Below are 288358 nucleotides of genomic sequence, written 5' to 3' on the forward strand. Positions count from 1 at the left end.
TGGCGCTCTAGCAGTTTGGAGACTTCGCCACGATTAAAAAAGGTAAGTTAATAAAATAATAACTATTTTATACTCTAACTTTGTTCGCTTAACCAGAAAAACATCCGGTTCAATATTATTAGAGTCTGTGCGGAAATAGAAGAGTCGTTGAATGTATTAGGCCCCATACGTTCCACGACTCTTCTCTTTCCGCACAGACTCTATATACTTACGGCAGTTAGTGCAGTTACCTACCAAAACAAAGTAGGTAGTTAGGTACCTACATAATTCGTTCTACAACATAAATTCACAGTTCTACTTCAGACAGCAAACAATAACATTGGTAAATTAATAGTCATAGAAAGGAAATATCAGATGCTAAAGTCACAACCTTTTCCACTCCTTTTGAATGGAGTTATAACTTTAGGTATTAGTGTCTAAAGTTGCAAATCCCTAATGCCGTTTAAATCTAGTTACGAGGTTTGCAATTTTAGCCGACGATATTGCTCACGAACCAAATATTCACTGTTATCGCAGAATTAACAACAAAGCGTAAATTAACAACAACAATATTTGAACTTAGACTTTACGAGCTTCGATCGTACTCTAATTACAATATTAGCAATTTAAATGCATCGACTATCAGTTAATAGGTTTCGATTGTAAGGCAATCTAGAACCGACTAGGCACGTAACGTTTATTTATCTAGCTCTATACCATGTACTTATACATAGCAAGTAGGTATACAATTGTTTATTTTACTCTGCAACTTGCATTATCTTAACACTAATATTATACTACAAAGTTTATCTACCCAGATGCAGTCACTGGGTATATAAACTTTGTAGTATAATATTAGTGTTAAGATAATGCAAGTTGCAGAGTTGGAGGATAAGAAAAAGAAGTATTAAGAAATTAGTAAACAAAACACTACTTTCGAACGGTAATAAAATAGCGGTACCTATATAACACGGTACGTAATCTTAATTTAAATACACCCATGACAGTCTCAAAGCCTCCGGCCTAGGGTTTGCACGACGGATCCGAAATGTATGGGAAGATCCGCGGATCCGGATTGCAAACCCTACTCCGGCCATACGTATGACATCAGAAATCCACTGGTAAAACCTATATGCAAATTAGTCCGGATGCATTTGTGCGAGGTTCCGGATGGTCGTGCGATCTCGGTAAAGGATCCGGCTGTATAACGCGCGACCTGCGTCATTAAATCACACCTTTAATCTGTAGGTTAATTGATAGCAAATCTGAATATTTCTATGATAACTAGGGAGCTAGTAAAATTTCTGACTTAGGTTATCGCAACTATCGAGAAACTAGATACTTATTGGACGTATTAGAATATATCTATGAAACACGGTCACTTATTCAACGCCAAAAATGTGCTACACTGTAATGAAAAAGCGACGAACAGGCGAAAATATATTGTAGGTATGTAAGTGCAACACGTTAAAAAAGTACATGGAGAGTAAATTAAATTCTATTAGATATAATAAAAAAAAAAACATATCTGTTTTATGCCGAACCTATATTTACCTATAGGTACCTACACCTACTCATTGATATTTTCCAAAATATTACTCCTTGATAGAGCAAAATAAATGTTATACGCGTGGGTACAACATTAACTATTCCTCATTTTATTACCAAATGCGGCCCGTCGTTAGGTAGGTACATATTATATCTAACAATCCTACATGCTAGAATTAATTAGACCAGTTACTTACTTAACACTTCGTCTTCCGGATTTTTTGCATCATTCTAGCCGATCGAATGTTTTTATTCAACGATTGGATGTAGATGTGCAAGATCATGGGCAAAAACTGTGTCCTTCTCGAAAATTCCACTGTCTTTATTTTTCCAAGTAAAGCGAATTTATGAGATTCGCCTTTAAAGCTTAGTTTGAGTAAATTGATAGGAAAACTACCTATAAGATTGGATTTGGACCTAGTAGAGTTATTTTATTCAGTAGGCAATTTTGTGTAAAGTTTACATCAAAGTAATGTGATCGTGAATCGTATATCGACGCCCATTTGGAATTGGTCCACTCGTATACCTACCTATATCAAAGTAACTGTTACGAAACAGTCTTTACATGCCGCAAATTTCGAGACTGTCAGTCATTTGTCAAAACAAATGAACGATAAGTGTGCACCGACTATAAAATTACACGAGCAAGGAAGCGGTGAATGCATAAAAACAGTAAAAAAATCTATATTTTACGTAGGTGTTGGGGTAAATGTCAAGGACACCCTTTCCCTTGATCTTGTTCTAGATAACACTATGGTTTTTTTTCCAGGGTTTCGAGGACATAGACATAGAAAACCGAATAACTGGTACTACCTGCATGATAAACTTATATTATACCTCCCCTTATTGATAAAACTTAACAAACTTCTGTTAAACTTTGTCTCTTCTTTCTAACTAACACACAAAATTACAGTGAGAAACGAGAATAATTACCTACTCTCCTTTCTTTGCCTTTTCGACAAAACACAAAGGTTATCAAATGCGGAAGAAAGGTTAACAAATGTAAAGGGTTCATTCACCCCAGGCACCGGAAGTTAGAACAGCGTTTTGATTTTGACATTTGAATAGGTGACCGGAACACGGTTATGCACCACATTAGTAAGTTTAGCGATCATAATCGTGACATGATCTAGGTTCGGGTAAACAGTATATGCTTACAGGCCGCGTAGCCATCGTGCCAATCGCTTCGCTCCGTAGCGATCGAAACTCGACTCACTGTCGCACTAATATGGCAGAGAGATATAGTTCGTTTTTTTAGCATTAGAAAGAACTTGCAAGAAGGTAAGTGATCTTGACATGTCTTTTAATTGAAAAACGCTATTTAAAAATCAAAAACTATTACTTATGAAAGCAGAAGAATATAAATGATCGTATTAGATTCATAATAGTTACATATTTGCCGTAACTTATTTTTAAAATGTGTTTTTCAATTAAAAGACACATCAAGATTGTTTACCTTATTTCTAATGCTAAAAAAACGAACTATAGAGAGAAAAGACACAAAGCGTTTCGTTGTCGAAATGATAGCAATTGTCAGCTTTTGATCCGCGACCTCCGGATTGCAAGTCGCACGCTCTTACCGCTAGGCCACCAGCGCTTAAATGTACCTACTTAAATATAATAATAAAATCATGCACGCAATTAATAATAGGTAAAATTAAGTGTGCATTAGGTATGTTAATTTATAATGGGATAATTAACAAAAGCTAATATGCTCTTGCTCTTTCGATTTGCTATACGACAGTTGCTTTCTGTTAGATCTAAAACGAGTTCGGCGATGGCGTTTTTTGCACAGCGGACTAATAATGATATGACAATGTCCGTAATTAGAACTCCGTTGGCATTTTTTTGCGTAAGTGAGTTACGTTCACACTGACACTATAAATTTACCTATAGTTCAATTATGCAATGAATGATAACTGAAATATATATGATGACTGATTATTTGAATTGAATTAAGCAAGATTTAAAGCAGCTTCAAGAAAACTTCCTAATAGGTACGAGTACCTTCCTACCTAATTATGTACCTAGACGTAGGTATACCTCTGACAATGCAATGTTATCGTTCTGGTCTGGTGATGGAATTAGAAACCAAACTGATATGTTATAGCTAAACAGGAACTCGTCTGGTAGACTAAAGTTGGACTAAAGTAGGTACACGGCTCCACGGATAGTAAGATATCACACTCGAGTTACTACAAAAATCCTCTCTTGTGGTCCGCCTACCATAATTAAGTATCTGTTTAAAATACCGAAAAAAACAATTTCGACAAAAAAAACAGTTTTGACAGGCTGCTGTCACTATGAAAAGGTCATTACTTTGCCAAACGAAACCGAATATTCTCTTACAATTGATTTAAAGTAACTATGACATATGTAAGTCGTTTAATTGTCCGCTAACCGCCATTTATATGTTCGGTGTACGGTTACGGAAGTTCTGCAAAAAAAATTGATATAAACACTTTTGTTGATCGTGATTTTGATTAAAACAGTTAAAGAACGAAAGGTTTATTTAATAAACAAAAACAAAAATGTATATTGTTCTTTGACAATAAAAGGGCGGCATTGGAACATTAAAAAAAACTCTCAAGGATTTTTTTATTGATATGACATAATACTAAGACCCTTAGATTCAACATGCTAATCCGAGTAATCAGAATTATACCGATTTGTAAGTTCGAATTGGCCTCCACGATTTGATACGACTGACTTATCAATTAGGAATTAATGGTTTAAGCGACATCCGAATCAATCTCCTTCGATATTTTCCAGGTTTATTTTGTGACAATGTTAATCGATTATTACAAGAGTTAATGTATTAAAAGGCAGTAGGAATACTGAATAGACTAGTCTAGGTTTTAATTACCCAGGTACGATATTCTTTGATTTAATGATCCGTAAAGTTTAACCTACTGACATAAAATTACATGTAATTCAAGGTACACCTATGTTTACGAAACAATTTTCTAGGCGAAGGGACAACGGATACATTTTATAATGCGACCAGGCATTTCCTTTTGCAACAAGGTTTTGTTCAATATCAGTGCTTTGTAATACAATTATACCGTTTTATATGAATAATGATTTATTAACCTGCGGTTAAAACGGATCATTTCAATATAGGCCTATCTACCTAGAAGTCTTAAATTGATTAGCCCTTTAGACATTTAGGCATAATATTACGGAACAAACGTGTTATGTTACAACAATGTAAGTTATGTTTTATTTTTTAAGCGAAGCGGTATAATAATAAATAAGCTAAGCGGGTATAGTGATCAAATTGATCTGGACTCTTTTAAGACATAATTCTAATCATCAAAATGATTTCGTCCGAACTTTTTTTTTCTGTAAACTTCACTTGTATTTAAGGAAGGATTAACTAACAATTTCTCAAAAGTTATTTTTTTTTTTGTATTAATAGTGTCCTACCGAATCTGATCTTTTTTGTCGAAAACGAAAGCAAAGATTCGGTTTTGCTCTAGTGTCCGAAACCGTACCTTCGGCTGAAACGTACTTTAATACCGAAACTATAGTCTCAGTGCGGCCGAAAGGCTCGGCAGTCATTTGTCCGAAACCGAACCTTCGGCCAAAACATGATTATTTTTAAGAGCCCATCAACGTGCACACTAGCGCCACTGCTAAATAATTTATTTAAAAAAAGGGGGCCGCTACGTACTGTTTCTATGTTGCTGGATTCGTCAATCTATGCGTCCAAAGTTAAAACGGCCGTTTTTGTTTTGAGTTTATAGATTGACCTTGCTGATGGGCTCTTAATGCCGACATTAGTACTTAGAGTAAAATGTCGATTGAGGTCACAAGTTCATAACTTGGCAGTGGCAGTGACATAATGAACTCGAGGCGCTCGCTCTGAAGGTGACTGTGAAACCTGCACACAATTATTAAGATGCATGTATGAATACCAAAAACATTGTTTGCAAAAAAAAAATTATGTCGATGCTTTAGGATTCCAAATTAAAGATTGGGCTCTGACATGGCTCTGACGCAACATGGGGCTTATAATGTATGTAGATACAAAAATAACGAATGATTGTGCACTGAGTTTGAATCAGAATACGCTTACGTTAGACCGGGCCGTGTCCGGGCCGGAGCATGCGGCGCTTAGTTACTTTTCTATGACAGGAGATCACGTGATGCTTTCCATAGAAAACAAAGCTCCGGAAGTTCCGGCCCGGACACAGCCCGGTTTAACGTGAGTCATCTTTAATGTTGGAAAGGCGGTTTTGTTCTCAGAACTTTTGACGGAAGCCTCCTTAAGTAAATAACAGTTAGTAGTTATTTGTCCCAATCGTAATAAAAGGAGGATAATAATGTTCTATTCGTGTTCTGTTTTAACTCTGTTTTAAGGGTGTGATTATTTTTTGTATACCCTCTGGAGCGCCCCAGAATTACCGTAGTATGGAACTCCTATACTAGTTACTAGCACACGTGTCTTGTTAGGGCGCTCCACGGGATATTTGTCAATTTTTGAGCAAGCTTTGAAGCCCAAATCGATTGTCGATTATTTTAACGTACTAATCTGGTGTCATATGATTCTTCTCAACGGGATTATAATAATAAAAATAAAAATATATTTATTTTCATTTTCAGATTGATAGGATATTAATAATAATAGTGTCAGTATAGTTGACAAAATATTTTTTGCATCGATCTCGCTGACTACTTGAATAGCGAATCAATCGGTACAAATTATTTGATCAGAATATACTTTACCCACCATTCTAACGTTTAAAAACCTGACCTTGATCAAACTTATTTTTCCCCGGAATATAAATAATCATAATCATAATCATTTAATCGCAATCCATGGTATTACAGGTGTATCTAACATTAAAAAAAAGGTAAATAAAGTCCGTTAACGAGTTGGCAAAGATATGCAGAGCAGAAATGTTTTGATTGCACTCACCGGGGCATGGAACGCCAGTGAAAAGAAAATACGAGTCTCCAACGAGCTACTAAAGCCACAGAGTAGACAATAGTAACGTATAAAGGTGCACTGTCAAACAAATTAAAAGTTTGACAGCTCAAGGTCATCATACTCGTCACTGACGTAAGAACGTTCTCTTTCCGCTATGGTTGTTAAATTTGCACGTGTCATTCGCGTCACTCTGTCATACCAAAACGTTCGAAAGTTGACGTTGAGAAATAAACCACGTGTCATACACCTTGCGACGAATTTTAATTAAACTTTTTTTACCTTTAGGTGGGCCAGGACAAATTCGTAATAAATCAGTTGAGTTTTAGGCCAGAATCTGAGTAAGTACCTACGACTCTGTTGAGGCCAGATTTGCCATAGGTTGTTTCTGAATAAAGCAGTTTCGACATACGACTTATGATATGGAAGTCACTTTCTGTTTAAACCAATTTCAGAGTAGGTCAGATTCGTATAAAGGGGTCCGGTGACATGACAGTACTACGTCAAGACGCAAATGTCAGCAATTCGTAACGCTTGTTTTTTATCACCGAGCGCATCGCGACAGGAGATCTAGTAATAAGCATGGCCAAGCTTACGAATACGAATGATTGCGAGAAAAGTTGGGATCAAGTTATAGTCTAAAGTCAAACAGTTGATAACAAGACATGCTGTGAAGATTCTGTGATTTTCTGACTTACTCAGAATTCGTCATAATGAGAATCGGAAGTGCTAGGAATTTGAGATTTTAATAATCTAACATCTTAGGAACTTGGATAGCTTAGAAAATGCCCTATTCATTAGCAAACCTATTTAGAATCCGAATTAAATAGAAACTGGCAACCTTAGAGTCGTACTTACTCAGATTAAGGCCTAAACCGCAACTGATTTAATACGAATCTGTCCAGCCGGCCTAGCCAAGGTTACAATCGCTATCGCTTCGACAACGAAACGCTTTGTGTCTCTCTATCACTCTTCCATATTAGTGCGACAGTGACAGTTGCGTTTCGATCGCTACGAAGCGTAAGCGATTGGCGTCTTGGCTACGCGGCCTGGCCCGCCTAAAGGTTTTTTATTAATTAAAAAACAAATGCAAGGGCGACGCTGGCAAACTGTAGTACCTACTTAGGTACCAATTCCATCATTGGGGTTGCAATAAAATCTCTGGGTTAAGACCATAAGGAGAATTTTCCTTCAATTCTCTAAGTTACCGAAAGAACGATATTATGTTAAAACGCGTTTTCCTCAATAAGATGACTTACAAGAGGTTTTAGTAGATAGAAAAAATATAGAACTCTAAACCTAAACTCGTTACTTATAGTCTGACAAAAAAAAAGTAGAAATTAAAAAATGGCAATACTGTTATGTAGTCTCGTCCCTTTTTTGTCGGACTTTAATGTCTAAACTCTAAACTATCTCCTAGTCTATGATAGATATTGATAGAGTTAGCATTTTAGCGTCTATATTCAGGCATCGCCCGCCCTCAGGCTAAGTCGTTATCAATTAGTGTAAGGCCTTAGTGATCGCTCGAAGTGGAGCGTTCGGCGAGGCGTACAGCGTGGCGTCGGGCTCACAAGTGATGTGAGCAGCGTGCACTAAGGCTGCTCCTATACGCTTGCATTTGTTTAACATGCACGCCGCACGCCCCGCCCCGCTGCACGCCCAACTCGAGCGTCCACTCAGGCCTTACACTATGGTAACACTTTTACTTCTTGATTATTGAAGGTCTCAAATGTGTCAAATCTGGATTTTTGAAATGCATATTCAACAACGTGTAGGTACTAAATTGCAACTACATATCAAGTCATGAAACTTGCAACGACGCCCTTTAAGAATTTACTTCAACATACTTTTTTACATGTCGATTGTGCACTACAATGAATTTTACTGTCCGGCAGTCCGAGTTTTCATGGTCCGATATGGCATGAAAAAAACGGATGATTGGCTTGTGCACTTGTCCGTCTTTTTACTAAAAGAAAGGCCCGCCCCCGCTCGGTCAAGTCATGAATTATACTAATTCCAGACGCAGTGCACAAGCATAAACACGTTTTTTCATGGCTGTCATCTCGGACCGGAAAAAAACTGTCCGGAATGGGGAAAAGTAAAATGTCGGACGGTAAAATTACGTCTAGTGCACAAGCTACTATATACATTTAATGGCGTGCCATATCGGACCGTAAAAACTCGGACTGCCGGACAGTAAAATTCATTGTAGTGCACAATCGCCCATACTCGTACAATCGCATTATGTACCTACGAGACCGGATACCGTAGCGTAGCGTAGCACTTAGCGTAGTAAAAATGTTCCGTAGTATCCTAGCTAAGTGGATGGAAGAAGAGGGAAGGCCTTTTCCCAGCAGTGGGACACAATAGGCTCATAATAAATAACAGTATCCTCGATGGCGTTTTTGCCCTAAGGCCACAAGAGACCCGAGAGGCGGCATAAATCGATTTATAGGTTCGGGGTGTCAAATTTTAAAATACCGCTACTGCGTACATATAGTATGTTGTAACTTTCGTTTTACTTTTATCGGATGACTAAGATCTGTACCTACTGTTATATTTTAAGCGAGCAAGCGTATCTTTTTGAAACCAGTGTATATAGGCTTGTGCCTTGTGACTGGTCGTATGCCTATTACATACCTAGTATTAACCTAATTTGTTCATTACAAAACACACAAACTAGAAAGAAATACCTTGAATACTAAAATCCCTTTCAGTCGCGTATTTCATGCATGATTCCAATGAATAATGTCACAATTACAACTTGAAGTGCACGTTTCGTATTTCACCACTTGTGGTTTCATTAAATATATAACCCACTATAAATTTTTTGCTATTTAGATTAATAACTTGCGTAAAATAACCATTACAAGTTGAAACTAACCCAAATATGTGAACTTTAGGCATTAGAATGACAGTGACATTGACAGCGTGACGTTCGGTCGTATTGAAGTCTGAACTCCTAGTACAGAGTTAATACAAACAGTCCAAAACGCCTAAGATTTTAAACTTCCCGCTATGTTTTGAGTATGTTTGCTACTGGTGAACGTAAAATACTTCCACACAGGAGTGTTTTTCGGAAAGAGACTAAAAGTATCTCAAAGTAAAATAATGCTTGCAAGTACGTGCGTGTAGAGGGGCCATAAAGCGTTCCCTTTTATTATAATTTAGTCTACTCAAACTGACTACCCGATTATTGCCTGTGAATGTGTGCGTAGACGTCATTGAGAATATCTCCGTCTTTCTCTAAGACGCAAGCGTGAAAGGGATAGATCTTGGTAGCATCGAACTTTACGACTTTTGACCTCTTCCTCGGTTATGGTAGCCTGGTACTTTTGGTAAACATTTGTCTTAATAAATCACTGGTCGTCGGTTGCATATCGCTAATAGGTACGGGGCAAATGACCTCTTCCTCAGTCATGGTATCCTGGTACTTTCTGATTAATGTTTGTCTCATTATGTCGCCAGTATGTCGCCAGTATGTCGCCATTATGTCGCCATTATGTCGCCAGTATGTCGCCGTTATGTCGCCAGTATGTCGCCGTTATGTCGCCATTATGTCGCCATTATGTCGCCGTTATGTCGCCGTTATGTCGCCATTATGTCGCCAGTATGTCGCCATTATGTCGCCATTGTGTCGCCAGTATGTCGCTAGTCGCCATTATGTCGCCAGTATGTCGCCAGTCGCCATTATGTCGCCAGTATGTCGCCATTGTGTCGCCATTGTGTCGCCAGTATGTCGCCATTGTGTCGCCATTATGTCGCCGTTATGTCGCCATTGTGTCGCCATTGTGTCGCCATTATGTCGCCAGTATGTCGCCATTATGTCGCCATTATGTCGCCAGTATGTCGCCGTTATGTCGCCAGTATGTCGCCGTTATGTCGCCATTGTGTCGCCGTTATGTCGCCATTATGTCGCCAGTATGTCGCCAGTCGCCATTATGTCGCCAGTATGTCGCCAGTCGCCATTATGTCGCCAGTATGTCGCCGTTATGTCGCCAGTATGTCGCCATTGTGTCGCCAGTATGTCGCCATTGTGTCGCCAGTATGTCGCCATTATGTCGCCGTTATGTCGCCAGTATGTCGCCATTATGTCGCCATTGTGTCGCCATTATGTCGCCGTTATGTCGCCATTATGTCGCCGTTATGTCGCCATTATGTCGCCGTTATGTCGCCAGTATGTCGCCGTTATGTCGCCAGTATGTCGCCACTATGTCGCCAGTATGTCGCCAGTAAAAGAGTATAAAAGGCAGGAGCGGACCGCCGGTATTCATTCATTCTTCAACCATCGGCTAGCAGTGACTCTGGTTCTCGGGCGTTTAAGTATTCGGTGAGCAAAGTTCCTCTACTACTGTTACTATGTTTGTTTTTGCCGGGAATTATCCTGGTGAATTTAAACGTGGAAATGGTGTCTGTGTTTGGTTTTACGGGGACAATATCGTCGTAAAGCTGATCTTAGACTTTTGTGGAGATTCTTTGTTACCGTGTACGGGATTTAAATATAGTGAAGTTTCCTACGCAGTGTTTTTCTAAGTGCCGCCACGTTATGCAGGGACAATATCGTTGCATAGCAGGGACTTGGAAAGCGTGTCTGTGTTTAGTTTTACGGGGACAATATCGTCGTAAAACTGAACTCAGGCTATTGCGGGGATTCTTTGCTGCTGTGTGTAGTTATAGTGAAGTTTTCTACACTGTGTTTTCTAAGTGCCGTCACGTTATGCAGGGACAATATCGTTGCATAGCAGGGGCTTGGAAAGCGTGTCTGTGTTTGTTTTTGTGGGGACAATATCGTCATAAAACTGAACTTAGATAACGGTGTTTAAGGGAATTTCACTTCTGTGTTTAGTTAGTTTGATTTTGTGAGTAGTTTGGTTCGTAAAATTGAACCTAGTTATTTTAGTGTTTTACTATGGGGTCTTTTGCTATATATTTTAAAACCAGATCATTGTTTGGACTGACTGTTTGTCCGGCTGGACCGCTCACCCCTTGCGGTGTTAAATGTGAGCTGTCTAGGAGTCTTTTTGCTCCAAGATGAGGGTTATCTTGGCACCTTCTCTTTACCAACATAGAAGGTGAAAAACGTCTCCCTCCTTAGCTCTCCAATGTCCAGCTGTTAGATGAATAATGGGGATGTCACGTGCGCATCATCCGGAGTAATCTGGGCCCATTTGAAATCTACAGTATTTGGAGGCTTCGTATATTAAATATATTTATTTATACCACTTATATACATAATAGGGCCCTGTCTTACCCATGTTGCCACCCTGCCTCTGTGCAACCCGCCATGGGGGGAGACAAGACCACGAGCTGTTAGGTTGCATTCTCGGAATCGCTCGCCGAACTCCTACAGCTTCTTAGTAGGGATACACTTGCGTATATTCCAAAGTACCAGGTCGATGGTAAGTACGAACTGTACTTTGGTTATACTAGAGTAGGGACAAGGGTAGGTTTAGGGTAAATTCACACACTAATTATTCGGAATTTAGGGTTCATTTTAGTCTTGGTCTGTAAAATTGATATATTTCTCCTTTTAAAGAACTTCAACTACGGTCTCGCTATACTAAAATTGTGCGTAAATGGGTATAGGGTTTCAGTTGCTTAAATCTTCCAATATTTTAATTTATTTGGGGAAAATAATTAATGTAAAATCTTATCTCTATTTTTATTTATGAAATTCTGGTTTTCTGGTGTAAAGACGAGGTACTGAGTATTACAATCATGTTTCTAAGGTATTTACACAACTAAATCTTAAATATCAAGTTGGGATTAGGAACACAGTCTATTCGGAGATAGAAAATCGACGTCTAGCTGTTTTAGGGAACCTTTGGCAGGCAAGAGTAATCCAAAGGATAATTTGAGTGAAATAATGCTCATCTTGATATTTCAGTCTCATAAAATTTAGTATATAGTTTAACAAATAAACTTAGTACTTCGTTCATACTTCTAAAAAACTAGAAATACAGTTTATATTTTAGTTCTGGGGAATGGAAATGGGATTCGCATCCCTAGCTTTTGAAATAAAAAAGAATAGTAATTTTGATGACTGATGGATACTTTGACACTTCTTTCCATAGCCATCTAGGTACGCATAGGTTCCGAAGTGTTGGTCATAGCCCGTCTGGCTAAAAGGTAGGGTAGGAGTTCCAATTGACCTTGCTGATTGGACTAGGAGCCCCCAATCCTGCATCGAGCGTATGGGTAGCATATTTCGTATAGAAGCTGATAGTTAATAATATTAACTTGAAGTGCTAGGGGTAAATGGGCTTACCCCAGGAGTGCTGCTCATATGTTATCCCGGAGGCTTAATAGATTGTAGCAGGCTTTTACCAACCCCATTTTTAAACTCATTTTACCAAATATATTTCTTTTATATTCATATTATCATATATGCTGCATTTACCTAAATAACATTATTTGAAGTAAAATATAACAACATTTACATTACAATAATAAATTCTGGTAACTTTCAGTACTATTTCTGTATTTTAATAAATTATTCTAGTAAGTTACTCGTTAACATCATAATAAATGTGCTTCCAATTTCATAATATATTTTTCCCAAAGTCCAGGTAATTGTAAATAAAATCAGAGTCCAAAATTTAGCTGATACTCATTAAAGAACCTAGGGTACCGCGGTTCACTTCGAGGGGTCCTAACGCTAGACTAGACGATCACGACTAAATCACATGGCCATATTCTAAGGGTAAATCTAAAGAGGGTGTTTATATTATGGTTAGTTAAGTAAGTAAGTAAGTAGGTAGTGGGAGGTGACATTTTGGTTCCGTGACCAAGGGATCTAAAATTTACCTTTTAGGTTCATTTTGGATACCGAGGTTTCTAAAAATAAATAATAGAAAGTAGCCTTTATGGCTACATTTTGGTAAGCCGGTGACGCAGGATGTAGTTTACCTGGGTTACTATGGTTTTTCAGGATATATGTATGTAAAAGTAGCCTTTACGGCACATTTTGCTGACCGTGTTATGGAGTGGGTACACTTAATTTTGGACTCCGCTTTTATTGTGGTATAAATAAAAGTCATGAAGCATTATCTTTATTATTCAATAGTCACTACGCATTGAAAAATAAAATAAATAAATCCTTAAGAGTTACTGTTTAATAAAAATAAAAAAGTTTTATTATTTTCATTCATCATTCTTGCTGTTGGTAGGGATTCCTTTTTATATTCATGAGTTAGGATGATTACCATCAGAAAAAATCAATTTTAAGTCCATCTTCTTGCGTCATTGATATCTGAAAAATAAAGTAACAAAATTAAAGCCATGTAGTATAACTTTAGCACTTACAACGGTTACTTTAAGCGAATACAATCAGACATTTCCCCTTGCGTCATAGATTCGTTAAGAAACTAGTTTATCTTCAGTACCATTAATGATAATGAAATAAATAAATAAATATATCGGTCAGGACAATCTATCACGTATCAACCTGGCCTTGGGCTAGGCAGTGCTTGTACTCCTGGTATTAGGCGGCGCAGTGCATACCTGTATGGATAAGTACATACTTAGATAAATAGATAATATTCATGACTTGGGAGCGCATATTCATGTGGTAGACGCGCGGGTAGATGCCTTTGCCAGGCAGTATTCACAGACCGGGTCGCTATCGACTGGGCTAGGAAGCAGTTGCCAATATTCTAGACATAGATTTATCTGAGATAACCTAGGCTAAGATAAGATACCTAGTTGTATAATAATATATACTGTAGTTGAGAAATCAGGGGGGCGTGACACTGTTCATTTCACGTAGGATTTCTGGAAATACTAAGGAACAGGGGGCGTCCCATCTTAAAAGCCAGCAACGCACTTACAACTCTCTGTTTTTCAAACAGTAATCATTCACCACCGGGTAAATTGCCTGTTCTTTTGCCTTCTATATCATAAACAATAAATAGCTACGCACAGCGTGGGTCTAAGTGACAACCACACATACTAGGACTGAGCCTAGTTGATTAGTGTATGTGTACACACACACATGTATGTATGTATGTGCAAGAATCTAAATAAGTAATAGTATCATTATTCATCTCAGCCGAAAGACTTCCAATACTGGACTAAGGCCTTCCCCAAGAATCTCCACGACCATTCATTCACTGCCCTCAACTCAAACAGCAATTATTACTAAAGGATTAGTAGAACATACATAGTATTTGAACATTTACCTACATACTCTACGGTACGGGACCCTAAAAATGTCACAATGTCTGTCAAGAATAAGAATAGCACTGAAATATGTATAATTACTGTTTCATTGTTTCATTCATTGTTTTACCGTTATCTACAAGGGCTCCTGCGAGCTGTCTTGTGTACCTCAGTCATTTGATAATGACTAACTACTCAATCAATTTCATGAAAATCGATTAGGATTTGTAACGAGTTAAGCACCTGGGCGAACAGTGTGCATACATAAGCATTTTTGTAGTACAAAGTGGTACCATGTTATCATAGCTTGGCTTAGGATTACAGTATACTGTTCTGCTGACGGCACTTTGCTATCATGTTCTGATTACTATCAAATAATAGTGTACAGTAGGTTAAGTTAGCATTCTTAGTACCTAACATGAAGGAAAATCATGGTGTTTCATTTTTTCGGTAGTGTTCTGTGGAGACAACCGGCACAGCCATGGTTGCAGCAAAAGTCTAGAGACAAAGCCGTCGAACAGGCGTCTTGAAGTATCAGTAGCGGCAGGGCCTTGTTAGTCTGAAATAACATAGACAAGTATTAGGAATTTCAGTTAAAATAAAGTAGAATAAGTAGCTGTTTTCTTTTCCTTAGAGTCAGTTTTAGCTGGGCAATATGTCAACATTATTCTTAAGTCATCCAGTCGCGGGGGCGCATTATTATTTTTAATACATGTGCAGTATACTGAAATACGAGGGTACTTCAATAAAACCAGTCTGGATTTGTAATAACAATGTATATCAATGCATCCATGCAAACTGGCGTGCTCTTGTGTTGGAGGCCAAGGCTCACCTTAGGTCATTAGGTCTTTGTGCCGGCCAAGTAAGTAAGTAATCAAGTAATACACCCATGGAAATGTTAGGCTTCACCGAGTAAACTAGGCATTAGTTACTTAAGTTTTCCAAAATCCAAAAAGTTTGAGAATCATTGCTCATACAGGGCACATTTCCATAAAGTTAGGCCACCAATAAGGTAGTTTTATGTTTACTAAGTCAACAGAATTAGAATAATGAAAAGCAGAATACAGTTTCATATCCCCGCTCTTTCATCGAGAACTCTCTTTAAAATATTAGTGACAGACATAAGCCATGAGTTATTTAGCTTATAATAAGTTTTGTATTTATATAATAAGATCAAATACCTTTCATAAATGGGAGCAGTCAGTAGATGTACAGTGAAGGCAGTGTTGACACTGTGGCACGGGTAGTTCTCCAGGAAAACACTGGAATTGAAAGTGTGGAAATGTTAGCTAAAGTAAGGTGTATTTATAAGCCTCATCGAAAGTGTTAATTATCTACTGCAAGTAGGGTCTTCACAGAAAAAAATTGGAAAATAATAAATAATTCAGAGATTTTTGAAGAACAATTGAAAAAAAAAATTAAATTTATTTATTTTCTAAGTGGGATTTAGTCTAAATAATTGCTGTCTAGTGGCACAGTAGTTATACTTACTAGGGAATTGGCAAAACATACAGAACAGCCCATGGAGGCATCAACGGAAATTTGCTCCGCTCAGTCGCTCATTGACGACTAGGTATCAAGCAAGCCATCAGAGTTGTTTTTGGTCACTGAAAAATTAAATCATCTTGTAAGGTTTATTGCAATAAGAGGAATATTTATGACTGGTCTAAAGTTATGCCTACATATTGTATCAAATTTACCGAATGACAGCGGGATCATTTTCAAGAGAAAATATTTTTTTTTTTTTTAACAAATGTTATCAACACGCAAGAAATCTTGTTTATTTTTAGCTGGCGTTATTACATAATTACAATTTTTATAATATATTGCACTTCCAAATTCAAGAAGCTAGTATTTTAGGTCAAAAAAAAATGAGAGTATCATTCTTCTAGAACAACAACATTTTTCAAATTCCAAGTACAGTAAGAACAAACTCTAATTGTATTTCTATGGTAACAGTCGTTCTACTTACTAAAGGGTTAGGAAAGGGTCTTCAAAACCTGCAAGGGTAGTTCACACAGCATAATTTCAACTTCTTGTTCTTCGGTAACAGGTTATGTTATATCGGACACCGGGAATCATTTCAGTAGTTGTCAGCTTACTGAAAAGGCAATCGTAGTTTATAAGTATTATTGCAATATGAATAGTGTAGTGAAGACCTAATAATATGTTAGACAGCATGAAACAAATATCAACACGTCATTTTTTAAATACCGGGTTTTACTTTGATCTCGTTCAGTTTTTCAAACAGAAATATGGTTGTTGCTGTACAAAGAGTAAAACTAGTGCAACTCACATTAGTCATAAGCATTATAAGTAGAATCATAACAATCTAGGAAACCCATAAAAATGCTAGTCGGTGACAGATAGGATCGGTCAGAAAAGTAGATACAATAATCGATAGACCAAATTGCGACCGAAATAACTTTCCGTTAACTATCTATGTATAATTACAGGGCTTCAATAGCAGTGAGTCGTTTAAAGAAGGAAACTAAAACATAATCTTACCTTATTTGCAGAAGCGATCTTCAAACTTATTCATTCACTTTGACGAAGGTTAGACAGGTTAAATAGCCTTTGTTTTAGATTGTAAATTCATTTGTTAACACGAGATACATCGTCGAGTTGATGAGACAAGTAGAGAACACATGTTCATTCGATAATTTTGTTTTTCCATTTCATTTGTTTTGTGGTACGCTTGTCAAATTCCGCCATTGATTGAAAACATATAAAACTTTAGGAGACATTCTTTGCGTTATAGTTTTGTTCTTAAAATTAGTTTAGCGATTTAATTTAGCCATCGTAAACTTCTAAAGCGTCTTCTTTAGTTTTGAAGAGAAGACACACAAATAAAAGTACGAGATACAACGGAACTTAGAAAATTGACAGACACTAAAGTTACTATAGACAAATGTCTTCGAACGTTCCGTATCATTCCGATTTCATCAAATATTCTGATTTTCTAGTTGTAAAATGTGTCTATTAATATAAAATACATATTAAAACAACAAAATCTTTGCTGTTTTTTATTTATTTAAATTCAATCACAGGTAAACAAATGAACACGACCATATTGTGTTGTTGGTTTGGTGTATTGTCGGGTGCGTTACAGCGTGTGTTATCATTTCGTCACATTGTGTATGCGGTCCATTGTAAAAGTGAGTATACACGATCGATTTCGTTTAGCATAGGAATAAATAAATAAATAGATTGCCAATCATTATTTTATGAACATAGATAAATACGGATTAATTTTTAAGCAGAAAATTCCAACCGTTGTCATAAAATCAAGTACTGATTCCGTCTGTTGTCAAATTACAGTTTGATTTCTTTCTTTCTTCTTTCTGATATTTTTAGTTATGTAATATAGATGTCGGCAGTAGTCTAGAAATTCTCCGAAAACCCAGATTTATTTAGTTTCAATTTTGACAGATTTCGTTAACATTATTATTAAAGTTCGGAAGCCGAGGTCGCGGTGCGGTGCGGTAGTGTGTTAGAACCAACCATAGTGACGCGTTGCGAATGTTTTGTCTCTTTTGAACGTCCACGTATAGCACATCTGTAGGGTTCTACCATGTATGGCGGACATAGATACAATAAGTGCAAACAAGACTAAATATTACTAACTTATTTCTAGTTGATAATTGTTCGTTTATATTGCTAATAATATAAAAGGGATAGGTTCTAAAAATCAAAAAAAAATAAAATACAATATAGCGGAACGCGCGGGATTCAAGTTTTACTTCTGAAAGGCCGGGTTTTACGCATACATTTTTGGGTTTGCCGCCATTGCTACAGACAATCGTGGTTTGACAAGCTATACTTAGAATGTTGCCTCTAGAATGATTGTCAGTTGTCAAAAGTTATTGTAAAGATGGAGGTTGTTTTTGTTTTTAAGGAATGGAAAAATAAGACTGGCCTGCTTTTAATGAAAATCTTTATGTAAGATAAATACGGATAGCTGTAAAGTTTAGGTTAAGTGCGTGTTAACAAATTACGGCCATGATATCTGGTCAAATCGTGTTAAAATAAAACGTGTCGGTTTTGTAAACGGGTCAACTTTGTTTTGGACAGAAATATGTTATTAGGCAGTATTACAATGGAATATACAGTGTTTTGAACAAAAATAGAAGTAGATGCTTACTCAGAGAAGGTTCTTAGTGAGTGAAAACGCGTATTTTGAGTGAAAAAAGGAGTTATCTTGCGAACGCAAGACACGCAGTGTACGAGTCCATTTTGTAAACAAAGAATTAAATTCACGTACTTTCCTGTGGCAAATTTACATTAAAGTGGTTATTTTACGTGTTTTAGTGCAGTGTACATATGTACAGCGGTGATAATAGTCAAGAAATAACACGTAAGTACAAATATTTTGACAATTAGACCCGGAACAATTGTAGGTTACGATCGTATATGAAAAAGTATCTAAAATCGCCGGTTCACATTACATAATAATGATTTGCATTCTAATTCCAATCCTTCGAATGTTCCAAAATATTAAACACATGCTTTTTTCTCGTTCAATAGCGGGTTTATAAAGAATTCCGTGTGATTTGTTTGTGTGGATTGTAGGTACAAAGTGTTCGTATTTACCATTTAATTGTTTGCGTTCCATTTTGTTTCCTTTATAAATAAAAATCTTTTTGTTAGTAAATATGCGCTTAATTTACTTGAAAAATAAATCAAAACAAGTAAAAGTGTTTCTTTGAAACCCATTGCTAAATTTGTCCAGTTTTCTCAATGTTCAGTTAGCCTAGCGGTCTCAGTGTCGGACGAATGTATGGAGAAAATGCTTATGAATTCGAGTTCGAAGCCTGGGTAGTGAAAAATGTTTTAATTTTTATTGTGAATTTATGAGACATTTTGCAATTTTATTGCTGTATTTAGGATAATTTTAGAGCTTCATTTTATGTAATTTGTTTAAGTGACGTGGTATATTGAGGTATTTTTATTAGCAATACAAAATATTTTATGAAACAAAGACGAGTTATGAATTAAATTACGGTCAGTACTCAGTGGTTAAGGAACACCTATCTACGTACCTATCTACGTACCTATCTACGTACCTATCTACGTACCTATCTACGTACCTATCTACGTACCTATCTACGTACCTATCTACGTACCTATCTACGTACCTATCTACGTACCTATCTGCGTACCTATCTGCGTACCTATCTGCGTACCTATCTACGTACCTATCTGCGTACCTATCTACGTACCTATCTGCGTACCTATCTACGTACCTATCTGCGTACCTATCTACGTACCTATCTACGTACCTATCTACGTACCTATCTACGTACCTATCTACCTACCTACCTATCTACCTACCTACCTATCTACCTACCTATCTACCTCTACCTATCTACATCTACCTATCTACATCTACCTACTTACCTATCTACCTACCTATCTACCTACCTATCTACCTACATATCTACCTACCTATCTACCTACCTATCTACCTACCTCTCTACCTACCTATCTACCTACCTATCTACCTACCTATCTACCTACCTATCTATCTACCTACCTATCTACCTACCTATCTACCTACCTACCTACCTATCTACCTACCTATCTATCTACCTAGGTACCTACTTAGTTCTCAAGATACCTAGATGTTTAAAAGCATTGAATCGGGTTTTATTGAATGTTTTATAGTGTAAATATAAGTGTTAAAACCAGTTCAGGTGAAGTGAAAAACGATTGAGTGAGATAAACGTTGAGAAAAGTTTTAGTGTTACAGTGAGTTATGTGTATAAGTGCATACTAAGGCTTCGGAATTTTTGGATATTTTAGTCACGATGCCCGTTGGCAACCGGATAAACTGGACAAGATGGTTGTGCCATCGATTTGGAGGAGAAGAGACAGCATCCAGTCTTCAAGCTGCTAGTGTAACTAAGAAACAACAAGCATTACTGTTCCTGTGGCTACCATCCTAAGGATTGCAGAGAACTTACAAGACACGATTTTCGGGATAGAAGATACAGGTCAAGAAGAGATACCTATACATAAGCTTTTGAACACTCAATGGGAAATTTATGTTTTTAACACTTTTTTTTATTATATTTTAATATGAGGTAGCTAAGATCAAACAAAGTGAATGTTTTGTAGCTTAAAACCCCATTTAATATGAAGGTATAACATTCTTGTATGTTTGTAGGTATAGTTATTTGATGTCAACGTAAGTGCGACAGGTCAATGACCTTAGGTAAAAAAATACATTAAAATAGGTATCTACCTAAAAGTTTATAGAAACAAATCGTTTTTTGAGTATGTTTAGTTGCATGTATTGTAGTTTACTAGTATTTATGAATCATCATCATCATCATAATCAACGTTACAAACGTTATAAATGTTCGGTATTGTATTGGGAAATAATTTCCGATAAATTTTAACTTGGAACCTTCTTGCTTTGAACCTTATCTTATATGTACCTTTAAACGAGCAGTTCATGTGTATTTGTATGTTTCAGGGATCTCGGAAACGGCTCTAACGATTTCGATGAGATTTTCTATTTGGGGATTGCGGAGGCGAGGAATCGATCAGGTTGGGGCTTGACTCTGGGGGAATCGAGTTTTATAATTATGTATTTCTAGCGGGGCTGGGTATCCCAGATATTTTTGTTTATTCGTAAACACGTTTTGAAAGATTTTGACTACCCAATGGGCTAATCGTATAAAGGAAATGTACAAGTACAAGTAGAGTCGAGTTAAATGTACGAAACTCATTCTAGTTTTGTTCGATTATATTTTTTTTTATAAGAGGCGAACAAAGCCTTGTAACAAAGTTACCCAGTGTTAAAGTGCTTAGGTCGGAATCGTATGACAATCAGCCGGTACACGGTTATTGGTTCGGCGATTTTAAAGAAATATTTGCGCGCTGCAAACAGCCATATAAATTATCTGGGCTTGACAGTGAAATATAATAGCGCTTCTCAAAATTAATTCCATTAATTGTATGTACAGTCAGCAGTAGTATTCGCTTGTTCTTTTCTCGAATCCTCATGACTAAGGGCCGAGACCATCTGAGGTCGTTATTTTGTTCACCCAAACCTTCCACTCTGCAGACGCCTGTGCAGATCATTATTCTCTATCCTTATTTATTTTCACTTAGCACTTAAAATCATACGCAGAAGGGTCGTTTTCTCTGCCACCTGCGGTTAATTATCTTAATGTTTCTTTTCTTTCCCTAAATAGATCATGTTTAATAAATAACAAGAAAAATTAAAAATAGGGTAGGCTCTGGATGAGTGCCAAGTTTTTTTATCATATCGGACTATAAATATAATGGACTTTTTTTTAAACCATCTAAAACTAGAAATAATGGGCTTTTATTTGGATAGGACGGTATTGTTTTTTTTTGTTTCAAGTGCATATGTAACTATAGGCTTGATTTCTATTATTTCATTTTGATTACATGACAACGCCTTGGCTGTCTGTTTCAATCGTGTGAAAGTGTAACTGAGGAGGAATGCGTTGAGTGCTTATAATTATTAGTTATGTGGATTTATGAGAGGGATGTATGATTATGAGATGATGGATGTTTAGTGGATGAATGTACCTTTATTGGAAAAAATGGATTGCTACAGATAGACATAGGCTAGAGTGTAATCAAACTAGATTTGTCGGTATTTTCAGGGGATCAATCAGGGGTGGGAAGGGGAAACACAACTAGCCAGGAAAAATCTTATCAGTAGGTTAAAATCCAATGGATTAACCCATTTACAGGGTGGATTTTTATGGCTAGTACTCCACAAGGTAATAAAACTTTCACGAAACCACTCACTCGTCTTGGATGAGATATATCGGCATTCGACATATTCTGATGAGCCGTGAGCGTCCAGAAAGGGCGAGGCTCTTTTCAAGAGGTTATAATTATTTAATTATTTGATGTATTCACATTTTTATGTTGTTTTATTGGTGGTATGACTTATAATTATTGTCAATTTTTTTTTCTAATTTGGATTAATGATTCTTTGATTTTATATGTTTATCGTATCATGTTGAGGTACTTGTGTCAATTTTAAGTTTGTTTTCTATATAAAAAAAAACACACCCAAACAAACTTAAAGGTCGGTGTATTTTATTCAAATACGAGACATACGCCAAGAAAACGTGGCTGGGGGTGATAAGGCAACGAAGTTTGGTTTGAATTCTGGCAATGGAGATTGAAAGCTCCGTACTTATAAAAATTAAAGGTCTCTTCGTTTTGCATGGAAGTTTTTGCTGTCTCATCAGATGCTCTTCTACGGAAGTGTACGGCGCTAAAGGTAGAGACAGGAGTAATACCCGTGCTGCCGGGTTGAGCTAGCAAGAACGGGTTAATTAGTAACCTGCCAGACCCACAATCTGGTTATCTTTGGCGGAGCGAGGTGACTGGGGAAAGGGCTGTCATGGTTCATTGACAGAGTTCTGATGGACTGATTTCAAAGCTAAGTCACTAGCGGTCACTTAGTATTGAGACACACACTACACGTTTAGAAAAGGGGGGGATATTTCCGACTAATCTAGAGTAGATTGAAGTTTTTTACAAATTACTGTTGTAATTCATAAAACACTTAAATCGGGGGCGGATGTGACTGGTCGTATGCCTATTACATACCTAGTATTAACCTAATTTGTTCATTACAAAACACACAAACTAGAAAGAAATACCTTGAATACTAAAATCCCTTTCAGTCGCGTATTTCATGCATGATTCCAATGAATAATGTCACAATTACAACTTGAAGTGCACGTTTCGTATTTCACCACTTGTGGTTTCATTAAATATATAACCCACTATAAATTTTTTGCTATTTAGATTAATAACTTGCGTAAAATAACCATTACAAGTTGAAACTAACCCAAATATGTGAACTTTAGGCATTAGAATGACAGTGACATTGACAGCGTGACGTTCGGTCGTATTGAAGTCTGAACTCCTAGTACAGAGTTAATACAAACAGTCCAAAACGCCTAAGATTTTAAACTTCCCGCTATGTTTTGAGTATGTTTGCTACTGGTGAACGTAAAATACTTCCACACAGGAGTGTTTTTCGGAAAGAGACTAAAAGTATCTCAAAGTAAAATAATGCTTGCAAGTACGTGCGTGTAGAGGGGCCATAAAGCGTTCCCTTTTATTATAATTTAGTCTACTCAAACTGACTACCCGATTATTGCCTGTGAATGTGTGCGTAGACGTCATTGAGAATATCTCCGTCTTTCTCTAAGACGCAAGCGTGAAAGGGATAGATCTTGGTAGCATCGAACTTTACGACTTTTGACCTCTTCCTCGGTTATGGTAGCCTGGTACTTTTGGTAAACATTTGTCTTAATAAATCACTGGTCGTCGGTTGCATATCGCTAATAGGTACGGGGCAAATGACCTCTTCCTCAGTCATGGTATCCTGGTACTTTCTGATTAATGTTTGTCTCATTATGTCGCCAGTATGTCGCCAGTATGTCGCCATTATGTCGCCATTATGTCGCCAGTATGTCGCCGTTATGTCGCCAGTATGTCGCCGTTATGTCGCCATTATGTCGCCGTTATGTCGCCGTTATGTCGCCATTATGTCGCCAGTATGTCGCCATTATGTCGCCATTGTGTCGCCAGTATGTCGCTAGTCGCCATTATGTCGCCAGTATGTCGCCAGTCGCCATTATGTCGCCAGTATGTCGCCATTGTGTCGCCATTGTGTCGCCAGTATGTCGCCATTGTGTCGCCATTATGTCGCCGTTATGTCGCCGTTATGTCGCCATTGTGTCGCCATTGTGTCGCCATTATGTCGCCAGTATGTCGCCATTATGTCGCCATTATGTCGCCAGTATGTCGCCGTTATGTCGCCAGTATGTCGCCGTTATGTCGCCATTGTGTCGCCGTTATGTCGCCATTATGTCGCCAGTATGTCGCCAGTCGCCATTATGTCGCCAGTATGTCGCCAGTCGCCATTATGTCGCCAGTATGTCGCCGTTATGTCGCCAGTATGTCGCCATTGTGTCGCCAGTATGTCGCCATTGTGTCGCCAGTATGTCGCCATTATGTCGCCGTTATGTCGCCAGTATGTCGCCATTATGTCGCCAGTATGTCGCCATTGTGTCGCCATTATGTCGCCGTTATGTCGCCATTATGTCGCCGTTATGTCGCCATTATGTCGCCGTTATGTCGCCAGTATGTCGCCGTTATGTCGCCAGTATGTCGCCACTATGTCGCCAGTATGTCGCCAGTAAAAGAGTATAAAAGGCAGGAGCGGACCGCCGGTATTCATTCATTCTTCAACCATCGGCTAGCAGTGACTCTGGTTCTCGGGCGTTTAAGTATTCGGTGAGCAAAGTTCCTCTACTACTGTTACTATGTTTGTTTTTGCCGGGAATTATCCTGGTGAATTTAAACGTGGAAATGGTGTCTGTGTTTGGTTTTACGGGGACAATATCGTCGTAAAGCTGATCTTAGACTTTTGTGGAGATTCTTTGTTACCGTGTACGGGATTTAAATATAGTGAAGTTTCCTACGCAGTGTTTTTCTAAGTGCCGCCACGTTATGCAGGGACAATATCGTTGCATAGCAGGGACTTGGAAAGCGTGTCTGTGTTTAGTTTTACGGGGACAATATCGTCGTAAAACTGAACTCAGGCTATTGCGGGGATTCTTTGCTGCTGTGTGTAGTTATAGTGAAGTTTTCTACACTGTGTTTTCTAAGTGCCGTCACGTTATGCAGGGACAATATCGTTGCATAGCAGGGGCTTGGAAAGCGTGTCTGTGTTTGTTTTTGTGGGGACAATATCGTCATAAAACTGAACTTAGATAACGGTGTTTAAGGGAATTTCACTTCTGTGTTTAGTTAGTTTGATTTTGTGAGTAGTTTGGTTCGTAAAATTGAACCTAGTTATTTTAGTGTTTTACTATGGGGTCTTTTGCTATATATTTTAAAACCAGATCATTGTTTGGACTGACTGTTTGTCCGGCTGGACCGCTCACCCCTTGCGGTGTTAAATGTGAGCTGTCTAGGAGTCTTTTTGCTCCAAGATGAGGGTTATCTTGGCACCTTCTCTTTACCAACATAGAAGGTGAAAAACGTCTCCCTCCTTAGCTCTCCAATGTCCAGCTGTTAGATGAATAATGGGGATGTCACGTGCGCATCATCCGGAGTAATCTGGGCCCATTTGAAATCTACAGTATTTGGAGGCTTCGTATATTAAATATATTTATTTATACCACTTATATACATAATAGGGCCCTGTCTTACCCATGTTGCCACCCTGCCTCTGTGCAACCCGCCATGGGGGGAGACAAGACCACGAGCTGTTAGGTTGCATTCTCGGAATCGCTCGCCGAACTCCTACAGCTTCTTAGTAGGGATACACTTGCGTATATTCCAAAGTACCAGGTCGATGGTAAGTACGAACTGTACTTTGGTTATACTAGAGTAGGGACAAGGGTAGGTTTAGGGTAAATTCACACACTAATTATTCGGAATTTAGGGTTCATTTTAGTCTTGGTCTGTAAAATTGATATATTTCTCCTTTTAAAGAACTTCAACTACGGTCTCGCTATACTAAAATTGTGCGTAAATGGGTATAGGGTTTCAGTTGCTTAAATCTTCCAATATTTTAATTTATTTGGGGAAAATAATTAATGTAAAATCTTATCTCTATTTTTATTTATGAAATTCTGGTTTTCTGGTGTAAAGACGAGGTACTGAGTATTACAATCATGTTTCTAAGGTATTTACACAACTAAATCTTAAATATCAAGTTGGGATTAGGAACACAGTCTATTCGGAGATAGAAAATCGACGTCTAGCTGTTTTAGGGAACCTTTGGCAGGCAAGAGTAATCCAAAGGATAATTTGAGTGAAATAATGCTCATCTTGATATTTCAGTCTCATAAAATTTAGTATATAGTTTAACAAATAAACTTAGTACTTCGTTCATACTTCTAAAAAACTAGAAATACAGTTTATATTTTAGTTCTGGGGAATGGAAATGGGATTCGCATCCCTAGCTTTTGAAATAAAAAAGAATAGTAATTTTGATGACTGATGGATACTTTGACACTTCTTTCCATAGCCATCTAGGAACCTATGCGTGTTCCGAAGTGTTGGTCATAGCCCGTCTGGCTAAAAGGTAGGGTAGGAGTTCCAATTGACCTTGCTGATTGGACTAGGAGCCCCCAATCCTGCATCGAGCGTATGGGTAGCATATTTCGTATAGAAGCTGATAGTTAATAATATTAACTTGAAGTGCTAGGGGTAAATGGGCTTACCCCAGGAGTGCTGCTCATATGTTATCCCGGAGGCTTAATAGATTGTAGCAGGCTTTTACCAACCCCATTTTTAAACTCATTTTACCAAATATATTTCTTTTATATTCATATTATCATATATGCTGCATTTACCTAAATAACATTATTTGAAGTAAAATATAACAACATTTACATTACAATAATAAATTCTGGTAACTTTCAGTACTATTTCTGTATTTTAATAAATTATTCTAGTAAGTTACTCGTTAACATCATAATAAATGTGCTTCCAATTTCATAATATATTTTTCCCAAAGTCCAGGTAATTGTAAATAAAATCAGAGTCCAAAATTTAGCTGATACTCATTAAAGAACCTAGGGTACCGCGGTTCACTTCGTGGGGTCCTAACGCTAGACTAGACGATCACGACTAAATCACATGGCCATATTCTAAGGGTAAATCTAAAGAGGGTGTTTATATTATGGTTAGTTAAGTAAGTAAGTAAGTAGGTAGTGGGAGGTGACAGCCTGCTCGTTCATTATAGAGAGCGCTCCGCTCTCGGTCAATCGGTCAAACGAGACTAGTTCGCTCTTTTAGTTCCTTTGGTTCAGTTCAGTTGTTGAACTTCTTGGGTGCCGGGAATGAATAGGAATCGGTTTTACACTCGATTTTTTTCCAATCTTGCTAAATTGTATGATAAGATTATGTTTATATTAAACATTAAATTAAACACCTTAACACAATAAAAAAAAAAATATATATAGAAAAATATTTGATTTTCCATCATACTTTTCGGGCTTTGGCGTGTCACGTCGTTCTTTGTCTCGTTCGTACTTGTGCTAGCGACATTTTGAACCGTTTCGTTCCGTCCATTTTCCCTTTCACTCAGTCAAGCGCTCTCCAATCCCACGGAACTAAAGGACCTAAAGACCGATTAAGAGCGCACAAAAAGATTTTGTTCATTTCGGTCCTTCACGGGATTTCATTGCTAACAGTTCTTAGTTGCACAAGCCTACCTGTGTAGATCGTAGCTCCACGGCATCGCTGCAGGAGATGAATCGGGCGGCTGCACCCCTTGCACTGCGCTGAAAGTTTTACAGAGGGAAACAAACATTGCTGTGATACGACGCAAACTTTCTAGGTCAGCGCTTTACTCCGACGGCTTTTAGATAAGACTGGAAATTACAATTTAAAAACGCGTAGGTATAACACTTTAAACTCTCGCGTTTTGTACACATATTTAATGACACAAACGGGTCTACCGCGATATAGTTTCATTGTTTTTACCTTAAATTCCGACGTTTCAGCTGAGTTGCACGAGCTGTGGTCACGGAATTTAACGTAAAACATTGAAACTATATCGCGGTAGACCCATTTGTGTAATTAAATATGTAAAAACGCGTAGTAAAACATCCGGGGTCTTCTGTATTATAAATGCAACAGCTTATTTTTTTATAATATGTATGTGTTTTACATCTGGACCATTTCCTGCCATTTTCGTAAAGATATCCACACACCCTAGAACCTAAATGGTCGCGTACTGTGCGGTTTAAGAGGAATTTCCGGCTGTGGAATGAGCTCCCTTCCGAGGTTTTCCCGAGGGTCTACGGTATGGGGTTCTTCAAAAAAGGAGTGTACAGGTTTTTAAAAAAAGGTCGGCAACGCGCATGTAACACCTCTGGAGTTGCAGGCGTCCATAGGCTACGGTGACTGCTTACCATCAGGCGGCCCGTATGCTTGTTTGCCACCTATGTGGTATAAAAAAAAAGATATTTTCCCATCCTAAGTTCTCTAAAATACATGTAGACATTCTAACTGTAATCCTAATTAGTTAATAATACCAATTTTAATAGTTTAGAAGCTTTTAAAGCATACAGGAACAAGCTATGAACTTGTGTGGCTTGTAAAATTTAAATCCGAAATTAAACTTTTTACAAATATACCTACTCTTAGGTGCTCGTTGTCAACGCATCTGATTTCACTAATGGAAGTTATGGAGGTGCAAATGACCATTGATAGCACTCTGAACGAGATTAAATTATGTAATATATTTTTAAATATTCTGGTCTACGCATTTTTTCATTGCATTATACAACTTTAGAAATTTACGGTAAAGTTTGCATTTAGGTAACCAGTGTTTACTTGAATTGTATGCGAAGATATTTTTATAATGTGAAAGCTATACTTATGTATATAATTTGTAAAGATATGTACGTACTGGTATTATTAAAATGCGAAAAGATACCTAACATGTAACTTTTGCAGCTACATACAGCGGTGGATACCTATATACATTTTTTTATAGAGAAAACGATTGCTACAAAGTCTTTTTTTTTTCTTAATGACTACGAGCTGTCTAATTGTAGGGGTCATTTATAGCGAGGAACTACAAGATGAAGCAGCTATTTCAATCATATTAGATAGGTCTTGAATAATTACCAAAATCCGAATTTAAAGAGGTTGCATAACTTCAATTAAGTATAGAGGTATTTTGGTACATAGGGGCTATTCCTAAATTACGTCATTTCAAATTAGGGGGGGGTCTGGACATCGGATGATGTAGGAGGAAACGGGGTCATTTGAAGCATGATTTTTGGATGATTTTAGGGGGGGGGGGTCAAAAAACGTCAAAATCGATGATGTAATTTATAAACAGCCCCATAGCACCGGTACCGGCCACTCTGTTGTAATAATGGACGTTCCCCATTAACCAGGTTTCACCGCACTGTTTAAGTATAAATATTTCATATTGAGAACTTTTCCATTGCGGTCAATATCCAATGGATCTTGTGGCTAATTGAAGTTCCTACTTAAAGGTCGTGTTAATTATTGTTGTATTTACTCGGTATTCTATTTTTCCAGTATTTCAAACTGGAAAAACCAGGACGCATATATCAATTAAGATCATTTTAAAGAAGATTAATTCTTACATAATGACGTCACAGTTAGTACTGGGTAACGTCACAAACAGCAAAATGTAATTATTTTCTACTTCATTGATTGTGGCAGAGGTGAATCATGAATATCGTGATTATGGAAAATTACTTCGGGAAGATTGCAGAGTCCTTTAAATGTTAAACCGGAGACTAATTTTTAACACATTTGTTCACGATCTTTGTTTCACACAGAACGCATTCTCGTCTCCGTTAATATCCGAAATAAAGAAATAAATATTATAGGCCATTCTTACAAAGATTGACTAAGGCTGTGGGTACTCAGACAACGATATATATAATATACAAATACATAAATACATAGAAAACACCCAAGACTCAGGAAAAAATGTCTGTGCTCATCACGCAAATAAATGCCCTTACCGGGATTCGAACCCCTACACAGGCAGGGTCACTAGGCCAATTCGGTCGTCAATTTGCGAATAGGTATAGCCAGAGGAATGATATTGTTTGACGGATGAACCATCACTGATTCACCGAAAAACCGAAAAAAAGAAATTAATTTAAATAGGTATACAATTCAAGATTCCATTACTTATGAACATAAAAAAGGGAACTAGATTAAATAAAAATAATGGTCGTCGTCATCGGAAAAACTACCTAAAGAAATTACCTATTAAGACTAATGATTATTTAAGGAACAGTGCTGGTTTTCCGCTCGGCTGGAACTCAAGCCAGGCCATCTCCATTATGACTTCTCCCATTAGTTAATTAAATATCTCAAATGACGTTTCATTTTACCATGATGTCTTATTGCGATTCTGTTTAGTACCTAGACTGAATTGCTAAGGGACGGAGTTATGCAACTTATGTAGCTCCGTCCTTTAGTAAGTTAGTTTAGGGTGGTTTAGGTCCTAAACAGAATCGCAATAAGGACATCACGTTAAGGCCCCTGTTATTTGATATAGGCAGTGGGAAATTCAATAACATCAAATCTGTAAATGATGGTCGAGTTAAGATTGACTATGTTAAAATTACTTTTGGTAAATACGAGTATTACATAAATTAATCGGATTTACAAAATTATATTATTAGTATAGTCTAGTAGCTTTCTAGTAGCGCCCGAAGGCTTATCCTATTGTCTATTGTTCAGTAAAACCGCACGTGCTACTTACCTGCAAAAAAGGGTCCTAAGTATTCTATTTGGCACCTGAGCGCGGGCTAGTCCAACGCTCAAAAAACCAGTGTAGGTGCGCTCTCCGATAACGTGCCTTTGTTACGCATCTCGATGACACATTTTAGACTGGTTCTGTAGCGTTCGACAAGCCGGCACTCAGTAACCGAAGTACTGACCACACACATCGTAACAAAATATTTATCCATTAGTTCATTTTGAATCTTATTGCAATTTCCATAGGAGTTGTAATTCAATTACCTGGGTAAAGTGAACGAGCGATTTTTTATGCAGGTGGTTGTGGCACGTGGCACGAGCGGTTTTACTTAACAATAGACAATAGGATTAGCCGTCGGGCTCTATTAGAAAGCTACAAACATAGCAACAAGCTATAACGTAAGTATTAGTGATAAGCATTTGTTAACCAATTAAGAATCGACTGAAACCGACTCGTAATCCAGCCACAGGACCTTAATTATTGAGACCTAGATATTAATGCATGACTAAATAAATATCGTGTTACAGGTAAATTAATAATGTATCTTACCGCTGTAAGTATATCGTTTAACATTTTTTATTGCTATCACAATAATACCCACAATACCCACATTTATTAGTCATTTAAATTTTGGGACTTCACGGGCCTATAAATCCCGGTCTTTTGATAGGCTTGCGTGGGGATACAGATCCAACACGTAGAGGCTTTGGAGAGCTTTAATGTTATGTAGAATTATCAGTTAAATAATTATTAAATAAATATATTTGGGGAAATTCTCACACACAACACAAAACATCCATACGTTATGAACAAAATTTTCAACCGGATTCACGAATATACAGTCAAATTAATGCCCTTATCAGGATTCCAACCAGCTTCATAGGGTTACTACGTTACTAGGACCGACAATGATTGGGTTCTGCCTCGTCAAGAGCCACTGATTGGACATTGGTTACTTAGCGAGCTTACCATTAGCGCTATTTAATCAAAAAAATCAATCAAAAATTCTTTATTACATAAGACACACTTTGTTTATAATGTACAGTGATGGAGCCACCCGGTAAGCAAAAATGCCTGTGTTGGGTGGCGCCGCTCTTCCTTTAGGTGACATAACTATTATAATATAACATATACTAAGCTAATTAACTCTAATTTACTGGCTAAAATTCTAGCTTATAGCTACTACTTACATTTAATCTAGACTTATGATAGGTACAAGAATCCAAAAAAGAAATGTATATGTATCCCTCTCTATGTATGTGTGTGTGTGCGTGTGCGTGCGTGTGTGTGTGTGTGTGTGTGTGTGTGTGTGTGTGTGTGTGTGTGTGTGTGTGTGTGGGAGGGTGGGTGGGTGTGTGTGCGTGCGTGTGTGCTTGTCTGTTTGTGTGATATTTCAGTCAAGTTCAATGTAGTAAAGTCTCTGTCTCATCGTAGGTTAAGCTCTTCAGCCAATTTGTAACTTCTCTCTTGCAGTCATAATAATGTTTAGAGTAAATTTCAAGTTGTTTGTTCAATTTATTGTAAACATGTGAAGATTTAGGGCAGAACTGTCTGCGAGCAAATGAGGTCCTTGTTTTTACAACTTCCGCTACTACAGCTTTTTTTCTTTTGTTCTTGTGATTTGTATTATATTTTATGTTTTTTTAATGTGATATTTAGAATATATAATTTTCTGACTGTTAGCAAGTCACTAATTAAATAGAGTTGGTCAGTAGAAAACCTAATTCTTTTAAAATACATATAGTATTAATTAATGCACGTTGGGCACGTTCAAGATCAATAAATCGACTCTTTGCCGATCCACCCCAGACAGAGATACAATATACTAGGACAGATTGGACCAGGGATATATAATTATATTTCATTTAATATATTACGCGAGTTTGATTGATTGTTTTTCCCTGGGACAATGTGCCTTAGTGTCCTAAAAATCCAGACTAGTTTCCTCACTCTATCCATGACTTGATCGAGTTGTGAATACCAGTTAAGATGTTCGTCAAGTATAACTCCTAAGTATTTAGTTTGAGCAACCTTCTCTATTGCTGGACAGCCACAGGTAGACGAGGTTGAAGACGGGCATGAATGAATCCGGATCGACATATCATTTTTGGGTTGTGTATATTTCGAAATACTGAAGCATATGTAATTTGTTTTTTTTTTTGTGTTCAGTGTTAGTAGGTTCATTTTGAGCCAGCTGTCTATGTGTGTCAAACCATTTTCAGCATTGTTCTTAACCTCATTCCAGGATTTTCCAGTAAATATAATAATATTTACTGGAAAATCCTGGAATGAGGTTAAGAACAATGCTGAAAATGAAGGCAGTGTCATCGGCATATGAGAACAATTTTGCATTTGGAATGGTCATATTGCATAAATCATTTATGTAGACCAGGAATAACGTAGGTCCTAGCACGCTACCCTGTGGGACACCATAGGCGACGTCTTCGAGCCCACTGACTACATCTCCAAGTTTCACCCTCTGTTTCCTATCAGTAAGGTAGCTCTCGAACAGTAACAGCGGTGTTCCCCTAACTCCTATTCTGTATAGTTTCTGTATGGTTAAGAAAACTGCGTTGGAAACAGGAATAATCACAAATGATAGTTTCCTCTATGTACGAGGATCAGATTTCGTAAAAAAACAGTAGGCATTACTTACCTACCATTCGCGGTGAAGGTTTTTTTTCTATATATTGTTCACCACTCGATTCTGATGCCTCTCGAAACCTTTTGTTTTACCACACCATATGTTTTATCAAAAAAGACTAGAGGGTAGGTAAGTATCCTACGATTTTTTTCTATAAACTTAATTTCAATTATGAACTAATTTAACTAATTTCAGTTTTAAAGAATCTACAAACGAAAACTTACTCAGTGCCGACCTAAATATGAAAGGGAGCGCGGGGGCGCGTTCAGTCAGGAGTCAGGAAACTGCAAAGTACAATGCCATATAAAAGAAGCGCGCCTCGTTTCGCAACCATTCCAATTTCGAATCTCAGCGCGGTCCCACCGGCTCGCGGGAGACGCATCCGTTTGCGCGCGAAAAGTGACAGAGCGTTTTGTTTTTAATTTTTATACTTTTTAAATCGACAAAATGGCTGTTACTAGTGCCAGGAGTATTGTGAACTTGAAGAAGACCCACTTCGAACGTGAAAATGCTAAGATTGATAAATATACGGTGAGTTGGCTATATTAAGTTATCACCTGCAAAGTACAATAATATTTAAAAATATAGGGAAACCTTGTAAAACAGGCTTATAAATATTTAATCGGGGATCAAAATAACTACAATCAGAAAATAAATAAGATGTTAATCAGTAATTTTGAATGAAATTATATAAATTGTCTGTCTACCCACAGTAGAAAAACTTTCTCGGAAAAGAATGACCAAACACAGCCTTATGTCAGTTGTTTTATTTATCCATTGTTTGAATGAAACGTGTGAAGTAACATTAATACAATTTCATTGACACTATTTTTAAATAAAATAATACTGTATCCTATATACAGAAGAATGTATTAATGTACCTATAGGAAGTGTAGGGTAACTAACCAGTAATGACAATTACCAATATTGTAGTTTCATTGTTATTATCCCTTCAAAGTGTTTTATCACGCTATACTCGTACCTATACGTTTTCACATTATTTTTAATTTAAACTTACGATAAAAAAAACAATTCTAAGTGCCACTCATTTTATATCGAAGTTTAAAAAAACTACCAGTTGGGCACGTGAATGGTAATTAATAAAAAAAAGATTTTTTTTCTTACATTCGAGTTAGGACAGACAGATGCAAAAGAGTTATTTGGGCAATCGACAAATCAATATCAAAATCCCACTCTAATTAATGATTAATATTTGCGATAGAAATAGCAAAGTTGCGATTAACACGTTCAAGGTCTTTTTGGCTGCCAAATTTAGACCCTGGCAGTTGAGGGATTAACTATACGTATTTACCGTTTTGACTTCTGACCTACTTAACAGAAAAGTGACAACATTCGACCAGAAATTGATAATAGATTTTGTTCATTTAAAACAAACGAGTTACCTCATTTAATTTCAATTAGACAACTGGCCTATTAAGGGCCCGTGCACTATACTTGGGTAAAACCGGTGAATAAGTAGTTCACTTCATTTCCGTCCATTGTAAGCATATTAAAGGAACTAGCTGACATTCGCAACATAATTGACATTTAGCATCCGCCCTTCATGTCAGGGCAGTAGGTATATCATAATAATATCTTAGTAATCTATTACGGTAGAATAAAATAGGTAACTCTTTATTTCGATCCCGACTTTTTTTACAACACGATGGTTGAAAACAAGCAGCAAGACCGCCTGATGTTAAGCAACCACCGCAGCTTATAGGCCCTATCAACTCTAACTAAATAATTGACCGAAGCGTTAGCGAAGGTCTCCGTTTTAACTCGGGCAAAATGCTTTCATATGTCCGGATGTTCTCCTTTACAGGTCGCAATTCTCAACCGATTCTCGTGAAATTTTGTGACCAAATTCTATGATTAAATTGGTTTTTTTGACAATCCACCACTTAGTTTCCTTACTGTAAATTTTCTCTGCATAAACAAACTTAATAGCATTGGAATTGGATTGAATAGGAATAGTATTGGTTTATTTATTTTTATACGCTTAAAAAACGTATGTCCGCGATGCAAGATAAGCTTGTTAGCTTGTTACCTATGTATATTTAAAAGTGGTACAGGATGGCTCAAAAATTCGTGGTATTTTTTTTTACTGCGGCATATTGTTGATAATTTTAACGAAAGGTAAAGGAAAAGGTATTTTCACCATACCAACTGGTAAAGGCTCTCTTGATTGTTCAAAGAAAAATATCCCTAAAAATTCTCTGTCAACGTACTTTTGGACCAACCAGTATTGTTTTCTTTATCTCTGACTGCAAGATTGAATGTGTTAATGAGACACGATTGATACGAAGTCACATTTAGATCTTGAAAGCTACTAGAACAAAACACCATTAATGATAAGATGTTGATAACATTCAGCCGGTATATCGCGGCATGGAATTATCTAATGAATAGCTTGTTCTTTGTGGATTATTGACTACTTGACCTACTTTACTTGTTGCTGCTGACATAACAATACACATTATCTTAATCGGACTGAAATGTATAAACCTTTTCCAGGCTTCGTAGGTACTGTTTACCTTATTTTAATTGGATATAGAATAACTTAATTATTGGAATAAGCTCTAACCACTCACATGATTCCGATTTTAACAAAAGGTGCCCTGAACTGCTCTGCCATTTCGCAGATACGACGGCACAGTGTCATGATATTTTCAAAAATCGATAACTTTACTTCTGCTAAAGCATTTGCAACGATTCTTTTGGTTTTTTAATGATAAAGAAACAAAGAATTTATTTTACTACTATAGCATTGTGCTGTTATAATAAAAATAATTATTAAAAATTCACAAAGTTGACCCAATGAAATAATGTCCGCGTTATAGTAGAAAACTATTTTTAATTAAAAATCTAAATCGATAACGTATCTTTTTTTTGTATTCAATTTAAAGAGGACTTAATAAGCTTTTAATTGGTACTAAACATCTTGATAGCTCACCTATGAAATTGCCGAGTAAAACTAATTCAAATTCCGATAAGAAACTTTCGAATTGCTCAATCTGCTGTGAAACTATATATTATGTTCATGATTTTTTTGTGGCTAATTTAGACACTGAAGTACTAAAATATAGTAAAAAACAGTTTAAGACACTAATAATCTTGAAATAAAATGCATAACTTATGCAATTATAACGATGATAGTAGCTATATAACTTAAAATAACAAAAGAGTATCTACGTACCTACTAAATTTTGGTGTTTTTATAATTGCCGATCACCAACAACCGAACTAACTTATAACTACACTAATACGTTTAATACATCCACCATAACACACACTTCACAACATATTAAGCACAATAAACCAATAATAACTATTAACACATAAAATTATACTGATTACAAACGTAAATAAGCCGGTAAACTGACTTCTTCCATCTCAAAAATAAAGATGGCTACCCATTTAGGGTGGAGACACAACAGCGCGCGGTGCAGATGTTCAACAGAAATAGGAACTTTAAAATTGTAATACCTAATTAATTATTTATTTAATCGTATAATTATTTAGTTTATTCAATGTAAATAGCAAAGAAATATTAGTAAATACAAATTATAAGTAAGTAGTAAAAAAAATCCCAAAACGCGTATGCAACGCGTCTAGTACACCACATGCCTTACGATATGCAGAAATGCTTTAAGCAACCACAGTTGCCGGGGTTGTACTTACAATTTACCGTCACATGTTTTGATCGCTAATCCTTGATGACCAACCAGTATTGTTTTCTTTATCTCTGACTGCAAGATTGAATGTGTTAATGAGACACGATTGATACGAAGTCACATTTAGATCTTGAAAGCTACTAGAACAAAACACCATTAATGATAAGATGTTGATAACATTCAGCCGGTATATCGCGGCATGGAATTATCTAATGAATAGCTTGTTCTTTGTGGATTATTGACTACTTGACCTACTTTACTTGTTGCTGCTGACATAACAATACACATTATCTTAATCGGACTGAAATGTATAAACCTTTTCCAGGCTTCGTAGGTACTGTTTACCTTATTTTAATTGGATATAGAATAACTTAATTATTGGAATAAGCTCTAACCACTCACATGATTCCGATTTTAACAAAAGGTGCCCTGAACTGCTCTGCCATTTCGCAGATACGACGGCACAGTGTCATGATATTTTCAAAAATCGATAACTTTACTTCTGCTAAAGCATTTGCAACGATTCTTTTGGTTTTTTAATGATAAAGAAACAAAGAATTTATTTTACTACTATAGCATTGTGCTGTTATAATAAAAATAATTATTAAAAATTCACAAAGTTGACCCAATGAAATAATGTCCGCGTTATAGTAGAAAACTATTTTTAATTAAAAATCTAAATCGATAACGTATCTTTTTTTTGTATTCAATTGTCGTATGCAACGCGTCTAGTACACCACATGCCTTACGATATGCAGAAATGCTTTAAGCAACCACAGTTGCCGGGGTTGTACTTACAATTTACCGTCACATGTTTTGATCGCTAATCCTGTGTAATACACAGTGATTTAATACATTCTATGGTTTATTAATGTAACTTAATCATCGAACTAGTTAATGTCTATTGGTTGCTCAAGATATATTTAGTAATCTTAGAAATGTAGGGCATTCAAATAAGAAACACGTCAAGAATCTACAGAACTATTGTTTTGAAGTGATATTATTTGGTCATCAATATTAAGTAGGTCTAAAATATAGTTTTAAACTAATAGACCAATAAACGCGGAGTAGTTTAATATACATTACTAATAGAAATATCTAAATTTGAATACTTGAGGCATTTTAAAACACGCAGCAACTTTTTACACATCGCACTTCCTGAACAACTTGCAAAGTAAAATAGATAAGAAATACTGTGGTTGTGTCTATATGGTTGAAACATTTTTTAAATATTGTCACGTTGGTAGTCTGTGTTTTAAAAATTGTTTATACCGTATCTGTGCAGCCCTTCACAGATAATAAATAAAAAACCGCATACACTCCTTTTGCAACTCGAGTTGCGACGATCATTTTAGAGGTGCGCAATCTTGAAACTCTAGTTGCTGGAATCATGTGAGTGGCTAATTATATAAAAAAAGTATCGTGTCAATTTCAGAGCCAATTTCTATCATAAACTACTAAGCTCTATAATTAGTAATCAGTAATCTTGACCCAATTAATAGTTAAAATAATAATATTGCTGTCAATGACAGGACAAATTTTATAAAGCGAGTACTTACTTAAGTAATTTTTCTGAGTATTTCGAACTACTGAGAAAAATAGATTAATTTCGATTTAGATTTTTGGATTAGGTACAGTTTGACTAATTTAACTACAAACATTTATTAAGACTTACTAAGGTAGCTACTAAACTTCATCATATAATAGATAATGATGGCCAAAGTGACCAAATTGAGACACACTCTATTTCTATTACGTAACAAATATTTTCTATTTCTATGATAAACGTATGCCACTTTGGCCATCACTATTTGATACTGACTGTACTTCCTATTAGAAGTATTAGAACCTTCATTACAACTATGCGGAACCATTGGCACGAGCAAGAGTTGATAATTAGCACAGCTCCCAGTTAATGAACTGAACAGTAAACAAGTAATAAACATCTTAGGATCTTAGCTTGCAGTACCGTAAAATGGGGTGAGTAGGGTCAAAACAGAAATTCAAACCTCGATAACATTTTATTTTTACATATGAAAACTGAGTGGTGTATAATAAGAGTGTTCCGGACGTTTGTATTTTAGTTTTTATTTTATTTTGGGTAGTTCCATTTCATAACTTTGACGATAAAGAGGAAAACCCACCTCACCCCGTAGTGCCTCGTATTTGGGGTGAGAGCGGTTTTCACACAAAGGTGATTTTGGAAGATTGTTGGATCGATTTTTTTTATTATGCGTATTACTATAGCTCCATGGAATACATTATTTTTGTAGCAGTAGCCTTACAATCCCTTCTCACCCCCCTCCCCATTCGCCTTCACCTTCTCGCCCCATTCATAACCCACCTCTCCCCGCGAAACCTACTCACCCCGTTTTACGGTAGGCTTTGAATCTGCTGAATCATTGGCCAATTTAACACTTTTTAGGCTCCTGGAAACCGATCAAATTGAACCTAATGACAAATAATTATGTAATAAAAAAACTTAGAACATCTAATAAGATTTGCATTAGGTACCTAGATGCAAACCAACCTACGTAGACCTTACAACAGACTTTATGAATTATGACATTAGCAAAGCAGTAGGCAGAAAATCTCCTTCATCAGTAGGCATAAAATTGATTGTCAGAATCTATCTGTGTGGTCGTCTAATACGCTATATCTAGGTATATTAGGCATAATATAGGCATCTTCGATAATTGCATGCGATTTTGGATTCGTTACAAATTAGCGACTACCTACTACACTTCTACCTGGTACACTTAACTTTTGTTTACTTAATACAATTTACACTTAAGTTTTGTTTTGAATTTCATTTCATTTGCAATATTTCTAAATAATATTGTATTGTAAATAACGGCAAATAAATACAAGTAAACATTGTTAATAGTAGTTCCCGTTACGGCAAACGTTATTTAAACCAGAATTAACTGGACATACGACCGTAAATAGGACAAGCATTCTTATCGAAATGTTTATGTTGATGGATGCGACATTTCGAAATAGGGTTATTAGAACTTATTGCACGTTAACAAATCACAAAGGCACACTAAGGGCCACTTGCACTAACTACAATAATAGACTGATGAACGGCACGGAGCAGAGAACTATGAAACTTCCCATACAATAAAATTTAGCGAACGCTTTAACGGTGACAGAAGGTTTGGTGCAACCGACCCTAAAGGGGCCCACTGATTAACAGTCCGCCGGACGGTATCTTAAACACAACTTACAGGGCATATACAAAAACGTCCGTCTGGGCGTCCTAGATACCGCTGGAGTGACGAAGCCCTAAAAGACCTGTTCGCCCTCGGAATACCAAACTGGCGTGAAGTGGCGCAGAATAGGGCAGCGTGGCGCTCTCTTGTGTAAGAGGCGGAGATCCTTTTTGGGTCACTTAGCCAGTGAAGTCAAGTATACAAAACACTGTTCATCTACGTTATTCCATCAAAAATAAGGAAAAAATATACACCTTGGAATCTTAATTATAAGCTTTTCCGCTTCCTGGTGGAAATTTGGACTAGGAAATTTAGACTAGGTAATAAGGAACCGTTACATTTAAGCGTGCAAAAGACGTTGCCGGAAACCATAGAAAGTGGTGGAAAATGTCTTAAAACGGGCTTCCAAGCACTAGCTAACGATCTAAACAGGATAAATGTACATAAATGTATGTAATGTACTTAATGATAAGACTGAGAGAGGGATGAGACTGTAATTTACCATTAACCAAAATTCTTACCAGATCCACTTGAACTGTACTGTAGACCATACGAGGTTTTGGATGACCTTGAAATATGTCGTGACTGACGGATGTAATGGCTAACTGATTCTGTGACGTAATGTTACTTATATCAATCACAGATCCTAAAATAATTGACATAACTGATTGAACGAACGTGTTGTTTAATTTTAGAGCAATATAAATTGAATAACTAATTGTACCGGCGATTGTTATGCATGATATATAATTGTCTGCAGATACCAAACCGGCTTTGTGCAAATACTTTAACACGTGTTCTTGCAAAAATGCATTTTGTCATGAACGATAAGCATATGCATCACTCTGTCTGTCATCACATACTAGATCTTAATTATCATTATGTAAGCTGTAACGTCTATTCGTTGCAATATTGCAATAGCCGTGGGAATTTTAAAAATAATTCTTGTTGTGTACAAACCAATAAGGGCGGGCAAGCGCGGCCATAGTTTGTACAGAATATGTTGCGACCAGCGAATGAAAAAAACAATGGCGACTGGTGAGCAAGTGCAATTGAAACTGGTGTCTGGTGGACACCTTTAGTTTAAATAGAAATAACGGCAGTCAATAGTCAATACAATCAACCTGGCATTCAGTTCGATTCGTTCATGACATGGAAACCGTATCATTTTTAGGGTTCCGTAGCCAAATGGCAAAAAACGGAACCCTTATAGATTCGTCATGTCTGTCTGTCTGTCTGTCCGTCTGTCCGTCTGTCTGTCCGTCCGTATGTCACAGCCACTTTTCTCCGAAACTATAAGAATTATACTGTTGAAACTTGGTAAGTAGATGTATTCTGTGAACCGCATTAAGATTTTCACACAAAAATAGAAAAAAAACAATAAATTTTTGGGGTTCCCCATACTTCGAACTGAAACTCAAAAATTTTTTTTTCATCAAACCCATACGTGTGGGGTATCTATGGATAGGTCTTCAAAAATGACATTGAGGTTTCTAATATCATTTTTTTCTAAACTGAATAGTTTGCGCGAGAGACACTTCCAAAGTGGTAAAATGTGTGTCCCCCCCCCCCCTGTAACTTCTAAAATAAGAGAATGATAAAACTAAAAAAAATATATGATGTACATTACCATGTAAACTTCCACCGAAAATTGGTTTGAACGAGATCTAGTAAGTAGTTTTTTTTTATACGTCATAAATCGCTTAAATACGGAACCCTTCATGGGCGAGTCCGACTCGCACTTGGCCGCTTTTTTGTAAGAAGTGCCGATGACACATCAACCTGTTAGATGTTCGAAATTATCGAAATGTCGTAGAAAGATGATCTGGACAAGGACAAAATTTGGGCTTCGACATGGCCAATGGCACATGATTAGCGATGACTTTTGATCTCTATTTGAACTTTTTATAATTAAAGCGACTATTGTCTTGACTATATGTATTATGTTCTAATTACGATCAGCTGTGGGAAGTTTTGCGCAGCAACTGCACTTGAAAAGAAAAACATTTTTATACCTTGTGCAAATGAAATAAGGTTACCAGTTGAATGATTTTTTGACTGTAAATAGGTATGTATGTATATCAAATGGGTATGATAAGCTTTGCGTAGCAGCATTCTACAATAGTGTTCCGGTTGCAAAATCGTGACGCAAATACTTGGTAGGTATTTTGATACACTGTTTATGTAGCTAGTTCCTGAAACGTGATAAACGTGTAATAGGCGAGACAAACATGTCACCGTGGAAGTTTTTTATCGTTATCATCGGAAATAAATAAAACACATTATAAAAAATCTCTGCCTGCTAATAATAGAAATCAATTGTAATGTTTTTTATTGCCTACAAAATGTATGTAATTATCCTACTGTTGTTTAATGTTTAATGCTAGGAGTCCGGCAGATAGCATGAATATTGATCCCTGTTGTGTGCTTCTACAATATTTTGCCCTTTTAATAGGGCAGGACCCGATCCACCGACTAGGGCCACCGATCATTAGTAAAATGTCAATAGTTGGACTTATTCGATCATGTCTGACAAGTTATGTTAGGTTATTATGCTGGTCAGTTTAAGGCAAGGTGTGTAGGTAGACTATAAAATGCGCATTACAATGATCTGACGAATTACGAGCACAAGTAACGGAGTAACAGGGTATTCACTGTACGTTTAATTAATTGTCATTGTAATTTTACAAAAAATTACATAGGGTTAAACAATGGTAAATATACCTTTGTATTTTAAAGTTTGGCGCCCGGGGCTATAAAGATTTGTCGCCAAACCTGACCGCGTAGTTTGGCCGGCCGGCCTCGCAACCTGCCGGTCTGCGGGTCTGAGGGCCTACCGCGAACCACGTTCGACGTGTTGCCTCCCTGTCGCACTTGTAAATTCGTACGTAAGTGTGACAGGGAGGCAACACGTCGAACGTGGTTCGCGGTAGGCCCTCTGTTCTCATCGCCTCTGTAGACCCTACGGTAAATGCAGCTCGATTTACCTAATATGATTTAATTTCATTCAGATCGAAATAATTTAAATGACAAGAGTCACAAAGACGGGCGGTCGACGGCCTGACCCATTTTGATAGGTACTTGTTGGCTGTTGGTCTCATATCTGGTACAAAATAAAATTATACTGACGTGACACTTTACAGTATAACGTGTCCATTATTAACCAGAGATAAAGTATGTCATTCGAGACGTTGATAATGTAAGCGATATCATGGTAAATAGGTGCTGTGAAATATACCGCCCTGCGATAGTTTAGTGCACATTGGAAACTGATAGACGTTTTTAATGTACCTATTTATAAGAAGGATAACTAATTTTGCGTAGGATATGGAATTTTAATGATGTTGTAATGTAAATTAGAATATGTAGAGATATATGTACGTAAATTAGTTTATACAGACACTTGCAATTGTTAATATGTATAAGCAAAAACACCGTGTGTAGTAGTACATACTTATTGTTTATTCCGCACCTTTCAACTTGGCTAACTTTCACACGCAAAATAATTATATATACATGTTCATTGTTTTCATTTCGCCGCTAATTTTGGCGTGGCTGCAATTTATTTACTAACTTTGCATACTTTAAAGAAAACATCTTATAAGGCACGCTAAAGCTCACTTAGCAATCTCGATCTTAATAAGAAAAAATAATCTTTCCTCGCTATTTATTATTATTAGGCATATATAGTGCCTACACAGCTTACAGATACTATATTTGTCATTAATCGCGTATAATTAAGTTTTAAAATTGGACCTCCCACCTTTCGAGAACAACATTTTCCCGATGGTCGGAGAAAATACCTACTTTATTGTTTGATTATAATGACGATACTCTGACAATTAGAAGTGGAAAGCTTATCGAGCTCCGGTTTAAAACTTTTGCACACGTACAAATCTTAGAAGCAAGTTATTTTGTATAATACGGGAGACTAAGATGCGATATGCAATATTTTATGTAAAACTAACAAATTATTCAACATTACATGACCATAATTTACATTAGTATGAATTAGTTCCAGAAATCATTACAGATACACAAACACACACAAATGTTAAGTAAACTTAATGCTGAAAATGCTCTTTTTGTTTGTGTAAAATACATTTTGACGACGGTAGGTATTTGTTTTGTACTCTAACAATTATTTCAAACGTTGCGAATTCTCGTCAATTTAAGATACTGAACGCTGTGACGTTCGACTTCAACACAGTAGCTGTTGACACAGCCATGTTAACTGCACGATTCTTTTCATCTCTTGGACAAGCTCATTTGCTTCAGGTATTGTTTGTTATGGTAATGCCCATGTCTAATGCCGTTTGAATACTGCTTTTGAAGTAGTAATAAAGTTGCAGAGGATGGTAAATAATTATGTAGGTATACCTAGTGGCAGAGTAAAGTTCACCAAGTAACGCTGCTCTGATAGTGTTAATAACTTCTAGATATCTCTCTGTGTGGTATCACGCATTGTAGAAAACCCTTCAACAGAAAACATCAGTTCCGACTTGAGGCCTTTCATGAAAAAGATCATATATGTTGTCAATCCTTTAGTCATCACTTTTATGAACCCTAATGCATAGGAACATAGGTATATTATAGCCCTGTAAATTGGAAACTGCAATTTTTGCAAATACATCAAGGCTAGGCCGTGCCGTGACAAACTCGAGATAGCTTTACATATCTAGTCCAGTCATGACTTCCTTAGATTTATCTCTTCTCTGAGACCTTCATCATTGACACGACTCACAGTGAATCTCACGCTCACCAACAAGCGCGAGCAAAATGTTTCATAATTCGACTCCCACTCCCACGCATTGCGTATTGCTAAAATAATCTGAGTCACCTTCACCTACAGGCACCTTCTGGGCAGGCTCGCTCCTACGTAGGCCACGTCTTCGCCTCGGCTAGTCTGTAGCCATGAGTAAGCCCATTAATTATATAAAAAAAAGAGTGATCTATCGCCAAGGTCGTATCAAAACAAGATCATACCCGTAATATATTGTTAATTCAGAATCGGCCTCTCGCTAATTACCGCACCGGCGGCGTCTGCGCAGCCTCGCTCGCGTTCATGATCATTACCAAGGCCCATAGTTCGACGATCGCCTTTCGCCGTCGGTTCATTATGTTCATTTATTTTTTATCAATGACTCATTGATATTTACGTTTTTTATTCTGTGGTTTATTTTGATGCGTTTTTATTAGATTACTTGTCTAGTTCCCGATGTACACTTCGTTCCGTGATTAGCACAAACAAACCGTTTATTGATGTGACGTGTCATGAGTGTCATGACCATAACTTGACGATTATAATATACTAGCGACCCGCCCCGGCTTCGCACGGGTTAACAAATTGTACATAAACGTTCCTCTTGAATCACTCTATCTATTAAAAAAAACCACATCAAAATCCGTTGCGTAGTTTTAAAGATCTAAGCATAGGTATATACAGACAGACAGACAGGCAGCGGGAAGCGACTTTGTTTTATACTATGTAGTCAAGCGACCGAAAAGGCGTGGTGATTAGAGAGTTGAATTTCTAAATCTGTGGGGAATAAATACTTACTATCTTTTGCCAAATAACTTTAACATATGTCCTTCATAAGAAAAGTTCACGTTTGCGATTGACCGTTTTTATCCCCGATTGAAGCGACTCTGTCAATGGCAGTAGGTAACATGATGAAGGACAATTGACAGTTATTTTGATTGACACTACGATTTCTTGTTTTTTTTTTAGTTTTTTTTATAGATATAGGTATATATATATTTTTTCAAAATGGCAGAAAACAATAGTTATTTGTACAACAAGAGATCAAAGTTTGATATTTCTTCGAGTGCTTATTTTGAGTCCCGTGCAAGCGAAAGATTCTATAATAGATTCACGAGCGTAGCGAGTGAATCTAATTTAGAATCTTGAGCGTAGTAAGGGACTAAAAAGCGCACGAGATGTAAATAACTTTGATCTCGTGTAGTTCGCAAAACTTTTCACCTCAGCAGTGAGAACATATTAGAGAACCCGAAAGATGTATTACTTCTTCATCACTTACCTATTCACTCATGTTTTCTTAAGATGTACCAACAATTAAGTTTTCACCTCAGCAGCTCGAACAAGGGTACTTTGCTACTTAAAAACAGTGAGCAAAGTCGCATTTTGCTCATTTTGTCTCACTCAGTGAGCAAAATGCGATTTTGCTCACTGTTTTTAAGTAGCAAAGTACCCTTGTTCGAGCTGCTGAGGTGAAAAAACTTTAATCACACTTGTGGGAATTAAACAAATCAATAGAATTTGTCAATATCGTATAAATTGATTATATTTTATGCAAAACCTGGCAGCTTTAAGCTAGCAAATGAAGCAACTGTACCTACCTAGAATTGTATTAAAATTTTATTTACCAATTACATTATTTTATTATAAACTATTAGTTTTATTACATTCCTAACCAATTAGTGGTTAACTACTGCAAAAACTTTACAATAAATTGATATGGTTTTAATTAATTACTTTGCAGTTTTTTTGAAACTATATTACGTTATAATAAAACTCCAAAAAAATATTACCTAACGTTTCAGGAAGTAAGACTGTATATTATAAATTACAACATATGTACATAATAATGCATGTTAATAGTAATGTTCCTACCAAAAATTTTGAAAAATAAAGGCGATAACTACACATTATAATTAGGTAGGCAAGTGTACAAAATTATCTTGATATTCTTGGGGAACATATATGCAATACAAATATAACTTAAACGTATATAAAACTTTTTAAGTGAACTCATTTACAAACATACAGCCTGCAGTTATGTCGATTAGAAGCAACTTAACGTTAAAATATCTAACACATCACGCTTCGTTTTTTTTTAAATATATGTTAATATAATTCTCTAATATGTAAAAGCATAATACCTAGAGCTCAAGGTCGTTTCTAGACAAATGGGTCCGTGCCACAATTGCATATAAATACAATTGGCATTTGTAAAACTGGTTCTTAACCGTACTTCCTGCATTCGAAGCTGCATTATGTGTATGCAACTGCCTTATTCTCGTATTTTTTGTTTTAGACATTCACCTAGTTATTTTAAGTACCTACAACTATATGTAGGCACTTACTTACATGTATGCTGCCGTGTTAGTCTAAAAGGCAACTTTTTATATCTAGCAGCAGGCTTATAATATTAACACGGATGGATGGATTTGGACAGTGGTTTTGTGCGTTACAGCAGCGCCCATCGGGCGGCTGCGATACCCGTACATAAGTTATTTGTCAGTTGACAAAATATAAAAAAGTTTGAAATTTTATTTGTAATGTAAAAATAAATACAAAATTGGTTGGGTACATTGCAAGTGAACAAAAACTTTATTTATTATACAAAAGGTTAATGGTATATAAAAAATCATACAAAAATAACTTAAATATATCTAAATATTAAAATATTTTAATCTAAAAGACCTCCGCGAGTTGTACCGGGTGCAAAGGTGCCCATGACACTTGCCGCGTTGCCACGTTGGATTGAAAATTGAAGCTTAATAGGAGTGGTTATTGTTGCCTATACTTACATACCAATTGTTTATTTTTTAAAGTTCGGCATATTATTTAATGGTTAAAATTAACGCAAGAACTAAATTATAGTTAGAATTTTATGCTACATAAAATGCAAGTGATCAAAGCTATCAATGTCAAAAATTAAGGGGGAGATTGAACTAGGTACTTAAACTCAACCAAACAAATACTAATAATTCAAACTTATACTAATAGTCTTTCATAAAATACATTAATCCATATACTATCAAATAAAACAAACTTACCTGTACAAAAGAATCTTCCTGTTGCACATTGTACAAGTTACATTGTTCAAGTATTTAATCAGCACAACCTTATCTAGAGCATACAACAACAAATACAACTTCACATCCTTCCTGGCATAGTAATACTACTTGCAGCTATAATTTAATGGCAATATAAGGCAACATATTATTTCTGGAGTACATAAGCTTACCATAAATATAGGCATACGAAATAACTTCCGTACCTACCTATGCCACTACTGCCGCGCCATACCATCTACGAGTAGACACGACAACTTTTTATTTGATTTCAGAGACGTACAATGATAATAAAATATCACTTGAACGTAATACTTCATTGTTCAGACTATTTATGGCAACTAGACGATTGAAACAATACGAAAATTGTTACATTCATACTATGGTTATTACAAGGTATTTTGCCTTGTTTTACTTCTATAAAAATAAGTAGTTACCGCATTTATGTATTACGAAAATGTACCTTGTGTACACTGTACATATTTAGGTACAACCTCTATTACCTACATGCCCAAGTCTATTAGAATACACTTAACTGATATCATTTCAAATGAGCAAGATTTATAAAGCTCTTGAAGACGGTTCTAAAAGTTAATTCTTAAGAAAACTAATTCCCTTGAGCTTTCTCAGCCACCCATATTTGAGATGCGTCTTATTTTCCGACAATCACAACAAGGAATGAAGGTTTTATATTATTATTTAACATTAGTAATTGTTAATCGTTATTGTACTTTAAGGTTGCCAAGTATATTTAATTATAATAAAACTAAACATGCTCAATCGTGATACGTAACTTATAACTAAAAAGAATTTTGATCCAAATAAATATTGCCGGATTTCTCGGATTCTTTAAAACTAATTTACTTTTTAGTATACCTATGGTGTAAAAACAATGGCGTAGTCACGCGATTAACAATACGAGTACATACTAATTGTCGCCCACTATAAACAAGCAAATAGGTACCGATTATGCCGGAGTCGTGACGAAAAAGGAATAAATCAAGTCATTCCGCTTCAAATCCACTATTTATGCAGCCGGGTATGAATGGTCGTATTCCAATGATGTATATAGGATAGTGTTTGAGACATTGATTTATTTTGTTTATTATTGAAACTACGATTTCAACCAAGTGTTGCAAAGATGGTAGAATATTATAAGTGATCAAATTAATATTTCGATATTTTCAAAATGGAAAATAACGTGTAGGTACGTAGGTAATTCATATATGTATAGAACGAATAATAAATAATCGACAGAAATATAATAAAATATTATAATACCTACCTATAGAGAAAATACGTAAAAGTACTACATTCCCTGAGTGAGAGGTGGGAGGCTTGCAAAAACGTGCCCGAGAAAATGAAAATCAGTTAAAAAAACCAAGTACGAATGCGATTTGCTGTTACGTCACTCACCAAAAGGCTAAAAAAATACAAATCGACATGTCAAGCACTCTGCTAGAATAAGCCGAAAACTCAAAAAAATCTATTACAGCATTAGTCAGGTCAATTGGAATTTGGATCTATAACAAAACTAAAATGCAAATTATATAGTTTTTACTACACCATAAATAAGTAATCAAACTAGATTGGGCATTAAGACCCAGGAACTGTAGAAACAAACAAAAACGTGTTGGTCGTAAAAAGCTATAGCCTCTAGCCGCCCATACGTCAATCCTTGCCAAGCAAAATGAAATTTTATTTTGTCAACACAAAGTTCAAATTAGAATGGAACAGGAGACCTTTTTATAGGTCTCTGGGCGGCGAGAGGATAGTTAAACGGCCCTAGTAAAAACTGTGGCTATTAGACCACTGCATAGTAATTTAATGCAAATCGTTACACGATTCGACACGGAGATAAATTAATTGATATTACAATGGCCGATAATAATCCGCGACAACGTTTACTGCGGCTTGTAGGTTGCAGAAAATGTGAACAGATTGAAAATGCATGGCTAAATCACTAAGTAACAACTAAGTTTTAAAAATATCGAAAAAGTACTCGGAAATTTCACCAAAATACGTATCTGCCATTGTCGAGAGCACCGACAATGGCAAAACGATCGGATCGAAACGGTCGGAAAAATAGTAGTTAAGTTAGTGAATAATTTCCCTTTAACCCAGATTGATTTTTAAGCCGCTTTGATTTAGAACTGCAATGGATTCCCCTAAACACCTAGTGCTCATTTTTAAACCGAGTGATCTATCTGAATATTAAGATAGTTTTGCTGTAGGTACTGGGTAGGTATAGCTTTTGTCAAATGCCCTTGAAGGCGGTTGAACCGGATAAACGGTAAAGGGCGGAATGTGACAGCTTTTAACCTAATTTCAGAACCAATCGCCTTTCAGACGAGCTTAAAATTCAATTATCGGCAGCTGGTCTCTTTATGCTAATACCATGAGTAGGCAATTCTAAATTATTTCTAAATACCTAACCGTTAAACTAAAATATAATTTTAAATATAGTCAATTTTTAGTACCAAGTAATCTGCATTCATAATTTACAATATCTTAGCTACCCCATATGTTTATAACTTTGCAATGCACAGTTTGGGGTCTAATTAGCACTTTTGGCAACGAAACGGGATCTATTTTGATGACCAATTTTTAACAAGCAGTTTCGTCTGCGAGCGATATTCCAAATTTTCAAGTCCTGCCGGAAGCATAACTTTTTCTATTTTGATGACGTCATTATGACCCACTGTCACTTTCTCTCGACGGTTTTGGTATTCCAGGCGCTACTAAAAATCGGTAGCGGTTTTCAGATCTGAACTATCTTCACAGCACTAAAATTATGAAGAGCTAGTTTTAATTGGTCTTATTTCACATACAAATTATATATGATAGGATCTACGTCGTTTATATCGTGTAGTTTAAATATTTATAAGGTTTGTCAACATAAGTCAGTTAAGTACCGAGTTGTCGATAGAGTAATAGATTGTTGTCGGTTATACTGAGACTATGCAGGCAATGTCAAGACTCCGATTAAGGTAAGAATGACAAGACCGTTTATACAATTAACTTTTAATTGTATGTGTCATACACTTAATAATCGCTGTTCAATCATAAGGAAAATAGTTACTTTTAAATGGTATTTTAAGAGGCACACGAACCTAGCCGTCGCCATGCAATCCAAGTCACGATCTAAATTTAAAAAGACATTCTGAAATAAGATGAAATTTGACATGATCATTCAAGTAACATATTTTTCACCTCAGCAGCTCGAACAAGGGTACTTTGCTACTTAAAAACAGTGAGCAAAATGCGATTTTGCTCACTGAGTGAGACTAAATGAGCAAAATGCGATTTTGCTCACTCGGTGAGCAAAATGCGATTTTGCTCACTGTTTTTAAGTAGCAAAGTACCCTTGTTCGAGATGCTGAGGTGAAAATTTAATTGTTGGTATATCTTAAGAAAACATGAGTGAATAGAGGTAAGTGATGAAGAAGGAATACATTTTTCGGGTTCTCTAATATGTTCTCACTGCTGAGGTGAAAAGTTTTGTGAACTACACGAGATCAAAGTTATTTACATCTCGTGCGCTTTTGAGTCCCTTACTACGCTCAAGATTCTAAATTAGATTCACTCGCTACGCTCGTGAATCTATTATAGAATCTTTCGCTTGCACGGGACTCAAAATAAGCACTCGAAGAAATATCAAACTTTGATCTCTTGTTGTACAAATAACCAATGATCGGAATAGGTAGTGCCATTTGGGGTGAATGACCTCAAACATTGTACTGAACGTGGATAAGACTCGGGATTCCAAAAATATTTCTTGGCATGTCTTTAATAGGCCTCATGCATGAAGTTTATATTTAAACGAAATATTTTTTATTACGATGTTTGTTACCGTTATATCATGTTACAAATGCATTTACGTTATTAAATATCATTTAATTGCCTAAAATAATAAATAAAAAGTACACAACTTTGCCCGCGTGAAGCTAGTGAGCGAAACGCAACGCCATTGGTCGAAACGTCACGTGACGTCACTCGTTTCAACAAATTGTTAAGACCAACCAAGAGTGAAAGGGATGGCATTATTATCTGAGTAGCAAACGGCATACGTCAGTTGCATGCAAAAGAGCCGCGTGACGTCATCACGCGCGTCGAATTCACGCCAAAAATTATGAGCATTTCAACCGCTCAAAAATGTTCAACATTTTAAATATTGTTTAATAAAATAATGGGAAGGTTTATAAAAGTATTTTATTTTTTTCCGGTGTTAAAACGATTTAAATAATTATAAAAAAAACATGCATGAAGCTAATTGAAGTAGGTAATATGAAATCCCGGGGTGAAAAGGTATATCCATACTAAACTTACGCACCGAAGTCCCGTGAAATGGCACTACCAATTCCGATCACTGCAAATAACTAATGTAATGTCTGTTACATACAAAACTCCAACTCGCTCCATTTCCTTTTTTTACTTAACTATGTTTAGAAAACAACGAAAACTAAGTACCAGACATACATAGATATAATTATGTCACGTAAAGGTGTACGTCACAATATCAAAGAAGTAGTATTAAAAAGATTGTAATCAAAATCTAATACTTTCACTCATTTCCCTAACAAATTTCAAAAGTATACCATCCGGAAGAAAGCATGAACCTTGCCATGAATGTAGATGTAGCTAATGTAGGTAAGAAAAAATAGAAGAGGAAGAAAACTTGAGGAACTTCGTTAAATGTATTAAATCTCCCGAATTGTTGAGCTGGGAGACTTGCAATTTGATGGGATTCGATTTACCGTTTTCACTTTAGGTACCTAATCATTTCGTTCCTAATGGATTTGTACATTTTGTACTTGCAGCTCGCGGACGAGCTCCCGGCGCAGCTATCGGAGCTGTCCATGCGCCCGCGCATCGCGCCGGAGATGCCGCCCAAACTCGCCTACACGCTGCGCAAACTCACCACAGATGACACGGAGCAGACACTCGCCTTCCTGAGACGGTACGCCCCCCGAGCACTCCCCCGCACTTAGCTATTACACGACTGTGGACACTTGACAATCGTTTATAGAAAAATATCAATTGAAACTAAAATAATACTGGGGGCCTAGGCAAGATGATAAGAATTCATTTACAAATGCTGATCGAAATTGATTGGAATGACAAATGCGAACAAAAATGTATATCCTGAAATTTCCAGACTTTTCCAACTTCTTGGAAACATTCTGCAACTTGCACTTGAACAATGTATGACGCCTGTAATTATGCGGAGTATTATTTTTGCCATAGATTTTTTTTTGCGTAAACGGTGCGGCAATTAAACTAATCCATTGTGAATAGAGTTCGTAGTAGGCTTTTTTATCATTATCTAAAGTTACAACATCCGATAGGAATGGTATTATGCGGACTTGCATTATGTGCATAACTAAATGCCTATATACAAGTACCCATATATATGTATACATATTATGTCACTTCATCACATAAACATTCCCCAGGTTCTTCTTCCGTGACGAGCCCATGAACCAGGCCGTCAAGCTGCTGGAGACACCGGAGTCCCGTTGCCCAGACCTGGAAGATTATTCAGCTTCGTCGCTGTCTCATGGAGTGTCCATTGGAGCCTTTGACGACCTTGGCGAGATGGTTGGTGTCATATTGAACGGCATCGTTAGGCGAGAGGTAAGATTTTCCATACCTATAAAAGATTAAACTGTTAAAAAACTTAATTTTGAATTCAGAACGTATAGTCCGCCTAAATTGTATGTAGTAAGCATTTTTTAATCGTATTGTTCTTTGTTGTTACTTCCGTGCAGGTGTGATCGGATATCTTGCAGGTGTGTCTGCCTCGATTTATTACGGCGAGAAACACTTAGGTACCTAGTCGACCGCCGTCAGTATTTGGATTTAGACAAAGTAAATTAATTGACAGAAGCTTATTTTTGTGAAAAAATATTATAAGCATTTTTTACCAAGTAGGTAGTTTCATTAAAAAAATACCTGAATCAGAATTTATTTATTTTAATCTGATTGGTACGTATATTTGCAAGTTTTACGTTTTCGTGATATCACGAATCCGCAGACATTCATTTTTTGAGTCTATATGTATTATAGGTATACCTTATATATTGGTATATAAATCTGTAACAACAATATACCTTCTAAATTCTCAGAATTCATCGAAATAAATACACATATCGAAAATGTGTGAGATAAATTTGGAAAAGAAATATACCGTTTGCAATATTTAGATAAGGGTCTTTTCCCACTAACTCGGCATTTCATTATCCTTTTATTTACTTTCCCGGGCCGCTATTCAATCACCGCTGACGGCGCTGATCTCCCGAAAATGTCATGTTTTCTGTCCATAATCGGATTTCCGAGCCTCGCCGCAAGGGGAAGGTCGGGATCAAATGGAAAAGTATTTGACCTTGGAAACCCTCGTACAGTCAACTCTGGTTATTTTGGCAGATCTTCGAAGGCTTTATTAACTTACTCGTACTTATTATTCTTTATATATTTTAAAGCATTTATTTTAGTAGGTACCTAATTGTAAAAAAGGGTATCTCAAAAGGAAGCCTCGCCAAACTGTTTGCCATTTACTTAAATATTTAATTTGGCAATTGGTTACTTCTGTATATTGAAATTAAATGAAAAACTGTACACAGATATCCAAGACCAAGACCACCAAACCACCCGCCCAGCGTTAGCCCTTCCTATCATCATCATATCAGCCTTTTATCGCCCACTGCTGAGGGGCTACCGCGAACCACGTACGAAGTGTTGCATCTCTGTCGCACTTGTAATTTCGTACGTAGGTGTGACAGGGAGGCAACACGTCGAACGTGGTTCGCGGTAGGCCTTCTGAGCATAGGCCTCTCTTCGAGTCCCGGTCCCAGCCTAGCTCCATGCTAAGTCGGGACCGTTATGTTACCTATAATTATAATGTGTTGTTACTTTGTTTTTCATCTTTTTGTCTATTACTTCATTTAGGGGTACTACTTGCATGTAAGTAGGTATACAACGTTATATCTAGCCATATCAGTAGTTAGTAACAGTGTAATAATACAAAGAAGTTTACCTCGTATTATATTTTGTACCTGAAGCGGGCCGGGCCTATTATTAGTTATTGATTTTATGTCGTTCGCAGAAGCCGGGATTGCGGGATTAACTTCGATGTTCAGGATAAAGTTACTATTCTATTTGAGCGCGAATTATACGGGCAAGGTTTTGCGAAGTTTCTTTGAGTATTAAACAGACCTTTATAAGAAAGAAGAAAGAAAGAAACCCGGACGTAAATAAATGAAATTTAGTGAAAAAACTAGTTTAAAACTACCTTGGGTAAAAAGAACCTACCTATAATATTTCACATATACCTAACATTTAAGAACGTTTTATTTTTAAAAGCATCATTCTAATAAACATGAAGTTTATTTTCTCGTCTGTAAATATCTAAAGTATGTACTTAGTTTGAACTTTAATACAAGGCATATTAATTATTTAAATTTAGTTGCATTGATTACTGAACTATTAATTAATATAACCAACATGCGATCTGCGTCTTTACAGGCTCGTATATTTACATAAATCAGTTAACATTGAAGGGAAACCTATGTTTAGAGTTACTTAGACTAGAATAATAATGATTTACATGCGGTTATACGAGTATACTTACTCGGAACAATGGAAAATAACGAAGCAATTAATGATTCTCGTCAATATGCAATTTATAATGCTGTGCTTGCAAGTCCGGCTGTGCGAAACTATGTGTAGGTTCCATTCAGTATCAGAAGACAAAATTGTCTATGTCCGTCCTTGGGAAATTCATAATTCGTTTTATTTTCCACCGTGTGTCGACGAAAAATTTCCAAAGCTGCTAACCTTCCCACATGAAGAAACGGTAATTGCATAAGATGTTTTAATACATAGGTACATAGAGATAATTGAAAACGGGAAACTTCCTTTAAGGATAGGTTTCCTTTTAGGTTTTAGGTGATATTGCGGTGTTTTCCAGAAGTTTACGAGTAGGTACAGTCAGCAGCAGAAGTTGCTAAGCGGGCGAGGTGTTCAAAATTACCTTGGCGCGCTCTTATTCTCTTAACAATAAAGTAGCGTGAAGATAATTTTAAATACCCGGCCCGCTTAGCAACTATTGCTGCTGACGGTACTTTCAAATTTTTTGAAAACATTATCTGACTGAAATAGCATTACATGAATAATATGAGGTATATACTCGTAAGATTATGACGCCTATTCTGCCCAGGAAAACTCGTTTCACGTTTATACACCTAGAGCGAATACCAGAAAAGGTTCAAGGCCCAAAATGAAGGGCTGTTCCGCTCCACCACTCGATCCGGTCTAGTGGACAAATCACGTTATTCAATACTTTAATTACATAAACATCTAATTAGTACACATACAGTACAGGCATTCGATAAAATCGAGATTTTTTGCAAAACCAGCTCAAAAGTCTTTGGACATGTGGGCCGATTTTTATTTTAAAAAACTCGGTGAATACCTAGTTCCCTATTCTGTCCAATATTAAGCGCAATTTCACTGTATGTCCTAAAAAAATCCTTTCTTTACAATAACGTATGAAATTTTCGTAGTTCAACAGAAAATTATTAACATTTTTTGTCCCAAATAGGGATTTCATATTTATTCCGCCCAGGATCCAGAGATGAGCTCTTCAAACTTACCAAATTTTATCAAAATCTGACGAAAAAAAAATCGCCACCAACATAAACATTATGAATTATCTTTGTAACGACATGTCGCGACATAACATAACCCTTTCCTTTCACAGGAAGCAGACTACACCGACAAGTCCGAAGACTGCCCGAACCCAAAGTTCCGGCGGATCCTCAAAGTGCTCGGGCACCTGGACCGGGAGGCGAGGATCTGGGAGAAGGTGCCCAAGGACTGCCACAAGGTGGTGGAGCTCAGGGTGGCGTCCACGCACTCGGCTTGGCGGGGGCAGGGCCTCATGAGGATACTTTGCGAGGAAACAGAGTAAGAGCTAGTGTTATTGTTTTCTAATATATTTTACTATCTGCACCCCAGCCTGCACTATCTATGGTGTTCAATCATTCAATGGGTGGACCGCAAATATAAATCGCGGGATGACTTGGACGCATTCTACCCGAAATTGTGGGAAAATACCAAGGACAGGGTTGAGTTAAGAAAACGAGGGGAGGCCATTGCCCAGCAGTGGGTGTAGGTTTTTCTACCACTTTCAGAAATAAGATGTGTGTCCATAGCCTTTGGATCTGAAAATAAGTGCTAGAGTTATGCTTTTCTACTAACTTAGCCCTTTGTCAAAGTTGTGGATATCTATTATCAATCTCAATTCTTCTATGGCAGTTTATTGTCCATTTTTTTGTTTAATGGATCTCCACGTGCTGCGTTTCTGTGAGCTGTTGAACCTCACAAAAACATAGCACGTGAAAATCAATCTATTCTTCTATGGCAATTTTTTGACCAATTTATTACTTCATTTCCTATAAGTATCATTATCTTATTCACGCACACAATATCGCAATAAATAACTCACCAGTTTAATCATAAGTACTCTTTTATAGTTTCTACAGCAAGCAATAAGTAAGGAATGTATCGTTAACAATGCATAGAATGAATGCAGAACAGGAAAAACTGCAAAAGTTTTTTTTGTCGTTAATGACAGCAGTTTACACTCACTCTTGACCGGTTCTGCTCTGGCCACGCAGCCAACATGCTAATCGCTTACGCTTCGTAGCGATCGAAACGCAACTGTCACCGTCGCACTAATATGGAAGAGTGATAGAGATACACAAAGCGTTTCGTTGTCGAAGCGATAGCGATTGTCACTTTGTCTAGGCCGGCTGGTTATTAATCTTGTTCCATTATACCTTCCTCTCCCCCTAACCCCACCTGTATGCGAACAAAGAATCGATCGAAATGATTCATATACTGAAGTAGAAATTATTGAATTAAAAAGCAATCAAATTCGTAATAGGTAATCGAATAAATCGAACTTAAACTGACGTGAGTCAAATATGGAGCAATTTATTTTTATTTTTAACTCATGTATTTTAGACGGCATAAACGCGCGCGACGTGTTTTGGAGAGCCTAGATCTCCATTTTCAAGGACTAAAATATGAGCGAGTTCACGATAGCGGCGCGCTGTGTGCTTGAAAATGGAGGCCTAATAGGCTCTCCGTATCGTCGCGCGAGTGACTTAACCGTAATTAAACCATACTCGTAAAATTAACTCAAATTCGTAGTTCCGATTGTTAAAAACAGTTACATATTATGATCATTACACATTTAACCGTAAGTTTTCAATGTAACGACGTAACCTTAAACTTAACCCAACCAGAGGACACGAAACTCCATTCACGAAGCGCCTGCGCCGGCTGGGTTATTCTAATAAAATTACGGATTTAAAAACGTAACAGTAAGTTTTTAAACCCGTGGTGGTAACTTTTGCAATATTTCTATGTTTAACTGTCGTTGTCTTTTTTAGGGTTCCGTAGCCAAATGGCAAAAAACGGAACCCTTATAGATTCGTCATGTCTGTCTGTCTGTCCGTCTGTCTGTCCGTCCGTATGTCACAGCCACTTTTCTCCGAAACTATAAGAACTATACTGTTGAAACTTGGTAAGTAGATGTATTCTGTAAACCGCATTAAGATTTTCACACAAAAATAGAAAAAAAACAATAAATTTTTGGGGTTCCCCATACTTCGAACTGAAACTCAAAAATTTTTTTTTCATCAAACCCATACGTGTGGGGTATCTATGGATAGGTCTTCAAAAATGATATTGAGGTTTCTAATATCATTTTTTTCTAAACTGAATAGTAACTTCTAAACTAAGAACTTCTGTAACTTCTAAAATAAGAGAATGATAAAACTAAAAAAAATATATGATGTACATTACCATGTAAACTTCCACCGAAAATTGGTTTGAACGAGATATAGTAAGTAGTTTTTTTTTTATACGTCATAAATCGCCTAAATACGGAACCCTTCATGGGCGAGTCCGACTCGCACTTGGCCGCTTTTTAAGCCTGTACTGTTTTGTTTATTCCTAATATAACGGCTCTATCGCCAATTATTTGTTTATTTTTAATAGCGATCCAAGACAAGATTCAGTGGTCACAGTCGCAGACAATTTCTACAAACCTGGTACATATAATCAAAACCTCAAAATTAAGCGATAGAACCCAAAACGCGATTTATTTATCAATTTGTGGTATGATTAACGCTTGTATGAAATTTCCACTTTGGCCAACGACAAAATACTACATATATAATTATGTTACCCTAATAACCCTACGTATTGTAAGTAAAAGTTACCAAATAAGTATGTTTGTAAAACTTGGTGATAAAGTAGTAGTAGAATTACCGAGAATAACCCGCGTGCAAAACCGGCAGCATACTTGTGACGTTATCTATGAAAAGGGACCTTATTGTCGATGGCGCTTACGCCATTATTAACGATGCTCCGATAGAAATACAATGCCGCCTGACGCTGTGCGGCGTAAGCGCCGTCGAAAATAAGGTCCCTTTTCATAGATAATGCCCTATTTTATGAGCCATCTTACGCCTTTCGATCCGACCTTGCCTTGCGAAAATGTCCTTTCCTTTGTTGCGTCCTACATAGAAAAATGTAGTCAATTTTATTAGGTAACCCTACTTACAAAATACATAGAGTCAGACCAAGAAAAGTCTGCAGCGAATTTGATAGCTCACGCAGTGCGAGTGTTATTTTAAACGTCAAACTTCTATGAAATTATGACGTATAAACAACACTTGCACTGCGTGGGCTATCAAATCCGCTGCAGACTTTTTTTGGTCCTACTCTATTACCTTGAGAAACTTCCTAGTTAATGTAAAAAAATAATTAAACATGGTGTTTAATGCTCGTTGGGCTTCAGTACTTTTTATGGTTTTTAGAAGGCATACTTTACACCTGGAGACCGATTCAGATTTAACAACTTGTTACTGTTTTGATCTTATTTTGAGACGACCTTGAATATCGCTCACGCTGATTGTGATTGGTGACAAATGAAGTAAAAGTCGTACGTGAGATGCGCGCCAATCACCAAGATGATCGCCAAGGTTGTGTCAAAACCAGTTCAAAACTATAACAAATAAAAGATAAGATAAGAAAAGTTAGGTACATCTTTTAAATGTTTAATCTATGACTTATAACAGATTTATCGATGGTTCATTTCCTCAAACACTCGTTTACCACAAAAACGTCTACGTCTAAAATGATAAAAATCTAAATATGTAGGTACTTAACACTACAAACGGATGTAGTTGCCGAGTACCTTCGTACTCTATCTACCTACGTCAATTGCACTGCATAGAGTAACAAGTAAATCTTCATCAGGCGACATCTCAATAGAATTGTTGATGTCACGGGACATAGCAGTACAAATTGTACAAAACGACGCGACTATTACCTAAATGCAATTACGTTTTACATCTTAATCAGATAATCTACGTGGATAATTTTATTTTACCTATGTTGCTGGTGCGGTCATGCATAATAGTACATTACATACCTAGGGCGGTGAATTCGTGAATGCTCCAGATCACAGGTGTTTGTGGCCCGAACCGAAGGTGAGGTGACGTAAATAATATTCATATGCTTAAAATCGATACTTATTATCGTATATTATATCATATATATCGGGTTACTGAAATCGACAGTACGAGGGCTGTTTGATAAGTACCCGTTTTCCAAATGTATTAATATCACGGGCCGAAAATATGTATACAATCGTTATAAGCCATTTTTCAGAAGTGGGAAAATTTAAAGAAAAACAGCATTCTTTTGTTTTTTTCTCATTTGACAGCGATTCAGTGAAAGCGTGAACTTAAAATTGTGAAAATGGAGAAAGAGCAGTATCGGTCTGTAATTAGATTCTTGTTTTTGGAAGGAAAAACATGTGATGAAATAAAAGTAAGAATGCAAGCGGTTTACCATGAATGTGCTCCTTCTATGACAACCGTCAGATACTGGTTTAACGAGTTTAAGCGGGGCCCGGGGGGGAGAACAACCGTCTTTGATGAGGATCGCCCAGGCCGCCCAATTGAGGTGACTACAGACGATATGGTTAAGAAAATTGAAAATATCGTTTTAGCCCACCGCCGAATTGAACTTCGAGAAATCGTTGATGCTCTAAATGTTCCAATCGAGCGGGTACAAAACATATTAGAAGAAAAATTGGGTATGAAGACAGTATCGGCGAGGTGGGTGCCGCGTTTACTCACGGAGGAGCAAAAACGGAACCGACTGACTACTTCGGAGCAGTGTTTGGCCGTGTTCAAACGTAACCCGAAGGAGTTTCTGCGTCGTTTCGTGACCGTAGACGAAACGTGGGTCACCACTACCCCCCGGAAATGAAAGGGCAGTCGAAGCAGTGGATTTTACCGGGTGAACCTGCGCGAAAGATAGCAAAAATCGTTCCATCGGCTGGAAAGGTCATGGCGACCGTTTTTTGGGATTCGCAGATTGAGTTCTTAGAAAAGGGGAAAACGATAACAGGGCAGTACTATGCCAATTTATTGGATGAATTTGACGCTGGGTTGAAGGACAAACGACCCCATTTAAAAAATAAAAAAGTACTGTCTCATCACGACAACGCACCAGCTCATTCGTCTAGAGTTGTGATGGCTAAATTAACACAATTACGCTACGCCCTATTGCCTTACCCCCCGTATTCTCCAGATTTGACCCCATGCGATTTATTTTTGTTTCCCAACCTGAAAAAATGGCTCGGTGGTAAGCGATTTGGATCAAATGACGAAGTCATTGCCGCCACAGAGGCCTATTTTAATGACTTTCCGAAATCATACTTTTTGGATGGTTTATTGAAGCTTGAATATAGGTGGAACAAGTGTATAGAGTTAAAAGGAGACTATGAAGAAAAATAAATGCATATAAACAAAAACAACTGATTATTTTTTTCATAAACGGGTACTTATCAAACAGCCCTCGTACAACGTTTCAAATCTTGGTCGTTCTGTATATCCATACCAAACGTTTTAAAATAAAACAAAAAGATGACAACATTATGTTTCATATCCGAATTTTAATTATAATCATTGAAAGGTAGTGCGTGCGGTAGTAGGTTAGTTATAGGTTTGTGGCGACTTGTAGGTGTCAGTCTGTGTTGTGCAGGTACATATTTTTGAAAATATACCCTAACAATGCTCCTCTGGCGCAGTTATCTAACAATACCGCAACATTATTATTATGTCATTGGTCAATTAGCGAAGAATCTAACTATACCTATGTACTTATAGGAATGTCTTGCGCACACGCATCTTCGCACGTGATAGCCGCCCTGTGGTCGTGTGACGTCACGACCCCATAATGTAAACAAACAGGTTCACTCTACTTACAGCTCGATGAATAAACCAGTTCGTATTTGACCGCCCAAAAGCTCTGACGTTTCATTTATAAAATACCTAGTGCCTATATAGTTAAATATATACCTAAATCATATTAATTATCCCACAGATTGAATTTGATCACTATTACGTCTTTTTCTACTTTTCCGTTTATTGTTCATTTTCACTTTTATTTAGGTGTGGGTGTTTTTATTAATTAAGATAATTCGCGAATCCCACTTCTGATGATATCATTTTCATAACAACTCGTAAAGGTACTCGAATTATAAGGCGACAACAGTACCCGACTCATGAAAATGTTTATAATATGGACGATGTGATAAATAACACCGTGAGTCAAGCGCCGAACAAAGCACAGTCAAAGCTACGAGAACTTTTAAATAAGCACTCTGGTCTTATTGCGACTAACAATAACATTCATGAAATAAAAACTGCCGCCATGAACATTAGAACTACGGCACAAGAACCGATTGTTTACCATCCGTATCGTATGTCGTCTTCAAAACGACTTATGTTCAGAGTATTATTAAAGAACTCTTACAAAACAATATAATCTGAGAATCTACCTCGCTCTACGCGTCGCCTTCAGTCATATCAGTGAAGAAAAAGGACTCAAGTGACAGATTGTGCGTAGATTAGAGTGCATTTAACAAACGAGAACTTCCTTGCTTGCGAAGTTAAGCAAGGGTCAGAATGGTCGAGCTTTATTTAAAAAATTCAGTTACCTAACACTTAATACGACTGTACAAAAAAAGTATTAGGTTGTACACCTATGGAATTACATTACTAACAGGAATAAAATTACGATTTAACAGAACTCGAAGAAACAATTTAAAATTAAAGGAAGATGACATTGTCCGTGTCAACAATAACGAACTCGATTAAGCAAGCTTGATCCACGTTATAAATAAGGAATCATTTTCGATTGAAAACGTTTACCAAAAGAACAAGGTCAAGAGAACATACAAAAGAAAATGATTCAAATGGTACCTAAAGACCGTTTACGGTTGTGGAATCGAGAAGCAATGCACAGAGTTAATAAACGCTGAGGCAGCGTTAGAAAATAAAAAGTTATACGCTGTGGCAGCGTGGATAAAAATAGTTGGACGCTGTGGCAGCGTTAAAGAAAGGCATTTTGCGCTGTGGCAGCGCTAAAGTAAAACATTTGTCGATGCGCTGTGGCAGCGCTGCACAAATATAAAATGTCGATGCGCTGTGGCAGCGTGGTAAAAAGATAAAGCGCTGAGGCAGCGACTTTAAAATAAAATGTTGCGCGAGCGGCTTGATAGCGGACTGTGGCAGTTGCTTGAAAGCGCAATGACCGCACATTGGGCGTTGCCACTTTCTTATAGGTATGCTGTAATCGCCAATTATATTGATCAGCTGGGTTTAGCTATCCACTTTTGTGAATGAACTAGTAGCAATCTATTAACTAGTCGAATTCATTCTAAGTGCGACCTTAAGTCCATCACTATACATCATGTTGCCACTACACCGCTGAAAAACTGTAATAAAATAACAGCTGGTGACACAAAAAAATATGGGTCGATGACTTTAAGTACTTAACGGGACAATGCCCTGAATGAGGAAAAAAAAATGGGGGTTGGAGTCCTCTTACTATTAAAAGTGGCAACTGACAAACAATGATGTTGTAAACTTGTGATTCTAATATTTGTTTGCTTTCAGGTAGGTACGCTAAGTTTGCTGCAAACGACTTTAAAACTAGTTATTTTAAGGTATTATAGATATTTAGTTGTTTAAATACTTAGTTATAATATAAGATACTTTAATTACGTAATTATAATAAGTTTAAAGCTTAAAAAGAAGTACTTCTATATAAAAAAAAACAAAGCGCTATAAAAAATAAGGATACTTTATAAATGGTCATTAATAGTGTTATTACTGATTGTATCATAAATTACTTCGTTTATTATATTGTGTTCTCCATAGAATATAAGAATGCTCTGAGGTGTTATCTATGTTAATGTTGATTAATGTGTGTTTATACAAAGTTATAAAAATTTGAAAAGAGCAACCCCTTATACAGAGTTTCTTGCTCATTCTTCTCGGGGGAATCCGCATTCCGAATGAGCGAATAGCTTTAAAATAATATAATCAAGTTTGGTCAATACAAGTCGGTTTGACTACTTAACCGTTTGCTATACACACTGGTTTGAGATTGTAATATTACTGTTTCATTGGTGGATGCTGTATGTGTCAATTAATTACATGATACTTCGAGAGCGAAGTATTTTGCAGGAAGGCCGTGATAGCCGCCCTGTGGTCGTGTGATCGTGACGTCATAATGTAAACAAACAGGTTCACTCTACTTACAGCTCGATGAATAAACCAGTTCGTATTTGACCGCCCAAAAGCTCTGACGTTTCATTTATAAAATACCTAGTGCCTATATAGTTAAATATATACCTAAATCATATTAATTATCTCACCCCTTCTGTCACACGCGCAGGCAAACTAGACACAAACTCAATTAAACGGATCTCTGTTTACATCTAAATACCTACAAACGAAACCGTTTTTATTGCTCGTGAATTTTTAAACAATGCGAGGAGACCTGCGTCTGACCTGAGACTGACTAACTTTTTTGTTGCATCCTATACCATTTTATACTAGAGCGGCTCATGTTCAGCCCTAGAACTAACTTTTTTAAATATACATTAAAATTACTCAAGTAGGTCATAAACGGGTCAACTGAAATAAGCGGTCACGCTCCGCGCTCCCATGCTAAATTTGTAGGGGAGCACCGTTTGACTGCAATTTGACTTATATGCTCTAACTTGTAGTTGAAATGATCTATTTTACGCGAACTTCGAGAATTATGGGGCTAAGAAAGCGGGGGGGATGTGAACTGTTAGCAGCAAATGCAGCAATCGATGGTTCTTTGTATTGCTCATAGCTCGAATCGGACTATTGTTATAAATGTTTTTAAATGTCCACGTCGGACCTATGAGTACCTATTTAAATCGACGACACAGAGAAGTACCAACTTTATTCCCACGAGTGTTTATACGTAAACAGCGAACTTTGTACCTTGTGCAGTTTGCATAACCAAGACGCATCCCATATGTGCAATGTGCATCATTACATTGTTCTAACTGAAATGGGTCATGACAATAAGACTAGCCTTAGTCATAATGTTATATGATACAGATTCATTAACATCATGATAAAGAGACTTACGTAGGACGTTCGCTCGGATATAAGAGCAGTCGTGCACTTACATACTATATTATATATGTTAGCGGGTCGTATTTACGAGTATATGTTAATTATTCTTATTTTTATTTATTTATATAACAACAATAAATAATTAAACTAAAGTTTGACGTTAAAATGCTGTAAAAAAAACCTAAAATTGTAAAAAATTAGCGCTGTCTCGCCAACAAGCTGCATAAGCAGTTTGGCGAATAATTTTAAAATTGATTAATGCTCCTTTGAAAAAAAAAACAGCAAAAATGCAATAAATTAGGTATATGTTAGGTAACTGAAATTTCGTTGACATTTCACAAAACCGTAACATTGTATATGGTTTGCTACGTTTGTTCTTTTAAAATTTGGTGTGAGTGAGATGCGCTGCGAATGATGTCAAAATAAGATCAGTTTGTAAATTTCGAATGCAGCGTAAATACAATATTGATACAAAATTAGTATCTTCCGTATTCGGGTACAAAAGGAGCAATTGAGAATTTAAAAATAACGCAGGAAATAATTATATAATATGAACCCCAACCTTGATATTATCAAACAATAGAACTGACTCTGACAAGTGCCCAAATTAAACTAAAGTGTAATTGCAGTGTGAATTTGCCGTGTCACATAAGATTATTTAGTGGATGTATTACACACATTAAAATAGTATGATACGTTGATGAATAGCTCCAAATTTAGCTGGAAATTATCGGTAATAAAGTGTAATTAATCGTATTGTTTCGTGAAATGAGTCTATTTTTTGATATTTAATACAATATGTACCTACTCGTACCTATATATTAGTATTTTTCACAAAACGTACTCTTATATATGTTATATTATAAGTGAATTAGTCTCCATATCTAACTCGACTTAGTATGTAAATGATTAAAACCGTCAATGCAAGATCTAGGTAGGATAGTTACTAGTACCTACCTAGTACTACTAGTAGCAGAAATAAAGTGGAATGACGCCTAGCCCGCAATCACAGCAAATCGCCTTATCGGCTGAATCTCATAATTCGATATCTATTGAACATATTAAAGTCCAACTAAGCTAACTTTGCACCACTTGACATTGACAAGATCGATCTCCCATACAGTTTGAATTCGGCGCCTTTTTCTACTCATAAAGTTGTCTTGTTTATACTTAAACTTTCTCATTTATAAGTATTGTACACTTGACGTTAGTTTCAACACTGTCCATCCATCTTTCCAGGCGAGTGGCCCGGGCGATCGGCGCAGGCGCTCTCCGCATGGACACCACCTCCGTCTACTCCGCTGCCGCTGCCGAGCGTCTTCACTTCCGCAAGGTCTACTCGGTCGCGTATGCAGACCTGCCCTACGCGCCTCAACCAGACGCCCCGCACTTGGAGGCTCGAGTTTACATCAAGAGCCTGTGAAAAGTGAGTCATTTCCTATTTCCGGACACTCCCTAAATACTCCCCTGGCCGCTAATGAATGCTTAAACTTCGTAGGGTAATCCTCACCCATACGAACCAACAAATCAATCAGCGATTAGTGGATTTTGTTAAATTAAAAGACCTGTCTAGGAGGCCTTATGTGTCAGATTGCTTAAAAAAAAATTTAGGTCCATAAAATGTATTAACTTTTTACCTACCACATTTATTTTTTGTTTGATCTTATGACCTAATATAAAACGCGAATATAATATAGGTAATAATAATGACGCAGCTAGTTCGACTTGAGCCTTCAAAGTTCAAAAAACAGAATCGATATCACCAGCGTCTTACACTTTTCTCTGATGATCAAAGAGAGTACGGTCTTTTACTAATTTCATAATAACTTTTTGCAGGATTTTTCGGACGACCTAAGCTACGTACTCAAAGGCAACAGAAGTTATCCAAGAATTTAATTAAGCTTTAGGACAAAAAACGCAAGAATAGTGTGTAGGTGCACAAAAATGTAGAAAATTACATGTTACCTGAAATCGCAGGGATTAGATAGGTACTAGAATATAGACCAGTCGATTTGGTCTTAAAATATGAATCCTAAAGCTTGTATGTGAAGAACTGGCTTTTACCATTTCCAGAGCTAAGATGTTTGTATTTGTATGTAATAATTGTTTTCATGATGATATTAATATCACCAAATTTTTGCATACATACATAGGTAAGTACTAAAGTTACTAAGCGAAGAAAACAATAACTTTAAGATCAGCGTGCTTGGAGAATTTAAGTCAACGGGCTACATGAGATACACCGTAAATCAATCATAACGGGACTCTTCTAAAAGTGACCTGATAATGATATTATTGCTTAATGCGTGTAGATGATGGTGAAAATATGTCTAAATGAATGTGCAATGTGAATTTCATTGGCTAGTCAAGTTAATTTATTTATTTCAGGTGCATTTCGCATGAATTTCAAAAATACTATAAAATAAATGAGTATTATTCTGTTGCAATCGATCAAATGAAAAGTTAAACTGTGATTCTTGTGAATGGTAACAGGTATATAGGTAATAGATGTTCAATTAAAGAAGTATTTGACTCTTGTTGAGGCTAATAATTGTTTGATCATGATTAATTATTTTATCATTCGACAATCTCCAAATATTTAAGATTAATTATAAGTTTTATTTAAGTGATAATTTAGTAGTTCCTTTTAGTCAGTAAGCGAGTATGGCTAGTATCACTTGATATAGGTATATAGACAGCAAAAAAAAAAACACTAGGAAAGAGTCTCATTAAACCACCATCTAACAAAAACATGGATTACGGATGGATATCATTATACACTCTATTTTATTTATTTCTATAAATTCCTAAATGATCAATATGCTTTACCAGTCTTCCCTAGTTTCTCCATTTGAATTTGTACGGTGAATTGTATAGTTTGATTTACTAAAGTTACAAAACTGCTAGAATATGTTAAGGTGATATTGAACTATGCTCTATGTAACTTTATTTATTAACTAATAATATTTAAGAATAAAATAAGGACAACATTAATTGTACGACGTCGAAAGGTCTGAACACTGTTCGTCAATTTATTCTCAATTATGCAAACATAATATCGTGAAGTTAATCTCATTATCTGTCAATAAAATATTATAATAATTCAGCGTTTTATTATAATAACCTTTTAGTTATAACTTTGGATGCATGTGACGTCATAGAAAATTTATTGGAAATTGGTAAAGTCGTTTATTAAGAAAATATCAAAAACACAAAAAGATAATTTCAGAAAATTCACTAAATGTTAACTTCATATTGAACGTCTTTCCGGCGGTATACATAAAATATGGGAAAACGAAATTTCAAGGGAAAGAAATCTAGAAACCGGAATGGGATGTTATCTACTTACACTGCTATACCGAAAATGTCACCAAATCTACATTAGTTTGTTAATGACAAGTGATTTTCTACCTTGTCGAAATAAAAACATACAGTCAATAAATTCAATAGATTAAAACCATCTGTTAATATCACAAACTAATATTAAAACGCCTGTATATATTGCTCGACTGATAGTATTTCCTTCTATTTAAAAATAAGCGCCTACAAAAACAATACCGGCAATGACCGAGTATCATCCAATTTAGATAACCCCTTGAAAGTTGAAACGTACATCAACAACGCAGAGCTCTTAATTAATTACATGAATGAACGTAAAAATGTTGTTTATATTCGCGCTGCACGTGTTCGTTAGTGTTTTTGTCGAGTGCTACCTTCACACGAGTAAGTATAATTATGCAACTGTTATTAATGTGTTTAATTAAGATACTGACAAGAAAACTCATTGTATAAATTATTAATAATATTTAATTCAGAACAGATAGTTATCTGCGCATTAATCTATGTTTGTGGGCCGGTAGGGAGCGTTATCGTTCGTTATCAATAAATGCGAATGTTGTGATAAGTGGGATTTCATTCAAACATACAAATCAGCGGGCATTAGTGATGGTAATTTTGCAAGTAATATAACTGTGTTAATATACATTGTTGTGATGTTGTTGTGGATAACTAGACTGTCATTTGGGATTCCTGAGCCATTTAGGTAGGTAAAGCATCGGAAAATATTTAATTTAATTTATTATATCTAAGTAATCATTTCCTGGGTGATTCTGATTTTTATTAAAGTGGCCACTTGGCCAGCGTAGACAAAACTCATGACATCCTGAATATACATATTTCCACGAGTCAAATGTTGTATTTTTTTTTTGTGTTAAAATCTGCAATTGCCAATTACAAATTACTAGTTCTCGAAAATACCTACGCCTGCGAGGGATTCTGACTACAAATATAAATTTCCTTAAGTAGGTACCTCTTCTAGGCATGTCAATTTTCTTAGTAGACAACATCAACCTTATAGCTTATACAGTAACTGTCTGTCTGTCTGTTAACTCTTCACGCTTTTTAAACCGCTGGACCGATTTAGATGAAAGGGTGTAGCAGGTAGTGTTGAGTCGCTCACTCGTGAGGCACCTCATTTGTACCACTCATTTTGTTAATTTGTCGCAGTACTTCGTACCGAAAAAATGTCTTACTTCACTCCTCTATTCATTTTACTTGATTCTAAAATTATCTTTCTCCTAAAAGTTCTATTCTTAACCTCCAGAATTGCACTCCAATTAAATGTTACTATTTATTTATTTATAAAGGAAGTGATGAATATTTTTGTCGCCGTTGGAATTAATGGAATAGTCGACGCTGAAAATATGCTAGTACCTCACCTCATTTGAAGTAAGACATTGTAACACCTCATTTTAGAAAATGAGGTACTCATACAAACTCATTTTAAATTGATGTCCTACCCATCACTAGTAGCAGGATAAGCCTTCAAAAATTGCCCCCAAAGCTTTGAGTTCAAAACTACTACCAGTTGATGCCCCGTCAAATGAAAATAATCCACACCAATTTTTAACCCTCTACTGCCGCCTGGAACCCCGTGACATTCATTTAACCCTAAAAAGTTTTTATTTTTTTTTCTCAAAAAGTATAAAACGGACAATTATGAAATTTTTCATAAATGTTGATGTCATCTATACAAACTATCAAAAAAAAAACTAACTCTCTACTTACTTATTTTCCTAGAAAAAAACCTAAATAAAAAAATAAAACACCCTGTATATCAGTTCAAGCTCGTCGTACTATCACCATTTTTGTACTAATTATTAACCAACTACCTATCTACATAATATATAAGTTTCATGTAAATAACAAAGGTGGAACAGTGTGAAAATATAAGTATTGTTCAGTACGTACCATGTATGTAACACGCTTACCAAACGTTGACGACACTAGTAAAAGATATCGGCCCGCCAACCGGGAAGCCATCCGTAATCATTTTTTTTTTGTTAATTTGAAATGGAGGACAAATGAAACTCATTAATACTTATTCGAACAAGTGTTTCTGTTTATTTTACTTTATTGTTTTGTAAAAAGGTACTACGTAATTGAGTTACTTAGCATTTTATGTAAGTTCTTGAGTCCTGCAAGCGAAATAAATTAAAAAAAATGGCCCTCGGCCGTGATGCTGGCCGTGTTCGATTTTCAAATATTTTTTTCGTAATTAACAAAAAAAAATGATTACGGATGGCTTCCCGGTTGGCGGGCCGATATCTTTTACTAGTGTCGTCAACGTTTGGTAAGCGTGTTACATACATGGTACGTACTGAACAATACTTATATTTTCACACTGTTCCACCTTTGTTATTTACATGAAACTTATATATTATGTAGATAGGTAGTTGGTTAATAATTAGTACAAAAATGGTGATAGTACGACGAGCTTGAACTGATATACAGGGTGTTTTATTTTTTTATTTAGGTTTTTTTCTAGGAAAATAAGTAAGTAGAGAGTTAGTTTTTTTTTTGATAGTTTGTATAGATGACATCAACATTTATGAAAAATTTCATAATTGTCCGTTTTATACTTTTTGAGAAAAAAAATAAAAACTTTTTAGGGTTAAATGAATGTCACGGGGTTCCAGGCGGCAGTAGAGGGTTAAAAATTGGTGTGGATTATTTTCATTTGACGGGGCATCAACTGGTAGTAGTTTTGAACTCAAAGCTTTGGGGGCAATTTTTGAAGGCTTATCCTGCTACACCCTTTGGTATGGAGATAGTTTGAGGCCCAGAGAAAGATATACTTAGGGTAGTTTTTAATCATCACCATCCGACGCAACGAAGTCGCGGGCAGAACAAAGTAGCTTTTAATTAAGTTCACTTTGATCTTGATACGAAACCCAAAATAGGGCGGTCAGTTACCTCTCATTGCTTGCACAACTTTGCAATCGGTGCAACTAACATTTCGATTACTGATAAAGTGATAAATATTAAACAGATAAACAACAACACTGATTTAAACTTTCACGATTTTTACACATTATTAAATTGCACAACGGAAACGTCGGAGGTAAATCTTAAAACTTAGATACGCGATTAAGTCCCGTTGTACAATTTAATAAGATAAACAACAATTCTGAGAACCAAACTGCGGGAAGATAGACTGCCGTATTCGAACTTCAAGATATTCACAAGAGACGACACGTACTAGATCCATTCTAGATACGTTATAGTTTAGATTTCAACTAGTTCTCTTTTGCAGCGCAATTCCGGCAACCAATGTCACTTTTACGATAGATCGTGTTAGATATCTATTAGATGTGAATTAGATCTCTAAGTAATATCTTGTGGAAATCGTTCAAGAGTATCTCCAGAATCGCGGAAATGTCAAATTTGACAGGTTAGATCTTAAACATATCGTTATCGTATCTTGGCGATGTCTAAAAGATATCTAATTGATGTCTATTACAAAATCAGAATCGGGCCCATACTTAGGGTAGTTTTTAATCATCATCATCCGACGCAACTTACGAAGTCGCGGGCAGAACAAAGTAGCTTTTAATTAAGTTCACTTTGATCTTGATACGAAACCCAAAATAGGGCCGTCAGCTACCTCTCATTGCATGCACAACTTTGCAATCGGTGCAACTAACATTTCGATTACTGATAAAGTGATAAATATTAAACAGATAAACAACAATTCTGAGAACCAAACTGCGGGAAGATAGAGTCGTATACCGTATACGCGACATTTAAGCACGGGTAAATATTTATATTATACAATAACTGGCTCTTAAAAATATATTTTGTCATCACCGTTATATGTTAATGCGCAACTCGTGTTCAAACAGTCACTCGCGCGCACCCGGACGGTCCTAACATCACTGTCACTTTAATAAGAAAACTCGAAAAATGTGAAAATTATACCTACACCAGCGAAGTACGTGTCATTACTAGGACATCTCGCGAGGTATGTGATTGAATTTATTGCAGAACCGGTTGGTATTATAAAATATAAGCTCAAACGGATTAGATTATTTAGATTACAGCATAACTTGCGTTAGATATCCGTTATTGTTCTAAATATAGAGATCACCTGCGTTATTTTCGTATTGTGCTTAGCTTAAGGATAATAACTTAGTTGTTTTGCACATTTTTATGTCTTTTATAGTCTATTGTGTTTACATTTATGTTTATTGTGGCTTACCTATTAAATAGTGGTTGCGTGTAGTTTATATCAAAGGTATTAAGTATTTAAATGGAATGAAAACTGGATGCTTCTAAAAAAATCATAAAAAGTTTAATTTTTGCTATTAGTGACCATAAATAAGTAGGTAACCTATTAGGTAGCTATGGTGAGCATAGCTTTTAACATATTCAGTGCCGAAAACCCGACTATCGGGTATTTTGTGATTTCGTTCCCAGGCCGGACGACCCGATACTCGGGATCGTGGTACTACAGCTTGATATGACGATTTTTTTGTGCCTGGCGCGGATGTCTTGTTTGGCTGGGTGGCAATGAATGTGTTTAAAATTATCATATAGTGTCCCGTTGAAAACAAGACTTCTTCCAGTTCTTCCTACTTTTTCTTGCCATCTCGTCCCGATGCTAAAGATTATCTGCTTATTAAATAAGCAAATGAAGCGATGATCAAATAAGCCTGATCATTCTTTTTTTTACTTCTGTTTAACGAAAAACAAGGTTGATAAAGTTTTATTCAAAACCAGCATCTTAGGTACTCGTATTTCAAACGTTAAACATATTATGTCATCCCTATATCCGGATCCAAATCTTTAAAAAACATCGTTCGTTTTTGGCTGTTGAGTTTTTAATACAGGTAGGTAGGTATTATACTTGCTACGACGAGTAAATAAACATATGGGATCAAATCTGAGTCATAGTAAAACTAAGACTTTAAAATTATACAGCGATTGTGCGTTTTATAAAATTAATGCTATATGTAGGGTAATTTCGGAAATTAGTGATTCCCAAAAATCATTCTAAAATCACTCATTGGTTACATTGTAATAGGACTCCCTTTATGGAATAATCTGCTACTATATCAGTACTTTTTCCTATCGGAATTACCCTAATACACCATATAATTTTTTTCTACGAATAATAAATATATTCGTAATATATATTCATATATTCTGACATATTAAAAAGGTACGTACCTACCTAATGACTTTTATAAATCTATTCATTCGATTTATTTTTTCTGCAAAAACTCTTAAGACAGGAAGGAATCTGAAAATACCATAGTTGCAACAAAGATACTCGTAAAGCATATTAAACATACCTATAGAATACATACATTTACTGCATTTATATATGTATGTATAAACGATTAAATTTATCATATTTCGAACAAGTGTTCGTATTAAGTGGCTTTACCAAAAATAATATAAACTAAATAATCAATCAATTACAAGTGTAATTGATTGATTATTTAGTTTATATTATTTTTGGTAAAGCCACTTAATACGGGCGAGTAGGTATACCTACCTAGTCCGCGATTTTCAGTAGATAAGTGCTTAGGGTACTTACTTAGGTGTGCTTACTTATTACAAAATCTTTATTGGGTGTCAATTTGAGTCCCCATCCCATCAGGGAGTCATATTACTTTTGAGTTGATAATAATAACTAATCAAAGTCATGCTCTACCTAATAATACTTATGTATAGTTAATTGAATTCTATTTTAATACCTAGTGATTAAGTCTAGGATGGCATGTTAGGTAATTATAAAGTAACGACTTATTCTTCGAACTGAGAATCGAGACCGAGTTGCGAGGCAACATTGATGCTTGCTCTACACTCGCTCGAGTAACCAACTAAGGCCCACTTACACCATTTCACTAACCCGGGGTTAACAGGTTAAACCTAGAGTTATCATGATTACCAGCACAATTTGACACTTCGTTAACGGTTTAATCGCTTAACCCCGGGTTTGTGGGATGGTGCAAGTGGGCCTTATACTAGAATAACTAGGTAGGCGTAGAAGTCTGATTAGAGCTCAAAAAACCGGCCAAGTGCGAGTCGGACTCGCGCACGGAGGGTTCCGCACTATCAACAAAAAATAGAGCAAAACAAGCAAAAAAACGGTCACCCATCCAAGTACTGACCCCGCCCGACGTTGCTTAACTTCAGTCAAAAATCAGGCGTTTGTTGTATGGGAGCCCCACTTAAATCTTTACCTTTCTGTTTTTAGTATTTGTTATTATAGCGTCAACAGAAATACATCATCTGTGAAAGTTTCAACTGTCTAGCTATCACGGTTCGTGAGATACAGCCTTGTGACAGACGGACGGACGGACGGACGGACAGCGGAGTCTTAGTAATAGGGTCCCGTTTTTACCCTTTGGGTACGGAACCCTAAAAATGACCCCACGTGTATTGTGGCTACGTGTGACTCTCAACTGTACAGTACAGTGCGCAGTTTGATAACGTTATTGTAACACCTCGTAAGAAGTTACACATATAAAATTTAATTTTAGTCTATCAAAACTTTATTGACTACGAAGCAGTGTGATAAGTGCCTAACCTCGTAAAATACAATTTCCTTTTCAATGGAACTTGAACAGTTCGTCTGGGCACGTCTAGGCCTACTAGAGTTATAGTTTATAACGTGGCTCCATCTACAGTGTCTGAATAATTTGACTGTCGTTAATGAATGTTTAATAGAATAGATAATATGCCCCAATTACCCCATCATAATATAACGGTGGATCTGTAATTCTGTACTGTACATAACATTTTATATACGCCACGTGAATGCTAGTCTGTATCACAAAAATTAAAGTTACTTAAACCTCTTTTGTATTAAAGGAAATCCTGGCACTATGTCTCGGACGTTCACCATAGAGCCGGTGGAGCAGGGAGATGTGGAGGATATCATGAAACTTCTCAAAAAGTAAGTAAACTTACGTTGAGCTCATTAAATTATCTCTTGTAATGAGAACTTGCGAAACAATGGGACAAACAGTGAGAGTTCCGTTTTGTTATAAAGCTCTGTGCTTTGAAGAGTCAAAAGTCATTAGCTGTTTCAAAGCTCACAGGAGCTTATTAACTGGTAAAATACTACATCGTGTGTCGCAGCTGATTGGATATTTTTGTAGGTACTACTTATACGTAAGTGACCATGATCAACGACCACACACGACGCAATCGAAATGAGTGGTTGCATTACATCCCCTATTGAAGAGGAGAACACTAATTTGGGTGGTGACTTGTGACTGCGAGTCGTTTTTTATGCTCCATCTATTATATTACGTAGGTATAGTGATGACACTGATGACTTAGGGAAAGTTGCACCAACCAGTTAACATACTGCATCAACGTCGCAGCAGAGATCTATGAAACTAATTTTTTGTATGGGATAACATTTAGCTAACGCTTTAACGGTGACAGACGGTTTAATACTCAAACTTAGTCAAACTTACACTATTTAAAGCGTTTTGTACATCCTTCTACTCGTGCAGTCTATGGGTGAAACATACGAAGCGCGTCTATAACGCGCTCCGTATACAATACAATAACATCTTCAGGATGTTGTTAAAGCTGCCTCGCCACTGCAGTGCGAGATGTTTGCCGAGGCGCAACGGACGGCTTCCATGCCATCAGACGCAAGAGGGTAGCCTCTTTGCTGAGATGAGTGCGAGACAGTAATAACAACATCCTGAGGATGGTAGCTGGACGCCTTGACTGTCCAATTTTAAAATATTGGGTCAGTATTGTGACGGGAAGGGTATAAAATGTATATTGGGTGACTCCTTTTTCTGTTTTTGTTTTTAATTATGTATTTATATGTAGGTACTAACATCTAGTTTCTAAGTTTTCGATGTAAGTAGACTAACACTATGGATGTAAAAGTCTGAAATAAACAAATTTTATTTATTTTTTATTTATTTAATACAACCGACCCTTAATGTTTCATTCAGACCCGTATGACTTAATGTTTCTTCGTCTCTTGTTTTCAGGACTTTCTACATGGACGAACCACTAAACTCAGCAGTGGGCCTCATCGCCTCAGAAAACGAGACGTGCTCAGAGCTGGACGAGTATTGTAGCCACTCGCTTCTGGAAGGGCTGTCCTTCAAGGCAGTGGACGCGGAGCACAACATAGTGGGGATTATGATCAGTGGTGTTTTACCTTTGAAAGAGGTGAGGATTTAGGAAATAACTTGAATACAAATCGAAAACATTTCAACAAATGGGTACTATGGAATGATAGAGCTAAGCGTGACCTAACAGTAAAGGTATGGCTTCCAAATCTGAGGCAGTCTAAGGTAGGTAGATGAGGTGTGGTAGGTAAGGTGAGGTGATGAGGTAGATGAGGTAATGGTGAGGCTTTGAATCCCGGTTTGTAACAATGAATCAATAAATGAATCAATGTTGAGAGGAAGATGTCGTATTTAACCACAAAAAATCGATTTGGCAACTAATTTTGGTCATCCGACAAAACTCCAAGCATCAGGACAAATTATGATAACGGATATCAAGTCCGCCAGACGGAATTGGACTAGTCACGTCTGTCACAGTAGGCCAAGCGATAATATAATAAAAACTGTAGTAGAGATGAATGAATCAATGTTGAGAGGAAGATGTCGTATTTAACCAAAAAAAAATCGATTTGGCAACTAATTTTGATCATCCGACAAAACTCCAAGCATCAGGACAAATTATGATAACGGATATCAAGTCCGCCAGACGGAATTGGACTAGTCACGTCTGTCACAGTAGGCCAAGCGATAATATAATAAAAACTGTAGTAGAGATGGGCCATTTGATTTAAAGTTGTCCCCTACACTTTTTTTTAAAATTTGTGAATTTCTATGTTATTTCTACTCAGAATCACGAGCTCTTTCTATCCCAATAGGAGAAAAAAAGCATCCCAAGGTTTTTTCCCATTCCGTTACCATTTTTCATAGACTTTGTATGGCGGTTTTGGAATAGAAAGATCTAAAAATGTATGGAAATCTTGGGACACTTTTTTTCTCCTATTAGGATCAAAAGAGCTCATGATTCTGTGTAGAAAAAACATAAAAAATCCCAATTTTGAAAAAAAAATGTAAGGGACAACTTTAAATAAAATGGCGCAGATAATACTGGACTCAATTTTAATCATTTGACCAGAAGTTGCACGAGATCACATGTAGCGACAGGAAAAACACATCTCGATAAAAGAATAATAGGCCACTTTTTCATTTCAGGCAGACGACGGCAATGATTTACTAAGCCAAGCGCAACGCTGCAAGAACCCGAAGTTCAAGAAGATTCTGTACATCTTGGCACAAAGAGAGACGGGAGCCAAGCTCTGGGAGAAGTTCCCTCAGGAGCAGCGGCTGGTCGAAGTCAAAGTGGCGGCCACAGATCCAGGGTGGAGGCGGCTTGGTATCATGAACGATTTGCTTAATACGACTGAGTAAGTCAATTTGTTATCATTTTTTTACTAAATTTAGCATGGTCGGAGTAACGTTGTGTAAAAGAGCCATTGAAGCCTACTTGCTTTTATTATAAACTAGCGACCCGCCCCGGCTTCGCACGGGTTAACAAATTATACATAAACCTTCCTCTTGAATCACTCTATCTATCAAAAACTGCATCAAAATCCGTTGGGTAGTTTTAAAGATCTAAGCATACATAGGGACAGACAGACAGCGGAAAGCGACTTTGTTTTATACTAAGTATGTAGTGATTTAACCCTTGAATAAGACCTAAACATAAAAGCCGTTTTGCGACAGAAGTATGCCGAGACTGCCTAAAAGATGAAAAATTACTACATTTTTCATATCATTGAATGAATGAATAAATGAATGAATGATTTATTTTCGGTGTTGTAAGTACATTTCTTTTTCAGACAAGCCACAGCACAAAGGAACATCAGACTCATACGAATGGACACATCCAGTGCCTACTCGGCCAAGTCAGCTGAAAGGTTCGGCTTCACCTGTGTGTATAAGGCTTTATACACGGACATCAAGATGGACGGACGGCCGATAATCGTGCCGGAACCCCCGCATGTGGAGGACAGAGTTTACGTTAAAAAGTTGTTTTAACGTAAACTCTGGTTACGCTTGGACGTTTAACTAAATAATTGTGATGCTGGTGTACCTATCCAGGGCCGGATCTAGGGTAGAGCGAGTGGAGCGGCCGCTCTAGGCGCCAAAAGGTAAGGGGCGCCAAAATAGCAAATACTGTGGAAACAAACATCTTGAAAAAACGTACGGGTAACTACGGAACCCGGATGGAGCGCCAAAACTTAAATCTCGCTCTACCCTGATCGAGCACTCGGGCCGGCGCTGTACCTATATCTGTATTAAGTAAGGTCATGTTGGGTAGGTAAGAGAAACATAGTTTATTTTGCTCGGGGCAGGAGGAAGAGTATGGGAATTCCCTACAAGTGTTTCTCTTTTCTCAGTGTATCCCTTACCCTTTCTAACATACAAAACAAAAGTACAAAAAACAAAAGTCGTTATCCTCAAAACAGGCTAAGATATCGCTAGCATACACCATTACACCGCCTCCCAAGAACCTCGATCAGGCGTGGCTCACTCCGCGATTTCGTCGCTTTGCTACAGGTAGATAAAAGTACATCCGTTCCACACCAATTTTGGGGAAAGCCATAAGCCGCGCGTGGCGCTGTCGCCACCTAGCGGCCATATGTGCTGATCGTAACAGACGCGTTTTGTTAGAGAGTGAGTCTTCTGTACCTAGTACTATTATTTATTCTGTGCCTCGATATAGAAACAGAACAGATAATGTCTTGTACATAAAATAGGAAAATGGAAAATTGAAAAACTCAAACTCCGAGTTCGAATCCCGCCTAAGGCGGAGTATTTTTCTTCTAGTTTTGTAAGCACTAAGCAGATGCATCCGAGTGTAAAAATCGTAATCTTCTTCTTCCTCGCGTTATCCCGCCATTTTGCCACGGCCACAGACAAGACATCTTCCAGACTGAGGATAGTAGCGCTACCCCCTCTGCCACAAATATACGGTAGTTTTACTCCATTTTCGAGTCAGTGTCTTTGTGTGACGGACGTTTTTGTGTCTTTGAACGGACCAATCACGGCACGGGACTCCCTCACCTCGTCCCCCGCACCCCAGTATTTTTGGCTTTCATGAAATAATTGCTCTAAACTCCGTCTAGAGGATTCCTAGTCTATGGCCACGGCTCATGGGACCCTGATGGAGTCCGCTTGGCAACATTTCCCTAGTTTTTAGTAAAAATCAGTCGCAATTACCTACTGCGAATATTAGGTAAGTATTTTAGTATAGTTTAATGTACTTAATTGTCGTTAAATCCATAATGTTAAGGATAGTTATAAGAATTTCCTCAAATCAAACATAAATGTGAAACATAGCAATACATTTTACCTATATCTTTAATTAAAAAAATAATTTCTAGACGCTGTGGCCCTTTTCTTAAGGCAGCTACCCCACCCTCTATAAATATAAACAGAAACAAATTTAACTTCAATAAATATTTATTTTTAAGTTACTCGTTATTATTTACATTTTACACGCACTAATTACTCGAACCAAGTTTCAATTTCAAACGCCAAACCCAGAGGATTTTTCTGTAAACATACATGGTAATTTTTAATAGAATAGTATTTTGTAGCCCCAATAGAACACGGTAGCAGAACAAAAATACAGGCCGGCAGGCAAAATTTTAAACTAATTACTCAGTTTTAAAGATTGTTATGCATACTTTTATAACTACCACGGGACTTAAACGCGTAAGACTTACGTTTATTTATGGCCTGACGTTTCGAACGTGACGTTACGTTCGTGGTCACAGGCAGACCACGAACCACTCCCTGAGACCATGAACCACACTCCACTGCCTGCCTGTGACCACCATATGCCTGTGGCCTGTGCCATAAATAAACTTAAGTCTTACGCGATTAAGTCCCGTGGTAGTTATAATATAAAAGTATGAGTGAGAATCGTGTTAGTTTAAATCAATATATTGTTATGCATGTCTTCTTAAATAAGAAATGCCTCTCTTACGCTTGAGGCTTGCTAGAGTCCGCCTAAGCCAACTCTGCACCAATTTAGCAGCGACAATGTGTGGCACTACGCCACTATAAGCGTCATGTTTTCATAAGAATATAGCGTTTATGGTGTCACTTCCATGCTATCGCTCGCCAAGTCGCTAAAGTAGATTTTGACGGACTTCGACGAAGAGTTTGAGGATTTTTCTGTTTAGGAAGCGAAAGTAAGCGTGCGGCACGCTTCGCCTTTATCCGATTGAAATATATCTAAAGACGGGCCTTACGGGCAATAAGAATGGGGCCAGTACAGCGGTGTCACGCACACGAGTTCGAGCCAATCGTGCAATCCAACGCCACAACGCGATTGGTTGATGAGTGCGCATCACGCGCGCGATTATTCGCAACTAAGACTGCACGATTGGCTCGTATTTGTGAGTGACAAGGCTGAACTCAATCCCGTCAATATGTCAATACTTTATCCCAAAAGGGAGTAAGAGGAGCCTGTACTTACCTTTATATTGCTTCTGAAAGAAGACGTGTACCAATCGCCGCCGGCGTCTTCAGACAGCCCGTATTCTGTGAGGACTCGGTCCGCAGGAGATTCCCTGCAATTTGTGCATTTTATTGACCGAATCAACCTTAGATATATAGGATATATCTGACATGGCTATTTTTACGTTACGTATACATTTGACGTGCCCCTCTCCCGTAAAAATCGGCAGACCGGCGTTTTGCACCTACAGAAAATTACAGAGGAGTCTCCGTTTGGTTATATCCTCTAAGGAATCAACATTAAAAATGGTAGATGAACTATTTTAGAAAAGGTAAATTGTTGAAAACTTTAAAAGCTAGGTATTAGGCTTAGGTATGTATATGATAATATTTTTCAAACATATTATTATGTAAACTGAAACAGATGTCATATACTTACTGAAGAAAAAATGACCAAGCCCTAACGTGGCGGAGGCCGGATTCGAACCGGCGCCTTCAGCTACGATACGGCCCGTACAGGGCGCGTAGCCAATGTGCCAATCGTGTGCTCCGTAGCGTATCGTAGTCATCTCTCTTTATCAAACTTCCACACTAACTATAGTGACAGTTGCGTTTCGTTCGCCACGGAGTTAAAAACTGCACGTTGGCTACGCACCCTGGGGTATATTAGGTATCTGTTTTTGTTTATCTTAGAGAAAGAGACTATTTTACAACTATATACATACTCGTATATACGTAGGTACTTACGATAAGGTACTGAAGACTTGCATAACAGATGTAGGTGCTTACAAATTTCGAGAATGAATACAATAAAATAAAAATGATCGGGATTTTTTTACTAATTAATGTACAAATATTCAACATTTTTTTACAATATTTACAATGTAAAATTACAAAAATATTTGCATCCATTCCATGATCTAGCTAAAAATATATCAATTGATCTACTTACACTACTTATTCAAGTACTAATTTAATTTTGTACTCATACTGCATCATATTATTAATATTATTACTTATGTTAAATAAGCGAAGACAAATGTAAACTACCTATACTATCCAGGGGTCACCAAATGACGGACCGCGGTCCGCGTCCGGACCGCCGAACTATATTATTTGTTTACTTAGTTAATAAACCGATGGTGGATGGTCATATTATTTAAAAAGCCGGGCCCCTGAAGAAACTAATTGGTGACCCCTGTAATATAGGTACATCAATCAAATCAAATGTTACATTGGGCAAAAATATGGTATGTTGAAAAAATGTTTCAAATGTCAGTATAGAGGCCACCAAATGATTAGGCCATTGTCGCCAGTGGCGCCAACTGGTGAGCAGACTAATGATGACCAATGATAAGCTTTATCTCAATGCACTAAGGTTCATAATATTTTCTATGACTGATTCAGAATACATGTTCGTTTCATTTCTAATGTCACGTTGATTAAATAAAGATCTGACGTAGGTATTTAGATTGAAATTCCAACGACTGATTGATAAAATGATGTGTTTCATCGTTAATACCTATAGGTAAGATGAAAGATTATAATTTAGTTAAAAAAAAAAAAAACAAAAATGTCTTGTTCGAGACGAAATTGGCACATAGCTTTTATACTTTAATTGGAAAGTTATGTTTGGCCAAACTGTAGGTAGGACAACAGCCAGTGCCGGCCCGAGCCCTTGATCAGGGTAGAGCGAAATCGGGTTTTGGCGCCCTTCATTGAAGTTTTCAAGCGTATTTTCCACCCCCCTCCTCGCCACACTCGCGTCTTTTAATTTTTTTTTCACCTCAGCAGCTCGAACAAGGGTACTTTGCTACTTAAAAACAGTGAGCAAAATCGCATTTTGCTCACTTAGTGAGACAAAATGAGCAAAATGCGATTTTGCTCACTCAGTGAGCAGAATGCGATTTTGCTCACTGTTTTTAAGTAACAAAGTACCCTTGTTCGAGCTGCTGAGGTGAAAATTTAATTGTTGGTATATCTTAAGAAAACATGAGTGAATAGAGGTAAGTGATGAAGAAGGAATACATTTTTCGGGTTCTCTAATATGTTCTCACTGCTGAGGTGAAAAATGTTGTGTACTACACGAGATCAAAGTTATTTACATCTCGTGCGCTTTTGAGTCCCTTACTACGCTCAAGATTCTAAATTAGATTCACGAGCGTAGCGAGTATTATAGAATCTTTCGCTTGCACGGGACTCAAAATAAGCACTCGAAGAAATATCAAACTTTGATCTCTTGTTGTACAAATAACTATTTCTCCTTTGCCATTTTGGCGCTCCCCTTGCCATCCGGTGCCTAGAGAGGCCACTCCACTCGCTCTACCCTAGATCCGGCCCTAGATCCGGCCCGATCCGTTTTTAGTAGAGAATTACAAAATGACATTTATATTACGAAGAAATTAAATCAAAATAATTTAATAATATCTACAGATTTATACAAAAATTAGTCTTCATTGATGTAGGTATGTACTAACAATTAAAACTAACAACTGTGCGTCTAACAGTACTAAATTCTAATAAACAACATATGTACATAAACACACGCTGTAAAACGTAGTCATAATATCAAACAACTGAGCAATGATTATTAACTAGATAACAAATAAATAAATAAATAAATATTAAAGGATATTATTACTCAAATTGACTAAGCCCCACGGTAAGCTCAAGAAAGCTTGTGTTGTGGGTACTCAGACAACGATATATATAATATACAAATACTTAAATACATAGAAAACAACCATGACTCAGAAACAAATATCTGTGCTCATCACACAAATAAATGCCCTTACTGGGATTCGAACCCAGGACCGCGGCTTCACAGGCAGGGTCACTACCCACTAGGCCAGACCGGTCGTCAACCACATACAACCACTTATAACCACATTTAAAAAAAATCCATGAATTTGTGGACAAGTCAACATTTTGTAAGGATAAATTAGGCGCTGAGTAAATATATATCTATCTAGTGAAACTAAACTTTGAAAACAATTTTTTTTTATAAGTACATAGGTACAATAGTCTATAACAACTCTACTCTCTATAGGCCTAGCACAGGAGGGGCGCGATAGTATCTCGCCCGCGAGATAGACTACACCCGCCTTTTTCTAACTGTAATAATTAAAGAGGGACAGTTAGTCTATCTTGCGGGCGAGATACTGTCGCGCCACTCCTGTGCTAGCCCGTCTGTTAATACAAGAAAGGTCCAGTACGCAAAATAATGGTCAACTCAAAATTTGCCTTTTACATGTCACTATCTTTTAAACTGATCTGGATTTGTCTATTTTACTTAGTGTCCGACCGAAACGTGTTTTTTGGCCGAAACCGAAACTAGGGCCAAAACATGATTTTTGGCCGAAACCGAAACAACGGCCGAAACATGATTTTTGGCCGAAACTGGCCGAAACCGAAACCCAATCTTCGGTCGAACACTAATTTTACCTATGAACGGCATAAGCGCTAATTTAGACGACGCGAGAACTCGCATACGAGTTTCATTACATTGCGGGTTTTGATCGGTCGGTTGAATTGGACGTAACCAACAGTCCGCAATGTAACTAAAATCGCATGCGAGTTCGCGCGCCGTCTAAATCAGCCCTAAAACCGTCCAATTTTGCCCTCGAGGGTCTACATCTTCGACCATCAGATATCTATCGATATCGTAGTATCGAATTTATATCGTAGAATTGGCCTAAATTTGTATCTGCCTATAAGTTACGGATAACCGTAACTTATAGGCAAATACAAATATACCCCCGAGGGCAAGAAAAGTAAGTTCCACCGTGTAACAGTGTAGTCACTTTTTCTCAGTAGCGAGCTCTTGTCCTAGCGAGGCGGTGGCGACGGTGGGGTTGGCTCCGTTTACTATTCTCTCCAGCAAAAGACGTGTTTGTAACTAAAACAACAAGTTAATATAAAAAAACCTTAACATATTATTTTTACAGCTTACTACAGTATTCTGCAGAGTCATAGAGAAATATAATAAGACAAGAGTGCTCACTCCATACATCAGTTAGATTATTAATTTCAGTGTCTACATCTAGCATCGAGTAGCGGAACTATCAGTACTGCTACTTGACAATAGATGTAGCACCGACCGGAAAGTCTTATCTCAACAGCATAAGACTTTCCGGTCGGTGCTACATCTATTGTCAAGTAGCATTACTGATAGTTCCGCTACTCGATGCTAGATGCTGATAGTCTTTTTGGTACTAAAACTGATGTATGGAGTGAGCAATCTATGTATTTTTTTCTCTATGGCAGAGTTAAGTGACCCCCGACATAGAAATTTACGAGTATTTGCAGGGTCACTTAACTCTGCAGCTTACTCTTACTTAGAGAAGAGCAAAGGTTTATCTGTTATAGACTTCATTTCAAAGCAAAAAAATAATAAGTATTAGTGACGAGCCTTTGCTTTATATACCTAACGAAAGTTTCACTGATTATTTCAGATGGTCGGCTAATACGCTGTACTGTTTGTCAAAAGCTGGCGTCTGAGTTTAGTTACCTACCATGTTACACATGGCGCCGTATCCTTAACATGGTTTTTTTGTCTTAGACTACACATCTAGTACAATCGATGAATTCTTGTTAGGGCGCCTGTACACGGTGCCGCCGCCGCACCGCCGCCGCACCTTCACGCTATGTACTTACACGAGACGCGTAAAACCCGCCGCGGCGGTGCGGCGGCGGGCTTTACGCGTCTCGTGTACATAGCGCGGAGGAGCGGCGGCGGTGCGGTGTCGGCGCGGAGGCGGCACCGTGTACACGCGCCCTTACAGATGTAGTGCGTAATTGTTTTTCTTCGTATTTTCTCGGAAACGTTCGTATTTGTCTAATTTGTCATGCTACTTCAATCAACCTCAATTCTTTTTGTACCGAGACTGGCTGAAATAGCAAGACACGTTCGTACGTTTCCGTAAAAATACGAAGGAAAATAATTATGCACTACATCTGTAGCACTGTACTTTAATTCTAGGAGTTATGACCTGCTTGCAATCTCCTAAAGTGTAAAATCGAATTCCTATCTACATTTCACACAAGGTTTGTCGAATTTCGAGGTGAGAAAGCGGGGAGGTGTGCTCCGTTGCGTGCACTGAACGCAGACGTGCAAGCAAGCCGGCAATATGATTCCTCTATCTTTGTGCTCATAGACTGAGATATAGTTGGTCAAACCAAATTGTCAGTAAATAAGAACAAAAAATACTATATTCATCCTTTTTTTGGGTGCTAGTATAAGTATAAGACAAAGATAGTATGATTCTCTCTATGTTTGAAATGAGATAGTCCTTTGACAAACAATACCTACACAATTATCTTAAGATTGAAACGGTGTAGGTTTTCTATGGCCATTTCGTGGCACTTAATTCTTATTTTGTGTTTTCTTTTATATTACTTATGTATTTTGAATAAATGTCATATACTAAGAAAAAGTGACCAAGGCCTCCAGTGCCCCAGGCTGGAATGGAACCAGCGTCCTCTGCTATCGCGGCAGGTGCCTGAGCCATTCGGCCACCGGGCCACAGCGGCATAGGTCGAATTTTTCCAAGTATATGCACTTCATACTGAAGGCTTATGGCGCCCCCTGGCCACCTCTAAGGTAGAACAGTATGGCCACTGCCATCCAGCCTGGGGCACTGGAGGCCTTGGTCACTTTTTCTTAGTATATGACATTTATTCAAAGTTTATAACTTATAGTAGTGTGTCTACTTGAAATAAAAACAAATTAAAATATTTTCTGAAAATAATTTAATTAGTTCTAATACTTATGTATTGTTTGTGCTTACGAATAAATTATGTTCTATTCTATTCTACTAATATTTTGAACATTTTCTAAAGTGTGAGAAAACTGCTACAAAGTAGAAATAACAATCAGTACCTCAACTTCGTCTTCTGGCTGAAGAACCTCGGCCAACACGCTAAAGCTATTCTTGGACTCGGACTCGACCTTCAAAACAAGAAAAGTGAGAAGCTAACTCACTATTTCTGTTACTAGACTAGGTATACCATACGTCTCGCCACAGATTTAATAATAGTTACTAGAGCCCGTACCATGAGTCACTGACAGTGTCAAAACTGACTTTATTTGGACCGCATGTACTTGCTGGTACTTGTCGCGACGCGACGAAATTTGTAACTATACATCAAAAGGAAAACGTTCTAATTTTCGTGATCGTGCTTTACCACAAATTTCCTAAAGTTTTTAAGTCTCTACAAATGTCAAATAAATATCGTCCAAGACTACTTTAATAAGTACCTAATAATCTCCTAACCTGAATAGTCTCCATAGACTCCGGTAGGAAAAAAAGATCTCCAAAAAGTTCTCCCAAATCACCAAGGGGATGATTTATATAGCTGGGGATGGACGCACTGTCATTTTCTTGGACATTCTCACGCAAAACAGGCTCAGACTGAAGCAAAATTAAAAAAATGGTGGTAGTTACTTCTAAGGGCGCAAATATCATAGATGGTAGGATCCTAATAGATGTGGTATACACGTGCGTCCGTGAGGGACAAAACATAGGCAATGCGACACTATGATTGGTCGAATTTATTTGTAGCACACCATAATCTATACTAATTTACGGTGGGGAATAAAAAAAATGTGAGACTGTGACAAGGACAAACAATAATAGCGCTTTCGCTGCTACTCCTACTGAAAGATACATAAGACTATCCCGTTCGGTCATTTCCCCCCACCCCTCATCCAGTTAAAATACTAGATTAATGATCGCCAAGCACCAATGAGTGGATAAACTAGAATTGTTTCCTTTCGTTTATTTATTATGTGTGACGTCAGCGAAATCTCAAGATGAAACAATGTAGGTACAGAATGCCGCGCCTCTTATGGGGGTATATTTAGACGCCTCAGCACTTGAGTGAAGTCAACGTACTGATTATTACTTCTACTGTGTTAGCTTTACTGTTTATTTCTACCCGTTAATATTTCAACTTTATGACGATAATGCCGGCTGTACACAATCGTCGAGAGCCTTTCGCCGAGAGTTTCGGCAATAAAGCGACCCAATCGCAGAAGAGCGAGATGATTAAGAGCGAGACGTGATAGGAGCAGTAGTCGCCTAGGGTCTCTCGGTGAGTGTGTACAGCAGAGATGCGATTTATTTGAAATACTTCTATTTAAAATGCAAATACAAAATGCAAAATACCTATTTTGTATTTTGCATTTAAATGCCTTTTAGTAAAAACCATTTTGTATTTTATTTGAAATACTTTTCGAAACGTATTTTGCATTTTTAATATTCATTTCAAAATGCAAAATACTTTGTGATTAAGTTTAGCCAACATTACCAGTCAAACAAAATGAAATGAACGAATGACGCTTGTATTGCCGAATTTGACCGATAGAGGCGCCTGCTAGCGCCTGGCGCCAGCGCCAGGAGGCCGATTTTTGAAATTCGACCGCTCGATTTCGTGTATTTCGTTCAGTAATATCTCCACTACTAGGCATGTAAATTCTACTAATAGAATCAAAAACTAGTGGTCAATACCACTAAATTCACAATTTATATCGCTCGTATTTCAAAAATCAGCATCTCGCCGTTTTCCACCGATTTTCGAGTGACGAAATCGAGCGATCGAAATTCAAAAATCGGCCCCCTGGTATTGTTAAAAAGCGTAATAAATAAAAACTGATGTTTTTTTCACTTTTTAACAATACCAGTCCAGTTGTTATTAATAAAAGAAAAGTGTAATAATAATAAAATAAGAACTAGATGCACAATCAACCGAAATAAATGGCCACACAAGTCACAAAATGGAGCCATGGCTCTCTTTTCGTTAGTCTAGTTTTTTACATTATTTTAAGTGAGTATTATTTGCTTTATTTATTTCTCTTAGGTTGGTTTTTTACAATATGTATATGTCACCGTAAAATTGTAAACACTCGTCATATTATAATCTCGCTAGTTACATTATAAACTGACGGTAGGGAGATTATAATCTAACCTAACCTAACCTACGTTAGATTATAAACTAACGGGTTCACAATCTTACGGTGTCATATATAAAATTAAAATATAAAAACACTTACAAAAATAATATAAAAAAATATTATAAACACATTATAAAAAACCTAACCTAGGGTGCCGCCAGCAGCGGGGCAAGGCCCAAGCTGCCGGTGGTCAGGGCCGCAGAGAGAGGAACCGACGGACTATTATTAATACCATAACAGAATTTATTGATACGCGTACTGATAAATATGACCAAAATGTCATGCATAAGGTGCCATGCCATGATATTAGACGTTTTTGTTCGGCTCGGCATTGTGTCTCTATTTCTCATGATAAATACCTAAAATAAATAAAAATATCTGACATTTGCTCAAAAGGTATTTTATTTTGAAAAAGTATTTTGAAAATACCTATTTTGCATTTAGCATTTGAAATACAAAACGCAAAACTATTTGGTATTTTGCATTTGAAATAGTAAATCTGAAATAGTACATCTATGGTGTACAGTCGACATAAGACCTGACTATTAGAAATATAATATTGATACCTCATTTCCATTTTCTTCAGCCGCTGCCCGAACCTTATCCAGCTCTTCAGCTGCTATTCGAGATTTCTCATTTATATTCTCCCGGTGTAATAGAAATGAATGCCTGGAAATTTAAAGGAATACTTATTATTTAACTTTCAAGAATGGGAGTCTTGAAAACGCTAAGCGGTAATAAAGGTCAAGAATAAAATGGGATTTTATTCCCAAGTAATATTGCACACTGGTCTGACGACATAATAAAAGTACCGGGGGCCAACTGGATCTGGGAGGCCCAAGACCGAAATAAATGGAAGAAAGGAGTTCTGGAGTAATTTACGATATACATAGATAAATTAGGTTAAAATCCTAGGTTAAGTTTTGTTACCCAGAAATAAAAAGGCTTGTCAGAGGTCAGAACATAAAAATCTTCAGCATATTATCTCATTCTGAGGGGAAACCGGAAAAGCCGTGGCAAAAATCCGGGACACCGCGAGAAAGATGACAATATTACCAGAGGTTAGATATAATTAATATAAAAAAAAATATCGTTGTATATCCAAAATATCGTTGGGCGGACAGACAGGACAGAGTGGAGGCAGATCTCCGTGAGCTCAGCGTCGGCGAAAGCTGGCGAGATACCGCTCTGGACCGAGCAAAGTGGCGTGCTCTTGTGTTGGAGGCCAACACTCATTTTGGGTCATCGCGCCAGCCAAGTAAGTAAGTAGTAATATAAAAATCTTGAGCTCACCTGATGACATACATCTGTATAACAAGCCCAACCAACCCGAAGCCGCAGCAGATCATGATAATCATGTAATTCGGCATCTTCTTGACGCCAGACACGCCGTAGTATGACTTCTGATTTCTTGGTCGCTGTGTGTTGGTCTGGGTGTTTTGGTATTGGTAGTGGTAGTGGTAGGCGGGGTTGTTACGCAAGCTGGAATTTTTTATTATTTTGAGTCAGTTTTCCACTTTTTTTTTATAATATTCCTTCTGATTATTTATTTATATTAATACATAAGGTAGGTACACCAAAGTCGAAAGAAAACAACATTTTCTACTTGTTGACTGCAATGCTTGAATTAAGACTTCGTATACCAAAGTGAAATCGCATACTTTTTTCACTATGGGACCCCAACTCAACTATAATATTAATTTCGATACAGTTTAGTGAACTATAATGAAATTGACCAATCGAAAGTGCGGAGCAAGTACCAGGGCCTCATGAGTTACGAGGTGTCGTTGACCAACCGGCCGGGGGCGCGGGGCGCGGAGGCCGGATCGCGTACGAGTATGAAGGTATCGCGGCTGCTCGCGCATCTTAGCTGTATACTTTTGGTTTTTTTACCTACATATAAATGATTCTTCTACTAGTTTTAAGCATTTTTTTGTTGACTAGAAGAAAAAGTATTGTATACAATAGTGATATAATCAAGCTTTTCAATCTCGTACCTTACTTGCTTCGTTGCCTAAACACGGTACTCGACTGAAAAGCTCTCCATTATATCACGATTGTATAAAATACTATTGGGTACAAATCAAATTATTTTATTAAATATTTTGATTTGTGTTTTTTAAGTAGTCACACTACTATAATATAAATTACAAACTGAAACTTTTCTTTAATACTTATATGACATCTATTTCAGTTTAATAAATCAACTTTTGTTTAGTAAAGTATCTAATAATGTAATATTGATCTGAAAGACACCCTTTCACGACTGCCTTTGAATTTCTTACCAAAAACTTGCCTTTTACACTATTAGCATCTATTGTTAGTTTATAAATAAAGTTTGTTACAATATTTATGAATTATCAGATAAGAGTCGCACAAACAGCATTTAACAATTAATAAAATAGTATGTCGGTTCCTCACTCTCCGGCCCTGACCAACAGCAGCTTGGGTCCTATTATTGGCGGCACCCTAGGTTGGGTTTTTATATAATGTGTTTATATATTTATTGTAATGTTTTGTAAGTGTTTTTATATGCATATTGTAAAAATCCTAGCCTAATAAGGATGATGAATAAAAGAATAAAATGAATCAAATACTCACTTCCAAGGGACATGTGTTTTTTGAACATAGGCAGATTGATTGCTCTTGTAGAGAATGTCATACTGTGCCCGACTACTGGGCTTCCCGAGCACATTGTACGCCTCCACAATGCTAACAAACCTCTCCTGTGCTCTGGCGTCCTTATTCTTGTCGGGATGGTACTGGAAACAATAGATAAAATATAAATATAAGATGTCTATCACTACATACTATAAAACAAAGTCGCTTCCCGCTGTCTATCCCTATGAATGCTTAGACCTTTAAAACTAAGCAACATATTTTGATGCAGTTTTTTTTATAGATAGAGTGATTCAAGAGGAAGGTATATGTATAATTTGTTAACCCGTGCGAAGCCGGGGCGGGTCGCTAGTCTAATATAAATGTTATTAATAATACAAGAACCTTGAAAAGTATTAGCTGTAGGCAGCTTTATATATTATGGTTGTTTAACTTACAATACAAAAAATACTATATTTTGTTTTACCTACTAATTGTTTGTCTTTGTTTAATTGCTGAGCTAATAGATAGTATGATTGTCTATGGCCTGCTTATATTCATAACAACTAATTCAAATAATTTCGGCGAAAGTGGCAATTCACTCCAGTTAAGATTTGTGTTTTTATTTCATTTGAGCCAACGCTAGCTTTATCTATTACGACTAGACCCCGGACTTTTATCGCAATGACGTCACAATAGGGTAGTCTGGGGAGTAAATGAAACGGTGTTAATTAATACGGCTGTATTAATAAAAATTTAATAATCACGATATAAATCATCTATAAGTTAATACAAATAAATCCAAGGAACCGTTACAACTCCTGCTTTGATAAAAGCAAACTTTTCAAATATGTACCAACCTACCAATAACATCTATCGAGGTGGAAAGATTTTCCTTTTTGAAAAGGATAATATTCTGATAGAAGACGTAGGCTCACCGCAAACTTTTGATTTGTTACGTAGAGTCAGTTACCGAAAGAACAACGTCCATATCGGTATATTAATCAATTGACAATTAACTTATAGGTAATAATTATACCGTAGATGCCTGATTAACACAAGCGTATTAATTAACACCGCTCCATTTACTCCCCAGACTACCCTATTGTGACGTCATTGCGACAAAAGTCCGGGGTCTAATTACGACTTACGACTAACCTATCATCGATTACGAAACTACATAAAAGACATACTTCTTTGCTCATCTTAATAAATGCTTCTTTGATTTCTTTGTCTGTACAGTTTCTACGCAGTCTGAGAACATCATAGGGGCAGTTTTTGCCTAAGCTGAAATAATAAAGTAAAAATAAACATCAGACGAATCAAAATCAAACCAAAATATAAAATATTTTTATCAGCAAATCTCACCTATATAATCTCGCGTAACAATTTAATGAATTTAGAGCAATCCGATTAAAAAGAAACATAACTGTTATGGACTTAATTTCATATTTAGCATGATATTAGTTTTTTGGAAAAAATCCCATTTTATTTAATTTTGAACTTGACAATGTTACCTATGAAATGTCAGTGTCACATTGTGTCACATTGACATTAATAGAAAAAATAATTTTCGTTCAGAAACTGATACGATGTTAACCTGCGTCAACTAAAAAAATAAAAAAATAATCGTAGATAAATAGAGAAACATCATAATTTTAGTTGAAATTGCCAAATCAGCAAGTTTCTACTTAAGAAAGTGATCTACCTCTGATTTTTACTGACTGTCCTGCGAGAATTTTCTTTTATAGATTATAATTCTGTGGTATCTGAACGGTCTCGTGCTATTCCAAACGCCATCACGTCGTCGGTTTCAAGATGGTTTCAAGTCATGAATCTAGTATTAAACTGGATTGGGCATGAGTGGTGGGGATAACTGACAGAACGGGATAGTCTTATGTATCTTTCAGTAGGAGTAGCAGCGGAAGCGCTATTATTGTTTGTCCTTGTCACAGTCTCACATTTTTTTTTATTCCCCACCATAAATTAGTATGGATTATGGTGAGCAACAAATAAATTCGACCAATCATAGCGTCGCATTGCGTATGTTTTGTCCCTCACGGAGGCACGCGTAAACCATTTCTATAGGATGCTACCTTCTATGTTTCAAGTGGTTCCAAGGTTATAACCGCGAAAATCGAAGTTCGTCAATTGCGAGCATTTTTCTCTGTCACTCTTTGAGAAAGAATTTCGGTTTTCGCGGTAAACCCCAGGAGTGGGTTTGTGTTCGATTGGTTGTATAAACGGTTTATCAATTGACAGGGCAAGCTATGCTAGCGCCATCTGTAAAATACTTCGACCGGCCAACCCCATTAGGTAAGTACCAGGGATGTTGCGGATGCCGATTTTTTGACATCCACGGATGCGGATGCGGATGCGGATTTTTAAAGACTCACATCCGCGGATGCGGATGCGGATGTCAAGATAGTGCCATAAAAAACGTCAAATATTACATTTTAGTAATTTTTATTTACAAAAACCGGCCAAGTGCGAGTCGGACTCGCGTTCCAAGGGTTCCGTACATTAAGTCCCACTCACGCTTGACAGGTCATTTCTAATAGGTTTTTTTGGTTAGACAAGACAAGACAAGAAGACAAGAACGCGCCACACCCAGCCGGGGACATGCCCGCTCCGGACTAGCCGGCATACCAGGGGACGAAATTTTAAGGGAGTGACACGCTCTGGGATGGGGAGGGATAGTTACAATCAGCCGGCTATGCAGCCTTAAGCCAATATTGGAAGATAGGTGGGGTAGGTTATGTCGTTGAAGGAGAGCGTTGGTGATATGCTGCTCGTCGTTTCCGTTTCGGTCTTCGTAGTATCTTGTATCAAGCGTCGATGTCCTCATGAGATGGCATTTGCTCGTCGATTCGAGGTGCTGTTTCTTCTTCGTCTGATTCGCTGTCGGTTTCGTCCAGTTGATATATTTTTCTTGCTGCTTAGATGAATTCGCCTTTGTCGTCTGCCATGTTGATCCATTCAGATGGATGCCTGGTGTAATATTCCATGTCCTGTGTCAGCGAGTTTTCCCAAGTGTAGAGTGGTCTACCAACTTCAAGTTTTTTGGTTCTATAGTTATATATGCTACTTCTAGGAGGTGCGGTTTTGGCCGTCTTAGGATGTGTCCTAGGTAGCACATTCGTAGGCATTTTATCCCTTTGGTTATTGTTTTGCCGTGTAGTATATCGCGAATCTTACTGGTCCTCGGCGTTGTTCCTGACTTATTTAGCATGTCTCTTAAGATTATTCGTTCGTATTGCATACGGGACTCTTTGATGAAGTTTATGAGGATCTTGGCGTTATTGTCAGTATAATAGAATTGTTTAAGGAACCCGGATTTTGTGGCCGTCTGTTTTATTATGTTCACGCTGGCGTCCTGTAAATGGAGACAATGGCAGGCAAACAACCCTTGCGTAGGTATTATAGTGCCTTGCGTAATTATTACTGTTAATGACCGTATTTTGTAGAACTACTATGAATAGTGCCAGATGTGTACTCTTTTACAAATAAGTTGCGTTGGTATTGTTTCAACTAGTTGCAGAGAGAAATCCCTTTTTTTGAGCGGCAGATGTGGATATTTCGGTCTTTCCGGGGAGCAATATGCCTTCGGGTTATTGTGAGTAAAGTAGGTAGGTAATACCAAATATCGTTCCTGTTATGTGTAAGTAGTTACCATATAGTTTGTTTTATGATAATTGATTCTCTGGAATACAACATACATATATATTATTCTGCACCTATACGATTGATGTCTTGTTAAGGTAGGATAATCTACCATTTCAGGATATCCTTTAATATTATTAAATGTGGAACAATGGCACCAAACTAAATTCGTGAATAATAAAAATGGACTAAATTGGCTATGAAATCAGCGTTCCTACTAAATAATCGCGCTACGGGCCAAAGCTAGCTCGATGGTGGTAGGCTAGAGGTACTGGAATTAAGGCTGGCAAAATAAGGCGTTATTAATAAAAAAGACTAGGTAGATGAAACTAGATATAACTGAAATCAACTGGTAGGTAAGTGATCTGCCTTCCTTACCTAAAACGATATGAGTCGGTAGAAGCCAACAGTGGCCTGTTAGTGCTGGTATGAATTAAAGCTGGGAAAACTATGTGCAATACTTGATCTATATACTATACCGTTTATGGAGTACTAACAATTGGTAGTTGAAGGTAAATATGTGTGCCTTCCTATGTTATTTATTCGCTTATTTAAGGCTCTTTAGGATAAACAAGCGATTGTCGAAGAGTAGACCCGTCAAAATATGTCTAGTTATTATGTAGATTAGGGTAGTATTATGGGCCTAGCTTTAGTCGTAGTTAGGTTGCCTACCTAGGGTAGGGATTTAGGTTTAGGGCCTGATGGGCGTCTTTAGCCTATGAGCAAGCAGATTCGGAGCGATCTCACCAAGTTTGGCCGTGGTGTAGGCGGGGACGACAGACGCCGCGTCTCGACGTTAGACCGCTGATGAAGCAGCGATTGCACCTACGATCGTCACGGTGGGCTTGCGCAGGCACGGGCCGCATACAGATTAACGCACTTGTACACGTAAATATTTTATAATTGGGGTGCACTGATAACCGTAACTATAAACACTTTCACGGGATTCTGTAATTTAGTAAGCAAGCGACCCGAGAGCTTTAGCGCGAGATGGCTCTTAGATGTTGGCGCGGCGATGCTCGACCATCTGGCGATGGGTGCTATTGTTTCGTTGCGCGTTTATGAGGTTTATTTGTTCGCTCTGGGCATGACCACTCGGTACGGCGTCCAAAATGGAACTCCATTTCTAATAGGTTTTTTTGGTTAATGACTAAATTACCTAGCAGTCTAGCACTTACGCCGATGCTATAAGACGTTCCTGTACCGACCTGGTCCACAAAGTCCACATCCGCATCCGCATTAAATCCGCATCGATTTTATGCGGATGCGGATGCGTATGTTGAAAATAATGCGGAAGTTCCGCGGTTGCGGATGCGGATGCGGATATTCGCAACATCCCTGGTAAGTACTTATAAGTATGCACATTTCCGTACACTCCTTTATTATTACTAATGTTCAATTTAATAAAGGGTGGTAGTATAATTTAACAACTGATTAAACATTAGCCGAATTATTTACAAACTTTTTAATAGAAGTAGTGCACTTATCAATAAAACATATAATATAATATTATACTACTCTTTGATATAATATAAGAGTTGTACACGAGTTGAGTGACATATTTCAAAATTACTCTGACATATTTGCCTGGACAAGTTGACGTACATGTCTGAGTGAGTAGCATGTAAATAAATATGTTCTTATTCCATTTATTAACTAAAATGCTTTTATTGTTAACAAAAAGGCTTGTTAAAAGTGGTCTTCGCTTTTTGTTAAGTTTAATGCTAGGTGATTAGAATGCCTATTTGGATAAATACATACATACCTACATAATTGAATAAAATGCCAATTAGAAAATAAACGAAGTTTTTCGACTTCTTCGCTAAACTTCGAAATGCTGTCCAGTTTATAATTTTTGCTGGATTTCCTGTAACTCAAGAACAACAACTTTTGGCAAGTACTTAAAATGTTTTAGACGCCCGGCACCCACCGTGACCCACCTACTTCCCTAGACCTAGGACTTTCCCAGACCTCTGGCGAAGAGGACGCGTTCGTGAATCCAGTAGGGTCATATTGGGGTGGCGAGCTTCATTGTGTCGCGGTCGGAGTGTATCGTATACACAAACTGTAGCAGTGTTATACACTGACGTTAGTGTTCGCGCGGAACTCGGCGCGGGTGGACGTATGGTCATGCGAGAAGCGGCTACGGGCAGGATGGCCGAACTCGAGTTCGAAGCGCCGCTCGCGCAAATCGAAGATGCCGACGACTGCCTATCCACGGCGGACTACCCGCAAAAAACCATCAACGGCAACGACATCCACATAAACAACATCAAAAACTTAAGTGAAATTATCAAAATGAAAACCGACTCCAACAAAATAAACGATAACGATGAACCTAAACCGGTGAAGTGCAAAGACAATATGCAAAACGGGGAAGGTGACAATTTCACGGAGACTTTCTCCGGGTCCCTTGAAGACCTGGTGAATACGTTCGATGAGAAGATCACAAAGTGCTTCGGGAACTATGAGGAGAGCGTCGAGAAACTAGCGCCGGTGCAAGTTCGCTCGCAAGAAGAAATAATGAACGAATGCCAGTGAGTATTCATTACCACCTAATAAACACTTAATTAGAGCGTGTAATTATGACATCATCATTACAGTCATACGCAAAAATACCGCCTACGCGACTGCGGAACAGTGCAATTATCATACATGCAGCCTCTTAAAATTGTTATCAGTTAACAAAACGTAACGTGCTAATCAAAATATTCTGGTGAGAATAAGGAAAAAAATAAAAATAAAGGGAAAAGGGCGGGCTTTGCGCATGGCGTTAGTGGCCGATCGATCGGCTTGGCGGGGGTGCGTTCCGGAGGGTAGCGATGACGCATCGTACTACAACCCCCTGCCCCAATTGCACCCCTGTGTTGTGGCACGCGACTATACACTTGTGATTTGACACATTATGACATCGAAACGCTGTGTTTATAACTACCCACGACGGCATGACGTTTCGAAATGTCAAAGTCAAAATAAAAGTAAAATCGTCCTACCGCCACATCATACCGAACGATTTTGAAAAGTTTTCAAATTTAAAATAATTATAGGTTTATGTACACCTATATTGTAATGAAAATGCAGAAAGTAGCCAATAGTAGTTTATGCAACAGTGATATAATAAGGGTTCTTAAAATTCAAGGGTCGAAGTTACAAAACGAGACGTAGTCGAGTTTTGTAAAAAAAGACCCGAGAATTTTAAGAACCAATTATGAGCTGTTGCATACATTACTTTTTCTATGACAGCTGCAGCAAAAAAAAAAAAAAAAAAAAAAAAAAAAAAAAAAAAAAAAAAAAAAAAAAAAAAAAAAAAAAAAAAAAAGAGTTATTATTAAAAAAAAAAAGAGTTATTATTAAAAAAAAGTTATTATTAAAAAAAAAGAGTTATTATTTAAAAAAAATTCAGTTATTATTTAAAAAAAAAAAGAGTTATTATTGTAAATGAAAACATACCTCTTTCAATCAAGATGATCGGAACTTGTACCTTTAAAAAAAATAAAGCAGTTGTATTATACTCATAAGATGACTGCTAGCAGTCATCTTATGAGCCTATAGACAAAGCATTCAAATGACATTGCTTTAGATATCACTGTCAGTCATTTAATTGACACATTTAAGTGCTGGAGTAGAAAAATGACATTTAAAAAGGTGTCGAAATTTAATAAAACAGTAATAAATGTAAATTGATAATTAAATGTAAATTCAACCCTAACGCCATTCACATAGCGTTCAAAATGCTTAGGAACTCGTGTTCATTAACGCTCTTTTAGGCCCGAAGACCAAATAGTGTCGAATGTCATCCAATATGACAAGTTGACCGCGATCAGAATCGTAATGGCCCGTCAACACTCTATTAACACAAATAAACAATCATTACAAAGTCTAATGATGCGAAACCCAGCCTGATAGTGATAAGAATCATTATTGTTACAAATTTAAATGTTAACTTCATTTGTTTGAACTCTAATGGGATTAGAAATTTCTTCTACTAGTTTAATCATAATCAATTCACCTTAAAAAATCATTTCACTTATTGTTAACTTGTACCTAATTAATTATGTACCTATACGTATATTGATATCGGTTGTTTAAGCGTGTATTACAAGTGAAATTTGATAAACAACACTGAGACTGAGAAAACCTAAGCGTAAACATATATTCATTAAATTAGAAGTAGGTACTTATTGCAATATCTGCCAAAATTTAAATTTGTTATGCTGGTTGTAGGTATCAAACAAAATTACTAAGGTCCATAAAACACATTTTACAGACCCATATAACAATTTTATATGCGAATACCTTCACCCAGTTTGATGGCCAAGCCATTGCCATAACTTTCCTTTCCCAAGCAGATATACTTAATATTTACAGAATTCTCCCCATTGTATTCAAGAATAGGAAAAAGTTATCTTGTTCGCAATATGGGAGTCTGGGGATTAATAAATTGATCGTTGTAGGCATTGTTTTCATTCTCACATTGTTTTTAGTTTTTCCGTTGTTTACATGCAATACGGTTAGGTACCTACATACAATTTGTATAATATGAGCTCACGTAATTATTTCATTTCATCTATATTATTCTAGCCAATCGCAAAAATTATAGCAAAATATGCGAAAACGGTTCAAACATCAGGTCACCGCCAGATAAGCAGGTATTTTTATTGCAGTCGTTGGATAAGAATGTGTAGGCAAATACATGAAGTCATCCCTGAATCACAGAAACTGATAAGAACAGCGTTCATTGTAAGCGAAATCGACTTTTGTGTCAAGTAACTTTTGGACTCAATCCAGGTGACCTGGATGTCTGAAAGTAGGGGAAACATTAAATTTATAAGCGATCCGCATGATGCTCCCCTGCTGCGAATGAGTGAGCAGGCAAATTGGATCCACAAGCCGCAATTGGCACAATAAAGGATAAAAAAACCGGCCAAGTGCGAGTCGGACTTGCGCACGGAGGGTTCCGCACCATCAACAAAAAATAGAGCAAAACAAGCAAAAAAACGGTCACTCATTCAAGTACTGACCCCGCCCGACGTTGCTTAACTTCGGTCAAAAATCACGTTTGTTGTATGGGAGCCCCACTTAAATCTTTATTTTATTCTGTTTTTAGTATTTGTTGTTATAGCGGCAACAGAAATACATCATCTGTGAAAATTTCAACTGTCTAGCTATCACGGTTCGTGAGATACAGCCTGGTGACAGACGGACGGACGGACGGACGGACGGACGGACAGCGGAGTTAAGACTCCGCTGTCCGTCCGTCCGTCCGTCCGTCCGTCTCAGGCTATTACTAAGGTAATAGGCTCCCGTTTTTACCCTTTGGGTACGGAACCCTAAAAAGCACTCTCTTCGCAAATAACATTACGTGGCGTCGAAAAATATCGAAAGACAGGTGCGTACACTGATTCCTTTTGTGATTTTTGTAAGAGGATATGCAGGACGGGCTAAGAAGAAGAAGCAGATGTCAGCGGCACCTTGCGTTCAATATTTAAATAGCCGAATATTTAATGGGCACCTTATTACACACATGGCGAACTTTGCCATATAGGTAGCCATAGTAACGGCACCAATCATGAAACACTTTAGAGAAAAATTTACTTTTTTGTGATATATTTTGATACCTTTTTACCTATAATATAGTGTACCTACATAATCTATCAAATATCAATTTATAGTCTGACTGAGTAACTACGAAAATTATTCTAATTGGTCAGCAGTTGATATGTTAATCAATTGCATATGACTCCATTGTTATTCAATACACAATTTATTTGGTTCCGCTCAAAGACCACCTCCAAATTTTATTGGTATCGTTCGTCTGAAATACATAGTTGCGAATTTCTTGCGTTCTAAAAGCAAGTAATAAATAAACTAACCAAAAATTAAAAACCCCCCGACTATAAGATTATAAGAGCTGATGATCTTCAAACGGCTGAACAGATTTTAATAAAACATGGCTAAGAACACTCGGGACAAAATTATCTATGACACAAAAAAAACTAAACGAAAATCGGTTCATCCGTTTGGGAGCTACGATACCACAGACAGATACACAGACAGACACGTTAAACTTATAACACCCGTCTCTTTTTGTGTCGGGGGTTAAAAACATGGATGTTGCGGATGCCGATTTTTTGACATCCGCGGATGCGGATGCGGATGCGGATTTTTAAAGGCTCACATCCGCGGATGCGGATGCGGATGTCAAGATAGTACCATAAAAAACGTCAAATATTACATTTTAATAATTTTTATTTCAAAAAACCGGCCAAGTGCGAGCCGAACTCGCGTTCCAAGGGTTCCGTACATTAAGTCCCACTCACGCTTGACTGCTCATTTCTAATAATAGGTGACTAAATTACCTAGCAGTCTAGCACGTACGCCGATGCTAAGACGTTCCTGTACCGACCTGTTCCACATCCGCATCCGCATTAAATCCGCATCGATTTTATGCGGATGCGGATGCGGATGTTGAAAATAATGCGGAAGTTCCGCGGTTGCGGATGCGGATGTGGATATTCGCAACATCCCTGGTTAAAAACAAGAGATTGATTTGAAATGAAATAATTACCATTTTGAAGTCATAGTAACTTTCTATTTTATCAATTAATGTGCGTGATTTGCGTAAAACGTTTGTCAGCCATTGTTATGCACGGGGGTCTTGCGGTGGGACTGGCACACGCCGCACGCCCATGCCGATGCAGTGTCTGATGAATACTCAATGAGCTTTGTATTATCTATGGACATAATTGACGTCAGCATTGGTCATTATGCAGTTTTTTTATTTAATTCAGTAGCTTTTGTTTTTCTACAGAGGGCCATTTGCCAGCAATGGAGGACCTCTAGACCACTCCGACTGTTTCATCCGTTAAAAAGCTTGTCAAAGAGCTTGCGTAAAACTCGCCTCTTTTCGTGACTGAATTTACTAGAAAATCTAGAAATCTATTGTATTTCTTAAAGTTGTAAGTATCAAGCAGAAGCAGATCAATCAGAGATGTTTTCCTGGGATTTTTTTTATAGCCTGTTTTTCATTTAATCATAATTATGTATACCTTAATTTTGTTTCTTAATTGGGCCAATCAACTATTTCTTGTTGTTATTCTGTCCCATCAGCGAGGAGGCAATAGTAGCATAGATTGTTAGAAGAACTGCTGTACCATGTTCTACTAACATGCTCAGTAGATGTCCCATTATGGAAAGGTCTTATAACTATGTACCATAAAATGCGAGTTGTGTTCATTTAAATACGAAAAACCTAGAATTTTAAGAGTGACTCAGGAGACCGCAACCATAGCAACGCGTGACAAGAAAAAGTTGCTTAACCCAATTCTACATTTTGAATCGATAAAATATAGGTTTAAATATATCAATTACTCTAACTACCCAATCGTATAAACCAATACCAATAATTTTCAGCATTGCGTGTGTTAGCATGACCTTACGTTCGCGTGCCCAATCCCAACGGTTAATAGCAATTACAAACCGTTTTGATTACCAAACACTTAAATGGTTTTAATAAAATCATATCGTCTTAATGCCCCAGTCAGTTAATTGGTTTAGCCTTAGCTTTCTAAAGAGTGAAATTGGTCGTATCAGGAGATATATCGTTAAATCTATCTCGATACCTACCTACACTATGAAGACACTTCCGTAAAACATGACCAATAATCTCTATACTTAGTTACTAAAAAGGTATTCGTTGCTTGGTTTACCTTCAGGGTGCCCAGTAATTAATAGATAACCATCTAACCACCAACAGGGCACCTTAGGCTGGTCCAGAAAATGCACTTATAGGTCTAGTAAAAGTTTCGTGGTTTTCGAGATAATCGAACTTTTCTGTCTTTTTAATAGCACTAGCACTAGCACCATACTTCAAATTTAGAAAAGTGCGATTAAGTATGTCGAAAGCCACGAAACTTTTACTAGACCTATAAGTGCATTTTCTGGACCAGCCTAAGGTACCCTGTCGGTTAGAAGGTTATCCATTAATTACTGGGCATCCTGTATATTCCTGTTTTGGTACTTTTGGTCTATTATTATTGAATTATACACCTATTTATATTTTTTTACGGATTTCGATGACTACGAAAGATATAATTTCATTACGTTCTTTTTTTTGTTACCTATTACAATTAAGTACCTACTGATGTGTCCACATGGAAAAATTCGGAAATATCTTATATTTTTGTATGGGAATCGCAATTTACTATTTCCAAAATGAATGTTTCCTTCGTTTCCTATGAAGTTTTCGAGAACTTTTCCAACTTTTTGGAAACTTTCCGCAACTTGTACACCTGTAAGTAGAATCATTCGCTTCGAACTTGGGGGTTGTTTCAGTGTATCTTTATCTTCCATCTCATCCACCTTATGGTCTCACTCACATCAGCCCTTCACATTTATATCCAAATATAAAAGGAAGCCTTGTTCAAAATATCTGTAACTATTAAAAAACTACTAAAGTACAAGTGCCCTGCAGTGCCGCAATTTGCAAGTTATCAGTCGACGGAAGTGCGGCCTAGATGTTGGAATTAGCATATACCTACCTCGCTTTACCCTTATTTGCATGTCTGCCGGCTTCAACTGAAAGAGGCTTACCAGCCAAGTTTGCATTTTGTCTTTTATTTTAATTAAGAGGCTTTTTATGAATAACATAGGCATGTTCGCGTATGCAAACCTACTAATCGTTTACAAAAATGATACGATAAGGCTAACACAGATGCGGTTATATGAAGGTATCTTATCAACTATTTTTCTAATATAAATATGAAATGAACTTTCTTACCGATAAACAATTACATTTTATAGTAACACCACCAGTTTTTTTTGATAGTTTGACAAACTCAATTTACCAATTTATTTACTTAAATTTTCAAACTGCATATACATAATACGTAGATAACTCTATGCAATAATTACAATATGCATTCTCAAAGATTTATGATTAGATGATTAGGCCTTTATCATTTGTGCCGTTGCGAGGAGCATGACTTCACATTTAGTGCTGCACTTTCTTTCCTAAGCACTTCCTACACGACTTTTATCTATTTGAAACATTTTATTTACATTTAAATGTAATAGAAAACCCAGTATTTATTAATTTGAAGTAAACTATCAGCTAATTCAGCTGGCTTTGAACAACAATATATTTCCATACCTACTTAGGTAAATGCATGTGATTATGTCTTCATTGCCTTCTTTTCCTTTACATTGATTTTTATAAATTAGTATAGCTTTATTTATTTTGATAATGTTGCTGTATCAAATTCAGATTTGTTCGTTGAGCAAGGAAGACTAAGAAAAAATATAAAAGCTAGCGTGTATAAGATTTTATTAGTCAATCAGCATAACCTCGTGAGATTCAATAAAGATAGAACGGGTAAATTACCTGCATGGGCTGCTAATTGAGAGAACATACAAGAATATAAAACTTCATTCCTATGCCTTTCCCTGGAATGCATATAATTATGTACTCGTGAACTTGAGTTTAAGCTAAATCTAGTCATTGAACAGTTGCAAGCTTGGTTTGACTCAAACGGTCACAAATTGAACACTGAAAAAACAAAATGTATCCTCTTCAGTGGTCGCACCGTCAATTACCCACAACTGACTTTGTGTGGAGACATCCAGGTTGTTAGGCTCGTAAGATTCTTGGGTTTCCAACTTGATAACACGCTCTCATGGAAGCCTCACGTCGAGCTAGTATGTAACAAGTTGGCTACCTCTATATATGCACTGCGTGAGCTTAGCAGACTGGTGTCGCCAAAAACTCTCCTGCAGGTGTATTATGCCTATATACATTCCATCATATCCTACGGCATTATCCTTTGGGGTAACTCATCGGATAGTAAAAGAGTGCTAATTTTACAAAAAAAAGCTCTTCGTATCATGGCGGGTGTTCCCAGAAATACATCATGCCGAGATTTGTTTAAATCAAAAATAATATAAACTGTATGCTCGATGCATATACATGATACAGTGATGAATGTGAAGCGAAACTTGAAAACATTTAAACGAGCGGATGAAGTCCACCATTATAACACACGAAACGCTCATCGCCTCACGAATATTCGTAAAAGGCTGGCCCTATGTACAAAAGATCCCAGGGTGATGGGACCATCACTTTATGAAAAGTTACCTAAACGTGTGAAAGACATAGCCAGTGTGTCAGAATTTCAGTCCCAACTAAAGCAAATACTGCTAGGAAATGGACGAATTCATGAGACCTTAAACTGTGTATTGTTTGTTAGAATATCCCGTATTTGATAATGTACTCTTGACGATCATAGTATTAATTCTTATATATATGCAAACTGAATGGACGTTTGTATTTACTCAAATAAGTAATATTTAATTATGAAGGTACAAATGAAACAATATTTACATAAAACCTAAAAATAACAACTAAAAGACTACTAACTACTATTAACATAATAATTTATAATGCAATGTAATATTATGAAATAAATAAATATCATATCATATACAGGCTGGCTCAAAAATAACTGCATTCCCGTTGCCAGGGAGGTTTTGGGATTATACTGAGCAACTTTTATTATGGGACCAACCCCGAAGCAGACATATTCTCAGAGAATTACCCTTCAATGATCACGACAAGCATACTAATTCTTTCCACATTATGCATCTTGTACCTAAAACTTTTTTGAAACCCAAAACTAAATAGCACTCTTATTTATCAAACAGTCGTCTCACTAATTATACAACTTCTACATTCCAAGATTTTTAAGTCTGAGGCTGAGGTGAAAGCTCGATGTTATCTTTAGCCCAAAGCCCATAACGAGTCTATAATTGTAAAGATCAGGCATATACTAGAGAAGCGGTGAGATTCCCACGCGTCAGGACAACGACCCTGCATTCGCGAGTCTACCCACAATACCCACATAACCCGCATCTTGGTTGTAGCAATGACCTCCACTTGGAAGAAACAGTGCAAAATGGGTGCATGGGGGCTCTAAATATATTGGACGATAAAACACACTAACGTTTAGGTACAAAAGCTGAAGAGTCCCTTAACCTTTGGCTGGAATAGTTATAAACGTATAGTGTCTACTTTAACCCTACTGCCCATCCAACCACAGTTATTATACGGGGTGTTTATTAAATATGAGCCATACTCTTCGATAGAAATGTGTAGAGGTAGCTCATATTGAACAACTTTTACTGGGACTCATAAAAAATATCGAATTCTGAAAATCAATGAATCAAATCATGTTTCGCAGCTAGGATTAAAAAAAACTTCGTGTAAATTTTAATGTAAATATTTAGCTGCCCGTGACGGGTATATGTTGTTTAATAATATAACGTAAATAACGTTGTTGTTATTTAACTGTCTTGTTAGCACCTCAGGTGGTCTTAACTCTTAAGCTCACCGTTCTCACACATAGCTAATATCTTTTTTCTACTCCAGCACTTAAATGTGTCAATTAAATGACTGACAGTGATATCTAAAGCAATGTCATTTGAATGCTTTGTCTATAGGCTCATAAGATGACTGCTAGCAGTCATCTTATGAGTATAATACAACTGCTTTATTTTTTTTAAAGATACAAGTTCCGATCATCTTGATTGAAAGAGGTATGTTTTCATTTACAATAATAACTCTTTTTTTTTTTAATAATAACTCAATTTTTTTTAAATAATAACTCTTTTTTTTTTAATAATAACTCTTTTTTTTTTTTTTTTTTTTTTTCTGCTGCAGCTGTCATAGAAAAAGTAATGTATGCAACAGCTCATAATTGGTTCTTAAAATTCTCGGGTCTTTTTTTACAAAACTCGACTATGTCTCGTTTTGTAACTTCGACCCTTGAATTTTAAGAACCCTTATTATATCACTGTTGCATAAACTACTATAAACATGTTTAAAATAAAGGAAACGTTTACATTAAAAATCGGTACTTCTTTGAAACTTTAAACACTTTGGTTGTGACGCAATTTCTTTCCAAGAAAGAAAATAGAGAAATGAAATATGGGTTGCATTTTTATATTTTTTCTACTCCCGTACTTTTATTTGTCATTTAAAGGGTCATGCACACGTCTTTAAAACCCTATCTTAAAGTTGTCAAGACAAGTCTTTAGTCTATTCCCTAAAAAAGCATTTGTGAATACACGCAGTATCTTTTTAGCTCTTTTACGATACTTCGTGTAATGGCCACTTTAAAAAAACATTGTTGCCAACCTTATAGTCGTAACACACTGTCGCACCGCAACGCGACCTTGGTTCGTCGCACCCATAAGTGAGAGCGAGAAAGAAATATATCGTTCTCGCTCTCGCTTATGGGTGTGAATGTCATATCTGACAAATAAGTGAACCATAGACATGTTTTTTTTTTAATTTCATTCATTCTTTTCCCGCTCGTACCGAGGATTCTTTGCTACTTCTTGAATATTGTGAATCTTGAATATGAATACTATTGTGCCTGTCGAATGAAAACTTAACTTTTGTGTTAAAAACCAGTGTGTCTTTCAAGTTAAAATGGATGAAGACAAAAACTTAGTGTCTACGCCTGAAGAAAAATCAGTAATAGCACAAGAATGTCAAGAATCACTAAAAACAGGTAGATACCGTAGGTAGAAGTCCACTAGATGACATGAAAAATATTTGTTAAATTTACAATTTTATTTCAAAGTAAGTGTTTGGTCGTAGAAAAAGTATTGTATGCAACGTTGTTTAACTGAGTCAAAAATACTCGTGGCGTCTTTATTAACAATTTTCGGCTTCGCCTCAAATTGTTACTCACGCCACTCGCCTTTTTTGACCCCTCTTAAACAACGGTTGCATAAAATACAATTCTCAGCGCAATATATTAACACCGAAGCTCGGAGCAACTAACTGATTATCAAATAATTAAATATTATTATTTTTCAAATATTTGTAGGTCGTTATAAAATATGCCAAAACTATGCAAAATCAGAATTCATATTACTACCGAACAAGATCATCATCATCAGACACCAAACATCGGTTAATCGGTGCCCGCTTTAAAAGGACCATTATAGGCTTATAAGAACTATTTATACGACTGCTATAAAGCTAATAGTCTATACGTGGGTGTTTAATGTTGAACATGTTATTGTGTGCTCACGGTTGAGTAGCCAGGGTAATGGGAATCGACAGATACTGTCAGCGATATTGATTACACTTAAAAACTTTGAGAGGATTTAAAAAGGGTTTTAAAGTATATTCAAAATGGTTAGCAGCCACCCAAGTGGCGGATGAAAGTGGTTTTTGTAACAAGTAGTAACAATTTGTAATAAATAGCTGACTTTATTTAGATTCTGTAAAAATATCGGTCACTGGCGTGAAAAACTATTTACAAGATCTTGCGCCAATTAGCGGAATATATTGATCTTTAAGTACTTATTATACATTTCGCGCTGGCTCCTAATCTCTGAAGTCGCATTTGACTGTTCAAAATAATGCATAATAATTATTTGGTCTTATTGATCAAATCAATATCAAAATAAAACTTTCATAACATAATGATCGATTTTCGGTTTCTGAATAAAGCAGTACTTAAGAGTGTAGTATATAATAATACATGCAAAATAAATGCTATCAGCGTTATAATTGCCTATGTAACCACTTAACTCACGTATCCATATTTATAAAGATTGCATTAGCATTTGCAATTATATCTTGTGTTTAGTTTAAGTAGATTCATGCCCGTTGGTGTTTATTAGGTACCATAAACGTGTATCATTTACATGTTAAACTTAATCATAATCTTTTCTAAACTGATGTTGATACGAGATCGTTAAGGAGTTATTGGAGTTAACGACATAATGTATATAGTTAAATATGTCAATTAAATCAATCTTAAAGTGGTATATATATTTTGGGTCCATGAGGATTACACTACACAGAAAGGAAAGCAAGTTACCTTACCTCTGTGGATTGAAAAACCTGCTTTGCGTATTCTTTATCTCATATGTTTTTTTAAACTCCATGTGTGACATAAAATAAACCCGTATCAAGCCATATATCTGTATAACTACGTATACATTTTCTATTTTGTGCTATTTTCCATATGCTGTTGTCTCTTCATTGGCAGAATGATCCTAGCATAATATTGTATCAGTAGGTAACGTTCCAAAACAATTCGAAAAAACTTTTCTCTAATGCTCCTGCATTTTAATTTTTCTGGCTACACCTAAAGATATAAACATTTCTGTCATGAGTCATAAGGTCCTGTATTTTAAACCCAAGACTAAATTGATGTCAGCTTATATGCACAAGTTTTGATTACCAGCGGTCATTGATAACAGCCACAATAAGGGGAGCGGCCAATTACACGCTCGAGTAATTGCAGTGCAGTGCAACGAACGTAGCACTAAGCACGCCACACCGGTAGCGATTTTTATCAGCGGGTTTCATGTGGGGCAGAATATTTCTATTGAAACAAGACTTAATAGCCTGCATGCAAACTAACAGAGAAAGATCGGTAGCAATAAATGCCTAGGGTAACGCAATTTGCATTCACGTAGTTCAGATAATCCAATAAACACAAGAAAAAAGGAATAGTTGCGTTGCAGCTAAACCTGTGTACAATTTGACTACACTTTGGACTGACTTGGACTAGGGTAACGGCACCAGTGGCCAGCCAGGTACCAGTGGTCAGCCTTTTGAGTCGTTTATTGGTCATATATATCTGGTATATTCGTTTAAACAAATCACGAGTACTCAAATAGGAGCTTTGATTCCTTATTGGTTAATACGTCACACGACAGGTGCGGTGAGGGAACGGGGGGAAGAAATATACTCGTTCATACAGGTGCTGTTTGTCGACGAGTGCAATAGTGTCATGTCCGCCATATTTTTTACTGCACGTGGTGTTCTCTTAACAGCCAATAAAAACTATGTTTTAATGTTAAAAGTTGTTGTTTTTGTTAATGATTGGTTTATTTATTAGTTTATCTATTAAATTGCATTACATTTGAATGAAAATATCAATATTTCACTTATAAATTGAGGGGGCTGGCCACTGGATAACACTTTTTTCCAAAGAATCCAGTACCCAGCCCCCCACGGCTGACCTTTGGATTATTCGTTTATTTTATTATTTTCGAGCCAAAGCGACCGTTAGGACCGTTAAATTAAAATTTTCAAATTTAGTTAGGCATGCCCTAGTCAATTTAAAGTAAAACCCAGTAGTCAGCCGCATTTGAAATAACGTTTTAATGCGGCTGGACACTGGGTTTCGCGGATCCAGTACTCAGCCATTGACCTTGCTTGGTACGTCGCTGCCAAAAATATGTCCACATTTTTAAACCCTATCTCATTGAAATAAGGTTCAAAAGTGTATATATATTTTTGACGTTAACTATACATAACTATCATTTTGCTTTTTCCTGGTCGGTATATGACTTTGTTTATTAATGATAATTAGATCTGCATTAGACTCGATTAATTATTTTTTACCGAATACCTACTATAGGAACATAATTATATATTACCTGATTTACCTCATTAATTTTTGACGGATTAATTATTAGAAAATAATTGCGATTCTTAGTTTGCAAGAATAGTGTTAGTTAATTAAGTATCTATGGCCAACAAATTTCGTGTCATAAGAATTGTACCTATAAGATTTTTTTAAATTAAATAAGTAAACAAGTAGGTAAGTAATACATATATATGCAAAAAAATTATAAACTAAAATTAAAAACTACAACTAACTCATCATCTTCCTCGCGTTGTCCCGACATTTTGCCACGGCTCATGGGAGCCTGGGGTCCGCTTGGCAACTAATCCCAGGAATTGGCATAGGCACTACTTTTTACGAAAGCGACTGCCATCTGACCTTCCAACCCAGAGGGTAAACTAGGCCTTATTGGGATTAGTCCGGTTTCCTCACGATGTTTTCCTTCACCGAAAAGCGACTGGTAAATATCAAATGATATTTCGTACATAAGTTCCGAAAAACTCATTGGTACGAGCTGGGGTTTGAACCCGCGACCTCCGGATTGCAAGTCGCACGCTCTTACCGCTAGGCCACCAGCGCAAAAACTACAACTAACTACAATAACAAAAACTAAAATAGTAATAAAAAATAGATATTTGTATAACATCGTTGATTTTGATATAGGTATGCAAAAAATTATAAACTAAAATTAAAAACTACAACTAACTACAATAACGATAACAAAAATTATAAAGAAAAAATAAATATTATAATATCGTTGATTTTGATATAAATATTAGTGATTTTGATCTAATTATTATGAATAGTTTATATAGGCTGAGTACTGGGTACTCAGAGGCTGCTTACTGGATTTTGGAGGCTGACTACTGGAGAAAAGTGCCACTTTTTGTTTAAACTTAATTAGAGATATTATAAAGAGGATTGTTATTTTTTTAAATATTTTGTTTTAAAACTATGATAAACAATTTGATCTAACCATGACATTTGTTTAATTATCCGACTAATCCTGTAGAAATGCCGAACGTTCAAACTTAAAAAAGTCGTTATAAGGCTGACTACTGGTGCCTTTACCCTACCTATATTATGATTTATGATCCAAGAAAATTAATACACAGATACACACGTTGCCTGTAAAAAAACCTTATGATATAGCCGTAAATATTATGAATTACAAAGTCATTGCTATGGCTTACTGTCTCCTTAACCCAAAAGGGCAAATAAATGTTGAAAACGTTTCACACCTCTTTTGCTTCTGGATAGAAACGCCGATACCCAAAACCATACCGCTAATCTTGTTTCCGAATGCAACCTAGTCACAATTTCGCTTTTGAGGTATAAAATGTGCTATGAGTCTATGATAGTCTCTGGCCCATACAACTTTTTAACATTTTCATTCGATTTAACAAGTTGTTGATAATGAATAGGTGATCTGTCGTATCACAGTATTGTTAATGCAATTAATGTCTTCATTCAGTGTTTGGACGTAACAATGAACTCTAAACAGGTTGTATTTGTATGCCTCATTTAATTTGCGCATTTACTGACATACTATTTATATATGCCTATTTATCTATTGAAGACCTTGGTTAGCCCGTCTTTGGACATAAATAAGTATGCTATTGATAGCCAACTGCATGTAATAAGTAGATATTCTAATGTAAGTCATTGCATCTTTAATCTACGGACGAAGGTCAAAAAGTACTAGTTTACTTATTGTACCTACTCAGCTCCTTAGCCAATAGGCATATAATATTTACATCGCTGCTTAGAGAGGAAATGTATTGAATATGAAATAGAACTCTAGTCCAGCTAGCAATTAGAGAGAGAACAGTAGCCTTTCTCGTGGGCAATATGTGTCTCTGTCTAGTAGTCATTTCTGCTAACCCCGTCACAAATTGAAAAAATTTGGAACAAATAGCAAATTGTCACTTCAGAATCGCATTAAAATTCTGAATTAGAATTTTCTTCTGAAGTTTTAAGTCTAGGTAATATCGTTCAACTCAATGTTTTATTCAAGTTTAAAAAAATGTTAACCATATGCAGATGGAATGTAACACAATCCCGACCCGTCATGACGTCATTCGCGCCATATGTCGCGATTCCTCATAATATAATCGCCAACACAACGCCCAATGCGCACTATGTAACCACAGACAATGTTGATGTATACATAGACAACAGACAAATATACATTTTCTAGGGCACACTTTTGTTGGGCTATCGAATACTGACAAAGCGTGTGTTTTTAGAATTAAAAAGCTTTTGTGAGCCCACATAAGAGTCTGGCAGAAAAGTATAAAAATTAAAAAGTGTCAATACTGTAGTGTCGTCCTTTTCAGATCATTGTAAGTAAAACGGGACGACACTACAGTGTTGCCGCTTTTAAATTTCTACTCTTTTTTGTCATACTATAGCTTAGCAAACAAACCCGGCAAATAAATTTAAAAAGTATATAGTTGCGCGCCGAGTGTTGAGTTCCAGACCATTGTTCTTTTTTTTTACTTTTTGGTAACACATGCTTACACACTGAAACAACATAACACGGTCGTAAATATTGTAAAATTACCCATAACTTACACAAACAACGAAACGAAAGAGAAAAGCATTCCATTTTCGAAACTCAAAAACAACTCGACACCGATTCCTGCGATTTGTTTATAAGCGGCCAGTGTTTTCCAGATGAATTTCCCCGCTAGCAAGCTGTTAAATGCGTAGAACAGAACGCACCCGGTGAGCTCATGACCTTCCATCAATTTAAAATAGATTACACTGTCTGTGGGCTGCTCTTACGCTGCAATGAGCAGTAAATAGGTGTAATTCAGACACCTTTAATGTAGAAGAAAGGTCCTAAATCTAAAACTGTCAATACTAATAATGTTGAACGTGTTTTAATTAAATCCGTTTTATTCATCAATAAAAGATATGTCGTTCTTTATAGGCCATAAATGGTCTCGATAGAGACTGCAAGAAATAAACGACGATGTTTAGCAAGGCAGTGAAACTGTGAAAGTCTACCCTCTTACTAGTCCTGTTTAAGTACGATAGTTTATTACCAATAATGTTTCCATTTTAATAGTCTAGTATGACAATGAAAGTTAGCTCAAGTTTCAATCAAATTCTACGAGGTCTGCACGCAAACTAATAGAGATTGTAGCACTTGCTTTGGCAATGTACATGTGCACATAATTATGTTTCCGATTCAGGCCACAAGGTGGCAGACCCTCCAACGCGCACGGTCCCTATATATTCCGTTCAAATAGTAGAGTCAATCTAAGCAACTTTTGACCAATTTGATCAGTTACAACATAAAGTATAAACGTCATATTTTCATAGAAATTTGATATTAATGATTACATTGCTACATTTTTTCATTGCAAATACCTTGCAGATATAGCTTGGTCCAACTCTAGTGCTGGTACTGCTGTTCAACCTGAAGTCAAGTTTGGCTTATCTGCAAAGGACCATCATCATCTGCCTCCGCCATTTCCCATTCCGTTTTTTCCATTCCGGGCGATTATGGGCGATATTTGCCGAGTACCATAAATCCAATCGAAAAAGTCATGCCTACTCGTTTGATTTTATAAGAAACCCGACTACGTTGTTGTATATAAGCAAAAAGCTCGTACACGCAAACTGAACCATCATTATATCACCGTTATGTGACTGTATTGTCGCACATGACGGATGGCAGATCCCATGTGCTATGGTTTTTGCATCTTCGGTCACCGTTAGTGACAGTTATGAATGTAGCGGTGGATGGCGAACCGCAATGGTTTCTCAGTGACATCTGGTAATCACTTTACGTACCTATTTTGCGTTAATCATGTGCTGAGAAGAGAATTTGGTAGACAGTAGAGGGTTACAAGAGAGGCAGACCAAAGGTAATGTGGATGATTGGAGCGATGATGGGAATTATTATAATATTCTGGATGGAAGCGATTTTTGAGATGAGGGGCGACAGTCAAGTCAACACAGTCACGAAAAGAGAATTTCAACGTTGATATTTCATTTCTAACGCTCATAAAACTTAGCAAACCATAACAAAATTATGTCTCTTACTAACAAACACAAATGTCAAAATAACACATAGGATTATCAACCGATTGTTATATTAGACAGAGATTTATGAATTATTCCATTAGTCTGCAAGTTCAGGACAACCAAGATCATCGTCAAAAGTGTAAGAATCTGTCCTCAACTGACGTTATTAAGCCAAGTCATCGAATAATTTGACTCCCATAAACTTTAGAATATAAATAGAATCCAATGTCCTAATCCATAGCGATGACCATAACCGTTACCATAATCGTAAACATTATGCATGCCCAATTTACCTATTATTAGAGTTAGACCAAGAAAAGTCTGCAGCGATTTTGATAGCCCACGCAGTGCAAGTGTTATTTACACGTCATAAATTCATAGAAGTTTGACGTCTAAAATGACACTTGCACTGCGTGGGCTATCAAAATCGCTGCAGACTTTTCTCGGTCTGACTCTAGTATAGAGTTACATTACAGCATAGGCTGTGTTGATGTATTTTAGGCTTCCCCAGTTTGTGGAAGTAATGAAGCATGGGAGAGGACATACGATTTGGTTAGAGGAAAACCAGTGTGTTGACGTTCCCAAAGGGTAATAGTTATGAATTATTCCACAATGAGAAAATATTGTTGGTCACGTCACACTGTAGGACGTGCATTGCTACATATTTACTTCTAACTGCATTCAAGCTTAATTTTAAGCAAGGACTTGTTATCGAATCTAACTATGGAGCTTAATATAACTACATATATCTATTATCATATTTAACTGTAGGTACCTCTGCTCTGTTCTTTAAAATTTTCCGCCACATTTTGATAGGATGATCAATTGATCATGATCACATCGAACCTAAATCAAGTGTACGCAAATATCCACACGTGCAGAAATATTAGATCGTTTAAATATAGCCTGCACACCGCGAGTAGCGACCGAGACAAAATATTTTAATAAACCCTTCAGAAAATTAAGGTCAATCGCCTGCGGCTTAACCTGACTGAACTAAATGACTGTACAGAGCCATGTCAGTATGTTGGGGCATCGCCAAAGTGTAGATTACCTAACGTTTCGCTTATGAAGATGTCATAGATGTATATAACTACTGTTTAATGTGTAAGCCAAGCCGTAAAATATCATAACGATAATAGCCTAGCATTTTAAGAAGTGTTAAAAGAATATCGTTAGGTTAGCGCCTGGCGTGTTCAAGTAAAAAGTCTGTCTGCTCTGCTACTTTAACTTCCGACCGAGACGATTCGTCACGTCATTTGAACCCTAAGGGCGGCAAACTACTCACCGTGACGCGGCGTTAACAAAGCGGGAGTTATGGCTTACTCTTATTGGCCTTGTTTTATAAAGATCCGTTACATTTTTTGAACTGGCCACCAATTGACCCCAGTCTCAACCGATAGGAAATGATGACACGGTCGAAAAATGGCATCCGGCCACTTTTTCAGTAACAGCAGTTGAATCCGCTTCTTAATCGATTTTACTCTGGTTCATACAATTCTTTTTTTCATAATTATTTTTACGGTTATTACGCTTTCCCGTTTAAGAATTAATTCCTGGTCCCTCCAGATTCATCTCAAGCGGATTTTTCTGTAGTTTAGTAATTTATGTTCGCGCATTTTTTTTTTGTTTAAAGTCCATCACTCTTAAGGGAAAAGGGAAAAACATAGCTTTATTCACCTACTTACATTCTTACGTAAGAACCATATTTGGTATGTTTTGTTATCAAATAGGAGCAAACGATTCGCATGAGCGTCATATGGATTGATTAGAATATAATGAGAACATAACATGACTAAACTGTACGTCAGACAGGACGGTTTATTTTATGAGTAAGCAAACAATTGGCTGGCATGATGATGTACAAATATTTTCCTTAGAACTAGAACTATATTTAATTATTGCGCGTACACTGTACCTGTACAGTTCAGTAGACGATGCGCCAAGATTGAAATCCACGCAAATACTTTCTGTTGAATGTTTACGTCAGTCGAACGTTGTACGACTAAAAATAATATTGAAACTGCAAAAAGAAACCTTGGAGTGATATATTATTACTATTTCATTTTTATTACTCCTCAACAACGTCTGTAATATGTTTCCAATGTATCCGACTTAATTTATGGGCCAGTATCTCAGTTCAGGGGTTCAACTCTGCCGCCGGTGTCGTAATCAGCCTAAACAAGAGTAACCTTGCCAAATCGGCTTCTTTCAAGGACAGGCTTCACCCCTCCCCCTCCTCAACCTAACCCCCCTCACCCTCTTTAAATACTGACGCATGCTCAATGGTTTCCAGCAACAAAAACGATCCCAGACATGATTCCTTTGACTTGGCTTCAAAAAAGTTCAACGCTCATCCTTAGGACTTGTGTGCGGTCACGTTTCCATCCCTGTCTCTCGCATTACCCGCTGACTTCAAGAACTCATCTCCATAAAGGGCTTTTTATAGGTTCCGTGGCTTTCAAACATGTTAGTATAGTGTCATTTCACTCGCACTCACCTATTACGCGGCACCATAAATCTGGTACTTTACACGTAATATATAGAAGGATAATTTGCGAGAAGACATATGATACATAGTATACAGCTTAAAAATCGACCTTGATACTTGAACTTAAAGTTTAATTTAGATCAAGGCGCCACGTGGACTTATGAGGTTGTGCGTGGGTTCGCTCGTTACTAATCACGGCTTCACTGAAATAACCTGGAATTCCCGGGTGGTCAATACCTCGCCAATTACTCGTCGCGTCCTGCATTCTACAGAATTTACTGAATATTTTCTGCTCGCTGAGTATTAAGTGAAATATACGGGTAATATACCTTTTCACAGTTAATTATATTTAAACACTGCAAAAGTGCTGCAAATCTGCAAACAATTCTTCAGACTATAATGCAAAGTTAGGTAGCATAAACTTAGAAAAATTTCACCTACAAATCATTGAATATCTCAGATCTGTACAAAGTAAATAGGCGCACGAATCTACTGTTGTTATTTTACATAAACATGAAAAACATAATTAAATTAATGAAATCAATTTCCTCTTTTGTTCGAGGAATGATGGTGATCAATATCGATTAATAAAAAAAACCGTTACTTGGATCAGATTTCTTTTTAATTTCACAATCGGTATCGGACTGACAACATAACCGATTTAAGATCATTAATCGATATTCGGTGACGGTATAAGTATAACTGTCGATACGATATAATTTCCGATTAATGTACATTTTAAATTTTATTTCTGTTATATTCATCGATCGTTTAAAAAATGGACCGATAATCTGGTGCAAATATGTATTTCGGCACTTCAAAAGCAACGCAACGCAAAGCAACTTAATAAGATTTCCTCGAAGTCCCTGGGGCTTTAACTGGTATCTTTTTATTTGTGCTATAAAATGTGTAGAATTAATTTCGAACGATAAACCAAAGAAAGCCGGATCGTTCGGAAACTGGATTGAGCGTTCTCCCGACCGGTTTGGCCAGTGCGAATCCCGGCCTAACGCCACCCTACTGGGCGTACAAGTATGGTTAAATCTGAATGTAAAATGCATTTTGAATTTTATTACCATTACGTAAGGTGCAAAACGTTGTCATCGCCACTAGATCGGCTTGTAAAACAATCGAAAACTAATCTCTGATCACAGTTTTAAATACAAATTTGATTTTTTACATATCCAATAGTTACGTAGGATTTGTAGATGAGGTATATAAGACGACTCACTCCCATAGATGCCATCATTTCATTTGCCTCTACTTACGACTTGTATTATATCCGCATAAATCACAAAAAGTAAGTTGATGCTCATCTTTTGAACTACTTACCAAATAGTAGTAGTAGCGAACTATCTAAAATGAAAAATACAGAGATGAAAAGTTAAAAAAAAACTCTAGTCTAGTTGTCTCTACCTACTTACAGCACGACACGGTAGCCCGTCACCTTTCTCATTTTCTCAAGTCAGATTGGCTCCTGACATTTATTGAAATTGCACAATTGGCCCTTTGATGTGCAATGCTGATAATAGGATTAATCTATTATACTTTACCGTTGCAATTGCGTAACATAGTACGCCAGTCGGCTGTGCCCTTAATCTAATAGAAAGCGATGACATCTCGAAAGCGAGATGAGTAAATTGAGAAAGCATAGTCTTGTGATTTTCTTCTTGCAAAATTTCATACTTTTTCTGTACGCACGTTTATATTTAAATATGAAGAATTCATAAGAAATCATGTTCAGTTTTGAAGGAGCAACTATTTCGTACAATTTTTTATTATAAGTACCTACCTATAGGTTTGCCAAGCTCTGAGAGTTAACGTAATTTCGAAGGAGAACAAAGTGCCAAGTTTTTCTAACCCTAATTTGTTCATCGGTATTGTATTGCAACACTGAAGGTATACCTATTTACCTCTAACCGCGAAAAGTTTCGGAACCCCATCTTTGCTGCGGTTTTCTTGTCATTTTCTTTAACTTATAATTGTGTCTAGTACTTGTGCCCTCACATAATTACAGAAACCTACTGCGTGCAAACGTTGATTCATGATTCACCTCCGTTAACTTTGACATTTGAAACGACGGCTTAAGCAGGCTCTTCAACGCTACCCTCACAACACCTAAGGAGGCACATAATTATGCAAAAACATGACAATTAGAAAAAGTATGGAATCCATGCTCACCCTCGAAATAGAACCGATTACTTATTGTAAATGCGAAACTAACTCTGTCTGGCTGTTATTACCTACCTCTTCACGCTTAAACCGCTGAATTTATTTAGATGAAGTTTGGCATGGAGATTGTTTGAGGACTGAGGAGATATGTACCTACATAGGTTAGTTTTTATCGATCATTTGGTTGCCATCTGTCACAGTCAAAATTTTAGCATATGACAAGTTTTTTAGTTCACTGCTGATTGACGTTGATCAGTCCGTCAACTGTGGTTGGTTCAATTGTCTCAAGAAGAAAAGCCCAATCAGCTTGTCGATTTCAGGAAAATATAAAATCGCACATTAGTGCGATTACATGCTGTAGCTTTTACATTAGTAAAAGGGCCCTAAAGACTTGCCCTAGTCACGTTAGCCTCTGGCGACCTAATCACGTGCAGAAGCCCTAGGCCTGCTGCGGCACTCCCGTGTTTGCAATTTCTGTAATCACTTCAATGGATGTTGTATGGCTTGGTTACTATCTGTTACTATAGAAACTTCATTCATTTAGTTCTAGTAAGAATAGATTCTAGATTTTACACGATATATAAGTATAGCAAAGAGAAAAATATGCCCAGGGGCCTAGCCAAGATGACAATCCTTGATAGAAAACGCTAATTGAAACTTAACCCCTCGTATGCTGCCTGTCAAATTTGATCATTGAAAAAGTGACCTTGACATTTACAACAATAGATTAAAATTCCCACTACACGCACGGATCCGTGTCTAAGCATACGAGGGGTTAAATATGTACGTACATATTAGTACCTACGTGACTTTTTGTACCATCTACCGTCTGTCATCCCGATTATTCCCCAAAACTTCTAAATACTTTTCGTAAGTAATTAACATAGGTAAGTTTCAAGCACTTACAACGTTTACCTCTGATTCAAAACTCTAAAAAGAAACTCTTGTCAAGATAAACATTTCTTTTAAAAATTCCAAACTGTTAACGATCACACGTGAAGCATGAAAAGCTTTGTACCATCGGACACAGTTAACCTCAACCTTATTACAAAGGATTAAGGTTCACCAAAGGTCAGTTTATTGTGTCTGTTAGTACTTGGAGATTAAGATCACTTTCTCCAAAGATCTGGTGAGCTATTTCTGAGTTCATCCGAGATCAAAGAGCGGGTAATAACGTCTTCGTAGCTGACGTTTAATGGGGTAAACCTAATTAACTTGGAAAATTAGATACTATTTTGCTTAGAAAATAAACAATGATATCTTATATAAATAGTCTTGGTATAGAGACTATAATAGTAGAAAGCTAGATAACGTGGGTTTGAGTTCTTGTTAAAGCATAAATTCGTGTGATTGTGCGAGTACTAATATTTTTTCCTCGCGTATGGATGTTCTCTAATAACCGTCTAGTTCGTTACTTTCGTTAGGTATAATATCGTCGCCTGATACCCATTAGTATACTAAACATAGTACGTTCTAGTAGTAGCATACAAATTTGCTTTTCTTGGGACACAAATAGAGTTTATTACAAATAATATGTAATGTTATATTAGTGTAGTAAAAAGATATGTTACAAAAATGTAGTAAAAAGATAAGAGAGAGATAGAGATAGATCAACACGAACATCATACACCTACAGAAGAGCTTGATCCGGATTCAACCACTGCGTTTACAATTTTCTATTAGACTTACCTTCACGCTCGGTCTCCCTAGCATGTGCCATTAAATTAAAGCATAGACATGGCGTGTCGTATGTCAGCTTTCTCGCTGTATCGTGTTCAATCCGCTTGGACACTGGATGACCTAGTGGTCACGGTTGACGCGAATCTGTGGTCACGGAGAACTCGCCTTGGAGATTATCAGGAATTTACTGTAGCGAAATAAGGGTGGATGACATCCGTTTTATCGGGTGGTTCGCTATCGCTAAAAATAAGGAATCGGCTTAAAAGTATAGTGAAGTGAAAAACAAAACTTAATTATTTGGAAACCACGATTTTCTTTTTTAAATGTGTGTGATGAAATCAGTTTTGTTTTCCAGCTGCGAACGTCTCTAATGTGTTGAGGATTTCCGTTTTCCGACCGCGTTTCAAACGGATTTCTCTTTTTTAATCCGACGCCTGGAAATTAGAGTATTTATTGCCTTGAGATCAAATTAATATCTTAAAATATTTATAATCAAATGCGAGTGATGCCAAGAAATTGATGAAAGGTTAACTACTGATATAGAAAAATAATGCGGTATAGTGAATCACTAATAGGTGTCATTGAACTCTTATATAATAACATATATTATGTCAATGCTGTAAGTTTGTTCGCATTCGCAAACGAGCCTATATTTAGTGTTTAACCCGTCTATAGTAGATACCTATCTCCTCCAAAGTAGGTACAGTCACCTGCAATAATATGCTACTCTTCGAAAACCGGAAAAATATGCGACACGCTCTTATTCTTATGGCTCTACAAATAAAATCGTGTCGGATATTTTTGCGGCCTTCGTTGTGTAACATATATTATTGCAGGTGACTGTACTTTACACTAAACCCTATATAGCCATACCCTACATTGCAATAACAGTAACAACATAATTTAAGTACCTAATACCAAAAAACATCTTGCACATACTTGTACTACGAGATGTACAGCCTTATACTTACTCGTATTCAACTAATAGTGGTATTCATCGCACGATCTTTTCATCCCATTGTACGTCTTGTTACACGTCAGACCCTACAGTTAGCTGCGTCATGCTTGGGCCGTAGATTACCTGCTTGATTACTAGATAGAACATAAAAATAGTGGAAGTGGAAGCGGTGCCCGAGTGGATCTGACGTCCGCGACTTTCAATCCGGAGGTCGCCGGGTTGAAATCCTGGCTCATGCTCGTACCATTGAGTATTTCGGAACTTATGTACCTACTGAATATCATTTGATATTTTTAGGTACCATTACATCTGCGAAGGAATTCAAAGGTGTAGTTCCCAACCCGCATTGGGCCAGCTTCGGGACAAATCAGTTAAACTACCTCTATCCGTATGTGTATTTTAATCTGTGATCTTAATGCAGTGTCTATGGGTGGTATTCTATGGCTCAGACCCATTATGACCCCACAAACGGGGGTTTATTTCGTAATAACAGAGATTTACAGTTTGTTTGGTACATTTGATATGGAGACCAGTTGTTACGAACTGTTATTAGTTTTGCGATAAAATGGTATCTATTGTGTCTTTTATGGGCAGCAAAAGAAAATAAATAGGTACAGGACTTTTCTTGTGTAGAAATGTCGGAAAACCTTATAGAGAAGTATGTAATGCCAGTACGATGGTCAAATCACGTCGTGTTAGGTACTAGTAAATATACTGTGCGTTAAATGGATCACAATATCTTAAGTCATTTATTGTATTGAAACAAACCCTAATATTTTAACAAATAAGAAAACTAATAAAACCCCTGACAATATTCGCTGAGATCCTGTCACTATGAAGAAATGTGTGATGGATTATAAGATGATTATTATATGTAGTTCGAATGAGAGCTGAACATCTTGGAGTTGGAGACTCCTGTTTTAATTTCTACCTAATTACTGTACATATAGCTTTCTGAACACAATGGAATGAAAGCGCCAAATTTAGCTTATCTACCTGTGTTTGAGATGCTACGAATTATGAAGCTGAAAAGGTAATAATAACAGTATATCAAAACAAAACTATCGTTAATCAAGCGCAGCGAAACAAAACGCAACGCTTTGTTTTCATAGGAAATGCAGAATTGCATAAATGAACAAGAGCAACATTGCATAGAGATACGCTTATCAGCAAACAAAGGAAACGAAACGTAGTGCCAACTTATCGCGAGGTCAGTGACCGCACTTTTTGTCACTTTACATAATTTCTTTTGTGAGGATCATAATGGTGTGAAATGCCGTGCGAACTACGAAAGTTTTTTTTTGTTTTGCCCTGTTGCGTAGACAGGAACTTATATTGTTGGTTTAATTAGATATTTTATTTGTCCCATCATTAATTTTATTTGGAGACAATATAATTTGTTTAATTGTTTGCACATAAGACACGAGTTTATAAATTAATTGGATATTATGGCTACAGTAAGTTGCAATATTTGTAGGAGCCCAAAAATATCTGCCATAGTCAAAAACTCTACAAAATACCTAGATTTGTTGGTAATTTATAAAATGATGCAAAACAATACAAATATAAATATGGGCCCGATTCGGATTTTGAACTATCTATTAGATATCTATTAGACATCACCAAGATACGACCACGATATTTTTAAGATCTAGCCTGTCAAATTTGACATTTCCGCGGTTCTGGAGAGACTCTTGAACGATTTCCACAATGTCTAAATCGACTCGTTAAGTATTTTTAGATCTCAAAACGATCTTAATACGATAATTTAACGTAAAAGTGACATTGGTTGCCCGAATTGAGCTGCAAATATATCTAGTTGAAATCTAAACCCAGGTATCTAGTACCTAACATATCGTATCGTTCTTTTCTCTAGAACGGATCTTGTTTTCAAAATACCGCGGTATGACTAACTATTTAAGATAGGTATATAAACACATACTAAACTCAAGCAACCAAAACAAAACCGCATTGTGTTATATGCGATTAAAACACATGAGCATCATTTACAATGTCAACAAAATAAATGCATTATATGCATTTTAACACGCAGCTTCACGGACCAAAACGGTGCGAACAAACCACACTCCTTGCTTCCATTTCATAAGGTCTTATGTATGCCTGTACCGTATTGTTCATACGTCGTTTATGCTTAATTAATGCAATGAATAGTTTTGTGTAAAGAGGTCTTAAGTACCCATAGGCAGTGATGAACATTCGTCATATAGAATTGTGATTAATTTAAAGCAGGCGCCGTCACGTGAACGTCAATCATACACTTCGGTGCGCAAGCGTGTCTGATCATATGAGGAATGTCTTTACAAATATAAGACTTATTTATTACTGCAGATAGTATTTTTAAATTGGACTTAAAGGTTGCGTAAATATGGTTCAGTATCGGCAAGCAGCGGAATAATAGAAATAGACTTTGTAGTTTGTAAAAAACTTTTCTTTCTAATTATTTACAGATGCCTATTAAGCTATTTTACGACACTGTTAGCTAGTTTTCAACCTCTCGTTTTATTCCTTTTAAGTACGAGAGCATATCATAATCATCATCATATTAGGTAAACAAACTTCATTCCATTGTTGGACAAAGTAAGGTGCGCTGGGGAAAGTTGAGAAGAGGAGTAAGACAAAAAGTCCTCCGCAAATCGGAATCACGTGTAATATTTAAAGTGCTATTTATAGACGTCAGTCTGCAGGTTTTCTTTGCAAATTTTCTACAATTCCTTGATCTATAAGTGTACGATTTTCCGAACAGCAACAAAAAGTTATAATAATAATAATAAATAAATCATTTATTTCAAGTAACTTTGACTCATAGATATTGTTAGTATGTACTTATAGCTATGTTAGTGTTTACACTTATCACTATATAATTACAAATTGATTAAATAAAATAAAATAAAAAAAATAAAATAATAAAATAATGTTTCTAGAAGTACAACATTTAATGACATCTTTGATATACATATATAAAAAACTACTATTTTTTAGTCCAGCGAGTATCTTGAATTTTTTTTTAATAATAAACTGATCGGCGATTGGATCTAGTCACGCCTGATAGAAGGGAAGACAGAGCCTGATGGAGCTCACCGGTTCAGTAATTGCCTATTCACTCTTGCTTTAAAGAGACCGATATATTGACTGCGATATGTTGTAAGTAGGTACCCAATGTGATTATGTCTACTTAGTGCACGCACATCTTTTATGACTTATGAGTTATGACAGTCGTGTCATCGCACGCAAGCCCCGATCACACGCCTCCGTGCATACTGATTTGATTTATATCTTGTCCGTGCCCATCGGTAATTTAATCAACACACGATGCAAGCAAACATTTCCGGCCCATTCTAATGGAAATCTTAATCGATTATTATAAAGTTGATATTTAATTAGCAACCGCTAACTTTGAATAATGTTTTCAGTTTACGATGCTCACTTTCACGTTTGGAACACTTTTCCATTAATAAATGAAATATTCGTTAGTCTTTTGTTAATTATCGTTTCAGGATAAGCTGTCGATAGTGTTAACAGCTTACTATCACGCCATAATTGGTAATTAGTAGCGTAAAGGAAAATGTGTTGTAATATTAATCACAGCACAGTGATTTATTAGAATCAGTAACGATAATATGGTTAATGTTTGACTTATTTGTATATCAAGTAGACTTATAATTTTTGTCAAAAATTTTAGAGTAGGTACATATTATCGCTCAGTTTGATATATCAGTTCCAAAAATATCTGCACTTTAATTTGACAACATCTTTCTTTATACTCACATCCTATTTTATTGCAAAGCACGGTAGGATTAGCATGACATTGACATGAGCATGAGACACTGCTAATAGTATATTACTAGGTAAATGACCTTCCAGTTTCAGTCAAGCGTGGTCAAGCTAATGTCACGTGAACGTTTTCACTCCAACCCAAGCCGAAAAGTTCACCTGATGTCTGCTCTAAATACCTACATATTACCTATAGATATACCTACTCGTAAGCAGTTGGCCTAAAGTTCGATTAGCATGACTCGTTTCCCTGATTAATAGCCATGCGATGAACCAGCATTTGCCGCTTGACATTTACTTCGACCTACATGCCCTATAATACTCTAATCAGGCCGCTTGCGTAACTAGGGCTCGTCCTTATGCTATATTAGTATGTGACATTTTGAGATACGCCACTGGAGTGTGCATTAACGAGTGTGGTATTTTTATGGACCTCTTTCAATATGTGTAGTGTGATGATATCAATTGCGATCTGTTAGATTTTGCTGTTACAGTAATGTTATAGTGAAAAAAAAAAGATTATGTTAAAAGGCAAGTTAGGTTAGTGCGACATGTGCCTCAATTAAGATAAATGTTTACAAAATTGTAATAAAAACCCTTTTCATAAGGTGAACTGAGTCTGAGGTTTATCGTGATTTTAAAAGTAATTTATTCTTAACTATAGGTTAAATATAGGTAACATCGATTACGTATCTGTGAATTGTTCACGCAATGAAGTCCCATTTAGTTAAATTTAAATAAAATGTTATAATATGCAGCAGATACCCACAACTTAACTTAATGTTTACAAAAATACTAGACAAAGTATACCCGTTCGACATCTTATTTGTCGTACAGTCGACGTCAAAGATATGTTTACATTTTTCGCCTTATTACAAAGGAGTAAGGTGCAAAAGTGTAAACATATCTTTGACGTCGACTACAACACCATTACGGCATAAGAATTTTAGGACCATTTATTATGAAATCAAATATTTGTTATGCGTCTTGACCTACAGTTAAGTCAATATTATTTGAGGTTAATATTAACTGACCTTGCGTGGGAGTTCAAAATAGGCAAAATATACATTACGTACCAACTATGTTAAACTTAGAATGTTATCGTATCTATACGTGTTGTAATTTTTCTATTAATTTAATAGATGAAATCGCCGTAAAGAATTTGTTTTACAGCAGTGATAAAAAGTTATGAGCTGGGATTTAAGTACATCTTTAAGTACAATTCTATTTTTTATAGTAAACCTGGCATTGAGATGCATCTTAAATTATCAAAGCAGCAATATAACTAACTTTGTACAAAATTGGTAAGACTGAGGCACTTTCTTTAAAAATATACATCAACTTCTAAACTTATATTAATTAACCCAATTTTTATAGTTTTAATAAGTTACTTGACGTTTATTTACATACATTTTAAATTTTATTCGTCTGTTTTAAATTCGTTTGTTCGAGTTTAAGTTTTAACGACGGTGTTATAATAACACTCATAACTAAACTGATATGTATGAGATGAACCCAAATAAACGACAAAATAAATCATAATCATGATACCCTTCCCCAATTGAAGAGCGTTACTCAAAAAAAGCACTTAAGCAAATAAAATGAAACTAAAATTGGTGTCAAATAGCACTTTGTTTCTCTAAGTAGCTACAAACCCAGCAGGTTACTTCGTTAAGTTAAGAGATGTAGTTGAGAAGGTGTAGTGTAAACTGTAAATGGCGTGTAGGCGGCCTGATGGTCAAATTAGGCGGCAAAGGCCGTATGTTAATGCACCACTGTATGCGCAGTCAACATTAAATAGTCAGTACTGTCAGTAGAAATCTATTGTTAGATGCGTTTAGCCCCGCGATACGGATAGACACTACAATTTTTGGCAATCGCATGACGAGCGTGCGTAAGTACCTATACTTCACAATTAATAATCATGTCGGGAATCTTACAGAAGTTACTTGATGTACAGCCCTAGTAGCACGGTCGCATTTTTATCATTTATCACCATGCCTGTCACGTTCTAACAAGTATGTAAGTGCGAAAGTGACGGGCTTAGTGGTAGTGGATACAAATGGAACCGTGCTGAGCTGGGTACAGGTGTACTAGTTTTCTACTTTTCTGCTAGTTCTGTTTTATTTTAAAGTTTCACTACATTCATTTAAAACATTCCAAAATGTATTACTTAAATGTTTTTTCATGACTAACACGCAACACTATAATCTGACGGCGGCATATCGTGTTTCTCATCAAGATATGTAGGTATTCTCGGTCTTTCACTGTCGTGTGTCGATCTCGCTTGCGGATTGTTGCATCAAATATTCCAGAACAGTTATCAAGTCTATTTATTCGCATTCATACTGTTCGGCAATCGTCTACTGTGGTATAAATGGACTCAGCCTACAACTACAGTTGACACTTTTGCTTTCAATTACTAGTTTTTATTTCTTAATGTAATGTGTGCAAGTTATCTATGCAAATGTCAATTCGGATTAAACTGGAGTGCCGCGCTCATGACTTAGTTATGTGAATGATTTAAATGTCATTAATATACATATATGTATTGCTGACATGCGCTTTATTTGTTTATTGTTATTTATTAGTATTTATGTATTTATAGCACACAGCAAGATATCTTAACAATGTTATAACGAAGTAAGCCAACAATATTAAGTTGAATAGATTTTAATGGATTTTCTTCTTAACATAATACAGAAAAATTGATAAAAATACAATTGGTTACTATTTAGGTACTTTATACATTTGCAAACCCATAAAAATACTCGGATTCCTCAAAAATTATGAATTTGAAATTGAAAATATGCCGTTGGACATCGAGTACTTACCTTCATTCCGATATTTCCGAGTAGTGATGGGTAGGACATCAATTTAAAATGAGTTTGTATGAGTACCTCATTTTATAAAATGAGGTGTTACAATGTCTTACTTCAAATGAGGTAGCATATTTTCAGCGTCGACTATTCCATTAATTCCAACGGCGACAAAAATATTTAATGTATATACATATTTATGTATTCATCACTTCCTTTATAAATAAATAAATAGTAACATTTAATTGGAGTGCAATTCTGGAGGTTAAGAATAGAACTTTTAGGAGAAAGATAATTTTAGAATCAAGTAAAATGAATAGAGGAGTGAAGTAAGACATTTTTGCGGTACGAAGTACTGCGACAAATTAACAAAATGAGTGGTACAAATGAGGTGCCTCACGAGTGAGCGACTCAACACTATTTCCGAGATATGAAGATTTGTAGAATAAGTATCACTTATATCATCTCTATTGTCTAGACTAGACTAATGTTATTGATGAATGTAATGTTTATAAACTATTTGTATTGTTTCAGGTAAGTAGCAGCCTTATAAGACGTCATTATTATTATTATGTTACAAAAGGACAAGGTTGGTATAGGTAAGTAGGTGCGTGTCTAAATTGTACCTTACATCCTACATGTTTATATATAGGTACATTTTATAATTTAACTTTAAGTATTTATTTATTTGATGCGCCTTTTATAAGACGAAAACACGTTTGAATCTTTACTCGCTTATTAAAAATTTAAAACACTTTAAAGGGTCTTCTGTAAAACTTCTATGGGTATAAAAACCTGTTTATGTGGCCATTTACAAAAACAAAAATCTATCTTTTCTTAATCAGACCCAACAAAGATATCCTCTAAAAACACCTTTCGTTTAGTAAGAGCCCTTAAAAAACAGTTTTGAAAGCCGTCAAATGCCTCATAGGCCAATTCGAGTTTTAGTTATTCGATATGTTTCCGATATGATGATCCTGTCAGTGTCAAAAGTGACGTTTATAGTTGAAGAAATTACACTTTTGACACTGACAGATTAGTATCATATCGGAAACAGATCGAATAACTAAAACTCGAATGGGCCCTCAGTTCGTTAAATGTGTTTTCGATCAACAATTGACTTATAAGAACGTTAATTTGATTTCCCCTGCACCATCCAATTAGAAGAGACGTGACGTCGGGATAGATTTTGTTACTAACAAAAATAAACTCGAGAATTTCGAGTCATTAATCAAGTCTATTGCTGAAGCTTTGTATAAAAATAATACGAGTATTAACATTAAAAAAAAATTAAAGTTTGGTTCTCTTAATAAATTGTTTTTGTTAGATTTTTTAACATTTAGCTCACAATGGATTAACTATTACTTGCCTACATTCATTTTTACTAGTTCCAAACCAATATTATTAAAATATGGAACACATGTATGTTTACACGGGCTTTTTTTGACAATTAAGAGTGATTTTAATACCTCCTTCCCTAAACTAATAAAAACAAATATGTAGGTAAACTTATTTGTTTACATTTGTAAAAGGTTATCGTTTCTTTATACATAACAAAACCTATAATTAACATGCCCGTGACTTTAACAGTGTAAAACACCTATTCATAAAGCTAAATTTATGGTTAACGCCTCTTTTTTAAACTTTTTATGAAGGAAGTGGGTATTAAGGTTACTCTACCTGCTCTATGGTAGGGTATGGCACCTGCTTTCTACAAAAAATATACAAACATTGATCTATTTTTGGGCCCAATACAGACACTCGTAACTACCCAGACAGGCGCTACGTGAAATATTACTTAAAATGTCATGTTTCGAAACCGTTACATTTCTCATTTGGCTTTTTCTTTTTTTTTTAGTAGTTCGTATTCGGAATTCAAATTAAAATAGTCAAAATGTAACTAGAAAATGTAACTAGGATGTGATCCACGCAACTTCAAGGTGAATTTTAGCTTCAAAATTGAAGAAATATAAGGGGTCCTAGCAAAGATGACAATCGTTGGTATAGAAAATGCCAATCGAAATAGGGGGGCTCACCTCTCTCTGCAGTTGTACGATTTTCATCCTGGCTAGGCCCCCTGCTCACAATTCCTCAAAACATTAGGAATTATAACTCATAGAAATGGGAATAAATGCCAACTCCAAAGAGATTAAATACGAGGGGCGTTCAAAATATTCTCGGTATTGATATCTTACGACCTCTTCTAAAATTTCTTTCGTTACTGGCCGCTAAGGTTTATTCATTGACATTAAAAAAAAGTATAATTCGAACCGAGATGGTCTTTTGTTTTTCTGCAATTGCTGAACAAACATGAACATCATGTGCGAATTGACAATGTTAACTAAATTAGAACATCGATGCGTGATAAAATTCTTGACAAAACAGGGTAAAAATCAAAAAACCATAAAAGAGGAAATGGATTGTGTTTACCGTGAGTCTGCTCCTTCTTTATCTACCATTCAAAAGTGGTCAAGCGAGTTTAAACGCGGAAGGGAGAGTATTGAAGATGACCCTAGACCTAGCCGGCCTGTAGTAGCTACTTCACAAGAAAATATTGATAAAGTGGAAAAACTTATATTGGAAGATGGTCGAGTGAAGGTAAAATCTATAGCACAAGTAACCAATCTCTCTATTGGTACCGTACATGATATTATACATGACCATCTTAATATGTCAAAAGTAAGTGCAAGATGGGTTCCGCGAATGCTGACTCGGCTTCAAAAAGACATGCGTGTAGCTTGTTGTTCCGATTTTATTGACCTGTGCGGTGAAAATCCTGATGAGGTGCTGCAAAGAATAGTTACTGGAGATGAAACCTGGGTTCATCATTATGACCCAGAGAGTAAACAAGAGTCCATGCAGTGGCACATTAAGGGTTCAGCTCATCCCAAGAAGTTCAAGGTCATCCCTTCAGCTGGCAAGGTCATGGCCACGATATTTTGGGATTGTGAAGGAGTATTACTAATCGATTATAAAGAAAAAGGTGTAAATATCACAGGACAGTACTACGCTAACATTCTACGTCAATTAAAGGATGTAATTAAAGAAAAGAGGCGAGGAAAGTTAACCAAAGGTATTCTGCTTCTGCATGACAACGCCCCCGTCCATACTGCTCATATTGCCAAGGCAGCTATTGTTGAATGTGGGTTTAAAACTGTTACTCACCCACCGTATAGTCCGGACTTAGCCCTCAGCGACTTCTTTTTGCTCCCCAATCTTAAAAAGGATCTGCGTGGAAATAAATTTTCTGACGATGAAGCATTGAAGGCGGCAGTGGAGGAGCATTTTTACACGAAAGATAAAAAATATTTTTACGAGGGATTAAAAAAAATAATTGATCGATCTTTTAAGTGTATGAACATAGGGGGGGAGTATATTGAAAAATAAAAATATCAAACTTTTCGTACTTGTTTGTTTTCATTCTCATACCGAGAATATTTTGAATACCCCTCGTAGAATACGTACGTAGGTATGGCAGTTCTATTCGCGGCGCCCATTCACGCTGGCCGGTTAGTGACATCGCCGGGTGAAATTAAAAACAAAAACACAGCGCGGACTGATATAAAATTCTAAATTTGAATCTCTCCAGCTTCGTTCTTTAGCACAGATTATGCAGTGTGACATTGAGTTGTTTTTTTTAAACATGGAACTGCTAGAGTCCGTTTTGAATAGAACAAAACGAGGGAGTGTCATATTTTCATAGAAATTTGACATTAATGATTACATTGTCACACATCACAGAGGCCACGCAGAGTTGGAGTTGGTCCGACGTCCGACTGTATTTATAAGCGAGGTACAAATACAAACACTTATCAACAACAACGCATTATTTTGCTACCATAAAAAAAAAGTTATACTTGGTCAACCAGATCTTGACAGTAGAAAAAGGCGGCAAATTTGAAAAATGTAGGCGCGAAGGGATATCGTCCCATAGAAAATTTGAATTTCGCGCCTTTTTTTACTGACAAGATTTGGTTGACCAGCTATAGTTGCCTCATCTAAATACCAATTAGGTACTTACTTTTAGTTCCTTACTGAATACTTAACACACTACAATGTATGCCGATGGCGTATGGTGGTTAGAGGATAACCGCCGAGAAGTGCGCAGTAAAATCAAACTAATCTTGATAGTAGATCGCATAATTAAGATAATCTCAACAGTTGACCGTTAGCCATTCAATCCGACTTCAAAGAGATCGACGGCGATAACGTTGATATTTGATGGACAATAAAACGATTGTGTTTCGTTTTGTTTCACACTCCGATATTAAATCACTTCTTTCTATTCTTATCAAATTTCTTTCAAGTCTTTTTTAACCTAGCGTTAGAACAACTTACATTTAGACTTTAATATGTACTATAAATGGTGACATGTTTCGGGCCCGTCGGGCCCGTCTTTTGCACTCGAGCCTGAGGAAGGATCCCCGACGGGCCCGAAACACGTCGCCAATAGCGACTAAACCGTTGTCGTCAAAACAGCTTAAAATATGTAATTTCGATTACTATATTATGTAAATCGGTCAAACTATGAAGGAATACCTACAATTCCTACAAAGTGCATTGGCTTCACAAGGATTTGTGTCGTCGAGGCGCCGATATGGCGGGGTTAGTGGGGTAAACCACTGACTGCCACGCCACGGATCGATGCTGGCGGGATTCATTTTAATTAGCGAAATTCATTTTCGCGGTTATAGCCCAGCTAATAAGAAACTGATATTTGGCATGATAAAGTTTGATAACTTAGCTTTAAGTTTTACCGTATGTAACACAGATTTCTGCAGGTTATTAAGGTAGCTGGCATACGATACGCATCATCACGTCCCCGACAAAGTAAACGTTTTTGTGGAATGCCCCTTACAAGACCAACGCTCCAAAAGTATCTGTCACCCTCTAATAGCTTTCAAATAGAGATACCTATTCATTCCTCTCTTAAATTCCATTTTCAAGATACTATATGAAATTATAGGTAGTAAAAACTTTTGAAGTTCTTATAAATTCCCGATTAAATAACTAATACATCATTACTTGATACGATTCCTTTTCCATGTAGCAAAAGTGTCTATAATTAAAACATCTAGCTACTGTTTCTTCCACAGCTCTCACGAGCCAAGTGCAGCGGAATTCTTGAACCAGTTATCTTTATGAACTTAACCCCCTTTCTTATCTCCACGCCTGGTTTACATCGCTTTTGCAACGCGGTTCATGTTTACGAGAATATTGGCAGATTAGGTTTATTAAATCTTGAATGCTGCATGGCTAAATAGAAAATTGGAAATAAGAACAATATGCATGTCCCAAGATTTTTCGGAATGGGTACCTACTCAATATTCAGCGGGCTCAGCACGGTTCCATTTTTTATCCACTATCACTAAGCCCGTCACTTTCGCACTTACATACTTGTTAGAACGTGACAGGCATGGTGATAAATGATAAAAATGCGACCGTGCTACTAGGGCTGTTTTAACTCTAGACGCCTATTTTAATTCCACCATTCATCATGTTCGTATGTTAATATTGATAATTATTTCGTCGCGGCGACATAATAATAGTCAAGTGGAACCTCGATAGCACAATTCACGGCGATTTATGTCATCGAGTGTTATATTTGTATTGGTTAACTTGTAGTTCATCTTCACAACACACACCAGTGAAATACCTGTCTTAAGTGTTAAATCTTTTCTTTGTCGATGTATTGGAATGCAGAACTCACCATTCTTAGAAGTTTGTTTAGGGCCTTCTAGGGCGCATGACCAATGAAAAAGGCACCGCCTCCTTAAATATTTGCCTTCACTAGTTCTCTGTTAAACACATTTACGTGTTAGGCACAAAGCCAGTCAATAATATTCCATTAAAACATTACATGCATAATTGTCTCGCAACGCAATTCTTCTACATACTACAAAAAAGTTTTGAGATGAGTTAAACCAAGTCTGTTATTTTAGTCAATGCTAGGGGGTGTTAAAACCGTATCAATATTAGATATCTTTATCTTTAAATACTATAAAAATGTTCGTTTGGGTAGATTGGGAAGTTGATTAGCCAATCAAACTATTATTTTAGTGTGTGGGATATAAAAATAAACCTATCTCGGAAAGTAACTGTAAAATAAATACAGAGTTTACAGAGTATCTTGTAAAAACGTGCGATTACATTTTATAGATGCTTGCATTGCAAAATAAATGAGTACCTATGTAGGTACTCACAGTGCAAAACGAGAAAGCTAGGTAGCTACATAATCTAGGTAGTTCTCGGAAGCACTTATAGGTAGGTACTTCGCTGTTATCGTTGCACCATTGCAACTTGTTATGTATGAATGTTATAGTTTATAAAATTACTTGGAAACTGCACGTGTGGGTGCTAGTACTGCTAGTTGTTAAAATATTTATACACGTAAATCTTATGTGTTCATATTGATAATTTTACATTCGGTCAGCAGAGACGTTTCACACTAGGTAATTCAACATTTAAAGAGCATTTACCTGAGTTTAAATTAGATAAACGGAAGAAAATAAAGGTTTGTTAAGAGCAACTAGCGAAACCTGATTATTATCTCTAATAATAGATGAAAAGGTAAAATACAATACAAATACAATCTTTTACATGTATCATACTCTAAAAATTACCATTAATTGACCATACGATTTTACTTACCTAACTACACTAAGCACGATAAAAACTCCCAAGCTAACTTTTTGCCTACACCGCTTATATCACACATTGCCTTCTACGGCATTCTGAGGTCGAACCTCCATTTGGCTGCAACCCACTCGACCACAACCTGAGATAGCCACTACAGAGAAACAACACTCAAGTGCTTATACAAAGATGCTGTAGCCAAGTAAGGTTTTATCTAGTCTTTGTTAAAAACAGAGGCTCTGCGTCAGTGGAGAAACTTATTTTTACTTCGAGTGACTTGAAAGCCACTTACGACGAGGAAGCTACATGAGTAGTGATTTACAAGGATTCAGACAAGTGAAGTGAAGTAAAAAAGTTAAGTGAGTTGTTCATGAGGACCTACCTGTGAGTCTTAGATTAAAAATAAATACTAACAATTGTGGTTCAAGAGTGCTTAAGTGATATTTTTCTAATTTAAGTATGTCAATGATATTTTATTTTACTTCCTTTTTACTTCTTCGTTTTTCTTTTTCCTTATATAAAAAAACGTTATTTTACACGATTGCAGTTTATACTTATTAGTATACCTACACAATTAATGTTATTTCAATTGGTTTTTATACTTTTTCAAGGCCACGTATGACCTAATTTTTTTTGACTAACACAACAATAAATACCAATCAAAATATATTATACAGAATGATGCAGCGATGACTTGTGAAAAAAGCAATTCAAACAAATAAGTGCGCGTGTACAAATTGAGCCCAGTTTTAATTGGTATACCTATTGTGTATATATTTTATTTTGTGTACTCTGTTACATCGTTACGGATTTACGTTACGTTAACAAAGCAATAAACTTAGAACATTTATTAATCAATATAGTTAAGGGCTTAACAGCATAGGCAGTAAGTTTTTTTTGTGTAACTGTATTTAGGTTATGTTTTTAAATAATATTTGCGGTCATTGTCATTACGTTGATATATGCATTACAGTTTATCAGTAAATAGTCTGGAGTTAAATTAAACACAAGTCGTCTCCTTCACGATTTTCGTAGACATCTCTTCTAAATACCTAAAACTGGTATGGATGTGTTCCTCGTGGTCTCTAGAATACGAATTGACCGGTTTTAGTTTATGGAGAGGGGGACGTGTCGATAAAAAGGGGGGGAATGTGGGCGGCCGACCAGCATTGATATTTGTTCACATCTTGAGTCCTATGGGACCGATCGGTTCGTTTCAGGTGTCGTTTGAAAGAGTATTAAACGTACTATTATTGCTTCATAATAACTGTAGTCATAACTGTAGTCGTTTAGAAAATATTTTAAAATATAGGGGAAACTGGGGAGGGTTGATCACCCCTTTTGTTTTTAGCATACATTTTCTTAACTATTTGTAGTATTGAAAAACTTTATAGACCATACGATTCAGAATTTATCTCTTCATTAATAGTTTGAATTAGAATAGATTTGTGCAATAGATTAGACCATTATTTAATGAAAACCCATACTGTTGACTTTTACCATGTGTCCCCTATGTAAGGGAGACTTGTTTACCCCTGGTCGGGAGCCTTGATCCTAGGGGGATCAAGTGACCCTGGTTCTTGGGACACATGGTAAACAGATTTTTACCATGTCTCCCCATACCAGATTCTCATTGATTATATAACTCGGATCGCTATTAGCAATGCATCTATAATTTGTAAAATACACAGCAAACATATATATATTGCATTTTCCATGCTTTGAAGTTGTATTTCCGGTAATCAGATGTCTAAGCCGAAGGGATCAAGTCTTCCAGATTTGGGGATACTTGGTAAAAAGATTTTAAGCGGCAATGTCATATTTCGAGGGTAGTATCTACATTAATTTATTCACTTTATCTACAGAAAATTAATACATGAAGATATTAAACACATATTAATCCATAATCTTATACTTTTAAAAAACAATGTAATCGTATTATCCATAAAACAACATAAAATAGGGAATCAATTTTTGAACTAAAAAAAAGTTAAAAAAAAAAACAAAAATCTAAGTTATTAACATAAAATTTCTTGTAACAAGCTAAATTTTTTTAAGTTATTATGAAGGTATTTTTAGCGTCAGATACCTACAGCAATTTTAATTTTTTTACCCATCTCTGGTCGTTATTGTTTACTATAATAAATAAGTTTAGAAATTTACTGCTCACGTTTCGAGGACGGTGTTTGAGCTGCATAATCCTAAAATCCTTTCTATGGACCGTGGGTTCTATAGTACATAAGGTCGGAAAGCCATTGAAATAGCATTTCATCCATAAAAACAAATATCGCCGGTTGAAAACCAAATATCGTTATAAGTGTTGTTTGTCGACCGAGTAACATCCCCGGTGTGTAAAACGTTTAACTTGATAAACAAGACCAAGTGCGGGTAGTTCGTAAAATGTTGATGTCAACTTTAGTTAGTCTTTTCAAAGGCCACGGGGATAATTCCGTTTTCGGAGTTCGGAGTCGGTTGTATAATTAAAAACTGAATTATACGCCATTAAATCCCGTTTTAATAAACAATAATGAGTCAAAAACCTTGAAAGTTTAAATCAGTGTTTCTCTGGTCGTACTTTTGCGGCATGATTTACTAAAGAAAAGAAAATATTTATGATAGCTCTATGAATCATTTTGTAAGTAAATTTATTACAATGTATACTTGATCGCTTTGGGGGTGACATGATCCCGGAATCATATCTCCCCTGAAGAAAAAGACAAAGTCTCCCCATACATAGTAAGATTATAAAACGTGCCGTACTCGAAACGTGTGTTCGCGTATATCATTGTAATCCAAGTTAATCATCACTTCAATAAACAACAAATAAAATAAGCACACTCACTAACATCATTTCCATCTCATATTATAAAATAAATCCAGTTAAAACTTACCGAAAATTGAATATAGTACGCAGAAAATCTTTCACCGTCCGCCATTTTTGAACCACTGACTCTTCCGATACAGTGCCATGACAGAACGTGAAGTTAGGAACGAATGAATGAGTGTTACCAGTGCAAAAAAATGTATCTCGTTTGGTTTGATTAAAAATGAAGTTTACCAAGTGTCCCCTAGGGATCGACCCTCCCCACCCTCACCTATGATTTTTTACCGTGCATGGATGGCATAAGTACTGACAAAACATGCGTCTAACTCAATAAATTATAACTTTACCGCAATTAATGTTATTACAAAATATACGAGAAATTTCATTAGCTTTCTAAAAACATAAGGTTTATTGGTGTATGGTATTATATAACCATGTAATGATGAATTTTGTTCAGCATGGGTCACTACGCACCGTCACGTAAATGGCGGGCGACCGACCTCAACTGTTCATTGTTTCTCGAGTTCTATTTTACTGATCAATTGGTGATGGATACCATTAGAAAGAATGTTAAATGTACAATAATTGGTTTCTAATAACCAGGGGTCGGACAAAAAGAGCCGATGACGTAAAATGACGTAATCTTGCACACAGGATGATGTTTGAGTTTGTATTTAAACTTCCGTGTGACATGTAGTAACAAAGTAGTATTAATGAAGTAACAAAATAATCGTAAATAAATCCATGGAATTAATAATACAGGTGGTAGGGTGATGTAGTGAATAAAATAAATTTCTTCGTTGGTATATCTTGATTACAGCAAGAGCAGTATACGTGTTTGTCACGTACCTCCAAAAACGGAAAATTGCCACAATATTCGAGTACAGATGACATTTTAGAGCGTTTTCTTATACATTAGTAAATATACATTTTAGCTAAATATAATCGTGAAGATACAATAGCTAAACAATAACGAAGTCAATTTATTGTTCATCTGATTGACAATGTGTCAGTCAAAAACGTACTTACTCATTTCAAGTGGCGATATCGTTTAATAAAGAGGTTGATAAATGATAAGTGATAATTGTTTATGAAAATCAAAAATACTATTTGAAATCATCCTATAAGTGGTTTGACGTCATCCGCACTTTTTGTCCGACCCCTGCTAATAACCGTAGTCATAACTGTAGTCATTTACAAAATAATTGAAAATATATGATTTTTACCGTGCATGGACATAAGTACTGGTAAAACATGCTTCTAACTCAATAGATTATAACATTACCGCAATAAATATTTTCAAAATATACGGGAAATTTTATGAGCTATCCAAAAATATAAGTTTTATTGCTTTATAATGTTGTATAACTAAGTAATCATGAATTTTGTTCAGCATGGGTACTGTGCACCGTCACGTAAATGGAGCCCGGCCATCGTTGAGTTTTCATTATATTTCAGGTTCTATTTTTCTGATACATGGGATACCATTTGCAAGCATATTAAATTTTCTGTGAATACTCGATTGTTTGAAATCTGAGGCCCAAAATAACCATTTTAAAAATATTAAAGAAAATGTTTAATTTTTACCTTAGAGGTTTGCTTAGTGACTGAAATAATTTGAGAAAGAGATAATGTAGTAAATATAGCGTGAAATTTTTAGAGTAAAATCAGCAAACGATTTATTAACTTTCCAAAAATATTGTTTAGTTACCGTACAACTATAAACATATATGTAGGTATGCCAGGACCAATTTCGCCAAGCAAGCAAACACACGGCGCGGCGAGCGCCTGGTAGACCAGCAGCATTCTATTATTGTTTGACAGTACATTTTATAATGTAGGTATCCAAAATGATAAAATATCGATATAAATGATGGTTTGTTTGTTTTGTTTTTTTATCACAGGAAACTTAAGTATATTTTGACTCTTTTGACAAAAGCCCAGTTCTAGGTTCATAACATCGTTAAGTTCGTAGCTTTCATGATTGCAAAACCACTGCATATGAAGTACTTAATATCTGTGTTGTTATTTGACTCACGCGTCTACACGTAAAACGTTTTCAAACCCACTCCGTAGTTAATAATTTAAAATCACCTTTTTAGTGAGATTGTGGCGTTAAAGAGATATAGTGGAGTCAATATAAAGTTAAAGTTACATTAATTGCACAGTCAAATGTTTCTACACGGGTGAATTATATATCATATTGAATACCCGGCTGCGAATTAACAACTTGATATCTGTTCCCGTTTTTGAGAAATAACATTTTTTTTATTTTATATTTTATACTACCTAAACAGTAATTTCACACTAGAGATTTTTTGAAGAATGGGCTATGAAGCTTACACGACTACACGGTCAGAATTTCTCCCGACAATAATATTAATTATAGATTTAATGAAAAAAACAATAACTTTGTAAGTTTTTCATGACCGAGAATATCCCACACTGAGAGAAAAGTTTACTATTGTGGTTAATAGTATTTGTTTCGATCATGTTTAATTTATCTGCCTGAGGAACTGCTATATTCGCAGAATAGCAGCATGATATTGGAAACAAACAGCAAATAATGTTCTACACAATTAATGGACACTTCTAGTTTTTTGACAGTAAGTGTACAAGTTATTGAAGAATAACATACTTATTTTTCTCGCAATTATTAAATCAATTTCCAGCATAAAAAGTCAATGAAGTATGCTGTATTTCCAGGCTTCCACAGAGGCCAAGTCAAACTTTGTTTAAGATGTCAAAAAGATATCATTTTGTTATCATTCGCCCAACCGTCTCGCTCGCACCAATACATATTTCATCTAGTACGAGTGAAATGCACGCGCGAATGATATAAAATGACATCTTTTATAACAAAGTTCGAATTAGCATCAAGGTATATTAGGAAAATATACCTTATGACTTATGGCATTGCGTTAAGGTTTAATAATTCAATGCATAAAGTGTCTGTGTTTATGTGAAAAATGATAGGTGTCAATTTTTATATCTATTCACAAAACGTTTAGAATACAGGATGCACAGGCAGATATAAATAGACCCTTGAAGTCTTACAACTATCTATGATACTGGATCTCAAGCTTATTTGGTTAGTAAGTACCGTCCACCAAGTTATACTTCGAATAGCCACCCGGACAAATTCCAAAGCTAATTTCGAATTTTAAAATTTGACAATTCACGAGAAGAGTAACGTAACGTCAAAGGATATGTTTGTCCCTTTTCAACGATCCTGTCATCCGATGCTTGAGTAGAGTGAAACTAAAAGAAGCAAATGTCAGCAATTCGTAACGCTTAGTTTTTGTTAGCGTTAGCGCATCGCGACATGAGAACTAGTATGAGCCTGGCCCTCGATTACGTATAATTGCAAGGAAACTTGGGATCAAGTTATTTTAGTCAATTTAGAGCAGTTGGAATTCAACTCATTGTGAAATTTTTGAACGTTTTCAAATAATTTGTTGGATTAAGTAGTAAAAGTGTTACAGTGTGTTATATATTTGTGATCTACTCACAAGGCCCTTTCATTTGGTACCCCACATGGTATGTTTAAAAGAAAAATGGTAAAAACTTTGCGTCATAGCAACTACCCTCACCACTTTCGCGCTTGTCATCTCATATATTTGTGTTCAGGATATTATACTGAATGCACTGATACCAAATATACTCATATCCGAGACGACATGAGCGTAAATTTTTCTAGAAGACTTTTCGAGAAAAGGCCAGGCTACAATATCTTTACAGGTTGATTGATACTGAGTGTATTAACACCATGTTCACCCATATCCAAGACGATATGAACGAAAAGTAACCTAAAGCCACCCTACCAATATTTTCGTAACAATGAGAGATTATTTCTTGGAAATAATGTTGTAATATAAACTCCTTGTAGAGCACCTACCTGCGAAGAGATCGTGCTGTCAAAGTTGTTAATGATTTAATATAATATTGTTAATTAACTAAAGTTTTATTAATGCATCATTTCATTTTATACACCGCGGGATTTAATAACCCGAAAGATTTAAACCACGTATTTTTGACGACAGTACGAGTAAATAATGTTATATCAACATGGGTCCAATTATACATTTTAATTAAACTACTATTTCAGTACAAATTAAATCATATTAATTTACCGCTTCTTTGTGAACAAACCTTTATTCAGAGAGTGAGCGAGTTTAATTAATCTCAAGTAGAGAAACAGAGAGCGAGCATGACATTTCATGAATCACTCCGATATCATACGATGCACGGCGAATGCAGTGACATGTGTTCCATGACAAGAATTGTCAAGTTATGTCTAGGATCATGTTTACGTTGAAATTATTTCAATTGATTGGCACCTCAAAATACCACAAATTGTATCAAAACTTTATTAATTACTACAACAGTAGGTACAGTGCAGTTATTATTGTTGAAACTTTGCGATAAAATCTTTTCCTTTGAGTGAGGTAACCAAAGCCATGATTATATCCGAAAGAAATCATGCCTCTTATTGTTTTAACTCATACTACAGCTGGAAAGGGATGATTACTTGAATGACCTTTTGTTAAAATATCGATCATGCTTATCAGTACGTATTTTAAATTCTCGATGTGTTGATTTATACCGAGTAAAGTAAAATAAACAACTATGTTAAACAATTACGCTTTTTTATTAATTTAATGAATTAGGTTTTCGAAGTGTGTACCACCGTTTTCAGCACAAAGATTTAATTTTAAACGGATTTCATTATTTAGGTTTACAAAAGTGTTCTTTATTTCTTCGGAAGCCGTTCGAATTTTTATTAATAATTCTTCTCCAGAGTTCACTGGTGTTGAGTATTCCTTCCTTATCTTTCAGAGTTCCCCATAGAAAAAAACCAATGGCGTTAAGTCGGGTGACCGGGCGGGCCAGGTTAGGACGTTGCTTCCACGGCCAATCCACCTCTCAGGGTATTGTTCGTCTAGCCAATTTACGAACTTCTAGGCTGAAGTGGGTCCGTCGTGCCGGAAGCACATAGTTCTTCGGGTTTCCAAATCCGTACACAAAGTGAATATCCGCTAAATGAATTTTATTTATTACAGTCAATCAAATTTAAAGATGTTATCTTGCGCATATCTTGTGTGACATATGAAATATGTCATTTTATTGACATCAATTTCGTCATTTTCGTCAAACTATCAGCCAGTTATCGTAAAGGTAAATAGTTTGTACTCTCGTGATTGAGAACAGAACAAAATTTCGGTAGTGAAACCTTTTTGTAGGATATCAAACTTAATTAAGTGAAACTGGCTAATAACCATGTAGTTAGTGCGTCTGCGTGTAAAATTAGTTGGTGGCTACGTCACGCATAAGGGTGTGTTAGAATTGAGATTTTTTTACTTGTGATTTGTTTTAAATAATTAATATCTCTTAAATTAAGGGTTTTTGGACTATGTGTTATATAACTTTATATACTCTAATTAGGCTCTAAAATCGTTGGTTTAAATCTTTCGGGTTATTAAATCCCGCGGTGTATATAACCCTATTACCCTTTGAATGACCTTTTTCACGTTTTCTACAGCAATGCAGTCGACTGCAGCAATTTTAAAGCGCGACATTGATACCGACTGCATTACTGTGGTAAATGTCAAAATCGAAGTTCCTGTCTGGATTTTGGCGTCCATTAAAAATAAATAATCAAAGGAGGTCATCGATCAAATGGGCCGGAGGACAAGCCATCGTTAACTGGTAGAGAATGCCTTATGGCATTAAGTCCGCCTCTTGTACTATAAGGTTTTTCTTTTGTGCAATAAAGATTAACCACTTTATTCATAAACTTTACGGGCCTGATTTAGTTCAATTATGTTTATCCCTTACTTACAAATACATAAGTTAAAGTGACAGATAAGGACAAACGATTATTACTATTATTAGCTAATTGAGGTTTGTAGCGCGTTTATGAATAACGGGGGTTAAAGAAATAAAATAAATACAGATGATGACAGTAATTATATACGCATTTTATTACGGAAAAAGATTTAATATTGGGTGTAAATGAAACGGCAATTGGAAATATAAAATAAAATGATATTATATTATTCATTTCCGTAAGTCAAACCATCATCTTTATTAGCATTGACATAACGCTCAACTTCGCACAAACCGTATGGTTTTTCACTAAGGAGTGATATATTCTCTTTACGCTAAACTTTATGGTGGGTAGACAAGTCTGTATACTTCTTTGGAACTAACTGCCACAGTCTGTCATAGCCATGTCATAGCCTCATAGCTGACATATGTGACGTATAGGAGATACCGCAATGCATGCATGCATTGCGCGTTTTATAGGAGCTTGGCCTGAGGTGTGTTAAGTAAGCGCGCAACGCATACCGATGAAACTGGGTAAGATAGTCATGGGAGAATTAACGGTCGACCGGATCGCGAACTCTCGGCTGTTGAAGCGGAACAATCGTCTGCCGCGAACATTGAAGTGAGACGGAGATATGGAAGTCGATAAAACGTTCTCTACAGTGAATCAGTACCCGCCATTTAGGGTAATTTAAATAGCTTGGATGATTTAATAATGGTTTTATTCCATACAATATTACATATACGTGGGAGATTTTTTGTTGTTACACTAACATGAGAAAGAGATTTGAGAAAGTGAAAAACAAATCCACTGTCCATTTTCTCGAAGCAACGAAAACATTTTCAAAACAAAAATGGTTAATAGTAATTAAATGGATTAATTTACGTGAGAGATTTTTTTGTAGGATATAGTAAATATACAGAGCTTAATTAACATGTAATTGTTATGTACACATAGTTGTTATTTTTATATAAAAAAATATTTTTAATAAAGAAAATTATTGGGAGCTGGTTTTGGTGTCAAGCTGGGAGAAAATATAAATACATAATGAGTATATGTTTGAGAACTGCATATTAAAAAATCTCGAGTGTCGGATTCATGTTTTGATATATTTTTTCTATTTTAATAATAGTTTGGATTTATTAAAACCATGTGACATATTTTGTGGAGTTTTTTTTTTAAATATAGTATTTGCAACATAGGTTATCACATCTCAAAAAATCTCTAGTGTGGGAATTCATGTAGAGCTCTCATACATTATGAACTGTGCTGACCCGCCTAATATTTGTCGCCGCACGCTCCAGGATGCAAAATAAGTGACTACTATTTGAGTAGCAGCGTATGTCCACATAATAACTATCCGTGAAGTCCGGTTTTAAGTATAGTAATAGTAAGATAAGGTCAATATTGAGTAAACTATCTATATTATATTTATTTACTATTTTATTTTACGGTCTAATTTATAGTTTTTGCTTACCTATTGATTCATTGGCGTTTTGCATTGTAGTTTTAGCTTGTAAGTATGACTCTATTGACAGTTATAAGATGTACTACGGTATTTAAATAACGCTCGTCTGTAACTACATGATCTTAGATCTATAATAGCGACTCATAACTTCTCTGTTCGACTGTAAGTCATACAAGAGAGTTAAGTAGCGATTGCGATATAAAAAGCTATAAGTAGAAGGCTTTATCACACGTTTAGAACCTTAAGTGCAAATTGCAGATTATTACTCATATAGATGTTAAGGTTGTTCAATTCACTTTAAGCTATAAGCTATAATACTAGCAGCTTAACATGCAATATAGCGCCCAAAACAGCTACTGTAGATCTTAAATCTTTAGATGAACCTTTTAAACACTTTTATCTCACCAGAGCCTGTAAACTGTAAACTAAGACTATAGATGTAGCTATTCTAGAGCCAGGCTGTCTTTAGGTAAGAAAATAGGTGCTAAGTGTCACCTAATTGTTTGTTGGGATTTATATGACGGTGCGCAGTGACCCATGCTGAACAAAATTCATTATTACTTGGTTATATAATATCTTACACCAATAAATCTTATGTTTTTGGAAAGCTAATGAAATGTCTCGTATATTTTGTAAATACATTAATTGCGATAAAGTTATAATTTATTAAGTTAGAACCATGTTTTAGCAGTACTTATGTGCATGCACGGTAAAAAATCATGTTTTCAATTATTTTGAAAATGACTAAAGTTATGACTACAGTTATTGAAAACCAATTATAGTACGTTTAATATTCTTTCAAATGGTATCTATTGCGAACTGATCAATAAAATAAAACCCGAGAAATAATGAAAAGTTGACGCCGATCGCCTGCCATTTACGTGACGGCGCTTAGTGACCCATGCTGAACAAAATTCGTAATTACTTGGTTATATAATATCATACACCAATAAAACTTATATTTTTGGAAAGCTAATGAAATTTCACGTACATTTTGTAAGAATATTATTGGAGTAAAGTTATAATTTATTGAGTTAGACGCATATTTTATCAGTACTTATGCCATCCATGCACGGTAAAAAAATCAAATATTTTAAAATATTTTGTAAATTACTAAAGTTATGACTACGGCTATTAGAAACCATTTATTGTACGTTTAATAACCTTTCAAATGGTACCTATCAGCAATTGATCAATAAAATAGAACCCGAGAAATAATGAAAAGTTTACGTCGGTCGCCCGCCATTTACGTGACGGTGCGTAGTGACCCATGCTGAACAAAATTCGTTATTAATTGGTTATATAATATCATACGCCAATAAAACTTATGTTTTTGGTAAGCTAATGAAATGTCTCGTATATTTTGTAATGAAATAATTGCGGTATTGTTGTAATTTATTGAGTTAGGCGCATATTTAATCAGTACTTATGCCATCCATGCACGGTATAAAATCAAATATTTTAAAATATTTTGTAAACGACTACAGTTATGACTACGGTTATTATGAAACAATAATAGCACGTTTAATACTCTTTCAAACGACACCTCACACGAACCGATCGGTCCCATAGGACTCAAGATGTGAACAAATATCAATAATGGTCGGCCGCCATCTTTGCCCCCCTTTTTTTCGACCCGTCCCCCACTCCATAAACTAAAACCGGTCATTTCGTATTCTAGAGATCACGAGGAACACATCCATACCAGTTTTAGGTATTTAGAAGAGATGTCGACGACTTTTCTCGAAACAGGCCGATTTCCACCTGTCTAAAATATTATAATTTGGTCGCCCGATGTTTTCAAAGACGAATTGAACATCGGTGCCAATTTACCAAAGAATCAGGGGAGCTGATTCGAAAATCAAACAGATATGTTCGATATAACGGTGCCGCGCCGTATCAGGCGGTGAAACATTTTGAGCCACTGGCACGGATTCGTGTTTAGGATCGCGTTAACTTCGTCATAAAGAACAGTGTGGTACGTTTGTATAAAAAATGTGACATTATTGCAAAAAAAAGACGAATGCAGAATTTTTTTCATAAGTATAAATCTTAAGAAACATACTTACCATGGCAAGAGGCTTTTGGGCTAGGAAGTTATGGAGAACAAAAAGTATGAGTTGGAATATTTTATAAATTTATGTTGTCATAAGAATTGTGTTGCAGTTGCAGTGAACCTGCAGATTAAACGATTATTCTAGCTAATTATGCCGATTGTAAAAACTATTTCGCTTCAAAGCTACTTATAAGACTGCAATTTAATTATCTGACGCGGTTAGTAACATCTTACGATTAGCTATGTAATGATTGAATGCTATCTAGCTATACATGAAGCTGCTTTGTAAGTAGTATATTAAGTCAGTAACAATGTTTACCTAAACTATTTTCATTCCATACTCAGTCATTCCACATTCTGTGATTTCACACACTCAGCCTGAGATAAATGGTAGACATTATGTTTCTCTTCTGCCCAACGTTAGGTATCCATAGATTTACCATTAAAATAAGGATTGAAGACGTAAAATGTTGCCTTAGTATTTTTAATGAAATGCAACAGATGTCTGGCTTGGCTGAGATACGTAACCGGTCTGAAAAAGGCATGTAAATTTAATGGCCTGCCAAAAAACCGGGCCGGCAACTTTCTTCGATGAGATAAAGGCATGCGATTTTGGAAACATTTTATACCTTCATTACGGGGAAGAATTTTATGATTCGAGAAGGGAAGAATGGGGGAAAATGCAAACATCTTGTACACAATACGAGGCTCCACGACGACGTTGAAACAAACATCATCGAACTTTCAATTCTTTAAAAGAAAGTTAAATATTCTCATCATAATTTTGGAACATAAACATCTGCCTACATGCCGTTTTAGGTCTCAAGTGTCAACCAACGCGAAGATCGCCATATGGCCAGTGATGCAATCTTTAATGACTCCACCAAACTGTGTGTTATTTAAATTGTCATTTTGCGTGTCACTGAAGTTGATCTTGCTACATTTAACCTCCTAAGTCCCAGAGTCATTAAATCGCAGTTTTGATATTGGACCCTTCTTCAAAATAAGATTAGGATGTGTCCTTTTAAAAGGCCATTTACTTCTCACCCCTAACAATAATCGTTAACTTATTAATCGATAACTGAATCTGCCATCAGCGGCATTCTTTATTGGCAAACAAATTGCAATTCCTTTGTCTAGCTAATCATAGTGCTGTAGTTGCGAACTGTATATTCCTTCAAAGCTTGGTTAATCCTTTACATCGCGTCAGCAAATATTTGTTCTACTACTTTATCTATATATGTACTTAGTTTAAAAAGTTAAAATTGTGATTTAAGAAATAATTGAAGCATACCTATTAAAAAAGTTAATAAGTGTCCTAGACTAAATGCCCGAAAGTAATTCAATGAACACTTGTTGTCGTCACCGATTAATTAAATTTGTTACTGAATGGTCGATTACCGCTCAATATTGTTAGACAATTTACAAAGTCGAGCGTTGTGTTTGTTTAAAATAAACGGTAACATTTACTCAAGGGACTATCGTAGACGTATCGTATCTTTGAGTAGGTACGATGAACGACATCTAAACAAATAACTGATTAGCCTATATGACTATTTGCACGCCTTATTTTCTAGTGAAAATAATGTTTTCCTATCGGCATTTATGCATTATCATTTATACTTCAAAGGGGTGTCACTGTCTCACTCTATTATATTCAAAAGATAAAACAAATGACTAAGTACATAGACTCCACCTCAATGTAAACGACCGATTAACGTAAATAATGAGTGTAGCTTTGTATCACCTATGTATGCTGTACGTGTACCAACTTGTGTGTTGTCGTATGCATAGGATAAGTGACCTTTTAAAACCCCTCTGTTAAATATGCCAAGATCATAAAAGGTTTACAGACACTTTTCGAACTCGTATATGTAAATTTTATATGTTTACAACTCGCCATTGTGAACATAATATTAAATGGATGCTAAATTTAATATCACGCGTTCTAGTGACCCACTTTGATATGTTCCATTTGTCATTATCATTGAATGCAATGCTACAAAAAAATGTACATAAACATTTATGAAATGAAATCTGATTGAAATTGAAACGACACCGGGAACCTCTAAGTAAATACTTTTACCTTGATCGAAGATTTCTCTTGTTTCACCTAATACTTCTGTACTTTTTGGAAACCTATAATTATATATTCAGCATAAATAATCCCACTTTCTTCTCGATTTGCAAAGTCATAAGGATTTCATCAAATAAAATTTTCCCACACTTACAGAAATTAACCCAATCATCGGTTACGTAAGTGTCAATAAAATGTAAGCCAAGTCGGCAATTTCTCTGTACCAACAGCAACATACTTGATTATAGGTAAACCTTAATTCAATTAACATAAGGTCTAAAACCAATAAGCGCGTTTATCCACATCCAGTAGTTACGGAACGAATCCAGGCCATGTATTTCGACTGCATACGCACGCAGATGTGTCGTTTTCTCTAACAGCCCAATGCATGTAACGTTAACCTCGAGATGCGTAATAACAATGCGTATTTAGAGAACGCACTTGCACATAGAGTCAGTAAATTAGAAGAACTCGACTATGTTTTACAAGTAAAGAGACTTCAAAGTCTACGCAAAGCTGTAACTCAAAGTACAGAAGATTCTGTCAATTCAGGTCTTTAACAATTTAAAAAAAACGCACTTCTGACATAATTAGTAGTAGTCTTTAATAAGTCGAGGCGACGAGGCCTACCTGTCTGCCGCGCAAATAAAAAATCGAAATTTCGTTATCTGCCTCTCTATCGCCCGAATACGTAAAATATATCGATAGATCGATTTTCGCGGTAGACCAATACCTCCGCAGCTGTTGGATTAACTCCGGCACTCCGTGCATGGAACGCGTAAAAGTGCCTTGCACAACGCACAAGTAGCACGGCGACCCCAGGCGATTGACAACGCAACAAAGGTCACCCAGAGGTACTAATAGCTCCGGTCCACGTAACAAGCCCTTAATACTTGAGGACTTATTTATATTTAAACATTAAACATTTCGCTAAATGTGGACATATCAGGTACCCACGGTACCCAACTGCACATGTAATTTCTTACGTAACTTTTTCTGCCATATAATCTAACTATCTATGAAGTTAAGAGACTACTAAGTACTAAGACTCTTTGAAGGTTTACAGTATTATGTTATAAATAAATCATAATTATATTATATGCTTACATTACATCAGCTCTAAATCATAATATTGTGAGGCCTATTCAGATAGTTATTTCGTATTATTTATCAATTTATTACGGATATGATCTGTCATCTGTGAACGGAGACATTTCTTCAACCAGAAATTTCACAAATTGATACTAAGAAATTACTAACTTAGTAGGCCTCTGTATCTATTCTGAAGATACCTACGAGTATCTCTCTCGACTGTTCAAAAGTTTCAAAACAAATTTAACAAGTAGGATACAACTAGGGTTGCCAGATGGTCGGGATTCGGCGGGATTCTCCCGATTTTTAACATGTGTTCCCGATTCCCGACAAAGTGAAAAGTGTCCCGAAAAACAGCATCACGTTATAAAACAATAATTTCAAGTTCTGAACTGTCGTCGAGCGAACCAGCGACCCGCGTCGAGCCCGTCAGCGCGCGCGCGGGGCGCGCGTGGCTAGATTGGGCAGAGCAGCTGACGTAGTGCCAATAATGTAAAATATTGTTGTTTTTAATACAATTAATTTAATTTGAATGGTTCATTTTCCCGACTTGAGGCCCAAAATCCCGAAAAATTGATATTTTTTCCCGATAATAGCGCCTTTCGATCTGGCAACCCTAGGTACAACTGGCGTTATAGAATATTTATTCTTTACGGACGATTTACATCGTCCAATCCAATTGTTCTAAAAATTGAGTGGAACTGTTGGAACTATACTCGGGCCGGCCGGGAATTCTAATAATGCAAATAGACACCGCGGCTGTAACATTTAAAGTGAAAAGTCAGGAATGCTGTACAGAGTTTTACTCGGAGTTCAAAATTTACATAAATATTGTACAAGTGTATTTTTTTATTCGGTAGACTAAAATGACATTTCATATTATAATATTATTTTATGTTCATATTCACTGCATGTTAACTATCATTCCAATCCAATTGTTCTAAAAATTGAGTGGAACTGTTGGAACTATACTCGGGCCGGCCGGGAATTCTAATAATGCAAATAGACACCGCGGCTGTAACATTTAAAGTGAAAAGTCAGGAATGCTGTACAGAGTTTTACTCGGAGTTCAAAATTTACATAAATATTGTACAAGTGTATTTTTTTATTCGGTAGACTAAAATGACATTTCATATTATAATATTATTTTATGTTCATATTCACTGCATGTTAACTATCATTAAATAAATAAATGTACGAAGAGAAATTTCTGGATGTTACTCAAATCACATTAAACATGGTTAAGTGGATACAAATTACATGAACCTCGTGAAAGTACTTTTTTACCCATTTATTTTTACAATTAGGTAAATTAGTTGTCCCTAAATTTAGATTTTGCTGTTTTGCACAAATTAAATCATATGAAACCAGTCCGCAATTATTGTGCAAGAGTAGGCTGAAATTTACAACAGACTTTTCACTATAGGGGCCTATAAACTAAACTATATAAACAGGCGGCCTAGCCAAGGTGACATTCGCTATCGCTTCGCCATCGAATCGCTTTGTGTCTCTCTATCACTCTTCCACATTAGTGTGACAGTGACAGTTGCGTTTCGTTCGCTACGGAGCGTTAGCGATTGGCATGTTGTCTACGGGGCCAGGTTATTCGCCTCAGTGGCACTATGTAATGAAGTGACAACCAGATTTACTTACGTAAACAAACAAAAGACTATCTGCACAACTAATTAGTATGTGGTCAGTTACCGAACTCAGTAGCAATAATGACAAGCTGCAACACCGCCAGTCATACATACACATGAGCCCAATAGTCCATGCAATCTTCATACCTCACCAATAACACTCTGATGTTAAGAACGTCGTATGTTGACTTTACTCACTATTGTCTATTGGTCGTTTCGGTTTGGTTGATATAAAGCGGTACATTCCTCAATTGAATGCTGCGACAACATCTCGAATTAGCGACAATTTGAGTCCTCCGGCTGAGTCACGCGTGACAGTCGCTTGGAGGTGTTTTACGATACGCTTGTTATACGTTTATATGGCTTCAATCGGCGTCATTATAAGGCGTCAAATCACGTGAATAAAAATATGTACGTATATCTGAAGCGCCACACCGTCCTAGGACGCCCAGGTGTTATACACACAAATCTTTAGAGATTTCTTGTAACGCCCAAAAAAACATATTTACGAATCATCTTAATTTTCTTTATGAACAGAGGGGCCCTTTAAGCCCTTTCATAATACCTATTTAAATGTCATAACATAAGCAAACGTTTACAAACCCGAAATCATTCATAAAATTAATTATAGAGGCACAATGACTAATCAAATTGGGCTTAGTTACTATAATTGTAGACAATTTGTAATCGTAATTTTACTAGCGGGGATCGGAGATCTAAATTAGGATTAGGGGGGAATAAATTTAACTTAACAACAATGATTAAATACGTTGGGTTTAGAGAGAGATTACATTTAAAAGGTCAATGAAATTGTATCGGAGTTCGGAGGGGTCAAACTTTCTAATGATATGATGACCTATGTCCGAATGTAACATTTCATTAATCATTTTAAAAACTTTAATTACTTGTGTGACGAATTTTGTGCTGTAGGTAATAGTTATGATTATTATAAATGTACATATAATATTTGTATTTCTCCCACTTCTATCCGAAGGATGGACACGGGGTCATCTAGGAGGAATCACTCAAGTATTGGTTTGCAAGTAAGCCGGGGCCTCTTCGAAAAAGGGGTACTCGGCTGACTAGGAGACGATCTGCAAGTAGACTCAACACAACTCACAGGGAGTGAAGGAAAATCTAGTAATAAAATCTAAAATAATATGTTGAAAGTTGTTATAGTACCTGCAGACAGCCTTGTTGATTGTATAATGATATGATTTCCTTTAAAAACTTCTAAACTTAAAAACCGGCACAACATTGTGGCAAAAATAGCAATTACCACAGAACATATTAAAGAGGTTAGAATGGCTATCGCGCGCAGTTAGTATCGGAACCGGTGTCGCCGCTCGTTCCTCTCCACATTTACTAACACTCGCGCAAACGGTAGAAAAAACTAGCTAGCGCCTTGTGTGCGTGGTGAATGGATACGCCTCCTTTAGACAGATTTGATGTCTGGCTTCTTAATTTGAAGGTTATTGTGGCGCAAAAAGGCATGTTTACTTCGTTTTCGGTCAGCGCGGATGAGTAGCATGCGAGCGTTTCCTCAAAACCGGCGGCGACACGTACCCTGCTCGCATCGCCTTCTAACTTGTTCTGTGGCAATTACATATTCTTGTAAAGTCATAAACCGGCATACCGAGCGTAAACAGAACTCTGGACCGGGACGCGTCACCGGCCTTGCGGCGAATTGGAGGCCTGACGCAATTGCGCGCCCCGTATAAAACGGACTCAACTGACCGGCATGTCTTCTAAGATACACCCTTCTTTGAACTGAGCTTCCCGGCATTCTGCGGGATTACTCATGTACTGAAGGTTACTGATAATGTATATACAGTTGATACAGTACGTCTTTGTCATCCACAATTACGGACTATTTATATTAACAAAATAAGAAATGTTATATTATTATCGACATTATGCAGAAACTAATATACATAAAAATTCAATTAGACCACAATTATGATTATAAACTGGGATCTATTGCCCTCATAGCACATAGCGCGCGGGAATTTTAGCGCTCTAAGCTATCAGCATTTTTATTTGTCTTTGTCTAATGTTAGATAGACTTGGCGATTGTTGATGGTAAAAGGTCATAACGGGCTTGGAAGATTTGGGTCTCTGTATTATCCTTAACCCTGGGTAAGGCTGGGTGAAGAGATGTTTGAATAAGGGAGGCCTTTCAAAGCATGAGAATTTGCATAAGCGCGATTTGCATCAACCACAGATAACGAACTGATCATTGTCACTTAGCAGTGAACTACGGAATTTCACGTACTAGATCTAGCGATCGTTTTAACGGTGATAAACGGTTTGGTACAATCGACCCTAAGAGTCATTGCGCTTATAACAGAGACTCGGAATCGAAATCGAGACTGAATATTAATTTGTAATGTTGATAGTTACTAAGATTTATTACCGCAGCGTAAACCTCTGGCGTCCCTAAATATACACAAGCAGACCTTGGCCTACCTGTTTATTGGCTGTCAGTTTAAACTTTATGGGACTGAGGAACGCCCCGGTGAAAGCATATGTGTGTATTGAGACAAAAACAAATTCTCTGACGAAAATTTCAATGGACATCTCTTTATAACAAGTGATTCTTCTTATAAGGAGACTTAATTGAAATTTTCGTCAGAGAATTTGTTTTGTATTGTGTATTTACCTATAAAGCCAAATGAGTTTAGAATAATAGTTCGAACCTGGGCTATAATTGCGACCTACTTTGTTCCCTTTTTATCTCTGTATCGCTTGAGCTTGAGTATGCGATTGATGCAAATTACGATTTTTTAAATTGCAGCTTTTCCATTGAGCTTTTATTTTCTCCGTATAATCCCACTTCAGTTGGACTTAAAAAGTAAAACATTCAGTCGTGATCCTTTCCTCAATCAAAAGTTAAAATAACACCACACTATAAAGCGAGCTGGCTCGAAATAAATAAGTCTCAACTGAAATAAATCCCGTCGTTCCAGGAACAAGAATTCCCGAGTTGATAAATTGGGTCAGCTTTAGATAATCTTAGCGTTGGACATAATAAAAATAAAAATGCGACTTGGAGCCGATAGAGCGGACGTTAGCGGCACATTTATTATGCGATTAGTCTGGGAGAGTCCATCGAATGCTGAGCTGTGGATAAAATATCTTGAGTTATGGTACAGTCAGCAGCACAAGTTGCTAAGCGGGCCAGGAGTTCAAAATGATCTTGACGCGACTTTATTGTTAAGAGAATAAGAACGTATCAAGGTAATTTTGAACACCTCGCACGCTTAGCAACTTCTGCTGCTGACTGTACTTGGCAGTCAGATACTGGATTTTAAACCCTTTGAAACGCTAGCGTTGACATATGTAATATGTATGAGTTGATTTATACTTTATAGTTAATCCTAATAAACGCTAGATATTTTCTTAGTTTGTGTTTGTAGTGGCGGAAGGAGGAACTTGAACTACCTACTTAAAGTATAGTGATTAGTCAAGGGCTGATTTAGACGGCACGCAAACTCGCATGCGATTTTAGTTACATTGCGGACTATGAGCCCTAGGATGGAATCCAGAAAAATATTCTCCATTATTTCTAATCACATGAAAGCCTTACCTACAGATTCCTTGCATAGCGATAGACTTCAGTACTTATCATGAAACTTTTGCGTGTATTTTACATGCACGAACAGATGATATAAAACGGTGCTGTCATGTCCGTGAACGCGGTGAACGAATATCTCATTACTGGCAATTGCTTCCTGTGGACTGAGCGTGACATCAGAAATAACACTTCATCTTTAAACTTGTAACAACCATGACCGAATTGTAAGATCTTGATTTTTTCTATAATATTTTCCTTTCTTACCAAATTGAAGCAAATAAATACTATGGAATGCTTGAATAGTTTGACAAACTGCTGACTTATGTTTGCCACCCTTGTGGTAAAAATGTTTTTTTCTCTTTTTATCTTTGCTTTACATTATCAGTTTGTCTTTGATATTATAACAACCACGTCCAAACTCGTTATTAGGTACTTCTAGGGGTGAATTTTCTTATATTAACTGTGACTTTTTTATTTCAGAATGTGGTGGACAATCACGGGCAACTTCGGCAACATCCTGCCCATAGACTGGACCAAGTCGTTTTCGAGGAAGATGCACATTCCCACCTTAAATTTAAGTGACAAAATGGTAAACTAAAGCTAATATATAAATATAAACTAATACACAAACATAAACTAGTAATAATTTACCCCCTATAGAGCCGTTTTTAAAACGTCTCGGGTGAATTGTGATGATATAATTGATTTGAGAGTAACACTTATTGCATCCTTATTTTGGACCAGAATAAAACTAGTACTTACGACCAGTTCCGATATATAAAGTCCCGTGTTGGTTAGGTGTCCAGAACGTCATGTGATTCCCAATTAACATATGTATGACAGGTACAATTACGATGTTAATCATATTTATTGTTAAGACTTCTTTCGAAACGCTGCAGTGAATACGCAAGTTAGTACTTGCCTTGACGCAAGGCAAGTCCGCTTGTGGCTTGTTTTCATACACCTCTAAGATACGCCCGGTCTAGACTAGGGTTGCCAGATGGTCGGGATTCGGCGGGATTCTCCCGATTTTTAGCATGTGTTCCCGATTCCCGACAAAGTGAAAATTGTCCCGAAAAACAGCTTCACGTTATAAACAATAATTTCAAGTTCCGAACTGTCGTCGAGCGAGCAAGCGACCCGCGTCGAGCCCGTCAGCGCGCGCGCGTGGCGAGAGTAGGCAGAGCAGCTGACGTAGTGCCAATAATGTCAAATATCGTTGTTTTTAATACAATTAATTTAGTTTGAATGTTTTTTTTTCCCGACTTAAAGCCCAAAATCCCGAAAAATTTATATTTTTTCCCGATAATAGCGCCTTTCGATCTGGCAACCCTAGTCTAGACGCTTTTTGTGATGTGTGCTTTAATCGTCTGCCTTGATACACATCGCTATTTTTATATCGTTCACATATTCGTATGATTCATCAGTAATTAACAACACAGCGCTAATGAACTGTTTCGTCACGGTTTCATTTATTAACAGCGTATACGGCGAGCGGCCTTAGTTCACGCTGTTCAAATTACTTGTGAGCCCGACGCCACGCTGCACGCCCCGCCGAACGCTCCGCTTCGAGCGTCCACTCAGGCCTTACACTAAGGCTACTTTTCCTTTTTACGCAGTTGATGTAAAAGAGACGGAAGGAACAAAGACGGCGGCTTTCGAGTCGCTTTTGTTTTAGTCCTTTTTGAAAAGAAACCTGATACAGTCTGCCGTGCGGTGTCTGGTGTCCCACATTGTTCCATGGGAAGATGAAATATGACGTAGATTGTTATATGAGATTTCAAACAAATGCTACGGCTATGGAAAACTTGCATATTAATGTACCTACTACTGACATTGAAATTTTTAGGATCTAACAAAATAAATAACAGCTACATATTAATTACGTATATCCGATTATAGAACTACGGAAACATGATGAAATAAATAAATAAACTTACACTAAAGTCGGATATTAAAAGTTTAAATGGTGTAATTTTTTTAAAGTTTTTGAGTACAGTTTTCGCTGCAAAGCATTATTTACTTAGGTACTAGTATTTTTAAGCAATGCATAACGTAAAAAACTAAATATGTTGTAAACAAGACCACATACTTGGGTATCGACCGTAAATCCTGATTCTTATATTTAACACTTAGGCAATTCGAGTAAAATTTTCATAAGTATTTAACCGTTACTCTTTTGTTATCAGGGCTCAATGACCCCAGACGACGAGGTCCACAGCTCAGAAGACGAGGCCGTGGCCTCGGACCTGGACATGCACGCGCTCATACTGGGAGGCCTACACCAGGACCACGAGTGTCCCGTCAAGACTGCCGATGAGGTAAGATATCCCATTCAAGTCCAACATCTATAGCTCAAAAAAGTTATCCTTTCTTGAATAATCTTTCCAAATTATTCCTTTGTGGTCACATAACAGCCATTAGCATATCGGTTGCTCATTCATAATTACCTATTTAAATAGCCGGACTGTTTGGTGCCTTTTCAGTTCATAAAATTTCTATATAATTTTCGATTGGAACATCTGGAACTCGATAATCAGTTTTTTAATGACATGAAAATTCATATTTGGTCCCTGAATAGCTTTAAGTGGTTAATAATCATATTTGTTAATTTTAATGTTAAATATAACTTGGGATATTTAAAACTTCCACAAATTGTTGTAGGTAGGTACTTCATTATATAAGTAAAACAAACGACAACAAACTTTGGTTTCGTCCCATGCATTGTAGTTTTACCTGATGCGTCATTGTAAACATTGACGTATAATATCTAAGGACGGGCTAATGGGGTACTAAAAATCGTACTAGTTCAGCGGTGCTACCCACGAATTCCAGCCAATCGTGCAGTCTAACGCGACTAGTTGCGACCAATAGCGCGCGTAATGCGAACTCGTTAACCAATCGCGCGCGTGATGCGAACTCATCAACCAATCGCGTTGTAGCGATTTCACACCGCTGTACTGGCCCCTGTCATGCCTCATTTTTATTGCCCGTAAAGCCAGTCCCTAGATATCTATGTCAATGATTGTAAAGCAGTAAAACCAGTGTTTTATACTCTCCTTGTGCTGGTTAGCTGTATGTACTAACAACATTGGCGACTCTATTTTACACATCTTCAATATATTTATGTCCTAAAAGTTTTATTCTGGCAAAATCTAAGATATTTTGGTGTAAATTACGAAAGAGTATAATTTATCTAGTAATTTCAGAAATAAATGAATAAGGGGATTCATTTCATTTATTTTCTGCTACTGAGCACTTAATTCTAAAGAAATTAATTCTACGACAAATACTTGTTCAAGTTCTTGGACTTGCCTCCCGGGTACGCGGACTCTATACAACTATAATATACAAGGAATATACAAATATATGAGCTATGTCAAAAGTTAGGTACCTACCTACTCATGTCATGTCGTTACTTATCAACAACTAGCGACCCGCCCCGGCTTCGCACGGGTTAACAAATTATACATAAACCTCCCTCTTGAATCACTCTATCTATTAAAGAAACCGCATCTAAATCCGTTGCGTAGTTTTAAAAATCTAAGCATACATACAGACAGACAGACAGGGATGCGACTTTGTTTTATACTATGTAGTGATGTTAATTTTCCAGGTGATTCAAGAAATCGATGACATGATGCAGGAGACTCCGTCTTCCGAAGGCGACGTTTTGGAGTACAATGAGGCGCTGGAGAAAGGGAAGGAGGTCCTCAACTCACCTCTTTATGAAGACAGTAAGTTTAATTCAGATTACTAACTTGTGGTAACCTTAATAGAGGATATAACCAAACGGAAACGCCTTGTCTGTTATTTCGGTACAAAACAGTCTGCCGATTTATGCGGGGGAGGGGCACGTCAAATGTATAGGTAACGTAAAAATAGCCATGTCAGATAAACGTCAGCCCACAAATTGTATGACCGTTGGCCGCCTATTTTCGACAGAGGGGAACGCCTGTTAATGACTACTCCGTTTGGTTATATCCTCTAAGGTTTATATGAGATTTAAAGCAAAATCTTCTTGAGCTTACCGTAGGGCTTAGTCAAATTGTGTTAGAATGTCCAATATTTATTTACATGATGTATTTTATTTTATTTTAAATCTAGACTTCAACCTACCTGTTGTACCAACTGTAAAGAGGTCGAACAAATTGATAATTTCACACTGATGTTTCCTGCCGGGTGAAGGGTTGTCAAAAACTGGTAGTTAGGTCGTTCATTGCCTTCGATTGTTTTCATATGATACAGTGTATTGATGTTTAATTAAATGAAAAAAAAATATTACGTAAAAAGTTATTACAACCAAAGTTGATAAACATTAGTAACCGCACTAGGCACGCCTGTATCGCGGCGATCAATAACATAGTATGTTATTATTATGTATTATATACTAAATACTTCTAGTTAAGTCCGAGCCACCGAATGATTTTTTATTTTATTTTAATTCGTAATTTTATTAAGTACTAGCTTCAATCAATGTCTTGTAAAAACTGAGATACGAGTGATCAGTATGGCGATGGCGCTAAGTTCTTCTAATCACAAACAGATAACTTGTTTTTCATAACCCGTAGAACGTCTTATGTACCAGTCAGGCCAGAGCCATTGGAAAATAACATCTATCACTATAAAAATAACGTTCAATTTGAACCTACACATAGCATTAAAAGATTCTTACCATCGTTCCTGGGTACAAAAACTTTGAGGACAATAACTTGTTGCTTGGGATTCTTGGGAACTTCATTAAATGGATGTACCTAACTCAGTTTGCGTGTACGCATTTTTTGTACACTATTATTATAGTGATGCAATTTAGTCGCTATTTCCACACAATCAAGTCCAGCTTTTTATTGAGTATATGTTGATTTAATTATAAGAGTTAATGTCGCCTAGAAAAGGAAACTTGTCAGGTTACGATTAAAATAATGGCAATTCGAAAAGTATATGTGCAAGTATAGTAACAGCATCAATAATGAACTATTTTAGAGAAAATTTGGAGTATATTTATACCTGTAAAATTTATATTGAATAATATTATTTTATATGAAGTTAGATCTTTGGAGGAGGCCTTCACCTGCGGAGGGGTTCTTGCAGATTAACTGTTTTATAGTCTTACAAAATTAAACAATAATTGTTAATTCTTAATATAAAATTAGTATTTAAGTAAAAAAAATGTATTATGTTACGGTTGCAAGAAATAAAAGGCTTTTTTATTTATTTATTTTATTTTATTATATGAAGTTAGAGTTAGTAAAATGGTTTTTATATGGATGCACCTTTACTAAAGTTCGTTTTTTTTAGCATTAGAAAGAAGGTAAGCGATCTTGAGATGTCTTTTAATTGAAAAACGCTTTTTTAAAATCAGTAAGTAACTACACTTATGAAAGCAGAAGAATATAAATGATCGTATTAGATTTCATAATTGTTACATATTTGCCATTATTTATTTTTAAAACGTGTTTTTCAATAAAAAGACACGTCAAGATAAGATTGTTTACCTTATTTCTAATGCTAAAAAAACGAACTATTAGGGTTTGCACTTCGGAGCTATTTATAATCTTGGTACGTCACTATTTATTCTCATTCTTCCCACAGAACTTCGACAACTCTCCCTAACCCAGCTAAACGAGACCTACATGGAGCTCGAAGTCCTAATCCGAGAGTTCTCCGAGACCCTAATCGCGGAACTGGCTCTCCGGGACGAGCTGGAGTATGAGAAGGAGCTTAAGAACACCTTTATCTCGCTGCTGTTGGCTGTGCAGAATAAGAGGCGGCAGTATCATACTGAGAAGAAGAAGAGAGGCCCGCCGCGGTCTCCGAACCTTAACAATTCTGGCTCAGAGTCAAAGGTAAATATAGAGATCCCCGCACTAGCGTCTTCTGAGCATCGGCGTCTCGTCTAGGGTTGCCAGATCGAAAGGCGCTATTATCGGGAATTCATATCCATTTTTCGGGATTTTGGGACTTAAGTCGGGAAAAAAAGCATTCCAATTAAAGTAATTGTTTAAAAAACAACGATATTTTACATTATTGGCACTACGTCAGGCCAGCTGCTCTGCCCATAGACGTTTTTATATAAAAATAGTATAAATTATTTGAGATCTTGAACAAACAAAAAAAATGTCTTCTCATTATCTACCTATATTATCATTTATCATACTTATACTTATTAGGTATCAATAATCAAAAAAGGAACTAATTTATTTCTTAGCTTGCGCTTGCCACATGTACCTATTTTATGTTACTTTTTACCGATTTTACAATTTTTTCGCCTTTTTCACTATTTAACGTGAAGCTGTTTTTCGGGACAATTTTCACTTTGTCGGGAATCGGGAACACATCGGGAGAATCCCGCCAAATCCCGACCATCTGGCAACCCTAGTCTCGTCAGCGCTATGGAAAAGGTCTGCGGTTGCGCCAACGTTGCGTCAAGCAGCGGCCATAGTTGAGCTCGGGAGACGCTAGTGTGAAGTCTCTCAAATATCTATAAATAAATAGTTTTGAATCGTGTACGTATGTAGCCATGTGTAATTGTGTATCAGCCATCTTATGTAATCGTACAGTTAGAGGATGTGTGTGGAGAGATACCTATACAGGGGTGCATATCAAACAACTCTAGTAACTACTCGTTGTAGTACGATGCTGGCCTTTGGTTTTGCAAACGGAATTTTTTTATGTTCATCCAATTGTAGTTTCTTTGACTAATCAAAGAAACTTTAAATGCCGTAAAGGTTCAGATTAAAGTTCGAACCTTTTTATAAGAATTAAAATCCCAAGGTCAACATTTGACTAAATAGACCCTTTTTTACATGCCACATACCACAGTTTTAGTACTTGTACAAGGACGCAGTGTATCATTAGCGCTGGTATTGAAATAGTTGGCCCTGACCTGATCTAATTGCGGCGCTTGTTTCAGTACTTGACCACCGTGATACCGTTCCATCTCGACAACGGCCCGCCCGACAACCAGACGCTGCAAGTTCTCATTAAAAGTAAGTCGCATTTTATATACCTATATTAATATGCTATCATATCAGTATTTTGGTATTTTTTCTAGTACGTATATGTTTAATTTTACACGTTTACACTTACCTGAATTAGGTATTTATTCAGACATACAGCACTCAGCAGTGTGTTAACAAAATTTAAATAAATAGCGTCTAACGACTGTCCAATTAGTTTATCGACAGTATCGACACGCTTTCGACTCTATTTTATAATAGCGTGTATACTACAAACTATGCCTATAAAATAATGTAGTAAAATTATGGTTTCGTATAAAATATATCAATATATAATAATATTAATAATCCATTGTACGGGGAAAGTCAAATATTAGAAGCCCACTGCTCGCAAATGCCAATCACAAACCATGATGATATTGCTATTTAAAAAGAACAGATATTTGAGATTGTCATTAACCATAATTTTCTGTTTCAGTTCTAAAGGCCATCAACGAAGACAGCCCCACCGTGCCGACGCTACTAACGGACTATATTCTCAAAGTACTCTGTCCGACCTAAGCCATATTAGAGTCTAGCTAATTATTCCACCTTCATCCGATCACTTCTGCACACACCCGACACCTATATGTCTTGCGTTAAGATTATTGCAGGTGGCGCTACAACTTGGAAAAATTATATAACTTAGGTATATAAGATACCGATACTTTTGGAGCGAAACATGTAGGTTATAATAAGCAAGTATATTATGGGGCTTGACGTGATTTTCCTTCGATAGTTAATCAGTTGACAGTGCTGCTATGCGTTCCACTTTGTTTAATCGCTGGTCCCATAGGAATACATTGATTATTTTGTCCTACAACATCAGTTCCAGAAGAACAGGTATCTTGTTTCTATATCCTTATAATTTAGCATCAAAAATTCGTATTATGATCAACTTTTGAAAATCTCAACAATAATATATGTACTCATATTTTAAAATATTGACTGATATTTTCAAAAAGAGTCTAGTGTTGCATAAGATTACCTTCAACGAGGACTCTATTTATGACAACTTCATGATTCTGGCGTAAATTGAAAGTAGAAAGTAACTATTTGCAAATGGACTAAGCAAAAAAGGTGATAGATACGTATTTTAATTTAAATACTCGCGCCATCTTAGACGGCGTACCTAAGATTCGCGGTGGCTTTATGTGTAATCTAAATAAAAAAAAATAGTAAATTCTAGTCTAAGGGTCCGAGTTCTGAAATAAGCATTTTATTTTTCATATCAAGCATTTATACGATTAAATGACAAGTCTTGATTATTAGTTACAATACTCATTGATACTATAGGCAGGTTCAACAAAACTTCACTGCTCTTTTGGAGAATTTTCTGAGCAGGAAATTTAATGTGGATTTCCTTTATAAGCGCAACAACAATCTAAATAGGGAAATCCACATTCACGCGAGTTAGTAACGATTGAATGAATCGGTTTAACGGGAATCGTCGTAAGTAAAAGGAACTAAAAGTTGACACGTCTAATTGTTAGATATGGTTGGATTGCGGGTGTCTGTTGCTTTTTTTAAATAGCGCTTTCTGCATAATTGCAGTTGATTATATTTCTGAGGAAGAGTTTCCAAATTTTTTTTACTTTTGTCCTCGATTGGGTGAAAACAACCACAAACGATCTTGGTCAGCGTTAGTGAACCAAATTTTCGTATACATGAATTTGCCATTACAGTTTTTAATAATACATACTACACTTGAATGCTAATTGAAAAATGTAGGTATTCAGCTGTTAGCAACCAAAACTCCACAACAAACAGAGACTAAAACATTCAGTATAGTTCGTTTTTTTTAGCATTAGAAAGAACTTGAAAGAAGGTAAGCGATTTTGACATGTCTTTTAATTGAAAAACACTTTTTAAAAATCAATAACTATTACTTATGAAAGCAGAAGACTATAAAAGATCGTATTAGATTCATAATTGTTACATATTTACCGTAACTTATTTTTAAAATGTGTTTTTCAATTAAAAGACACATCAAGATTGTTTACCTTATTTCTAATGCTAAAAAAACGAACTATAAGTATCGAATTAGGTAAATACAAGGTTTCCAAAAGTTAACCAGTGATGAAGCGTTCATAGATCTCGATTCCTACCGGCTTGCCTAATTTAGTAGAATTGAGCAACTTGTTTTATAACTCTTAAAATAGGTATTATACCAAATCGGCTTGCCCATTAAGTGAATATGTTTGACGCTTTGCCACTGGCAGTGATATATACCTACCGAGTTTTGGTTGCCAACTGACGAATAATATTACACATATTTGAGTTTATATTGTAATTACATTATTTGCATAAAAGAACTGTGATATCGTATGGTAGTAATTAATGCTTCCTTCTAGGTTTACTTTCAAGTTATTTTTCTTAAGTGCTAGTTAATAAATATTTATTTTAGCAATCGCTATTTTATCTCTGGCAGAATGAATTTCAAATATTGTAAATATCGATCAAATGTACTGAAACTGGAATTGTGTCTACATTTTTATGGGATTCGCGAGGCAAATTATTTTGTCTGTGTATTCACTATTGTCATGATGTTTTATGTAATTTATTTCGCTTTGTGCGTTCTATCAAAATAATTCGCCGTGATTCCCAATTTTAGATAAGAAAATGCTTCGGGATAAATAAGTGCTCGCAATACGATACACTATGTAAATATATTCATTATTTTATGTATAATATCTCGCGACAAAATTGATCAGGAAAATAGGACTTGATCATGAAAAACAGTAGGGTAGGGTGTATTCAGGTAATTTCGTATGTCAGATAATTCCGAAAATCAGGTGAAAATCACCCAAAATTCCATCATAAAAGGAATCCCTTTTCGGAATTATCCGACCGTTCTTGACATTTGGAATTACCTGAATACACTTATATATAAAATAGCCATAAGGCACTGCTATTAATATTTTCATTTAGAAAATAAATTATGGCACGAGGTCTAGACCAATCGGCCTTTAAGAAGTTTTTTTTATTTTCCATCGCTCTCTTTTATGATTACCGCAAATAAATCAAATCACAGCTTGACTTTTATGAGTATTCTGTGGAATTTAAGGATGATTCTCGCTACACTGTACTATTTCGATTTTCACGGTATAAACGATTGGAATGTCAAACATGTGACACAGATGATCCGCTAATTGTCGGTTTACGGAAGGGCGTCGGCGCAATACACTTGCCATCAGCTATATCGAAGCGGCCGAAGTGCTCAAAAATATCTGAACACGCACTCTAACGCCTTGACGATACAGGCGAGTTCAGATATTTGTGAGTAACTTGGCTGCTCCGATATACCTGATGGCAACTGTAGTGTGAATATTAGCGTGAGTCATCCTCTAATTGTAATTAGTCTTAATGGTCAAAAAATGCTTTACACTGATGTTGTCTAAAACACTAGCGGTAAAAAGGTCTTACAGCTGAAGCAGCTTGTAAATATGTCATCGTGTTAGCGTCTTTTCATTGGCATTCTGATTATTTTATTTTAAACATCGAATTATTGTTTCGAGGGCAGTCTATAGGAAAAGTAGCTTTTGAAGTGTATTTAGTCATAAGAATTGAATCTGTCATTGTTCTTTTTATAATGTAGCACTAATCTGAAACACTATGATATAGTTTAGTTGTTAAACGTTGTATAAGTTATATTTATAATTATCTAGTCTCAACATTTCATAGTTATAGAATAATTTGTTATAAATAACATAAACTAAAAAAATAATTTGTTATCAAATAAGTGTCATCAAATTCATGGTATAAATAAAAATATATTCGACAATTTAATTGCATGGTAAGTGTGAAGTTATTGTTGTGATTCAAAAATATAAAATAGATGTATGATGATGATGATGATGTATGTATGTCCCATTAAATAAATTTCATTTGTTTTGTCCGTTAAATTGTCACTAATTAATTATTTATCGGCATTAATTAGTGATAATATAAGCATAGGTACATTATCAGATTATCAAATAGCTAGATCAACTATCAGAAAAGCGTCATAGATTTTAAACTAGCCTATGACACTAAAATTGCTAATAATATTAGCATTGTGTCAGAATTGATATTACTTCGCACAAAGGTACCTAGAAAATATTATGTTCTACCTTTGTCCGAAGTAATATCACTTTTCAGCAACTGGCTATCCCAAAGTGCAAACGTTATTTATATTGATACTACGCGACTTTTTCTACTAAAATGATAAAAAATAACGCATTGGAATTTACTTATTAGGTCATGAGAACATAAGTTCCGAATATAAATTCGGTTCGCAAAATATATGAACGCTTAAATCGCACATTTTGAATTATACTAACGTAGATACACTTACTGATTGTTGTGCAAAAAATTATAAATGTCTATGAAACTCAAGGGTCAGGGGAAGATACCTAACGGGTATAGAAAGGTTATAGCTTGTGCCATCCATGGGGGTGACCTCCGACGCACCGTCGTGGATGGCACCTACTATATTGTAAAGTATATTTTATGCGGTTAGTTGTAACTAATTAAGAAATGCACCTTGTGTCGTTGGGATAGAAGTGGGAGTGCGTTGAGTGGTCGTGGCTTGTTTGACGGCCTGCTGACTTGGTACGGTCGAAATAAAGGAGCTTGAATGATATCTCGTCTTTTGTTTATATTCCACACGTTTCCCCTTTTCTCAACGTAGGTAAATAGTTAGAAAATTTGTTTCTTTTATAGCACGAAACACAAACGACCTTTATCTAGAACATTGATAAGATTTGAACTAGTTTTATCTGAACTCTGATTTTAATTTTCGCGATTTTAACAACTACACGGGGATTTATATTAAGCAAATGAGAAGTAGGTACTCTTTATGTAGGTAGCTCATGGGCAGTTCTTCATACTAAATGCAAAATGAGAAGAAAAATTGAAAGGTTTTCACAAATACGTGCCACGGGTCAACAGGTTGCAAGTAACAAGCCTCTACAAAAAGACCTATATTATATTTTATATAATTTATATTCACTAGTTCAACCTAGTTCAACTTATACATAAATACAGTCAATCATCAAACCAGCAACATTAACAGCGGCACATTTAATTTAAAGCTCATTTTATGGTATATACCAGAAAAGTTACCTTTGACCTAGCTTTATCACTTTTAGGCATTGGTCTCCGGCTAACGTAGACAGCAGAATACGCCATTTTATCGAAATGTTGTCTCCATATAATGTAAGGCTGTCACCGCTGCGTCAATCATAGACCAAGACCTTACAGATGTCGTTCAAGACAGGTTAGGTTTACAGATGGCTGACTATGAAGCTGTAGAAGCTGGTGACCCTGGCGAAGGCCGAGGGGTGGCCGAGCTGGCAACCGGCTGCGGCCACAAACGAGCTGATGCCCACCTGGAATATACCATTGTACTTTAGCCTGAATGATGTACTTTGGTGACACACACACACCATGTAATCAGATAAATATAATAACACCATCACAGCCCCAGTGACCCAGTTACAGCTACGGCGGTTTTCGTAAAAATCACGATATATAGAGCTATCACAATACAATAAAATGCTAAGTTGTTGATGTTGAGTACTTAGTAAGCCCACGGCAGAGTGCCTTCATTAGTTCACGCCACGGTTTCGATCATCTTTTACGTCACTCCAACTTCACCCAATCATGCAGTCAGCATCCGAAAGCGTTGCATCAGTGCATTGCTCTTACGGATGTTGTGAACTATCGTTAGATTCAACGTTATTTTCGACATGAACTTCAGTCTGCGTTACGTATTGTTTTGTCCAGGTATGGGTAAAACTTCCACATAAATATTTCGACATCCTGCGGGCAACTATGAATAGAAAGGTTTTCAACAACTTACCAAAATATTCTGTCCGTTGGAATTAACGACCAGCGGGCCGCCGGAGTCGCCGCCGCAGATGCCGACGCCGCCGATACCGTTGGTGCAGACGTTACTGTCGAGAACCCAGTGGCCGAAAGTGAGTTGGCACTGCGCCACCGAGATCACTTGCAGGGACACTTGGCTCACCACGGAGGCCGTCGACACGCCGGCTTGTACTAAACAAGGGTTAACATCTATTAAATGTTTAATTCAGGAACCAAGTCCATTAAGATTAATAGAAAGTTTCTAGTGATCTAATTGATTGCACTTCCTGGCACACTCACAGTCACTGGTCTTGCCGTAGCCAGCAGCGGTTGACCACAGACCCACAAATTGGTCCCACAGTTGGGTGGTGGATGGCAAGGCGATGGGCTGGATAACAGCTGAAACAAAGTAAAAATAACTCATCGTCGTTGTCTCGCGTTGTCTACTATGATTAATCATAAATAAAAAAAATTAACTCTATCTCAAAGATTTGGGTACGGAACAGAACCATAATAAAAAGTTACATAATTGCAAGAGCACCATGGTAAGTAAAAATCGAACTAAAGAACCATCGCTTGTGTAGGTATTCGAAAACTTCATAAGTAAATCCGTATCCGTATTGAAGATAATTTAGAGCATTAATTCGTGTACACAAAGTTTCTTAAGTTACAAGTAGGTATAGTACCTACTACACAACACATACCGTCTCCGTTCCGCCGTCGGTAAAATAACGTTATACTAATACCAATTTATTCACACTCGTAAATCTATCATTATTACAGACATTAATATTAATAAAACATAGACGGTTATGTAGGCTGGTAGGTATAATAATATCTTACATGACAAGGGTACATTGGTAGGTAGATAGATCATAGCAACATCATTGGCCAGCGTTGAAGGGGTCCACGACGGATGCGTGACGACCTGCGACGTGGAGACCCTAGTACCGCCGAGGAACAACCAATTGGAGCCCAGGACCACCTCGAACTGCCAGGCCTGCATGCTGCCGTCGAACCAGCAGTGCGCCGCGGTGACCAGCCGGTTGGCGGTGAGGAGTGACGAGCCGCAGGCAGACTGGCCAGCTATATTGACGAGGCTGATGACGAGCCCGGCCTAGAAAAATCCTATGCTTAATGAAATTTGGCGCAAGTGCAGCCCTACGGTCGGTGTCGCGGATGGACACTAAATGATGAATCACGCTAGACCGGGCCGTGCCCGGGCCGAGGCGTCCGACATGTCCTTTTCTATGATGGCTGATCGATGATCACGATGGTGCTTTCCATATAAAACGAAGCGCCGGAAGCTCCGGTCACGGCCCCGAGCGTGAGTCATCCTATATGCCCTGGGGGCCGATTTTTGAATTTCTATCGCTCGATTTCGTCACTCGAAAATCGGGGGAACACGGCGAAATGCTGATTTTTGAAATACGAGCGATAGAAATTTTGAATCTAGTGGTATTGACTACTCGATTTCAATTCTATTAGTAGAATTTTAATGCCTAGTAGTGAAGATATTATTTAATGAAAAACACGATATCGAGTGGTCGAAATTCAAAAATCGGCCCCCTGGCCCGAACTGTCAGGTGAGTATCGTCCGCCATCGTAGAATTTACCCAACCTATCTTCTCCGTGTTTTAATGTAAGTATTAAATTCGCGGTTATGAGGGTATGTTTAGAGGTGTATGGTAGGTAATTATATACACTTGTTTTCTATTTTAACAGTACTAAACAGAGTCTGGTAATTAAAATTACAATTTATAAAATTATCCTACTTACTTAATGCAAAAAATTAATCACCTCGAGCGAGATTTGAACGTCCGGCCTTCGGATAACTACCGCGGTCTACCGCCCTTATTCACCCTTTGAAACTATCGATTTCGAAACCTTTTGAGACTTTAGAGTTTTACACCGCTCCCCGCAGACTTTAATGTGAAATGTTAAAGTTCAATAGATAAATTACTAACCAAGTAAGGATGAGCACCGGTTGCAGCAACAACTCCTCCCACGATGCGAGGGTCCACTGGCGCGTCTTCATCATGGTTGGCGAAGTACTGGTCTTCCACCTCCTTGATCCTGGCCGCGTGAGGGATGCCCACGGCTTCGTGGTACCGCAGGACCGGCTCGGCTGCGGGCAGCATCGAGGCCGCCGCCACCGCCACTAGAGCCAAACCGAACAACAGAACCCGCATTCTTACTTAATGATAATCGGCATGTGGTAAATCTTAAACAAACTTTGATTTATATAACATTGTTATCGGCATTATGATGAATTGACGTACCTAATCTTCTATTGAATTATTATCCCCAGAATTAATCTGATTTTTGATAACATTATGTCAGTATTTATGCTTTCTGGAGTAAATGGAAATTGGCTCTTCATTTAATTACCTACCTAGTTATGTATATTAAGTTTGTATGCACTAATAAACCATTAAAAAAAATTACCTACCTATAATATTAATTGTCTCATGTAATTTCAGCTACATAAATACTATATTATGAGGGTTTCGAAGCCAAAATGCCAAAAACGGAACCCTTGTATTTAGTTTCGTTTTGTCCGTCTCCGTCCGATGTCCCAGCCATTATTATTCGAAATACCTAAGCTAGTGCCTAAGCTATATTCAAATGAAATTTGGAACATGTATTTTGTGAGCCTCTACTTAGTTTAGAAATTAAACATTTAAAAAATGTATGGTGGGGGTGGGTGGGGGGCTAGTCTTTCCATTTGGTAAAACTGGTTGGTAGAAAACTGGACTTCAATGTAGGTATGTACCTAATGGTAAGCTTTTTATTAGGTTCTGAGCATGTTTTGTGGGATTACATTATTTAATAAGCTCAGGTACATTTTACAGTCGGTTAAAGGTCAAAGTTTTTAACTTTTAATTTATGACATTGCATGCGTTCTGTGCAAACATTTACGTTGTTATTGACAACGCTCATGCGCTTTAACAAAATACATATAAGGAAACATTTTTACTGCCAAAAATAGTAAATTACCACCAAAATTAAAACTCCATTCTGATGTGAAATTACTTATAACCAATGTTTACACCTTGCTTTCCTATATCTATTCTCCAAATCCCAGAAATCGCGAAGCGTCTGGTTGACGTAACTGGTGACCGAAGAGCTGGCGGCTATCTCGCACAACGTATCAGCATTGCGATACAGCGAGGAAATGTCGCCAGCATCCAAGGTACAATGCCTCAAGGGCCTATTTTAGATTTAAGCTAGTTTTTAATTTCTTTTAGTAATACACTGTATATATCTTGTTTGTAAATAAATGATTATTTTTCTCTAAACAAATCCCTAACCTAACACCGCGTGAGGGATGCCCACGGCGTCGTGATATTCGTGATACCCCAGGGTTGGCTCCGCTGTTGGCGGCACCGTGGCCGCCGTCGCCGCCACTAGGGCCAAGCCAAACCAACCAACAAAAGCGCACGCATTTTAGCTAAATGATGGTAAATGTTAAACAAACTGATTTATATGTCTAACATTGTTATCAGCATTAGCATGATGAACTGATAATCGATATGCTTAATCTTTTATTTGATGAATACGCGCATCACAGAAAATGACAGTACATCATGACTGAATGCCTGCTTAACTTATTACAGACCCAGCCGACCAGAGCGAACGAAGTACCTTAATAGCTGTCTGGACGATTTATAGCGAACGCCAACTAGCATTTGTTGACGTTCGCCAACGATCCGGAGCTTCGGCCGAATTTAGCAAAGACGGTTCACCGAAGACCAACGAACAAACGCTTAGTTAACAATTCTACTATTTATGTCGTTAGATGTAAATGTATTGAGTAATTAATAACTAGGTACGTATGTCTTTTTTTTCACATTTGCCCTTTTTGTAACGTAGGTAAAAAGTAAGAAAATAAGAATTTGTTTATTTTATAACTCTAAACATAAACGAAAGGAATCTTATCTACAAAATTGATATGATAATTCGAATCAGTTTTATCTGTATTCTGATTGAAATTTCCACGATTGTTGAACTAATCAGGATATAATTACGTATGAGATAACCCGATAATTCAAACCTTCCATCGTGAAATTCGTGAAGAACGACACGCGTAACTTCGCACCCAAAACGTCGGAGGTTATTTTAAAATTTGTCCCTAAGGACCCTAAGAAGTAAGAACTAACAGCTAAAAGACATTTGGTTTTCCATGGTAAATAGCCATCCATATGTAGGTAGGTACCTGTGTTAAAAAAACCGGCCAAGTGCGAGTCGGACTCGCGCACGGAGGGTTCCGCACCATCAACAGCAAAAAAATCGTGTTTGTTGTATGGGAGCCCCCCTTAAATATAAATCATTTGTGAAAGTTTCCACTGTCTAGCTATCGCGGTTCATGAGATACAGCCTGGTGACAGACGGACGGACGGACGGACAGCGAAGTCTTAGTAATAGGGTCCTGTTTTTTACCCTTTGGGTACGGAACCCTAAAAATGAAAATAATGTAGTTATTGTTTAACAAACTTCGATTTGCCTATAGGTATGACGTTATTATCATTCGTATTAGCATAATGAGTTGATAGTGTGTAGCTTATCTTCAAATTATATTCAAACGAATAAGGTACTTAGGTAGGTATTTATAGATATTCTGTATTTGACAATAACAAATCGACTAGACGACGATTTTTGCTTTTCAAGCTACTGAAATCAAAAGCAAGTCAATATCTATATAATTCTCATGTACCTACTTATTAGAATAAATTACTGTGTAGTAGAGCGTAGAGCAATAAAGATGTTTTCATTTCGAATGCTCTGAAAGAGGGTCATTGTTGTTCTAAAAGGTGTGCAGAAAATGATACGTTTCTGCACTAGAGCATTTTAGGTTCCAAACTAAGTACGATTTTATTAATTTTTTACGATAAAAACTTGAAATTTGAGTTTGAATGGATTTGTTATACAATTTCCATTCTGATATTTGACTCCCCATTCCATAAATAACGATACTTTTGCCTAAATTGTTAATTGAAAGACAAGTATGTACCTTAAAAAATACTAAGTATACAAATTTATACATAGTCACGTTTTAAAAAAAATGCATTTTACTTTCCTCGTATTCGAAATGAAAAGTAGAGGGTTTAACTCGGGTGAAAGGCATCATTTCAGCCTCGGGCTATTGGCGCTCTCACTGCGTTCGAGCACCTAACTACCTCGGCAGAAATGAGTGCCTGGCACCCCTTGATTTTCATCTTCTTTTTCTTCTTCAGGTGCATCTCTAACTAGTGAAGATTAACAGTCAACTTGGCATATTTTTGTTTGTCCTTAATTGACGAGGCGAAAGAGTCCGGCCACCCTTTGAATCCCGGTCCATTCTAAATAAAAATATAAATTGCCGCCTCATTTTTTGAAGTCGGTTAGTAAAATAAAAATATATTAAAAGACAGCCCTGAATAAAAGATTAGGTTCGTCAATTATCATGGTAATGCCGATAACAACATTATATAAATCAAAGTTTGTTTAAGATTTACCATATTCCGATTATCATTGAATAAGAATGCGGGTTCTGTTGTTCGGTTTGGCTCTAGTGGCGGTGGCGGCAGCCTCGGTGCTGCCCGCAGCCGAGCCGGTCCTGCGGTACCACGACGCCGTGGGCATCCCTCACGCGGCCAGGATCAAGGAAGTGGAAGACCGGTACTTCGCCAACCATGATGAAGACGCGCCACTGGACCCTCGCATCGTGGGAGGAGTTGTTTCTGGAACCGGTGCTCATCCTTACTTGGTTAGTCATTTATGTGACAAATTAGATGCGTTATTCACTCGGCTTTCATTGTTTTGACAAGTGTTTATACAGGGTGCTTCCTGTAACAGGAGCAATAAATTAAACTAAAGGATGTAGGTACTCCTTAAACTGACCAACATTTGTTCAGCAACTTTTAAAAATTATGAATCCTTTAGAATTCCTCTTTTTCATACAAAATAAATATTGCCTTCAATATACGCTGACATCAGTGTGTTTGACGTTGCTTGTCACGCTTTAAACATAACAAAATTTGCAAATAACCCGTGTTTTGATTTTTATTACACTTTTAAGTTTATTCTAAGACGCAATGTGTCTTAGAATAAACTTAAAAGTGTAATAAAAATCAAAACACGAGTTATTTTCAAAAGTTGCTGAACAAATGTTGGTCAGTTTGAGGAGTACAGCCTACAGTTTAATTTATTGCTCCTGTTATAGGAAGCACCCTGTATAACAACGCAATATGTTCTTAGAAAAATAATATAAAAGTAGGTAGGTACCTAGGTAAGTAAGTAGTTCAGTACCGACACACAGTACAATATACCGACGTATCATGACACTAATGTCATGATACGTCGGTATATTGTTTCCTTATGGGTAAATAAGTTTAAAAGATATGAAGGAGGACTAGGTATCTTAGAGGATGCTGAAGAGAGTTAAACATTTTTAAATTATCTACCTACTGAACTACTACCTATCCTACCTACTATCACTTTAAAGTGGTGAAAACGTTCGAAAGGTTTTGATAGCCCCGAAGCCCCGTTAATAAAAACTGCTGGTGGAGACAATCGCTATCACTTCGCCATCGAATCGCTTTACGTCTCTCTATCACTCTTCCATGCATATTAGTGTGACAGTGACGGTTGCGTTTCGTTCACTACGGAGTATTAGCGATTGGCATGTTGCCTACGGGGCCTGAACTGCGATAGGCGTCCAGGGTATCTTAGGCATAAAAGTGGGTCGGAAGTTCAAATCCCACACGAAACAATGATTTATGCAATTATGTGACATGTGATCATATAGAAGACTCTATTTAGTACTTTTAAAAGATAAAACAATTTAATACATAGGTAGTACAGTACAGTCAGTAAAACTATTTGCTTAACACCCCTCCATACAAATACCTCTGTATGTATGCGGTGTAGGGTAGCTCAGCTAGAATGCGACGACGGCGGCAATGCTCATCTGACTGTGACCATCCACTACACCGACCGTACCGCTGCACTCGAGCCAGCTTCTTAATCGGATCTAGTACAAATAGTACAATCCATTTAGCATGGTGTTTTTCTAGGGCGGACTCGTCATCACCTTCGCCAACGTAGCTGGCCAATCCGCCTGCGGCTCGTCACTCCTCACCGCCAACCGGCTGGTCACCGCGGCGCACTGCTGGTTCGACGGCGCTAACCAAGCCCGAGAGTTCGAGGTGGTCCTGGGCTCTGATTTTCTGTTCTACGGTGGCACGAGGATAACTACGTCGCAGGTTACCATGCATTCGTCGTGGAACCCCGCAACGCTCGCCAATGATGTAGCTATGATCTATCTGACTACGAATGTAGCTTTCTCAAGTAAGATATTGTAATGCCTACCTACATTACCTTCTTTGCTTCTACTATGTTATTTTTTTTTATATCATTAACTTTTAATGCACTATAAAACGCTTTTAATGCAATATAATGCGCTTTCCGTACCTCTTTGGGTGGCAATGATAATACTATTAAAACTTTGTAAAAAAATGTGTGCAAATAAACCCTCGGAGCGCGAGTCCGACTCACAATTGGGTTTTTTTGTGAATGTTCATTCATCATTAATAAGCTGGGACGAGGTAACTAAGGTAAATATGACTACGTATTCAAATTGGACCTGTTTTTGTTTCAGCTATCGTCCAGCCCGTCGCCTTGCCATCCACCACCCAAATATGGGACCAATTTGTGGGCCTGTGGGGGACTGCTTCTGGATATGGCAAGACCAACGACTGTGAGTGACGTAGGAAGAACAATCAATCTATAATTATAGGCTATCAAAATCATAAATCTTTTCTGTAAATAAAGTAGGTAAACTTAGTAGAAAAGCTTACTTTAAATTTCCTTGTGGATTTACAGAGCATACAATTTACGTGACACACAGTCGTTTGAGAGCTGGGGCCTTACCATGATTGCGTGATTGCATGAATTGCGATTCTCTTTAGGACCTAAACTGAATCGCAATAGAGACATCATGGTAAGGCCTGTACCTATGTTACGTGAATATTAGTGTAAAATTTGCGTCCACGAAAGTTTGCATTTTAGATACGACAAGCATTTCCATCGTTTTGAGTAATAAAATTATCTAGTGATGTAGACCGTACAAATTTGAAATGTTCATCCGAGGTTGTGAAGCAGAATTTTTAAACTTTTTAAACTGACGAAGCCTGCGTTGCGGATATAAAAGTATGATGGTCTCTAAAGCATTATGTGCGATTGCCAAGTCATTATAACTTAACAAACTTATTAATTGAACTTAATTCTTATAGTACAAACCGGTGTGACAACTGCCACCGTGGTGAGCCAAGTGTCCCTGCAAGTGATCTCGGTGGCGCAGTGCCAACTGTCCTTCGGTCACTGGGTTCTCGACAGTAACATCTGCACCAACGGTATCGGCGGCGTCGGCATTTGCGGCGGCGACTCTGGCGGCCCGCTGGTCGTTAATTCCAACGGACAGAACGTTTTGGTAAGTGGTGACGGTGATACAACGTTCATACTAGCTATTAATTTCGCCCGCACCAATCAATTTTAAAAACTGAACAACACCTACGGCGTGTCTATGTCAACGAAATCAATCATAAGGATATATACTCTGACATGCCAATTTCGCCTGTAGAATAAGGGGACAAATTTGAAATATGTAGGCTGTAGGCGCAAAGGATCGATGCCCCATACCTACAAATTTCCTTTCCTTTTTATACTGTCTAAGTTGGCTTGCCAGAGTAGGTATCTACATTACCTACCAACCCAACCTCTATAATCTACTATAGGTACAGTGGCTTGAAGTATTTTTTGTGCGGTAAGCTGCAGAGATAACTGACCCCCTTGTAAACAAGTTTCTATGCAATGGGATTACTTTACATGCGACTATGTAATGTAGAACTCCTTTGTAACTCAAGACCTAAAATTAATATTATGTGACATTCCAGGTGGGCATCAGCTCGTTTGTAGCCGCAGCCGGTTGCCAGCTCGGCCACCCCTCGGCCTTCGCCAGGGTCACCAGCTTCTACAGCTTCATAGTCAGCCATCTGTAAACCTGACCCGTCTTGAACGAATATTTCGGTAAGGTCGTGGTCTCCGGTGGACGCAAAGGTTCCATTACATTAACGCGTAGGTATTTTTGTGCCGTCGGCGTCAAAGACCGACCCTAAAAGTGATAATACTAGGTCAAAGGTAAACTCTTCTAGAGCAAATGTTGCTAGTTTTAATTGACTGTATAAACATGTTGTACCAGTGAAGGTATATTATTTTATTTTTTTGTATTTTATTTCTTTTTGCCCTAACTACTTAAACTCATACTTAACCAACGCCTCTGTGTCCTTGCAGCAGAACTGCTGAATGGCGCAGTCAGTTAAAGCTAGGTACGTATGTAATTTCTACATACGAGGGGCGTTCAAAATATTCTCGGTATTGATATCTTACGACCTCTTCTAAAATTTCTTTCGTTACTGGCCGCTAAGGTTTATTCATTGACATTAAAAAAAAGTATAATTCGAACCGAGATAGTCTTTTGTTTTTTTGCAATTGCTGAACAAACATGAACATCCTGTGCGAATTGACAATGTTAACTAAATTAGAACATCGATGCGTGATAAAATTCTTGACAAAACAGGGTAAAAATCAAAAAACCATAAAAGAGGAAATGGATTGTGTTTACCGTGAGTCTGCTCCTTCTTTATCTACCATTCAAAAGTGGTCAAGCGAGTTTAAACGCGGAAGGGAGAGTATTGAAGATGACCCTAGACCTGGCCGGCCTGTAGTAGCTACTTCACAAGAAAATATTGATAAAGTGGAAAAACTTATATTGGAAGATGGTCGAGTGAAGGTAAAATCTATAGCACAAGTAACCAATCTCTCTATTGGTACCGTACATGATATTATACATGACCATCTTAATATGTCAAAAGTAAGTGCAAGATGGGTTCCGCGAATGCTGACTCGGCTTCAAAAAGACATGCGTGTAGCTTGTTGTTCCAATTTTATTGACCTGTGCGGTGAAAATCCTGATGAGGTGCTGCAAAGAATAGTTACTGGAGATGAAACCTGGGTTCATCATTATGACCCAGAGAGTAAACAAGAGTCCATGCAGTGGCACATTAAGGGTTCAGCTCATCCCAAGAAGTTGAAGGTCATCCCTTCAGCTGGCAAGGTCATGGCCACGATATTTTGGGATTGTGAAGGAGTATTACTAATCGATTATAAAGAAAAAGGTGTAAATATCACAGGACAGTACTACGCTAACATTCTACGTCAATTAAAGGATGTAATTAAAGAAAAGAGGCGAGGAAAGTTAACCAAAGGTATTCTGCTTCTGCATGACAACGCCCCTGTCCATACTGCTCATATTGCCAAGGCAGCTATTGTTGAACGTGGGTTTAAAACTGTTACTCACCCACCGTATAGTCCGGACTTAGCCCCCAGCGACTTCTTTTTGCTCCCCAATCTTAAAAAGGATCTGCGTGGAAATAAATTTTCTGACGATGAAGCATTGAAGGCGGCAGTGGAGGAGCATTTTTACACGAAAGATAAAAAATATTTTTACGAGGGATTAAAAAAAATAATTGATCGATCTTTTGAGTGTATGAACATAGGGGGGGAGTATATTGAAAAATAAAAATATCAAACTTTTCGTACTTGTTTGTTTTCATTCTCATACCGAGAATATTTTGAATACCCCTCGTATGTAGATAATGTAGGCCTACATTAGGTAACGATATTTGATTATTTAGATTTTCAATACATATTAGAACAAATTAAATTATTTTCAGAAAATATTTTAATTTTTGTTTTGTTTCAAGTAGAAACACTACTAATATAAATTATAAACAAGGTATAGCTGGTCAACCAAATTTTGTCAGTAAAAAAGGCGCGAAATTCAAATTTTCTATGGGACGATATCCATTCGCGCCTACATTTTTCAAATTTGCCGTTTTTTTCTACTGTCAAGATCTGGTTACAGTGTATTACTAAAAGAAATTAAAAACTAGCTTAAATCTAAAATAGGCCCTTGAGGCATTGTACCAAGGATGCTGGCGACATTTCCTCGCTGTATCGCAATGCTAATACGTTGTGCGAGGTAGCCGCCAGCTCTTCGGTCACCAGTTACGTCGACCAGACGCCTCGCGATTTCTGCGAACAACTTATGCGCGCTGGGACCCCATGGACCTAGAGTTTCAACTCCAAATGGTACAAAATGGTACTCTCCACCGAGGCTCTTATATTTGTTACGTTTTAAAATACCGGCGCTTTCCGCCGCCCCGCCCGCTTTTACATTAGTCCGTAATTATAAACTAGTAGTAGGTAGTTTTTCTTAGTATATGACATTTATTTCAGTTTATTTACATTTTGTATTTTCCATTGACTCATTGGCTGTGAGATAATAAATTGATATAATCGACTAATTACAGATATAATTATCAGAAACAGATTATCAACCAGTTCGTTAGTAAATACACGTGAAATGATCGTCAGAGGATTTAAAGACGAATAATAATCTTATTGTGTGTAGTAATTGAATCTTTTATTGTGCCGGTAATTGATAAAGTGTAAAAAAATGTTACAAATAATACTTCTGTCAGTTGAGTACGATGCCGGTGTTTCTGCTGATCTTTACTTAATATATATTATATACGATTGTTCAGTCAGTAGTCAATAGTAGCCTACCTATATGCCCATTTAGAAAAGTATTTGAGGGTGGCAGATAATTTTGGCGCGTTGTTCCATACGCTACTAGTGTTGTTGAACGTTCAACAAAGCAAGCAGTAAAGTTTGTCTAGACCAATGACAATATATCTAAGGACCGGCCTTACGGGCCATAAGAATGGGGCTAATTATGATGAATTGACGTACCTAATCTTCTATTGAATTATTATCCCCAGAATTAATCTGATTTTTGATAACATTATGTCAGTATTTATGCTTTCTGGAGTAAATGGAAATTGGCTCTTCATTTAATTACCTACCTAGTTATGTATATTAAGTTTGTATGCACTAATAAACCATTAAAAAAAATTACCTACCTATAATATTAATTGTCTCATGTAATTTCAGCTACATAAATACTATATTATGAGGGTTTCGAAGCCAAAATGCCAAAAACGGAACCCTTGTATTTAGTTTCGTTTTGTCCGTCTCCGTCCGATGTCCCAGCCATTATTATTCGAAATACCTAAGCTAGTGCCTAAGCTATATTCAAATGAAATTTGGAACATGTATTTTGTGAGCCTCTACTTAGTTTAGAAATTAAACATTTAAAAAATGTATGGTGGGGGTGGGTGGGGGGCTAGTCTTTCCATTTGGTAAAACTGGTTGGTAGAAAACTGGACTTCAATGTAGGTATGTACCTAATGGTAAGCTTTTTATTAGGTTCTGAGCATGTTTTGTGGGATTACATTATTTAATAAGCTCAGGTACATTTTACAGTCGGTTAAAGGTCAAAGTTTTTAACTTTTAATTTATGACATTGCATGCGTTCTGTGCAAACATTTACGTTGTTATTGACAACGCTCATGCGCTTTAACAAAATACATATAAGGAAACATTTTTACTGCCAAAAATAGTAAATTACCACCAAAATTAAAACTCCATTCTGATGTGAAATTACTTATAACCAATGTTTACACCTTGCTTTCCTATATCTATTCTCCAAATCCCAGAAATCGCGAAGCGTCTGGTTGACGTAACTGGTGACCGAAGAGCTGGCGGCTATCTCGCACAACGTATCAGCATTGCGATACAGCGAGGAAATGTCGCCAGCATCCAAGGTACAATGCCTCAAGGGCCTATTTTAGATTTAAGCTAGTTTTTAATTTCTTTTAGTAATACACTGTATATATCTTGTTTGTAAATAAATGATTATTTTTCTCTAAACAAATCCCTAACCTAACACCGCGTGAGGGATGCCCACGGCGTCGTGATATTCGTGATACCCCAGGGTTGGCTCCGCTGTTGGCGGCACCGTGGCCGCCGTCGCCGCCACTAGGGCCAAGCCAAACCAACCAACAAAAGCGCACGCATTTTAGCTAAATGATGGTAAATGTTAAACAAACTGATTTATATGTCTAACATTGTTATCAGCATTAGCATGATGAACTGATAATCGATATGCTTAATCTTTTATTTGATGAATACGCGCATCACAGAAAATGACAGTACATCATGACTGAATGCCTGCTTAACTTATTACAGACCCAGCCGACCAGAGCGAACGAAGTACCTTAATAGCTGTCTGGACGATTTATAGCGAACGCCAACTAGCATTTGTTGACGTTCGCCAACGATCCGGAGCTTCGGCCGAATTTAGCAAAGACGGTTCACCGAAGACCAACGAACAAACGCTTAGTTAACAATTCTACTATTTATGTCGTTAGATGTAAATGTATTGAGTAATTAATAACTAGGTACGTATGTCTTTTTTTTCACATTTGCCCTTTTTGTAACGTAGGTAAAAAGTAAGAAAATAAGAATTTGTTTATTTTATAACTCTAAACATAAACGAAAGGAATCTTATCTACAAAATTGATATGATAATTCGAATCAGTTTTATCTGTATTCTGATTGAAATTTCCACGATTGTTGAACTAATCAGGATATAATTACGTATGAGATAACCCGATAATTCAAACCTTCCATCGTGAAATTCGTGAAGAACGACACGCGTAACTTCGCACCCAAAACGTCGGAGGTTATTTTAAAATTTGTCCCTAAGGACCCTAAGAAGTAAGAACTAACAGCTAAAAGACATTTGGTTTTCCATGGTAAATAGCCATCCATATGTAGGTAGGTACCTGTGTTAAAAAAACCGGCCAAGTGCGAGTCGGACTCGCGCACGGAGGGTTCCGCACCATCAACAGCAAAAAAATCGTGTTTGTTGTATGGGAGCCCCCCTTAAATATAAATCATTTGTGAAAGTTTCCACTGTCTAGCTATCGCGGTTCATGAGATACAGCCTGGTGACAGACGGACGGACGGACGGACAGCGAAGTCTTAGTAATAGGGTCCTGTTTTTTACCCTTTGGGTACGGAACCCTAAAAATGAAAATAATGTAGTTATTGTTTAACAAACTTCGATTTGCCTATAGGTATGACGTTATTATCATTCGTATTAGCATAATGAGTTGATAGTGTGTAGCTTATCTTCAAATTATATTCAAACGAATAAGGTACTTAGGTAGGTATTTATAGATATTCTGTATTTGACAATAACAAATCGACTAGACGACGATTTTTGCTTTTCAAGCTACTGAAATCAAAAGCAAGTCAATATCTATATAATTCTCATGTACCTACTTATTAGAATAAATTACTGTGTAGTAGAGCGTAGAGCAATAAAGATGTTTTCATTTCGAATGCTCTGAAAGAGGGTCATTGTTGTTCTAAAAGGTGTGCAGAAAATGATACGTTTCTGCACTAGAGCATTTTAGGTTCCAAACTAAGTACGATTTTATTAATTTTTTACGATAAAAACTTGAAATTTGAGTTTGAATGGATTTGTTATACAATTTCCATTCTGATATTTGACTCCCCATTCCATAAATAACGATACTTTTGCCTAAATTGTTAATTGAAAGACAAGTATGTACCTTAAAAAATACTAAGTATACAAATTTATACATAGTCACGTTTTAAAAAAAATGCATTTTACTTTCCTCGTATTCGAAATGAAAAGTAGAGGGTTTAACTCGGGTGAAAGGCATCATTTCAGCCTCGGGCTATTGGCGCTCTCACTGCGTTCGAGCACCTAACTACCTCGGCAGAAATGAGTGCCTGGCACCCCTTGATTTTCATCTTCTTTTTCTTCTTCAGGTGCATCTCTAACTAGTGAAGATTAACAGTCAACTTGGCATATTTTTGTTTGTCCTTAATTGACGAGGCGAAAGAGTCCGGCCACCCTTTGAATCCCGGTCCATTCTAAATAAAAATATAAATTGCCGCCTCATTTTTTGAAGTCGGTTAGTAAAATAAAAATATATTAAAAGACAGCCCTGAATAAAAGATTAGGTTCGTCAATTATCATGGTAATGCCGATAACAACATTATATAAATCAAAGTTTGTTTAAGATTTACCATATTCCGATTATCATTGAATAAGAATGCGGGTTCTGTTGTTCGGTTTGGCTCTAGTGGCGGTGGCGGCAGCCTCGGTGCTGCCCGCAGCCGAGCCGGTCCTGCGGTACCACGACGCCGTGGGCATCCCTCACGCGGCCAGGATCAAGGAAGTGGAAGACCGGTACTTCGCCAACCATGATGAAGACGCGCCACTGGACCCTCGCATCGTGGGAGGAGTTGTTTCTGGAACCGGTGCTCATCCTTACTTGGTTAGTCATTTATGTGACAAATTAGATGCGTTATTCACTCGGCTTTCATTGTTTTGACAAGTGTTTATACAGGGTGCTTCCTGTAACAGGAGCAATAAATTAAACTAAAGGATGTAGGTACTCCTTAAACTGACCAACATTTGTTCAGCAACTTTTAAAAATTATGAATCCTTTAGAATTCCTCTTTTTCATACAAAATAAATATTGCCTTCAATATACGCTGACATCAGTGTGTTTGACGTTGCTTGTCACGCTTTAAACATAACAAAATTTGCAAATAACCCGTGTTTTGATTTTTATTACACTTTTAAGTTTATTCTAAGACGCAATGTGTCTTAGAATAAACTTAAAAGTGTAATAAAAATCAAAACACGAGTTATTTTCAAAAGTTGCTGAACAAATGTTGGTCAGTTTGAGGAGTACAGCCTACAGTTTAATTTATTGCTCCTGTTATAGGAAGCACCCTGTATAACAACGCAATATGTTCTTAGAAAAATAATATAAAAGTAGGTAGGTACCTAGGTAAGTAAGTAGTTCAGTACCGACACACAGTACAATATACCGACGTATCATGACACTAATGTCATGATACGTCGGTATATTGTTTCCTTATGGGTAAATAAGTTTAAAAGATATGAAGGAGGACTAGGTATCTTAGAGGATGCTGAAGAGAGTTAAACATTTTTAAATTATCTACCTACTGAACTACTACCTATCCTACCTACTATCACTTTAAAGTGGTGAAAACGTTCGAAAGGTTTTGATAGCCCCGAAGCCCCGTTAATAAAAACTGCTGGTGGAGACAATCGCTATCACTTCGCCATCGAATCGCTTTACGTCTCTCTATCACTCTTCCATGCATATTAGTGTGACAGTGACGGTTGCGTTTCGTTCACTACGGAGTATTAGCGATTGGCATGTTGCCTACGGGGCCTGAACTGCGATAGGCGTCCAGGGTATCTTAGGCATAAAAGTGGGTCGGAAGTTCAAATCCCACACGAAACAATGATTTATGCAATTATGTGACATGTGATCATATAGAAGACTCTATTTAGTACTTTTAAAAGATAAAACAATTTAATACATAGGTAGTACAGTACAGTCAGTAAAACTATTTGCTTAACACCCCTCCATACAAATACCTCTGTATGTATGCGGTGTAGGGTAGCTCAGCTAGAATGCGACGGCGGCGGCAATGCTCATCTGACTGTGACCATCCACTACACCGACCGTACCGCTGCACTCGAGCCAGCTTCTTAATCGGATCTAGTACAAATAGTACAATCCATTTAGCATGGTGTTTTTCTAGGGCGGACTCGTCATCACCTTCGCCAACGTAGCTGGCCAATCCGCCTGCGGCTCGTCACTCCTCACCGCCAACCGGCTGGTCACCGCGGCGCACTGCTGGTTCGACGGCGCTAACCAAGCCCGAGAGTTCGAGGTGGTCCTGGGCTCTGATTTTCTGTTCTACGGTGGCACGAGGATAACTACGTCGCAGGTTACCATGCATTCGTCGTGGAACCCCGCAACGCTCGCCAATGATGTAGCTATGATCTATCTGACTACGAATGTAGCTTTCTCAAGTAAGATATTGTAATGCCTACCTACATTACCTTCTTTGCTTCTACTATGTTATTTTTTTTTATATCATTAACTTTTAATGCACTATAAAACGCTTTTAATGCAATATAATGCGCTTTCCGTACCTCTTTGGGTGGCAATGATAATACTATTAAAACTTTGTAAAAAAATGTGTGCAAATAAACCCTCGGAGCGCGAGTCCGACTCACAATTGGGTTTTTTTGTGAATGTTCATTCATCATTAATAAGCTGGGACGAGGTAACTAAGGTAAATATGACTACGTATTCAAATTGGACCTGTTTTTGTTTCAGCTATCGTCCAGCCCGTCGCCTTGCCATCCACCACCCAAATATGGGACCAATTTGTGGGCCTGTGGGGGACTGCTTCTGGATATGGCAAGACCAACGACTGTGAGTGACGTAGGAAGAACAATCAATCTATAATTATAGGCTATCAAAATCATAAATCTTTTCTGTAAATAAAGTAGGTAAACTTAGTAGAAAAGCTTACTTTAAATTTCCTTGTGGATTTACAGAGCATACAATTTACGTGACACACAGTCGTTTGAGAGCTGGGGCCTTACCATGATTGCGTGATTGCATGAATTGCGATTCTCTTTAGGACCTAAACTGAATCGCAATAGAGACATCATGGTAAGGCCTGTACCTATGTTACGTGAATATTAGTGTAAAATTTGCGTCCACGAAAGTTTGCATTTTAGATACGACAAGCATTTCCATCGTTTTGAGTAATAAAATTATCTAGTGATGTAGACCGTACAAATTTGAAATGTTCATCCGAGGTTGTGAAGCAGAATTTTTAAACTTTTTAAACTGACGAAGCCTGCGTTGCGGATATAAAAGTATGATGGTCTCTAAAGCATTATGTGCGATTGCCAAGTCATTATAACTTAACAAACTTATTAATTGAACTTAATTCTTATAGTACAAACCGGTGTGACAACTGCCACCGTGGTGAGCCAAGTGTCCCTGCAAGTGATCTCGGTGGCGCAGTGCCAACTGTCCTTCGGTCACTGGGTTCTCGACAGTAACATCTGCACCAACGGTATCGGCGGCGTCGGCATTTGCGGCGGCGACTCTGGCGGCCCGCTGGTCGTTAATTCCAACGGACAGAACGTTTTGGTAAGTGGTGACGGTGATACAACGTTCATACTAGCTATTAATTTCGCCCGCACCAATCAATTTTAAAAACTGAACAACACCTACGGCGTGTCTATGTCAACGAAATCAATCATAAGGATATATACTCTGACATGCCAATTTCGCCTGTAGAATAAGGGGACAAATTTGAAATATGTAGGCTGTAGGCGCAAAGGATCGATGCCCCATACCTACAAATTTCCTTTCCTTTTTATACTGTCTAAGTTGGCTTGCCAGAGTAGGTATCTACATTACCTACCAACCCAACCTCTATAATCTACTATAGGTACAGTGGCTTGAAGTATTTTTTGTGCGGTAAGCTGCAGAGATAACTGACCCCCTTGTAAACAAGTTTCTATGCAATGGGATTACTTTACATGCGACTATGTAATGTAGAACTCCTTTGTAACTCAAGACCTAAAATTAATATTATGTGACATTCCAGGTGGGCATCAGCTCGTTTGTAGCCGCAGCCGGTTGCCAGCTCGGCCACCCCTCGGCCTTCGCCAGGGTCACCAGCTTCTACAGCTTCATAGTCAGCCATCTGTAAACCTGACCCGTCTTGAACGAATATTTCGGTAAGGTCGTGGTCTCCGGTGGACGCAAAGGTTCCATTACATTAACGCGTAGGTATTTTTGTGCCGTCGGCGTCAAAGACCGACCCTAAAAGTGATAATACTAGGTCAAAGGTAAACTCTTCTAGAGCAAATGTTGCTAGTTTTAATTGACTGTATAAACATGTTGTACCAGTGAAGGTATATTATTTTATTTTTTTGTATTTTATTTCTTTTTGCCCTAACTACTTAAACTCATACTTAACCAACGCCTCTGTGTCCTTGCAGCAGAACTGCTGAATGGCGCAGTCAGTTAAAGCTAGGTACGTATGTAATTTCTACATACGAGGGGCGTTCAAAATATTCTCGGTATTGATATCTTACGACCTCTTCTAAAATTTCTTTCGTTACTGGCCGCTAAGGTTTATTCATTGACATTAAAAAAAAGTATAATTCGAACCGAGATAGTCTTTTGTTTTTTTGCAATTGCTGAACAAACATGAACATCCTGTGCGAATTGACAATGTTAACTAAATTAGAACATCGATGCGTGATAAAATTCTTGACAAAACAGGGTAAAAATCAAAAAACCATAAAAGAGGAAATGGATTGTGTTTACCGTGAGTCTGCTCCTTCTTTATCTACCATTCAAAAGTGGTCAAGCGAGTTTAAACGCGGAAGGGAGAGTATTGAAGATGACCCTAGACCTGGCCGGCCTGTAGTAGCTACTTCACAAGAAAATATTGATAAAGTGGAAAAACTTATATTGGAAGATGGTCGAGTGAAGGTAAAATCTATAGCACAAGTAACCAATCTCTCTATTGGTACCGTACATGATATTATACATGACCATCTTAATATGTCAAAAGTAAGTGCAAGATGGGTTCCGCGAATGCTGACTCGGCTTCAAAAAGACATGCGTGTAGCTTGTTGTTCCAATTTTATTGACCTGTGCGGTGAAAATCCTGATGAGGTGCTGCAAAGAATAGTTACTGGAGATGAAACCTGGGTTCATCATTATGACCCAGAGAGTAAACAAGAGTCCATGCAGTGGCACATTAAGGGTTCAGCTCATCCCAAGAAGTTGAAGGTCATCCCTTCAGCTGGCAAGGTCATGGCCACGATATTTTGGGATTGTGAAGGAGTATTACTAATCGATTATAAAGAAAAAGGTGTAAATATCACAGGACAGTACTACGCTAACATTCTACGTCAATTAAAGGATGTAATTAAAGAAAAGAGGCGAGGAAAGTTAACCAAAGGTATTCTGCTTCTGCATGACAACGCCCCTGTCCATACTGCTCATATTGCCAAGGCAGCTATTGTTGAACGTGGGTTTAAAACTGTTACTCACCCACCGTATAGTCCGGACTTAGCCCCCAGCGACTTCTTTTTGCTCCCCAATCTTAAAAAGGATCTGCGTGGAAATAAATTTTCTGACGATGAAGCATTGAAGGCGGCAGTGGAGGAGCATTTTTACACGAAAGATAAAAAATATTTTTACGAGGGATTAAAAAAAATAATTGATCGATCTTTTGAGTGTATGAACATAGGGGGGGAGTATATTGAAAAATAAAAATATCAAACTTTTCGTACTTGTTTGTTTTCATTCTCATACCGAGAATATTTTGAATACCCCTCGTATGTAGATAATGTAGGCCTACATTAGGTAACGATATTTGATTATTTAGATTTTCAATACATATTAGAACAAATTAAATTATTTTCAGAAAATATTTTAATTTTTGTTTTGTTTCAAGTAGAAACACTACTAATATAAATTATAAACAAGGTATAGCTGGTCAACCAAATTTTGTCAGTAAAAAAGGCGCGAAATTCAAATTTTCTATGGGACGATATCCATTCGCGCCTACATTTTTCAAATTTGCCGTTTTTTTCTACTGTCAAGATCTGGTTACAGTGTATTACTAAAAGAAATTAAAAACTAGCTTAAATCTAAAATAGGCCCTTGAGGCATTGTACCAAGGATGCTGGCGACATTTCCTCGCTGTATCGCAATGCTAATACGTTGTGCGAGGTAGCCGCCAGCTCTTCGGTCACCAGTTACGTCGACCAGACGCCTCGCGATTTCTGCGAACAACTTATGCGCGCTGGGACCCCATGGACCTAGAGTTTCAACTCCAAATGGTACAAAATGGTACTCTCCACCGAGGCTCTTATATTTGTTACGTTTTAAAATACCGGCGCTTTCCGCCGCCCCGCCCGCTTTTACATTAGTCCGTAATTATAAACTAGTAGTAGGTAGTTTTTCTTAGTATATGACATTTATTTCAGTTTATTTACATTTTGTATTTTCCATTGACTCATTGGCTGTGAGATAATAAATTGATATAATCGACTAATTACAGATATAATTATCAGAAACAGATTATCAACCAGTTCGTTAGTAAATACACGTGAAATGATCGTCAGAGGATTTAAAGACGAATAATAATCTTATTGTGTGTAGTAATTGAATCTTTTATTGTGCCGGTAATTGATAAAGTGTAAAAAAATGTTACAAATAATACTTCTGTCAGTTGAGTACGATGCCGGTGTTTCTGCTGATCTTTACTTAATATATATTATATACGATTGTTCAGTCAGTAGTCAATAGTAGCCTACCTATATGCCCATTTAGAAAAGTATTTGAGGGTGGCAGATAATTTTGGCGCGTTGTTCCATACGCTACTAGTGTTGTTGAACGTTCAACAAAGCAAGCAGTAAAGTTTGTCTAGACCAATGACAATATATCTAAGGACCGGCCTTACGGGCCATAAGAATGGGGCTAATTATGATGAATTGACGTACCTAATCTTCTATTGAATTATTATCCCCAGAATTAATCTGATTTTTGATAACATTATGTCAGTATTTATGCTTTCTGGAGTAAATGGAAATTGGCTCTTCATTTAATTACCTACCTAGTTATGTATATTAAGTTTGTATGCACTAATAAACCATTAAAAAAAATTACCTACCTATAATATTAATTGTCTCATGTAATTTCAGCTACATAAATACTATATTATGAGGGTTTCGAAGCCAAAATGCCAAAAACGGAACCCTTGTATTTAGTTTCGTTTTGTCCGTCTCCGTCCGATGTCCCAGCCATTATTATTCGAAATACCTAAGCTAGTGCCTAAGCTATATTCAAATGAAATTTGGAACATGTATTTTGTGAGCCTCTACTTAGTTTAGAAATTAAACATTTAAAAAATGTATGGTGGGGGTGGGTGGGGGGCTAGTCTTTCCATTTGGTAAAACTGGTTGGTAGAAAACTGGACTTCAATGTAGGTATGTACCTAATGGTAAGCTTTTTATTAGGTTCTGAGCATGTTTTGTGGGATTACATTATTTAATAAGCTCAGGTACATTTTACAGTCGGTTAAAGGTCAAAGTTTTTAACTTTTAATTTATGACATTGCATGCGTTCTGTGCAAACATTTACGTTGTTATTGACAACGCTCATGCGCTTTAACAAAATACATATAAGGAAACATTTTTACTGCCAAAAATAGTAAATTACCACCAAAATTAAAACTCCATTCTGATGTGAAATTACTTATAACCAATGTTTACACCTTGCTTTCCTATATCTATTCTCCAAATCCCAGAAATCGCGAAGCGTCTGGTTGACGTAACTGGTGACCGAAGAGCTGGCGGCTATCTCGCACAACGTATCAGCATTGCGATACAGCGAGGAAATGTCGCCAGCATCCAAGGTACAATGCCTCAAGGGCCTATTTTAGATTTAAGCTAGTTTTTAATTTCTTTTAGTAATACACTGTATATATCTTGTTTGTAAATAAATGATTATTTTTCTCTAAACAAATCCCTAACCTAACACCGCGTGAGGGATGCCCACGGCGTCGTGATATTCGTGATACCCCAGGGTTGGCTCCGCTGTTGGCGGCACCGTGGCCGCCGTCGCCGCCACTAGGGCCAAGCCAAACCAACCAACAAAAGCGCACGCATTTTAGCTAAATGATGGTAAATGTTAAACAAACTGATTTATATGTCTAACATTGTTATCAGCATTAGCATGATGAACTGATAATCGATATGCTTAATCTTTTATTTGATGAATACGCGCATCACAGAAAATGACAGTACATCATGACTGAATGCCTGCTTAACTTATTACAGACCCAGCCGACCAGAGCGAACGAAGTACCTTAATAGCTGTCTGGACGATTTATAGCGAACGCCAACTAGCATTTGTTGACGTTCGCCAACGATCCGGAGCTTCGGCCGAATTTAGCAAAGACGGTTCACCGAAGACCAACGAACAAACGCTTAGTTAACAATTCTACTATTTATGTCGTTAGATGTAAATGTATTGAGTAATTAATAACTAGGTACGTATGTCTTTTTTTTCACATTTGCCCTTTTTGTAACGTAGGTAAAAAGTAAGAAAATAAGAATTTGTTTATTTTATAACTCTAAACATAAACGAAAGGAATCTTATCTACAAAATTGATATGATAATTCGAATCAGTTTTATCTGTATTCTGATTGAAATTTCCACGATTGTTGAACTAATCAGGATATAATTACGTATGAGATAACCCGATAATTCAAACCTTCCATCGTGAAATTCGTGAAGAACGACACGCGTAACTTCGCACCCAAAACGTCGGAGGTTATTTTAAAATTTGTCCCTAAGGACCCTAAGAAGTAAGAACTAACAGCTAAAAGACATTTGGTTTTCCATGGTAAATAGCCATCCATATGTAGGTAGGTACCTGTGTTAAAAAAACCGGCCAAGTGCGAGTCGGACTCGCGCACGGAGGGTTCCGCACCATCAACAGCAAAAAAATCGTGTTTGTTGTATGGGAGCCCCCCTTAAATATAAATCATTTGTGAAAGTTTCCACTGTCTAGCTATCGCGGTTCATGAGATACAGCCTGGTGACAGACGGACGGACGGACGGACAGCGAAGTCTTAGTAATAGGGTCCTGTTTTTTACCCTTTGGGTACGGAACCCTAAAAATGAAAATAATGTAGTTATTGTTTAACAAACTTCGATTTGCCTATAGGTATGACGTTATTATCATTCGTATTAGCATAATGAGTTGATAGTGTGTAGCTTATCTTCAAATTATATTCAAACGAATAAGGTACTTAGGTAGGTATTTATAGATATTCTGTATTTGACAATAACAAATCGACTAGACGACGATTTTTGCTTTTCAAGCTACTGAAATCAAAAGCAAGTCAATATCTATATAATTCTCATGTACCTACTTATTAGAATAAATTACTGTGTAGTAGAGCGTAGAGCAATAAAGATGTTTTCATTTCGAATGCTCTGAAAGAGGGTCATTGTTGTTCTAAAAGGTGTGCAGAAAATGATACGTTTCTGCACTAGAGCATTTTAGGTTCCAAACTAAGTACGATTTTATTAATTTTTTACGATAAAAACTTGAAATTTGAGTTTGAATGGATTTGTTATACAATTTCCATTCTGATATTTGACTCCCCATTCCATAAATAACGATACTTTTGCCTAAATTGTTAATTGAAAGACAAGTATGTACCTTAAAAAATACTAAGTATACAAATTTATACATAGTCACGTTTTAAAAAAAATGCATTTTACTTTCCTCGTATTCGAAATGAAAAGTAGAGGGTTTAACTCGGGTGAAAGGCATCATTTCAGCCTCGGGCTATTGGCGCTCTCACTGCGTTCGAGCACCTAACTACCTCGGCAGAAATGAGTGCCTGGCACCCCTTGATTTTCATCTTCTTTTTCTTCTTCAGGTGCATCTCTAACTAGTGAAGATTAACAGTCAACTTGGCATATTTTTGTTTGTCCTTAATTGACGAGGCGAAAGAGTCCGGCCACCCTTTGAATCCCGGTCCATTCTAAATAAAAATATAAATTGCCGCCTCATTTTTTGAAGTCGGTTAGTAAAATAAAAATATATTAAAAGACAGCCCTGAATAAAAGATTAGGTTCGTCAATTATCATGGTAATGCCGATAACAACATTATATAAATCAAAGTTTGTTTAAGATTTACCATATTCCGATTATCATTGAATAAGAATGCGGGTTCTGTTGTTCGGTTTGGCTCTAGTGGCGGTGGCGGCAGCCTCGGTGCTGCCCGCAGCCGAGCCGGTCCTGCGGTACCACGACGCCGTGGGCATCCCTCACGCGGCCAGGATCAAGGAAGTGGAAGACCGGTACTTCGCCAACCATGATGAAGACGCGCCACTGGACCCTCGCATCGTGGGAGGAGTTGTTTCTGGAACCGGTGCTCATCCTTACTTGGTTAGTCATTTATGTGACAAATTAGATGCGTTATTCACTCGGCTTTCATTGTTTTGACAAGTGTTTATACAGGGTGCTTCCTGTAACAGGAGCAATAAATTAAACTAAAGGATGTAGGTACTCCTTAAACTGACCAACATTTGTTCAGCAACTTTTAAAAATTATGAATCCTTTAGAATTCCTCTTTTTCATACAAAATAAATATTGCCTTCAATATACGCTGACATCAGTGTGTTTGACGTTGCTTGTCACGCTTTAAACATAACAAAATTTGCAAATAACCCGTGTTTTGATTTTTATTACACTTTTAAGTTTATTCTAAGACGCAATGTGTCTTAGAATAAACTTAAAAGTGTAATAAAAATCAAAACACGAGTTATTTTCAAAAGTTGCTGAACAAATGTTGGTCAGTTTGAGGAGTACAGCCTACAGTTTAATTTATTGCTCCTGTTATAGGAAGCACCCTGTATAACAACGCAATATGTTCTTAGAAAAATAATATAAAAGTAGGTAGGTACCTAGGTAAGTAAGTAGTTCAGTACCGACACACAGTACAATATACCGACGTATCATGACACTAATGTCATGATACGTCGGTATATTGTTTCCTTATGGGTAAATAAGTTTAAAAGATATGAAGGAGGACTAGGTATCTTAGAGGATGCTGAAGAGAGTTAAACATTTTTAAATTATCTACCTACTGAACTACTACCTATCCTACCTACTATCACTTTAAAGTGGTGAAAACGTTCGAAAGGTTTTGATAGCCCCGAAGCCCCGTTAATAAAAACTGCTGGTGGAGACAATCGCTATCACTTCGCCATCGAATCGCTTTACGTCTCTCTATCACTCTTCCATGCATATTAGTGTGACAGTGACGGTTGCGTTTCGTTCACTACGGAGTATTAGCGATTGGCATGTTGCCTACGGGGCCTGAACTGCGATAGGCGTCCAGGGTATCTTAGGCATAAAAGTGGGTCGGAAGTTCAAATCCCACACGAAACAATGATTTATGCAATTATGTGACATGTGATCATATAGAAGACTCTATTTAGTACTTTTAAAAGATAAAACAATTTAATACATAGGTAGTACAGTACAGTCAGTAAAACTATTTGCTTAACACCCCTCCATACAAATACCTCTGTATGTATGCGGTGTAGGGTAGCTCAGCTAGAATGCGACGACGGCGGCAATGCTCATCTGACTGTGACCATCCACTACACCGACCGTACCGCTGCACTCGAGCCAGCTTCTTAATCGGATCTAGTACAAATAGTACAATCCATTTAGCATGGTGTTTTTCTAGGGCGGACTCGTCATCACCTTCGCCAACGTAGCTGGCCAATCCGCCTGCGGCTCGTCACTCCTCACCGCCAACCGGCTGGTCACCGCGGCGCACTGCTGGTTCGACGGCGCTAACCAAGCCCGAGAGTTCGAGGTGGTCCTGGGCTCTGATTTTCTGTTCTACGGTGGCACGAGGATAACTACGTCGCAGGTTACCATGCATTCGTCGTGGAACCCCGCAACGCTCGCCAATGATGTAGCTATGATCTATCTGACTACGAATGTAGCTTTCTCAAGTAAGATATTGTAATGCCTACCTACATTACCTTCTTTGCTTCTACTATGTTATTTTTTTTTATATCATTAACTTTTAATGCACTATAAAACGCTTTTAATGCAATATAATGCGCTTTCCGTACCTCTTTGGGTGGCAATGATAATACTATTAAAACTTTGTAAAAAAATGTGTGCAAATAAACCCTCGGAGCGCGAGTCCGACTCACAATTGGGTTTTTTTGTGAATGTTCATTCATCATTAATAAGCTGGGACGAGGTAACTAAGGTAAATATGACTACGTATTCAAATTGGACCTGTTTTTGTTTCAGCTATCGTCCAGCCCGTCGCCTTGCCATCCACCACCCAAATATGGGACCAATTTGTGGGCCTGTGGGGGACTGCTTCTGGATATGGCAAGACCAACGACTGTGAGTGACGTAGGAAGAACAATCAATCTATAATTATAGGCTATCAAAATCATAAATCTTTTCTGTAAATAAAGTAGGTAAACTTAGTAGAAAAGCTTACTTTAAATTTCCTTGTGGATTTACAGAGCATACAATTTACGTGACACACAGTCGTTTGAGAGCTGGGGCCTTACCATGATTGCGTGATTGCATGAATTGCGATTCTCTTTAGGACCTAAACTGAATCGCAATAGAGACATCATGGTAAGGCCTGTACCTATGTTACGTGAATATTAGTGTAAAATTTGCGTCCACGAAAGTTTGCATTTTAGATACGACAAGCATTTCCATCGTTTTGAGTAATAAAATTATCTAGTGATGTAGACCGTACAAATTTGAAATGTTCATCCGAGGTTGTGAAGCAGAATTTTTAAACTTTTTAAACTGACGAAGCCTGCGTTGCGGATATAAAAGTATGATGGTCTCTAAAGCATTATGTGCGATTGCCAAGTCATTATAACTTAACAAACTTATTAATTGAACTTAATTCTTATAGTACAAACCGGTGTGACAACTGCCACCGTGGTGAGCCAAGTGTCCCTGCAAGTGATCTCGGTGGCGCAGTGCCAACTGTCCTTCGGTCACTGGGTTCTCGACAGTAACATCTGCACCAACGGTATCGGCGGCGTCGGCATTTGCGGCGGCGACTCTGGCGGCCCGCTGGTCGTTAATTCCAACGGACAGAACGTTTTGGTAAGTGGTGACGGTGATACAACGTTCATACTAGCTATTAATTTCGCCCGCACCAATCAATTTTAAAAACTGAACAACACCTACGGCGTGTCTATGTCAACGAAATCAATCATAAGGATATATACTCTGACATGCCAATTTCGCCTGTAGAATAAGGGGACAAATTTGAAATATGTAGGCTGTAGGCGCAAAGGATCGATGCCCCATACCTACAAATTTCCTTTCCTTTTTATACTGTCTAAGTTGGCTTGCCAGAGTAGGTATCTACATTACCTACCAACCCAACCTCTATAATCTACTATAGGTACAGTGGCTTGAAGTATTTTTTGTGCGGTAAGCTGCAGAGATAACTGACCCCCTTGTAAACAAGTTTCTATGCAATGGGATTACTTTACATGCGACTATGTAATGTAGAACTCCTTTGTAACTCAAGACCTAAAATTAATATTATGTGACATTCCAGGTGGGCATCAGCTCGTTTGTAGCCGCAGCCGGTTGCCAGCTCGGCCACCCCTCGGCCTTCGCCAGGGTCACCAGCTTCTACAGCTTCATAGTCAGCCATCTGTAAACCTGACCCGTCTTGAACGAATATTTCGGTAAGGTCGTGGTCTCCGGTGGACGCAAAGGTTCCATTACATTAACGCGTAGGTATTTTTGTGCCGTCGGCGTCAAAGACCGACCCTAAAAGTGATAATACTAGGTCAAAGGTAAACTCTTCTAGAGCAAATGTTGCTAGTTTTAATTGACTGTATAAACATGTTGTACCAGTGAAGGTATATTATTTTATTTTTTTGTATTTTATTTCTTTTTGCCCTAACTACTTAAACTCATACTTAACCAACGCCTCTGTGTCCTTGCAGCAGAACTGCTGAATGGCGCAGTCAGTTAAAGCTAGGTACGTATGTAATTTCTACATACGAGGGGCGTTCAAAATATTCTCGGTATTGATATCTTACGACCTCTTCTAAAATTTCTTTCGTTACTGGCCGCTAAGGTTTATTCATTGACATTAAAAAAAAGTATAATTCGAACCGAGATAGTCTTTTGTTTTTTTGCAATTGCTGAACAAACATGAACATCCTGTGCGAATTGACAATGTTAACTAAATTAGAACATCGATGCGTGATAAAATTCTTGACAAAACAGGGTAAAAATCAAAAAACCATAAAAGAGGAAATGGATTGTGTTTACCGTGAGTCTGCTCCTTCTTTATCTACCATTCAAAAGTGGTCAAGCGAGTTTAAACGCGGAAGGGAGAGTATTGAAGATGACCCTAGACCTGGCCGGCCTGTAGTAGCTACTTCACAAGAAAATATTGATAAAGTGGAAAAACTTATATTGGAAGATGGTCGAGTGAAGGTAAAATCTATAGCACAAGTAACCAATCTCTCTATTGGTACCGTACATGATATTATACATGACCATCTTAATATGTCAAAAGTAAGTGCAAGATGGGTTCCGCGAATGCTGACTCGGCTTCAAAAAGACATGCGTGTAGCTTGTTGTTCCAATTTTATTGACCTGTGCGGTGAAAATCCTGATGAGGTGCTGCAAAGAATAGTTACTGGAGATGAAACCTGGGTTCATCATTATGACCCAGAGAGTAAACAAGAGTCCATGCAGTGGCACATTAAGGGTTCAGCTCATCCCAAGAAGTTGAAGGTCATCCCTTCAGCTGGCAAGGTCATGGCCACGATATTTTGGGATTGTGAAGGAGTATTACTAATCGATTATAAAGAAAAAGGTGTAAATATCACAGGACAGTACTACGCTAACATTCTACGTCAATTAAAGGATGTAATTAAAGAAAAGAGGCGAGGAAAGTTAACCAAAGGTATTCTGCTTCTGCATGACAACGCCCCTGTCCATACTGCTCATATTGCCAAGGCAGCTATTGTTGAACGTGGGTTTAAAACTGTTACTCACCCACCGTATAGTCCGGACTTAGCCCCCAGCGACTTCTTTTTGCTCCCCAATCTTAAAAAGGATCTGCGTGGAAATAAATTTTCTGACGATGAAGCATTGAAGGCGGCAGTGGAGGAGCATTTTTACACGAAAGATAAAAAATATTTTTACGAGGGATTAAAAAAAATAATTGATCGATCTTTTGAGTGTATGAACATAGGGGGGGAGTATATTGAAAAATAAAAATATCAAACTTTTCGTACTTGTTTGTTTTCATTCTCATACCGAGAATATTTTGAATACCCCTCGTATGTAGATAATGTAGGCCTACATTAGGTAACGATATTTGATTATTTAGATTTTCAATACATATTAGAACAAATTAAATTATTTTCAGAAAATATTTTAATTTTTGTTTTGTTTCAAGTAGAAACACTACTAATATAAATTATAAACAAGGTATAGCTGGTCAACCAAATTTTGTCAGTAAAAAAGGCGCGAAATTCAAATTTTCTATGGGACGATATCCATTCGCGCCTACATTTTTCAAATTTGCCGTTTTTTTCTACTGTCAAGATCTGGTTACAGTGTATTACTAAAAGAAATTAAAAACTAGCTTAAATCTAAAATAGGCCCTTGAGGCATTGTACCAAGGATGCTGGCGACATTTCCTCGCTGTATCGCAATGCTAATACGTTGTGCGAGGTAGCCGCCAGCTCTTCGGTCACCAGTTACGTCGACCAGACGCCTCGCGATTTCTGCGAACAACTTATGCGCGCTGGGACCCCATGGACCTAGAGTTTCAACTCCAAATGGTACAAAATGGTACTCTCCACCGAGGCTCTTATATTTGTTACGTTTTAAAATACCGGCGCTTTCCGCCGCCCCGCCCGCTTTTACATTAGTCCGTAATTATAAACTAGTAGTAGGTAGTTTTTCTTAGTATATGACATTTATTTCAGTTTATTTACATTTTGTATTTTCCATTGACTCATTGGCTGTGAGATAATAAATTGATATAATCGACTAATTACAGATATAATTATCAGAAACAGATTATCAACCAGTTCGTTAGTAAATACACGTGAAATGATCGTCAGAGGATTTAAAGACGAATAATAATCTTATTGTGTGTAGTAATTGAATCTTTTATTGTGCCGGTAATTGATAAAGTGTAAAAAAATGTTACAAATAATACTTCTGTCAGTTGAGTACGATGCCGGTGTTTCTGCTGATCTTTACTTAATATATATTATATACGATTGTTCAGTCAGTAGTCAATAGTAGCCTACCTATATGCCCATTTAGAAAAGTATTTGAGGGTGGCAGATAATTTTGGCGCGTTGTTCCATACGCTACTAGTGTTGTTGAACGTTCAACAAAGCAAGCAGTAAAGTTTGTCTAGACCAATGACAATATATCTAAGGACCGGCCTTACGGGCCATAAGAATGGGGCTAATTATGATGAATTGACGTACCTAATCTTCTATTGAATTATTATCCCCAGAATTAATCTGATTTTTGATAACATTATGTCAGTATTTATGCTTTCTGGAGTAAATGGAAATTGGCTCTTCATTTAATTACCTACCTAGTTATGTATATTAAGTTTGTATGCACTAATAAACCATTAAAAAAAATTACCTACCTATAATATTAATTGTCTCATGTAATTTCAGCTACATAAATACTATATTATGAGGGTTTCGAAGCCAAAATGCCAAAAACGGAACCCTTGTATTTAGTTTCGTTTTGTCCGTCTCCGTCCGATGTCCCAGCCATTATTATTCGAAATACCTAAGCTAGTGCCTAAGCTATATTCAAATGAAATTTGGAACATGTATTTTGTGAGCCTCTACTTAGTTTAGAAATTAAACATTTAAAAAATGTATGGTGGGGGTGGGTGGGGGGCTAGTCTTTCCATTTGGTAAAACTGGTTGGTAGAAAACTGGACTTCAATGTAGGTATGTACCTAATGGTAAGCTTTTTATTAGGTTCTGAGCATGTTTTGTGGGATTACATTATTTAATAAGCTCAGGTACATTTTACAGTCGGTTAAAGGTCAAAGTTTTTAACTTTTAATTTATGACATTGCATGCGTTCTGTGCAAACATTTACGTTGTTATTGACAACGCTCATGCGCTTTAACAAAATACATATAAGGAAACATTTTTACTGCCAAAAATAGTAAATTACCACCAAAATTAAAACTCCATTCTGATGTGAAATTACTTATAACCAATGTTTACACCTTGCTTTCCTATATCTATTCTCCAAATCCCAGAAATCGCGAAGCGTCTGGTTGACGTAACTGGTGACCGAAGAGCTGGCGGCTATCTCGCACAACGTATCAGCATTGCGATACAGCGAGGAAATGTCGCCAGCATCCAAGGTACAATGCCTCAAGGGCCTATTTTAGATTTAAGCTAGTTTTTAATTTCTTTTAGTAATACACTGTATATATCTTGTTTGTAAATAAATGATTATTTTTCTCTAAACAAATCCCTAACCTAACACCGCGTGAGGGATGCCCACGGCGTCGTGATATTCGTGATACCCCAGGGTTGGCTCCGCTGTTGGCGGCACCGTGGCCGCCGTCGCCGCCACTAGGGCCAAGCCAAACCAACCAACAAAAGCGCACGCATTTTAGCTAAATGATGGTAAATGTTAAACAAACTGATTTATATGTCTAACATTGTTATCAGCATTAGCATGATGAACTGATAATCGATATGCTTAATCTTTTATTTGATGAATACGCGCATCACAGAAAATGACAGTACATCATGACTGAATGCCTGCTTAACTTATTACAGACCCAGCCGACCAGAGCGAACGAAGTACCTTAATAGCTGTCTGGACGATTTATAGCGAACGCCAACTAGCATTTGTTGACGTTCGCCAACGATCCGGAGCTTCGGCCGAATTTAGCAAAGACGGTTCACCGAAGACCAACGAACAAACGCTTAGTTAACAATTCTACTATTTATGTCGTTAGATGTAAATGTATTGAGTAATTAATAACTAGGTACGTATGTCTTTTTTTTCACATTTGCCCTTTTTGTAACGTAGGTAAAAAGTAAGAAAATAAGAATTTGTTTATTTTATAACTCTAAACATAAACGAAAGGAATCTTATCTACAAAATTGATATGATAATTCGAATCAGTTTTATCTGTATTCTGATTGAAATTTCCACGATTGTTGAACTAATCAGGATATAATTACGTATGAGATAACCCGATAATTCAAACCTTCCATCGTGAAATTCGTGAAGAACGACACGCGTAACTTCGCACCCAAAACGTCGGAGGTTATTTTAAAATTTGTCCCTAAGGACCCTAAGAAGTAAGAACTAACAGCTAAAAGACATTTGGTTTTCCATGGTAAATAGCCATCCATATGTAGGTAGGTACCTGTGTTAAAAAAACCGGCCAAGTGCGAGTCGGACTCGCGCACGGAGGGTTCCGCACCATCAACAGCAAAAAAATCGTGTTTGTTGTATGGGAGCCCCCCTTAAATATAAATCATTTGTGAAAGTTTCCACTGTCTAGCTATCGCGGTTCATGAGATACAGCCTGGTGACAGACGGACGGACGGACGGACAGCGAAGTCTTAGTAATAGGGTCCTGTTTTTTACCCTTTGGGTACGGAACCCTAAAAATGAAAATAATGTAGTTATTGTTTAACAAACTTCGATTTGCCTATAGGTATGACGTTATTATCATTCGTATTAGCATAATGAGTTGATAGTGTGTAGCTTATCTTCAAATTATATTCAAACGAATAAGGTACTTAGGTAGGTATTTATAGATATTCTGTATTTGACAATAACAAATCGACTAGACGACGATTTTTGCTTTTCAAGCTACTGAAATCAAAAGCAAGTCAATATCTATATAATTCTCATGTACCTACTTATTAGAATAAATTACTGTGTAGTAGAGCGTAGAGCAATAAAGATGTTTTCATTTCGAATGCTCTGAAAGAGGGTCATTGTTGTTCTAAAAGGTGTGCAGAAAATGATACGTTTCTGCACTAGAGCATTTTAGGTTCCAAACTAAGTACGATTTTATTAATTTTTTACGATAAAAACTTGAAATTTGAGTTTGAATGGATTTGTTATACAATTTCCATTCTGATATTTGACTCCCCATTCCATAAATAACGATACTTTTGCCTAAATTGTTAATTGAAAGACAAGTATGTACCTTAAAAAATACTAAGTATACAAATTTATACATAGTCACGTTTTAAAAAAAATGCATTTTACTTTCCTCGTATTCGAAATGAAAAGTAGAGGGTTTAACTCGGGTGAAAGGCATCATTTCAGCCTCGGGCTATTGGCGCTCTCACTGCGTTCGAGCACCTAACTACCTCGGCAGAAATGAGTGCCTGGCACCCCTTGATTTTCATCTTCTTTTTCTTCTTCAGGTGCATCTCTAACTAGTGAAGATTAACAGTCAACTTGGCATATTTTTGTTTGTCCTTAATTGACGAGGCGAAAGAGTCCGGCCACCCTTTGAATCCCGGTCCATTCTAAATAAAAATATAAATTGCCGCCTCATTTTTTGAAGTCGGTTAGTAAAATAAAAATATATTAAAAGACAGCCCTGAATAAAAGATTAGGTTCGTCAATTATCATGGTAATGCCGATAACAACATTATATAAATCAAAGTTTGTTTAAGATTTACCATATTCCGATTATCATTGAATAAGAATGCGGGTTCTGTTGTTCGGTTTGGCTCTAGTGGCGGTGGCGGCAGCCTCGGTGCTGCCCGCAGCCGAGCCGGTCCTGCGGTACCACGACGCCGTGGGCATCCCTCACGCGGCCAGGATCAAGGAAGTGGAAGACCGGTACTTCGCCAACCATGATGAAGACGCGCCACTGGACCCTCGCATCGTGGGAGGAGTTGTTTCTGGAACCGGTGCTCATCCTTACTTGGTTAGTCATTTATGTGACAAATTAGATGCGTTATTCACTCGGCTTTCATTGTTTTGACAAGTGTTTATACAGGGTGCTTCCTGTAACAGGAGCAATAAATTAAACTAAAGGATGTAGGTACTCCTTAAACTGACCAACATTTGTTCAGCAACTTTTAAAAATTATGAATCCTTTAGAATTCCTCTTTTTCATACAAAATAAATATTGCCTTCAATATACGCTGACATCAGTGTGTTTGACGTTGCTTGTCACGCTTTAAACATAACAAAATTTGCAAATAACCCGTGTTTTGATTTTTATTACACTTTTAAGTTTATTCTAAGACGCAATGTGTCTTAGAATAAACTTAAAAGTGTAATAAAAATCAAAACACGAGTTATTTTCAAAAGTTGCTGAACAAATGTTGGTCAGTTTGAGGAGTACAGCCTACAGTTTAATTTATTGCTCCTGTTATAGGAAGCACCCTGTATAACAACGCAATATGTTCTTAGAAAAATAATATAAAAGTAGGTAGGTACCTAGGTAAGTAAGTAGTTCAGTACCGACACACAGTACAATATACCGACGTATCATGACACTAATGTCATGATACGTCGGTATATTGTTTCCTTATGGGTAAATAAGTTTAAAAGATATGAAGGAGGACTAGGTATCTTAGAGGATGCTGAAGAGAGTTAAACATTTTTAAATTATCTACCTACTGAACTACTACCTATCCTACCTACTATCACTTTAAAGTGGTGAAAACGTTCGAAAGGTTTTGATAGCCCCGAAGCCCCGTTAATAAAAACTGCTGGTGGAGACAATCGCTATCACTTCGCCATCGAATCGCTTTACGTCTCTCTATCACTCTTCCATGCATATTAGTGTGACAGTGACGGTTGCGTTTCGTTCACTACGGAGTATTAGCGATTGGCATGTTGCCTACGGGGCCTGAACTGCGATAGGCGTCCAGGGTATCTTAGGCATAAAAGTGGGTCGGAAGTTCAAATCCCACACGAAACAATGATTTATGCAATTATGTGACATGTGATCATATAGAAGACTCTATTTAGTACTTTTAAAAGATAAAACAATTTAATACATAGGTAGTACAGTACAGTCAGTAAAACTATTTGCTTAACACCCCTCCATACAAATACCTCTGTATGTATGCGGTGTAGGGTAGCTCAGCTAGAATGCGACGACGGCGGCAATGCTCATCTGACTGTGACCATCCACTACACCGACCGTACCGCTGCACTCGAGCCAGCTTCTTAATCGGATCTAGTACAAATAGTACAATCCATTTAGCATGGTGTTTTTCTAGGGCGGACTCGTCATCACCTTCGCCAACGTAGCTGGCCAATCCGCCTGCGGCTCGTCACTCCTCACCGCCAACCGGCTGGTCACCGCGGCGCACTGCTGGTTCGACGGCGCTAACCAAGCCCGAGAGTTCGAGGTGGTCCTGGGCTCTGATTTTCTGTTCTACGGTGGCACGAGGATAACTACGTCGCAGGTTACCATGCATTCGTCGTGGAACCCCGCAACGCTCGCCAATGATGTAGCTATGATCTATCTGACTACGAATGTAGCTTTCTCAAGTAAGATATTGTAATGCCTACCTACATTACCTTCTTTGCTTCTACTATGTTATTTTTTTTTATATCATTAACTTTTAATGCACTATAAAACGCTTTTAATGCAATATAATGCGCTTTCCGTACCTCTTTGGGTGGCAATGATAATACTATTAAAACTTTGTAAAAAAATGTGTGCAAATAAACCCTCGGAGCGCGAGTCCGACTCACAATTGGGTTTTTTTGTGAATGTTCATTCATCATTAATAAGCTGGGACGAGGTAACTAAGGTAAATATGACTACGTATTCAAATTGGACCTGTTTTTGTTTCAGCTATCGTCCAGCCCGTCGCCTTGCCATCCACCACCCAAATATGGGACCAATTTGTGGGCCTGTGGGGGACTGCTTCTGGATATGGCAAGACCAACGACTGTGAGTGACGTAGGAAGAACAATCAATCTATAATTATAGGCTATCAAAATCATAAATCTTTTCTGTAAATAAAGTAGGTAAACTTAGTAGAAAAGCTTACTTTAAATTTCCTTGTGGATTTACAGAGCATACAATTTACGTGACACACAGTCGTTTGAGAGCTGGGGCCTTACCATGATTGCGTGATTGCATGAATTGCGATTCTCTTTAGGACCTAAACTGAATCGCAATAGAGACATCATGGTAAGGCCTGTACCTATGTTACGTGAATATTAGTGTAAAATTTGCGTCCACGAAAGTTTGCATTTTAGATACGACAAGCATTTCCATCGTTTTGAGTAATAAAATTATCTAGTGATGTAGACCGTACAAATTTGAAATGTTCATCCGAGGTTGTGAAGCAGAATTTTTAAACTTTTTAAACTGACGAAGCCTGCGTTGCGGATATAAAAGTATGATGGTCTCTAAAGCATTATGTGCGATTGCCAAGTCATTATAACTTAACAAACTTATTAATTGAACTTAATTCTTATAGTACAAACCGGTGTGACAACTGCCACCGTGGTGAGCCAAGTGTCCCTGCAAGTGATCTCGGTGGCGCAGTGCCAACTGTCCTTCGGTCACTGGGTTCTCGACAGTAACATCTGCACCAACGGTATCGGCGGCGTCGGCATTTGCGGCGGCGACTCTGGCGGCCCGCTGGTCGTTAATTCCAACGGACAGAACGTTTTGGTAAGTGGTGACGGTGATACAACGTTCATACTAGCTATTAATTTCGCCCGCACCAATCAATTTTAAAAACTGAACAACACCTACGGCGTGTCTATGTCAACGAAATCAATCATAAGGATATATACTCTGACATGCCAATTTCGCCTGTAGAATAAGGGGACAAATTTGAAATATGTAGGCTGTAGGCGCAAAGGATCGATGCCCCATACCTACAAATTTCCTTTCCTTTTTATACTGTCTAAGTTGGCTTGCCAGAGTAGGTATCTACATTACCTACCAACCCAACCTCTATAATCTACTATAGGTACAGTGGCTTGAAGTATTTTTTGTGCGGTAAGCTGCAGAGATAACTGACCCCCTTGTAAACAAGTTTCTATGCAATGGGATTACTTTACATGCGACTATGTAATGTAGAACTCCTTTGTAACTCAAGACCTAAAATTAATATTATGTGACATTCCAGGTGGGCATCAGCTCGTTTGTAGCCGCAGCCGGTTGCCAGCTCGGCCACCCCTCGGCCTTCGCCAGGGTCACCAGCTTCTACAGCTTCATAGTCAGCCATCTGTAAACCTGACCCGTCTTGAACGAATATTTCGGTAAGGTCGTGGTCTCCGGTGGACGCAAAGGTTCCATTACATTAACGCGTAGGTATTTTTGTGCCGTCGGCGTCAAAGACCGACCCTAAAAGTGATAATACTAGGTCAAAGGTAAACTCTTCTAGAGCAAATGTTGCTAGTTTTAATTGACTGTATAAACATGTTGTACCAGTGAAGGTATATTATTTTATTTTTTTGTATTTTATTTCTTTTTGCCCTAACTACTTAAACTCATACTTAACCAACGCCTCTGTGTCCTTGCAGCAGAACTGCTGAATGGCGCAGTCAGTTAAAGCTAGGTACGTATGTAATTTCTACATACGAGGGGCGTTCAAAATATTCTCGGTATTGATATCTTACGACCTCTTCTAAAATTTCTTTCGTTACTGGCCGCTAAGGTTTATTCATTGACATTAAAAAAAAGTATAATTCGAACCGAGATAGTCTTTTGTTTTTTTGCAATTGCTGAACAAACATGAACATCCTGTGCGAATTGACAATGTTAACTAAATTAGAACATCGATGCGTGATAAAATTCTTGACAAAACAGGGTAAAAATCAAAAAACCATAAAAGAGGAAATGGATTGTGTTTACCGTGAGTCTGCTCCTTCTTTATCTACCATTCAAAAGTGGTCAAGCGAGTTTAAACGCGGAAGGGAGAGTATTGAAGATGACCCTAGACCTGGCCGGCCTGTAGTAGCTACTTCACAAGAAAATATTGATAAAGTGGAAAAACTTATATTGGAAGATGGTCGAGTGAAGGTAAAATCTATAGCACAAGTAACCAATCTCTCTATTGGTACCGTACATGATATTATACATGACCATCTTAATATGTCAAAAGTAAGTGCAAGATGGGTTCCGCGAATGCTGACTCGGCTTCAAAAAGACATGCGTGTAGCTTGTTGTTCCAATTTTATTGACCTGTGCGGTGAAAATCCTGATGAGGTGCTGCAAAGAATAGTTACTGGAGATGAAACCTGGGTTCATCATTATGACCCAGAGAGTAAACAAGAGTCCATGCAGTGGCACATTAAGGGTTCAGCTCATCCCAAGAAGTTGAAGGTCATCCCTTCAGCTGGCAAGGTCATGGCCACGATATTTTGGGATTGTGAAGGAGTATTACTAATCGATTATAAAGAAAAAGGTGTAAATATCACAGGACAGTACTACGCTAACATTCTACGTCAATTAAAGGATGTAATTAAAGAAAAGAGGCGAGGAAAGTTAACCAAAGGTATTCTGCTTCTGCATGACAACGCCCCTGTCCATACTGCTCATATTGCCAAGGCAGCTATTGTTGAACGTGGGTTTAAAACTGTTACTCACCCACCGTATAGTCCGGACTTAGCCCCCAGCGACTTCTTTTTGCTCCCCAATCTTAAAAAGGATCTGCGTGGAAATAAATTTTCTGACGATGAAGCATTGAAGGCGGCAGTGGAGGAGCATTTTTACACGAAAGATAAAAAATATTTTTACGAGGGATTAAAAAAAATAATTGATCGATCTTTTGAGTGTATGAACATAGGGGGGGAGTATATTGAAAAATAAAAATATCAAACTTTTCGTACTTGTTTGTTTTCATTCTCATACCGAGAATATTTTGAATACCCCTCGTATGTAGATAATGTAGGCCTACATTAGGTAACGATATTTGATTATTTAGATTTTCAATACATATTAGAACAAATTAAATTATTTTCAGAAAATATTTTAATTTTTGTTTTGTTTCAAGTAGAAACACTACTAATATAAATTATAAACAAGGTATAGCTGGTCAACCAAATTTTGTCAGTAAAAAAGGCGCGAAATTCAAATTTTCTATGGGACGATATCCATTCGCGCCTACATTTTTCAAATTTGCCGTTTTTTTCTACTGTCAAGATCTGGTTACAGTGTATTACTAAAAGAAATTAAAAACTAGCTTAAATCTAAAATAGGCCCTTGAGGCATTGTACCAAGGATGCTGGCGACATTTCCTCGCTGTATCGCAATGCTAATACGTTGTGCGAGGTAGCCGCCAGCTCTTCGGTCACCAGTTACGTCGACCAGACGCCTCGCGATTTCTGCGAACAACTTATGCGCGCTGGGACCCCATGGACCTAGAGTTTCAACTCCAAATGGTACAAAATGGTACTCTCCACCGAGGCTCTTATATTTGTTACGTTTTAAAATACCGGCGCTTTCCGCCGCCCCGCCCGCTTTTACATTAGTCCGTAATTATAAACTAGTAGTAGGTAGTTTTTCTTAGTATATGACATTTATTTCAGTTTATTTACATTTTGTATTTTCCATTGACTCATTGGCTGTGAGATAATAAATTGATATAATCGACTAATTACAGATATAATTATCAGAAACAGATTATCAACCAGTTCGTTAGTAAATACACGTGAAATGATCGTCAGAGGATTTAAAGACGAATAATAATCTTATTGTGTGTAGTAATTGAATCTTTTATTGTGCCGGTAATTGATAAAGTGTAAAAAAATGTTACAAATAATACTTCTGTCAGTTGAGTACGATGCCGGTGTTTCTGCTGATCTTTACTTAATATATATTATATACGATTGTTCAGTCAGTAGTCAATAGTAGCCTACCTATATGCCCATTTAGAAAAGTATTTGAGGGTGGCAGATAATTTTGGCGCGTTGTTCCATACGCTACTAGTGTTGTTGAACGTTCAACAAAGCAAGCAGTAAAGTTTGTCTAGACCAATGACAATATATCTAAGGACCGGCCTTACGGGCCATAAGAATGGGGCTAATTATGATGAATTGACGTACCTAATCTTCTATTGAATTATTATCCCCAGAATTAATCTGATTTTTGATAACATTATGTCAGTATTTATGCTTTCTGGAGTAAATGGAAATTGGCTCTTCATTTAATTACCTACCTAGTTATGTATATTAAGTTTGTATGCACTAATAAACCATTAAAAAAAATTACCTACCTATAATATTAATTGTCTCATGTAATTTCAGCTACATAAATACTATATTATGAGGGTTTCGAAGCCAAAATGCCAAAAACGGAACCCTTGTATTTAGTTTCGTTTTGTCCGTCTCCGTCCGATGTCCCAGCCATTATTATTCGAAATACCTAAGCTAGTGCCTAAGCTATATTCAAATGAAATTTGGAACATGTATTTTGTGAGCCTCTACTTAGTTTAGAAATTAAACATTTAAAAAATGTATGGTGGGGGTGGGTGGGGGGCTAGTCTTTCCATTTGGTAAAACTGGTTGGTAGAAAACTGGACTTCAATGTAGGTATGTACCTAATGGTAAGCTTTTTATTAGGTTCTGAGCATGTTTTGTGGGATTACATTATTTAATAAGCTCAGGTACATTTTACAGTCGGTTAAAGGTCAAAGTTTTTAACTTTTAATTTATGACATTGCATGCGTTCTGTGCAAACATTTACGTTGTTATTGACAACGCTCATGCGCTTTAACAAAATACATATAAGGAAACATTTTTACTGCCAAAAATAGTAAATTACCACCAAAATTAAAACTCCATTCTGATGTGAAATTACTTATAACCAATGTTTACACCTTGCTTTCCTATATCTATTCTCCAAATCCCAGAAATCGCGAAGCGTCTGGTTGACGTAACTGGTGACCGAAGAGCTGGCGGCTATCTCGCACAACGTATCAGCATTGCGATACAGCGAGGAAATGTCGCCAGCATCCAAGGTACAATGCCTCAAGGGCCTATTTTAGATTTAAGCTAGTTTTTAATTTCTTTTAGTAATACACTGTATATATCTTGTTTGTAAATAAATGATTATTTTTCTCTAAACAAATCCCTAACCTAACACCGCGTGAGGGATGCCCACGGCGTCGTGATATTCGTGATACCCCAGGGTTGGCTCCGCTGTTGGCGGCACCGTGGCCGCCGTCGCCGCCACTAGGGCCAAGCCAAACCAACCAACAAAAGCGCACGCATTTTAGCTAAATGATGGTAAATGTTAAACAAACTGATTTATATGTCTAACATTGTTATCAGCATTAGCATGATGAACTGATAATCGATATGCTTAATCTTTTATTTGATGAATACGCGCATCACAGAAAATGACAGTACATCATGACTGAATGCCTGCTTAACTTATTACAGACCCAGCCGACCAGAGCGAACGAAGTACCTTAATAGCTGTCTGGACGATTTATAGCGAACGCCAACTAGCATTTGTTGACGTTCGCCAACGATCCGGAGCTTCGGCCGAATTTAGCAAAGACGGTTCACCGAAGACCAACGAACAAACGCTTAGTTAACAATTCTACTATTTATGTCGTTAGATGTAAATGTATTGAGTAATTAATAACTAGGTACGTATGTCTTTTTTTTCACATTTGCCCTTTTTGTAACGTAGGTAAAAAGTAAGAAAATAAGAATTTGTTTATTTTATAACTCTAAACATAAACGAAAGGAATCTTATCTACAAAATTGATATGATAATTCGAATCAGTTTTATCTGTATTCTGATTGAAATTTCCACGATTGTTGAACTAATCAGGATATAATTACGTATGAGATAACCCGATAATTCAAACCTTCCATCGTGAAATTCGTGAAGAACGACACGCGTAACTTCGCACCCAAAACGTCGGAGGTTATTTTAAAATTTGTCCCTAAGGACCCTAAGAAGTAAGAACTAACAGCTAAAAGACATTTGGTTTTCCATGGTAAATAGCCATCCATATGTAGGTAGGTACCTGTGTTAAAAAAACCGGCCAAGTGCGAGTCGGACTCGCGCACGGAGGGTTCCGCACCATCAACAGCAAAAAAATCGTGTTTGTTGTATGGGAGCCCCCCTTAAATATAAATCATTTGTGAAAGTTTCCACTGTCTAGCTATCGCGGTTCATGAGATACAGCCTGGTGACAGACGGACGGACGGACGGACAGCGAAGTCTTAGTAATAGGGTCCTGTTTTTTACCCTTTGGGTACGGAACCCTAAAAATGAAAATAATGTAGTTATTGTTTAACAAACTTCGATTTGCCTATAGGTATGACGTTATTATCATTCGTATTAGCATAATGAGTTGATAGTGTGTAGCTTATCTTCAAATTATATTCAAACGAATAAGGTACTTAGGTAGGTATTTATAGATATTCTGTATTTGACAATAACAAATCGACTAGACGACGATTTTTGCTTTTCAAGCTACTGAAATCAAAAGCAAGTCAATATCTATATAATTCTCATGTACCTACTTATTAGAATAAATTACTGTGTAGTAGAGCGTAGAGCAATAAAGATGTTTTCATTTCGAATGCTCTGAAAGAGGGTCATTGTTGTTCTAAAAGGTGTGCAGAAAATGATACGTTTCTGCACTAGAGCATTTTAGGTTCCAAACTAAGTACGATTTTATTAATTTTTTACGATAAACACTTGAAATTTGAGTTTGAATGGATTTGTTATACAATTTCCATTCTGATATTTGACTCCCCATTCCATAAATAACGATACTTTTGCCTAAATTGTTAATTGAAAGACAAGTATGTACCTTAAAAAATACTAAGTATACAAATTTATACATAGTCACGTTTTAAAAAAAATGCATTTTACTTTCCTCGTATTCGAAATGAAAAGTAGAGGGTTTAACTCGGGTGAAAGGCATCATTTCAGCCTCGGGCTATTGGCGCTCTCACTGCGTTCGAGCACCTAACTACCTCGGCAGAAATGAGTGCCTGGCACCCCTTGATTTTCATCTTCTTTTTCTTCTTCAGGTGCATCTCTAACTAGTGAAGATTAACAGTCAACTTGGCATATTTTTGTTTGTCCTTAATTGACGAGGCGAAAGAGTCCGGCCACCCTTTGAATCCCGGTCCATTCTAAATAAAAATATAAATTGCCGCCTCATTTTTTGAAGTCGGTTAGTAAAATAAAAATATATTAAAAGACAGCCCTGAATAAAAGATTAGGTTCGTCAATTATCATGGTAATGCCGATAACAACATTATATAAATCAAAGTTTGTTTAAGATTTACCATATTCCGATTATCATTGAATAAGAATGCGGGTTCTGTTGTTCGGTTTGGCTCTAGTGGCGGTGGCGGCAGCCTCGGTGCTGCCCGCAGCCGAGCCGGTCCTGCGGTACCACGACGCCGTGGGAATCCCTCACGCGGCCAGGATCAAGGAAGTGGAAGACCGGTACTTCACCAACCATGATGAAGACGCGCCACTGGACCCTCGCATCGTGGGAGGAGTTGTTTCTGGAACCGGTGCTCATCCTTACTTGGTTAGTCATTTATGTGACAAATTAGATGCGTTATTCACTCGGCTTTCATTGTTTTGACAAGTGTTTATACAGGGTGCTTCCTGTAACAGGAGCAATAAATTAAACTAAAGGATGTAGGTACTCCTTAAACTGACCAACATTTGTTCAGCAACTTTTAAAAATTATGAATCCTTTAGAATTCCTCTTTTTCATACAAAATAAATATTGCCTTCAATATACGCTGACATCAGTGTGTTTGACGTTGCTTGTCACGCTTTAAACATAACAAAATTTGCAAATAACCCGTGTTTTGATTTTTATTACACTTTTAAGTTTATTCTAAGACGCAATGTGTCTTAGAATAAACTTAAAAGTGTAATAAAAATCAAAACACGAGTTATTTTCAAAAGTTGCTGAACAAATGTTGGTCAGTTTGAGGAGTACAGCCTACAGTTTAATTTATTGCTCCTGTTATAGGAAGCACCCTGTATAACAACGCAATATGTTCTTAGAAAAATAATATAAAAGTAGGTAGGTACCTAGGTAAGTAAGTAGTTCAGTACCGACACACAGTACAATATACCGACGTATCATGACACTAATGTCATGATACGTCGGTATATTGTTTCCTTATGGGTAAATAAGTTTAAAAGATATGAAGGAGGACTAGGTATCTTAGAGGATGCTGAAGAGAGTTAAACATTTTTAAATTATCTACCTACTGAACTACTACCTATCCTACCTACTATCACTTTAAAGTGGTGAAAACGTTCGAAAGGTTTTGATAGCCCCGAAGCCCCGTTAATAAGAACTGCTGGTGGAGACAATCGCTATCACTTCGCCATCGAATCGCTTTACGTCTCTCTATCACTCTTCCATGCATATTAGTGTGACAGTGACGGTTGCGTTTCGTTCACTACGGAGTATTAGCGATTGGCATGTTGCCTACGGGGCCTGAACTGCGATAGGCGTCCAGGGTATCTTAGGCATAAAAGTGGGTCGGAAGTTCAAATCCCACACGAAACAATGATTTATGCAATTATGTGACATGTGATCATATAGAAGACTCTATTTAGTACTTTTAAAAGATAAAACAATTTAATACATAGGTAGTACAGTACAGTCAGTAAAACTATTTGCTTAACACCCCTCCATACAAATACCTCTGTATGTATGCGGTGTAGGGTAGCTCAGCTAGAATGCGACGACGGCGGCAATGCTCATCTGACTGTGACCATCCACTACACCGACCGTACCGCTGCACTCGAGCCAGCTTCTTAATCGGATCTAGTACAAATAGTACAATCCATTTAGCATGGTGTTTTTCTAGGGCGGACTCGTCATCACCTTCGCCAACGTAGCTGGCCAATCCGCCTGCGGCTCGTCACTCCTCACCGCCAACCGGCTGGTCACCGCGGCGCACTGCTGGTTCGACGGCGCTAACCAAGCCCGAGAGTTCGAGGTGGTCCTGGGCTCTGATTTTCTGTTCTACGGTGGCACGAGGATAACTACGTCGCAGGTTACCATGCATTCGTCGTGGAACCCCGCAACGCTCGCCAATGATGTAGCTATGATCTATCTGACTACGAATGTAGCTTTCTCAAGTAAGATATTGTAATGCCTACCTACATTACCTTCTTTGCTTCTACTATGTTATTTTTTTTTATATCATTAACTTTTAATGCACTATAAAACGCTTTTAATGCAATATAATGCGCTTTCCGTACCTCTTTGGGTGGCAATGATAATACTATTAAAACTTTGTAAAAAAATGTGTGCAAATAAACCCTCGGAGCGCGAGTCCGACTCACAATTGGGTTTTTTTGTGAATGTTCATTCATCATTAATAAGCTGGGACGAGGTAACTAAGGTAAATATGACTACGTATTCAAATTGGACCTGTTTTTGTTTCAGCTATCGTCCAGCCCGTCGCCTTGCCATCCACCACCCAAATATGGGACCAATTTGTGGGCCTGTGGGGGACTGCTTCTGGATATGGCAAGACCAACGACTGTGAGTGACGTAGGAAGAACAATCAATCTATAATTATAGGCTATCAAAATCATAAATCTTTTCTGTAAATAAAGTAGGTAAACTTAGTAGAAAAGCTTACTTTAAATTTCCTTGTGGATTTACAGAGCATACAATTTACGTGACACACAGTCGTTTGAGAGCTGGGGCCTTACCATGATTGCGTGATTGCATGAATTGCGATTCTCTTTAGGACCTAAACTGAATCGCAATAGAGACATCATGGTAAGGCCTGTACCTATGTTACGTGAATATTAGTGTAAAATTTGCGTCCACGAAAGTTTGCATTTTAGATACGACAAGCATTTCCATCGTTTTGAGTAATAAAATTATCTAGTGATGTAGACCGTACAAATTTGAAATGTTCATCCGAGGTTGTGAAGCAGAATTTTTAAACTTTTTAAACTGACGAAGCCTGCGTTGCGGATATAAAAGTATGATGGTCTCTAAAGCATTATGTGCGATTGCCAAGTCATTATAACTTAACAAACTTATTAATTGAACTTAATTCTTATAGTACAAACCGGTGTGACAACTGCCACCGTGGTGAGCCAAGTGTCCCTGCAAGTGATCTCGGTGGCGCAGTGCCAACTGTCCTTCGGTCACTGGGTTCTCGACAGTAACATCTGCACCAACGGTATCGGCGGCGTCGGCATTTGCGGCGGCGACTCTGGCGGCCCGCTGGTCGTTAATTCCAACGGACAGAACGTTTTGGTAAGTGGTGACGGTGATACAACGTTCATACTAGCTATTAATTTCGCCCGCACCAATCAATTTTAAAAACTGAACAACACCTACGGCGTGTCTATGTCAACGAAATCAATCATAAGGATATATACTCTGACATGCCAATTTCGCCTGTAGAATAAGGGGACAAATTTGAAATATGTAGGCTGTAGGCGCAAAGGATCGATGCCCCATACCTACAAATTTCCTTTCCTTTTTATACTGTCTAAGTTGGCTTGCCAGAGTAGGTATCTACATTACCTACCAACCCAACCTCTATAATCTACTATAGGTACAGTGGCTTGAAGTATTTTTTGTGCGGTAAGCTGCAGAGATAACTGACCCCCTTGTAAACAAGTTTCTATGCAATGGGATTACTTTACATGCGACTATGTAATGTAGAACTCCTTTGTAACTCAAGACCTAAAATTAATATTATGTGACATTCCAGGTGGGCATCAGCTCGTTTGTAGCCGCAGCCGGTTGCCAGCTCGGCCACCCCTCGGCCTTCGCCAGGGTCACCAGCTTCTACAGCTTCATAGTCAGCCATCTGTAAACCTGACCCGTCTTGAACGAATATTTCGGTAAGGTCGTGGTCTCCGGTGGACGCAAAGGTTCCATTACATTAACGCGTAGGTATTTTTGTGCCGTCGGCGTCAAAGACCGACCCTAAAAGTGATAATACTAGGTCAAAGGTAAACTCTTCTAGAGCAAATGTTGCTAGTTTTAATTGACTGTATAAACATGTTGTACCAGTGAAGGTATATTATTTTATTTTTTTGTATTTTATTTCTTTTTGCCCTAACTACTTAAACTCATACTTAACCAACGCCTCTGTGTCCTTGCAGCAGAACTGCTGAATGGCGCAGTCAGTTAAAGCTAGGTACGTATGTAATTTCTACATATGTAGATAATGTAGGCCTACATTAGGTAACGATATTTGATTATTTAGATTTTCAATACATATTAGAACAAATTAAATTATTTTCAGAAAATATTTTAATTTTTGTTTTGTTTCAAGTAGAAACACTACTAATATAAATTATAAACAAGGTATAGCTGGTCAACCAAATCTTGTCAGTAAAAAAGGCGCGAAATTCAAATTTTCTATGGGACGATATCCATTCGCGCCTACATTTTTCAAATTTGCCGTTTTTTTCTACTGTCAAGATCTGGTTACAGTGTATTACTAAAAGAAATTAAAAACTAGCTTAAATCTAAAATAGGCCCTTGAGGCATTGTACCAAGGATGCTGGCGACATTTCCTCGCTGTATCGCAATGCTAATACGTTGTGCGAGGTAGCCGCCAGCTCTTCGGTCACCAGTTACGTCGACCAGACGCCTCGCGATTTCTGCGAACAACTTATGCGCGCTGGGACCCCATGGACCTAGAGTTTCAACTCCAAATGGTACAAAATGGTACTCTCCACCGAGGCTCTTATATTGTTACGTTTTAAAATACCGGCGCTTTCCGCCGCCCCGCCCGCTTTTACATTAGTCCGTAATTATAAACTAGTACCTAGTAGGTAGTTTTTCTTAGTATATAACATTTATTTCAGTTTATTACAATAAATACCTATAAACTAACTTATATACTAAAACTACAAATAAATACAGCACAAAACATCAATTATTATTTTAATATGATTAAAAAATCTAAAATAAACCACCCTGAATCGTACCTGGCTCAAAGGTCCCCATTATTCCTGCTGCGTTCCCCCGCTGAACTGCAATGGAAACCTGCTGAACCAGATACGACCCAGAGCGAGGATCAGGAGAGGAGGAGGGTTTTCAGTTTATTTACATTTTGTATTTTCCATTGACTCATTGGCTGTGAGATAATAAATTGATTGATATAATCGACTAATTACAGATATAATTATCAGAAACAGATTATCAACCAGTTCGTTAGTAAATACACGTGAAATGATCGTCAGAGGATTAAAAGACGAAGAATAATCTTATCGTGTGTAGTAATTGAATCTTTTATTGTGCCGGTAATTGATAGTGTAAAAAAATGTTACAAATAATACTTCTGTCAGTTGAGTACGATGCCGGTGTTTCTGCTGATCTTTACTTAATATATATACGATTGTTCAGTCAGTAGTCAATAGTAGCCTACCTATATGCCCATTTAGAAAAGTATTTGAGGGTGGCAGATAATTTTGGCGCGTTGTTCCATACGCTACTAGTGTTGTTGACCGTTCAACAAAGCAAGCAGTAAAGTTTGTCTAGACCAATGACATAATATATCTAAGGACCGGCCTTACGGGCCATAAGAATGGGGCTAGTACAGCGATGCAGCGGTGGGGGCAGCACAGGAATTCGAGCCAATCGTACTGTCTAACGCCACTACGCGGTTGGTCAATGAGTTCGCATCAGGCGCGCGATTGGTCGCAACGTTACGTTAGACTGCACGATTGGCTTGAATTCGTGAGTCACGCCTGTGAACTAGCACACGACGACGACTGCGGGCGACGACTGGTCTGGCCTAGTGGGTAGTGACCCTGTCTGTTAAGCCGCGGTCCTGGGTTCGAATCCTGGTAAGGGCATTTATTTGTGTGATTAACACAGATATTTGTTCCTGAGTCTTGGGTGTTTTCTATGTATTTATGTATTTGTATATTATATATATCGTTGTCTGAGTACCCACAACACAAAGCCATCTTGAGCTTACTGTGGGACTTAGTCAATCTGTGTAAAACAGTCCTATAATATTTATTTATTATTTATTATTATTTATTATATGTCAATGGTCTAGACTAGCAAGCATGTTATTCAAGTACGATGCCGGTATTGCCGCTGATCCACTGCAAGTAGCGCTGTACGCGCGTGAACACAGAGGGAAGTTCGTCGTTGCAGCCGCTCTTGTCAACGAACGATGCCACGCCGATCTGATAACAAACAATGCTGTTATTGGCAAGGTGCGAAGTCGGTGGAGGGGGAAGTGGCGCTGATCGTCACAAACACAGGTAATCTTATGGAATGTCCGCCATTAGTACTAGCGGCAGCCGCTTGAACTAATTTTACTCCATAAGATTTAACGTAGAAAGTCCGCCAAAATGAGGGCAGCACCAGTCGTGCACCTAGCGAATAGGTACCTACTAGGGACGCTAAGTCACACAATTCTCAGATGGTAGGTCTGTACAGTCGACGTCAAAGATATGTTTACACTTTTGCACCTTACTCCTTTGTAATAAAGCGAATAATTTAAACATATCTTTGACGTCGACTGTACCTACCAACAGGAGTTTTTTTCAAGCTGTTGAGGCTTTTGGAATTTCGTCTTATCTTTCACATACGTACCGAGTACCGCCCATGTTCTTGCAAGTACATACAACAGACATAACTTACCAGAATAACTTCTTCTGTGGCATTATACCATATCGTCAATGGACCACCATTGTCTCCCTGAAAACAAAGATTCATGATTAGACTATAAAACACCAGAGCGTGACGTGCGTTCGAGTTTACGTTATGTCTATTTTTGTATGGGATTTAGAACAACGCGCCAAGCGGGAGGTTTTGGAAACTCAAAATCCTATACAAAATTATACTTAACGTAAACGCGTATTAGGTACGTCACATCACGCTATCGAATGAAATTTACACTATGGGTACAGGAAAAGATTAATTGTTACGCCCGCAACACATATCGCTGTGGCGGGCAGAGTGGACGAAATACTGTACACACACCCTGCTGGCGGGAGTTGGTCGAAATACTGTATGTTGCACATCGTGTCCGTCATCACCGTCATCAACTTCTCTCGAAGCGTTAAGGTTTATATTACAAGATTACTTATCAGGTTATATACCTTGCATGTGCCGGCCGTAGCGTGGAAGCCACAGACCGTGTTGGCGGGCAGCTGGTCGAAATACTGTATGTTGCACATCGTGTCCGTCATCACCGTCATTAGCTTCTCTCGAAGCGTTGACGATTATATTACAAGATTACTTGTCAGGTTATATACCTTGCATGTGCCTGCCGTAGCATGGAAGCCACACACCATGTTGGCGGGCAGCTGGTCGAAATACTGTATGTTGCACATCGTGTCCGTCATCACCGTCATTAGCTTCTCCCGAAGCGTTGGTGACACGAACTCCACACCTGTTTGTTAGGATTTTGTTAACAACCGTAATAGGTAGGTAAGTAGTAAGTAGTAGTAGGTAAAATTACCTAGAGTGGAAGTGGAACGTAAGCTGTTATCACAATGTTGATATTTTGTTGTGGAAACGTACCTTTTGTACCTAAGTTTAGCGATGCTTACCCCCTTATTCATAAAACATTACACGCCTCAATAAAATTAGTTTATGTATATTTTATCCTTACAAATACATAAGATTAAGACAAACGATTAGATAATGAAGTAAATTTAAAATGTAGCTTATAATAAGTACGAGAATTTTACCTGGCGCCGCAATTCCCCACCCGGATGCCGTGGCTCCCATCCCAGCGAAATTGAAGTTGGATATACTCAGGTACGGGAGACGAACTACATCGATGGTTTCTGAAATAACGAGGTCTCCAAGAATTAATTAGTTCTATCTACCATACTAGTTATAATAATTATATTCTAATGCGTTAGCTAAGTACATAAAGACTCGTAGGTAAAAAAAATTGGTCCGATCAGTTGCGTTCATCCTGCGTTGCGTTCGCAAGGCGCGCGCTTTAAATACGACGATTTCACCAGATCGGGACGGTCATAGGTAATGGTCGCTCAACATTGATGATTAGTGTCGATGTAATTGCTACCTGTACGCTCAGTTATCCTTCTCCTAGCGTCGTGTAATGGTAAGTATTTACCTCAGTAAATCATACGATATAATGTGATCTAAGACACATTCGTCAGATTTCTTTTTCGTCAGGATAATTATAGCCTGTTTTTTTTCGGACGACAACGGACTTTTGGTCAGATTCCGCATTTGTATTTCCAACGGTTCGCCAACACAAACATCACGCAGTACGACCGGCTCTGCTCGCAGTCCGACATCGACCCTAACTGTCAGTGACGTCACCACGTCGTATTCCTCAATATTGAGGGTCGTGACCTCCCTTTTGCATCACTTTCTCTCTTACGATCTTTCTCCATCTGTTTCTGTCTGTACAGAACCCTCAGGTACAGGCAGCTTGCATAAATGACGGTACCTGTAAGCTGCATGACGTTAGCAAGCCTCATTAGAGCGATGTCGTTGGCGAAGGAGTCCGCGTCCCAGTCTGGATGGACACGCACCTCGTCCACGTTCACGATGCGGCGCCCGTTCTCGTACCGGTCGTACAGCGAGTGCGCGCCTAGGATTGCCTGCAAAAACGATCCGTCATTCCGAGAAAAAAACCGCTGTTTAGGTAATATAATTACAGTGACTTCAAGATGCAGGTAAAGTAGTGGTGAATTGATGATATCACTTGCGTATTACCACCACTAGATCACTACTTTACCTAACTACATCTAGAAACCTCAGTAGGTATTTTTTATGAGAATAACTAACTAGTTAGCCCAAAGGCCTTACGTAGCATACAAAAATGCTTGTGCCGAACTCTGGTGGAATCTCTTTATCTACTGAATACCATACGAAGACTCATCGTCAGTTAGTATCGGGACGTGGTGACAATTTACAACGTGATATATATATTATGCACTTTTATGTGTGCTCTGTTTTCATTCAAGTGAAATTGAATTTTAGTGTAAAATAGAAATATGAACCTAGTTACTCAGTTAGGTAAGTAATTATGTTAAACTTACAAGTTGCGAGTATATATCAGCAAATCAGAGCATCACAGCCATAAACATTTGAGTGTTGTTTGTGAAACATTGCACTAATGCGAAATATTGAAAATAACCGAATGAATACCTGCACATTGTCAACCTGCTGACCGTCGTGGTAGCAGCAGTGCGCGGCGGTCAGCACCCACTCCGGGTGGACGAGCGAACCCCCGCAGAACCCCACCTCGCCCGTGGTTCCCACCCGCGAGTACAGGGCGACCTAAAATCAAGATATACACTCAGTATACAATGGTTCCAACTGTGGAACCAAACAGAAACAAAGTTTGAAGTCTGTATTTGTTTCTTCAGATTTGGCATTTCTTAAGACATGTTTACTTAAATGATTGCAGCGCCGTCTGATTTAAGTTTTGTCGATCCTCATTTTAGGTTAAACCTATGTAACCGTAGGTGTCTGTCCTGGCTGAATGTAACAAGTGTGGAATGAATAGTGTAATTTATTGACTAAATCTCTCATACCTGCGTAATTTATTTTATCAAATTGTTATTGGATGTTTAATTAGTATGAAATGATTATCCTCTAACTAGTCCAACTCATTCGGTAGGTACCGATGTAATGTATTTAAGTAGATAGGTATACTACCTTGCACTTTCATTTCATCAGTGCTCCATGAAGTAGATTAGGTACTCTTTTTTAACTGAACTAAGTACTGAGTCTAAATAATCGATCTAGACTAATCTACGGTAATCGATTGTACAAAATTTTGTAATAATTACATTTAACAAAACAGCCATCTTACCTGAAAAGGCCTAGAATTCTGTTCCGTGATGTCTCCTCCAATGATCCTCGCCTGTCGGCTCGCGATTTGGCACGACTCATCATGGCACAGCTGCCAGGCGTACAGCGTTATAGGCAAACTTAACAACACTAGTTGTTTCAACATTGCCGCTACTCTTATATTTTCTTAAACTGTTGAAAATCACTTCTATTTCAAAACTTTATTTAAGGCCTGTCAGGAATAGGTGAAACATTTATTTTTGGCAAAGATAAAATTCTTCTAACACATATTCAAGGTTCTGGTAGAGACTTAAGTTCACAAAATGTGTTGTATTTGTGTATAAAAGTAATGAAAATGTATCACAATATATTCTAGCTCGGTCTATCAGTATAAAACTGATGGTTAGAGCACAATTTATCCCATTGTCATTATCTGTCTTTATCAGTGATAGGAATCATCGGAGAAATTTAAGATATAGGCGATAAGACTTCTTCAAATATTTACCTACGTCCTGGTTCTCATGTCATAATTTAGTGATACCGACGATATGTAAGTACAAGTTTTCGATTTATACTTTACTTATATCGTCGCAAAAATGCTTTTCCGCTAATCTGGTTTTTTGATGTGACCGGCGGCGATAAAACTAGTTGCGATCATTCATTCGATCGAATAAAAGGTGTAGGCGTAGATTATATTTGCAAGTAATTTTGGTTGTTCAGACTTCTGACTAGAATTTTTCTAAGACAAAAACACTCGTCTGCAAAAAAAAATATCGCTTCTCGCCACCTGTCATCTAAAGTACCTACATAAATCTAGTTAGGCACTTTACGATCGAGTTAGGCTTCGGTACAGGCAAAAACCTATGCATGTGAAAGATAATAAAACAAGAACATTTTATTTGAAAACATTATTTATTATATTTTCATCAAAAAAGTAAAATATTTAAAATAAAATAATGACGTAAACATAGGTACTCATGCAATAGTGTGTAATATTGTGGCAGTATCGTATGGCGGCGCCGCCAGGGTGGCCGGGTCCTTTTTGGAGCCGGTCAGGGCCACACGAGATGACCGGCCACGGTCATAGAGAAATAAAGACAAGAGTGCTCACTCCATACATCAGTTCAGACTATTAATTTCAGTGTCTACATCTAGCATCGAGTAGCGGAACTATCAGTACTGCTACTTGACAATAGATGTAGCACCGACAGGAAAGTCTTATCTCAACAGCATAAGACTTTCCTGTCGGTGCTACATCTATTGTCAAGTAGCAGTACTGATAGTTCCGCTACTCGATGCTAGATGTTAATAGTCTTTTTGGTACTAAAACTGATGTATGGAGTGAGCACTCTATGTGTTTTTTCTCTATGCCACGGTGGCGACGCCCGCACCTCATCCACACCTCTATACATTACAATGACAAAACTGAACTAAAAATGTGTGATCGTAACATCTAGGGAAGGTGATTCAGATACGATTAACGATTTGTGAGACTGGCAGTAAAAATAATTAAAATTAAATGTATATAAAGACACGGTAGTCCGTAGAAGCACTTAGCGATCAAGCATACTTACAGGTCCGATCGAGGCGGGTCTGCGCGCTGCCGAGCCGAGCCTAACACCTAACTAGCTACTGAATGCCTCTTAGTTACGAAGAATCTAATAAGAAATTTCTGATATTATATTTAGGTACCGAAAAATGCGGCATTACGTTTATTGACCGGCAGCGACGCAGTACCGCGGTAGAAGACACTTTATATTGGAAATTTTATACTGGTAAAATTACGTAGCTTACGTTACGGCTTTCGTACGGGGTGCTATCGACCCCGTAAGGGCCAAGTCACTGGGGAATAGTGTAAATGCGATTACGATCCGATTCTCTAGCTAACTTCATATCAAATGCGATATTCAAATTCCGTCAAATGGTATTTGATTGGTCAATATTATAATTTCTAATAGAACATCTCAGTTTGAGTTAGTGGGGGATTACTGAACGACATACATTTCTAGTTCAACCGAATTTACATACACTATGTCAATTTTACACATATCGTATAAATAATCAATATAATATATATTTCTCAATCTGAAATTTAAACACTAAAGTTATTTCACCATAAATAGCGTCGCATTTAGAATTTTATAATTAAATTTGTATAATTATTATAGTCGTCTTCGAGTACAACAATCAAGTCGGGGAGGGGTCGTTTCGGATATAAATCTAGTGATCTTCACTCGATAGGTGACCGCGGCACCGAGCGATAATAAATACGATACAGACGAAGGCAAACGATCCAAACACTCAATCACCGAACAGTCTTAAATAACGTTTTGTACGCAACGAAATATTAAACTTAATAACATTGCCGCCGGTGACTATTTCGTCATCAGCAAAGCTTACAGCAGCAAGCGTCGTGTGAGAAACGCCAAGCTCCGGGAAACGCGAGCCGTTTCCGCTCCGTCGGTGTTTAGCTGCAAAAATAATTACACATTACACCTGTGTTCTAGAGTTTGTTAACTGGAATAGTAAAATGATTACGACAATAATTAACCCCTCGTATGCTTAGACACGGATCCGTGCGTGGGAATTTTAATCTATTGTTGTAAATGTAAAGGTCTCTTTTTCAATGATCAAATTTGACAGGCAGCATACGAGGGGTTAATAAAAGTTTTATTTATTATAAAACAATACATAATGATCATGCGTGTTAGTAAATCATTAACTTGGTAAGAAACAAAACAATCTAAAACAGAAAAACTAAATGTTATGCCCTCAAAAAATGTTAAAGCTACAAAAGCGGAAAAAACAAACAATCAATTTTAAATATGTAACTTCTTTTAGTTATACATTACGCGAAATTAAATAGGTTTATAAGTTATCTTGTCATTAATTACTCATAACTTTAAATTCCCAACAACAACGTAAAATAATGATTAAAATAACCCAAAAATATCTAAAACCTTGTTAGTCAAAAGTGAATAATTAATATGTGACGACTCATCTCGAAAAGACATGCGTAAGAGCTGAGACTGACTTCTTCATAATTAAGAAGCGGCGCTTAATAAAATGTGTTTCGTGTCACTGAATCCCGACAGTAAACTGTGATGTGATTTACAACACAAAAGTTAGTAAGTATCCCGACACACTCCTACCCCAATAAATAGGTACAAACATGCTTGTCATGCGGAGCAAGCTACGGCGAGAATATGAATGAAAGGGCGGACACTGACTTCTTCTTGAGCGTGAAGAAAGAGCGGCGCTTGGGCTCGTCCTTGTTGGGCGCGGGCAGCGTGTGCGAGCGAGACGCCGGCGCAGCCGTGCGCGCGCGCAGCGCCTCCAGCCACCACGACATCTCCGCCTCGTCGTGAGCCTGCAGCAGGAACTCCGCGCCCATGCCCAGTCTGAAAAAAAAACACCATTTTACTCACAACTAGCTAAACTAGTGGCTCTGTGAGCTGTAGACCTCGCGAGCATAGCTTATTGGGACCGTGCACGATGACAGCGCCACACAGCGGTTTGATCTATCAACAATACAAATATTTTAATTTAGTAAAAAAAAACGAAGTTTAAGTGAAAAAAAAATACAAAAAGTTATGTCTTACTGGGGATGGAACCCAGACTTTCTGTGAGCAAACAAAAAAAGCGATTGTTTACAAAATGCGCCATGATAGTTCTTAGCTAAGCTGACGAAATTCGGCTACTCATTCTCGAGTACAAACTAAATATCTAAATATCGCCTAAACCAGCAATACAAATTTTCTGCATTTTTTGCCATTCACTATGTAAATATGCCTCAAAAAGAAAATACTCTTATGATATCGATACGACTATTTGTCTAAGCGCGAGGTATCACAACTCCTCCATTTTTGAAAATTTCCAAAAACGGGATCGACAAAAAAAAATTATTTACTCATAGAATCTGGTCACAAAATTTCACAAGAATCGGTTAAGAATTGTGACCTGTAGAGGAGAACATCCGGACATACAAAAGCAAAATGCCCGAGTCAAAACGTAGACCTTCGCTACGCTTCGGTCAATTACACTGTATACATACATGTCTTCTGGTCTCCCAATAATAAAAACTTGTTAAGACAAGTTCAATTGAACCTGTCAAAATAATTGTTCAAAGTATAATCAAATAGAAGGCATTTTTATAGGCCTCTTGGCAGCTAGAGAACACAGCCACGTTTGCGAGCTCCTTTGAAGGCATCCAAAGTTTTTGACGGCTGACGTTGATGGCTTTGTACAGCTCCTTGGGTACATTATGCGACTGCTTCAACTGTCAAACTCGGGGCAAGATTTTTTTCTTAAGGCGTTACGTTAGTGTCCCCTCATGGGCCACCAAAAAATTAAAAATATGTTACCTGAGCCGGAAGACGTGCTTCTTCTTAGTATAGTTGGCTGCGACCTCTACAACTGCTCCGTTGAGGTCAAGCGGTGCTTCGCCGCGCCAACATTGATCAGGCGCGGATTTGTACGCCTTCTGGTCCTTGTAGAACGCCATGCGGCCTTCCTTGGCCACCACGTACACTTTGTCCCACGATCTGAAACGAATAAACGATCATGTAGATGACTTTTAGACGTAATAGACAAATGATAGTTATATACCTCTACGCTACCCTAAATATAGAACCAAATACAGTCTGCCTTTAACAACGTTTGAAATATAAAAGGATACCCGGCGTTCTCATAACTCAAGGGCTAAAACATACACTACTAAAATACGATAATTTTAAAAATGTCTGCTTGTATACGATGTAATTTTAGTTTATATAAATCTATCTACGACATAATTTGTGTCAACGTACCATACGTAATTTTGTACTTTACGGAATACAACTATATTACTAAAACATACAATACGATAATTATAATAAAAAATCATTATTTATCCAAACTGTTCAGAGGGGGAATTTAAAATTCTTCATAATAAGAACCGATTAATATCCTTTTGATTTTCTACTACTGCAACACCATCTAAGAAAAACATTTTACGTAGGTAACATTAAATCAATTACTTCATGTAGTCCTGTCCTAAGTGCAAGAATGTCAACATCTAACCTACTAGTTAGGTTAGGCGGTTAACACACTGGATGCGATCCGAACGTCGCGTCGCTTCGATGTGTCGCTCTAATACGCGCATAGCGTTGTCTCGTTCAAACATCGGAGCCACGAGCGAATCGTATCCAGTGTGATAACCGCCTTACTTATGATAAACTTTTGTAGATCAGTATATTTCCTAGTAAAGTTAAATAAAGAATAGTTTCCTCACCTGTTAGAAGCGCGCTTGGCCCCGGATTCCCATTCGTGTTTGCGGACCAGAATACCCTCTATGCCTTCATCCTCACCCGCGGGACTAGCGCCCTCTGTATAACAGCACACAAGTTACTACACGTCCTAATATGACGAACATTCTCCAGCGCACAGCTGACAATACAAACTTGTATTGTAAATAAAGACACGTTGTACCACTTAATAAAATAATCGAGCTATAAATACTAGGGACGAACCGTGCTAAAAACGATAAAATGATAGTCTCCTTTTACGTATCTTTCTCCGTTTAACATTAAATAAATTATCTTTAAAGCAACGATCATTTATTCGATTATAAAATATTTTCTGAAAATAATTTAATTTGTTCTAATACGTGATGATAAAACACCCTAATTCTAACATCAACAAGTTAATATTATTGTTTTGTCGCATAAATGATCGTTACGCAGAACTTTGATAAACTATTTCGTGATATCTACCAACTAATCATCAACGTAACCACTAGTGTCAGGTTTGATACTACCTCTCGTCGTGAATAAAAGCCACGCAAGTAAAACAGTTTTATTACTATAACCATACTGATTCACGAACCATGCGCACGACACAACAGCACACTCAAAGCGAACGTTGCGATTCACAAAGTTCACGCCGAAGAACGTAGCACTATAAATCAATCATCTACATTTTTTCAATGTATTAGAGTAATGCTACAACGGTCACCACTCTAGTCTAAACTCGAGACTTGAAATATTATGTGCAAACGAAAAGCCGGTATGGCGTTAAACACTCATAATATTTTGTTAATTCGGTAAATATATCGTGAATGTATTTGTTATGCTGACAACATTATTAAAAAGTGCAAGTTTCTTCGGCTTGAACAAATATTTGGCTCAGTGCATAAACTCTGCTAACAGTAAAGATTATGCACTACGCCCGATAATAACTTGGTAGTGGACAGTGGTCAATTTCCCTTGTTGGTACCCCTAACCCCCTAATAGAGGAGTTACCCCATTTAACTGTACTTAAGATTATTTTCAACAGTAACACTTTAATTTCGATTTACCCCCTGATAACTGAAATTATAACATTTTATGTAAACATAGCAAGATAGGCATTAAATAATATATCGTCGAACGACACGAACTGATATTTAACAACTTTAAAAAATAAGTCGATTGTAATTCTTATGGTTTTTTTTTTCAAAAGAGTGTATGTTAAGATCGGTTTTCCTAAAATAGCGGTGCCGTCATATAGCGGCCGTCTCCATACTAAATAATACGGCTAAATATGGATGTCGTAGTAATTGTATGGAGACGGCCGCTATATGACGGCACCGCTTTCGGAGGAAACCAAAGCTTTACTGATACAAAACATAATACTTACTGCCGTATTCGAACTTCAAGATATTCACAAGAGACGACACGTACTAGATCCATTCTAGATACGTTATAGTTTAGATTTCAACTAGTTCTCTTTTGCAGCTCAATTCGAGTAACCAATGTCACTTTTACGTTAAATAGAGTTAGATATCTATTAAATGTGAATTCGATCTCTAAGCCACATCTTGTGGAAATCGTTCAAGAGTATCTCTAGAATCGCGCAAATGTCAAATTTGACAGGTTAGATCCTAAACATATCGTTATCGTATCTTGGCGATGTCTAAAAGATATCTAACAGATGTCTATTTCAAAATCCGAATCGGGCCCATATTTAATACTGTTATTACATTAGTTCTGTTATCGAATGTATTCACAGGAATTGTAAGTCCACCTCTGTCCACTACCCATAGACTAGGAATCCTCTAGACTGAGTTTAGAGCAATTATTTCATGAAACCGATGCTGCCAAAATACAGGGGTGCGGGGGGACGAGGTGAGCGAATCCCGTGCCGTGATTGGTCCGTTCAAAGACACGGACCAATCACGGCACGGGATTGACTCGAAGATGGAGTAAAACTACCGTATAAGTGGCAGAGGGGGTAGCGTTACTATGCTCAGTCATAGAGAAAAAAATACATAGAGTGCTCACTCCATACATCAGTTTTAGTACCAAAAAGACTATTAGCATCTAGCATCGAGTAGCGGAACTATCAGTACTGCTACTTGACAATAGATGTAGCACCGACCGGAAAGTCTTATGCTGTTGAGATAAGACTTTCCGGTCGGTGCTACATCTATTGTCAAGTAGCAGTACTGATAGTTCCGCTACTCGATGCTAGATGTAGACACTGAAATTAATAGTCTGAACTGATGTATGGAGTGAGCACTCTATGTATTTTTTTCTCTATGGCTCAGTCTAGAGGATGTCTTGTCTGTGCCACTACCGCTCGTACCTTCGTCGTCACTATGGTGGGTCCCAGCGAGCAGTTTCTTGGCGGTCTTCCACCGGAAGCTTCGGAACGGAGACTTGCTGCGCGAGCGCGACTTGACCTTACCGGAGCTCGAGGGCGTGGCCGGGCTGGAGCTCGATCCCGCCGCTGATTGGTCGAGGACAGGAAGGGGCGGGGCGGGGGATTTATGAATGAAGCGGGGTGTTTGACGTAAAGGCGATGTGTCAATGTTTTTATTGACAAATGGATATGTGGAAGCAGGGTCGGGGTTGGTGGAGAAAAAAAACAGAAAACAAAATAATTCAAAGCAACACAAAACGAACGCTTTGCAGCAAAAACAAAAGCAATGTCATGCTCGGTTTTGTAATCAAAAAACTTTTTGGTTGATGTTATATATAACATTTGTTAGGGTCATGCGACGAACAGACAAATGACGACATGGAGGTACTTTACCATTCCGTTAACTACAGGGCACTAATAGGTTTCAAAGAAAATCGTGGTTCAAATTTATACTTGTTCGACATTAAATAGTACTTAGTAGTATGTTTTATTTTGAATAAAAAAATATATGATTATGATACCTATGTTAATTATGCTTATCTTCATTATTCTATATAATAATATAGAGCATTATAAAACAGTTTTTCAGAGGCATGCGCCATCTATTACATCAAAATTAAAATTAGTTTCATATTTTTCATTAGTTATTCAAGGATCTGCTTAAACAATGTTCGTTTTAAATACACAACTAGACCTTTGTAAAACATAAATGTAGATCTTAAATGAAATTACAGCTACAATAAATAAAACAAATAAATATTTATATATTTATTTGTTTTATTTATTTTAGCTGTAATTGTATTAATTATTAATTTATTTCAATTAATTTATTTATTTCACATTGTATATTATTTTAATTTGCATGCCACTAAAATGGTGAACTGTGCTGAGCCATGTTATTTTAAGTCCATCACATGGTACCTGACCATGATTCTCGCAAATCAAAAACATTTGAACTTTTTGACAAAGGTAATGTAATTTTCATTTCGTATGTCATTTGACAATGACAAGCACCGTTAAATCATAGAGAAAAAAATACATAGAGTGCTCACTCCATAAGTAAGTAAGTAATCATTTATTGTCAGATTGTGCATGTCAGTTTACAGACATTACAATATTATTAGATTGGTGAGTGTCACAATCAACCGGTTTACGGTATACAATTTCCTTATACCTAAAATATACATACATCAGTTTTAGTACCAAAAAGACTATTAGCATCTAGCATCGAGTAGCGGAACTATCAGTACTGCTACTTGACAATAGTCGTAGCACCAACCGGAAAGTCTTATGCTGTTGAGATAAGACTTTCCGGTCGGTGCTACATCTATTGTCAAGTAGCAGTACTGATAGTTCCGCTACTCGATGCTAGATGTAGACACTGAAATTAATAGTCTAACTGATGTATGGAATGAGCACTCTTGTCTTATTATATTTCTCTATGGTTAAATATACCTAATTGAACTACAATACCGGAAAACTTTTAACGTGTACTGGCTAAATTTGAACCACGACTCCGTTCACCCTCTACGTGTATCATACTCACTGGAGGACCGTGCGGGTTTAGCGGGGGTCTGTTTCTGCGGGGTCTGTGCGGAGGCCGCGGGCGACGGCGCGAGGCCTGCGGGCGAGGCCGACGGCGAGGCCGGCGGCGTGGCGGCCCGCTCTGCATGCGACACTACGTGCGGGTTAAGGCTACACTACACTACCATGCATAATGACCACGATAAGTTACATCGACTAAGTGCCAATGATATTATATAACTATAGATAGGTTATACTCATACTTGAGGAACACAAAAAATACTTCCATATTTATTTCTGTGCCTACGAAAAAATCTGTTATTTTTGATTAATTTTCTCATTCCATCCACCTTTGTCACACTCGTTGTTAAACATAAGGTCGTCTCTTTCTCTTTCGGTGTGCGGGAGCTCGTTAGCACGTGCACATTTCTCGCTTGTCCAGCCGCGACTAAAGGCAACTTGTCCAATTTGTCACAAGGTAAGCGCTTCAATTTTGGAACGCCTATAACCTATCTTGAGTTATAAATCATTGCTAAGTGCCAGTTGCATCAGCCGCACTCCACAGACTGATCAACGTCACGTGATCCGCGGCGGTTTACTATGAAACTTTCCATGCAATAAAATTTAGCGAACTCTTTAACGATGGCAAACACTTTGGTGCAAGGGTGCAACCGACCCTTACTGTTGTAAAACTTATTGCATCGAGATAAAGTTTATTGGCTAACTTTCTTATCTATCTACAAAAAATTGTACGCAAAAAAATTACGATACACAAATGACAATTAGTAAACCTTACTTCGTTCCAATAAGGTTCACAAATGGTCAGTTCGGTGCTATGTTTTGTTTTTTACCTAGATATATTTTAGTCGATGTAACATATCTTGTGGTTCTACAGTACTTGTCAAACGAACGTGTATGCGTATTGAAATCACTTGTGAATCTACTAGTTACAACATTGTAATTTTCTTTCAATTTCAACATAATAGAATCAATTTCTTACTTAAAATAATATTGCCACGACATGACAACACTCGAAGGGTTCTCAAGTTTTTCTAGTAGCAGCAAATTTATTTATTATTATAATTAATTATATACATTTATATTTAATACGTTTACACATTCAACAGTTTCAACACACATTAATACAACGGTAATACCATGCAATAGCATGCACAATGCATGTATAGTTCTAGGTACGATATGTCTGTCTACTTAAGAATAGGATCACAGTATTTATAGGAACTACAAGGTAAAATTATACATCTACCTACCTAATTATAAAATTATCAATTGCCATTTCACCTATTGTTATACCCATTTGTTATATTTTATTTTAACTTTAACTATCGGTTAACTGATGATCAGTTAATATGATTTTACCTAAAGATATAAAATAAAGGCTAAAGCACATAGAATAAAGCTATAAAACAAAGCATTCTATATAAAAAGCAAAGCATTTAAAAACACAAAATACACTCAATACTTATATTGTGTTTAGTGCATATAGAAGCAAGAGATAGCGATATGTGTGACACATGTACACCTACCTTATTGACAGCATCAGATAGAGACGGCACGACACACTTTACTAATAAATAGCTAGAAGTGACAAGGATAGAGTATCAAACCTTCACCGTGATTAGACGTGACACAGTACATAAAATAATAAGGAAACATGGCTAGTTTAAATAAAATAAAGTTTATGTAAAATGAATATGACTAAGAAATTTGCGAATAATCGGTATTTACGACATTGATGATTTGTTTTACTAATACTATTAGCTGGTAGATATTTTAAATACATATCAATGATTAAGTAAATACCGATGACACAACCGCCGTCAGAAATATCTATGCAGGCTGTTCAAAAATATCCCAACACCCACAAAATGCCTTGTTGACAAGAGTCGTGTCCAGATATTTATGAGCGCCCAATTCGCTCCGATATATCCGATGGCGACTGTATATGATCATGATTACACAGTGTATAGTCGACAAATGACGTGTGAAAATAAATTGTGATACCATCACCTTGAACTAAACAGATGGTGATGTGTTAAAAGTCGTGCATTAATAGAGAAAAGTGCTATTTAGCCCCAACTACGAAAAAAACCTAAACAATCCTAAACGTCTTTACGTAACACATAAAGCCTAATAAAGCTACGGTTATATTACAAAAACGTGTCCCAAATATTGAGCTCGAGCGCGGTGTTAACCGTCTAAAAATCGTAGACACCCTTAACTACCGAAGCTCATGCGTATAATAGGGTATCTTTTTACATTGGTAGGTTTATAAGCGCTCGGTTTACCTGGCTGGGAGTGCGGTCGCTCTTGGGCCTTCTCGGCCGCTTTAGTGGACGTTCTCCTTACGACTACGCGTGTGCATGTGTGGACAACACATCGGTAAGTATCGGCCCGCAACTCACGTGGGGCGAGCGCGGCGAACGAGTGGGAATTAGGGCCCATTTAGACGATGCGAGATCTCGCATGCATTTCATTACATTGCGGGTTTTGATCGGTCGGTTGAATTGGACGTAACCAACAGTCCGCAATGTAACTAAAAACGTATGCGAGTTCGCGCGCCGTCTAAATCAGCCCTTAGAATCGTAGTAGTCTTTAGATAGACTTGTTTAGAAATTATCATAGATATAAGAATACGTGGAGTGAACCGTCATTTGTTTTTTCGTGATGGTTCAAAGATTCAATCGCTTAACGTTCAAAGATTCAAACCTTAAACTGTGAACATTATTTATTAGATATTTGTTACTTAGGTACCAGAGTTGACAACCACAAAAGGATTTGTAATCACCAAGATTCAGTGAAACATTGACAAAACAAAAGAAAATAACTTATTATTCATCAGTCATGTTGAAATTTGTACGACCATGTGATCCCAGTATTATTATTTCCCGTGATTATTTCGCTGTCACGTTTTTAGGTCTTTAAAATCTTTAGATCATGAGTGTGAGTTCTGAATCACCACACACATACACCACCACACACTCCACACCACATGTATTCTGATATCAGCGAAAATTTCTTAAGCTATAATGCCAATTGAAATAAGCGTTTTTTCGTGAGAAATTCGTTCGCCGCCCGAGCACCCAAATCAATAAATTTACACGAAAAGCGGCAAGCGATGCCGTAAGCCTCTCATGGCCTATCGTAGTGCAAAATGTGCTTAATCTCTTATCGTTTAAAGTCGATATTCGCATTGTTTGAAGTATAAACTGAGTTTAGTGTTACTGCAATATGCAAGCTGCATTCACCTGTTATCGGTGAAAGTTAGTGGAAAAATAGACAAAATAACTGTTAGTAAATGTACACAGCCGAAGAATAGTGGAACAGATTTCACATCTGAATAAGATGTCATTAACACATTAAGTAGCGGGATCCCGCTCGGCGGGCGCTTTGTTTGTTGTCGCTCTCCTCTACAAAGCGGGACAACGCTGGGATTGGCTACGAGCGTAGCGCTACGAAAACGTTGGTAGTACATAAAGCGCCTTATATGTACTTAATTTGCGGTAACGTTTGATACTTAACCACAAAGCGTATGGCAACGTCAGCTGTCAATTCCGTGCCACGATTTATTCTTTTATTATCTGTGTACGTTTACTACAGATATTTCAACTATTGTGGAAGTTTCTCGTATTATTCTTCGTTTAAGTGCTAATAGACATTACACATGCGTGCTTACATTGCAATCTGTGGTTTGAAGTGTTGTTAACTTTTCAAAGATTCATTGTTCGACTTAAATAAATCATTTTCTTATAAAATCTGTTGATTGCTTAAATATATGTTTCGGTTAAACTTGTATCACGTCGACTGTGTTTATGAGATGATAATTAAGTGGACATGATCCGAGTTTTCCTATCGAGTTAATAAGTGTCATTGGTCGCAGTAAAAACTAGAGCTATATTAACACGGCATAGCTTGAAATAAAGACTATTTGAGGCGTTTAGAATCGATAGTAACTTATGCATTTTTCCTGGCTGGATAACTTGTTAACTGATATTGCGACAATGACACTCGAAAGCATTGCATTTGCGTAAGCGCAAATTTTAGTTTAACTTCATTGTATATTCTGTTCCGGATAGTTAAGAACATGGCCACAAAAAGGAACTTTAATTTCGCTTCTAAAATGAAATATTCATCTCCCATACAAGCTTTCACATGGTGCATCCATAATAGTTTTGAAGTTCACGGTTAGTTTCACTAGACTTATACAAGGTGTTACACCAGCCACTGAAAGTGGGATTGGTACAAGTTGTGCAGATCATACTGAGCATCTTTTACTATGGGACCAACCCCGTTATCGCGAAAAAAAATTAACTCTCCCATACATTTTGGCTAGCTGATGTTGATATCTTGTATGGGAGTGTAATTTTTTTTCGCGATTTCGGGGTTGGTCCCATAGTAAAAGTTGCTCAGTATGACCTGTACAACGTGTACCCTACCCACTTTCAGTGGCTGATGTAACACCTTGTATAAACCGGGATATGAACCGTGATTACCTTAATCACGGTTCATATCCCGATCTATATAAGTCTAGTGCATCCATAATATTAACAGATACATTCTACAGTTAAATACAGATAAATACCTACAGATAAATTCACCCCACGCCACTGCGACTTCTTAACCGTGCCCCTAACTTTCGGGAACAGAACAGCCAACAGACCAGCTATCATGGTCGCATTTTTATCACCTGTCATGCTATGCGTCACTTTCACACTCACATATTTGTTAGAACGTGACAGTCATGGCCTCATGGCACAGTACACTAAGAACAGTAGTGAATCTAAGGCCGCTCGGCAAGTTATTTACCTACTCTTGCGTTGGCGCTTAGGGTTGTCACTTTTATTTTTAGTTAAATATTATTTGCGTATTATGAGTAGCACTAGGTTTCTATTTATATAATATAATGAAATGTTCTATCAATTCATAAACGAGGTATAAATTAAGGCCGGTAAGAGCAGGCAAATGCGAGCGTACTCGAATGCGCGCGATCACAGTCGCGGTACGGCCCACACTGCCGCCACCGTATTCCCCCGTATATTATGCGAATGTGTGCGTGGCAGCGCTTGCGTACACATTCAAGCCGGCAGCGGCACATTTCTATGAAGATTCACTACTGTTCTTGTACTGTGGTCATGGTGACAAATGATAAAGAGCCGGCCATCTTAGCCCACTGACAATCCAACCTCTAGACTGAGCTTAGGCCAATTCTTTCATGACACCGATGCTACCAAAAATACGGGGGTGCGGGGGGACGAGGTGAGCGAATCCCGTGCCGCGATTGGACCGTTCAAAGACACGGACCAATCACGGCACGGGATTGACTCGAAGATGGAGTAAAGCTTTGGATTCTTCCGAAAACGGTGCCGTCATATGACGGCCGTCATATAGCGGCAGCAAAAGACGGCCGTCTTTACGGTGGCGACATGTGGAAAGTACCACGGCGTCATAAGACACCGTCATCCACCAAGGTCAAAGCGGCAAATTTGAAAAATGTAGGCGCGATGGGATAACGTCCCATAGAAAATTTGAATTTCGCGCCTTTTCCTACTGACAAGATTTGCTTGATCATCTATAATTTACTTGGAGGATGAAATATCATCAGAAGAGGAAAATAATCGTAGTACGGAATCATTTATTCAAATCTCGTGTCATTTATTCAAAATGGCGTCACCGCTATCTAATAAAACGTTCACGAAACTATCGACAAGGTCATGACGGCCGTCATCTTACGTTACGTTGACAATCAACGTAACGTAACGCCGTCTAGGAAACCGCGCCATCTTGTTTACATAGACAACGTTCTAGTGACGTCAGTCAACGCTATATAGCGGCCGTAATATGACGGCACCGTTTTCGGAGGAATCCAAAGCTTAATGCTACCGTATGTGTGGCAGAGGGGGTAGCGCGACTATGCTATGTCTAGAGGTTGGATTGTCTGTGTCTTAGCCCAACAGGTCTCATCCGGCACACACGGGCTGTGTTACCTTGCGGCGGCTCGGGCTCCGCGGCGCGGTCGACGGCGTCCCGCGCGGCGGCGGCCGCGGCCTCGGCCTGCTCGCGCTCGCGCCGCTCGCGCTCAGCGGCCTCGGCGAGCTCCTGGCGACGCTTCATCTCTTTCACCTCGAACTGCGGAGATGGCAGGGGTGAGTATATGCTGTTTTATAAGTTTTGTAAGTTTTACCACAAAATAGATACAGTACAGAAGTCAATCACATGTATGTACTTCACTTCATACCTACGCTCGGCGGTCGCTCTAGGGTTGTCAACTATGATTTATGCACAAAAAACTATCGTGATAGTGGCACTCGTATCTAGTAGTGGCCGGGGCGGGGTGCATATCTACCTACCTAACTGTTCTGTTTAACGTTAAAACGAACCATCGAAATACAAGCAGATACCTACTTACCTCTCTGAAACCACTGGTAGCTTAAAAAACGACAATTCACCGTTTAATGTTGAATTTAAACAACCGTCCACTGAACAGTTATAATAACTTTTTTTTTGTTTCTCCATTATTGCACAAAAAAGCTCACAGACGCGTGTCTCAAGCGGATGGCACTCGCGCTCGCACTGGTCCCAACCGGTCCGAGATATCGTGTCCGTGAGCAGTGTCTATGTGTGCGTTGCTCGAGCGCACTTTGTATGTAGATTGATTTCTGTACTCTATCTATTTTGTGGTTTTACTTAAGTAGGGATACAGCTATACTACAGAATGAGAGATGAATATCGTTTTCTCATTCTAACACATAGCTTTGTCCCTACTTATGTAAGCAAAACTTACAAGCTTGTGTATCTCGGGGCTATGGGCTACGGAATGTACGCAGTAAAATTGTGTAGGTAAATCACTTCAATCACCATACTACACCCTTATAAACATATGTCCCATAACTTTTACCTAACATTATCTTTAAAAATAAACTTGATATCAATACCTCCCCAAAAAAGAGGCTAGGTCAAGATTGAAGTAAAACGTGAAATGTTGCATAATATTTCGCCGCTATACTTACTCAACCTCGTATCTGCAACACTCATTTGATGACAAAAACACCCGTATTCCGAATGAAAGAAAAGCGACATTTCCATCAAATGATTGTTGCAGATATGAGGTTGAGTAAGTATAGCGACGATTTGTGATACTAAACGAACACAATCACAATATCAGTTACTTTTACATACAAAAAATGAAGTAATTTACCTAATGGCGGAAAAAAAATATAATAAGGCGTTCTTCGTCGCCTCTCTATCTAAGAACTTTATTTTGAAACTTTGTTTGAAAGTAAAATAGCAATAGATTTGGCTATGGTATTAGAATAAACTGCGGTTTAGTCACAGCGCGACATAAAATGCGATAAAATCCCTAATATTTACCGGAGCCTAAATAATAAAGAAATCATCAAAATGTAAATCGGGTAGGAATAAGTCTCTGGAAGCCTAAAATGCATTTTAGACATGATCAAGTGATATTTCAGTGTCTGTCTAATGTCTATAGATTTTAAATACGTAAATAAATACATTAATCATCATGCTCGGTTTAAAAGCGTAAGCGTCAGTGGCCATGCATTTAATACAAAGCACACACATAGCGTCATGCGATATACCAGTCACCACTTACACTATCCAAGTAGTTATAGTACCATTCAGCTTCGGGAGCTAGGAGTTTACGAGTTTGGACCAACAGAAGTAAGGAGTGGGTCAAAGGTATGGATTTTACGTCTTTCCCTAGCTCGTTTACAGCCTTATCACTGCTGGTGAGCCCCGGTAAGGAGAGCACGGCAACATCGCTTATACTGTCTGAGTCAGAAGGTTTACTTTTCCTTGACAATCTACGGAAGAAACTCTTTACGCTACCGGATCTGGATCGGGACTCGCTGGAATGCCTTATTAGCGAAACGTTAGGATATACCCATAAGGATGATAGTCTCTCCCATAATATGAAATCTATACAAGAGAAAGTGATACTAGAAGTATGAGGTTCATCTTCAGTGGGATACTCGAAAAACACTGAACTATATATGTCAGGCGAAAGAGTACTTCTCCTAAGAGGACTGACAGTTGGACTACTGGTTTCAGAAATCGTCGATAAGCTGTTACCTCCGACTTTCGTCCAAAGAAAAGAATCGTTTCGTTCAAGCTTTTTGGAACAGTCCAAAGTTAATGCTCTTGGTTCGACTTGTTCCTCCATTTTGAATCTGCCGGTTTTGAATATGATTTGTCTGACTATTACTCCTACTTGGGGTTCGTTGGAGGGAGTTTTCAATGGGGAGTGGGGGTGGTTTTCGAAAGGAGGGGGAGGTTGGAGTGAGAAGGAGGATTCATCACATTTTTTCCACGGTTGAACACTAGGCCATAGTGTCGCTCCAAGCTGTTCAAACTAGTGGTAGTTAAAAAGAAAAAGAAAGTTATAAATGAGTAACAGTGCAAGTAAATACAAAACAGTGCAAGTGCAAATCAACAGAGAAGAATTTTTCGAAATTTATTTCTACAAAAGTCAACTGTCAGAAATAAAATGAAATAAGAATAATGTTTCGAAAATTACTTCTCAATATGTGAATAATAAGCAAATTTTAAAAACAAACAACATTACCTACTCATGCATATTTTTAGACATATTTACAAATTACCAACTTGTAACAATTTCCGTGATATTTATAACAAGATTTGTGATAGTATATGACGCACAACAAAACTACGAATCCCGCAACCATATCAGCCATTGATATTAACATGTTAAGCTTTAAGACAAAAACGATTTGAAGCTAACATGGTAAATTAAATACATTACATTTACAACTACAATTATAAACAGGCTATGCAAACTTGTTTTTACTTAGCTTGCAACAACCTGAACTCGAAAGTTCGCTAAAACTATTTTAGTAGTTATACTAGTTATCTTTAAAATTAGTCTTAATAAAAAGTCTTTAATGCCGCGAAAAATAGAAATCCCTTCTGAGAGCCCTATGTCCCTGATGAGGGATAACAGGATACCATCATCATCATCAAAAAGTCATTTAAATTCACTGTACAAAAATTCCCAGTTGCATAACCACAACAAAACACCTATAATTTTTTGTTTTCTTATTATTTGGCATAATTTTAATTTGACATTGTTCTTAAATTAATGTAAATGTATTGTGTATAAGTGTATATAGTTAATTAATGTACTTTGTAAATACCTACTTGAATGTTGTAGAATGTAGTTTTAAGAATAATTTGCATGCTGTCATGAGATAGCGGATCAAGGTGGATCATTACTAACCTAACTATAAGACCTGTAACTAACCCTTTTTCTGCAAATAAATATGAATATTAATATGAATATACATTTGAGCAACGTAATAAAGTGTAAACCATACCGTGGTGAGTCTCTGCAGCGCGCTGAACCTGTCCTCCTGAGCGGCGGCCGACTTCTCAAACGCCTCGTGTTTCTTGATGAGGCTCTCCACCTCGTCGATGGTGTGTCCCAACTCCTGGGACATGAGGTACGGCTCCTGGGCGATGAGCCACGCCTCGGCCACGGCAGCGTCGCGCGCGAACTGGTACACTTCCAGAACTGCGTAAAACATGTTAAGTAAGTATACATACCGAGCGTAATGGACATTGCTGCTTAGTGACCTTTATAGCACTATGTAAGGCTTAGCACGCACTGCGGTTTTTTTCTTGCGGTTGCGGTCAAAATGTAGCAAGTTGCGTGCGTGCGCTTATAAAGAATGCCGTACGTTACATTTTTTGCGGTAGCGGAACCGCTTTTTAAAAACCGCAGTGCGTGCTAAGCCTAACGTTATAGTGTTTTTACAAGTATGTACATTTTGTCTACATTTAATTTAAAAGGTACGTCTAGTAATGGAGAACATGAATACGGTAATACAATGTTTATTAATGTAACGGGAAAATAGGTAACAATTTAAAGTGACTTGATATGAGTAATACTAGAATATTTCCTTGTTCAAAGTGTAGCTATGATTAAGAATAACAACAACTTGGACGTATAAATTAGGACGTTCAAATTCTAATTACCTCTTATACATTGCCAATTGCAAATTATAGTTTGTAGCTTTCTAATAGACCCCGAAGGCTAATCCTATTGTCTATTGTTAAGAAAAACCGCTCGTGCCACGTGCCACAACCACCTGCATAAAAAATCGGTACTTCGGTTACTGAGTGCCGGCGAGTCGAACGCTACAGAACCAGTCTAAAATGTGTCATCGAGATGCGTAACAAAGGCGCGTTATCGGAGAGCGCACCTACACTGGTTTTTTGAGCGTTGGACTAGCCCGCGCTCAGGTGCCAAATAGAATAATTAGGACCCTTTTTTGCAGGTAAGTAGCACGTGCGGTTTTACTGAACAATAGACAATAGGATTAGCCTTCGGGGTCTATTAGAAAGCTACAAACTATACAAACCTTAAAGTTTGAAAAGGAAATAAACGAAAGACTTGCTATTTAAATTACAATATTATCCATATGTCAAACGCAACTTCAAGAATGAAATCGCTCGCAACAACCCAACTCATGCTAATACGCTCCGGATATCAATACCATAGCGAAAAGTGTGACGTAGCCAGTAAGGGCTCATTTAGAAGGCGCGTGAACTCGTATACGATTTTAGATACGTTGCAGACCATTGAGGTTACATCAATTCAGCCGACCGATCAAACGACGCAATGTAATCAAACCCGCATGCGAGTTCTCGCCCCGTCTAAATGAGCCCTAAAGCTTTGGATTCCTCCGAAAACGGTGCCGTCATATGACGGCCGCTATATAGCGGTGAATGACGTCACTAGAACGGTGTCTATGTAAACCAAATGGCGCGGTTTCCTAGACGGCGGTGATTGACACCGTAACGTCAAAAAGCGGTGCCGCCATTTGCATGACGGCCGTCATGACGGCGTCGATAGTTTCGTGAACATTTTATGAGATAGCGGTGAAGCCATTTTGTACTAAAATCTCAAATGCACATTCTATACCACGAGATTTGAATAAATCTTCCGTACTACGATTATTTTCCTCTTCTGATGATATTTCATCCTCCAAGTAAATTATTAAAGCTAAATCAAGGTCGTCCATTTTCTCTCCTGGATACGTTTCGTTTGACCTTGGTGGCTGACGGTGTGTTGTGACGCCGTGGTACTTTCCACATGTCGTCACCGTAAAGACGGCCGTCTTTTTGCGGCCGCTATATGACGGCACCGCTTTCGGAGGAATCCAAAGCTTAAGTGTAAGGCCTGAGTGCACGCTCGAAGCGGAGCGTTCGGCGGGGCGTGCAGCGTGGCGTCGGGTTCACGCGTGATGTGAGCAGCGTGCACTAAGGCCGCTCCTATACGTTTGCATTTGTTTAACATGCACGCCGCACGCCCCGCCCCGCTGCACGCCCAACTCGAGCGTCCACTCAGGCCTTAAGCTTTGGATTCCTCCGAAAACGGTGCCGTCATATTACGGCCGTAATATAGCGGTGAATGACGTCACTAGAACGTTGTCTATGTAAATAAGATGGCGCGGTTTCCTAGACGGCGTTGATTGTCAACAGAACGTAATAAAGCGGTGCCGTCATTTGGAGGACGGCCGCCATGACCTTGTCGATAGTTTCGTGAACGTTTTATTAGATAGCGGTGACGCCATTTTGAATAAATGACACGAGATTTGAATAAATGATTCCGTACTACGATTATTTTCCTCTTCTGATGATATTTCATCCTCCAAGTAAATTATAGATGATCAAGCAAATCTTGTCAGTAGAAAAAGGCGCGAAATTCAAATTTTCTATGGGACTATATCCCTTCGCGCCTACATTTTTCAAATTTGCCGCTTTGACCTTGGTGGCTGACGGTGTGTTATGACGCCGTGGTACTTTCCACATGTCGTCACCGTAAAGACGGCCGTCTTTTGCTGCCGCTATATGACGGCACCGTTTTCGGAGGAATCCAAAGCTTAAGGCCTGAGTGCACGCTCGAAGCGGAGCGTTCGGCGGGGCGTGCAGCGTGGCGTCGGGCTCACAAGTAATTTGAGCAGCGTGCACTAAGGCCGCTCCTATACGCTTGCATTTGTTTAACATGCACGCCGCACGCCCCGCCCCGCTGCACGCCCAACTCGAGCGTCCACTCAGGCCTTAAGCTTTGGATTCCTCCGAAAACGGTGCCGTCATATTACGGCCGTAATATAGCGGTGAATGACGTCACTAGAACGTTGTCTATGTAAATAAGATGGCGCGGTTTCCTAGACGGCGTTGATTGTCAACGTAACGTAATAAAGCGGTGCCGTCATTTGGATGACGGCCGCCATGACCTTGTCGATAGTTTCGTGAACGTTTTATTAGATAGCGGTGACGCCATTTTGAATAAATGACACGAGATTTGAATAAATGATTCCGTACTACGATTATTTTCCTCTTCTGATGATATTTCATCCTCCAAGTAAATTATAGATGATCAAGCAAATCTTGTCAGTAGGAAAAGGCGCGAAATTCAAATTTTCTATGGGACTATATCCCTTCGCGCCTACATTTTTCAAATTTGCCGCTTTGACCTTGGTGGCTGACGGTGTGCTATGACGCCGTGGTACTTTCCACATGTCGTCACCGTAAAGACGGCCGTCTTTTGCTGCCGCTATATGACGGCCGTCATATGACGGCACCGTCTTCGGAGGAATCCAAAGCTTTACGTTGACAATCAACGTAACGTAACGCCGTCTAGGAAACCGCGCCATCTTGTTTACATAGACAACGTTCTAGTGACGTCAGTCAACGCTATATAGCGGCCGTAATATGACGGCACCGTTTTCGGAGGAATCCAAAGCTTTACACTAAGTGTGCAGTACTCACTGAGCTGCAGGTTCTCCCAGCGCTCCTCCCAGCGGCGCAGCAGCGCGTTGCGCTGGTTGTTCAGCTGGAGTAGCTTGTCCTTGATGTCGGCGGCGGCGTAGTGTTGCCGCGAGAGCAGCTCCTTACACTAAGTGTGCAGTACTCACTGAGCTGCAGGTTCTCCCAGCGCTCTTCCCAGCGGCGCAGCAGCGCGTTGCGCTGGTTGTTCAGCTGGAGTAGCTTGTCCTTGATGTCGGCGGCGGCGTAGTGTTGCCGCGAGAGCAGCTCCTTACACTAAGTGTGCAGTACTCACTGAGCTGCAGGTTCTCCCAGCGCTCTTCCCAGCGGCGCAGCAGCGCGTTGCGCTGGTTGTTCAGCTGGAGTAGCTTGTCCTTGATGTCGGCGGCGGCGTAGTGTTGCCGCGAGAGCAGCTCCTTACACTAAGTGTGCAGTACTCACTGAGCTGCAGGTTCTCCCAGCGCTCTTCCCAGCGGCGCAGCAGCGCGTTGCGCTGGTTGTTCAGCTGGAGCAGCTTGTCCTTGATGTCGGCGGCGGCGTAGTGTTGCCGCGAGAGCAGCTCCTTACACTAAGTGTGCAGTACTCACTGAGCTGCAGGTTCTCCCAGCGCTCCTCCCAGCGGCGCAGCAGCGCGTTGCGCTGGTTGTTCAGCTGGAGTAGCTTGTCCTTGATGTCGGCGGCGGCGTAGTGTTGCCGCGAGAGCAGCTCCTTACACTAAGTGTGCAGTACTCACTGAGCTGCAGGTTCTCCCAGCGCTCTTCCCAGCGGCGCAGCAGCGCGTTGCGCTGGTTGTTCAGCTGGAGTAGCTTGTCCTTGATGTCGGCGGCGGCGTAGTGTTGCCGCGAGAGCAGCTCCTTACACTAAGTGTGCAGTACTCACTGAGCTGCAGGTTCTCCCAGCGCTCCTCCCAGCGGCGCAGCAGCGCGTTGCGCTGGTTGTTCAGCTGGAGTAGCTTGTCCTTGATGTCGGCGGCGGCGTAGTGTTGCCGCGAGAGCAGCTCCTTGCCGAGCGAGATGCAAGCGCCGAAGTTGTCCTCGCGCGTGTCGATCTCGGCCTTCAGGGATTGGTGGTTGTTCATTAGGAGCTCGACGCCGCTCACGTCCCTGTACACATAAATATCCATAGATGATAGGATCCTAATAGATGTGGTATACGCGTGCGTCCGTGAGAGACAAAACATTGGCAATGCGACACTATTTTTTTAATTTTTAACAAGCAGAAACGTCTGAGATCGATGCTATTAAGCTTAGAATAAATTTAAAGGTGGAAAAATTACTGTCTTGGGTGAGACTTGAACTCACCCCCCTCGCTCGGGTCCCCTTGACCCATATGGTGGAAAGATTTGCTGGCTATGGATGAGGTCTTGGTGGCTCAGATGGCAGAGTATCTATCCAGAGGCCGTGAGTTCAAGTCTCAACACACCACAGCCCAAGACAGTAATTTTTCCACTTTAAAAATTTATTCTAAGCTTAATGCGACACTGTGATTGGTCGAATTTATTTGTTGCTCATCATAATCCATACTAATTTAAGGTGGGGAATAAAAAAAATGTGAGACTGACAAGGACAAACAATAATAGCGCTTCCGTTGCTACTCCAACTGAAATATACATAAGACTATCCCGTTCGGTCATTTCCCCCCACCCTTCATGCCTGATCCAGTTAAAATACTAGATTCATGTAAATATCCCATTATAGGTGGTCCCATTATTCTGGGTTATTGTTGATGTTTGTCTAGTAGTTGTACATTAAGCTTTGGATTCCTCCGAAAACGGTGCCGTCATATGACGGCCGTCATATAGCGGCAGCAAAAGACGGCCGTCTTTACGGTGGCGACATGTGGAAAGTACCACGGCGTCATAACACACCGTCATCCACCAAGTTCAAAGCGGCAAATTTGAAAAATGTAGGCGCGATGGGATAACGTCCCATAGAAAATTTGAATTTCGCGCCTTTTCCTACTGACAAGATTTGCTTGATCATCTATAATTTACTTGGAGGATGAAATATCATCAGAAGAGGAAAATAATCGTAGTACGGAATCATTTATTCAAATCTCGTGTCATTTATTCAAAATGGCGTCACCGCTATCTAATAAAACGTTCACGAAACTATCGACAAGGTCATGACGGCCGTCATCTTACGTTACGTTGACAATCAACGTAACGTAACGCCGTCTAGGAAACCGCGCCATCTTGTTTACATAGACAACGTTCTAGTGACGTCAGTCAACGCTATATAGCGGCCGTAATATGACGGCACCGTTTTCGGAGGAATCCAAAGCTTTATTAGACAACATCGTCCATCCATAAGGTGAGGTTCCTGACTTGGTTGAGGAACTGATACAAGTCATCAGCATCATCCAGCTAAACTCCCGAGTCGTAATTAGATTCCAAAAAAAGTAAGCGAATGTTGCCACTGCAATAATTTGATTGTAAAATAGTAAATTCCTTTTTATAAATAAACACGCTAAGATAATTTATTTATTGGTAATTTTACTCCTACGATTTAAAAAAAGTACTTTTATTCACTTATTTTTACATAAATACAAGACGCGCTAGTAAAAAGTGGCAACGTTGTCTTACTTTTTTTGGAATCTAATTACGACTCGGAGTATAGGATTTCCTGGTGACTCCTGCGGCTACAGAGTCCATCAGTTTCCCTTCAGGTGATCTCTACTGCCTTATAGCTATTGCTTAACCAGTAATAAACTCACCTCGGTTTCTCGCCAGTGTTCATCTGTCGTACAACATCCATCCACAAGGTGAGGTTCCCGACTTGGTCGAGGAACCGGTACAAGTCGTCAGCATCATCCAGCTAGGATTTCCTGGTGACTCCTGCGGTTACAGAGTCCGTCCGTTTCTCGAGGTGATCTCTACTGCGTTATAGCTGTTTAACCAGTAATAAACTGACCTCGGTTTCTCGCCAGTGTTCATCTGTCGTACAACATCCATCCACAAGGTGAGGTTCCTGACTTGGTTGAAGAACCGATACAAGTCATCAGCGTCTTCCAGCTAGGGTTTCCTGGTGACTCCTGCGGCTACGGGGTCCGTCCGTTTCCCTTCAGGTGATATCTACTGTTATAGCTGTTTAACCAGTAATAAACTCACCTCGGTTTCTCGCCAGTGTTCATCTGTCGGACAACATCGTCCATCCACAAGGTGAGGTTCCTGACTTGGTTGAGGAACCGGTACAGGTCGTCAGCATCATCCAGCTAGGGTTTCCTAGTGACTCCTGCGGCTACAGAATCCGTCAGTTTCCCTTCAGGTGATCTCTACTGCGTTATAGCTGTTTAACCAGTAATAAACTCACCTCGGTTTCTCGCCAGTGTTCATCTGTCGTACAACATCGTCCATCCACAAGGTGCGGTTCCTGACTTGGTTGAGGAACCGATACAAGTCGTCAGCATCATCCAGCTAGGGTTTCCTAGTGACTCCTGCGGCTACAGAATCCGTCAGTTTCCCTTCAGGTGATCTCTACTGCGTTATAGCTGTTTAACCAGTAATAAACTCACCTCGGTTTCTCGCCAGTGTTCATCTGCCGGACAACATCGTCCATCCACAAGGTGAGGTTCCTGACTTGGTTGAGGAACCGGTACAGGTCATCAGCATCTTCCAGTTTGGATTTTCTCGCGGCGCAGGCAGCTTGCAACGCGGCCCATGCTTCGGCAACTTCCGCTTCGCGTCGGGTGATCTCGGCGGCCTTGTCGCCGGCATACGAGGCGCCGAGGCGGGCGCATTCGGCGCTGATAGCTTCCACCTGGTAATTACAATAAATTATGATAGAGCATGAAACGAAATGCCGGGATGATAAATGTGAACCTAGTTCTCAATGCTAAGGGATGTGCCTCTTTCTGAACCCTAAGGATCGTATCCGCTTCAATACGACGTGTAACAGATAGTGGCACCTTTTGTCGGAATTGTGATCTTATTTGCTAGTAGCAAAATTTGGCTGTCACATCAGCGCCCACTACGTGACACGGGCGGAAGGATATTGGCTACACCCTTCGTCCATTACACTTTCGATCGTCTGTTAATCTTATGGAACGCCTAGGAAGTGGATAATAGGGATGATGACACATGTTGAATTTTATAACAAAATCTAGTAAAATAGATAGCAAACGAGCAATTTATCACAATAATGTGGATATTAAAATAAAATATTGATAAATTACAAAATTACAGGACCTGAAAGTTTCAAAATTTAAGTTTTTTTTTTAACTTCCAAAAACGATAAAAGTAAGGGTACCATTCGATTCCTTACATTTCATCCAAAAAAATATTGTATAGCAACTATATACATAAACGCAATATTTCACCGACAAAAACGCAATTTTCTTGTTTTGTCCATACGGGCGATGCGGTCCAGATGGGCGATGACGTCACGGCCTCTGTCCGTTTTGTATAGGGCGTTTCGCGAGTGAAGTGCGACTGTCGGACTTTGACTACAATTTCTGACGTTTGTGTTACTTTAATGCAATGGGTCCCATATAGACATTTGATCCTAAAAACAAACCCGATCGATTGATACCATTAAAAAAAATTCAAATACCCTATTAGCACGTACCTGGTGCTGCAGAGTGGTGAGGTCCTGCATGAAGGTGTGGTGCTTGCGCTGGAGTGCTCCTACGCTGAGCGCATCGCGGCCGAGCTCGTCGCTTACGCCTCGTGCCTTCTCGCTCACTCGCTGCAGCGTGTCCTTGCAGTCGTGGAAGTACTTGTGGAGCTCGCGGGACGCCATCAGCATCTAAAGAGAGATAACAGTTAAAGAACAGGGACACAAAATGCCCTAAAATGCAACACTCTAAGAATGTATGGTTTATATTACTTAAGGCACAGTTTTACCACGGTTTGCTATCACTGGAGCAAAATTATCACCCAAAGAAAATGTGATAGTTCGGTATATTTTTTGCAATAAGAAGTGCATATATAAGTACTTCGAAAAATTCGACCTGTGCCGCTGTGGCCCGGTGGCCGAATGGCACACAGGCACCTTCCGCGATAGCAGAGGACGCTGGTTCGATTCCAGCCTGGGACACTGGAGGCCTGGGTCACTTTTTCTTAGTATATGACATTTATATCAGTTTATATTTTTTTATTAAATTGTTTTGTTACTTTAGCCAACTAGTCTACGGACCTGAGTGCGCGTCTCGATGAGCTCCAGCAGGTCCTGCCAGGTCTCCTTGAGCCCCTCCTTCCACTGCGCGATGGTGGCGTTGTCCGAGTGGCCCATGCCGGTCATCTGTCGTCTCCTGTACGAACCTGAGTGCGCGTCTCGATGAGCTCCAGCAGGTCCTGCCAGGTCTCCTTGAGCCCCTCCTTGCACTGCGCGATGGTGGCGTTGTCCGAGTGGCCCATGCCGGTCATCTGTCGTCTCCTGTACGAACCTGAGTGCGCGTCTCGATGAGCTCCAGCAGGTCCTGCCAGGTCTCCTTGAGCCCCTCCTTGCACTGCGCGATGGTGGCGTTGTCCGAGTGGCCCATGCCGGTCATCTGTCGTCTCCTGTACGAACCTGAGTGCGCGTCTCGATGAGCTCCAGCAGGTCCTGCCAGGTCTCCTTGAGCCCCTCCTTGCACTGCGCGATGGTGGCGTTGTCCGAGTGGCCCATGCCGGTCATCTGTCGTCTCCTGTACGAACCTGAGTGCGCGTCTCGATGAGCTCCAGCAGGTCCTGCCAGGTCTCCTTGAGCCCCTCCTTGCACTGCGCGATGGTGGCGTTGTCCGAGTGGCCCATGCCGGTCATCTGTCGTCTCCTGTACGAACCTGAGTGCGCGTCTCGATGAGCTCCAGCAGGTCCTGCCAGGTCTCCTTGAGCCCCTCCTTGCACTGCGCGATGGTGGCGTTGTCCGAGTGGCCCATGCCGGTCATCTGTCGTCTCCTGTACGAACCTGAGTGCGCGTCTCGATGAGCTCCAGCAGGTCCTGCCAGGTCTCCTTGAGCCCCTCCTTGCACTGCGCGATGGTGGCGTTGTCCGAGTGGCCCATGCCGGTCATCTGTCGTCTCCTGTACGAACCTGAGTGCGCGTCTCGATGAGCTCCAGCAGGTCCTGCCAGGTCTCCTTGAGCCCCTCCTTGCACTGCGCGATGGTGGCGTTGTCCGAGTGGCCCATGCCGGTCATCTGTCGTCTCCTGTACGAACCTGAGTGCGCGTCTCGATGAGCTCCAGCAGGTCCTGCCAGGTCTCCTTGAGCCCCTCCTTGCACTGCGCGATGGTGGCGTTGTCCGAGTGGCCCATGCCGGTCATCTGTCGTCTCCTGTACGAACCTGAGTGCGCGTCTCGATGAGCTCCAGCAGGTCCTGCCAGGTCTCCTTGAGCCCCTCCTTGCACTGCGCGATGGTGGCGTTGTCCGAGTGGCCCATGCCGGTCATCTGTCGTCTCCTGTACGAACCTGAGTGCGCGTCTCGATGAGCTCCAGCAGGTCCTGCCAGGTCTCCTTGAGCCCCTCCTTGCACTGCGCGATGGTGGCGTTGTCCGAGTGGCCCATGCCGGTCATCTGTCGTCTCCTGTACGAACCTGAGTGCGCGTCTCGATGAGCTCCAGCAGGTCCTGCCAGGTCTCCTTGAGCCCCTCCTTCCACTGCGCGATGGTGGCGTTGTCCGAGTGGCCCATGCCGGTCATCTGTCGTCTCCTGTACGAACCTGAGTGCGCGTCTCGATGAGCTCCAGCAGGTCCTGCCAGGTCTCCTTGAGCCCCTCCTTCCACTGCGCGATGGTGGCGTTGTCCGAGTGGCCCATGCCGATCATCTGGTCGGCGATGCGCTCGGCCGTGGCCACGCGCTCCGAGCCCACGGCTTGGGTTTCGCGCGCGAATTCCTTGAAGCGCTCCCATAGCAGCTGGAATGGATAAAGAGAGTCAATAATGTTTAATTAATATTTCAAAGTTAGATTGTTGACAAAGTTAACAAATCAATTAACCTAGGTAACGGGTGTTTAATACCTTCGAGCAACACGACAGGGAATCGGCGTTCGCACTATTTCCCCTCTGTCGAGGTACAAGATCAAATTGTCAAATTGTGCATGCACACAACTAGCGCGGTGCGTATTTTACACAATAAAGAGATCGAGGTTTCAAGATTTGTCTTAGACGTGTGTCATTTTCTATGTTATTGTGTCGTCATTACCGATTGGGTTTTGTATGTAGTGAGGTGAGTGAGAAGTGCGACTGTGTGCACGTCTCCCCCCGCAAACTATTTTTACGATAAGATATCGCTTGGGCGCCTCTCCCTTCCGACGTGTCGGAAGCCGGTATTGCTCGAAGGTTAAAACCTTCCTACATCTCATGGCGACCATGCCAAGATTGCAGTGGTGAATTTTATTAACATTATACCGTTAGATTAGAAATACCTTTCAGGTTTTAAAAAAACTCGTTTTTTTTAACCCCTAAAACATTCTACAGATCTCTAGTACTCACGGTGACGTGGTCGTAGTCCTGGCCGAGCTCCTGCGAGCTGGCGACGAGCTCGCGCTCGGTGATCCACTGCTCGAGGTCGTCGACCTCGCGCGACAGCTGGAACAGCCGCAGCGCCTCGTCGAGCTTGGCGCGACGCTCGCCGGCTAGGTCCTTCAGTCCGGCGTACAACATTCTACAGATCTCCAGTACTCACGGTGACGTGGTCGTAGTCCTGGCCGAGCTCCTGCGAGCTGGCGACGAGCTCGCGCTCGGTGATCCACTGCTCGAGGTCGTCGACCTCGCGCGACAGCTGGAACAGCCGCAGCGCCTCGTCGAGCTTGGCGCGACGCTCGCCGGCTAGGTCCTTCAGTCCGGCGTACAACATTCTACAGATCTCCAGTACTCACGGTGACGTGGTCGTAGTCCTGGCCGAGCTCCTGCGAGCTGGCGACGAGCTCGCGCTCGGTGATCCACTGCTCGAGGTCGTCGACCTCGCGCGACAGCTGGAACAGCCGCAGCGCCTCGTCGAGCTTGGCGCGACGCTCGCCGGCTAGGTCCTTCAGTCCGGCGTACAACATTCTACAGATCTCCAGTACTCACGGTGACGTGGTCGTAGTCCTGGCCGAGCTCCTGCGAGCTGGCGACGAGCTCGCGCTCGGTGATCCACTGCTCGAGGTCGTCGACCTCGCGCGACAGCTGGAACAGTCGCAGCGCCTCGTCGAGCTTGGCGCGACGCTCGCCGGCTAGGTCCTTCAGTCCGGCGTACAACATTCTACAGATCTCCAGTACTCACGGTGACGTGGTCGTAGTCCTGGCCGAGCTCCTGCGAGCTGGCGACGAGCTCGCGCTCGGTGATCCACTGCTCGAGGTCGTCGACCTCGCGCGACAGCTGGAACAGCCGCAGCGCCTCGTCGAGCTTGGCGCGACGCTCGCCGGCTAGGTCCTTCAGTCCGGCGTACAACATTCTACAGATCTCCAGTACTCACGGTGACGTGGTCGTAGTCCTGGCCGAGCTCCTGCGAGCTGGCGACGAGCTCGCGCTCGGTGATCCACTGCTCGAGGTCGTCGACCTCGCGCGACAGCTGGAACAGTCGCAGCGCCTCGTCGAGCTTGGCGCGACGCTCACCGGCTAGGTCCTTCAGTCCGGCGTACAACATTCTACAGATCTCCAGTACTCACGGTGACGTGGTCGTAGTCCTGGCCGAGCTCCTGCGAGCTGGCGACGAGCTCGCGCTCGGTGATCCACTGCTCGAGGTCGTCGACCTCGCGCGACAGCTGGAACAGTCGCAGCGCCTCGTCGAGCTTGGCGCGACGCTCGCCGGCTAGGTCCTTCAGTCCGGCGTACAACATTCTACAGATCTCCAGTACTCACGGTGACGTGGTCGTAGTCCTGGCCGAGCTCCTGCGAGCTGGCGACGAGCTCGCGCTCGGTGATCCACTGCTCGAGGTCGTCGACCTCGCGCGACAGCTGGAACAGCCGCAGCGCCTCGTCGAGCTTGGCGCGACGCTCGCCGGCTAGGTCCTTCAGTCCGGCGTAGAGTTTGTCCACTTGGGACTGCTTGACGGAGATTTGTTCGCTGCAAGAAATCGCGTGATTAGAAATTGATAATTATTTTGACGACGTATAAGAGTGGATCGAGGCATGCGGCACTCAGCAGCAGCAGAGTGACGTTCATGTCAAACAGGCAAAGATAACTTTATCGCTTGTGAGCACGGTATCCCGAACATTTCCCTGTATCAAGGCTACTTAGGACCAGTTGCATCAACCGCAATTAACGGAGTGATCAACGACTCCCAACAGAGAACTATGGAACTTCCCATAATTCTTTCCCAATTTAGCGAACGTTTAACGGTGACAGCAGATTTGGTGCAACCGACCCTTACAACAGCTCAAGTTAACAATCAATGAAATTTGTAAAATACGTTTCAAGGTCAAGATATAAACACGTTAACTTACCTCAAAGGATGTTCCTCGCTGGTGAGCTGTCTGACGGTCTCTCCTAGCTGCCGGATGGTCTGAGCGTAGTCATCTACAGATTGTTCGAGGATTTCGTGTTTCTTCATCAGGTTCTGCGCGCTGATCTCATCCTAGGCAAATTAAAAATCATTACATTATTGACAGAATTCTGCCACAGACAGAGTGATCTGTCCGTGTACAGAGTTACAAAATACATTATAGACTGTACAATGTTTTATTGTAGAAACTGAGTACAGATCACCTCAAGAACCAGATGGAGCATATGTATATAGGTGTCTCGTAAGACACCTCGAGGCCAACACACATCTGTACTCCCGTACAATTTTTTTATTTTATTAGAGCGCACTCGTGAATTTCAGTTGCGTCAGGCGTGTCTCACTCCGCGATTTCGTCGTTTTGCTACAGGTAGCTAAAATTACATCCGTTCGGCCCCAATTTTAGGGAAAGCCATAAGCCGCGCGTGGCGCTGTCGCCACCTAGCGGCCATATCTATGCTGATCGTAACAGACGCGTTTTGTTAGAGAGTGAGTCTTCTGTACTTAGTACTATTATTTATTCTGTGGTTGCGTTCACGTTTATGACTTGTATTCATATAAATTTAAAAAATATCAAAAAATTGAGGCTAATGGAAGCATGCAATTACTCAGTAGCGGTGGTCGAAGCGTAGAATTTTACAAATAAAATTGCATCTGTATGTAGTGCAGTTACCTCACGCACATTTGTGAACATTTTATAATTTATTTTATTAGTCAAATAAGTAACACAGCATTACAGTAAAACCAAGGCACTGTGAAACTACAAAATAAAATACAAAAAAAAAGAAACAATACATGGAAACAATACATGAGAATAAAATACAAGTTTTAAACATTGGATTTGGGCGACGACGTAACAGCGTGGCTCGGTAGCGTCGTCTGACTCGGCGTAGGCACAAAATAGATACAGTACAGAAATCAATCTACATACAAAGTGCGCTCGAGCAACGCACACATAGACACTGCTCACGGACACGATATCTCGGACCGGTTGGGACCAGTGCGAGCGCGAGTGCCATCCGCTTGAGACACGCGCCTGTGAGCTTTTTTGTGCAATGGAGAAACAAAAAAAAAGTTATTATAACTGTTCAGTGGACGGTTGTTTAAATTCAACATTAAACGGTGAATTGTCGTTTTTTAAGCTACCAGTGGTTTCAGAGAGGTAAGTAGGTATCTGCTTGTATTTCGATGGTTCGTTTTAACGTTAAACAGAATAGTTAGGTAGGTAGATATGCACCCCGCCCCGGCCACTACTAGATACGAGTGCCACTAACACGATAGTTTTTTGTGCATAAATCATAGTTGACAACCCTAGAGCGACCGCCGAGCGTAGGTATGAAAAGTGAAGTACATACATGTGATTGACTTCTGTACTGTATCTATTTTGTGGCGTAGGGTTCAGTCATAATGCTGTGTATGTTAAGTTTGTGAAAGTTACCTTGCCGCGATCCTCGACCATCATGTAGAGTTCCTGCTCGCTCATCCACGCCTCCGCCTCGTTGGCGTCGAAGAGGTACTGCTGCGCCTTCTCCCATTGGGCGAGGTTGTTCTTGCGTTGTTCGATGGCATCTGTGAAAGTTTTATTGTTATGAAAATTATGGAAATAAGTGACCTTCAAAATTGAAACATATTTCAGCGATAGATGGCGCTCTATCGAAAACAACATTCGAACAGGTTTACCTCTAATCAAAAGAATTTCTGTTTTTTTTTTTTTTTTTTTTTTATTAAATCTTCTGGATCTAAAATTTCACTCGCATTTCTACTTTTTTTTACCTATCCTTTACAAAGGGAATGTAAAACTAATTTCAACTTTAATGCAGTCCTTTCTTTAGTACATCATCAGCTTCTCTAAATACAGTAGTATTAGATTTTTCCACTCATTAACTCTAAAGTTAGCTGGAAGAGATATTATAGGGATAAGTTCGCCTTTCTACCTAAATTTATGTGAATTTCATGTGAACCTGTTTTTGTACAATAAAGTGATTTACTACCTACTACAACTACTGTATAAGCATAACAAATAAAAATAAAGTTAATAGATTTACCTTTAAGTTCTCGCCATCTCGCAGTAAGTTCTTCAATGAGAGATTTAAACTCGGGCGAAGCCTCGTGCCCCTCGTCGATCAGTTTCTGTCCGTTCGCGATGACGGTCAGAATGCGCGGCTCATGGTTCTCAGTCTCAGTCTTCAGCGACTGGTTCTTCTTCTGCAGCATCTGCACGTTGAAGAGAGAGTTGCCGTAGTCCGTGCTGGTGGCTAGGGGCATCTTCTCGAGCACCCAGAGATTCTCGTCTTCCACGTCGCGGCGGAACTGGAATGCTTCCTTCTTTTTGGCTAATTGACGCTGGCGGTCGAGCAAAGGAGCTTTTAGCTGCTCGAAACGGTGCTCGACTAACTTTTTCTTCTCTTTGATCTCGTCCATCTTGTCCGGAACGGTCTTCTGAAGGTATTCAGCCTGGGTCTCCAGCTCGGTGACCTGCTTGGCCTTCACGGCCATCTGAGTCTCGATCATCTGTTGCTTCTGCATGAGAATGTTCACAGATGCCAGATCAGAGCCGGTGTCGGTGTTCTCGATTTGCTTCTCGAGCTCGTTCATCCAGGAGTCTATGTCGTCGCAGGTCTGGTGGATGAGGACCTCGCGGTTGGCGTCGAAGAGGCGCTCGCCCTTGTCCTTGGTGGTGGTTTGGAGGTTCTCGAATTGGTCTTGGAGCTCGCTCATCTTGGGGGAGATGATCTCGGCGAACTCGGGTTTCTGCTTCATGAGATCCTCGGCGGCGTTCTGGACGGCGAAGAGGCGTTCCTTGTTGGCGCCGATTTCGGCTTCGAAGGCTTGATGGCGAGTCCATTTGGAGTGGATGGTTTTGGCGGAGCGGTAGGTGTCGTCCTGGGCGGTGACGTTCTTCTCCTGGACCCACTCGCCGAGCTCGTCGCAGTCCTGGAGGAACTGGTGGAGCTGGAGTTGGTCTTGGAGTTTCTCCATCTGCTGGAGAGCCTTGTCGCGGTTGGCGGCGCGGCGCTGCTCGATGCTGTCGGCCTTGCGCTGGATCTTGTCGGCGTCGAAGTGCTTTTCCTCGACCAGGCGGTTGGCGAACTGCACGACGGAGTTGATCTTGTCGTCGTTGGCCTCCATGGTGGTGAGGAACGCCTCGTGCTCCTTGATCATGTTCTCGGCTTGCTCCAGGTTGGTTGGTGGCTCGGTCTTGGCCAACCTGTGGAAAGACATCAATTAGTGACCGATTTTTGGTGATTTGTGCTTTATAAGTATGAAAAACTGGACGATACAGTTCAGAATTCCACTGACCAAAACGAGAAAATGCTCGTTCTCATCAAACAGACAAAATTTAAACTGAACTCTCTTGAGAAAGAATTTCTAACAAGGTAAGGTAATGATAAAACGCGTATGAATCGTGGCCACGGCGTCATCCATGGCATCTTATAGTGGACACTGTGATTAGTCAGTTTTTTAATTACTAGGCTAGTCAAGAAAACGTCAACAAGGTGACAAGGGATTAGAACCACTGGAGGGTATAAACAGAAGTGTTCTCACTTGAGCTCCTGGTGTGTGAGCAGCACCTCCGCCTGCCTGGCGTCGCGCTGCAGCAGCTGCAGCTCGAGGCTCTGCGTGAGCAGCTGCTGGCGGTTCTCCCACATCTGCTGCAGCTCGGCCCAGCCCTCGCGGAGCGCCTTCAGACGCTCGCGGAGGAACATGTACTGCGGGTCGTCTTGAGTCGACGGCTCCTAAGGAAAAAAAGAGTTTGTTTGCGTTGTAATCGTAAACCAAATATGTAATTACATCCTGGAACGAGACACAGAAAAGGGAAGCGACGTTCAAATAATTGTATCGGAGATTTATGCATTAGAACATTATTAGACGACACGAAACAGTTTTCTTAAAAATATAGTGTACTCTTCAAGAAAAAATAATTGAAACTTTAATTTTCTTTGTTCGAAATTGGAAATCGTGTAAATTTAAACTGACTTTACTTGAACTTCACATAGTAATTCCGCGTCAATAAACGCTGGGATCTTATGCTGCCCCTGCAGTATACGCAGGCTCCCTATTTCAAGAGCTCAGCGACGTATTTTGAGTTGAAAAGATATGGGTATAGTATTCGTTTTTCTTTTAATTTAAGCTGCATGCCAATGTTTAATAAATCACTCTTTGTAATTACCATGTTGTGGAAATGAATAAAGAATTTTTCTCAAAAATGGACGGCAAAGTCGACGTTGCCGGTTAAAAAATTGGTCGCGAAGTGCGTAGTTTATGGTCAGTCAAAAAATTAAAAAGTTAAAAACATTGCAATCTCGATTTTGGGACTGCAATGTTGCATACAAATTCCATTATTTAACGAGTTCCAAACTTTTTAAAAGTTGAAATGGCCATATCAAATGAAGGCATAGGTCCAATTAAACAGCCAAACAGATGATCAGCACTTATTATTATAATGTTGGTACCGCGACTATTTAGGTGTCTCAAATAGGTTGGCGTATTTTCAGCAGAAAAATACACTACTTTTTTTTTAAAGGCGGCAAATATTTTCAATGGTTTTACTTTTTTCTGTGATTGTTGATGTGTGTGATAATTAGACCGTTGCTCCGGTAAATAATTTCTTTTTCTTGCACCATTTTTGAGAAAAACACTATATATGACTCGGCTGGAAGGCTACTTGCTGGCTTCGGATTCAATTAAACGGACTCCCAAGGTCGTCCATTTAAAACGAATCCTCAGCCAGCAAGTAGCTACTTCCGAACCTCGACAATAATGTACTATATCCATGGTCTAATAAAACATGGTCTTCTCTTCCCAGAGTGTCACTTGCCTACGTAACAATAACATTGCCACTTTATTTCAACATAACATGTTACATTGGTACATTATATCTATGGGTAATAAGTTAAAATATTTCTTTATAATTTTATAATTTTCATTTGTATGTATTTTATCTTAAATTTTACAATAACAAGTCATTTTTAATTATTCGTTAGCAATATCTTCCGATTCACGAAAGAAATTTCAGACGTTCGGGTAATTCTGTTTACATTACTGGCAACACAGGATAGCGCTGTCACATTTGACAATCCGCCATGTTGTCCCTGACCGTCATCCTTGTCGAACGCGTGTTAATTGTTATTTCCTTCTCGCTCAGTGTCAGCAGTCGCAGTGTTTTCCAAACTTTTCACGTCGTAAGCTTGGTAATTAATGTTTTGTTACGAAAATGGTTGGCTGTTCTATTCGGAACTGTAAGAGTAGGAGTGAAAAGGGCAGTATAGATTTGTTTTATTTTACTATGTTTCTACATGAATAACTTAAAATTAATGCCGTTAAAATAATTTTCACCGTTGGTTAAAATTCTCCCACATTTTAAAGTTTGAGAACCTGTAAACAGCATGATGACGTAGGCAAGTGACAGTTAGGTCATTCGCGAATCTCGGAAGAGAGTACCAGGCGGAGTATATTATTATACCATGACTATATCTATCTATCTATCTCTCTATTTATCTAAAAGATAACTCACGGCAGTGATCTTCTCCCCGTACTCCATCATCTTGGCGTACTCGTCTTTGTAGTTGTCGATTTCCTCCTTGATGGTCTGGTGCTGAGACAGCAGTTTTTCCGCTTCCGCCAAACTCGACGGCGTATCTACGCATTTCGAATAAATATTATTAGTTTCATTTTTGTTAAAAAATTATCGTTTAATACACTGGAAAATGGACATGAGTATTTACTACAGCAGATACTGGGTGCCATTTAGAAGTCATATACATACGCAGGAAAAAAAAAAACAATTCTGGCACTGCAGCAGTCTAATTTCTGATTAACACATTCTCTGCCAAGAACACGTATGTGTGTTAATTTTGTACTGGAAACGGGGCGCCCTGCACCGAAAGTGTTAAATGAATATCGCCTAAAACTTTTGTTTTCCACTGAAGTAGTTTTGGACTGTACCAGTAATGTAGATGTTCCATCGTTCTTACATTTTGTTTGATTACATAAGCAAATACAGCACAAAATAGGTCGGCTATAATGGTACAGCTGTTTTTGAGTTGAGTATCTTGAGCAAAAAATTAAGAACCGTGTTTGTACCTAGCAGAGTTGTCTTCGGTTGTGTCTCCGGGTTGAAACTAAGGTGCTAATGAGGGGCATTTGGTACACACCTTCCGAAGCGACGTCTGTCTGCGTCTTGGTGAGCCAGGCCTGGAAGTGGTCCACGGAGCGCAGGAACCGGTGCAGGTCTCCGGCCTCCTCCAGCTTCTAGTACAGTTGTCTTCGATTGTGTGTCTCCGGGTTGAAACTAAGGTGCTAATGAGGGGCATTTGGTACACACCTTCCGAAGCGACGTCTGTCTGCGTCTTGGTGAGCCAGGCTTGGAAGTGGTCCACAGAGCGTAGGAACCGGTGCAGGTCTCCGGCCTCCTCCAGCTTCGAGTCGCGCTCTTTCAACTGTTTTGAAACAAACATTTGTGTTATTAGGGTTCAATTAGACGATGCGAGAACTCGCATGCGAGTTACATTACATTGCGGTATTTTGATCGGTCGACTGAATTGATTTAACCACAATGGTCCGCAATGTAACTAAAATCGTATACGAGTTCGCGCGCCGTCTAAATGAGCCCTTAGTTTCGTGGAGTAAAATGTTGCCTTCAGTATATTCCCGATATATTTATGTCCGTCTACATAACAGTGGAGGGAGGCCTATTGTGCGTTTGCAGGTGCTTAAATTTGAAGCAAAGCGACGCTCAGAACTCGACACTAAGCGTGACGAGCTAAGGCCAGACCACCTGTGGCCATCACATATAATGACGTCGGAGGGGTGCTGACATGCAGCGAGTGTGGTCGCACACAAATTTTAGTGTGTAGGCTAGGCTTTATGCAATACAAGCTGTATTTCGACTACTTCTGTAACCGCTTGAGTCCCGCGGATGCGTATCGCGTCAGCAGAAAGAGTTAGAAAGTCCTACGGACACGCGATTTCATACAAATTTATGAAGAGTGTAAAACCCGTGGGATTAACAGGGTTTTGTCATTGTCTGGGGCTGGGATTCGAGGGGTTCATTATAATTAATTTCCTGGGCAAAATTAGACTTGCACCGCCTACAATATTTTCTTTAAGCTAATAATCTACTTCAAACGACCAGTCAGGGCACTTCTTACTAGTCAAAGGAATGTGTAACTAAAATAAGGATTTTCGTACGTTACTAATACGTTCCATATTTAAGTGAAAACGCTGCACCTTTCCCTTGCCCGTCGGCGACCGCTCGCGATCTGAAGCACATCCATTTAAATATGGAATGTAGGTGCTGTATATAAGCTTCAAATTCCTTTGACGAGCAGCCCTGTGAATGGTAGATAGAAGTCACCATCTGCGGGCCTCGTCGGGGTGCTCCTCCTCGATGGCGCTGGCCTCGCTCTCCAGCGAGGAGATGCGCCCCTATTTCACCACGGTGACAGGTGCAACAATTGTCGACATCACTGTTACTGACGTCACAGGCCTCCATAGACTACGGTAACCGCTTACCATCGGAGGGGCGGTGTGCTTGTTTGCCACCAACATATTAATTTAAAAAAAACTCCATTATATCGCCAATAAATAAGTACTTATTTTGTCACAAGAAACACGACAATTGACACGAAATTCCGACACAGAACTCATTTCGTGTCAAGAATTACCGAAAGTTCTATTAAATTGTGTGACAATTGTCATCATCATCATCATAAACTTCGAAAGAGAAATATCTGTTTTTTGCCGATATAATAGTTTTTTTAAATAATACAATGATGGTGGCAAATAGGAATACGACCCGCCCGATGGTAAGCGGTAATCGTAGCCCATGGATGCCTGTGACGTCAGAAACAGTAACATTTGTCGAATTGTCGTACCTGTCGCCGTGGTGAAATAGGGGCCAGGTCGCGCTGCATGCCCGATAGGCAACGTTGGAGTGTCGTAACTCCCTAGAGTCCAGCCTGTATGACTCACCATCTGCGTGAGCTGGTCCCAGTTGTCGGTGATGACGGTGACGCGCTCGCGGATGAGCGCGGCCTCGTCGGGGTGCTCCTCCTCGATGGCGCTGGCCTCGCCCTCCAGCGAGGAGATGCGCGCCTGGATGGCGGCCAGGTCGCGCTGCATGGCCGACAGGCGGCGCTGGAGTGTCGTAACTCGCTACAGTCCAGCCTGTATGACTCACCATCTGCGTGAGCTGGTCCCAATTGTCGGTGATGACGGTGACGCGCTCGCGGATGAGCGCGGCCTCGTCGGGGTGCTCCTCCTCGATGGCGCTGGCCTCGCCCTCCAGCGAGGAGATGCGCGCCTGGATGGCGGCCAGGTCGCGCTGCATGGCCGACAGGCGGCGCTGGAGTGTCGTAACTCGCTACAGTCCAGCCTGTATGACTCACCATCTGCGTGAGCTGGTCCCAGTTGTCGGTGATGACGGTGACGCGCTCGCGGATGAGCGCGGCCTCGTCGGGGTGCTCCTCCTCGATGGCGCTGGCCTCGCCCTCCAGCGAGGAGATGCGCGCCTGGATGGCGGCCAGGTCGCGCTCCATGCCCGACAGGCGGCGCTGCAGGGTCATCACACCTGTGCGACCAAGTACAGTTTAGATTCTCATTATATATGTGCCTAAGCGTGTGCTTTAATGCACCCTATGTGCTATGACTATCATCTGATCTATATAATTTAAATGTATAAAAAAAACCATGCTTATCAGATTCAAACTTAAAGTTGATGTGTAGATTAGTCTAGTGATCTAGTCATGTCTTAGTCTAGCGATAAATAAGAGAGAAGTTCTGGTAATCAATATTAATGCCTAATGATCATTCGACCTATTGTGTTTCGACCAACGGTTTTTCGGGTAATTGTGACAGTTACTAAATGATTATCCTACGAAAAGTAAATATGCGTATCGATGCTCTGCTTACTGACTATTCTTGCAAACGACTATTATGCGTAATGAGATTCTGCCAATCGTTATTCTGCTAAAGAACCCCTTTGCGAATCGTTGTCAGCGAAACGAAAATCAATAGGGCACCGTTTTAACGTGAACTAAGATATTCCTATGCAAAATGGAATATAATAAACTAGTGGCTCTGTGAGCTGTAGACCTCGCGAGCATAGCTTATTGGGACCGTGCACGATGACACGCCACACAGCGGTTTGATCAATCAACAATACAAATATTTTAATTTTTTTAAAAAAATACGAAGTTTAAGTCAAAAAAAAAATACAAAAAGTTATGTCTTACTGGGGATTGAACCCAGACTTTCTGTGTGCAAACAAAAAAAAGCGATTGTTTACAAAATGCGCCATGATAGTTCTTAGCTAAGTTGACGAAATTCGGCTACTCATTCTCGAGTATAAACTAAATATCTAAATACCGCCTAAACCAGCAATACAATTTTTCTGCATTTTTTGCCATTTACTATGTAAATATGTCTCAAAAAGAAAATACTCTTATGATATCGATACGACTATTTGTTTAAGCGCGAGGTATCACAACTCCTCCATTTTTGAAAATTTCCAAAAACGGGATCGACAAAAAAAAATTATTTACTCATAGAATCTGGTCACAAAATTTCACATGAATCGGTTGAGAATTGTGACCTGTAGAGGAGAACATCCGGACATACAAAAGCAAAATGCCCGAGTCAAAACGTAGACCTACGCTACGCTTCGGTCAATTAAAGGATTAGGAGCTAAATAATGTTACCGTTGAGATCCATCTCCAGGTTGTCGGTCTGCTGCAGGATGCGCTTCTTGTCCTCGATCCAGGAGACGGTCTCGCGGCACTCGATGTGGAACGTCTGGACCCCTTGGGCGGACTTCAGCTCGTCCTTCTTGCCTTCGGCCTGTCAACAAATAATGAACTTTAAGGCAAGTTGCAATAGAATATAGAATGGAAGACTGGAAAAAGTGGGGGGAGGCCTTTGCCCAGCAGGCTTATAGGCTCCCAATAATAATAAGTTACAAAATGATAATTAATTTTATCAAAGGCATAGAGAAATATAGTAAGACAAGAGTGCTCACTCCATACATCAGTTCAGACTATTAATTTCAGTGTCTACTTCTAGCATCGAGTAGCGGAACTATCAGTACTGCTACTAGACAATAGATGTAGCACCGACCGGAAAGTCTTATGCTGTTGAGATAAGACTTTCCGGTCGGTGCTACATCTATTGTCAAGTAGCAGTACTGATAGTTCCGCTACTCGATGCTAGATGCTAATAGTCTTTTTGGTACTAAAACTGATGTATGGAGTGAGCAATCTATGTATTTTTTTCTCTATGTCAAAGGTAACTTCTCTTTCTACTAATCTTTAAATTCTTGTATAACGCTGATTCTCGAGCGCTTACCTGTGTAGTAGGGACATGCGGTTATATTGATAATTCATTGCATTTAGGAAAACAAGAAGATTTGAGGAGAATGGTGTGGGAATGCCGCCGGGCCAGTAGGTAACCTGCAGCTCCAACCTTAGGGAACTGGGCTGAAGGAACGCGACACGTGATCGACAGCCCGCCTGCTTCCGGCTGGGCGTCCCTACACTACATCTACATCTAATTCAATGCTATTGTGTGCTGTTTTTATAATAAGAGCAATGGAGCTGGCTACGCTCGGTGATTCTTGAAAGATCTAATGAACTTGGCTGGGATGTACCATCAGCCGCAAAAATTCACGGCGACTTTATCAATGAATTCATTTATAATTTCTCCATGCAACTGTACAGTAGAACCGAAGTCAATGACATATAGCTCAGGTAGTTTTCAGACTTTAGTGGCAGTGAGCGAACACACTATTCAAATAACCGATAGCCACTGAGAAGTGCAGAAAAGGTAACAAGTGGCAACCTCAAACCGAAGGACGCAACCAGAAACCCCAATCAAGGTGGAACCACAATCTGGTTAAGATTTTAGGCAAGTGTTAGATCAGGAAATCTTTGTTCTTGTGGCTATGTCCAACAATGACTGTTTTTCGTCTATCTGCCGGGCTAGCACATGATTGGCGCGACAGTATCTCGCGGCGAAATAGACTACCCGTCCCTCTTTTATTAACATAGTTACAAAAAGACGGGTAGTCTTTTAGTAGGTAGACGCCAATCATGTGCTAGGGACGATGGTTATACCTTGTCTCGCAGCTGGCTCCAGGCGGCGTTGAGCCTGCCCTGCCGCTCCTGTATGCGCGGCGCCTGCGAGTGCTCCACGTGGATGAGCTGCCGCGCGAGCTGGTTCACGACGGCCGCGCGGGACGCGAAACCCCAGGACTGTGGTCTTTATAGAGATCTTGGGCGCTGTGGGAGGCCTATGTCCAACAATGGCTGTATTTCATCTGGTCGTACCTTGTCTCGCAGCTGGCTCCAGGCGGCATTGAGCTTGGTCTGCCGCTCCTGTATGCGCGGCGCCTGCGAGTGCTCCACGTGGATGAGCTGCCGCGCGAGCTGGTTCACGACGGCCGCGCGGGACGCGAAACCCCAGGACTGTGGTCTTTATAGAGATCTTGGGCGCTGTGGGAGGCCTATGTCCAACAATGGCTGTATTTCATCTGGTCGTACCTTGTCTCGCAGCTGGCTCCAGGCGGCATTGAGCTTGGTCTGCCGCTCCTGTATGCGCGGCGCCTGCGGGTGCTCCACGTGGATGAGCTGCCGCGCGAGCTGGTTCACGACGGCCGCGCGGGACGCGAAACCCCAGGACTGTGGTCTTTATAGAGATCTTGGGCGCTGTGGGAGGCCTATGTCCAACAATGGCTGTATTTCATCTGGTCGTACCTTGTCTCGCAGCTGGCTCCAGGCGGCATTGAGCTTGGTCTGCCGCTCCTGTATGCGCGGCGCCTGCGGGTGCTCCACGTGGATGAGCTGCCGCGCGAGCTGGTTCACGACGGCCACGCGGGACGCGTTCGCGTTCATCTCCTTGTCGAACCCGTCGTATCTGCACACAACGAGACATTCTTTAAAATATTTCAAAATACGTTTATCAATTTAGAATTTGGGCGTGTATACTACCATAGTGTAATCATTTCAAAGTAGCAGGTAAATGAGGTCAGGTTTCTCTGCAGCTTGCTTTACAAGATGATTGGCACCATTTTACCATCTGCCACCCAACAGCAGTATTATTTTGAGGTGGAAAAGATTAAGATTGGTTTAATTTTAATTTTTAACAAGCAGAAACGTCTGCGCACGATGCTATTAAGACGAGATTTTTCCACTTTTAAATTTATTCTAAGATTGGTTTAGCCTTAGAGTTCAGTATCAGGTGGTATATTTTCGCTCATTGTAAGCTATAGCTTACTATAGTATGCCTATATATTTGTCCACTAACCTGTGCTTCATGATCTCGACATCATCCATTCATTCTGGGGCCATTTCGTGACATTTTATTTTTCACTATGTTATTTCTATGTATGTCTTTTGTCTGTGTGTTTACGAATAAAAAACTATTATATTCTATTCTATTCTATCAATATGCTTGGGTGGCAGCATGGTGTCGAGCATGCGGTCCTTCTCCGCGATCCACTGGTCCGCCGCATCGGCTTCGGCCAGCAGCTTGAACAGCGAGAGCGCGTCGAGCAGGCGTTGTATGCCGAGCCCACTTAGAAGCCTTTAAACTCACTAAACAAAAGACTAACCTGTGCTTCATGATCTCGACATCATCGATATCCTTGGGTGGCAGCATGGTGTCGAGCATGCGGTCCTTCTCGGCGATCCACTGGTCGGCCGCATCGGCTTTAGCCAGCAGCTTGAACAGCGAGAGCGCGTCGAGCAGGCGTTGTATGCCGAGCCCACTTAGAAGCCTTTAAACTCACTAAACAAAAGACTAACCTGTGCTTCATGATCTCGACATCATCGATATCCTTGGGTGGCAGCATGGTGTCGAGCATGCGGTCCTTCTCGGCGATCCACTGGTCGGCCGCATCGGCTTTAGCCAGCAGCTTGAACAGCGAGAGCGCGTCGAGCAGGCGTTGTATGCCGAGCCCACTTAGAAGCCTTTAAACTCACTAAACAAAAGACTAACCTGTGCTTCATGATCTCGACATCATCGATATCCTTGGGTGGCAGCATGGTGTCGAGCATGCGGTCCTTCTCGGCGATCCACTGGTCGGCCGCATCGGCTTTAGCCAGCAGCTTGAACAGCGAGAGCGCGTCGAGCAGGCGTTGTATGCCGAGCCCACTTAGAAGCCTTTAAACTCACTAAACAAAAGACTAACCTGTGCTTCATGATCTCGACATCATCGATATCCTTGGGTGGCAGCATGGTGTCGAGCATGCGGTCCTTCTCGGCGATCCACTGGTCGGCCGCATCGGCTTTAGCCAGCAGCTTGAACAGCGAGAGCGCGTCGAGCAGGCGTTGTATGCCGAGCCCACTTAGAAGCCTTTAAACTCACTAAACAAAAGACTAACCTGTGCTTCATGATCTCGACATCATCGATATCCTTGGGTGGCAGCATGGTGTCGAGCATGCGGTCCTTCTCGGCGATCCACTGGTCGGCCGCATCGGCTTTAGCCAGCAGCTTGAACAGCGAGAGCGCGTCGAGCAGGCGTTGTATGCCGAGCCCACTTAGAAGCCTTTAAACTCACTAAACAAAAGACTAACCTGTGCTTCATGATCTCGACATCATCGATATCCTTGGGTGGCAGCATGGTGTCGAGCATGCGGTCCTTCTCCGCGATCCACTGGTCGGCCGCATCGGCTTCGGCCAGCAGCTTGAACAGCGACAGTGCGTCGAGCAGGCGCTGCTTGCGCAGGCGCGCCAGCTCGGCGAGCTCGCCGTGGCGGGAGTCGATGGCGGCGAGGCGCTCGCGCACCTCCGCGCTGCTGGCGTCTTCGGGGCTCAGCTCCGAAGCCTGTCAAATAAAATTCAATGTGAATAAATAGGGATGATGACACATGTTGAATTTTATAACAAAATCTAGTAAAATAGATAGCAAACGATCAATTTATCACAATAATGTGGATATTAAAGTAAAATATTGAAAAATTGACGACCGGTCTGGCCTAGTGGGTAGTGACCCTGCCTGTGAAGCCGCGGTCCTGGGTTCGAATCCCAGTAAGGGCATTTATTTGTGTGATGAGCACAGATATTTGTTCCCGAGTCATGGTTGTTTTCTATGTATTTAAGTATTTGTATATTATATATATCGTTGTCTGAGTACCCACAACACAAGCTTTCTTGAGCTTACCGTGGGGCTTAGTCAATTTGTGTAATAATGTCCTATAATATTTATTTATTTATTTATTTATTTATTACAAAAACACAGGACCTGAAAGTTTCAAAATTTAAGTTTTTTTTTTACTTCCAAAAACGATGAAAGTAAGGGTACCATTCGATTCCTTACATTTCATCCAAAAAAATATTGTATAGCAACTATATACATAAACGCAATATTTCACCGACAAAAACGCAATTTTCTTGTTTTGTCCATACTACAAGATGGACTCCCAGAGACCTTGACGTCACGGCCTCTGGCCGTTTTGTATAGGGCGTTTCGCGAGTGAAGTGCGACTGTCGGCCTTTGACTACAATTTCTGACTTTTGTGTTACTTTAATGCAATGGGTCCCATTAAGACATTTGATCCTAAAAACAAACCCGATCGATTGATACCATAAATGAAAATTAGTCATGTAGCCTAGTGATATAGTATTTATATATAATGATTCACGGTTAGTTTCACTAGATGACTAGACTTATATCGCGCGGGATATGAACCGTGATTACCTTTGTTTTCGAGCTTCACAACTTCGTCACCCACCCGCTATCTTCAGTTACCCGTGAATAAGATGCATGTAACTGCGTCGAAATATCGGGAGCTCGAAAACAATACAAAAGGTAATCACGGTTTATGAACCGTCGATATAAGTCTAGTCTTAATAATGCTTGGATAACCAAGCATTGTTTAAGCTTCGATTGACGCTTTCTATCAACGATATCTTATATATGTCACTGTAAATATACCTGTTGTTTCAGCTGCTGGATGACGTTGGCGTAGTTTTTGAGCTCGTCGGTGACGTCCTTGTGTTTCTTCAGCAGGCTCTGCACCTGAGCCTCGTCCACGCCAGTGTCCTCAGAGGACACCAGTCTAAACATAAAACGATGAATTTTATGACCGTTTTTTACGATATAGGAATCAAAAGAACAGGCTAATCGTCTGATGGTAAGCCATAACCGTCGCCCACGGGTGTCCAACACCCCACTGGGTTGTAAGGAGGAGAGAGGTTTTGAAATTTACACATAGTTAAACGACAAAAAGTTTCTTACAAAGACTTAAGGTGTATCAATCGTCAGTCAAAAGTGTTGTTGCTGTAAGTAATTATGGTTAATCATAACAAACCCTTCACGACAACAGCCATGGCCATTAGTTACCTGATAATCTTTTACCATTTCATAAGAAAAACATCTTGCATTTTGCAGCGAAAGTTTTCATGTTTGAGTGCCATCTTTTTAGTTGTTTCAGTCCAAGGCGTATCTAGTTCTTACCGCAAAGTATCCAACATCCAGTTGTCAATGTCATCTGCATCAGCAAACAACTGGTGGTAGCGCACAGCCGCGTCCAGACGATTCTTGCGGAGGGAAGCCACGTCCAGAAGGTGGTTCCATTGAGACAGGATGTCCCGGAGACGCTCCTGAAATAACAACAAAGTTAGTGCTAAACATCTACACTATGTTCAGAAAGTCAAAAGTAAAAGTAAATTACCGTATAAAACTTAAAATAAACCGTGCGCGCTAGAACTTCTATAGCCTTATGGCTTAAATATAGTGATGTACCAACTATTGATTTGGCCGACTAGCCGACTAATCGGCGCTCGGATGGCCGATTAGTCGGCCGACTAGTCGGCTAGTCGGCCAGATCATTAGTTTGGTCTAAGTTCGGTTCAAATGCACTAAAAAACAATCGTTTTACCCTGTCGTCGCGCTATTTATCATATAGTAACGCTAAAAAATTATATAAAAAATCCTAAGGTTATATTTCATACGGCGACCGCACAATCGGACATAAAAAAAGCGGCCAAGTGCGAGTCGGACTCGCCCATGAAGGGTTCCGTATTTAGGCGATTTATGACGTATTAAAAAAAAACTACTTGCTAGATCTCGTTCAAACCAATTTTCGGTGGAAGTTTACATGGTAATGTACATCATATATTTTTTTTAGTTTTATCATTCTCTTATTTTAGAAGTTAGGGGGGGGGGACACACACATTTTACCACTTTGGAAGTGTCTCTCGCGCAAACTATTCAGTTTAGAAAAAAATGATATTAGGAACCTCAATATCATTTTTGAAGACCTATCCATAGATACCCCACACGTATGGGTTTGATGAAAAAAAAAAATTTTGAGTTTCAGTTCGAAGTATGGGGAACCCCAAAAATTAATTGTTTTTTTTCTATTTTTGTGTGAAAATCTTAATGCGGTTCACAGAATACATCTACTTACCAAGTTTCAACAGTATAGTTCTTATAGTTTCGGAGAAAAGTGGCTGTGACATACGGACGGACAGACAGACGGACAGACAGACGGACAGACAGACGGACAGACAGACGGACAGACAGATATGACGAATCTATAAGGGTTCCGTTTTTTGCCATTTGGCTACGGAACCCTAAAAAAGCGACCACAAGGTCAATAATTTCGAACAAAAGTTTTCGTAAGCACCCTAAAAAAAAATTGGGTAAAATAGGTAAAAAGCTTATAAAAATATGTGCTGTTTATTTCTTTTTGCCCGGTTTTTCTGTCAGTTATAAAGTGCCGACTAATCGGCCATTTTTACCGACTAGTCGCCGACTAATCGCCGACTACGAATGAGGCCGGATAGTCGGCTTTCCCGACTAGTCGGCGACTAGTCGGTACATCCCTACTTAAATATAATGCTTATACATGACAACATGATATTGCCACTTTACGCCAATAAGCAGGTGCCCCCTACAGTTCGCACGCGCTCACTTGCGCGTTGCGGGGTCTGTCACCTAGTGGCCCAAGGCGCTCTCTTTGCCGCTTCGGCGTGCAAGCGGGACATCGCTATTCGCTAGGTGCACGACTGGTGCTGCCCTCATTTTGGCGGACTTTCTACGTTAAATCTTATGGAGTAAAATTAGTTCAAGCGGCTGCCGCTAGTACTAATGGCGGACATTCCATAAGATTACCTGTGTTTGTGACGATCAGCGCCACTTCCCCCTCCACCGACTTCGCACCTTGCCAATATACGTGCATAGCTCTGCCTCGTCGTCACCGAATCGCTCGCCGCATTTTAACTGTATTACCATCGCACTGGTATAGATAAATCATTCGATTTTAAACTCTATGACTATTGGCACTATAGATATATTACCTGGATCCTGTCGGCACCGAAGTGTCCCTGGGAGACGAGTTCGTCTCCGACGCCGGCCACGCTCATGAGCTGAGGCTCGTGGGCCTGGATGTCCGCTTCCAACGCCTTGTGCTTGGAGATCAGCAGGTACACTGCACAACAAATTATCAATTTTGTAAATATGTAACTTTCCATCAGAGAAGGGTCCTTGTGTTTCTATCAGAATTTCGGTTGGAATTTCAGATGGAAACGTCCTTATTGCACTAACGGTCACGATGCCCGCACGCCAGCTAGCTTAATGTTAGTATTGCCCACGAAGTTTAAATTAGATAGCCAAAAAAAGTTTGAGAACCACTGGACTAGCAGCGGTTCTCAAACTTTTTTTGGCGACGGAACCCTTTTGGAAAGCGAAATATTTGTCGGAGCCCCAAATAAAAAAAAAACGTTTATCACTATTTAACTGTGGACCAGAGATACAGAAGAGCTGGTTATTGATATGTTTTCGCTTTTTCTGGCGGAGCCCCCACAGAGGCTTTGCCTTTTGCTTTGAGAAGCCCTAGGGGTCCGCGAAGCACCCTTGAGAATGGCTGGGCTAGGCTAAGCTAAAAATACACAACTGGGTATAGATCAGAATCCAATTAAACAACTTCATTCAAATACCTAAACCATAGGGTGACTGCTATAGTTATTGGCCAGTATATCATAGTAATTAGCCACTCTAAATAATGAGGTTTCAATTGGCTTGTTTCTTTCAGATTTGTAAGGAGTGAAGGAGGCTTTGCGAAGGCCTAGGGGTCCGCGGAGCACACTTTTGAGAATGGCTAGGCTAAGCTAAAAATACTCAACTGGGTATTGATCGCATTCCCAATAAGACAACTTAATACAAATGACATACCGGTAGTGAGATCGTGGCCAATTTCGTCGACGGACACGATCTGCTCCTTCTCCTTGATCCAGTTTTCCTCGTCGGCCATGTCCCAGTAGAACTGCCACAGTTTGCGGCTGTCTTCCAGCTTCATACAAATGACATACCGGTAGTGAGATCGTGGCCAATGTCGTCCACGGACACGATCTGCTCCTTCTCCTCGTCGACCATGTCCCAGTAGAACTGCCACAGTTTGCGGCTGTCTTCCAGCTTCATACAAATGACATACCGGTAGTGAGATCGTGGCCAATGTCGTCCACGGACACGATCTGCTCCTTCTCCTCGTCGACCATGTCCCAGTAGAACTGCCACAGTTTGCGGCTGTCTTCCAGCTTCATACAAATGACATACCGGTAGTGAGATCGTGGCCAATGTCGTCCACGGACACGATCTGCTCCTTCTCCTCGTCGACCATGTCCCAGTAGAACTGCCACAGTTTGCGGCTGTCTTCCAGCTTCATACAAATGACATACCGGTAGTGAGATCGTGGCCGATGTCGTCGACAGACACGATCTGCTCCTTCTCCTTGATCCAGTTCTCCTCGTCGGCCATGTCCCAGTAGAACTGCCACAGTTTGCGGCTGTCTTCCAGCTTCATACAAATGACATACCGGTAGTGAGATCGTGGCCGATGTCGTCGACAGACACGATCTGCTCCTTCTCCTTGATCCAGTTCTCCTCGTCGGCCATGTCCCAGTAGAACTGCCACAGTTTGCGGCTGTCTTCCAGCCGCTTTCTGTTAACATATTCATGACGTTAGAATAGCCTCCTAAGGCCCAATGCTATAGTACTTATTCAGTTCGGTGAAATTGAAATCATATTCAATTGAAACAGAGTTGCTTTTGCTTTGTTTCGTTCAGTTTTCAATAGGGATTGCAATCCGGTCCGGCGGATCCGGTAATCCGGCCGGATCCGGTAAAAGGAATATAAACGCTAAAATATAAAATAACAGCTTAAAACACTGCTAAAATTATAAGTTCTCGCCAATATTCGAATGTAATTCTATGTTAATGCTCCCCTCCCCGCGTTCCCGCTCGCAAACAGCAACACAACAACTTGTTTGTTAGTTGACGCCAGGCCAGTCTTCTACCGACGAAATATGTGTCGTCGTAGTGTTGGTTGAGAATTGAGATTCCCGTGCACCGTAAATAAGTACTGAATTGATTTATATTTAATTAATTATGCTGTTACATGATAATATAACGTACATGTTCTTTCGTTTAATTTAGTACAACAGTCAAGTTAAATGTTTTGTCGAATTTAAAGTAAATAGAATATGTTATTTTGTTATTACCATGCTACTAAATAAAGCGAAGAATTGAAAGCACCTTTTTGTGGGAGTTGTGGGGCTAGGTATAGATATTTTAAGAGAAAAAGAAGATTTTAATTTGTGAGACTGATTATTGTAATAAGACTTAATGGTTACGTAATAAAAACGTTGATTTTTGAAAAACCCATTAGAAAAATATCCTTAACTGCGCATATAACGCTAAAAAACATAATAAAATACGTGTCTGGACGAATTTTACATCCGCAACACCAATCCGGCCGGATCCCCGGATAGAGGCCAGAATCCGGCCGGATCCGGCCGGATTCAAAACCAGACCGGATTGCAATCCCTAGTTTTCAAACAACGCAAAATCAACTATATTTCCTACACTATGGGTTCAAATTTCAATAGCAACTTTTGTATTAGTTGGACCGACCTGCGCTCGACGGCGAGATGGACGAGCTCGGCGTACGCGTTCTCGAGCTGTTGGATACGCTCCACGGTGATGGCGGGGTCGCACGGCCGGTAGCCGCCCTCCTCCTGCTCGAGGAAGCGCTGGGACTGACCCACGACCACCTGGAATAAGTCATAGCTTAGTTTGTGCAACAACAATAGTACATTATTGTCGAGGTTCGGAAGTAGCTACTTGCAGGCTGAGGATTCGTTTTAAACGGACGACCTTGGGAGTCCGTTTAATTGAATCCGAAGCCAGCAAGTAGCCTTCCAGCCGAGTCGTATATAGTGCTTTTCTCAAAAATGGTGCAAGAAATAGAAATATTTTACAGAAGCAACGTTCTAATTTTCACAGAAAAAAATACAACCATTAAAAAAATTTGCTTGCCGCCTTTAAAAAAAAAGAAGTGTATTTTTCTGCTCAAAATACGCCAACCTATTTGAGACACCTAAATAGTCGCGGTACCAACATTAAGCCTGTAACAGACTATCGCACCGCATCGCGACCTTGGAGCGTCGCACCCATAAGTGAGAGCGAGAAAGAGATATCTGTTTCACCCATAAGTGAGAGGGAGAAAGAGATATCTGTTTCTCGCTCTCACTTATGGGTGCGACGCTCCAAGGTCGCGGTGCGGTGCGATAGTCTGTTATAGGCTTTATAATAATAAGTGCTGATCATCTGTTTGGCTGTTTAAGGGACCTATGCCTTCATTTGATATGGCCATTTAAAGTTTTAAAAAGTTTGGAACTCGTTAAATAATGGAATTTGTATGCGACATTGCAGTCCCGAAATCGAGACTGCAATGTTTTTAACTTTTTAATTTTTTGAATGACCATAAACTACGCACTTCGTGACCTATTTTTTAACCGGCAACGTCGACTTTGCCGTCCATTTTTGAGAAAAATTAGATTTGATAATTTGACTCTTGTTCATTTCAACCATTAAAAGCATTTTAAAATAAGGGCACACTTCAGCGAGAGGAGAGACCTGCCTGTACAACGCGTACCCTCGTCCCGCGGCGTGAAAGCAAATCGAGAGCATGGTGCGCACGCAACCGCCCCGGTTCAGTGTGTTTTAGAGTTAAGTACGCTTATTATCGATTACCGATAAAATTCAAATTACCTTGACGCGTTCGCCAAGAACGTTGATATCGGCTTCGACAAGAGCGTGCTTCTGCAGCAAATCCTCGACGCCCATGAGATGTTTGCCGTAGTCGTCGGTGAGGAGTCGCAGCTTGATTTCTTCCATGGAGTCTAGGATGTATAGCATTTCCTGCAAAAGATAATCATATTAATGTTAGAGATTTCCATCATTTTTTTTTTGTTTTTATAACATATTTTTGTTTTAAAATAGAGAAGAAATTGTTACCACTAAAAAAGCTTTATTGCACAGTACTACAACTATGCGCAATGCAATTAGGTTGTTAAATAGGTAGTTTGAATAAAGTAGGCAAACGTATTTTAAAGGCGTATACTATGGCAAGCTAAAAGGTTCGATGGCCCTTCATTAATTCAAGTGGTCGTCTTTATTGCTAAAGATCGTGTCCGGTACACCTGTCCCTGGATTTCTTCATGCCGCTCGGTATTGATACTGGCCACTACTAGTTTGCTTTTGTAGTAGGCATCGATAAGTCCTAAAGTAAGGTGTAGTGGTTCTCCAGGTTGGTATAATGACCTGGAAGTTCTGTTGCAGCTGCAGCGACAGCTCTAGGCGTGCGCGGCGCGCGCGCAGCAGCTCGAGCAGGTAGGCCCACAGCCGCAGCACGTTGTCGCGCCGCGCCTGCACACGCTCCATGTCGTGGTATCTGTGCAACAACTGTTGTGTTAGCCACACCCACAGACAATCCAACATCTAGACATAGCATAGTCGCGCTACCCCCTCTGCCACACATACGGTAGCGTTACTCCATCTTCGAGTCAATCCCGTGCCGTGATTGGTCCGTGTCTTTGAACGGTCCAATCACGGCACGGGATTCGCTCACCTCGTCCCCCCGCACCCCCGTATTTTTGGCAGCATCGGTGTCATGAAAGAATTGGCCTAAGCTCAGTCTAGAGGTTGGATTGTCAGTGGCCACACCACACCATTTACTGATGCGCTACACATTAAGACCATTATAAAAAAAACCGGCCAAGTGCGAGTCGGACTCGCGCACGGAGGGTTCCGCACCATCAACAAAAAATAGAGCAAAACAAGCAAAAAAAACGGTCACCCATCCAAGTACTGACCCCGCCCGGCGTTGCTTAACTTCGGTCAAAAATCACGTTTGTTGTATGGGAGCCCCACTTAAATCTTTATTTTATTCTGTTTTTAGTATTTGTTGTTATAGCGGCAACAGAAATACATCATCTGTGAAAATTTCAACTGTCTAGCTATCACGGTTCGTGAGATACAGCCTGGTGACAGACGGACGGACGGACGGACGGACGGACGGACAGCGGAGTCTTAGTAATAGGGTCCCGTTTTTACCCTTTGGGTACGGAACCCTAAAAACGATTCATCAAAAACGATCATAAATATAACGTACAGTCAGTAACCGCAGCTGTGAGGAGTTAAAATTTAAAAACTTCTAGTGTTGTAACAGAAGAGGACGTGCTGCTTTGATTATTATGATTACCCGGTTATCGAAGCTCTGACATGACTGAAATATTATGAGACACGAAAAAATCACATGACCCTACAATAGGCAACACTAGCCAAATGATTTGCTTACAAAATAATTTACATACACGCAAAAAAAATGATTCTCAGAATCTAAATTTTTTTGCTTACACGAAAACAACCAATTATCAAAGATAGCGAAAACATACATTATCATAATTGCGAGAAACTTGATATGTAAATAGCAATTAGATCGAATAGTTTCAAAACTAAGCGTAAGCGTATAGTATAATGGAGTTATTCATAAACGGCTGTTAACTTAATCAGTTGATGATCGTCATTTGTCTCTATCTGTCGTTATGCCATAGAGAGTGGTAAACGATGATCACCAGCTGATTAACTTAGCAGACGTTTATCAATAATGCCGTAAGCATTTACCTTTCCGCCTGCAATTCCGAGCATACAGCAACAACCGCCTGTACGCGTTCTTCGTAAGCGAAGATATCGGTCTCAATGGCCTCATGTTTCTTAGCCGCCGCTTCGACGGCCGCCAGATCGAACCCGAAGTTATCCTGGCTGACGAGGCGCTGGTTCTCTGAGAGCCACGTCTCACGCATCTGGGCTTTGCGATTAAATCTGAAAAAAAAAACCGGTAAGTGATTAGTGTGATTACCAAAGATGGCTACATCTTCAAAGTATGAACCTTACGAATCCGTCAAAGTCTAAACGTCTAAAGAGAAATATAAATATGGAAACGGATTCCATAGTTCGGTATCGCGGTAACCGAAAACAATAGATTAGATTAGATGGTTTATTTCATGAAAGACAATTACATAATAAGTTTGCATTGATGTCAAAAATATAAGAATTTCTATCATGATCGTCAAAATAAAAATGAAAATAATATAAAGAGAACTTTAGAAATGTTAACCTTACTATGCTCAAGTTTCTCCTGTCGGTTAAGCTCCTTTTTATGCGCGAGTTCTCGCTTCTGCTCAACCTCTCAAAGTTGATGTCATGGATCTCACCCTCTTTAGGAATGTAAAGCTTACAATAAAGTCTAAACTCACTTAGCCGCCAACTGCTCAAGCCTCTGTCGGATAAGCTCTTCTCTAAGCTCGAGTTCTCTATCGTGCTCGGATTTCTCAAGTCGCTCCCAAGCTCTGTTTATGTCGTGGATCACCTTGCCCTCTTTGGGAATGTCAACCTAACTGTACGGAAACAAGGTTCAAACTCACCTTGCAGCCAACTGCTCAAGCTTCTCCTGTCGGATAAGTCACCTTGCCCTCTTTAGGAATATCAACCTAACTGTGCAGAAAACAAGGTTCAAACTCACCTAGCAGCCAACTGCTCAAGCTTCTCCTGTCGGATAAGCTCTTCTCTAAGCGCGAGTTCTCTTTCGTGCTCGGATTTCTCAAGTCGCTCCCAGGCGCGGTTGATGTCATGTATCATCTTGCCTTCCTTAGGTGTGTATGGCTTCTGGTTGGCGGCGCGCATGCGCGACTGCAGAGTGAATAGAAGCACCTCCAAGTTGCCTTTCTCGACGAACCTGAATGGGTAAAAATTAGAACATTGTCATTGAATTATGAAGAATATAATGTCATAAGTGGAATTTTGATTAAAACTGACAGTGCTTCGAAAGCAGGGTATTCCCGAGTTTTTAATTTTTAGCACCTTGGCTTTATTGGTATTTACTGAGAGTAACACAATAGGTATTTCCAAACAATTAGTTATCTATGGGATGGGACACATTAGTTAGTGACTCAAGTCTATCAAGTAATATGAAAATGTAGACCCACAAAAGTTCAGATATTGCCAAGGCTAGCGTTAATATCATATTAGTTCCCCCATCATGCACTTCGCACATAGCCAATTATATCAAAGGCAATGCTTTGTCCTTACTTGGGTGGTTTCTCGACCGTGCGGTAGTTGGCGAACTGGACGAGTTGTTGACGAACGCCCTCCAGAGAGTTCGCGAACGTTCGGTCGCCCAGGGCTTCGATCGTGCGCTCGATCCATTGCAGGAGGTCACTGTAAAAAAGAGAAAAAATAATAGATTTAATCACAATTTAATACTGCCACATACTAAGAGTTAAAAGCGGTTAATGATTCAAGAACTGTCGGACTTTCAGAGGGTTTGGTCACTATAAAAAAGAGAGAAAAAATAATAGATTTAATCACAATTTAATACTACTACATACTAAGAACTAAAAGCGGTTGATGATTCAAGAACTGTCACACTTTAAGAGGGTTCGGTGCAATGGAAGATCAGGCAAGAAATTAATCTTGTGTGTACTACTAATATGAGTATATTATTCATTGTCATGCAGGTGGGCAGTGGCTGAATAAACAAATTCGAGACCGTCATTTTGTACCGCACGTGTGACAAGAAAAGTTTGCGACAGTTGGTGTTAAGTATTTTCCCTATAGATCCAGTTTCTAAATGTCAACATACATTTTGGATCTAAGAAGGAAAACTTGTCTCACTAGATCCATTTTGGATCTATCGACTGGATCTATAGAGAATGAAGGTTATTTATGCCGCAAAAATTTTGGAGCCTTCCCTTTTTAAACTGAATCTTGAAGTTCAATCTGGGGCCAAAACTGGGTTCAATATTTGGCGGTCAAACCCAATCAGTATTGCCATAGATCTACAAGATACAAGGAAGGTTTCCTACCTGGTGAGGGTCTCATACTCCTGCATCATCTTGTCATTCTCCATGGCGATGCCGACGACCTTGCCGATCCTCTTGCACCGTCTCCTGCTTCAGCTTGCTGAAGTAATGGTAATATGATGATGGACTTTTTACCTGGTGAGGGTCTCATACTCCTGCATCATCTTGTCATTCTCCATGGCGATGCCGACGACCTTGCCGATCCTCTTGCCCTGCACCGTCTCCTGGTTCAGCTTGCTGAAGTAATGGTAATATGATGATGGACTTTTTACCTGGTGAGGGTCTCATACTCCTGCATCATCTTGTCGTTCTCCATGGCGATGCCGACGACCTTGCCGATCCTCTTGCCCTGCACCGTCTCCTGCTTCAGCTTGCTGAAGTAGTGGTAATAGGTCACCACGTATGTGATGATGGACTTCTCATCGGGATGGTCGACGGCGATGTCTGGAAAAGACGGACATTGAATTAGAAATTGTTTGATTTCGGTGAGAAAAGCTCTTCAAAAGGGGGTTGAAATTAATTTCAACAATAGCTCGATTTTTGAGGCATTTTACATATCTGTCCCACAAAATCTGTTTAATCATACTTACCTATACAAAATACACTATATTAATACAGCAGACTATTGTGATGTGCAATAGGTGTCCAAATATTATGGTATGAATTGTTTTCTTCCCGTCCTTTCTTTTTACGGGACTATTACATTTTCTACTTATTTAAAACTCCAGTATGCCCACAGAATTTTTAGACTTTGAACCTTACCTTCGGCATCAAGCAGTTTGGTCAGCCCAAGCTTGTCCTCAGCAACATTGAACGCATTGTTCAAGTTGTGAATAGGATTGCTTCTGTGCAGCTTCTCAAACTGTATCAGGTCAGGTCTGTGCTTGTGAATGATGGCGTTGAACGCCAACCCATCTCGCCAGGAGGTGGTGAAGTTGCGAACGTTCACGTTGTTGTAGCCGGCGGTCTTCATTTGACACCATAGCAGCAGGGCATCTTTGGCTGACTTGGTTTCTTTGTTGTCGGTTTCTTCTATAGTGATGTCTTGGATCTGGAATATAAATGTATCTATTAGCAAATCGGATATTTCGGTGCCTATTTGTTACAACAAAATATCGAGATCCCTTTAAACTTTCGGACCACGCAGTCGCGAGCTAATGAACGGAAAAATTACCTTGAAGTTCTAAGTTTAATTTTAGCCTACCTTAGTAGGCCTAGCACAGGAGGGACGCGACAGTATCTCGCCAGCGAGATAGACTACCGGTCCCTCTATAATTAATAACGTTAGAAAAGGATGGTAGCCAATCATTTGCTAGCCCGGCTGAGTAGTCAGTGGTTTAAGTTATTAAAAGGATCATCAATGATTTTTCAAACTAACGAATGATACATAAAATTACACCATTTTAAGGCAATAGCTGTCGATATCGCGGTTTGGATTCAACTTGAAGTAATTTTCATGGCCTAGTTGCTAATGTTTTGCTGTGTTTTAATTTTAGATTTCAGTTCATATGCCGCTTAGTGACGCCCAAAACCCCCGGTAATTATACCAAAAACAAACAATTAGTAACGCATTCGGTTTTCGAACGAATCATATGTCTAAATATAAACGTAATGATATCACCGCACCTATTGGGATTCTAATCCTTTTATAGCACTACGAATAAGTTGTCTATAGGTACACTTATTGCGCTAGTAGTGCTAAGTAAATGTATAAGATGAATCTATTACTTTACTTTACTTGATTCCACATGAAGTTTTAATTTTAGACAGTTGCCATTTAGTACCGAGATACCTAAATCTATATTAAAACTAAAAGTTGATTTACCGAATTATCGATTACCGAATTTGATGAAAGTATGTAGTTCATTCTTAACTCATTCCATGTTAAATAACAACATAATTTCCCAATTAAAGTTACGCTGAACACGCTGTATATGTGAGATGTTTGTATTTCTATCAAATTAATAAGCTACCACTAAGGAATGCAAACACAGGAATGATGCAAGGAACGCCAAGTGCATTTTGCCAAGATGCCAAGGTATAATTTTACAAGATGATACGTAACTAACCCCTATTGACGTTGCGGCTAGGGTTGAACCCTTTGAACGCCACGCCATCGTGTGCGGCGCGTGCGGGCATGCACGGAGGTTGACATCATTGGCGGTTAAAGGATTAAAAGTTCAAATATCCTGGGCACACAGAGGCGGTTGTTGGCGCTGCGTTTCAGAATTGTTGCTTTAAATGTTATCCGAAGGTTCAGAAATATGTATTACCTGGAACCGAAGGATGATGGTCCAGATGAGCCCCAGGTTGAGCCTCGGGTTCCCGTCCACGATGTCGTGGGACCCCATGTTCTCGAGATGCACGCGCTGCTCGCGGAGGAACTGCAGCGCTTTGTCAACATTTTCAAGGCAGTGGATTCGCATCTTGCCTTTCGTCGGACGAGGCTGCGATATGAAATATTTAAGCACAGTCAAGTCAGGGATCAATTGCAATTGTCAATGTAAATTTTCTACAGACGATAAAGTACATAGTGTGATATATCCAAGCTATGTGTATATATTTTCTGTGTTTTAATGTATTGTGATTGTATGTAATGTACCTCTACCATTTATATAAAGCCCAATAATGTAATCCGATTATTTGGTAACAAGATATGTTTGGGGTTTCCTGTAACGCTAATCCGTCCCAAATGTTTAAATATGGAGTAGGCTTCGTCACCAGGTAGAAATGGTAGATAGTTACATAAATGTATGTAACTTACATGACTAAAGATTTTAACGTTTAAGCAACAAGCAAAAAGCAAGAAATGGGCGAATGCGCACTCAGATTAATTAGTCCCATTCAACAAAATTTTGCGAACGTTTTAACGGTGACAGACTGTGTAGTGCAACTGACAGTTAAATAACCCCAGGGGCCCGTTTTACAAAAGCTTGTAACTTGTAATACAATTGGAAGTTCCTTTCTAACAAAAGCTGTTAAAAAGTGACATCCGCTTGTATTACAAGTTATAAGCTTTTGAGAAAGGGGCCCCAGATCCCCAGATCACTTACCAGTCTCTCTCCAGAGAGCACCTCTAGCAGTTTGATGAGCATCTTCCCGTCCCGCATGTCCACGTAGAGATCGCCGATGCGGTTGCCCACGCGCACCAGGTGGGAGTTCACCCATTTTTGGAAAGTCTTCTTCTGTACGCTCTCTCGTTCGTCTATTGGACAAGAAGATTATAAATCAACACAAGATATCTTCAGGGTTAACTTGAGCGTAGATGACGGCTGGGAATGCTGCATATTAATTGATGACGAGTGGAGCGGATAGGAGATATATAAGAAACACGATATTTTGAAGCCTAAATGTGATTGTTTCTTTTCCTGAATGTCTTCAGGCTATTCCGCTTGCCTCCAAAAGGAACGGCAGCAGTAAATTAGACGCTATTTTCGCAAGTAAATCCTGCTTGGATACTTTGGATAGCATCAGTACTTGATTTAAATGTTCACCACACATTTAAACCCACAGAATCCTCAAACATTTCTCATAAAAAGGTACACCCCGAGTTTCCAAGCAGATAAATAGATCAGAAAGAACGGACCTGTCAGCCCGTAATCATAATGAAAATGGACGTGATAGACGTTCATTATATATTAGAAATAGGAAACAATGTTGACACAATAACCGCCAGTGGGGTCGGCCGCGGCGCGGAGACCAGATGGGATAGTCCTCGACGTGTTCAGTCGTCGGCTGCATCGCGGTAACAGGCTGGCAGCGGTGTAGGGTGTGGTAATCAATATGTGTAATGTTAGATCAGGATTGTGTTGCAGGCCGTGGGTTGTCGACCGGAAAGGTGCGAGATGAAAGGGCTTTATGCGGAAATGTGACAAGAATTTATGATAAAAATGTGAAAGGAAGATGAATCAATTCAGCAACGACCTGTTCGCGTAGTTTCATTTTCTGGTCGAAGGTTACTAATACAGAGTCCGTTGTCAATAAGGAACCACTTGCATAAATTCGCCTTTTGAAGTCGTCCTTATTGGTCAGAAACATATAAGTACATTTTGCCTGAGTACATTACAATTACGCGTTCAATAATCACTAAATATTTACCTTCTTACTGGATTTACGTCCTAAAAACAAACCACACATGTAACTTATCAATACACCTACAGACCTACATCCACACACTGATAATACCGTTCACAAACTAACCTCTTAGCTCACAGACCACTTTATCGTAATACACTTCAAGTCCAGGAACCTCTATATCGATCCCTCGTTTAATCAGATCATAGCACTCTGTAGATGTCATGTCACCAGCACTGGGCCACTCAGGCAACTGAGAACACAGCCTCCGAAGGAAGAAATAGAGCGAATAAAACAAACTGGCTACAGGGACATTCGATACCAACGCTCCAGATATTGGCAACTTTAGGTCCACTCTAAACTACACTAGTTGCACCACTCAGAGACGTTGGATTTGTAAACGCGCGTGTGTAAAAATGAGAGTGCTCTTGAATTTTGAGATAATTCTAGTAGCAATGATAAAGCCGTATCAGGAACGGATGATTTAATGGTAGACGCGGTTGTGTTATTTGTAAAATGTTTGCTACCTCTGAACTTGGTACAGGAAAAGCGGAAACGGTGGCTTCAGCAGATAAGGGAATACATATTTGCCTGCTTCGGTTATTTTAATAGTTGTTAATAAAATATGGCAAATAAATTAATAATTTAAATGTCAGATACACCAAAATTACATTAATTATATAAAACATCACATAAAGACACTACATTTCTACAAATAATAATATAAATTCAAATTCAATATTAAATAATTTAAATTCAATATTATTACATTCTAATACGTACTACCAGTTTCTGATGATTCAATGTTTTCGTAGTAAATATTTAATGGTAATTACTACCAACAAAATTCTTACATAATTACTCATGAATGCATTACGACGTTACTGTTGAATGAATCAATAAGCTATAATAATATAGAATTATTTACACCAAAGACCGGCAAATAATAAACACTTATTTTCATATACAAATTTGTTGTTGAATTAAAATATATATTTCAACGCCATCTAGTGAAGCATAGGTACATAAATTATATGTAAAACAGCGTTGTAACATAACAAAGAGTGATTAGTAGGGACGAGTTTGTAAACGGAGGTAGATGTCGCTGTACGGCGACATGACTTTTTTGTAAACTGTCAACTTTTTACCAGGGTTACCGCATAATGTGCTGAACTATGCAGCGCCATATGAATTCCACATCAGCTGTCGAATTCGAAGCACACGTTTGTCTTTGAAAATTTATGATGTTTTTACTATAGTAAGTGTTTTAACGCTTTAAGCCCTTGCTACACGGTCGCCGACAAGCCTACTAAACGTCTGACCTTGGTCAGTTTTGGTCAAATTTTGTTGGAAACAACTGTCTACACGGTCCGGGACGGACCAAGGCCACGCGGTCTGGGGGCTTGTCGGCGACCGTGTAGCAAGGGCTTTAGGAATAACTCCACACACACTTATCTATCTGGTCATTTCATAATTTAACTTTGCTAACTATTTACTCATGTTTACTTTTTAGGTTTTCCTAATATAAAAAAAAAACATTGCATTGTATTACAGCGCCATACAATTTACCTACTTTGCCCTCACCAGATCCTCATTCATTTAGGTAATTTAATTTAATTTCATCATTTTATGTTCAACCTACTTGATTTTTGAAAAATAAATATTTGGTTTTGTCCCGTTCTTAAATCTTTATTATACATTATATCCTTTATTTCTTTTTCTTCTATTTTATTTATTATTTACTGTACATGTCTGTAAAGATATAAATATTATGCGGTTATCAGTTGCCTTCGATTGGTTTCACAATCGCTTATCATAGTGCAGGATAAGCAAGTTCGCTGACACAAATACTAATAGGTGTCTAGTGTCTACGTGGTTGTTTCCAGGCATGACTTGATAAACTCACTTATGTTAATTACCAGTCGTATAATACGAGTACATATACTATATCCATGTATTATTTATACATGAACTGGAGTACATATGTAGGCCGTAGGGTGCCTTAATTGATCTAGTGATTCTTTGATTATTTCAATATAGGTATTAAGTGTTCGATAAAACTTATCATAACTTCTACATATGGAGTTATTTCGAATCCTAAAATAACTACCTATAGTGACTAATGTAAACTGCAATGTATAATGTATGTTTGCTTCATAAGTTATATATAGATAGGTATATGTAGGTTTCCTCACATTTCTTTCCTTCACTGAAAAACAACTGGTAAGTATATATAAAATTAAATCATATTTCGTACCAGTCTCAATATACGATATACTGATACGAACTGACTATGAATGTGAACTTAGGGCCTAAGAGGATTACATTTTATTACTGAACAAATTCAATATAAGCCATCTGCATAGCAATGTCATGATTAAGGCCCCCAGCACGCTTAAGGGCATTAGAATATGTAGTCACGACACTAAATTAAATTTCCTGCATGACCCCTTGCTACGTTATTATGGGGCGTTATTAAATGTAGATTTTAAAAGCCATTTTACAATGTTTATTGAAACATAAATTAACAAGGACTTAGGGGTCATTTCATGAAATGAAATCTCGTTACATGTAATACAAGCGGAATTCTATTTCTAGTAAAAGGGGTTAAAAGTTAAAAGTAAACTAGAAAGAATTTTAAACATTATGATTACAAAATGGTCAAAGAAACAAAGTTTTTTGTATATAACGACTGGGTCCACCGTTGGTCAGTAAGATGATTGCTTTAAGTACTCACCAGCTAGCGCCTTAAAAAGCGCTGGTGGCCTAGCGGTAAGAGCGTGCGACTTGCAATCCGGAGGTCGCGGGTTCAAACTCCGGCACGTACCAATGAGTTTGTCGGAACTTATGTACGAAATGTCATTTGATATTAAATTTACCAGTCGCTTTTCGGTGAAGGAAAACATCGTGAGGAAACCGGACTGATCCCAATAAGGGCCTAGTTTACCCTCTGGGTTGGAAGGTCAGATGGCAGTCGCTTTCGTAAAAAGCAGACGCTAGCCTCCCATGAGCCGTGGCAAAAATGTCGGGATAACGCGAGGACGATGACTCACCAGCTAGCGCCTTAATTCGCGATCGTTCGAATAGCCTCGAGGACGAGTTGCCGCCGTCATACTCGTACTCGTCGATGATCTCTTGCCCGTGGCCGATGGACGGGTCCCAGCGGGACACCGTTATGTCGGTCGTCATCGCGACCCGGTCACCACGCCACTCTCAACCTTCTGGAAAAGACAAAATAGAATTAATTGGTGTTCGCTCAAAATAGGAGAAGCAGTCGGGAAATGCATCGTAGGAGAACGCCTGAGAAAGATCGAATACAGATCATTAAATATAATGCCCTTGTACATGAGAGATGGTATGGTACCTACTGGAGAAAGTAAATTCAACCAATAAAAAAAAAGTCGCAATACGATACCACACGATACTTCGTCAGTGAATAACGACATGTATTAAAAATTATAAGCGGCTTTATAGTGATTCGCAATAATAAACATTGGCGAAAATGAGATTCTCTATTCGCACAACAATAGAGTTCAAGTTTACAGTTGTTTTTTTTTTTCAATTGGAGTTACAATTGTCGCAGATTTCATTCAATTGGACCGATTGGACGTCAGACGTGAATCGGCGGTTCGACAGATTGTTACTAACCGATTTTTCAACCCGCATACTACTCGAGCAGTTGGTAGAAACTGCATCCGTAGGGCCTAGGCTTTAAATAGGAAATTGTCATCAGTAACGAAACCTAAATACCGTAACATACAACATCGCAATTTATTAAATGGAAACTGTTTACGTATTCCGTGAACATTCCTTAACTGTTTGGATTTTGAAATATTTCAATCTAACGCTATTAGTTGCAAATTGCAATGAATGATTAATTATAGTCATACTAAATTAAGTTGCTTTCAAAACCATTTAAACCTTATTAACCTTGAATTAACACGCAAGAAATTGCACTATAAAATAGCGAAAACCAAACTAATATCCGTGAATGACAAAATAAACAAATCGAATAGCGTGAAATTCGCGACAACTGCATTCGATTGTGTATTTTTATTCGGCCCGATGACATCATGCCGGTGATAAGATAAGATTGTGAAGACTTCGGCCGCGCCTTGCCGGTGAAGCATTATTTAATCTAGACTAAATTGTAACAGAACCTGGCAGTAAAGAGTTCAAAAACATATTTACAAGCGAACGTTTCAAAAAATTTTAGACGACCTTATTGTCAGTGTCTTAGAGGTCTGTAAATATATGCTTGGAACGTTGGCTTGTAAAGATGTCTGTGAACTCGACCCGAATGTACAGTCAGTTGTATGGTAGAGCAAATCAACTGTTTCACAAGGTCAGTGTCGCAAGTTCTATGATTCAGCGTTACGTAATGTCTACTAAAAGGCAGTACCTATTTATTTTCCCTAAAGGTATTTAATAGGTGCCTATAGTGCGACGATGAATAGGACTGATAGAACGAAGCCGTATCTGATTGGAGTCACGCAATAAAACTTGTTTTCTTACTGATAAAGTCTAAACTTTGAAACCATATTAAATATCCAAAAGCAGAATTATGATTAAGACCATAATTTGGATTTGTCACCATGTATTAATAGTGATGATCAAGTCAATATGATCAATTGATCATACGGCAGGTAAACATTAGACAACTTTTTAGCAAAAAATAACGTTCTAAGACAGGAACAAAACGGCTTTAGAAAGAATAAATCTACAACACTGGCTTGTTTCGATCTTAACAATCAAATAACAGATTGCATAGATAAAGGTATTCCTGTTGGCGTACTATTTCTCGATATGACAAAGGCGTTTGACACGGTTTGCCATAAACGCCTTCTCGATAAAATGGAGAAATATGGAATACGTGGGCCAGCCTACTCCTGGATTAAGAGTTACCTAAAAAATCGAGAGCAATGCACTGAAATAGAACAAGTCATTAATAATCAGCGTTCTGTGGCCCAGTCGTGTTTTAAAGTAAATAAGCATGGCGTTCCGCAAGGGAGTATCTTAGGACCCCTTTTATTTCTTCTTTATATAAACGATCTACCTGACTCCACAAACCATAACTG

At 38.5% G+C, this 288358-nt stretch overlaps 12 protein-coding genes across 13 annotated transcripts in view; 8 read left to right on the top strand and 4 right to left on the bottom strand.

Moving 5' to 3' along the window:
* Positions 1–33880: 33880 nt before the first annotated feature.
* Positions 33881–67288, top strand: LOC134653426 (arylalkylamine N-acetyltransferase 1-like). Its single transcript, XM_063508789.1, has 5 exons — positions 33881–34092; positions 53095–53234; positions 53731–53911; positions 57036–57241; positions 67069–67288. Exons 1-5 carry the CDS (start codon positions 34009–34011, stop codon positions 67250–67252), a joined length of 795 nt encoding a protein of 264 aa, XP_063364859.1. The 5' UTR covers positions 33881–34008; the 3' UTR covers positions 67253–67288.
* Positions 67289–72860: 5572 nt separating this feature from the next.
* On the top strand, positions 72861–79223 carry LOC134653431 (uncharacterized). The gene is made up of 5 exons (XM_063508793.1): positions 72861–73132; positions 75994–76078; positions 77145–77328; positions 78378–78589; positions 79025–79223. Exons 2-5 carry the CDS (start codon positions 76008–76010, stop codon positions 79221–79223), a joined length of 666 nt encoding a protein of 221 aa, XP_063364863.1. The 5' UTR covers positions 72861–73132; positions 75994–76007.
* A 1416-nt stretch (positions 79224–80639) lies between these two features.
* Positions 80640–93726, bottom strand: LOC134653422 (dnaJ-like protein 60). Of its 2 annotated transcripts, XM_063508783.1 has the most exons (10): positions 93577–93726; positions 93402–93495; positions 92212–92372; positions 90904–91092; positions 90177–90279; positions 87932–88069; positions 87538–87606; positions 85460–85554; positions 81676–81769; positions 80640–80744 (listed from the first exon to the last, which is right to left on the bottom strand). In XM_063508783.1, exons 1-10 carry the CDS (start codon positions 93633–93635, stop codon positions 80697–80699), a joined length of 1050 nt encoding a protein of 349 aa, XP_063364853.1. In that variant the 5' UTR covers positions 93636–93726; the 3' UTR covers positions 80640–80696. The 2 variants fall into 2 exon arrangements, with proteins under 2 accessions (XP_063364853.1, XP_063364854.1); XM_063508784.1 differs by lacking the exons at positions 87538–87606; positions 87932–88069.
* A 4172-nt stretch (positions 93727–97898) lies between these two features.
* On the top strand, positions 97899–164100 carry LOC134653421 (fasciculation and elongation protein zeta-2). The gene is made up of 7 exons (XM_063508782.1): positions 97899–98408; positions 156942–157050; positions 158651–158782; positions 160078–160198; positions 162054–162307; positions 163375–163450; positions 163899–164100. The coding sequence occupies exons 1-7, from the start codon at positions 97996–97998 to the stop codon at positions 163979–163981; spliced, it is 1188 nt and encodes a 395-aa protein (XP_063364852.1). The 5' UTR covers positions 97899–97995; the 3' UTR covers positions 163982–164100.
* Positions 164101–168698: 4598 nt separating this feature from the next.
* Positions 168699–171504, bottom strand: LOC134653384 (brachyurin-like). The gene is made up of 5 exons (XM_063508717.1): positions 171277–171504; positions 170153–170426; positions 169610–169708; positions 169305–169501; positions 168699–168831 (listed from the first exon to the last, which is right to left on the bottom strand). Exons 1-5 carry the CDS (start codon positions 171499–171501, stop codon positions 168727–168729), a joined length of 900 nt encoding a protein of 299 aa, XP_063364787.1. The 5' UTR covers positions 171502–171504; the 3' UTR covers positions 168699–168726.
* A 3329-nt stretch (positions 171505–174833) lies between these two features.
* Positions 174834–178373, top strand: LOC134653385 (brachyurin-like). Its single transcript, XM_063508718.1, has 5 exons — positions 174834–175058; positions 176368–176641; positions 176952–177050; positions 177586–177782; positions 178246–178373. Exons 1-5 carry the CDS (start codon positions 174834–174836, stop codon positions 178348–178350), a joined length of 900 nt encoding a protein of 299 aa, XP_063364788.1. The 3' UTR covers positions 178351–178373.
* A 6034-nt stretch (positions 178374–184407) lies between these two features.
* Positions 184408–187947, top strand: LOC134653243 (brachyurin-like). The gene is made up of 5 exons (XM_063508569.1): positions 184408–184632; positions 185942–186215; positions 186526–186624; positions 187160–187356; positions 187820–187947. Exons 1-5 carry the CDS (start codon positions 184408–184410, stop codon positions 187922–187924), a joined length of 900 nt encoding a protein of 299 aa, XP_063364639.1. The 3' UTR covers positions 187925–187947.
* Positions 187948–193981: 6034 nt separating this feature from the next.
* Positions 193982–197521, top strand: LOC134653245 (brachyurin-like). Its single transcript, XM_063508570.1, has 5 exons — positions 193982–194206; positions 195516–195789; positions 196100–196198; positions 196734–196930; positions 197394–197521. Exons 1-5 carry the CDS (start codon positions 193982–193984, stop codon positions 197496–197498), a joined length of 900 nt encoding a protein of 299 aa, XP_063364640.1. The 3' UTR covers positions 197499–197521.
* Positions 197522–203555: 6034 nt separating this feature from the next.
* On the top strand, positions 203556–207095 carry LOC134653246 (brachyurin-like). The gene is made up of 5 exons (XM_063508571.1): positions 203556–203780; positions 205090–205363; positions 205674–205772; positions 206308–206504; positions 206968–207095. Exons 1-5 carry the CDS (start codon positions 203556–203558, stop codon positions 207070–207072), a joined length of 900 nt encoding a protein of 299 aa, XP_063364641.1. The 3' UTR covers positions 207073–207095.
* Positions 207096–213129: 6034 nt separating this feature from the next.
* LOC134653247 (brachyurin-like) lies at positions 213130–216658 on the top strand. Its single transcript, XM_063508572.1, has 5 exons — positions 213130–213354; positions 214664–214937; positions 215248–215346; positions 215882–216078; positions 216542–216658. Exons 1-5 carry the CDS (start codon positions 213130–213132, stop codon positions 216644–216646), a joined length of 900 nt encoding a protein of 299 aa, XP_063364642.1. The 3' UTR covers positions 216647–216658.
* Positions 216659–218851: 2193 nt separating this feature from the next.
* LOC134653248 (brachyurin-like) lies at positions 218852–222800 on the bottom strand. The gene is made up of 7 exons (XM_063508574.1): positions 222611–222800; positions 221941–222072; positions 221237–221390; positions 220500–220598; positions 220062–220198; positions 219445–219501; positions 218852–218984 (listed from the first exon to the last, which is right to left on the bottom strand). The coding sequence occupies exons 1-7, from the start codon at positions 222752–222754 to the stop codon at positions 218865–218867; spliced, it is 843 nt and encodes a 280-aa protein (XP_063364644.1). The 5' UTR covers positions 222755–222800; the 3' UTR covers positions 218852–218864.
* A 2966-nt stretch (positions 222801–225766) lies between these two features.
* The window catches only part of LOC134653444 (spectrin beta chain), a 90524-nt gene continuing 27932 nt past the window's right edge, over positions 225767–288358 (bottom strand). The window contains exons 2-40 of the mRNA XM_063508810.1: positions 286334–286501; positions 282260–282411; positions 281480–281653; positions 279969–280257; positions 279479–279650; positions 278434–278562; positions 277868–278080; positions 276970–277167; positions 275608–275737; positions 275056–275205; positions 273916–274055; positions 272821–272945; positions 271307–271437; positions 269460–269605; positions 268938–269061; positions 267577–267827; positions 265755–265914; positions 263706–263844; positions 262395–262576; positions 260330–260444; positions 259520–259644; positions 257551–257741; positions 256050–257212; positions 255443–255573; positions 253949–254079; positions 253364–253568; positions 251241–251435; positions 249171–249350; positions 248119–248363; positions 245485–245708; positions 241149–241345; positions 239408–240166; positions 237780–237921; positions 234084–234146; positions 231797–231928; positions 230194–230337; positions 227861–227954; positions 226953–227132; positions 225767–225989 (exon numbers count right to left, since the gene is read on the bottom strand). Coding sequence (XP_063364880.1) covers positions 225782–225989; positions 226953–227132; positions 227861–227954; positions 230194–230337; positions 231797–231928; positions 234084–234146; positions 237780–237921; positions 239408–240166; positions 241149–241345; positions 245485–245708; positions 248119–248363; positions 249171–249350; positions 251241–251435; positions 253364–253568; positions 253949–254079; positions 255443–255573; positions 256050–257212; positions 257551–257741; positions 259520–259644; positions 260330–260444; positions 262395–262576; positions 263706–263844; positions 265755–265914; positions 267577–267827; positions 268938–269061; positions 269460–269605; positions 271307–271437; positions 272821–272945; positions 273916–274055; positions 275056–275205; positions 275608–275737; positions 276970–277167; positions 277868–278080; positions 278434–278562; positions 279479–279650; positions 279969–280257; positions 281480–281653; positions 282260–282411; positions 286334–286469 — 7965 coding nt within the window. The 5' untranslated portion in view covers positions 286470–286501 and the 3' untranslated portion in view covers positions 225767–225781. The remainder of the gene's footprint in view (positions 225990–226952; positions 227133–227860; positions 227955–230193; positions 230338–231796; positions 231929–234083; positions 234147–237779; positions 237922–239407; positions 240167–241148; positions 241346–245484; positions 245709–248118; positions 248364–249170; positions 249351–251240; positions 251436–253363; positions 253569–253948; positions 254080–255442; positions 255574–256049; positions 257213–257550; positions 257742–259519; positions 259645–260329; positions 260445–262394; positions 262577–263705; positions 263845–265754; positions 265915–267576; positions 267828–268937; positions 269062–269459; positions 269606–271306; positions 271438–272820; positions 272946–273915; positions 274056–275055; positions 275206–275607; positions 275738–276969; positions 277168–277867; positions 278081–278433; positions 278563–279478; positions 279651–279968; positions 280258–281479; positions 281654–282259; positions 282412–286333; positions 286502–288358) is intronic.

Source organism: Cydia amplana, chromosome 13, assembly GCF_948474715.1.
Source record: "Cydia amplana chromosome 13, ilCydAmpl1.1, whole genome shotgun sequence".
Lineage (NCBI taxonomy): Eukaryota > Metazoa > Arthropoda > Insecta > Lepidoptera > Tortricidae > Cydia > Cydia amplana.

Coding starts and splice junctions, on each gene's coding strand:
- LOC134653426 (XM_063508789.1), top strand. CDS start 34,009: ATGGCTGTTACTAGTGCCAGGAGTATTGTGAACTTGAAGAAGACCCAC. Junction 53,912..57,035: donor ACGGCATCGTTAGGCGAGAG/GTAAGATTTTCC, acceptor TTCCTTTCACAG/GAAGCAGACTACACCGACAA. Junction 57,242..67,068: donor ATACTTTGCGAGGAAACAGA/GTAAGAGCTAGT, acceptor CCATCTTTCCAG/GCGAGTGGCCCGGGCGATCG.
- LOC134653247 (XM_063508572.1), top strand. CDS start 213,130: ATGCGGGTTCTGTTGTTCGGTTTGGCTCTAGTGGCGGTGGCGGCAGCC. Junction 213,355..214,663: donor CCGGTGCTCATCCTTACTTG/GTTAGTCATTTA, acceptor GTGTTTTTCTAG/GGCGGACTCGTCATCACCTT. Junction 215,347..215,881: donor ATATGGCAAGACCAACGACT/GTGAGTGACGTA, acceptor TAATTCTTATAG/TACAAACCGGTGTGACAACT.
- LOC134653385 (XM_063508718.1), top strand. CDS start 174,834: ATGCGGGTTCTGTTGTTCGGTTTGGCTCTAGTGGCGGTGGCGGCAGCC. Junction 175,059..176,367: donor CCGGTGCTCATCCTTACTTG/GTTAGTCATTTA, acceptor GTGTTTTTCTAG/GGCGGACTCGTCATCACCTT. Junction 177,783..178,245: donor CCAACGGACAGAACGTTTTG/GTAAGTGGTGAC, acceptor GTGACATTCCAG/GTGGGCATCAGCTCGTTTGT.
- LOC134653422 (XM_063508783.1), bottom strand. CDS start 93,635: ATGTTTCTTTTTAATCGGATTGCTCTAAATTCATTAAATTGTTACGCG. Junction 91,093..92,211: donor AAAACACATGTCCCTTGGAA/GTGAGTATTTGA, acceptor AAAAAATTCCAG/CTTGCGTAACAACCCCGCCT. Junction 81,770..85,459: donor GAGCTCGCTACTGAGAAAAA/GTGACTACACTG, acceptor CACAAATTGCAG/GGAATCTCCTGCGGACCGAG.
- LOC134653246 (XM_063508571.1), top strand. CDS start 203,556: ATGCGGGTTCTGTTGTTCGGTTTGGCTCTAGTGGCGGTGGCGGCAGCC. Junction 205,364..205,673: donor TACGAATGTAGCTTTCTCAA/GTAAGATATTGT, acceptor TTTTTGTTTCAG/CTATCGTCCAGCCCGTCGCC. Junction 206,505..206,967: donor CCAACGGACAGAACGTTTTG/GTAAGTGGTGAC, acceptor GTGACATTCCAG/GTGGGCATCAGCTCGTTTGT.
- LOC134653245 (XM_063508570.1), top strand. CDS start 193,982: ATGCGGGTTCTGTTGTTCGGTTTGGCTCTAGTGGCGGTGGCGGCAGCC. Junction 194,207..195,515: donor CCGGTGCTCATCCTTACTTG/GTTAGTCATTTA, acceptor GTGTTTTTCTAG/GGCGGACTCGTCATCACCTT. Junction 196,199..196,733: donor ATATGGCAAGACCAACGACT/GTGAGTGACGTA, acceptor TAATTCTTATAG/TACAAACCGGTGTGACAACT.
- LOC134653384 (XM_063508717.1), bottom strand. CDS start 171,501: ATGCGGGTTCTGTTGTTCGGTTTGGCTCTAGTGGCGGTGGCGGCGGCC. Junction 170,427..171,276: donor CCGGTGCTCATCCTTACTTG/GTTAGTAATTTA, acceptor GGATTTTTCTAG/GCCGGGCTCGTCATCAGCCT. Junction 169,709..170,152: donor TACCAATGTACCCTTGTCAT/GTAAGATATTAT, acceptor ACTTTGTTTCAG/CTGTTATCCAGCCCATCGCC.
- LOC134653248 (XM_063508574.1), bottom strand. CDS start 222,754: ATGTTGAAACAACTAGTGTTGTTAAGTTTGCCTATAACGCTGTACGCC. Junction 220,599..221,236: donor TAACGTCATGCAGCTTACAG/GTACCGTCATTT, acceptor TCGTTATTTCAG/AAACCATCGATGTAGTTCGT. Junction 220,199..220,499: donor GTGGGGAATTGCGGCGCCAG/GTAAAATTCTCG, acceptor CCTAACAAACAG/GTGTGGAGTTCGTGTCACCA.
- LOC134653431 (XM_063508793.1), top strand. CDS start 76,008: ATGTCTCGGACGTTCACCATAGAGCCGGTGGAGCAGGGAGATGTGGAG. Junction 77,329..78,377: donor GTGTTTTACCTTTGAAAGAG/GTGAGGATTTAG, acceptor TTTTCATTTCAG/GCAGACGACGGCAATGATTT. Junction 78,590..79,024: donor GATTTGCTTAATACGACTGA/GTAAGTCAATTT, acceptor TTTCTTTTTCAG/ACAAGCCACAGCACAAAGGA.
- LOC134653243 (XM_063508569.1), top strand. CDS start 184,408: ATGCGGGTTCTGTTGTTCGGTTTGGCTCTAGTGGCGGTGGCGGCAGCC. Junction 184,633..185,941: donor CCGGTGCTCATCCTTACTTG/GTTAGTCATTTA, acceptor GTGTTTTTCTAG/GGCGGACTCGTCATCACCTT. Junction 186,216..186,525: donor TACGAATGTAGCTTTCTCAA/GTAAGATATTGT, acceptor TTTTTGTTTCAG/CTATCGTCCAGCCCGTCGCC.
- LOC134653421 (XM_063508782.1), top strand. CDS start 97,996: ATGGTCATGCGAGAAGCGGCTACGGGCAGGATGGCCGAACTCGAGTTC. Junction 98,409..156,941: donor GAAATAATGAACGAATGCCA/GTGAGTATTCAT, acceptor TTTTTATTTCAG/AATGTGGTGGACAATCACGG. Junction 162,308..163,374: donor ATTCTGGCTCAGAGTCAAAG/GTAAATATAGAG, acceptor CGCTTGTTTCAG/TACTTGACCACCGTGATACC.